This window comes from Calypte anna, chromosome 1 (genome assembly GCF_003957555.1).
Source record: "Calypte anna isolate BGI_N300 chromosome 1, bCalAnn1_v1.p, whole genome shotgun sequence".
Classification (NCBI taxonomy): domain Eukaryota; kingdom Metazoa; phylum Chordata; class Aves; order Apodiformes; family Trochilidae; genus Calypte; species Calypte anna.
In genome coordinates, this window is record NC_044244.1 from 14540584 (window position 1) to 14763619 (window position 223036).

General features: G+C 40.7%; 5 protein-coding genes across 6 annotated transcripts; 2 read left to right on the plus strand and 3 right to left on the minus strand.

Moving 5' to 3' along the window:
• The first annotated feature begins 343 nt into the window (after positions 1 to 343).
• Positions 344 to 14483, plus strand: DLD (dihydrolipoamide dehydrogenase). The gene is made up of 14 exons (XM_030445570.1): positions 344 to 471; positions 1419 to 1494; positions 2434 to 2513; positions 4668 to 4736; positions 6678 to 6747; positions 7075 to 7175; positions 7510 to 7653; positions 7813 to 7914; positions 9188 to 9378; positions 10621 to 10791; positions 11206 to 11395; positions 11781 to 11918; positions 13286 to 13375; positions 13481 to 14483. Exons 1-14 carry the CDS (start codon positions 433 to 435, stop codon positions 13544 to 13546), a joined length of 1527 nt encoding a protein of 508 aa, XP_030301430.1. The 5' UTR covers positions 344 to 432; the 3' UTR covers positions 13547 to 14483.
• A 2000-nt stretch (positions 14484 to 16483) lies between these two features.
• On the minus strand, positions 16484 to 59864 carry LAMB1 (laminin subunit beta 1). The gene is made up of 33 exons (XM_030447346.1): positions 59673 to 59864; positions 59376 to 59545; positions 56875 to 57010; positions 54883 to 54956; positions 53055 to 53243; positions 52880 to 52943; positions 51215 to 51417; positions 49868 to 49988; positions 49496 to 49684; positions 48961 to 49140; positions 48452 to 48564; positions 47466 to 47545; positions 44735 to 44870; positions 42650 to 42808; positions 41727 to 41854; positions 41136 to 41259; positions 40417 to 40621; positions 40114 to 40257; positions 39786 to 40017; positions 39494 to 39657; positions 38780 to 39004; positions 37826 to 38043; positions 37635 to 37731; positions 27298 to 27667; positions 25448 to 25632; positions 23967 to 24208; positions 21833 to 22036; positions 21271 to 21415; positions 20345 to 20552; positions 19994 to 20135; positions 19072 to 19248; positions 17705 to 17864; positions 16484 to 16925 (listed from the first exon to the last, which is right to left on the minus strand). The coding sequence occupies exons 1-33, from the start codon at positions 59710 to 59712 to the stop codon at positions 16789 to 16791; spliced, it is 5361 nt and encodes a 1786-aa protein (XP_030303206.1). The 5' UTR covers positions 59713 to 59864; the 3' UTR covers positions 16484 to 16788.
• Positions 59865 to 64502: 4638 nt separating this feature from the next.
• LAMB4 (laminin subunit beta 4) lies at positions 64503 to 102476 on the minus strand. The gene is made up of 34 exons (XM_030455472.1): positions 102443 to 102476; positions 101109 to 101266; positions 97597 to 97732; positions 96927 to 97000; positions 96323 to 96511; positions 95658 to 95721; positions 94901 to 95115; positions 93972 to 94092; positions 93145 to 93333; positions 91910 to 92089; positions 91222 to 91331; positions 90674 to 90753; positions 89943 to 90093; positions 88945 to 89076; positions 88023 to 88208; positions 87094 to 87215; positions 86267 to 86387; positions 85152 to 85329; positions 84217 to 84360; positions 83753 to 83984; positions 82089 to 82246; positions 80418 to 80642; positions 79151 to 79371; positions 77881 to 77977; positions 77110 to 77485; positions 76592 to 76752; positions 73258 to 73463; positions 72191 to 72394; positions 70444 to 70588; positions 68439 to 68646; positions 67689 to 67827; positions 67261 to 67437; positions 66077 to 66230; positions 64503 to 64642 (listed from the first exon to the last, which is right to left on the minus strand). The coding sequence occupies exons 1-34, from the start codon at positions 102474 to 102476 to the stop codon at positions 64503 to 64505; spliced, it is 5427 nt and encodes a 1808-aa protein (XP_030311332.1).
• A 14062-nt stretch (positions 102477 to 116538) lies between these two features.
• Positions 116539 to 139479, plus strand: ERGIC2 (ERGIC and golgi 2). 2 transcript variants are annotated; one of them, XM_030458393.1, is made up of 15 exons: positions 116539 to 116737; positions 118817 to 118962; positions 122137 to 122245; positions 123793 to 123839; positions 124463 to 124533; positions 126055 to 126095; positions 126908 to 127009; positions 128041 to 128049; positions 128177 to 128272; positions 129848 to 129903; positions 130791 to 130889; positions 132238 to 132335; positions 135815 to 135977; positions 137075 to 137154; positions 137918 to 139479. In XM_030458393.1, the coding sequence occupies exons 2-15, from the start codon at positions 118857 to 118859 to the stop codon at positions 137981 to 137983; spliced, it is 1143 nt and encodes a 380-aa protein (XP_030314253.1). In that variant the 5' UTR covers positions 116539 to 116737; positions 118817 to 118856; the 3' UTR covers positions 137984 to 139479. The 2 variants fall into 2 exon arrangements, with proteins under 2 accessions (XP_030314253.1, XP_030314261.1); XM_030458401.1 differs by lacking the exon at positions 128041 to 128049 and having other exon boundaries at positions 116585 to 116737.
• An 8610-nt stretch (positions 139480 to 148089) lies between these two features.
• LRRK2 (leucine rich repeat kinase 2) lies at positions 148090 to 211273 on the minus strand. Its single transcript, XM_030461527.1, has 51 exons — positions 211061 to 211273; positions 210887 to 210972; positions 206532 to 206638; positions 203629 to 203717; positions 201894 to 202028; positions 200098 to 200232; positions 196633 to 196764; positions 194174 to 194293; positions 193099 to 193223; positions 192476 to 192555; positions 191233 to 191339; positions 189395 to 189524; positions 188390 to 188514; positions 186779 to 186909; positions 185207 to 185351; positions 184825 to 184964; positions 183351 to 183479; positions 183095 to 183265; positions 182420 to 182675; positions 182009 to 182197; positions 180468 to 180589; positions 179446 to 179515; positions 178520 to 178740; positions 177727 to 177977; positions 176428 to 176576; positions 175409 to 175502; positions 173370 to 173556; positions 172832 to 173013; positions 172122 to 172351; positions 171047 to 171174; positions 169594 to 169812; positions 168720 to 168921; positions 167844 to 167932; positions 167080 to 167267; positions 166315 to 166469; positions 165143 to 165289; positions 164798 to 164989; positions 164286 to 164432; positions 163897 to 163997; positions 163544 to 163734; positions 162736 to 162896; positions 161769 to 161939; positions 159967 to 160067; positions 159188 to 159382; positions 158194 to 158387; positions 157816 to 157888; positions 156810 to 156994; positions 155856 to 156008; positions 154909 to 155117; positions 152051 to 152125; positions 148090 to 150582 (listed from the first exon to the last, which is right to left on the minus strand). The coding sequence occupies exons 1-51, from the start codon at positions 211221 to 211223 to the stop codon at positions 150461 to 150463; spliced, it is 7599 nt and encodes a 2532-aa protein (XP_030317387.1). The 5' UTR covers positions 211224 to 211273; the 3' UTR covers positions 148090 to 150460.
• Positions 211274 to 223036: the final 11763 nt, after the last annotated feature.

Sequence of the window (223036 nt, forward strand, 5' to 3'; positions counted from 1 at the left end):
GAATTGAAAGCAATTATTCCAAGCCACTATAAATTCTTTCAAAAAGGAAATAGCTTTTTTTTTCCTGAATACCTAAAAATTAATGAATTGTTGGAAGTTTCACTGTCACTCAGATGCAAGAGCTTTCATTCATAAGACTGCCGTACTTGTACTTTCTCCATCTGTTCCCAAATTCTCTCCCGCATCACCAGATGTGGGTGCCTGACCCCACGGCCCCCTCAGCACTGCCCGCCCGCAGCCCCCAGGGGCGGGCGCTGCCCCTTTAAGAGCCGCCCCGCCCCCGCCCCCACCGCGCTGTTCCCTGCACCCGCCTCCGATAGGGGGCGCCCGCGGCCATCGCCGCCGCTTCCTCCCCGGCCCATTGCGCCTGCGCGAGTCCGCGGAGTCCTTGGAGCGGCGGCAGCGGCGGCGGGCGCGGGCGCGGGTGCGGAGATGCAGCGCTGGGGACGCGTTTCTTGTGCGCTGGCTCGGGTACGGCGCCTGCGGGGAACGGCACTGCCGCGGAGCGGGCGGGAGGGGAGATAAACCGCGCCCTGCCTGGGAGCTCGGGCCCGGGGCTTTCTTCACGCAACCCCCCACCCCCACCCCTCGGTGGGAGCGGGCGTCAGGGCGGGCGGAGCCGAAGCCGGAGCAGGCGCCCTGGGGCTTGGCTGCGCTTCCCAGGCTCCCTCCGTCCCCTCCCTCCGACCCTTCTGCCTCTGCTTTCGCCCTCCTCGCACGGGTCAGCCTCGGCCCGGCTGAGGTGTCAGGGTGCCCGCCGTGCCGCCCGGGCCCGGGCAGGCCTCACGCCGCCCCGGGAGCTGTGGGCTCGGCGTCTTGTCCCCGCTGCCGTGACACTGTTGGTGCTGCCCCTCCCGGGAGCAGAGGAGGGTGTCAGATGAGGGTGTCCCGGCCCGCAGGAGACTTCCCCCGGAGCCGGTCGGTCAGGCAGACGCTCCCGTGGCTGTGGAAGTTTTCCGCAGCCTCAGTCGCTTCCCGCCTTTTGGGCAACACTGAGGGATCAGAAATAGTTTTAGGAGAATCCTCTGCTCCAGGCACAGGGCGATCGGCCCCTGTGCTATCCCATGGCAATTAAAAAGTCTGGCCAGAACCACCTCTGAGGTGATGTTGCCTGTGTTCCATGGTTATGGATCAAGAAGAGTTAATGAACTCCCGTGGGTGCCCAGTTCCTGTCATTAAGTGGTTTGAGAGCCCTGTATGAAGAACTGAAAGTTTGTGTAGCTGGAGGCAGCCTGAGGTGAGGATGACATGAGAAGAGGATGAGGTTGCAGAGCAGCTTCTACCTCTGGTTACAGCCAGTGCCCTCTGTGTCTCCTTCAGTCCTGTTCCTGTTTTGGTTGCGTATTTCTGTGCTTGAATGCTTACCTTTCTTCAAGGGTAGAAGAAGCTCCAACTTTAAAGTTTTTTTGCCTTTCTAGAGGAGCCATTTTGACCGAATTCATCATGGACTCCAGGGAGTTTGTGCAGTGTCACAAAGGACTTACGCTGATCAAGGTAATAAACTGAAGACTTCCATTGGATAAATTAAAACCAAAACAACCCAAGCCCCCTAAAACAAATCAGTGCTCAGACTTAGTCTTCCATCAGTGGAATCCATGTCAGTGTGTAGATTTTGGGTACTGGAACAGGTTGCCTAGGGAGGTTGTTGATGCCCCCTCCCTGGAGGTGTTCCAGGCCAGCTTGGATGAGGCCTTGAGCAGCCTGGTCTAGTGGAAGGGTCCCTGCCCATGCAGAGGGGGTGGAACTGGATGATCTTTCCATTCCAACCCTAACCATTCTATGATTCTGTGGCTTAAGTGAAAATAGTGCCTTATTTACCTTGTTTGATTTCAAGCTATAGCTATAAATAGAGGTTGAACTTTAATTACCAACACTGTTCTTACGTTATATTCCAAAGGAGATTGTGTTTACAGTTGAATTAAGTACAAAGTTCATAGCTTTTGCTGTGTTCGTAATCAATAGAGGTTGCATAGATAACCTGTTTCAGCTGTATTTTCTCCTTTATTTTACTGATTTTATGATAATCAGTAAGCATTTTGCTTTCACATCAAACATAGGTGATATGTTGGGAAAGTGCTATAATAAACTATCCAGACATCTTGCATTAAATTCTTAAAGGATTTACAGCAAGAAGGATGGATCAGACAGAATTAATTTTCTTCATTTTGTTATATATTATTTTCCCTGGAAAATTTAAGACTAGCTGTTTTTATTGCACACTGAAAACCTACATTCAGTCTTTCCCTTTGTCCAGAAACTTATTCAGATCAGAGGTGTAATCTAGTTATTTAAAATTAGTTTATTCAGTTACATAATTCACTTTGCTTTTAATTTTTTTTCAGACATTAATTACTTCAGAGATTATAAGCTAGTACTTCTGCAGGAAAATTTAAGTTTCTGAAGCAAAAATAACTGAAACGTTTTCTGTTTCAGTTGACGCTGATGTCACCGTTATTGGCTCTGGTCCTGGAGGTTATGTTGCTGCTATCAAAGCAGCTCAGCTTGGATTTAAGGTAAGATGAGACCTCACTTAGGCAGCAGGATGTTCATACAGATTCATCCAGAACTTGAAATGTGTTTGTGTGGTATTGAAAAACAAATTCTTCTGTCACATCTTATGTCACCAGATGTTACTGACATGTTGGTAATATTTCTTTACCTTGATTACCCAGATTATACAGAAGCTGAAATGGAGATGTGAAGGTATTACTGTCTGTAACCCTGCTAGGCTACTGATAAAGCTGTTGAGGAAAGATTGTGTTTGATTGGAAGTGATAACTGAGGTGGGATTATACTCTTATGGAAGAGAAGGTGGGAAAACAAAGTTAGGAAGGAATTCTTCTCCCAGCGAAGGAGAGGGGGATGGGAGGAGAAATGGAGACAGTGACAGTGCCACTGGAAACCTGTCCTGAAGAACAGAGTGAACTCAAAAGAGAAAAAAAACAGTATTCAGCTGATATTTTTTTTGAATGTGAGTAGAGGAATTACACTGTGTGAGAATTTTGCAGATGAAAATGTCTGTAGAAATACTACTGTATTTCTAATTTGCATTACATTCCAGTATCTAATTTACATTTATTTTTCTTCATCTCTGTTGTTCTGCCTGTTGTCTTTGCATATTTTTTGAAAGAGGCAGTTTCTGTCTGATGTGTATTAATGATGTGTCATTTAATTGAGTATTGTGAGAGTAGTATGCGTGTAATGCATTTCAGATTTTCTACAGGAAAATACACTTAGGAATGTGATTTCAGCAGCATTTTTTTACCTTAGTATGAGGCCAGCTCACTCCCCTGGCAGTACATGGTTCCCCTCTCAATTTTTTTAAATCTGAGAAGGCAATGCCAGCAGTCTTCAGCATGTTCCTGCTGACTGATGTGTCCTGGTGCTTCTAAGGTGTGACATCTGGATTTCATGACAAAAACGGGTTGATTAGACCAGCTGGTCAGGACAGGAACTCCTGTTGATGAGTGGAGTTCCAGTGAAGCACTGGAATGGGCACCCAGGTAGAGGGTAGTCTTCACCCTTGCATATTTTCAGAACTTGGCTGTACAAGGCCTTGGGCCAGGTGATACAACATTGACTGTGTTTGGAGCAGGAGGTTTGACTAGATGCCCTCCAGAGTAGTCCCTTCAACCCAAATTTTTCTGTAATTCTATATTTTTTCTGTAAAGTATTGTCCCTCATTGGCCAGTACTACCACAACTGGGTTTCAGTGGTGTCTCTCTGGATGTCTTTCAGCCTTTGAATGTGTACCAAAATACAAATGTTTGGTATTTCATTAAGAAGTTTCTGACCTAGTGCAGATAATTATGTTGTCTTTATCCAGGTTTGTGAATTTTTTTGTTGTCTTAACACTTTTGCTTTTAGATGTATGTTGTTACTGAGCTGTTAGTACCTGAGAAAAAAGGTGCTCAGTGCTAAAGGTTTTAATCAAGGCTGAGGCCTTCTGCCATGTAGAAGTTCTATTTTTTTACCTTTGCACACTTTGATGTTAGCAAGTTGATAAGAAGGAAATTAAATATTAAATATTTTCCATCCCTGTTGGTATTGACCTTATTTTGCTTTGGTTTGCTTTACTTTATTTTTTCTTTCTCTCTAGGTATTGGCACAACTTTATGGCAATGGATCCTGCAAGATAGCATGTTTAGAGAGGGAAATGTTGTTTGTGGTTTGGGGTTTTGTTCTGTTCTTTTTTCTTTAAGGAAAAGTTCATTTAATTGTAGGCTGTGCTGGTTCATATATTTTATGGTTAATTGTTTTTAGGAACCTTGCATGATGAACGTTTCTGCTTTTTGCAGGTGCTTGGCTTTTTTCAACTTTAAGGGGAACATCCTTCACAGAGCTGAGTGTTGAATTTTATTGAGGCAACTTTGTGGATTTTTGAAGTAGAACAGTATTTAAACCTGTATAAATGATGCAATGGGAAATGTAACTTTCTTCTGGTAGAGAATTTTGTGGCAAAGAGCCATTTTGTGTTTTTTAAGTTAATAAAAAATGAGAGAGGGGAAATATGAGCCATAAAATAAATCTAGGAATGAAATTAATGAGGCACTTGTAGAGGAGGATTTATTTGATAAAGGCATGGTCTTTGTCATTGATTCCAATTTGTGAGATATCCTATAAGTGAATTGCTAAAAAATCCCTCCTTTTCCTTTTTTTTTCCCCAGACTGTCTGTGTGGAAAAAAATGAAACATTAGGTGGAACCTGTTTGAATGTTGGATGTATTCCATCCAAGGTAAGTGTACATCGTTCATCATAACTTCATTTGAAACAACAAATACATGCATGACTTGGAGGAAGGTTAAGGAGTTTCTCAAGATTGATGTACTTCCAATAAAAATTGAAATTGTAATACAAAAGAGATGAGGATCCAAATAAATACAAGTGACACAGAGGTTTAAAATTTTGTTTGTTCAGTAGAAATGTTTTATCTGAAAACTGCTCTCTGAGGCCTCCCTGATGAGAGAGAGGAATACAGATGCATCCTTCCCTCAGATGTTGGGTTGGTGTTGTAACCATGGCTACTGTTCCAGATGGTTGTATCTTTTGTAGTCTGCCTTAACAATTTTAGATTGTTGCACCTCTTGTACCGTGTGAAGTTCTAGATTGTCTCGTATCAGTCTGTGCAAAATAAAGTGGTAGCATGTCCTAGATTATGTAGTTGTGTTAAAGTGATGCTGAACTGTGTCACTAGAGGTAGACATATAAATGTGAAATGTGAGGTAGACATATAAATGTTTCCCTTAGAGAGGGAAAGGTACTTCTGAAAATCATGATTTCTGGTTTTGGTTGGATGCATCACACTGAAGAGAGCTGTCTTTGTTGACAGTAGAAAGAGCCTAGTTGGTTAGCCCTTGAAATACTCACCTAAGCTCAACTAGTATTCTCTAGCCCCAAAAGATGGCCTGAAGAGTGGGGCTGGTAGTGCTTGTGGGGAGAAAAAAGGGAGAGTACAAGGTATACACTCTGGAAGAAAGGAGAGGTAACAAGAGATTCAGAAGAGCCTGATATTTGATGTTGATTCATTTTTAAGTAGTTTCAGAGCCAGGGCATTGTAAGAACAGCACTGATGGTAGATGAAATGAGTCTGCCTCAGCAGGTAAGGGAGACACAGGAAATGCCAGGTCTGTGATGCCTGTAGGAGTAGACATAATGTTCTTACCAAGATCCCTCCTAACTATATTGCTGTTTCTAATCCGTCTGCTCAGAGAGCTGCTATTAGCATTGAAGGAGAAAATACAGAATAAATACCAAGTTTTCTAAAAATAATTTATTCATTTTCCTAAACATTTTAGTAAACAATGTAACAAAATACAGAAAAACATAATATAGAGTCCAATTCCATAAATGAGATGTTGATCAACACAGTGTAACTTCGAAACTCTGCTAGTATGTGTATATTGGGCATGGAATTTTTTCCTTCCTAATTGCTGAAGTCTTAAGCAATGACTGTGTCTTTAGTTAATGTTGAATCTTACAGATTTAGGGTTTTGACACTTACGTGAAGTGGGCAAATGAATTTCAAAGGGAGAGTTGGTAGGACTTAATTATAAGAATGATAATTATATTATTCTGACAGGTTTACTCAAGCACATGTGTATAAGTCAGGTATCTCAATCTGCTGTGCCTGCTTTAAGTTTCAGTGTGTGCAAACCTTGCACTGTTGACCTTGCACAGATATTGATAATTTAATTTTTGGAATGACTGTAGCAAAAGGCATAATGTTTCTTACCAATATCCCTCTATGTTGCTGTTTCTAATGAAAATACATTTTAGAGGTTCTGCATTTCAAGATCATAGATGTCATTACAAAAAGTTTCTGATTTTGTCTTTTAATTCTGAGTGATAAGTCTCCTGAGGTAGCTCTAAGCCAACTAGCTTTTTTTTTTTTTTTTAATATCCATGAAGTAATTTCCAATTTCTCTGGTGAGATGAGCAGGAAAGATAGGTGTGAATTTAACTATTTTCTGCTTTTAAATAGGTAACTTCATAGAACTAAATGTGCACATTTCTGTGTTTGAAATATAGCTTTGAAAATACATATGTGTTGGAATTCTGCAAAACATTCTTACTATTAAGAAAATAGTACCTGCTTATTTTTTCCTGATAGTATAGTAAATAATTAATTCAACTTTGAATGTGTGTCCCAATTCACATTTCTGTGTGTGTATTTTAGGCCCTGCTGAACAACTCACATCTCTATCACTTGGCCCATGGAAAAGATTTTGCTAATAGAGGAATCGAACGTGAGTGTGAAAAGCCCCTACCAGTCAGTGCCTTGTAACAGTTTCCATCAACAAGCAATCTTAATCATTCAGATACTATTTAGATTTATAAATCTAATCCTTTATCTGTCAGTTGGAGTGCTAGGGATATGTGTTTGCTTGAATCATGGATAGACAAGTTGTGTTTGAGCATTGTAACACTGCTTTTTCATATAGCACTTTTTGAATACAATGGTTAGCTTTTAGTAGGGCCTTTTGACTAACTTTGCTGTGTCAGAGGTAATTGTGTTAAGAGTAACTCCTTTAAATAAAAACACTGGAATGCTTGACAAGCTTTTTTAACCTTAGTTACAGGAATTCGTTTAAATCTAGAGAAGATGATGGAGCAGAAGAGAGGTGCAGTGAAGGCATTGACAGGTGGAATTGCTCATTTATTTAAACAAAACAAGGTTAGTTTGGATTATATACTAGGTATATCCATTTTTTTTTCTTAATTTCTTGCTTTTTACATTTTCATATTCTTCCCGCATGACTTGAATTCAAGTGACTGACTTGGCAAGGGCAGAATTTGAATGGTTCTTTTCTAGGAAGTTTTAAAATGGAACAGTTCATTCTTAATCTGCTTAAAAGAATAGAATACAATTACTTTGTGTTATGTACCACATGGTGATGTAAAGTTACATGTTAGCAGGTTCTCTGAAGCATTAGTGGGAGTCAGATTAAATGTACTATAATTTACTTAAGTGATTTGAATATGAATTTTCTGTGTTCTGATTACTGAAGGTTGTACATGTATCTGGGTTTGGAAAAATAACTGGCAAAAACCAAGTCACTGCAACCAAAGAAGATGGCAGCACACAAGTTATAAATACAAAGAACATACTTATAGCTACGGGCTCAGAAGTTGCTCCCTTCCCTGGAATTACTGTATGTATTTGAAACCTTAGTGGTGCTTTCAGTTTGTTATATCCACATAATTTAATGAGTAATAGTTTTTTACATCTAATTTTACTTCACCTTCTGAATGTTTTATATGTCATGTATGAGAGATTGTAAACCTCCCTTTGTGGATTTCTTTGTCAATAGATTGATGAAGATAGTATTGTGTCATCCACTGGTGCACTGTCACTGAAAAAAGTTCCTGAGAAGATGGTTGTCATTGGTGCAGGAGTCATTGGTGTGGAACTGGTGAGAGGATATTTAAATCACTTGGTCTTTCATTTATAAAGGAACGGGATGTTACTTTTTTGTTATATTAGATTGTGCTGCTGTGATTTAACAGGAGTTTGGTTGAGTCAGTTGTAATGAAACAGTTTGGACTTCCCAGGCTGCCAGCTCCATTCTCCACCAGAAAAGCTGGGAGTAGTGGTTGCAGGATCAGTGCTCCTGCAGCTGGTTAGCTAGAGAGAGAAATGAGAGAGGAACATAGAGCACCTGACATACAGGGCTGGGTTCATTTGAGGTGTGTGTCTGTGTTACTTTTCACTGAAGTTTTATGTATAGATGAATGAACTCTCTGGGTCTTGTTTGTTTGTTTGTTTGGATTTTTTTTAAAGGGAAATTTATTTTAAGCCAGGATAAATTCAGGTGGATAGCATTTATTACCAAGAAATGTTTATGTGATACTATTGTACTCATTCTGTGTAACAGCCAAAGGACTGGAGACTTTGTAGTTCATCTTTTTCTGAGTCCTTTTGCCTCATAGCTACATGGTTCAAAAATAATGTAAAATGCAAAAATAATGCATATTTGCTCATCTTGCAACTGCTTGAAAATCTGTGCATCTACTGACCAGCAGGGAAAGAGTAAGCAAAGTGAAATACTGTGTTGAATGGATGTAGGCAACTGCAGGTAAACAGGGTGTATATGAGTTTTTTTGGTGAAGCTGATGATAGTGGTTATGGTTATAAAAACATATGGAAGCAGCAGTGGTTCCATTTTGCATAACATTTCCTTAACACCATATTGTTTTGATTTAATTTGTATTAGATTAATTTGTGTTAGAACATCACAAACCATTTTCTTTGGTTTTTCTGAGCTACATTCAGATTCTTTTATTTTTAATTTTTCTATACCTGTAGTCTGAAATTTTCTTTGGTTTTTCTGAGCTACATTCAGATTCTTTTATTTTTAATTTTTCTATACCTGTAGCCTGAAACATACCTAATTTATACTTAATTATATAGTTAGCTATTTTTTTAAAAGCTGAATTCTGCAAATTCAGTCATTCAAGTTTTGGGTATGCAGACAAGCAGTGATAAGTCAATATTTTTATGGAAATGCTGGAGTAAATGGGGCTTGCTTTATTCTATGCTAACACTTGTAAAAAGTGATAGGTTGGCTGTTATGTGTTGTCCTGTGTTTGAAAACTTTATAGTCTGTGATAAAGTATTTGGTAAGTATCAAAGAAATCTGAAGGCTTTTTTTCAAAAACTCTTTATCTATATTGTTGTGACTGCAGGGCTCAGTTTGGCAGCGCCTCGGTGCAGATGTGACAGCTGTTGAGTTCATGGGCCATGTTGGTGGAATGGGAATTGACATGGAGATCTCTAAAAACTTCCAACGTATTCTTCAGAAACAGGGATTTAAGTTTAAACTGAACACCAAAGTTACTGGTGCTACCAAAAAACCAGATGGAAAAATTGATGTAGCGTAAGTGCTTGACATAAAACTAAAGGAATGCCATATGTATGTTCTTCCTCCCAAACCATCAAACCTATTTTAAAATGCAGTCTGGTATTTTTTTAAACCAGAAAAATGGATTTAAGATAAAACTTAGTTCTTTAGTGAAACTGAATTTTTATCCTGAATTGTGACTTACAGAGCTCAGAATTTTGTGTCCTAGATTGCTGAGACAGGAGAGGTTCTATTGACTTGGAGTTGAAGTCATGCTAATTTAATACAGTGTTTTTACAGTGAGATAGCAGTAACTTTATTTTTCAGGGAATGTGTTTTCTTCTGTTATAGTTAATGTAAACACAATTGTTCATACAGTAATTTTCAAGCCATTAATTCTTGGCTGCTTACTGAAAGGGCTGTTTTGTCCATACCTTATCTTGTCTCAAAATAAGCCAATACAGAAACATATAAAGCAAATTAGCTTTGTAAAAGCATATATACATATACAGTGCTTATTCTTGATGTGTTGTCTATGCAGAAACAACTAAAGTTAGAGTTTTAAGAAAATACTTCATGTTACTTAACAGCACTAAGCCTAAATGTGCTTTTCACTGGAATCTTCATGTGATGACTTGTATTTGTTCTGTCACCATACATTTGGATAGTCTGTCCTCCACTGCTGTAAAACTCCTACATTTGGGCTTCTTTACATCTCATGCTGATGCTGGTTGGATCTCATGTAGTCTGTTACTACATTTAGAGTTTCATTTTGGTGCAGGAGTGTGGTTTTGAAACACTTACTACTTCACTTCCTATGCTTTGGTTCTCATGAACTGAACTTGTTCTTGGTGCAGTCAAACACAAAGATCTACTTGAGGGGTACAGCTGATGCAGGGCAGCTGCTAACAGGTGTTTTGTTCTTGGGCCAGAAGAAAGCTTGCTCAGAACGCATGGCCCTACCCTCTCCAAGAGGTATATGGTTTGGATGTTGTAGTCAGCACCAGTGATTTTGCTGTACAGATTTGATGCTACCAGGCCATGCTTCTTGCTAGTGGGCATGTTCCCTGAAGGTCTGTATCTGAGGGTTTTTGTCCCTTCCTCCCTCTTCTACTCTCAACTCTTGAAAGGAAGAAGTGTGGGGCAGGCTGAATTGTAGTATTTTGGATGCCAGATCCAGACAGTAGGTCACCATCTGGATCATGATATTAGTTACTAGTTAGAGAAATACAATACTGAAAGTTAACAGCTTTGTTTTTGCTGTTTATTTTTCTATAGTCTTGAAGCTGCTGCTGGTGGCAAGGCAGAAGTAATAACTTGTGATGTGCTCCTGGTTTGCATCGGCAGACGCCCTTTCACAAAAAATCTGGGTCTTGAGGAGATGGGAATTGAACTTGATAAGAAGGGGAGAATCCCAGTCAATAACAGGTTCCAAACCAAAATTCCAAAGTAAGTAAGCCAACGTTTTTTTTTAATTTTAAAAGCAGAGCTATTATTTTTAAAAGTTTAACCTATAAAAGCTCTTTGTTGTTTTAATTGTAGAATGCAGCTCTCTTTTCTGAAGGGAAAACTCAAGATTTCTCTTTATTTCAGGAACTAAGGAATTTTAGTCAACCTTTGAAGAGTGATATAATTTAAAATCCTGTCACTAATTTAATGCCACCAATACTTCTTGAAGTGTGGTCATTCTATGGAAGCTGCTCTTTTATACTTTGTATTTCTTTTGAATACAAAATACAGTGTTTTATTCTGTTTTGATTAGAGTATTCAATAACATGTTTCAAACTGACTACTATAGAAGGTAGCCCAGGTGTGCTAGGATATTTTTAAACAGTGTCTTATTCTGTTTCATTGGTCTGATAGCATCTATGCTATTGGTGATGTAGTTGCTGGACCTATGCTGGCCCACAAAGCTGAGGATGAAGGCATTCTCTGTGTGGAAGGGATGGCTGGGGGAGCTGTGCACATCGACTACAACTGTGTACCCTCTGTGATTTACACTCACCCTGAAGTGGCCTGGGTTGGCAAATCAGAAGAACAGTTGAAAGAGGAGGTACTGTTTGTGTTCCTCTCAGACAAAACTGTTTTTCCACCTTGAGTGAGGTTTCATTGCCTAGTACTTTATCTAGCTACTTTTTATAGGAGAATTTCTGCATCTGAACTTACTGTATTGGATGATTCTCTCCTGTATGCCACTTTCCCAAGGAATACAGTCCTCTTTATGTTCTCTGATGTATCTCTCTCTGTATTGTACATTTGCTTAATTTTTTTTAATAACACCTTTGTACCCCATTTGGTTTTTGTTCTCATGCATTGTTCCGCATGTGTCTTGCCTGGCTTTTATTTTTGTATCACTTCAGGTTTCCTATTCAGCAAATTGCCTGTATTGTTACATTGTTCTTGTTGGTCATTAACTCAGGAACACATCTATTTTGTAGGGTGTAGAATACAAAATTGGGAAATTTCCATTTGCGGCAAACAGCAGAGCAAAGACAAATGCTGACACAGATGGCATGGTGAAGATCCTTAGTCAAAAATCAACAGACAGGATGTTGGGTGCTCACATTTTAGGCCCTGTAAGTATTGTAAATTGTGCTGCTGTCTTGGCCTTGTAAGGGTTATTTAATTTAGCATTGCAGAGTTGCAAAGCAGTTGCCAAGTTAAGAGAAGTGCTTGTAAAAAGGAGGGTTTGAGTCTACCATAGTCACTTTTATTTACTGTTCTCTTCTGTAGCTCTGCCCTCCTCCCTCTTTTCTGTTAGCTGCTTTTAGACTCAGCATTTGGGCTTTCCTAGCAATTGCTGGAGTTAATTGTTTTCTCTCTGTTTTTTGTTTGGGTTTGTTTTTTTTAAATTAATTTTTATGAAAAACAAAAATTCTTAACTCAGTTTCTGGAAGCTGAGGGAGCTGAACAGACTTCTGCAGCCTTTTCAGTGATACTTTCTTCCCTGTCCCCCTGTGAATTTCAGATTTGAGCAAAGTTAGTAACCTTATTCCACAGTCACTAAATCTTCAAGTTATGGAACTTCAATTAAAAATAATATGTAAATATTAAAAGTGAGAATTATATTTTGAAAAAGTATCACTTCCCACTGTCCTGCACAGTCCAAAGTTAGATCCTAATCTCTGTTTTGCATTTATTAGTTTTAAATAATCTTTTTATTTTCTGAGGATGTACACAGAAACACAGCTTTTTAAAAAAGAAACACTAAAACTACTCTCCATTTTCTCGGAAAATAAATTGTATTCCTGTGAACAGGTTACATTGTCAGCACTGGTGGATAGGCTTTTTCTTTCTTCATCCAATCCCCATAATTTGTGATGGGTATAAGGCCTTATGCTGGTTATTTTCTCTCACAATGCCAGTCACCTAAAAATCTACTCCTTAGAGGAAACACAGCCTATGGCATCATTGTGAGACAGTAATTTTCTTCATTAAACCTTAAAATTAAAGATCTGAATGCTGAAAATGTAACGGATTTCACTGTTTATTTTCAACTCCTCAAGGAAAGGTTCCCTGGTTTATTTGGAGTTCCATTTATCTAGATACTACTGGAAAGCTACTTAGCTTTCCAGAATGGCACTGAAGTTTTGGGTCTGTTTTCAGCAGTGATAATGTACAGGAGCTTTGATCAGAATTTGTGCATGATGTGATCAGTATCTTGTGGTGGAAAAATGCCCAAATTTTGCACAGCACTTGGTAATGAGAAAACTGGTACTGTTACTGAGAAGTATCTCTAGACTTGCATTAGGCTTGAGCAGTCACCAAAGAGATAAGGACCTGTGAGTGACATTAGAACACAGCTGAAGTGCTGGTAGCTTCAAGCTTTCTAATCTTGTTTTCATTTGGGGAAAAATGTGTACTTACAAGCTGTTAGCACCTCAGAAGAACCTGGACAACTGCATAAAGGTTTGTGCTAATTACAGATAACATTAAATTACAGGGTGCTGGTGAAATGGTTAATGAAGCTGCCCTTGCTATGGAATATGGAGCCTCATGTGAAGATGTAGCCAGAGTCTGCCATGCCCATCCAGTAAGTTTTTTCTAAACAGACTGTTGAACACCAGGGTTACACAGACATGATGTAATTACATGTAAATATTAATGACTTGTACTTTTTTGTGTTTGCTCTCTACAGACAGTGTCAGAAGCCTTCAGGGAAGCAAACCTAGCAGCATCTTTTGGCAAAGCTATCAACTTCTAAAGTACAAGAGCAGATCTTCTACATGTATGGTACATCTCTGAAAATGGACTGTGGGCCCTTAAGGAAGGCAGAGGCTGATGATTTTAGGACTGAATTAATTGAATCTCTTCAATGTAAACATCAAGTATTTAAATAAGTAGGGTTTGAAACAAGTGGAATTATCCAGTCTCTGTAAATTAAATACTTAAAATATCATTTATTTACATGGTGAATGTTGCAGAAAAACAGCCTGACAGGACTTCTCTTGAAAACCAAACATCTTGCTACAGCATGGGATTATCAGGTGTGCTGGTCAAAACTCTGTGTAAGTGTCCAGCATACCTGGTGTTTTCGTATTTGAAGTAGTGATAGACTAAACCCGTTGAATGCTGGCACTTGTAATGCTGCTGGCACTTCAAATGCCACTGTCACTTCCGCACAAAATGTGTTTCCTTCTGGAAGGATTAACTTGATATTTAACCTGTTTCTTACATACAAGTACCAAAATTTGTTTTGACCTAGTAGTGTTAGGATTTGGGGAGAGGAGGGGCTCAGATATTTCAATTAAAGCTCTATTGACTTTTAAAAGAGAAAATTACTTTGTGTTGTGTGTGATTCTCCACACATGATGTTTTCACATTGAAAACTTGTCAAGGCAAAAATCAAGTGCTTATGAAGAAATGAAAGATTGAAGAAAAGTTAATCTTAATGCTACTTAATCTTTTCATGTTTTGAAGCTTTCATTGTCCAACTATCTTAAACTTGAAACTCTAAAACTTGAGTAGTGAAGCAGGGCTTGCTGTTAAGTGCTATGGCATGAGGGTTATTCTGCACCTCCATACACCAGGGCTGCAGTGTCAGCTCTCCACAGTTAAGACATACTTACTCTGTTTTCTATTTAGCGCTCTCTTTGTGTCCATTCTGTAACAAGAGAGCTTAATAAATATTTAACATGACTAGAGGGTTGTCTTGGGTTTTGTTTGCTGATGGGTCCTGTTACTCCTTTTAGTGCCTAGATTGTTGGTTACGTGACAAAACTCACAAACATGTGGCATCTTTGCAAGATCCCTGATGTGCACAGGGAATGTGCCCAATTCCAGTAGCTCATTTTTAAGTTTTATTTTGCTGGCTGCCTTTTTTTTTTTTTTCCTGTGCTCTTTTGCCTTGAAGATAGCCTTAATACCTGCATGTATTGTGTCTTTTTATTATGTCAGTGGCATGATGGATGAGATGTGCTTTCAGAAAATGCTGCAAAAACTACTTGGTTTTGTGTATAGACAAGATGGTTGTATCCTTCTGCCTTTTTTAGAATTTCTTACTAAGAATTGATACGGGATCCATACTGAGTGATGGGAATACATGCCAGCCTTACCATTTTATTACCATATCAGTTAATCAACATCCATCAGTGATGCTCTTTTTTGTTTTGTTGGTTGGTTGGCTTTGGGTTTTTTGGGTTTGTTTTTTTTTAAGTCCTGTTTTCAGTATAACTGTGGTTAAACCATGACAGCTCACTAGTTATCACCAGCTTTTGAGATGATGCAGCATATCCATGAATTAATATGTATCTGTTTCCAGGTGTTAGGAAGTTGCTGAGGGGAAAGCAAAAGTGAGGTAACAGTGAGGAAAGAAAAACTTGATTGTTCATATAGAGCTAGACATTTTGTTATCACTTCTCCCTGCTTTAGGTAAATGCTGTTAAGTGTTCATGTGGTAATTTGCAAGTTCTTCCTAGAAGCTCTGCTCTTGCAAAAACACCTTTGTGTCTACTCCCTGACTTCCCTCAGTACTTGTGGCAGTCTCACTGCGGTTCGGCCTTGAGATTCATCAGTTAAAAATTCTCATTCCTCACCTTGTTCATGTTAAATATGTTTGGAAAGTCAGGGAAACTTTAATTGAGAATACTGCTAAAATTATACTGGAGACTATAGTGCCCCAGACAGCTGAAAATACAATTTAAGGCCTTAAGACACTTACTGTGTCATTAGTTCTCTCGCTGCCGTTCCTGTTGTAGTTAAGTGTACAGAGTATTTGTGAAGGTAAAAGCAAGATGAGCTACTGAGCCACCTGCCCATGGTCTGAGAGCAACCAAGTCTGAATGTTGCAAAGTTTGCAGGCTGTATTTGTAGGAGCTGCTAAGTACACTGGCAGCGAAAGATCTGTGTCACTGGTATGTTAATCAGTTCCTGCCATGGACATTTTCCTCTAGGATTTGTAAACTGTGGAGCTTAAGGGTAGTTATTTATTGAAGCAGTCAGTTTGCTTAGGTGGTGACACGTTCTGATGTAGTTGTCCTGACTTTCTTTTTGCTGAGGTTAGTCAAGGCTGGAGAAGGTGCTGATCAAAGTACATACACAGATACATTCCTGAGGTCAGAGTTAGCAGTCTGGAGGTGTAAACACTTGTTGCAGTTTTGGATTCAAATTTGTTAGCTCATGAAGGTAGCAAACTGATTTGTGCAATGAAGTGCAGTTGTCTGAAGGTGCAGTGCTCTGTATGACCTTGAACTGAGTACAGTGAACTGGATGTTACCATTGCACTTTGAAAAAAGTCTGATTTGTGTTTCATTAAGGGCAAACTGTGCTTAGAGAGCAGCAACATCTGTACAAAGCTCCTTAACTGATTCACACGTAAGTGCTCTGTGATCTTTTGTAGTTCCTTTTCCTGAGAGGTTTGGTTGATCACATGAATTTGGTGCTTGAAATGTGAACCACACTCACCCCTTTGGTTCCAGCCTCTGTTTCCACTTTACATATCAAGTGTTTCATAATTGGCGATGTGAAATTAGGCATTAAGCCTGAATGGATACCATGCACAGGGTAAATAAACCTTTTTGAGTACTATGGTGTAAGTGCTAGGCGGAAATACCACACAAGGATGGTATTTCTTCCATCACTTGTTATTTTGTTCTGAGTGATCATCCTGTATTTTGTAGGAATTGCAGCCCTTATTTAGAAATATGTATTTGACACCAAGATTTTATTAGACCTCTAACCAGTTTAAAAACAAGACTTACTAAAGGATAAATTGATTTACTATTTCAGCTACCAAAAATACGAAGGAACTTAAAGAGTCATACTAGGTACATACAGTGATACAAAAGTACTGTTTATTTTCAACATCAAAAAATTACTTGTCTTTGGTTCTGTGACTTGAAAGTCAGTATAAAACCTGTTCACTTAATCAGGTCTTAGTGTAATGTCAAAAAGAACTAGTGTAATACTTGTAAAAACCCTCCTGAATGCAAGCATTTCCTGCTCCCATTATAAGCAGGTGCTATAAACAGCAACCTTCTGGCTGATTGTCTGTAAGAGGGAGCGAACTGTCTCTTCCAGCTCCACCAACTGCTTGGCTTTGTCTTCCAGAACTTTTTGATTGTTTTCATATGTATTTTCCAAGTCTGTCAGCAAAGGAAGAGAAAAAAGTTTAATTAGGGGTGGTTTAAAGCAGTAAAATGTAAATCATTATTGTTGGGGCTAAACTACTATTCAGTATCATGGCGGAAGAGGATCTTGTTAGGAAAATTCCAGGAGTGTACTTTGATTCATGCTGAAAGTAATTGTCATTCTCTGCTGCATGGTGGCTCTTACAGAACAGTGAAGTGTTTTGGCTTATGATGCTTAAGACTGATCAGTGAGTCGCTGTAACTGCAGGACCAGCTAAGGGGAAGAATGAGTTCCTGGCCTGGCAAAAACAGAAGGAAAACTTGTCCATAGTTACCAGGGAGGAAGCTAAGTTGCCTCCTCCTGTTTCAATCAACTTTAATTGGCCATAGGAAATGTTAAATTAATGTGTAAACTAGAACTGACATATCCTGATTACTTTTGTTTTAATAGCTTTCCAGGGTGGGGTGGTGGGAATACTGTTTGAAGATGGGGGTCTTGCCTGAATGTGCTGGTCCTTGTCCTTGTAGCATGGTAGCTACATTCCTTCCCTGTAGTGGTTCTTGGAGCAGGTGCTATACCAGAAATTTGTGTCTTACTGTAAGTTTCAGCTTTTTTATAGAAATCTTTTATTCAAAACACTATGTCATGTCCGTAAGAATAACGAAAGCAGATCATACCTCAGTAGCAATGTATTAGCTGCAGTTTTTTCCCTGCTGCTGCTAAGTAGTCAATTTAACAGCATGACATTGCTTTGTATTCCAAGATGAAATTCACCTCTTCCTAATGGCCTTACCTTTGAGTAGCTGGAGTTTGCTATTTGCTTGAGCCAACAAGGCTTTAGCTTCATCTTGCAGCATGCCAGCTTTCCTCCTAGCATCAGCTGACTCTTCTGTCTTCTTGGCTATGAGATCTTCCACGGTTTTATACTTGTCGTTCAGCTCAGTATTGAGGACCTGTTGTTCCAGATCGAGGCACAAGATGGAGCTCACTCAAAAGACAATGCAGCAGGAGTTGCAATCTTTACTACTCAGATTGTGAGGTGAGGAAAGCCTACACTGTTAGCTAACAAAAGCAGAAACGGCATTGGGGTATTTCCTACTTAATAGTTTAGACTTTAAGAGTTGAGCTGAAGACTTATGAATTGCCCTTTTGCAGATCTGTGGGTGTTTTATGGCTATAATACCAACAGTTGGCATGGATTTAGGGGATTCAGTAACTCATGGAAGCCGTGGCCCCTGTATGGTAAGGAATGGCCACTGCTTCTGGTTGAATGCAGCGTTTGGGAAGGAACAGACTTGGTGCTCTGCAGCCAGAGCAGCTGCCTGGTTTGCATAGGGGAAGGTGGTGGAGAAGCTGAAATGGATTCTCAGCTGTGCTTTTCTTTGGAAGGCTGATATTAAGAAGTCTGGTGACCCAACAGAATTCAACCCATAAGCTAACAAGCTGCAGCAGCACCAGAAGTCTCTTGTGATTACTTGAAAAACACCTGAAATACTACTTAGTGTTTGGACATAATTGATTTGATGGATAATACATCTCTTCTGGCAGAAAATTGCCTCTTTGAAGGCCAATGGGCTAACTATAGGCAGCAGATCAAGCAATGACACTTCCTTTGGCAGACTTTTCAATTGTTCTGTTAATGAGAATTTTTTTGCTATTATGAAATGTGTAAGCAGACACTAGGAGCAATGCCATGAGGTCACAGAACAAACTTTGTACCCCTGAAACCTAGATATTACACTGGTTTTATATTGAGGTAGCTTGATTCTGTATATGCCATATTCTGGGATGTTGGTCTTCCACATATTGTAGAACCATGAATACTCTGTGGAGAGGGGAAAAGTACACCATCTCCTCTGGCAGATAATAAAGGGACAGAAACATACCTATGAGAGGCTGACAGTGTGACAGCATGACAGACTTCCTGCAGCTATTTTAGAACCTGGAAACTTCCAAATACTTACTTGGGTACCAGATATAGAGAAAATAAAGTAAACCAGCTGTCTTTGGTAGGTGCATTAAGTGATGGGTTTTTCTTTTTGTCCCCAGTACCAGACCAATAAATGAGAGAACATGTGCTCACTAGCATTCCTTTAGCCAAATGTGGGGTGACAGTTTGTTTTACTGGCTTTCCCTTAGCACCTCTCCTGAGCTTCTTACCTTTTTAACTTCTTCAGCATTTTGTTTTGCAATAACAATTCTTTCTTCTAGGTGGCCCACATTTTCTGAATTTGTAGCAGCCTTCTGCTTAAGGTCTTCAACACTCTTCTCTAGCTCAAACAGCCGTAAAGTGGCGTTGTTCAGTGTTTCTTCAGATGCTGCATTTTCAGATTCAATCTAACAAAGAGGGACAACAGTTGCATTTTCAGAAGACAGAATGTAAGAGTAAGCTTTCTGGGTAAGCCCTGATCAACTAATTAGCTAACATCTATAGCTCTGATATAAAAAAGTTTTAGTGCAAATGGCCAATTGCTCTCAGGATGAAAGAGCCCACTCCTTGAGGATGGGATACATAAAGGGCTGGAAAAGCATTAAGGAACATAGTTAAAAAAAACCTGATTGTATTACACATGCAAGAGTTACCTAATCCACAGACAAAACTCAAGTTTGATGTTTGACTCCATCATTTAATAACAGACTTGAGAACCTATGTATCTTCTAAGCTGGCCAAGCTTCACAGGTACAGGTAGCACTATGGTCTCATGAGGACTGTAAGATGGAAGTCTGAAAATGTGTGATCTGACAAGACTACAGCAAGTGCCACTTTTAAAGTCTCCAGCTGCAATGGTAGCTGACTGACAGCACAGCTATGTCAATACACAACCAATGTGGTGACAGCTGTGACCTTCCAGTGACCTTCACAGTGGTAGTGGATTATGGGTTGGACTTGATGATCTCAGAGGTCCTTTCCAGCCCATATGATTCTGTGAAACAATTTATCTGAAGGCAAGAATGGTTTAGATTAAGTGCAGTCTTTGATTTGCAGTACCCAAGGCTCTCCACCAGACAGGCTTACATCAGTTTCTAAATATCAAATTTGGTGCTGGTTCTGTATCTTAAAAAACATGCATAAAGAACTCACTGAGGTAAGCAGGTCTTGAGTTCCTTTAATATCTTCATCAGCTTGTTTGATGGCTTTTTCAGCTGCATTTTGAGCTTTTTCAGCTTCTTCCAGTGCTGCCTTCACCATGTCTGCAGTCACTTTAACATCTGTTGCACCTTTGCTGTGGAGAAAAATTATGTTAATGCTAAAAATGCTTTTATTTGGAACTGGAAAAAGATGCATTAACACACTGCTAAGGGCCATTTTTGCCCCTTGGTGTGAAGGATTGAGAATCTGTATCAGGGAAGTTAAACTGCATTTTCCAATGCAATGAATACAATGAGAGTCTTGTGATGGAGAAGAGCTCCAGTACAGAGCATAGCTGCGCACCTTGCTTTTTTAGCTTCCTCCAGTAGCATTTCTGCTCTGGCAATGTCTCCGGCACTCTGCTGCAGAATGACCTCAACATCAGAAAGGCTTTCGACACGCTCACGAATATCTTCTGTCAGGGCTTGCAGCTGCTGGGGAGTACTTGGCATCTCCATGTTCAGCACTTCATTAGCCACTGCTTCAATGCTATCCAGGTCAGCACTATCTTCTAGATGAACACAAATGACAAAGGTGTAAGAAAAACCTTCCTACTGTCAAGTTTCAGTACTCAAATTCTTGTCCAGCTGTTCCCTTAAGTAGTTCCCATTTTCTATGGGAACTACTTAAGTTCCCATTTTTTATGGGAAAACTTCCTCCACCAATGAAGGTGTTAAAACTGCTTCTTGAGGGTGAAACTTCCCCACAGCAGAGGTCCAGCAGGCAAAAAGGCCCTGCTGTCATAACTCTCTTGGAAGCCATTTGAAGATCTTGGTGATTAGTTATACCATGCTGGGGCTGTGGGGGGAAGACATGAGCCCACAGAAAACGAAGCCAACAGCTGCCTATAAACATATTTATGCTAACAGTACACTCAGCCTTGTGCAAACAGGGAAGGAATGGGTTGGCCAAGCTGCTGCTCGTTAGAGAACAAGGCTCTCATTTAACCTTTACCTACTTTCTTACAGAGATAAAATTTCTGACTTCCCTTCCCTTTAATAGTACTTTGTTTCAATAGCCCAAGCTTATGAACACACAAGCTACAGCAGTACAACAGCCTCAGCTGAGGTGGAGGCAACAGCATGTCACTTTCCAGTTGTCTGTCTGAAAGGTGGGGCAGGGGGCACACTCAACACAACTATCACATCACCCCTTAGAGGATGATTCAGAGCTAAGGATAGTTTTCACAAACCTAGAATTAGAATACAAGGTAAATGTAAGGTTTTTACGCATTAGGAAGTCTCTAATCTGTTTAATAAGATTTCTCAGGTCTTCATTGCTTCTGTCCACTTGTTCTTTTGTAGCATTGGTTTTCAACAAAACTTCTTGTGCATTTTGTTTTGCTTCATCAGCTCTCTGTTTTGCCTCAGAAACCTAAAAAGAGGGGAATGAAAGGCTTGACTACATATTTGCTCATGCTTTAAGACCTGTTTAAAAAAATTCAGCTGGAGTTGGAGGTCATAATAATGAGAAATGTTTGGGGTTTTTTTTGGTTTTTTTTTTTTTTTTTTTTCATAAAACTTACAGAACACTTCTAAAAGCTGGCCATGATCCATACCACCAATGCTAGTTTAAACAACTCTGGCTGATGTTTGGTTATCCATGAAGCTTTGCTTTAGAAAGCTCCCTATCTGAGGATCTTTACAACCATGGTGAAGTTACACAACTGCAAAGGAGTATTTTGAATTAAGCCAGGCACATACTTGGTCAATTACTGTCTAAACTTGTGTTACAACTAAAAGAATTTTATTTATTTATTTTTAATATCTAACAAATGATTTGGCATTTTACCATTCTGGAGAGTTGCTCAACTTCTGCTAATGCACTGAGGATGTCTCTGTCAAAATCCATGGCTTTCTGCCAGGCATTGTGAGCTACAGTCACCAGCCCATCACAGCCAGGTCCTCCACACTTCTTCTTTCCTTCCTCTGTTCGACAGTTCAAGCCTCCACACTCGGACTCAGCGCAAGAGGCTCCCAGAGGAGTGCCACACGTCTGCAGGGACACAGGAGACCAGGGAAAAAGCCACAGCTTTATTTCCATCACTGAGCTGCCAGGAGGATGGAGTCAGATGCTGCTCTACCCCAACAGAAACATGGGGGTGTTTCTTCCCCTTGCAGTAGCACCCTAAGTGCTGCAGAGAAGGAACCTGAACTAGAGCTGCAAGCTGGAGGTGGTTCCTGCAGCAGATTCACACCAGCACGACTTAAACCTTTCTCCTGTGACCACTGCACCTTTCTTCCTTTAGCTGCATTACAAATATTCAGTTCTCTGATGCTGAAATAGCTGAAGGTTATGAGGGAAGCCTTTCCTCCTTTGTACATCATCTTTCATGGGAAAGCTCCCTTTAAACTTTGGTTGCAAGATGAAAGCTACTGCTGTCTATGCCTTTTGTTTGCAATCAATCTTCACTACTGTTGGAGAAAAAGCCATTCCAAGAAGCTGTTTTATAAGGCAGGAAGCATTTGGTGCAGGAATAGTAACTTTTCCCTTGCTCTACTGTCCTGGAAGTGCAACAGAAGACAAAATGCTCCAAGTTGAACATGAAACTTTTTTCATCTCCCTTAAAAAGCTGTCCCATTCCCTTCTAATACAGAACACTAATTTGTGAATTTTGTCAAGGACATGTTGGCATAGAAAATTTTATGATAGATTTTTTTTTTTTTTTTAATGAGAAAAACTGTTGAAATCACAACACTGTACTGAGAACTATCCACTAAGTGGTCAACTGTTTGGACAATGAAATCACTCAGGAATTGTTTCAGCCAGAGGGAAAACTGGAAAATTCCTCATTCTTCTGAGGTTCTTTTTCCCTTTTGCCAAAGGCTAGTAACTAACCAAAGTACTTAACTGACATACTTAACAGCCAAAAAAACTCTTTGGGAAAACCGTGGGGCTGTGCCAAGCTAGCTGCAGCTGCTCCTGTGAAGTGTAAATGAGTCCCTCTTACCTGCTTGGCATGCAACCCAGCAGTAGCTAGAAAGCAAAGAGAGGGGTTTTTTTTTGTGTGTGTCCTGTGATTACACCTCCAAGCAACTTCATGTTTATGGCCCTGATAAACATCTACCCCAGACTTTCAGTCCTCAGGAACAGTTAGGCAGGAATGTAGGGAAAAGGATGCTAAACAAAGAGTTATTTCTTTCTTCCTTGTAGAGAAAAAAAGGAGGGCTGGGGGAGTCAGAGGGATATGTAAAGGCCAGGGGACAATTCATCCTGTAAAGAACTCATCTTCTAACACAGGCCAGGCCTGCCCAGGGGAGTTAATGAGCAGTCCCCTGCAGCCTGCCTTCCTGGGGGATTGTTTTCTGAATGCAGCTGGTCGACTTCAAAGTGAAAGCAAGGGAACACCCAGCCTCTCCCAAGAAAAAAGCCACCCTTGATCATATTTACAGATGAGCAGGCAGCTTCAACAGAGAAAATGCCCTTTTGACTCCATCTCCCTTTAAGTTTTGCTTTGTCTCAAGCAGCAAGATGGGAGTAGGGTGCTGCTGTGGAGGGCACAAACAGAAGCACTGCCTGGCTGGGCTCAGCACTTACCCTACCCTATGGAGCTGCAAGGAGGAAAAGAGTAGATTAGAGAAAGCTAGCACATGAACTGAGGACTCTCAGACCATCAGACTCAATACACTTTCCTGCATGTGGGAGTTCCATCTACAGCAAATGGCATGGGGATAGTCAGGGTGGTGCAAAGATGGGTGCTTTGCCAGGGCTGGGAAGGATAGGAGAGAGACCAACATGAAAACCTGCTGCCTCAGGGCCCACTGATTAGCAGCTCTATTAGCCCACAAAACACTGCCATCTGAGAAACCTTTTCATGAACAAGTTATATTTCACACTGTCAAGCTTTAAACAGTTCCTGTCACTTCTTCACAAACACAACTGTAATTTTGCTACAGATTTTATACCAGCATTCTCAGCCATGTACCTTCTCAGCCACTTCAGAGAGATCCAGGCTCTGCAGCTTCCCTGCGAGTTCATCCAGCAGGCGCGACTGCTCCTCTTGTTTAGCCTTGAACTGGGCCTCCTTCTCATTGATTAAGTCTTCCACTTGCTGCCGTGTTTGTGCTGACAGCTCCACAGTGCTATCAGGGTGAACAGTGGAGGCATTGACCCTCTCCTCTGCCTCCAAAGACATCTGGAAATACTTGGTGATACTATCCAAGGCTCCTGCAGAAATCAGATGGAGCTGCTCAGAAATCTGTTAAGTAACCCAAAGTAGTTTATATTATGAAGGCTGCCTGATGAGACATCAGGGTTAGTGATGTGAGTATCAAATTAAAGGAAACATTAGTCTTTGCTGCTGTATCCAGTGCCATTGCAGGGATGACAGAATTTGTCCCGTGGAGGGGGCAGGGGGAGAGAGGGAAAAGGTTCATTTTCTTTGTGTGGTTGAGAGTGTGTCAGTTTTCCTGGATTTTTAAATTAAGTCTTTCTCTGACCCTGGTGACCAAACTCTTCTTGCCCTGAGGGCAAAAGGAAATCAGCCTTTTAGGTCTACAGGGCAACCGTTCATTTTCTAAGGATTCACTTATCCCATTAGTTCTTGTTGCTTGCCTTGGGATGTCAGGCTTATGGAGTCACTGCTTGGAAACTGGTCAGAACTTTCCTAAGAAACAACTGCTTGATGAAAGGTGCTGATTTATGGAGCTGTTCTGGACAGCTACCAGTGAGGCCTTGAGCGGGTGTGAGGGACCCTGCAGGGGTGGCCAAACTCTGTACACCTTAAGGCAGCTTTCCACTGCAGAATGCCACGAGTCATGGACTCCCCTGTTCTACACCTACTTGCATTGCCCTGTGAAATCCCACAGTCACTGGAAAAAAACCTCAGACTTCCTGCAAAGCAGGAAATTTTAAAAGAAACAAACAACTTTGTTTCAAGTTGGAATTAAGTCAGTTTTTTTTTAATTTCCAAAGAGTTTGGTGACATTCCTCTCTCTCTAGAAAATCTGGAAGCTTGGCCCATTTCAATGGGCATGCAAAGCTTGGCTATCTCTAAAGAACTGAGCCCTTAGTCTGCTCTTAGTCACCAAGACCCAGGTAGTTTTTCCAACCAGAAACAGCAATTTAACAGACTAGGGAAAACAAGGGAGATGTCCAGGTGTATCTTGGATTTTGCTGCACTTCCAGCTGTTGTGTTTCATATAAAATGTATTAATCAAGAGTCTTTAATTCAACACTGTGACCCAAGGACTTCAGCCAGCTTCACAATGTGCAGAGGGAGAGGAGAGGGGGTGAGGGGGCAGAACAAAATTCCTGCTGCATCAGCAAGTCTACTAATTCCCAGAAAGAAGGTGCCCCCCTAGGAACTGTGTTTTATTACAGTTGGATTAACTTGGTACTCAAAACCATGCGCTAATTAAATCTTTGGCCACCCCACTGCTCTCTCCCCCTCCCTGCAACACTTACCCCGAACATCAGAGATCTTGATGAACTCGAGCTGCTCTGCAAGCTCTTTCACAACACGGTCAAGGCTCTTGGCATCTGTCTCCAGTGCACTCAGGTCAGTGTCTGTGGTATTGCTCTTCACTGCTAAGGCTGACAGGTTTTCTTCTATGTCAGCTATCTTAACTGTAACATCTGCTGTCAGCTTTCTGTAAAACAGGGGCACAGGACTCAGCAGGGGAAGGAGGAAAGATTGTAAGCCTCGGTGCTTCACTCACTGAAGAGGGGTGGTTAGAGCTGTGCTAAGCTTCTCCCATGGCAGGACCTGTCCTCCCTTGGCAGAGCTGTAAGTGGTTTGTAACAAGATACCTACCTAGAATACGGTTTTGTTTCCTTTATCATACAAAACTACTTTTTAATCTACAGCACATTTATAAACTCAAAGCACCAAATTGCTCAGAAAACAGCTGCTTTGTGTAAGATTAACTGGAGGCAGATTCCAGAGGACTGGTGTAATGCTCTTGTATCATGGCAACTGCATAGGTCAGAGTTGACTACTATGATCCATACATAATTTGCTTCCCATCCCACACAGCTACAAATGCAGTTTTGATTACTACGAACTCATGGGACAAATCTGAACTTCAGGAAGCAGGGAGGAGAAGCCTTAGTTTTAACACAATGGATTCTTTTAGTCTGTCTGTAAAGATACCCTCCTCAGCAGCCGTTCATGTAGGGTTATGAAGGAAAACCTCCTGCCCTCAGCACTCAGCATGGCCTCAGTGAGCCACAGAGCAAGCTTTAGCTAGCAGGATAACCCTATAAGGAAACACAAGTGTACCGTGTACTTCTGTTGCTGTGGAACAGAAGTGGGCACAGGAATCTATTCCAATCCATGGCAATCCCACCAATCCTAGCAGTTCCTCATCCTGAAAAAATCAGGCAGTTATTTAAGCTCTCTGATCAATTTACAACTCTCTCAGTAGTCCAACATCCTGCTGCAGAAGTCCTTTGAAGTCCAGTACTACTTATATACAGCCAGAGAGGAGGAAGGAGAGACAGACATATCCATGCTAGGGAACAGCAGCTTAGCTGCTCTGACCTCCCTTAGTACACACAGCTCAAATGCAGTAGGAACCCCCAGCTCTCCAGCTGGAGAGGGAGAGCTGCAGGGCACAAGCATATCCCTAATTAAGACATTTGTGCTTTAATCCTTGCCCCTTTGCTTTGTGCAGTCCCCTTTACAATGCATAAGAAAGCTCCAGCAGTTGTACACAGGGATATAAAGCGTCTGTAATCCTACTTGATGATAAAATGCCCCATCTCCAAAAGCACAATCTACCATCTTTGGTATGCTTAGCCCTAAAACAAAATACAAGGCTCCTACCGTGAGAAAAATGGAAACAATCCTTGTTATAAAGCTGGTGCTTCCCCCCACACACGTGCAGAAAGGAGCCCAAGTTTCCAGCTCATCGGCTACACATGGGAAATCCAGGAATTTAATCTCTTCCCTCTTCATTCTCTCACATAATAGCAGTGTTTGTCCTTTGCCCCGGGGGAGTGCAAGGCAAGCGTGAGTGGCTCTGTGGTAATTAGCTGCCTGGTGTTTGGTGGGAGCAGGACAACCTCTGCCCAGAGCATGGTATTTGTGCTGCTCCTACCTTCCCTTGCCAAGTTTCTGATTGTGGGACAGATGCCCACTGCTCAGCATTGCTCAGCACTAGGAGCTGCATCATCCCTTGCCCAGCTGGAGATGTGGAGCCAGGGTGCCCTCAGCTCAGCATGGGGGCATCAGCCACTCAAGTAAATCCCAATGCTGGCACTCCCACTTCTTCCCAGGCTAGACTGATCTGTGTAGCTGTGACTGTACTCACTCTGCTTCCTCAAAGAGATTCCCGATGTTCTTCAGGGGCTCTGCGGCTGGATTTTGAGCAATGATAGTTTTAATTTCACTGAGCTTCTCCTCCATGGTGCTCAGAGTCTTCTGATACGGGCCAGTGACTCCAGTGATTCTGAGAGTATTAGCCCTATCCAGGAACTGCTGGGTCCTATTAGCCAGCTCGCTGATGATCACGTCCCAGAGGGCGAAGCACTGGTGGCAGGGCACGCAGTCAGGGAAGAGACCCGAGTAGCCCCGGGAGCACTTGTCACAGCGTGGCCCTTCCACCCCATCATTGCAGATGCACTGCCCTGTGGCACGGTCACACTGTGGGGTCTGGATGCCACGAGGGTTGCAATCACAAGCTGGAAGGAGAAAAAGGCATGTGATAAGGCTATGGTGAGGGAAACAACATTGACATTGGTGGGGAGTGAAAAATATTTCAACCAGTTGTAATGAAGTAGGGAAATGAGTATCAAAGTGGTCTGGATTATAATCAGTTACTGATGGACGTGTCCACTTGGGTATGGGGGAACTGGAACTTGGTGTGAAAGGGAAGAGAGGCAAGGAAATAACTCTATGGGAGATCAGGATTTGCACATCTCAGAAACAGGCATAGTAATGGAACAGATGGACAATTGTAATGTTTGGATTTCAGCTGGGTAGCAACTGAAGGCAAAGATCCCAGTTTCATTCCTACAATGAAGAGCAAGCACAGTAAGGCTTTTCAGACAGAAGAACGAACAACAGGCAGGCACATAGCAGAGAGGTGTAAGAACAAAACATGACTGAAACAGAAACAGTGAACAAGGAACAATCATTTGAGCCACTAAAATAATCAGAGGGTTATAGCACCTCCCCTATAAAGACAGGCTAAAGAAGTTAGGGTTGTTCAGCCTAGAGAACAGGAGGCTCCGAGGTGACCTTATAGCAACCATCCAATATCTGAAGGGGGCTTTTACACAGGTTAGGGCTGTTTAGGGTTAGGGCTTTTTACACAGGTGTATAGTGAGAGGACAAAAGGAAATGGATTAAAATTTGAAGAGGTTAGATATTAGTACAAAATTCTCTAATTTGAGGATGGTGAGACACTGGAACAGGTTGCCTACGGAAGCTGTGGCTGCTCCCTCCCTGGAAGTGCTCAAGGCCAGGTTGGATGGGGCCTTGAGCAACCTGGTCTAGTGGAGGGTGCCCCTGCCCATGCAGGGGGGTTGAACTAGATGATGTTTAAGGTCCTTTCTAACCCTAGCCATTCTACGATTCTATGATTTATCATCTCCTCCAGCACAGGAGTAGGGGTCAAATGAGGAATCCAGATCAAAAATCAGCCACCCTCCCCTGCATCTCCCACAAACAGCACAATAAAAGTTAACAGTTGATTACACAGCACTTATTTAAGTGGCAGAGCTCCCTACCACAAGACACTGTGGGTGCTAAAAGCTGAGGTGGCTCCAAATAAATACATGGTAAGTTTATGGAGTCACAGCCCTGCAGAGACGCAGAGGTACAGGGCCTGGCTCAGGACATGCTCCTGCCATGGTTGATGAGAAACCATTCAAAAGATGCATTGAGGCTCTTGGCACAAGGCTGATGTTTTGGATATACAGAAAATGGGAAATAATCAGGCAATGAAAAGCAGAATAGAACACAGAATGTGATCATGGGCAACCCTGCCTGAGTCAGAAGAGAGAATTCTCCAGCACAAGTGCAAATGACCAGGAAACTACAAACTCTTTGTCACCTTCAAGAACTAACAGATATTTATTTATTTTTTAAAAAGTTATTTCACACTTTGAACACCAACTCAGGAATTGCTATTCACACCTTCCTGAAATGGACTTTTATTCTTGTTTTATTTTTGTAACTGTGAATACCTGTCTGTATATGCTAGTTAGATAAGACTCAGAGGTGCCACAATTGCCAAACTGGAGCTCTAAGGTTTGGGCAATGCCCTTTTAAACAAGCTTTTAGAATGAAGATGCACTGTTTTGCCACTAAAGTTACTGAATTAACTTAGTGATGCACAGTCATTTCAGAACACACAGACAATACTTTATACATCCTATTACTCTAAGAAGCATTTCCATAAGCAGGGCTGCCACTTGACCTCTTTATTATGCAGGCAATAGCAGCACAGGAAATTACCAGCCTGCAAAGCTTTTAATAAAGGGATGGCAGCAAAGAACAAAAAGAGGCCTGGAAAATAGACAGGTCACCTACCTACCACTGGGGACAGAGTAACATGAAGCGGGTCAAGCACCCATTGCTTGACCAGGAAAAGGACTGCAATACCTGTTAAAGGTCTTCACTTATACATCCATTTACCAGGCATCCTTGAGGGAGGCTAATGGTTCAAAAGGGGCCATAAATCAATTCACACACCCCAAGCACACACCCCCTTGAAAAATAGGGCAAAACACAAATCCGTTTTTAAGACTGCACATTGTTTGCTTCAATACCAAAACACAGTGGTGGTCTTCAGTTCAAAAATACACAAAGAGCCTCAGCAGAACAAATCGTGCCTCAACAAAACGACTTTCTTGTACAATGTGAATATGATAGGCAAGAGACAAAAATAACTTCTGCTGCCTGCACAATTGAGCAAAACGTTCCTTTGTTCTTTGAATTATACCCTGACACAAGAGATTTTTTTTTACTTTACACTGAAAGTGTTTGAGTAGTCAATTCACTATGGAATATGCTCCCTGCAGGCAAACCATCAGGGCTGCTCTTTGAAGGAGGTCAGTTAACCCTTCTGTCAACTAATAAGGCCCTCAATATAATGATGAATTGTCCAAATTCCTCAGCATAGAAAGAAGTTAAATGGTATGTGGTTCTTCTCAAAGATCCTGAGATCTGATCAAGTTACATGAATACTTGCTGCTGGCAAACCAGATCACTATATTTACTTACAGATTTAAAAAGCTTAAAGAGGAAAAAAACCCACAACAACCCACACTGGTAATTCTACTCCTGAATACCTGCACATTCAGGAAAGGCAGATGACATGGCTTTAGTAGCATTTACATGGCAATGTGAATTCCAAAATCCCTGGAGCTAGAAAATGCTGTGGAAAAGGAGAACTTAAAAACTAATTAATTTGTTTAGTGAAAACCCAAACTCATGGCTGCCTGCTGGGAGATGATAGAGACCAAAAAATAATTTATTCTAAATGCAGCACAACAGTTGGAAGAATCATCACATTTCTAGAATTATACAAAACTTCTGAACTGAGCTTTGTGGGACCCAGGAGAAAAATGTACAAGGAGACTAGAAACATTATTGTGGATTATTTACATGCTTCAGGAATCTCTATCAAGCCAAGAAGCAGGCAGCGATGGCTCTACATCACTTCAGTATTGTGAATCCAAGATATACAAAATGGATTTTAAAAGGGCTGGTTTCATGCTTACTCTTTCTTTTCTTCATGATCTTCCAAAGTCATTAACCCTGCACAGGACCCCACCAGCTTTCAAACCAAAAGGTAAACCTGAAGATAATTTTGTATCTCTTTTTAAGCATAACCAGGCAGTCTAAAGGAAAACAAGGAAAAGCCTCTCTCAGAACAAGAATATTAGGATTCCAGTAGATTTTATTTTCTTTCCATTTTGAAGCTTTGGGAGGCATTTTGACATGGTGGTGGTGTGGTCTCTTTAGCCCTTGAAGAATGCCTTACTGTGGCACCGAAAAAAACATTAAATGCTCATAAAAGCATCCCTGCTTCTCTTAGATCCTGTGAGAAAACCTTCCATCTCACAAATGACATGTGCATGCCCAGGGTTTCATTACGTGTGATCTTCTTTTTACAGTCTAGATGACCTTACTCAAAGGCTTTAGCTTCAGTTTAAATCATCTCTGTTCCACTCTACAGTCTGTCTCTGAGTGCTTCTTATGAGATGTTGGGTTCCAATTTCTGGACACAGCATTAGTAACTAAATTTGGCCAGCCAGAAACACACAGAAAGTGCTCTTCTTCCAAAGCCATGTGGAGCAGGACCTGCATGCCCTGGCCACCAGCACCGGACTACTTCACATCCTGGCACGGAACACATCTTTGCAGAGAGCATATTCCCTTTACAGCATAATGGGGATCAAACCCTCAACTGAATTCAGCTGTGGTGATTTCTCAAGAGGAGGTAAGCAAACCCTGGCCAAAATTGCTTAAAGCCTTCTGGGCAGTGAGGAATGCCTTAAACACTGTGAACCATCGCACAGATAGCTCAGTGCTGAGGTTTAATTTCTTTGCCTCATGCAACATCTCCTTACCAAGCACCTGCTGACTCAGTCTTGTGGGGCACAAGTATGTCCTGAAGTCACAAAAAGGAAACTTTATTCTAAAGGGACAAAAGCACAATAACAGTGGCAGGATCCATGTGAATGGAAAGGAGGACTTCCTCACTGTCTCAGACTGGAAAAGCCTAGGACAGGACTGGCAAACCACTAATAGAAGAATAACCACATGCCAAGTTACACAGCCATCATTCAGGACAGAGTGTGCACATCCATCAAAAGGATTCATGCGATATTTATTATCACCAGTGAACTGGGATGTGAGAACAGGAGATGCCTTGACTCCAATCACCTGCTCCAAACAGAGCAAACACCGTACCACAATGATCCAGCATGCCAAGCCCAGCATTTTTTGGCCAAAGTATTCCAGCATCACCTCTAGTCACAGTAGAGTTCTTGGCCCTCTACCACCTCCTTCATTAATGTCTCACTATTTTTATAGCCACCATGTGAGTCAACTCCTATACAGTCCTGTGCTAACATTGTTCTCTGTTACAGCAGTTTTGCTTCTGATGTACTCAAGCAAGCTAATGTGAACACAGTCTTTGAAGTATAGATTGGCCCTGGAGATTTGGGCTCTAGACAGCACTCCCAAGTCTAATGTATCATTTGAGTAGCTATACCACACATGAGTAGCTATACCACATATGCATGGCTGACCTTATTTTCCCCAAGAAGAACAAGAAACATGCAGGCACATCTAGAGATGCAGAAGGGTGTCAGGTATTATCCAGAAGATAGCAATGGCTTTATGCTACACTTAACATAGTATCTGTACAATAGGGAAAGACACAAAATTCTATAAGCTCTTTTAAAATTATTTAAGCTACTCTTATGTGATTAGAAATTGGGATACATGGCTCATTTTGCAGTGTAAGACCACACATAGGCTGAGTTTACTGTCAGGCATTTAGATGCCTTAACCAGTTTGGGATGGAAATGGCCTTCAAGACAAATGGTTGATTATTCTACCTCCATACAGAGAGGTGGACAGAGGCCAGGGTGAAGGGCTGCAAGTTAATACAAACTGCTTGCTTTGAAGATCAATTAGACAGGGATCAAATCTGTGCCCGGGTAAGCAGAGCAGGACACTGCCATACCCCCCATGGAAAATACAGCAGAGGAAAAAGAAGTCTTTTGAAATCACTGGTCAAAGATCTGAGGGTTTTCAAAGGAGCATTGACTAAGTGAAACAATAGGCTTCTGTTTTGAAATGTCATTTTGGAACTGGGTGTATTGTTTTCTTTAATTGAGTGTTTAACTCAATCATTCTTTTGTAGCAGATTCTGACTTTAGCAAAATCACATTTTTGACAGGACAATTTTTTAACAAAATTTTTCAGTCAGGATATGCTGAACAACTTACAACAGATTGCAGCTGCACATATTCACAAATGCATGTGCATACATGTGCATACCCACAGAGTATCCACAAGCAATTTTCATACCACTTTGATCAATGGACTTCTCTTTCAGTTATGTTTTTTCCTGATCTTAAAGATAAAAGTAACACTCACACATGTTTATTGAAGTAGTCCTGTAGAAACCTAAGGGGTGAATTCCCAAAGAAGTAAATGACTAGAGCTCAAGTGGTTTTCGTCAAGCTCTAGAGGATCTATGGGCCATTATATCTTTCACTTTGACAGCTTTGCTACCTTTTCTTCTGACTTTAAACATTTTGGACTCACTTCTATTTGAGCTTCTGTAATATATTTGGCATATTTGTTTGTCATTTGACTTAAACTAAGGTGTGTCAGAGCTATAGCCGAGATGATATAATGGAGACTGAGAGGCCTTGTATGAAGATCTGTCTCAGTGTTTAATGCCTTGTTGTGGGATGCTAGGAACAAGAAAGTGTCATACATCATCCTACATGGAACAGAGACCACTTTTGCAGAAATATTTCCTTTACTACTTGAGACTGGGGACAGGGAGCATTAAATGTTTAACTCCTCCGCAGCAAAAAAAAAACAAAGGATTTGTTCAAACATGATTTCCTGGCATTATTTCCCAGTGGCAGTGAGGCACTATGATGATAAAACCATTCAGCAAGTTGAATGTTTTGCAGAGCTAGCAAATTTCTTCTGAATAATCAGCTACTGATTAAATTACCCTGCAAGCATATTGCTAACTGCTCAGAGTTATGACTTTTAGTATGAATGTTAAGATAAGAGCCCAGCACTTGAGTTTTGCTGCATTTTAACATGCTAGCAGGCCTTGCCAGAAGAACAATTTTCTGGAAACAATCAATATACATTACAATATTTTAAGGCCACAGGTCAGTTGAAATAATGAAACTCAAAGTGAAAATTATATTTCCTTTAGCATAAAATTTGTCAGCTTCCTTTAGACACTTATCACAGAAGGGGAAGAAATATTGCTAATCTTTCTCTCTGCACAATAAACACCTCCTATAAAAGCAGCACATGTGACTAGTTTAAGACATGGGTGTTAAATTAAGATTCCAAAGCCCGTGTTTAAATGGCAATGGAATACTTTTCAGACAACAGATGTTTCAGCAAGACTAAAAACTAAGAAAAATTATTTTCTGCCTATCTCTGCAATGAGTATTTGGTAAAAACAAGACTTTTTTTCATCTTAGTTCAATTAAAATCTGTTTTTACATTAGGGCTTGATACTGAAGTCCAACACAGGAAAGTACTGACAGGGGTATGCTTTTAAAGGGTTCATAGCAATATAACCAAAGTTTCAATCACACACTGTGTCTTTTACTAACTTCAATCTGTTCTGTTTGTTCAAGTAAAATAATAATGACAGTAAAATTGTCATCTCCTTTGTATTATATGAAACATGAACTTCAACTATCTACTGTGCAAGGAAATCGTTTGAGCTAACTCTGCAGCCATGCCATATCACAGGGGCTTCCAGGGAGCCTCCTGCCAGAAATGTGCTTTTATGGGCTGATGTCAGTGCAGAGCTCAGCATGCTGAGTCCTGTACTTTGGTTGCCAGACTTTGGAAAAGCTCCAGCAGAATGCTTGGAGACTCAAGTTTGATGAAATTTGTAATCTTGTTATTCACTACCTTTGCAAGGATTGTTATGCACACACATGTGTTCATGTGCAGGCTCATGCAGGGCTGCACAGAGCTCGTAGCTGCAGCTATGGCAAGGAGTCCTGCAAAGGGGCTGTCACTTCCCCCCAAGCGATGCTCCCTGCACAGCTCCTCACCATAATCCTCACATGGGCCTGCACAAAGACAAGAGAGATGCACTGTGCTTTCCCCTCTTCTCTGTCCCTCTCCTGAACTTGCTTCAGGCATTATGTTATTTAAAATGAGTAACTGTTGTGTTATATTAAAACACAGAGCAAGCAGTCCCCAAAGACCCCGTCCCTACAGTATCTCTATAGTATCTGATCTCCAGTTGACATCTGTGGGTGGTGGGACTGTATCCTGTACCAAGGGGTTGAGAGGCTGCCTGAACATAGGGACCTACCTTAGCTTGCCCCAGTGTTCTGGTCCCAGTGTTATCACTGGGGTCCTGCAGAGAGGACATATCAGGTAATTTGTCTTCTGTCCACCACAGGGAGTACAGACTGCAAATCAAAGTACCCCATCCAAGTGCAAAAACCTGCCTCCCCCAGCTTCTGCTTCACCATCTCTGACCTTACCAAGATTTCTACAAAATCAGCCTAAGGCAGCAGCTGGCAATGGCCACTGCCACCAGTGGGGATGGTGGAGAAGCATTCTTGGAGTCAGGTTTCCAGCAGAGTGTGCTGGGAGCCTGGTGCTACATCCACAGCTTGGTGCTGCCACAAGCTCCTGTGAACCCATGGGGTCTGTGGACCCCTGCCCATCCTTAATGGGACATTTTGTATGTCTGCATAGCTGTGTCCACAGGTTACTTACAGGCACTTGTGCTCACATGACCTCACTTTTTTAACTAAGAAACTTGTTAAGTGTGTCACAGCAATGTAGGCAGTGCAGTCCTCATTCCCTAGCAGGAGCTCATGTCTCCTGATGTCAGCAGCCTGAAAACTTCTTGCAATGAGATGAAACAGCACTTTGCCTTGAGTGAGGCACCCTACAATTTCCAACCTTGGGCAAAAGCTGCTTGCCCTAACTGATGGAGGATCCCACCTGGAGTTATTGGGACTAACATCTACACCTCTGCATCAGCTTGGAGCCTGCAGTGAAGACCATTTGTCCATATAGACATGGTTCAGAGCTCTTCCACCATTCCATATCCAGATCAGTTTGCATTTTCTCCCTGAAAGCACCACAGAACATGGGTGCTTTGGCTGCTAGGACCAAGACAAGTATGCCACTGAGGGTAAGTGGCAAATGACGCAGGCAGGAGTCTGTGCCCCATAGCAGCTAGAGCTGATGACTTTGTGACACATCCTCTTCTTGGTTCTACCTTCACCTTGACCACAGGCCATATTAAAGTTATTTTCCAGGGGCACTGCTCTGCAAACCCTTAAACAACACAGTTTCCAGGTCACCCGCAAATCACTTGCCACTGAAGAGGTGCTATGTGCCCACATGGTGGCTGCTCTCCTGCCAACCTGAACATCACTGCTCCACTCACTGGGACGGAATGAGGGATGAGAATTCACTTCTCTCCCTGCTGAGGAGGGATGGAAGACACATCTCCCACCACACTTAGTGAGGCTTAGCAGTGCTGAGGGCTGGATGTGCTTCCTGAGAGAGCGCATGCTTGAAGCCCCTCCAGGGCATCCAGGGGCAGGCTGCCACACCTCTACCCAGGGCAGTGGCTCTCCCTCCCTGCCACAGAGCCCTCTTGCTGGATGCAATCCTGAAAGAAAATATGCATTTCCACCGGGGTCAGTGTCCCGTGTTACTTGGGGGCAGAATGAGTGGTGGATTGGTAGGAGAGAATAGAACTTGCATGGTAAAAACAAGTTCTGAAGAATACATACTCTCTTTACTTCAGAAAAATTGAAAAGCGGGTTTTTACATGCTCAAAAGGCAGCAGAAACTCCAGGAGAGGCCAGAAATGCTGGTACACAGCAAAATCCTGCTGATAAGGTATGCAGATGGGCTTCATCAATAAACCCTGATGGAGACAGCTGATACCAAGAGACAATCCCTGCCCTGGAGCCAGCAGGGTCACTGCCCCTCAGCACACCAGAACACATATACAGCCTCTCCAAGAAACCCAATATGTACTCAGGAACCAGACAATTCCTTAGTCCTTTCATCTGCTACATTAACCAAGTAGCTGTGACCTGCCTATCTGGTTAGTTAAACGGCCCTAAGGTATCTCTATGGTAAGGGATTTATTAAAGACCACAGCAAGCACATTCCTCCCTGCAGGAAAAAAACACCTTAATCTAATGCAAACCCTCCTGACAAAGGCCCCTATTTGAACATATCAGAGATACATGTTTGTTCTGGTCTGGACAGTGTTTGAAGTTTCTTTTCCAGCCAATGAACAGAACTGTTTATAATGAAGGGACAGAGAGCATCCAGTTTTCTAAACAAGCAACTGCACGGAGCTCTGTTTTGCACCACCTAGCCACGGCTAACCCACTGCATGGTTTCTGCTGGCTCCTTTATTTTCCATCTGAAATATAAGGCAAGTCTCCTACTAAATCAAAACCTTATCTCTTGAGCCTCAAGATCTCTAACAAGACAGAAGAGGACACAGGAGTCTTCCACTAAAAGGGCAAAGGAAATTTGTTTCCAGACCAATTCTCACACCCAAGCACTTGCATGTTTTCTTGCCACACTGGCTTACCTGGCAGCACTAAACCCTAACAGAGAAGAGCTGATTTCTATACACAGACAATAATTTCTAAATCAGGGTTCAACAAGAAATAAAATAAACAGGCAAGTGTTGGACTGGGTTCCTCCTGCACCTCCTGCCCTGGTAGCTCCTCCAGGGATGGACCCCACTATGCCTTTCTCCCTCATTTCCAAGGCTCATGCAAGCACTGGCAGGGTCACGAGAAGGGCTGCTCCTGGTAGAGGTGTCCCAGTGTACTGGAGGTGACACTGGGGACCCACGGGGCCATTTAGAAAAGGAGTAAGTGGAGCACACTCCAGGACTGGACTCACCTAGGCACTCCACACCTGGGTCACCCCAGAAGAGCTCCTGGCACTCCTGGCAGGTCCGGCCTCCAAAGCCTGGCATGCACTGGCACTGCCCGGTGAACTGTCAAAAAAAAAACCAAGAGGAGGTGTAACCACCTCACACTCAGTACTGGAGTGAAGGCCAAGCCATCACAGGGTGTCCCACAGCCTCTCACCTCGTTGCAGTCGGGCCTGAGGGAGCGCGCAGGGTCGCAGTGGCACTGCTGGCAGCCGGTGCCGCTGGCCAGCCTCCAGGTGTGGGGGGCACAGCGGTCACAGGTCTGCCCCACCACGTTGGGGAGGCACCGGCACTGCCCCGTGGCCGCCTCACACCGGCAGTTCTCCGAGTCCTCGCAGTCTTCCCGGACAGTGCCCAGGTAGTTGCAGACACATTCTGTGAGGGAAAGAGTGTGACACCTCAATGCCAGCCTGCACTCCTGTTACCAGACTAGGAGCTCACATTTAGTTTATTCTCCAAGTCCCCAGAGGTGAGGGCAGCTGCCAGCACATCCCAGTCCCTGTGGCCAGGCCTGGCTGACCCAACGCTGAACAACAACCAGTACTGAGCCTGCCTCATGTCCTTTCCTATCCTCTCCTCCCCTCCCCTCCCCTCCCATGGTACACAAACAAAGCCCAAGCCTGCCTGGCTCCTGTCAGCTGGCTATGGTGGCAGATCTGCTTGGAGTGGCTGATGGTGTGCCAAGCAGAGCAGGGCTCAGATTGCCCACCCAGCCACCCATGTGCCCTGCTGGGCTGTATCCGGTGCCAAGAGGACGGTCTGCCTCCCCACCATGGCCCTTGCTCCTACTGTCCAGGCAAATCTGTAAACAAAAGCCAAATGCTCACCCCACCACCCCCATCTCTGGAGGTAAACAAAGACAGCTCACAAGAGGGCAAGAAACCCCCCTCCTGCAAAAACCTCTCCTGTCAGCAGATGCTGTCCCCACTCTCACTGTCTAATGTGAAGGACTCCCCTCCTGGCCAGGAGCCCCACCGAGCTGCTGGGCAATTCCATCTGGAGACAAGCATGTTTCCCCTCTGCCCCAAATGCTCTCAGGTAAGTTAAAAGCATTCATATGGCCACTGATGCCCTGTGACATGGCTGACAGTGGCTGTGTCCCCTCACTCACTTCTGCAGTCCTGCTGCAGGGCACTCCCGTAGTAGCCTTCTTTGCAGAGGTGGCAGTTTTCCCCCTCCGTGTGATACAGGCACTTCATGCACATCCCCGTCTTCTTGTCACAGGCCTCCGGGTCAGTGGTGTCGATGTTGTTGTTGCACTGGCATGGCTGGCAGGCGCCGCCAACCTCGTCGGGGCTCCCAAAGAAGCCAGACGCACATTCATCACATCGACTGCCTGTTTGAACAAACAGCCGCAGTGGGAATTACCGCCACAATTCGCTAGTGTGCAGCCCCATAAATGGAAAGGCAAGACAATAAAGACCATTAAAGGGGGTGGGGGATCGAGCTCAATGCAACATAGGCATCACTTGGTGTGACTGCGGCAGCTCAGTGCAGGATGGATGGTACTGCCTGGGGCACCAAGGAATGGTGCTGCAGCCCACCTGCCAGCACACTCATCCCTTTGGTTCCACTGCTGTCCTGTCCAGCCCTGCCAAGCAGCACAACTCTGCTGATCATCCCTCACCACACTGCCAGGGAGGAGGTTCACAGGGGTGTTGGCATCAGCATCACCTGAACAAGCCACTCTGCCCCAGAACCTCCCAAGAGCTGCTAACCTCCAGCAGCAACACACTGATGCTGGTGCATACTGTGATCATATCCAACAACCTTCCCACCTGCAGGTTCAACCCAACCAGCTTCCCACCAGGCACCCCCCAATTACCTATGTATCCCACACTACAGACACACACGACTTGCAGTGTGACTGGATCCTGGTAACAGCCACTGGCAAACTGACGTCCACTCTCAGGGCCATCAGGGCAAGGGCAGGGGCGGCAGTGGTCGCCTGATCCCAGGACAGGGTCTCCATAGTAGCCAGCCTGGCACCTGCGTGATGGGATACACAGCATGCAGGGACTACAGGCAGACTGCAGCCTTGATGTAATTACTCTCAGTTTTTCAACCCATCCTGCTTCAGGGAAGGAGCAGGGCTGGGGAGGGGTCACATCATGTACCTCTCACAGTTGTGCCCCGCTGTGTGGTCTCGGCAGCCCAGGCACTCCCCGGTGTAGGGGCTGCAGTCATCGGCGTGGCCATTGCAGTGGCAGGGCTGGCAGCTGGGGAAGCCCCAGAAGCCGGGCAGGCAGCGGTCACACTGTCGCCCATACACCCCAGGGAAGCAGTGGCACTGGCCTGTCTCTGCGTCGCAGAAGGCATTGTAAGAGCCTCGGACGTGGCACTCGCATGCTGCAAAGAGAGAGAGACAAGGGCTGCATTTCCACAGCAAGCCCTAAGCACATGGCCCCCACCTCAGCCCAGCCCAGAGCCACAGGTTTAACGTACGTCGGCATCCACTCGGCCCGAACCCAAAGGTGCCAGGGGCACATCTGTCGCACTGCCTTCCAACAACGTTGGGACGACACTGGCACTGTCCTCCGCTGGGGTCACACACCGAGCTCAGGGAACCCTGAGGGTCACACTGGCATGCTGAGCGAAGAAAAGCATCAGGGGCAGTGAGTATCATAGCGCAGGACACAAACCACCTGCCTCATCCCATGCACACGCCTTCCTTGTGCAAACCGCTCTGCCTGCAAGCATCATCCAGCTTCCAGGCACAGTTTGCCCCACAAGTAGGTGGTTACGTACATAGCGCAGTCTCGTGTAATAGTGCAGAAATGCTGAATATGATGTTCTTGCAGACGTCTGTCATGGGGGTTTTCACAACACTCCTGCTGTTTTCCAGACACCGGTATCTCTGGAAAGTTTCCCAAGCGCTGTTGGTGACCACATCTTCACCTGAGCCTCCCACTGTGAATATGTCCAGTGATTTGCAGTATGGCATGAGAACAAGCTAGAAAAAAAATTTATAATGACAAAGAATCACTATTTATAAATAGCCTCCACCAAAATTGTATGAATTGAAGTTTTATCCTGCTTCCTATCATCCTTTTTTGACCAGTAAACAGTCAGACAGAATTTGGAAGGAAAATGATGGTATTTCTCTAGTTTTTTATCAACTAGTTCTGCTGTCTACCAACTTCTATCCATCCAAAAGGTTGATGTTGACATTCATGACATAAATGGCACACATTAGCCTCCCCTGAGAAACTAGAGGTCTGTGGAACTACCTGCAGTACTGTAAAATACAGCAGAAGCCACTTAGCAGAAAACCACACATAATTTGATATTCAAGAAACCTATGCTCATTTACCCTGTTCAGTTAAAACCTGTCTTCAGCAATAAGCAACAACATTGTAAAATAACTACTTTGCATTTACACGGAAGCATGCCAGAGGAGATGCAAACTTTCAGGCTTTTAAATACAACTTTTCCAACAAAGAATCCTTGAAATAATTGCTGCTCACAGAGTCAATGAGTGTGTATGGGTTCTCTGTCTCTGTATCCACTGAGGAGTACTGGGTCAGCTCCAGGCGGATGGTGTAATTCAGCCCCTTCTCAAAGCAGACAGGCCGCGGGAGAACAACGTATCTGGATTAGGAACAGGAAATAACTGTTACTTCAAACGTCCAGAATCATAAAGGGTTTCAGGTGGCCCTATAAAGCAATTGAGATAACAGAAAGCAGCCAAGGCCAGGCAGAACAAAAGCTGTGATGTGAAAGAGGCAGTCTGGAGGCTTGTGCAAGTTGGAACCGGAAAAGCTAATCAGCAAGGTAAAGAGTTGTACCAGTGTTCACTCACAGGCTGTGCAAACACTTCTCCCCTCTTTACCCAGTGAATAAAAAAATCAGAAAATGAGAATAAACTTAAAAGCTTTGACTCTACAGACTACAGTCTACATTGCTTAGCAGACAATGCTAAGTATCTTTTTATGAGCTATTGGGAATAAAATTGTATCCATTTTCATAGAGTCCATGGTAAACTGAAAATGTGATGCTACTCTGTTTTAATTTTTAAAATATTTTTTTATCCTTTTGGCCTTTCCAGTTATACTGACCTGGAGCCAGGTGACATTGAGACAACCTGATTATCATCATCAGGAACCGTGTTGCCACATCGGCTTCCTGTGGGAATCTTGCCTGGACGCGAGACGCTAATCACAGCTTTTTCCCACTGATCTGGCAACTAGGGAGAAAAAAAGGCTAATCAGAACCAAGCAACAGCTATGAGATCCTGAGAACATCCATAACTCCAGCCAGGAAAAGGGCTTGCACAGACAAGGTGGTCACTGTGCTTTGGGGATGATGGGGCTGTGGCTACAGCACCCCTAAAGCACCTACTGTCTATGAGTCTGCACTGAGACAGGGCAAGGCAAGAGCCCCTGGGCATCTTCCAGCCTCTCTCCATTGGAAAAAAAATGACTAGGTGCTGGTGGTTGGCAGCCCCACTTGTGGCTAGGCATCAGCAGTGGGTTTGGCAACCTCCTCTCTCTCCACTGCTGGTAACCAGACCTGAGCATTTCAGTGCAGTTGACTGCTGCCCAGCTCTAAGAACCTGGGAAGATTTCTCTTTCCTTCCACCCTGTGAATTATCCACAGTCCAAACCAACTGCCTGAAAAACCCTTGGCTGCAGACATTCACCATCCAAAGCAGGCAATTTGTCTCCTAAGGCACACAGTATCGTTTCCACCCATCAGAAGCCCATCTGGCTGAAGCCAGATTTATATTCTAACGTGTCCCAGCAGGACTTGTCACTGTTTAATTTGCTTAAACAGGTGCTGAAACAATGCAAGAAACTATAAAGCAAGTAATAATACTGACAGTCAAAACCTTCCTGGATTTACACACATCTGAGGCATTTAACTGAGCTTCCATTCTTTGAGTCCTGATGAGTCCCACAAGTGCTGGGCTCCAGTCAGTCCTGCACCAGGACAGACAGCACCTGCCAGGAGGCAGCAATGCCCATACTCACAGACCTACCTGTGGCTCATAGCGGACTAGAATGTCGTACTCCATGGAGTAGGGAATGTTGTCAATGTAGAACTCCAGGTACCCCCCCTCAGGGACCCTTACAAATCCTATGCCTGTCCATGATGGTGTGCGGTCTGGTGTGTACTGACGCTCTATGACATTTACTCCCTACAGAAACAGGAAACAGATACTTTAATATCAATACGTCACATTTGTGAGCCCCACAGAAGCACAGGAAGTGATGAGTTCTGCTGACGGATGACTTCTGGATTGCAGCATCCATCATTTGCATCCCAGAGAACATGAATTCTCCACCTGTGTATACTATTGTTCTTCTGCTTAACCACATACAAAAAAGTAAGAAAGATCATACAAAACTGCACAACTCTCCACCCATTTATCTGCTGTAGTGGGGAATTAAATTTAAAAAGTTGTTGTAACTAATCCATTCACCATGAGGACTTTCACATGCAATGTGTAGCAGTAGGGTTTACTGAAGGGGCACATAACTGCTCTATTAACCTTCCAAGCTCAGTGCTAATTAATTAAAAGGCTACTCCAAACCACTGCTTAGGATAAAATTGGAAAATCAGATCAAGGCTGTCACAAGTAGTGTCACTAAATAACAGAAATCCTAATCATCAACTGATATTTAATATCCAAATAAATACAATCATTCCTCAGTCTGAGGTGCCAAGTTTTATCTGTTACTCCTTATATAGAGCAAAAAAGAGGAAAAAGACAATAGAAAATGGAAACATGTGGTGTTCAAACTTCCCGTTTCTAATATATCTGCATTCATGAATAGTTCTCTCCATAGAACAACATCCTGTGCATTCCTAAGGAAGCTGCTTCAGTAGAAAGGGATAAAACGTAAGAAAATGCCTGTATATACACTTATCATTTCAGGATGTCCCCCCATGTATTCTCACACTCTTTTAAGAGAGCCTAGCTATAAGTTCTTACCCTTTGGCTTTGCACAGGGGTGGGAGCACTGCAGAAAGGTTGACAGGTGGGACATGAAGCAGATGTGAAGCTGTGGGAACCATGGGGGCTTTTCACCACCTGAAAATCCCTGCAATTCTGTGCCACTTCATTTTGTCTTGTGCTGGGTCCCTACCTGGGAATTCAGAGTTTTATTCTGCCACCAGATTTTTGAGTGAGCTTTTCAATACTGGCATTTTTCAAAACAGTTTGCTCTAAATGTTTCAAAAGGCAAACCAGCATATCATCCCCTTGCTCTGCTGCACAAGGCAGGTTTTTTTGCTGGGTTCCTCTGAATTGGAGCCTCAGCAAGGCTTCAGGTATCTCCAACCACACAGACACAAAGGCACCAAAACCCCTGTGCCAGCTGACACATCCTCCACTGTGCTCCAACTTCTGCTCTGATCTGTCATCCTTCTCCACAGTTAGCCAACAGCAAAATTCCCTCCCTTGGATGAAGCTGCCAAAGTGGTTTAATTTTGCCTGGAATAAACAAATTAGGACCAAGTGTCCCAATTGCAAGCAGAAAAGGATCTGCTGCTTTAGATATACTATTATCTCATCTCCCTGACTCTTTGCCGGAGTAAAAAATAATTGATATAATCATCTAACTGCTGTTAATGAATTAAAAGCAAGGCTGTGTAGTGGTTAATGGAAAAGCCAAAGACCTTGATTTGCCATGCCAGTGAGTAAACAAGCTAGAGGCAACCTTACTAACAAAAACAGTTTTTTGCACAATCAGCCATGGTTCCAGTCATTAAAAGAAATGCTGCTGATGTAAAGAAGCTCTAAAAGATGTGGCAATGTGCATAAATGTGTGCCCTGTTCCCTCCCAGTTTCAGTGGCACTAACGAGAAGAGACAGTGGCCATCTCCCACTAGGTTTAAAAAGCAAAATATCCGTTTTCCTCTCCTAAATTACAACATTATTCATCAATACTAAGACTGAAGAGCTATAGGTTGACATTCTTCTAATATACAATTCAGTTTTATGTTTTCAACATTTTAACTGCAAAACATGCAGGGTATAAAACAGATGTTTCCAGCACCCAATTGATAGAACAACTTTCCCACAGATGTCCAGACACACCAGCCCACTAGAACTACTCACGGGACCCAAGCTGGCTTCCTCTGCCTCATAGATGTAATGATCCAGTGAAATGAAATAATAGCCAGGCTCCACCTGGTTGCACTGACGTCCAAACATGTGAGGTCGGCATTCACACTGGCCAGATTCACTCGAGCAGCTAAAATGAAGAGTAATGAATTTAATTGTGTTCATCCTGGCTATGCCAAGACAGTGCTAGAGCTATCATCCGCTTTGACCTTTTTAAGCAATACAGGAGGAGAAATGTCCTTGTGCTGTGTCTAGACACGAGATGTTCTTGGGCTCTGCAGCTGGACCACCTGCAGCACAGTGCTGGGCGCAATCTTGGCTCAACCCAACCATTGTTCTCCCAAACAGTTCCTAGACTCAGGCTAGCATGGGAGTGACCATGGCCAGCAGGCACTTTGCATGTGGTTTTCTCTGTTTGGGTGGCTAGAGGATTTCATGCTATGGATACAACCAGGTCCCTGAGGCCAGACAGCACTCTTTAGAGAGCTTCACTTGCTAACACAGACATAGCTAAGAGGCATGTCTGTACTACAAGACAAAGGCAGCCTTCAGCTCCAGGCTTGCAGGCCACAGAAGCAATGTATCTGTACAGGCTCAGGCAAAGGAAGAACATGCATGATCCTGCATGCCCCAGGGCATCAAGGTGCTCTTATGCAGCAAAGCATAATAAAACTAATTTTCTTCTCTCAGTACAGCTCTATCCTTAAGTTGACTTTTTGTGAGGTTGCTGTGCCCAGAGAGTCCACCTCCCATGAAAAACATTCAGGCAGGCTGTATTTCTGCATCTGCCTGGTCACACTTTTTTATAGGAAGATTTTTTTAGTCCACCTAAAGACTACACTTTCTTTAAATTCAAGTTGAATTTATGTCAGAGATGGTGAGGGAAAACTAACACAACCAATATGGTTGATAAAAACGCTTCAACTTTATTGCACAGTAACTTTTACTTATATAGTGTTTCTGTGACCACACACCAAACACGTTATGTTTAACATATTATTGGACACCCGGTGTGTCTACCTGTAGCACAGCAAATCCCTGGTGCAGGGACCAGAATTATGGGCTGATCTAATTGGCCCCTCAAACATGGGGTTGGGCACGGCAAAGGGGTCACACCCCCTACCTTTCGGGAGCATTCTACAACATTCTACAACAAATTTAGGAACATTTTCTGAAGTCAAACTCCTCTAGTTTCCATGGGAAATCTTCTTCTCAAGCCCCCACTCTAAGAGTGAATTTTAACTGAAGCCATTTTTGAAACAAAATTTTGCAGAGGTTCACTCAATCGCTCACTTTGAGATGCCAGAAGTGCCTGAGCTGCCCCTGGCAGGGAGCTGGGAAACTTCCCCTCCACAGACGGTGATGCCTCTACCACCTGGGTTACAGAGCCAGGAAGAATGCTGGGTGCTGCATCCCACACCCTGAACAAGAGCCAGGAGGCAGCAACTCAGCATCTGAGGAGTGCAGCCACAGGGAGGATGAAGCTCCCCTTTCCCTCTGACGTGTGAAAGCGAGGCCGGCAGCTGGACCTGGGCTTCACAGCTTTCCTGCGGCCAGAGGGAAGCACAGCTGCTCCCTGCCTGTGCCAGGATACTGGACATCCCCTCCCCGCCTGGTTTTGCAATCGCTGGGCTCAGCGCATGGGAAAAAGGCTGCAGGGCCTTGCTGGGCCACGGCCAAGCCATATCCCAAATCCCTGGAAGTCTGTGAGCCGGGGGAGCTGTTAGGAGCTGCGCGGCGTAACCAATCTGCACGCAGGGAGTGAGCACGGAGGAGTAAATAAACACTAACAACCACACCCCGCTCTGCCAAGGGGCAGTAATTCACTCAGGAGCAGAGGGGAGAGACAGCCCGTGGGACATTCCTGCAGCAGATGGGGTGTCCGCAGGCTGCAGTGACCTACAGGAGTCACACCGGGAAACTTCCCTGATCGGGTCCCACGGGTTCCAGCTGGAAACAATTTGTCCACCCCCTTGGGAAACTTCTGTGGCTTTAGACAAAAGTAGGACATTTCAAACAATTTGTGGAGGGGAAAAAAAAAAAGAAAAAAAAAGAGAGCAAAGGAATATGCTGCTGTTGAAAAGCCTAGGATCAGACACACACCTAATGCACAGAAAAATGCTCTGGTTGGGTCTGGCTACCCAGCACCTCTGACCAGGAATTTAAGCCAGGACTTTCCATGTACTTCAAAGCATGGATGCATCCTGAGGACCACATCCCACCCCATGCAGCACTGCTGGGGTAAGGCTGGGGTGCCATGCTGATAGTGTGCTTCCTCCAGTGCTGGTGGAGAGACAGAGAGGCTGGCCAAAGGGACAGTTTGGGAGCAAACCAAGAACCAGCCTGACAACCTATGTCACCACCTGATTCCTGCTTTAATCCTGTAAAAGCAAAGCTTTGACAAGGACCATACTCGGGGTTACGGCCAAGGCAGAGTTCAGCCTGTGACTGACTCCTACCCTGGCTGCCCAAATGCTGATCTACACTAAAACCAGTTTAATTTGTTCACCTGTACCCATGGCACAAATGGAGGCTGCTCAGCATGGGAAAAACACAGCTGCCTGTCACTGCCACAATTGAGACCTGCCACTTTCTAGAGCAGAAAAGAAAGATGGTCCCAAATATCCTCCTCCAGAGCACACTGAACCCTGGATGCTGTGGCTGCAAATGAAGTGAAACTTGCTGGAGTGAATGATTACAGGAGAGTAACCAGGCTGAAACTCACTTGTTGTTCAGGGCTCCTCCTGGGTCACAGTCACACGGCCGACATCCATCCATGTCATTGCTCAGGCCCCAGTGCTCAGGCTGTGAGAGGAAACATCACCAGCTCTGTAACCTTGTGCCAATTTAATCTCATCTGTCCCAAAGGCACATTTTAAAATACCCAGCATAAGCTGATCCCCACCCCATGAATCCTGCTCCTCTATCTGTGGATCTACCCCACAGTCACCAACTCAATCTCCCTACCTGCTCTCCTTCACCTTTTTGACCATCTCAAAGTCTAGGTTTAAAAGCAAGATGCAGAAGGACTAAAGCTCAGAGACCTCACTCATAATGCATAATTTACATCAGTTTGTGCTCCTGACCCATGAAGGGCTTGGAAAATCATGTCCTAGTATGTCAGCTGGCAGTGGAGAGCAGTGCATGGGCCACTGGGTGGGGTCTGACCTTTCAGGGCTGCTACTCTGCAACTTGCTTGTTGGACAAACAGACTAATTAGCTTTTCCATATAGTTCACCGCTAGATAAGACATCCTGTCTGTGTTTATACAAACACAACCCCTTATCTCACAGCATGTTTCTGTAACACTCCAGCACACGTAAACACTATATGGAAATGTGTGCAAGTGAAATAATCCCTGCCTAAAATAATGGCCTGCATAGAAACAACTTTTTGTAAGACTGCTTCTGTGAAGATTTTGTCTTTCACCCCAGCAAGGGCTCCAGCAGAACTGCCCCAGATCTCTCATTTTCACAGAGCAACTGCAACAAGTATCCTAATGTCTCACTCATTATGGTCCCAGGAATTAATTTCCAGATGCTCTTGTCTACCTTAATGTGCTTCTTAGCCCCCCACAACATCATTCCTGAAATCCCACTCCAGCCTTAATGCCAGGCTCCTGCTTGCAGACAGTCAGACATTGGCCAGCACCGTTCTCTGTGCTTTTGGCACACCAGCATATTCCCATTTATTCTACAGAAAGCTACTTACCAGGCAGTGATTGCACTGCTTTCCTGTCACCAGGCGCTTACAATAGCAGTTTCCTGTCTCTGAATCACAAGGATTCCCCCCAGGATGGGTACCCAGAGGATTACATGCACAAGCTGGATTGGGAAATACAAATATGCAGGACTAGAGTTACATTTTAGGCAGTATCCAATGTAAATATTTACATTAAAGACTCCTCTAAATTCCCTAGGGCAGAGATTAATTGCACACTTTGCCCACCACCCATCCCAGTAAAGCTTTCTTGGTTTAGGGACTTAAAATTAAAAACAAATAAGGAGGATTTTACTTTTTCCACTGCATGCACTGGAAGATGAGCTGAGGGAGCTGAGTTTAAAGGGTGCATGGACTACAAGCTACAACAAATCTGCAAGACTGTTTTTCATTTAGCAAAGACATGAAACAAAAGGGAGGAAAAAACCTCACTTCCCCCAGCATTAACAGCTCCTCAAAGAGCTTTTGATCACACATAAAGAACATATGTTTTTACTCACACTGACAGCCCGCTGGGTCATCGGCACTCAGGCCATAGAAACCTTCTTTGCAGAGGTCACAACGCTCCCCTTCCACAAATAATTTACAACGGCACTGTCCAGCAATGAGGCCAGAGGAGAAATCAGTGTAGCGATCGCAGATGCCACCATTTTGGGAGCCAGCTGGGTCACAGTTGCAAGCTAAGAAGGAAGAATTGTTCATGTTTAATCATCTGCTATAAAAGAAAAAGGCAGGTCTCAAACTTTAAACACAGATGCTGTGTAGAGTGTATCATTCCTGCAAGCATCAGACATGGCAAGGGTTGAACACATAATGACCAAATAAATTTCAAAAATCTCAAAGAGAAAACAAAAGCCAGCCAAATTTGCTCACTCCCTCCAAGGCAAGCACCTTCCCTCAAGGATCTTTGCTTGGGAACACAGCACTGGCCAGAAGAGGACAGGGGCTAAATCCTAAATTGCCCCAGCGAAAGCCCTTGAAGACAGCTGGGATGCCATGACCATTCCCCTCCCCGAGGAGCGGGACTGCACTTACGCTCACAGACATCGGGGTCCCGCAGATCTCTCTCTGGGTGCTGGAAGTAGAAGGGTTTGCACTGCTCACAGTTGCGTCCCACAGTGTTGTGCTGGCAGTCGTCACACACCCCACCACTGGTGTTCCCCGTTGTCATGTACACAGCCATGTCGAAGTGGCACTGGCTGGAGTGACCATTGCAGTTGCACTCTGCACCCGTAACAGAAAGCAAAGTAAGAGTCTGGTCCTAGGGCAGATGCAAGTTTGCAGAAAAGACACAACAAAGTCAACATAGAACATGCAGGACTTCATATATAATATAGTCACAAGTTCCCAAGTATCATCATGTAACACTCACACCAGACTCCTGTTCTGCATTTTACTCAAACTCACTTTTGCATGCATTACTATTGCGGCCTTCAGCTGGTCGCCAGGGTAAGTCATGGTAGAAATCCAAACACTGCTCACAGTTCAACCCTTTGGTATTATGTCTGCACATACAGTGTCCATGGACCTGTCATTAAAAAAGACGGGAAAAAAAAAAAGGAAAAAGAAAAAAAGGTTAATTTATAGCTGGCTATAAGAGAGGAAGGGGAAAAAACACAGGCTTCAACTAATGCAAAATACAGCTAATACACAATGGATATACTTTTGCAGACTAACACATGTAACTGCATGTAAGAAGACATAAAGGGACATAGGAGTGTCCTTTACCTGCCAAGGTAAGAATATCCTCACACAGCCTTATCCCCTTCTTACTGAAAGTAATGCCTGAATAAATGCTTTCAGAATGAACAAGGAGAGCACAGTTCCACCTAAATAATTACAAAAGCTTCTTGGACCTAGAAGTTAACTGTTTATTAGCTGTTAATTAGCTATTAATATGCACCTAGATAAGCAAAGGTAACAGATGGTTTGGACAGATTTTATCCATCAGCCCCAGACATTGCCTTCAATGTGCACAGAATAAGCACTGAAGAGACAAACAGTGATTGTGTGGCACCTGTTGCAGTAGATGATTAGGACTACAAGCCATGATTTTAAAGTCAAAGCCAGTCTTGCTGATACTCAGATGGAGATGCTCAGGGAAAGCACGGGGCAACAGAGCATACCTGCTTGCCAGCATCCCACGGCCCCTGGGGCAACCCACACGACCTACCTGTATGCTTCTACATTTTCATTCAGTTAACAACTCACTCATTAACAGGGGTGCTATTACTGCCTGTTAGGCAAAAATCATGGGGAAAACCAGATCCCACAAGGGATGTGGCACTTGCACAGCAGTGTACAATGCAGGCAGCAAGAGTTTCCTTTAAGAGTCTGCTGTTAACTGGAGCTACAGCCTTCGCTTCTCAGCTGATAACATCTGACAGATACAGGTCAGGTTTGATTCATGAAGGTGTTTCATCCTTTGATGCCTCGACTCACTTCAGTTTTAGGGTAACTAAGTCAACCCACCCACACAATCACATCTGGCCCCATACAGTTACACTCCCTTCCTGCATTCCTGCCTTTTAATTTCATCAACTCTTTAACACACTAAGAAAAGGAATGCTAAAACTGACCTTGATTAACACCAATAATGAGATATTTTTGCTGAGGAAGAATACTCATAACAGTTTTCTTGCTTGAAAATTAAGGGTGGGGAGTTGGGGGGCAGAGCATAATCTTTAAATTTGAGTTTAAATCACAAGAGGCAGAGTCAGGAACAGCTTTATGCAGAAAAGTGTGAATATTTACCATTCCCTCCACTTCTTCAGTAAAGCCATCCACTGGTGCACACTCGCTGGCATGCCCATAGCAGAAGCAGTTCCCTCGAACCACCATGTCATAGATGGCATAGTAGTACTTCTCTCTGATCTCCATCCTTGAGTCCAAGAGATTATCTCCCAGTGTGTGCAGCTTGACAAATTTGACCCTCAGATTTGTGATCTTTAATAGGTCTGCAGGGAACAAAAAAGAGATCCTGTGTTTTGGAATTATTTAGCAGATATGGTATTGAATGGGAGGAAGCCAGGATCGACTTCCCAAGCACGCTTCCTATCAGCAGGTTTGATCAGATTTAATTTCAGTGTTTATGATACTACACATCACATCACTTCATGCTCTCAAATTTAAATAATCACATTATTTTACTAGAGGTTGATCACCATATAAGTTAATTTAAGCATAAATAAAATTCTGGTCTATTTTATTGTAGGTGTACACAGGCACAAACACAAATATTAAAGGCACATGCACCTGCACCACCAAGGAAGTGGTGTTTCTTTCAGGTTTTAAGATGGGCAAGACTCAATACTAAGGAACTGCTGGCAAGTGGACCAGGATCTTTAATAGTTTATAGCCTTTTGGAAAAGATCTTTGTTGGAAACAAGATACAAATATATTCTTATTCCTTATATATCCAACCTCCCCAGCAAATTAGTTATCATTAGTTATAGTTTGATTCAAGAAGCAACATCCCATCACTGACCAGTTACTAAGGGGAAGTTCTCAATCCACAAGAAGACAGTATTGCAGTAATCAATTCAGTATACACATTCACTTTGATGCCATTAATCATGTGTAATTTTCGTAGCCTTCAAATTAGGCTTTAAAAAGCACTTCAAGCACATGAAAAGAGGATCTCTCAGAGTTTCCTCTTCAAAACTCTGGTTAAAAAACATTCAATTGATGCAGCAACTAGCAGACACTTCTACTTCAGGTATTTTCTCCTGCTCCAGTTAACTTTACACAGGAGGACATGAACCAAAACAAAGAATGAATATTAAATTGGAGGTCAAGTTCAAGACCAAGCACTGCAGTTCCCATACTCAGGCCTAATGGCCCATGAGGTTTCTTTTTAAGGCACATTACAGCACAGCCCTGGCTACCTTTGCATTCCTGGATTGTCATGACTGTACATGAACCCTGCAGTCATGTGTTTTACAACTGCATCTGCCTGGTCCAGCCACACAGTGCTACCAAGGCCAACTGCTCTAAAGGCATAACTTGGGTATTCTGAAAAATCAAACACGTCTCTCTTGATTGTACCTAAAAATGATGAATTATGTAAATACTTTCATAGTTTTGCTTCTTTGCTTTCTGAACACTGTAAAATTACAGGATCATGTTCCAAGGATTCCATCAGCAACTGTGTATATTCTAGGGAGGGGGGGGCATCTTCAATGAACATCATTCCCTGACCAATTAAGGACCAACTACAATGACACATATAAGAGCAATCACTTGAGAACACTGATCATTATTTCCCAGCCATACCACAAAGGTATTCAACAGGACTTCAAACCTGTCCCTGGGGCTAAGGCATGACTTTATTTGTGGCTTACTGAGATTTTTTTTATTAGCAAGTAAATAAGTGCAGAAATGCTTTCAAACGAGCCTGGAAGGTAAATGTGTACATACTTTGAATCCGTGGACTGTATGGATCTTCAATTCGAAAAGCGGGATCTAAAACACGATATATTACCTGGAGGAAAAATGGTATAATAAAAGAACCAGCTTAAAATTAATCAAATCTGAATTTGTATTGGAACTCTATACAACAGACATATTGAAAAAAAACAAACCAAATCCTGACCTCTCCCTCTGTTGAAGGTTCAATGTCAGAATATCGGGAATCACAAATTATATCATCCACTTTCTTCATGGGTCCAGTTGAAATCCCAGGAAATGAGCTCTCACAGTCATATGCAAAATACCTATACACTTGCCATGTTTCTCCAAAATCAGATGATCTTTCTATCAACATTGCAGCAGGACGGAATGTCTAATGTTTAGAAAACAAAAGAGATTTTTTTCAGTTATTTATTATTTGCAATTACATTGAGTGCTTCTAAGTGTGAGCAATCCATATTTCTGGATTTTAATGTCTCTCTTGCATTGATTATTTCCAGTATTTGGAAAGAGTGGAAATATTTCTCTGCTCATATCCCCCTTTCTGCTCAGAGGCAGATCTTTGAAGTAAAATACATCAAACCACAGACTACCCACTTAGTGGCCAAGCAATTAAACATGCTTACAAATAAATACACAATTTTTAAGTTTTTTTTTATTCAAAACCATTTCTCAGAAGTAGGGGTTAAAGCAGGGCTTTAGGGAGACAAAAGGCTTTTTTCCACTGATTGTGGGAAGCAGCACAGACTTCTTCCTTGCTGTACCTCCTTACCCAACTTTCTGAAAAGGATCAACCTAATGGGCTTGCTCTCCTGCTTTGGGGACTAGAGGACAATTTTGGTGTTTCCCCTCCAGCTCTGAGACCCAGTTCTTGCTTGATGCTCACAAAAGCCCTGAAATTGCCTACCTCTCTTCGTCTGACCATGCTACCTTTTGCAGGGTCTCTTGCCACCCAGAGCCAGCTACCCTGTGTACTGCATTAAGAAAACCTTCTTTAAGGAGATGAAGAGATTCAGCTGTATCCACTCTTGCTGCATTTGCCCATTTGTATTTCAGAGAAGGCCCTCCAAGAGCACAAAAACATTCAGTCACAGCTGGAAATTTTCTTTCTGCTTCCTGGCTGAAAATATCCCCTGATTTACAAATTGGTATCTCACCCAATAAAACATGTAGCAACCCAGGGGTAAGGTTGCTCAAGCATCTACCACACAGAGTCAACAAATCACCACCAAAGGTACCTTCTCACCCACAGTCTTCCTCCTGACAGTAGCCCAAGCCCAGTGGCACGATGGCCATGGCTCCCACATGGGGGGTTAGGGATCCCATGGGGGGTTAGAGATCCCATGGTGGTCCCTCACTGCTGGGGGCCAGCAGAAAGGACTATTTGCCATCTCATCCACCACCTTGAGGCAGGGTGAGAAAGCCAAGCTGACATCACAGGAAAGAGGAACAAGCTCTCCTAGAAAGCTGACAGGTGAAAATTAAGACATTAATTTGTTTACATGCAAAGAGCAGGGATTTAGCCTTGCAGGAACTGCAACCCCTGCAACCTCAGCTGAAGGCTGCCACTAACTCTTAACTGCAATTTAGGGTGTACAGGACGTAATCTGCTATTCAAAGACATCTGTTTGTAAAGAAACAAAGGCACTTTGTGTACAGATGTTCCTTCTTCCTCAAGACCTTTCAATTTGCCAAATGAAAACTGACACTGTGGCCAATTTTTTTTAAGAACAAAAATCTCTGCTACTATATGATTTAGCTAACAATCCTCCAAGAAAACACAACCACCAGGGAGTGACACCAACACAAACCCCAGATGCAGTATGACTCTTTCTGCAGCCTCACTGGAGTCCAAACACAACCCAAGACACAATCACAACAGAAGTTAATAATGGTTGACAACTCTAAAAAATAAGGCAAAACAAAGCCCAAGTCCCAGATATCAAACAAATGTGAGGGATTATGAGATCTCTTGTTCCCTCATGTTTGGGGTAAAGCTGTAGCTTCCTTACCTTGAATGTCATAATGAGATGAGTGAAATGAAACTCAGCCTCCAGGTCCAGCTGGATAGTCACGTTTTCCAAACCTGCGAGGGCAGAGAAAAGAAGCTATGCAGCAAACAAGGACTTTTGCTGGCCTCTAAATCTACATTTTGCCAAAGGCCTTTGCTCCAGTGAGTGCAGAGACTTGTTTCTCTGCCACTTGGGTCTGTCTTCAAAAAGGGACATGACAGTCAGTGTGTTCCTGAGGTATGGAGGAGACACCAAGGTGAAGTGTATTGCACACATGATTCCTGTGCAAACAAACTGCACCAAACAAACTGCACCAAAAGTGTGAGCCTGCAATGCTGGTATTTCAGACTGCATAACATGGCTAATGTGGCCAGATGTAGGGTAAGGATGGGATTGCTATGGGCTGGATCCTGGCACCGAAGCACCCAGTGGCTGGAAGGACTGGGGATGCTGAGCTCAGACCTGCATGGTGACCCCAGGCTGTCCTCACACACTCAGCAGCAATAGCGCCATGAGCTTCTGCAGCCCTAACACCCTAAGTCTCACCTGTGGCTGGTGGAGGACATCTCCCACCTTACTTCACTCACTCTGGACTCTTCTGTCCTTCTGGATGCAGGAACAGTTCCTTAACAACCTGATTTTGAAATACACCTGCAGTAACTATCACAGCCATGCTTTGCAGCACTGAGGGCTAGGAAACCCACACGCAAGAAGTGTTCCTGACTTCTACCTATGAGCCAAGGACTCTATACAGAAAGGAAGGAAAACTTACAAATATTATTTTGTCATGTAAAAAGACCTCTCAAAATAGCTGGATACTAATTATACTATAGTTAGAAATTTAAAAAAAATAAAGCAAGATTTACAGAGAAGAGAAAGGGTAAGAAATTAAAATAATAAACCAATAAAGGGCTTAATTTTTCTACCAACTGTAACTTTATGCAATGTGTGCAGCAATGGTCCCTTCTGCTGCATGCCTGAATAGAAGAAAACATGGACAGAAAGAATCATTTGTTTTTTAATGTTGAAGGACATTTTCATGACCTTATGAGCTAAGAACTTTTCTGTGTGAATGCTGCCAAGCCTATTGCAAAAAACATGAATTATTTGGAATGCTAGAAGAGAACTGCTGGAGGCAAGCTGCTTGCTAGTCTGATCAAAATAGTTAAAAAGGATTTAGTGAAAACCTTTCCTTACCAGAAAGCAGAGATGTTATAAATATTAACATTTGATTTTAATATACAGCAAGACAGTCACTGCCAATGCATCTGCAGAAGTCTCTTCCTGTCCAGCTGGCTTTAAGACTTCAGGGTAGGATGTGTTTGAGAAACCTCAACGCCTTTTTTGTGTATGAAGGCATGCCAAAAGCATAACCATAAAAGCAACAAGGGCAGAGGAACAGTTTAAAAAAAAAAAAAAAAAAAAAAAGCCACCAAACTAACATGCACTTTTTTTTTTTAAACTATCTGGCTTGTTCATTTCTGTTTAGCTCACAGATGAAGGAATCCAGGAGCCCAAGAGGGGGAAGGCAGATTGCAGGATAGATGTCCCTGGCTTTGCTCCCCAGTGTGAGGAGGACAGGGAAGTGGGAGGTCTGCAGGCAGCTCAGCTCTGCTGAGCCCAAACCTCCTCCCTCCAAGCCCTGGGGAAGCCCTGGGTGCTTCCTTGGCAGCTCCAGGGTTATTGGCTCTTGGAAGGCTGTTCCTGCTGCCCAAACATGAGGGAGATTTGGAGCCAGTGTGGGAAACTTTTTTCTTTAAGATAGGATTCTTGCAGAGTGGTGGGACTCCCAGGAGGGATGAAGGGGCTTCGATAGGGATTAAGAACTGCTCCAAGGCACACAAAAGCTGACAGTTTTACTCACTTTTACTCAGCCCTCCTCGAACAGCATGCTCAAGAGACCAGAGATAACAGCAAACCCACAGGTACCCTTAAACAAAAGGAAGGAAAGCAGCTCCCAGCCTGGAAATGGCTCCCGGAAAAAACTCGTACCATTTTCTGACTGCCACCAGAGCTTCAGGCGATTTGGAGCAAATGTGGTGACCACGTTTTCAATGAGATGACTGTCAGGATTAAGAGTATCGTGGAAGGGATCCTCAGAGTCGCATATGAAACACTTTTTGTCCTCCTGAAACAACAAAATAATCAGCATTACTGATTTTACCCGAGGGCAATAGTTGTTTCCTGCAGATAAGAGTATTTTCCACCCATATCACATTCCACTCATTTTGCCTGCAGGAGTCATCAAAGGTATTTTTTTGTGTAAATGATAAGTGTATTTACCTCTATGAATTAATGTAAATTGCCAACTGGAAAATATGCCAGGAATTCCATAAACTTTAGCTTTGGAGAACTATGTCCTCTATCAAAATTGCAGTTTCAGGAAGTCTTCCAGTGTATGTATTCTCCAGCAGAAGTCAGAATTAAAGGCAGCATCTATAGGAAATTGCTGAATTGCTTCTATGCAAATGTACACATGTAAAACTGTCTAGAGCAACTTGTGTGAAGTAACACTGGCTTTTGGGAGCTAGCTTGTACTTGCAGGTTCTTGGCATCAAGGGTACATCTGGTGAGGCTCAATACATGTCAAGGGTCCATCAGGAAAAAAAAAATCCATGCAATTAGTGGAGGGTCCTTCCAGCACGGGGTTAACTTCACTCTGAATCCAGTTTGTCAAGCTCCCATCTAAACCTTGCACTTTCACCTTCAACTGCAATCCCAAACTAGGCTCATAAACTCAGTTTACACACACTACAAGGTGTGCCTGTGAAAAATCAGTTGGGTCCAAGCCTGGCACATGCTGCTTGGGAAAGCCGGACACTTCTTCACCAGAAGGACAAAAACTCATCATGACTATTACTTGGAACTGTTATTTTTACATTGTCTTGGAGCCTAAAACCATTCAAAAAACATTCCAATTTTGCAAGGTAGGATTCAGCCCAAAACAAAAGGGAGGGTTCCTGTCTAAACTAACTTATTTTGCAGACTGGAGAGGGCAGAGGAGGAGAGGAGTTCATTGAGGGAACCCCCACACACCAGTAACTCATCACTGTCAAAAGCTACCCACCCATCATTCATCCTGCAGGTTCAGGGAAACAAATGCAGTGTTTTATCAGCCAAGAATGTGAGAGTTGGCAGGTCTGTGCCACACAGACTTTCCATTTCACCAACTTTGTCTTCAGTGACTCCTCCCAAGCACAGCGCTTCACCCTCACAAGCCCCTGGAGACTCTTCTGGGAGAGAGGACAGCAAATGCAGGGGTCCCAAGGAAGATGCCCCCCTGTCTGTTCCTGGATCCTCTCCCCAGCACCACAGCCCCTGCCTCAAGCCACAACTTGCTCTGTCACCCACCAAACTAGAATCCTGGAGGGCTCAGTCCTGCAGGATGTTCAATGTGCCCAAGCTCCATGTTATTAGGGAGATACTCACTACCCTCCTGCATCCACAGCCTGACTTCAATACTTCTTTATGGCTCAGAAATACCTGGGGACATCCAGGGTAGACATCTGAAATAAGGGCACACATGAACTCCTGCTGCAATGCTTTTTACTCTGGTACTTGAGCATTTTTTGAGACAAGAAAACATAGCAAAGTGCTTTTGTTGTTTTGTTCTACCAGGGATGCTAGTGTTGTTTAAAAAGTCCTGTTGCAGCAATCCTAACATACACCAAAAATGTTCCAGCAGAGATAAACTCCACCTTAAATCAAGTATTACCTCTAGCACATGGAACAGTACAGTAAAACTAGAGGTGGCCATGAGATTTAGTAACCTCAGGGCACAAATGGGCCAACTGTTACAGCCTCTTAGGCAGGGCTGCTCCTGCTTCCCGTGGTTTTCCTTCCAAGTGCCAGAATCCGGCCCTATTGTCTCTGCAGCAAACTCGGCTGGAGATTATCCCTAACTTACAATTCAGCACAGTACCACTTATAACTGATATTTTACTCTTCACCATTCCTTCTGTCTCATATATTTTATGCCCGGCTGAGCTGTTTCTGGCTTTAAAAGCTTTGTGGTTTCCACCAGATGCGCCAGACAACCTTATTTGCATCCTTTCCCTTGGAAACCACACAAATGTAATTACATTACGGGGACAGCGGCCAAAACGCTACCCGGGTCCTACAGACCACTCTCAATCAGGAAGCTGTCTAGACGGCTCCGGCAAGTTTTAAAATAAAGTATTAGTACCACTTACTGCGGCACATTCCTCTTTATTAACCTCGCTAGGGAAAGGGGGGTCGGGACCCGAAAGTTGCGAGGGGTGCCGTACACCCGTCCCGCACAGGGGCACGATGATGCTCCTCACGGAGACCACTACCCGCACCTCCCACCCGCAGGCACCGGGTCCCTCCGCACCAGTCCCGAGGATGCCGCGGGCGTGCGCCCCGGCTGCCTCCTCGCCCCGGGCCGCGATGCCCAGCCCCAGCGCCAGGGACCGAGCCCGGCGGCCGGGCGGGGCGCCCGGGGGTACAGCCCCCCCCGTCGAGGCGTTCACCTGGAGGTGGCTGACGATGCAGTAGGGCTCGGGCTGGCGGAGGCCGCAGGTGGAGGAGGCGGACAGGCGGTCGGCACGACCGATGAGCAGGTCACCGGTGGCCGGGTAGCAGCTCCCCTCGGCGCATCCGTAGCTGTACTCGGGCTCCTGCGCCGCCGCAGAGCACAGCACTGCGCGGCCGCGGAGGGAGAGAGGTATGAGAGAGAGAAGCGGTGCGCGGTCAGGCTGGGCGCCCCGTCGCAGGGGCTGGCCCAGCCTGCCGTGCCCCGATGGCGGCGGGAGCGGGGCGAGAGTTACCGAGGCAGCAGCAGAGGTACAGCGGGAGGCGGCGGCCCATGACGGGCGGCGGCGGGAGACGGCGGGCACCGGACGGGACAGGACAGGGGCTCCAACTGCCCCTCCACGCTGCCGCCGAAAGCTGCTGCCGCTCCGGCTGCTCTACGCAGGCGCCGCAACTCCCGCGGCTCCCGGGGAGCGGCTCCGCGCCGCCGGGCGCCCCCCGGCCCTCCCCCTCCTCCGCCCCACCGCCCCCGCGGGGCCGGGCCGGGCCGCCCCCCATCGCCCCTCCCGTCCCGGCCCCCTGTCCCCAGCGCCAGACCCGGGGGAGCGAGTGGAGGAGTGGCCGCCGTCGAGGAAAGGCAGCCTAGCCGGGGTGGGAAGCTGGGGGAGAGCGGCCCGGCGGCCGACCGGGATAGGGAAGGTCCGCTCCGCTGCAAATAGGGAGCTCTGAGGGGAGCCGGGGGACTCCAGCCCCTGACAGCCACAGGTTGTGACCTTCCTGCTGCTCCTGAGCTTTGGGAGCGGGCTCTGGGCAGAGCAAAGCAATGGGTGGGGGGGGATCACCGACGGGGCGACCCCTCACCCTGCCTCTGACTGTGGTGAAGCAATGTCGGAATGGGGGGTTGACCCAACTCAGCCTTCTGCCGAGGGTGCTGGTAGGGCCGGGTCTCTGGGAAGGGTGGGTGGAGGTCGGAGCGTACACGTGCGGCAAGGTCCAAAACCCAGTGAAGGGCCAGGGGGTTGCCAGCCGTCGAGCATGATACTCAGCAATCCCAAATCTGGTCCTGTCGTGCCAACATATGTGGCTCGGGGGTGCCATTCCGGGGGACAGTGGCCAAGGTGCCACGCACGGGTGAGTCCGGTCCTGGCATGGGTAGAGGGGCCCATAGAGCTGTTTCTTATTACCCGGAGGCATGCGGTGCTCCTGCCTTCCCGGAGGCGGCGGTAGGGGGTGAACGGCCTTGCCCGAACTGCTGCTGTGATCCTGGCCTCATGCTCCGGTTCCCTGCTCTCTGCCAGGCGACACGGTGGCTTTGTAAGCTGGCAGCAGAGTTCCCTCAGCACCCAGGGGAAAGAGTTAGTGGTGAAGAAGAAACATCAGGAGCAGATACGGAGGATGAACAGGATTGAAGGGTACAGCCCCATCTGGATCCTAGCTGGGACAGATTCTCAGGTTTATATACCTGAGTTTTGCTTGCTCCCGTGTAACACGTAAACTTAAGTAAATTTTTACCACGTACTGGTGTCCCCCAAGAACACTTTGCCCTCGCTATTTGCAGTGCAGGAGTGGAAACACACCGTGGTCTGTCCCAGCAAACCCTGACGAGGTAGGTAAATATGTTCATTCTTATTTTACAGATGGATAAGCAGAAACAGAGAGATACCAAGTGGCTTGCCCTAAAGGTTAAACACCAGGTCTGAAACATAACCCGGGACCCCTGACTGAAGAGCTCGTGGGGCTGTTTCATTAAAGATATCCAGGAAATTAAACCATTTTAAGCTGCCAGGGAGGGTATTATAATTCTAAACCTTTCCTGCAAAGTGGTCTTCTAAATTCACAAAACTAACTCCGTTTCAGAATCTTGTCATGTAAATCACAAACCAGCTTCATTTTTAAGCTTCGATATAATGAACATTTTTGTCCCACTAACAGTAAACATTTTACTCTGCTACAGTTAGAAACTGCCCCAGTCCAAGGTGGATGGGCAGGACCATTCTGCAGCATCTCTCTGTGTGCAAGGACAGTGTTTCATTGCCAATGGATTTTTTTTCTACCCTATACTTTTTAAACTTCTATTGCAGTTTTCTTCCCCCTCTTTTTTTTCTCTTTTATAGTCCTGTAGAAGTCCCATCCTCCTGTAAACCTAAAATGGGTTGAAGATGCTCTCTGGAGCTCTTTGCTGCTGTGGTGAGGCTCTCTCGTGCCTTGCCTTCATGTGATAATGCACCACATTGCAGCCTGGGACTGACCCCATTGAGTGGTATCTGGGATTGAGTTGGGGTCACAGTGGTGACCACTCACCCTGTGTGGGGAGTGCAGCCATGGCTTGGGGTGCTGACTGCCACCTATAGCTATGGTCAACCTCACAGGTAGCTGAAACCTGGGTGAGACCATCAGCATTCACTGTGTGGGTAATTGGGTAGAATGAAGGTGTTTGTGTCCATCTCTCTTTGCAATGACAAAAGAGTATTGTAACCTGATTGATTCCTCAAACTGAATAAAAAGTCAGTCTTGTGTTGTGTCCTATCCTCGTAGCTGGTGAAGTGACTATACAGTCTTGGGGTGTGTGTGCTGGTATGGAAGTCTTCTTAAAGAACCAAATGTCAGAGTTTGACCTCAGTGGGACCCACTTGGTCACCAGTTCTTTTATAACACTGTTTGAATGCCTAGCAAATAGAGCTGATGAGATAATTTTGGATTAAGCATATCTTTGATTTTATGAGGTTTTGGTTAAATGTTTGCATTTTGATTAATGTCACTGAAGTCAAAGTGCTGTACAACAAGACAGTGATTTTAATAATTTTTCAATAAACACTTTTGTGAAAATACTTCTGCCTACAACAAAGAGAGCCAGTGAAACTAAAAATAGGTATTTTTTTATCCCAGTAAAGCCTTTTCCCACAAATTAACTTTGCAAAAACACTCTAGAAGTGTTGGTGCACAGTTAAAAACCTGGAAAGCTGTCACAGAATGGGTTTGGTGTCCTTTAGGCACTGGTCTCCTCAGGTCTGTGTGTGTCTGAACATGCTTGCAGGAAGGCTGGGGAGGTCAGGCTCCATGCTGACTTTCTTCCTGTTTCCGCTTTTCTTCCAGCGATTTCTGTTTCCCCCCATGGATACATCTCCCCTCCAGACCACAACTGCTTTGTGTTTACAGACTGATCCTTGTGGCTTGTCAAGAGCCATATGGAAACTCTCACAGCCAGCAGTAGATTTTATAGGAGGAAAGTCTCTCTCAACTTTCTGCTTATAAAGTCAGAATTTTAAAGCCATGAATATGCAGTGGTTTATATGCAATTTGGAATTTCATTCCAAGAGCTTCAGTTTGCCTGTTTTATGTGCAGTGCAGCAGGGCTGCATTGAAATCTGCAGGAAATCCTTCATTACCTGGGGACCTGCATGTGAGCAGCTTGTTGGGTTGTGTGAGAGCTCTGCATGAAGCTGAGATGCTTGATTTTGTTGTGGCAAAGTCAGTCTAAATAAACTAATCTCATTACAGCCTAATAACTTCTAAAGAAGTCTCACACATCATAGGTGATTCTTTACAGTGCTAAAATTCAGGAAAAGCTAAACTACAAATTGCATAGGTACCTGCATTCAGGTTAGAATGTGTCAATGTTTTAATTTGATTCCATCATTTTCACAATAGAAGCTATTGCATGGGTAATGCATGTTGCACAGTGCCCTGGAGCACAGCTGGTTTGGATTAGAGGAACATCTCTGAAATCTCATCAGTGCCATCAATTCCCACCCAAGCCCTCCACCACAGGAGTTGTCAGCTCTTGTAAACATAGAGAGTTTGGAGAGTTTATCTCAGCTTGAGAAAACAATGCTTGCTTTTAGATACGGATTGTTTTATGGTCACTGCTGGCAGGAGGATGGGTAGGTGCTAGGAGCTCTGTATTCCTGCAGAGCATTCCCCATTTTACAGATGGGGTTTGGGCTGCATCTGAGTGTTCTGCAGCAGCCCTGGCCTCCTCACAGTAGCTCAATAAACTCCACGACTGTTGCTTGCTGTGGGATGGCCTAGACAGGAATGACATGACTGGTTTTAACAGAGGGAAAGTCATTGTTAGCCTGTTCAGTGTCCTGCAGAAATATGAGTGGGATTTTGAAACTGAGGCATAGCTCTCTTCAGTCTTTTTAAAACCTTGGTCTTTCTGTAGCTTCTACTTAGCCCTAATGTCCTTTTTTATATTAAAAGAAAAAGAATTATAAACTGAAATTTAGGTCAGCTCTTGTGTTCTTTATGGGGGCAAGAAACTTCTGTGTGAACCATAACTTCCATGAGGGAGTTGGAGAAACTTCTTTTTCAACATTTGTGGCCCTGTAGACTCCTTGCTTAAACCTAGGAGCCCGAGTTATTCTCCACTTGTTGACTGCATTAACGAAAAAAGTAGGAAACCCCTTATATGCAAAAGGGAAAAAGGTATTGCAGGAGGGGCCTTAATTATTTTGAAGCTGTTTTGGCATTAAGCATCTGAGCACTGCCATCCTGTGGGCACTGGGGAATTGCTTCCCTGTCACCCACTTAGCCCAGACTGCTGGAGGTACCGCATGTCCCTGCTCAATCTCAGTGAATATAGAGGGACCCTCACGTGGTCAGTGGTTTCTGGTGACCCTCCCTACTCTGTCCCAAAAAAGAGAGAGCTGAAGGGGCAATGGTACCCTGGGGATGCTTCTGTTTGTCAGCAGGGATGCCTACAGAAGGCCCACAGCCCTTCATTTGTGTATCCCCATCCTGGCATGTGCAGCCCCGTGCAGGGTCGTGGCACAGCCACAGGTTATTGTAAGTCCAACAGAAGGCGTGGGGGTGTTGGGAGCCTCTGAGGCAGTTACCTGTAGTTCTCTGAGTAAGTCTTTTGCATTTCCAACCCCCTGGAAGTAGAATCCCTGCACTGTGGGAAAGAGTATATTTTAGAGCTTCCTCAAGGACTGCATCCCGATTACTTTATCAGCTGGTTTATTGAAAGGTATTTCCTATTTCCATATAAACTCAACAGGACAAAAAAACCAAGAGAAAGTTATATTATTCACTGTGCCAAAATATTATATGCACCTTTAGATGAATGGAGGTGGTAAGCATTAAGACTTCAGTTGCACTTTCCCTGAGGGTCTGTTCAGACCCTAACTTTTGCATGTGGCATACTTGCTTTCCTGCTCCATTATTTCATTTTTAATGGCTATCACTTGTTCCTCTAGTTGTCTCAGTTGCTCTGCCTTGTCTTGCTTTGTTTGATTCAGGTCCTGAAGCTTCTTTTCCAAATCTGAAAGAGCAGAGACATACAATGATGGTAATATATGTTGTGTAAGAAAAATTTGGTATTAACAGCATTTTTTTCCCAGCAGTTTTAAGGCAATAAGCCCATTTCAAATGGGGAATGTTATATATGCAGCTGGAGGGAAAATCAGGCTTGAGGACTGCAAAAGAAGTGTGACAGCCTTAAAGAAATTAATTTCTCAGCATGTGCTTTTGTCCATCAGCTAGGATGGGGTAGGGCAGGGAGCTCTTAAAGGAGTTGGCTTACATGGAAACAGTCAGAGGAACAGTGTGTCCACCGATGTGTGTAAAGCCCAGACAATTCAGGCTTGATGGGCTTAGGTCTCCCTCATTTACAGGAATGTTTCCACAAGTCCCTGTGGAGCTACACCAGTGTAAACATACTGGTAATGAGTCAAAAACCACATTATTCACTTCCTCTTTCCAATGCACTTAACTATGTCAGCAGTTGGAGTGACTGGGATGCTCTGAATGGTTCTCCTTAAGGTACCTGCTCAAAGTATTTATTTAGGTCCTGTCCTGAAGAATTTGCTCCAGGATGGAGTTTCTGCTTGTTTTGCTGATGTTCCAAGGTAGTTTTGGACACTGAGCTGGTCAGAGCCTAGGCCCAAGGATTCCCACTGGCAATGCCCAGACCATCACTTGTGTGCAATCAGATGAGATGTACTCCTCAGTTTTGGTGACCCTCAGGAGGCTGTGTGAGGAGCAATGCTACAGCACCTGTGATCTCCTCCAGCAACAACCTTCCCAGCCACAGCCTTCCCAGGTCCAGAGTACATAGGCTCCAATCTCCATGCCAGTGCACTTATGTGCCCCAGAGTGTGGACCAAGTCATGTACAAAAGTTCTTGCTGCCTGCTGTGGGACACAGATGTTTCTCCATGTGTTTGAACAAACCAGTGTTTGTACTTGGTTTGTACTGCTGTTGATCAGAGGTAATGTTTGAAGGGGAACAAGTATGGACTGATGAAAAACAGCTACTCTGCAGCTTTCTAAGAAAAGCCATCACTTGTGTAATGTAAGAAAAAACAGAGCACAGAGGAAAGATTTAAGGTCCCTTAAGATTTAAGATTGAAGGCCAAAAGCAAGTGTGTAAATCCAAGCTCACACCTAAATCTGCAGCCAGATTTTATGCAGATTTTGCACTTGTCCTGCTTTTATGATCTCTGAATCAAATCACTGCAAATCCCTCTGTGGACACTTCTTAAACTCTGCTTACATCAACCAGTTTAGTCAGAAAAAGTACATAACCTAACTACTTTTAAACTGTTTGGGTAGCTTCAAGCAGGGATTCTCACCAGTTAAATTGTTTAAAACCTGATTTCAGGTGAAACTAATCTGTTAGTGTGTGTGGGCAAGGACTTCAGTTTAATTCACATTTTTACAATCTTCACCATTCACTATGGAAGAGAGAACACCACCTGTAATTCTTCTCATTTTTTTCTCAGTCTCTCCAGCCAGTTTTTCTGCTTCTTCTTTCAGCTGCTTCACTTTTTCTAGTATTACTTTTGGAGGTCCTTGGGCTCTCAATTTTTCCTGAAGAATTTTGTACTTTCTTTTAATGTCAGCAAATGTCTGTAACAAAAAGACATTACTTAGCTTAAGAGCATCTCATAATTAATCTAGCACACCAAATAAGATTTTTCAACATTTTTTGAATATCATCTTTGAACCAAACTCTGAATCTCTTATTCCCTTAAATCTTAAAAAAAAAATAATACATTAGAGTACATTGAGAAATGCTTTGCAAAATTTCATAAAAATCTATTAAACTCCCAGTGCAGCAATGTAAAATTCCTGGGGAGTGCAAGGATAGAGAAAATATCATTTAAGATTTTTAAAGCTTGTGTTGGTTTAACTTCTTTTGATAGGCCTCTTCTGTAAATTTAATTTTAGCTATGAAGCTTAATTAAAATGCAATGAATTATCTGTAGCAACATTTTATTTTATTTTTATATGTATTTTTGGCTATAGTAATATTTGTTGGTTTACTCCATTCCATGGCAAGTTAGATTGTTGTTGAGGCTGCAGTTCAGCAGCAAACTCTACCAAGTTTCTATAACCTTGAAGCTTGGTCATGGTCTAAACTTGTGCTCTGGTTCCCCTTGCAATTTCAGCAAATTTCTGAATTAGGTAGCAAATTAGCTGCCTTAATGCATTCTTAAACATTAGAACTCCTGAAAAGCACCTGGCCAACCAAGAACTCCAACTCCCACAGCAATTTTCTCTGAAGGAGAATGGCGTGGGATGAATGGCCAGGCTGCTTCCATCACTCACAAATTTTAATATCTGCTTTTGTGATTTGTTCTGTTGTGTCTACTGGTGCCCATGGTGACTACAAGTTTTATACACAGTGTAAGGAAAAATGTCACCAAGTAGCCAGAGAAATGGGTATGTTTTCTTTCATTCAAGCGAACAGAAGTGCTATGTGCCAGCCTTAAAATAAAAATTACTCTTAACCTGTGGTATTTTACAGAGCATGGCATAAGGAAAATGTTAACACAGTTTTGAGGAGAGCAGGGCAACACAATTACACTTCTGAATCAAAAATACTATAAAACACAAAGAGAATCTTTCCCCTTTAAAACATAGCAGAAAAACTTACATTATCAATATTCTGGGCTTGATGGTATGCTGCCTCTGCCCCTCCCCTTGCCTTTGTAGCCTGATTCTTGTTCATCAACGTTTTTGTCTGCAATGTGGCAATTTCATCTTCCATCTCAGACTGCTTTGCTGACAAGTCATTTAGTTCATCTGTTGTCTTGTTCACTTGGTTCTCAGCCTAAAACAGAGCAATTCGAGGCTGTGGTTTCTTATGCAATGCCCATCCAGCTTGCGGAGTGTGGTAATGAAGGAGTTTAATGTCAATTGATTAAGAAGAGGAGACTCTTAAACATTGTGGAATCAGCATCATATCTGCACCACTGGTTTAATTTATTTAAGTTTACATTAAGGAAACTTTGAGATTGAGTGTTTGGGGTTTTTTCCTAAAATGTATATAGGGAACAGATTAAGAGATTTACAGTGCAGTACCTGTGAGATTTGTGTTCTGATGCCTTGTATCTCTTCATTTAACTTAATGAAGGTGGTTTTGGAGTGTCCTTGGGACTTCTCAACATTTTTTAGCTTACTATTAATCTCATCCACAGGCTGAAGGGCTTTAGTTGCTTTGCTAAAGTGGAAAAATAGAAGCATGTGTAGTATCATGGTGTGGAGAGCAAAGCAAGAAGACATTTCAAATGCATCCATGCTCACATGCAGGAGTCCTCAAGTCCAAAAACAACTATTAAAACTGTTAAAATTGTGTTTTATAAGTTTGTAGAGCAAAACCTCAGTAAGGGACCAGATGAGCTGGTGTTTTTCAGGTGAGGCTGGATGCTGCCACCTGCCTGGTTGTGTACTGCTAGTAAGGAAAGCTCACTTATGGGAGAACATATTTTCCCTCTCCGTGTTTTAAACTTGACGTAAACCAGATGTAATGATCCACTAGGTCCACTGTGGAAGTACATACCTGCCTTGGCCCCTTTGACTTAGCAGTTGGAGGAGCCAAGAGCCGGAGGGAGCTTCCTCCTTGCAGCACTTAGGCTCCTGCAGCCCAAGTGGTCATGGCTTATTCCTGCTGGAGAAGCTCATTCCCTCTGGAAACTGCCAGCTGAAATCTGCTGTCATCTGAGCTTCCCCTCCAGTGCTACTAGGATACGGTCTGGGATATGAAGCCATCTGGCCATGCACTGTGCCACCCTAGTTTGAGTTAACACAGCAGCAGGAGAATACCCTACTCACTCAGCTTCTTGTGCCTCCATCAGCAGCATCAGAGCTTCCTCCCTTTTTCTGTTTCTCTTATTTGCTTTGAGCTTGTACTTCTCACAGGTGTTCATAATGCTCCTGATTTTGCCAAGCATGCCTGTGAGCTCCTGTGGAGTCAGGGGAAGGTTTATTTGCAGAACATAACTTGCCACCTTCTCAATATCTTCTGGAGGTGCGCTCTCATCTGCAACAGAAACAGCACTGAGGCTATCCTGAAGTGACTCCTCCTTCCCAGTAAGACATAAATGATCGTTATGGCTGCCTGCCCTTTGAGTTTTGTGGCAGAATAAAGCTGACAGGCACAGCAAGGGGGTAAAAGAATTATCTCCAACATTTTGTAATTTAACATTATGCTTCCAGGTACTGCTGTTAGTGTTGTCAGAACTGGCGAAAATGAGGATTTGAACCCACTTTGAACTGGGTTATTAAAATTCTGATGTAGAACTGAGCCCATGGAAGGTTTTAAACCAGTGCATGGCACAGCTAGATGTGTCAGAGCCCATTTCTCCCTTAGTCCCCAGATCAAAGAGGTGCTGGAGAGACTGGGGTGTGAATGGAGCTTTCCAAGCCACCAGTGGGTGTAATCCCTTCCCTGGAGTCAACACAATATTGAGAAAGTGGTTCCTTTGCTGCTTAATGAGAAAGGCTAAACTACAGAGCAGATTTGGGTCAGACTCATACAGGATGGGCATTTACAGTGGAAAAAAACATTTTGACAACTCCCCTTACACACAAACTCATCCTAGTTCTTTGCTAAGAGGCACAGGCCCACAGAGTCAGTCAGTGCTTTGTGAAGTCTCACTTCTGTTTCTGCTCAGTTCCCTTTATAGATGAGACCTTGGGTGATAAAACAGTTGAAACATATTAAATGATTATGCTAATGCCCCAAAGTAACTCACCAAGAATTCAGTAGAACACATTTGCTGTGCAAACAGTAGTGCATTCCTCAGAGCTATTTTCTATAGAAATACATTCATCTAAAACTACCATCCACATCAATGTAGAGTACAGCAGATTTCATCTAACTGTACAATCTCAGCTGTTACAGTTCTCAAACCACAATAAACAAAACAAAAATTAATGAAAATATGCTTTTATACTTGTTAGTAAATGCTGTATGTCTAGTAGAAAATATAAAGGAAAAGCCAAAGGTGGAATTTTCAATTGCTATCAAACAAAAATCTGAGGATCTCAAGGACTTAAATGGAATTTTTCTTCCAATTCAATAAAATAACTTACAGGAAGTCCTCTGTCCTCTGCTCTGGCTCCCACTTGGCTGCAGAGGTATGAATGCCAAAGAACTGCCAACATGCAATCCTTAGAAAATTATGAGATCAGCTACATTCAAGAGATGAAAAAAATCCTACCACATTTGAAGTTTGATGACCTTTCCTTTGATCTGTTAAAAAACCCAAAGCTTACGGTCCTTTTTTTACAGGGTGGGTGTGAGGGTGGAAAAAGTTTTAAGGAATATATGGTGGGTTTATTTTTTATGAGAACTGTGAAATTCTATCAGAATCCTTTGATTCCTTGAGTTACATCTTTAAGGAGATGACAGAGTAGTATGTGTCTTAATTCCCACGCTCCCTACAGAGAGCCTCTATTTATGGACCTGGAGGAAAGGGGTAGAATAACAATTTCAGGATGCATTGGACGTGCCTGAACATTATATATTGTATTAAATTATGTTAATAAACCTTTACTTACTCAAACAAGGAACTGAGGGATTTGAATGCTTCAAATTAAGCAAATTAATAAAAGATGACAATCATAACATAAGAGATCTATTGGAAAAGTAATGCGAAGTACTGTCATGTGGGAGAAAGAAGCACTGGAAAAAGGTTGAAAAATATTGTACAAATTGGGAGGTAGATGAGGAATTGTATGTGTATACAACTAACTAATTTTCTGGCCATCTATTATACTGTATTGTATTGGAATATATATTAAAAATGTGTAAAAAAGAACTTTGCATATTTACCTAACAAGAAGTCTTTCACTTTTTGGATGAACTCCTTAGCAATCTCTCGGTCAACTTCAGTTTGATTCTTCATTGTTTCCAGTTGCCCATTAAATTGTGAGCTTTTCAACTTACTGTCTTCTGCCATTTTTCTAATGCGTTCAACCTGGAAATAAAATTAGAAATAACAGTGCCATTTTCTGGAGGTAATCTATCATTTCTTGACAGGTTGAGCTCTGGCACAAAAATAATTTTGATCCAAGCCTCAGCTGAAACCACTTAGTGTGACTTTGAAAAGTGGTAGGTGACTCCTTTGGGGAACTCTAGAAGTTGTTATATCATAGCCTGCATCTGGCCTCAGGAAGTGCATAAATCACGCTGGTTTTTTCTCTGCAACCACATCTAAACTAAAGGCCTTTCTTTTTCTAAAAGAAGGTCCTGACTATTATTTTCTGTTGCAGTACTACAGCGTGTCAGTGATCAGACTCAGTACAGAAAAGCCACTTAATTTAATTTGCCTTTTCACATTGTACTTGCTGTTAAAAATATACCTAAAAGTACACAAATAAGGAAGGTAGAGTTCAAGGACTGTATTTAAAAGTTGCATTTTACCATTAAATTAGTATTCTTGGTCACTTAAATTAGAGCTTTAGATTCATCATCAAATGCCAACAGTATTTTGCTTTGCTAGGAGCTATGGTTTGCTATGATAAAATCCAAAGGTACTGCCCTTCTGGCCTGTGAAGGGAAGAGATTTGCTGTTTCCCCATGTAATAAGAAAAACGGTGACGTTTTTACTTTTGAAACATCTCCAAATACTTCACACATACTATCACAGAAGATCACTATCACATATCTGAAGCCTGTGAGCACCAAAGGCAATGTGTATACACATATATACACATACTACATATCCTGTAGCCTGGTGCTTGTAGTGCTTTTTGCTGCTGCCTCTCTGCCCTGGGGTGCTAATTTCTAAATCCCTTATCTGTGATGCAGAGTGCTGGGTGTATTTTAAAAGGAAGAAATGGATGCTCAGACACCCTGCAGGGACAGAAAGAAGCCACACCAGAATGACATTCCTGTTGGAAAATGTGTTTTGCCTGTAATGGTAACAGGCATCATCTCTGATTGCTAATGAGAACAAACTGTCTCTACTGGTGTTGTGGGATCTGTCTGCTCTGTTTCCTTTGCACATGTTGAATTGGTCACAGTTTGCTTGAGTTATTTTCACTTCTCCTGCATAGTACAGCTGACTACACGATGCCTTCTAAACATCACTGAGCCAGCAAAGCTTCAGCTTGAAATTATTTGCAAAAAATCTTTAATGGCAAACATAAGAGTAATATGAAGTTGTATAAACTGAGCTTAACACTATGCACAGCAATAATTCTACTGCAAGAATCATGGGCCATGCTCAGCCTACTGAATATCTGTGCCCTTTGAATCTTTCCCAATAAAAAGATTGACAATGCTAGCCTGATGCCACCAACTTCTATAGTCACAGGGCCCCTGACCCGTGAGATTTTGGCAGCTGTGAGGAAGTAGAAGGCATACAGTAGAAGAGGAAGTAGAAGAGACACAGTCCCTTGGTGGCACTAGCACCTGATATTCCCAGTACTAAAGCGTGGTAGGTCTATGGTGTTAGGGGACAGTCCCTCACTAGGTCACTGCTCTTTGTCCAAGGAGCAGGTGAGATTTTGTAGATTTGGGACCTCTCAAATCTCAACCTCAATCCATTTCACTGAACAGATTCGATATACACCACCTGATTCTCAGGTTCCTGTAGCTGAGTAGTCAAGTTACGTAGCAACACAGCAGTCTCCTCAGCTTTTCTGAAGGCATCAGTGGAGACAGAAAGAGCTCCACTGCAGTTTGGGCCACCGCAGTGTCTGGTTCCGTGTCTGGCCCGGCACAAAGCTCCCCCGCAGGCTGCTGTGACACAGGGCTGGTCTCCTGGCACACCACAGATCTGCAGTAAGGAAGATGCCTATGTTAGGAATCCCCTACGGGCCTGAGATACAATCCTGGTGGACATCATATGAACACTGAACATACTATAGGATTTTCCTAAAGAGATGGTGACCTGGGCTCTCCAAAGATGTGTTTCCTGCCAGTTACATGTTCCCCTTTCCTGACTTAAAGAATGCAACAGCAGCCCATAACTTCAAGCCCTTGCTTGCATGGGCTATTTGTTGGGCTTCATATGTTGATCTGAGACTCTTGCTTCAGTCTTCTATGGCAAAAGGGCTAAAAGTGTCCCCTACCCATATCCAGCCCATAGGTCAGTGGCTTGTTCTAAAGGATCCAGATGACCTCTCACACAGCAGGGTAGCATGTCCAGCCCTCCATGTAGTTTGACACAGATGTTGAGACAAAAGGCCCAGGTGGATCTCTTCCAGCTTCTGCAGCATTGGCTGAAGATGCTATCAGGAATGCATTGTTGTCCCACAGCAGGACAGAAATCCCTTCCTTTCCTATGGGTGATGCAAAGGTTTTGTGAGCATTCTACATCCAGTCCAGGGCAAAGATACATTGCTTAGTTTAAGATTGGGGTTAATCTTTCTGAATTTACACTGAAGTCCTTTTGGAACCAGAGAGTGTTTAAACACCTCCTCGTGCTGGTCCTGCCCTGGAAGCAATGGCTTTCATAAGGGTGGTAAAACCACAGCTAAGATGTGGAGCTATTTCTGATGTGTCTGCATGTCTGTGCTAGGGAAGACTCTTTATTTCCAGAATTAAAATTCACATAAGCATCCTTTTAAAAGAAAAGCTACCAACAACATCCAAAAAGATACTTTTGTTTAGCTCCCATTCAAAATGCACAGTGCCTACCTTTTCATTCAGGTTTTGGATATTTGGCCTCTTGGTCATCTTGAGCTGCTCCCTCACATTGCTTTCTTTCAAGGCCTGATGTGCCAGCATTGTAACTGTGTGGCTCCTGGTAGACTCTGAGTATCTTACAACAGGGGTTGTCCCATTGCTCCTCTGCTCAGCCAGCAATGATACTTCAAAGTGTTTCCTAATGTTACTCATGGCCTCTGTAGCAACAGAAGTAGAGTTTAGTACTGTCTGTATTTTAGTTGCATTTAACTCATACGTTCACTTAAATTCTGGAAAAATGGTGAGTGACAGGTGGTTGGGTTTCTTGTCACTAATTGTGAGGGAGGGGCAGGAGCTGTCATTTCCTCAGTCAAGCTTTTCAATCCTTTACTCAGCCAGTTGTCAAACAGGAATAGTTGACACCATTAAAGTATGTTAAATAGATGCAAGTACAAAGAATCCTGTGTCATTCTTCAGAGTCCAAGGTGTATGAGAAGACAATGGAAGACACAAGGTATGAAGGGGATCCTTTTAATGACCGAAACTGCTGCTGACCTGTATTCATTGGAAAACCATTGATGTCATTGTTGATAAGATAAAGCTCCTGTCCTCTATACTGTTTTGACGTTTAGGAGAACTGCTTCTACCAGTTGTAAAGCCTATGAAATGATCAACTCTCTGATACTGAGTCAGGAAAGCATTTGTCCTGTCTCTGTTCAGCATAGCACACAAAAATTAAATTATTTGTTGGACTGGGGCCAAAAATTTTATTACAAATAGGAATTTATGAATTTCTTTGGCTCTGGGAAATCTAATTTCAGGGTTGATACATTAAAAAAAAAATTAATGTATTTCCATGATAAGCTTGTAGTCCAGGCAAAAATATTTTCCAGCAGGAGTCTTTCTTGTTTGCTATGTGTAAGCTTTCCCTTAAGCAGACTCAAAAATTAGAGAATATTACAATTTTTGCAGATTAATAGCCTAGGAAAAGGATTCAGGCCTTTTGCAAAATACATAATTTGAAGCTGCTGCTGTTAATGCTTCCCAGATCTCCAGAGAACTCAGTTTTCTCCAAGTCCCCAGGCACAAGTATGTGCAATGAGCCAGAACTGGTGTGTTAGCAGTGAAAAAGCATGAGAGGTCATTGATTAACATCCTCTGTGTTGGTAACCAAGTCATTTACTGGTTGAAGTCAATGACATGACACTTATCAAGTCCTGTGTGCTTTGAATCAGGCACTAAAGTGCTTGGCCTTGCTTTAAGTTGAACACTATTTAGTTATTGTGTGGAACAAGGGCTATTTATTTTATCTTGCAACTCTTGGAAAAAATGTATAGTTTAAAGTTAGCTCCTAATACAAAATACCAGGCAAGACATTGCTGTAACTGTATCTAAGCAAGGGACTGTTTTCTGTGCAACAATTCAATTGCAGGAGCATTTTGCAGTGGTTCAGCTCTCCATCAAATATCTCAAATTCATTTTTCACACTTGGTTCACAGTGGAGGTATAAAGCTTCCAAGTTCCTTTATGTTAAACACACCATCTTTGCACAAGCTTGATATACAGCCTAGGAAGCCATTCTCACTGCATTCCCATAACCCAGTGGCTGCAGAGGCAGGGCCAAGGCTGGAAAGCCATAATTTAATGACAACTGATAAACTGTAAACATTCTTTTAAGGATACTCATGTCTTGTTTTTTCCAGTGTTTTTAATTCTTCATTAGATATTGACATTTCCAGGTCAGCTGGCAGAACATATGCCTATGAGGAAGTCTCTGAGTCTTGAATTTTGTCAATTTGATCCCCTGCAAAATGAGGTAGGTAGGAGCCTGTTCCCCACGTGTGTCTTGAGCACAAGCACCAAATGTACCCCAGATGGGATACATGGCCATAACCCACTCTACCCCACTTGCTTGGATCATTAAGAGGGGAGGAAAAAGCAGACAGAGTCATGCCTAGGATGTGTTGCTGCTCCTGAAATGAAGATAAGGTGAGGAAGCAAGGCTTTTTCCTGAATATCAGAGAAGATGATTTCTTGAGGAAAATGATATTTTTATGCTGTTAGATGATTGATAGCAAGACCAATGAATATTTTTAGGCCTGACCAGATATTCAGCTTAAATTCAAGGTCTTCCTCTCCCCAACCCCCTGTGTACTTTTTATAGGGATGTTTATCTGTCTCCTGAGGCCTAAACATGAAGTGCATTTGGAACGTGACCAGATAGCACCATGGATGTTTCAGCTGTGCATCCCTTGACCTCCCTGGGATTTATTGTTTCTTTGCATTCCTGCCTTTCTCAGAGACTGCACAAGACTCAGCTGAATTGGGAAGCAGAGCCTGGGAGAGCTGTGCTGACTGCTCACGTGGGGACCTAAGCGGAAGAGATGGCCCCAGGGACACCATCAAGTTCAGCAGGGCAGGGGAGCCCTAAGTCTTAATTAAATCCCTCTTTTCCCTCTTCCTTTCCCTCAGCTTTGTATTCTGTTGACTTTTCCTTCTTTTTTTAAAATATCTTTTCTCAGTCAATCTTTTTCTCTCCCAAATGAAACATGGAGGAAGTGTAAGTGGGAGTGCATTGACTGTAGCTTGTGTCTTATATGGTGCACACCTTGTCTTCTGGGCATTTATGGCTCAGCAGCCATCTCTTTGAAGAGGATACTGCTGGGAATCTCCTACCACTGTAGATGATCTAGCACCTGTTGAAGATCCCTGACTGACACATCCCAATCTTCCTCCAGAAACCAGTCTATGATATTGTCATTACTACTATTAGCTGATGGAGATTATACTGAGATCAAGGCACAGACAGTGTAATTCTTTCACAAATGCCAAGGAACTTGGTTCCGACTTCACTTTTCTTGATGATTGAGAGCTAGTTCCTTACCACATAAAGTCAAGTGTTTTCCCATGGGAACACTATGACTTTTGGCATTAATTAAAAAAACCATTGCTGTACAACTTTCTTTAAGTACTGGTAAGAGCTAAGAGAAATAAATCCTTTGCTGTTCTACTGCATGATTTGTGGGACTATACTTTGAAACTGGGTGGCTTTTAAATCCCAATGTTTACATTACATTTACATTAGATGTTTACATCAGAATTCATGAGACTTCTGACTGACATGACCCAGGCACATGCACTTGACATGTAACATGCTAGAAATCTTAGCATGTTAAGATAAAAAGGAGTTAGGAAAGTCAGTAGAAAGTGATGTTAGTATTTACATTTTTGTACTGGTATAGGAAGCTAAAATCTTTAAAATGTTGTAAGGTTCCGTGGTGAAAAAATTATTCTGAAATTTCACATTAAATGTTCACTTATTTTGATTAATTGCTGTTTGCCTTACCTTTGATGTTCAAATAATGAAAACTTTGATGCAGATGTATCTTCTGTTGTAGTAGTTCAAAAACTAGGTCAGCTTCTTCCCCAATATCTCTTATGTTCTTGTTAAGGTCGGGAAACTCATATGGTGCATTGTGAAGGGGATCCATTTGTGCAACCTTTTGTCTGAAAAAGGAAAACTGCAGTTATGCAAAAGTCAGACTAGATTGTTCTTAAACTAGTATGAAGATACATGATGTTTTAGAGGAAAAGAGATAAATTTCTATATGAGCAGAAATATTTTCTTGTAATGGATTATTTAAAGAACCCTGTGGATGAACTGGAAAATACCAGCATTTGATAATATGCTTGTGAAGGACAGATCATTTATATGTTCACAGATCAATTGAAAACAGTGGTTTAGTAGTCCAGCATCTGTGTGCTGATCAGAAGTGGACTTGATGTGTAGGGATGGCTGATGGAGCCTGGGGGGAAGACTGCTTTCTCAGCAAAGGCATTTTTTGGAAGCAATCAAGCTCTTACTGAACATAGTCCTGAAAATCCTTAATGCCTGAGAAGGCCTCCAGTGAAATAATAGGATGTCTCAAAATTCTTTCAGTTTCAGAAATGGCATCTTCAAAGGCTCTGAAACGCATGTCACAGCTGGGCATTCGTCCTCCTTTATCTTCGAGATTTGCAGCAAACCTCATTAACCCCTGAACAGTCTGAGTGAGAGCAGTAATTTCAGTGTCCCACTGATCAAAACAGAGATGACACTGACGGCAAGAGGGAAAATCTTTCTCAAAGCCACGGCCACACTGGTCACAGGACCGGCCAGTGACACCGGTGCGGCAGTGACACACACCGGTGGCTTTGTCACACGGGGGGTGGATGGTTCCCTCCTGGTTACATTCACACGCTGCAAGAAACAGACAACAAGTTACCTCCAGCTGTTCATTTTCCGTGGGTTTAGTGCATGTTAAAGGTACAATTGCGCTTTTCAAGGCAACAAAAGCAAACCGGCGTTGAGTGAGAGGAAAGTGAACTGCCTGGCTAATGGCTCTACTCCATCTCCAACTTAGAATCATGGAATAGCTGGGTTTGAAAGGGATATTAAAGTTCCAACCCCCCTGCCATGGGCAGGGACACCCATCATAACAGTAGAAGGAACAACACGGATAAAAAATAAGAACATTTTTATCCATCTCATACACACACACATATGAGGGCCTGCTTCTCTAGATCTATGTCCCATCTCCCCTATCAATATAATGTTTCTTTTGAGGCAGTTTCCAATCCAGCTGTAATACTTACAAATGCAACGTGTCTGGGGACTGCCAAAGTAATTTTCCTCACATTCATCGCAACATCTTCCGCTGTAACCCAGCTTACATGGACACTGGCCTGTAAGCTGTAAAAACAATTAGGATTAAATAACTTCATGCAGAGTCACATGAATGGATCCACATTACTTATTGGTTTTCTCTTTCTTTCTGTGACTCATGTCATATTGCTGAATGGGGTCTGCAGTGAAATTGCTTTTGAACACCATGAATACAGCATTGACCCACCTTTGCCATCTTCCTCCTGAAGGTTGTGAAAAGAAAGAGGACTTTGAAAGATGGATTTTCTTTACTAATAAAAAATATTTATGTGTTCCAGTCTACAAACGCTCTTTTGAGAACGCGTTTTCTGACTAGAATCTGAGAGAGGTTTATTTTTCTTTGCATAACAGATTATTTTCTCTTTTTTTGCTGGAGCAAAGTACTCAACATTTCAATTTTTAACTACATAATGTTTTAACTAACTGAAAATCTCAAGGGCATTTTATGTATTCTGCCTTAGAAAATTAATTTTGAATGTCAGCTATTAAATGGCAGGGAATTACTTCTTATTACAGTCTAATAACTGGTACAGCTCAGAAAAGCAGTAATCGTTCTCTGAGGTTAAGAGCTACATTTGCTAGGAAAGATAATAAAACCCCTGAATAAACTGGAAGACACAGAAAGAATGTTGAAAGGAAAATGTGAAAGCATATCAGTAAGAGCTTGGGATAAGCACAGCAAAATTGCTTTTGACTCCACAGGGCCAAAATTTCAACAACAATTTTGAAATGTTCTTTTATTTTTTTCTACATTCAAGCCCTAAAAAGTGCAGGGAAATAAAAGAAGAGGAAATGTACTTTAGCAGTCAGATAGATGAGGCATAATGAATGTAATGGCCACAGCTATTATATGAAAATAAACACTTAAAAAAAATACTCTTGGGTCCCAGCCTGGACTTTCTTCTTCCCTTCTATACTTACAAGGCAGTTTTTACCTATGTGACATTTTCTTGCAAAGTATTTCTAAGATCCACTTGACAAAGAAACACAAAAAGAGAAATTGCTAACAAGCCCAGCTCTATTATCAGAACAACATGTTTGATAAAATGACTTGAAGTGTATCACACCAGCTGCAAACTTCCAGACTTCTTGTTTTCAGGGAGCATGACAAAGAACTATCCTCATGTATAAGAAGGTCCCCTTCACACCATGATAAAACACCACCATGCCGGTTCCCAGAAAGCACAATAACTTTCTTGCCTGGTTGCACTGGTTGCTTTGGGAGTTTTTTGCATCACAGTCACAGATCTGACATCCTTTTCCACTAGCCAGGTTCCAGTAGCCAGAGGCACACTGGTCACATCTTGTGCCCACCACGCTGGGCAGACAAGGACAAGCTCCTGTGGCTGGGTCACACAGACAGTCTGAGTCCCCCCCTGTACACATAGCAGGGTGAACACCAGCCGGATTGCACATGCACCCTGGAAAAAGGATAATTATTATAGCAGAGGATAATATAGACATTTGATGGACCATCACAGCTGTATATAAAGCCCATGCTGTAGATTTATGTCTAGTAATATTGAACACATTTTTAATCTCATACAGTTTATCTGACATTCTGTATTGAAGTGATAGCTTATGCATCACTTCAAGCCAGCTCACTGAGAATGTGTACTACTTTTATTAGTTAATAAAAAATGAAGGCATAGTGGATTTTGAATGTTACTAGAACAAAATAAATATGCTGGGTAAGGAGAAGCTCATTTACAGTAGGCACTATCCAGCATGGGAAACCCCAGTAAGCTAAGGCAGACAAAAAGCTTTCCTTGTGAGGAGCAAAATGTTCTTGCTTAACCATTTCTAATGTTTTCAAGACATCTTTCAAGACCAAGGAAGAGTTTCTTTAAAATACCTATGATTGTCTGGCCTGTTGAAATTAGACCTTCTATGAAACACATTTGTGAAACAGTCTTTGAGGAACATTGGGAAGAAACTTATGCCTTGCTTTTTCTTACACTCTTGGCTTTCTGTTAGAAGTGCTGAATTATTGACAGTGTTCTCATGGAATCTATTAAATTTCTGGAACAGTCTCATTCTAGCCACTTCATGAAAACAATTGGTAAGGCAGGGAACTCAGCAAGAGATCATCTGGTTAACTGAGCACTGCTTACTTGGCATTAGCCAGCAACATGGACAAACAATTATCTTTGATTCCTTCACTTTTGATTCTTTCCTGAATGGTCTGAATGCACATTTATTTTCCTAACAGAGAATACTGATTTCATTTCACAAATGAGTATTTCTGAGGAGCGATATTCAGTATGAGGCTTGAATGAGAAATAATTTAATATATCACATATTAACAGTTATTTGTATGACTGGAGAGAAATTTATTCAGTATTCTCATATTTTGCTCCATTGAGCTGCTTTTTTACTGTGCCTCCAAGGGCTAGCCTCCCTCTGTAGCCTAATTGCTTTATAATTTTTCTTGGAAGTAATACACAATTGCACTGCTGTTACTTACTTTGACAGTTTTGATCTAGGGCTGAGCCAAAGTACCCTGGTTTGCAGAACTGGCAGTTTGCTCCATGGGTGTTGTGTAAACACTTGGTGCATTCCCCAGTGACCCTATTACAGGACTTTGGGTCTGTCACATCAATGTTGTTATTGCAGGGACAAGGTGCACAGTCAAGCCCAAGGCTGCCTGGCTTTCTGTAGAACCCACTAGGACACTCTTCACACTGATTGCCTGTTGGAGAGAAAGATAAAAATATTTTCTGCCTGATGGGAATTCAAGTGAAACATGTGATATCCAGTAATACTGCTAAAAATTCAGACTGTCTATTCAAATGCACATTTCCAATGGAAAATATTCAACCATTTGAGACTATTGCCCTTTATTCCTATGATCAGTTTAAATTACATCTCCTACACTGAAAGCTGATGGAAATGCACTCTTCTCAACTAAAGTTATTTTCATCAAGGAATTACTTTCAATAGGAGTAAACAGATACCTGCACACATAGTACCTCCAAACATCTTTTTCCAGAAAAGTCTTTCCAGGAAGAAGTTCTTTAGTGTGAGGATGGCGAGACACTGGAACAGGTTGCCCAGGAAGATTGTGGATACCCTCTCCCCAGAAGTGTTCAAGGCCAGGCTGGATGGGGCTTTGAGCAGCCTGGTCTAGTGGGAGGCATCCCTGCCTATGCAGGGGGGGTTGAACTATATGTCTTTAATGTCCCTTCCAACCCAAACTATTCTATGATTCTGTGATTCAATAGCAGCAGTGAGGATGGGACATACTTGCTGGAATTCCCCTGGGGCCAACAGCAGCAGGGGAAGTTGGGGAGTGCCCTTTCCTGGAGCAACTGCCCTCCTTTGTTCAGGACCAGAACCTTTCTGCAGTGGTTGGTGAGGACAGAAGTCCCCTCGTTGGGTACCAGCAAGGATCATTTTGGCCCTACAGCAATTGCTCAAGCAAAACTGTTCTTGACTTATAAAGGAACATGTCCTAAGTAAAGACGACAGCATTGGTTCAGTTTTTGACAGTGTTTTCCATTAGGATTCGCTTCCATCACTGAAGTGCACTGAGGAAAAGAAATATCTTCAGCTTTCCCTTCAAAAATTCAAGCTAAGTCAGCAGGATCTTAGGAAGCAAGGCATCAGTTTTCTGCAAAAATATCTGTATTTGAGGCAGCTAATTTCTAAAGTGACCATTTGACTGGTGAAACAGTTATTTTTGGGCATAACGTCGAAGTGAGATTCCTCTATTTGAAGAAAGATTTTCCGTAATTATAAACTCTTACCAGCTCTTTTTGGTTGCCCTATTCTTTCTGATTTAGGCTTCCAATACTTGTTTTTCAGAGGTAATAAGCAACTGCAGTTGCTTCCCTCTCCTGACTGGGTTAATGCAGTGTGTCTGGAAATAAGGAAGTCTCCAGCATGCCATCAAATTCATGAATGGCTTCACTGTATCCACACAGGTGAATCCTTATTTCAAAGACACAATTTCTGCTCTTCTCAGTCAGGACTTGCCTACCTCATTTCAGTAAATTTGGGTGTTAACTTTTCTCATTTACTTTATTCCCATGACCTCACTTGTCATTTCTGAACAGAGGATGAGCAGAGGAGGGTCATTTTTCATTCTTGCATTGATTTTAATGGAATAAAATGAGTTCTTTTTTTTTCTTTGTACCTGAATATCCCTCGAGGCAGCTGCAGACTAGTTGCATAGATTGGGAGTCCTGGTAGCAGGAACGTGCAAAATACCTGTTGCTGGTAGGTGGCCCTGGGCACATGCATGGGCGGCAGGGTTCTCCCTTTGGAGGGTTTCCATAATAACCATCCATGCACCTGTCAAAGCAGACAACACAAAGCAGTAGCAATTGTCAAGTGCTCCTTACAGTCCCTGCTGGTGAATCCATTTATATTCATGTATAATTAATTTAACATTTCAGGTCATGGTAATGCTACCCCCATTAATTGGTTCAGATACATTCAGCTGCAAAGGTGTTCTAAAATGGAAAATCAGAGCTGCATTTCCAAAAAAGAAAAGAAACATACGGCTTCTTTTCAAGGAATGTTTCTGAAGACTTTCACCTATTCTGGAGTACTTTAAATCTAAATGAAAATAAATACACGTAACATATCACACAAGTTCTACATAGACAGCTGGAGGCTGCCCTTTAAAAATTCTCTACATTTACTCATTTCCATACATACACAAAAGAAGTGGTTGGCATGACATTAGATAGTCCTAGCATGGGCAGAAAAGCAACAATTCATTCAGAGTGCTTGAAGAATATTGCATATTTTAGGTGTAGCATATAGATTGATATCAGCTGTGCTCTGTCCAATGCTCTGCAACCCTGGGGTGAGGGCTGTTTGCAGGCAGTGGTGGATGTGCTGTTACCCAGACAGGAGAGGGGCTTTTGGAGCTCAGCCACCCCACCTTCCTGCCTGCCACTGGTTCAAGCCCTCCATTGCTCTGCAGCTGCTGCAACACAGCAGCTTCTGAAGCATCTTCAGTCTTTGATTTGTTTCACTATGGCAAATGGGAACACAATTTTCTATATGTATACAAGCCAGGCTAAAAGTCTTGGCTATTTGATTATCCCTGCCCTGGGGTCTGGTGCTCCTGCAGAAGTACAAGACAACAAGTATTTCAGGCTCCCAAAAGCACTGCAAGAAAAGCTCTACAGGTTTCCTGGGGAAATCCACTTAAAAGTGAACAGCAAGGTACAATCCAACCAAACTAAACTAAACAGCTGAAGAATTTAATTCTGATGTCTATGTTGAACCCTGATACTGCTACCAGTGTACAGAATAAAAAAGAGGAGTACTATTTTGAACAGAGCTGGAACACATGGGAAAAGTCATTTGCTTCTCATAAAGAAAAAATATGAACCAGCAAACAGGGCATGTTTAACTAAGCTCCTCAGAGATAATTGCAGATATTAAAATGAGTATCTAGCACAAGGTTAGTCTCTTGGCAATCTAAAAGCTGGCATGAATCAGTGTACCATATACACAGTGCTTTGCTCATGCCTCCAAGTGCATGGATCCATGGTACCCATCTCCCAGATGCCTTTTTGCAGGAAGCAGGCTGCAATGCTGCATGTGTGTGCTGTGCCTGCAGTAATCCCACTAGCACTACCTGCACCTTCCCACATGCATCTGACAAACAAATAGGCACTTGACATTCAGCTGTGAGGCCCAGTTCAGTCCTGGGTATAGGTACGTGCTTCCAGTTAAGGTCACTGATGCCTTCACAGGGATGTAGGTGGGCTCCCAGCTACACACACATTTCAAAGAGCACCAGAGTTTGGGTGGGCTTTGCAGTGCTGCCCTGCACCATACCTCTCACAGTGGCTTCCAGCTGTAAACCCCTGGCAGTTCAGGCACACTCCAGTCACAGGGTCACAGAGCTCTGCGTGGCCATTACACGGGCACGGGCGGCAGTGGGGGAATCCAAAATACCCAGCCAGGCATCGGCTGCAGCGCTGACCATCCACCTCCCGGCGGCAGGAGCACTGCCCTGTCACTTGGTCACACAGCCTGCTCAGCGAGCCTTGGGGGTGGCACTCGCATGCTGAAAACACCAAAAGCAAAGCTGCATCCTGGACATGTTCACACCAGCCCCTCTCATAGCTGGCTCCACTCAAAGGCAGTGTTAGCAGTGGGGATGGAAAATTCGATACTTGTGAAAACCTTTTTTATGTTGCTTCACACATAATCATGGATTCAAATCCTTAAAAAAGTTGGGGTATACATGAAGAGACAGATACTGGTGCTGGTACTGGTACTGGCTGCCAAGTTCTCACCATAGCATCCGTGGAAGCCGAAGCCGTAGCTGCCTGCAGCACAGGTGTCACAGCAGCGTCCCACGACGTTGGCTTTGCATGGACACTGGCCCCCAAGTTTACTGCAGGTGAGGTTCAGGGACCCTTGGGGATTGCACTTACAAGCTGCCAAGGGGAAAAAAATCAAAACAGATTTGGTTATAAACGAGTGTGACTGCTCATAAGCTTGCAGGGTTTTACCCTTAAAAATAGGAAGGAAAGAACTTGATTATTCTCATCCAGAGTTCACTAACTACTGATGGCCACGGCTTGGATTATTTGAAAGAAGCTGGCCATGAAAGGTGTCCAGAAAGGCCTCTCCTGTTACTGGAAGTGCCAAGAAGCTCCATTTCTCTGGGCACAACACCAGGAAAGTCACCCAAGCCACTGAGCCCCGCTGCCCTTGCTGTGGTGGGTCCAGGAGACTTCCTGGGGCTTCAAACCCCACATGCCTTTGCCTTCCTGCTGGAAAAGCACCAAGATTTTCTTGGTGAATCTCCTTCAGTGCATCAGCTTCTGTGCCATGATGCCTGGAGTCGTAGCAAGGTATACATCTTGCCTGCAGCATTCAGGGAGAGGATTTAAAGACTGTAATTTTACAGCATCCAGAAAAGTAGGAAAGGTCCTGCTGTAGCCATCTGGTGATGCTGCATCTGACTGAATTGCTTTTCAGAAAACACACAAACATTGCCATGGTCCCTGCCATGCTGCTCCATGAAGCTCATCAGGTGTGATGGACTCTGAGAGCCCTGCCACCAAAAGGTGTTGGCAGCTCGCTCAGCATTCAGCAAGAACATCCATACACCACATGCTAATCAGTTTCATGCACTTACACCACCATGGGCTGAGATCTCCAGTCAATGTGTCCTACAGACTCAACTCTCCAAAAGAGCTGCCTTGTGCAGGTTACTCCTTACCGATGGCACCGCTGTGGATTCGGGCTGACATGCTCGCTATCAGCCGAGCGCACACTTCGGGTAGGATGTGAGGTCCAACTCCTGATGCAATTTCAATACAGTGGTATTTCTGGTACTCATCTAAATCCTTTTCACTGCATAAGTTCTCCACGGAGCCAATTCTGGGGATAAGCCCAAGCTTTGGTGTAAAGAGGGAAAAGAAAATATTTTTGCTTAGATATACTGAAAAACAGAATTTTCCACATTCTCTTAGGCAAAGACAGAGGCCTAGAGCACTGTGTTTCCAAGTCTACCACTGTGTTGCTCAGTAATCTAAATTTGCATTTAATCTGGAGATCTAGACATTCCTTGAGTTCTTTAAATAAAAGACTGTGTATAAAAAAAAAAGTCAGAAATACACTGAGAACTGGTTTTGCTGCTAAGAGGTACCATGTTGATGACTCCAAAAGCAGTATCTGGCCAAAATTTTTTATTTTTAATACTGAGATAGAGAAAAAACAGCTGAAGGTTCTATGTCCAACTATGGCCAGCTTTTGACAGGTCCAGTTCTACAGAAGTGATTAGAGGAATGGACTTAAAATTATTTTTCCCAGGGGAAGTACCCAAAACTAACACTCAATTTCTGAGTTAGCTGAAACTTGGGAAATGTCTGGGCATGATTCCCAGAAAGGTAAAGAACTGATTTTGCTTTTCTAATGTAATTTTAAATATGTCTGATTTTTAATTAGATTCAGAAAAATTATAGATATTTTTTAAAAACCTAAGTGATGAAGAACTGCATGGATTTATCTGCTGAATCACAGCACCTTGTCAGCATATGGGGAGTGTGCTCATAATAAATGAGCAACAGATAGAGGTACAAACTCTGGATATTAATATATGTGATGAGAATGACTTGATGAGCTATTATGATATTACTCCATGAAAAATAAACCAGGTACAATTCTGTCTTTCCATACAAAAGCACAAAAACACAGGTAAGCAGAAGCACAGTTTCTTGAATTTCTATTAAAACACACTATAAGTGATTTTAAAATATTTTGAGTAAGTCTGTGTAAAAAAAAATCATGTTGATATAAAAATAGCCTCAAGGAAATTGTGACAGAACTACTCACTGAGTCAATCAAGATGAACGATTTCACCTTTGGGTCAGAGGCAGAGGGATGAGAAAAATAGACATCCACAGAATATTCTGTTCCTGGCTCCAGGCAGACTGGAGTTTGTGAAAGAGCAATCCTGGTTACAGCAGAAATGAAGCACAGTTATTCCCAGGAGTCAGGACAAGGCAAGTTTATGGGATGCTGTGAGCTTTCCCTCCCCTCTGTGCCTGCATCCTAATGCCTGCAGCCCTGAGTAAGCACTGTTGCTGCAGGGAGCAAACCCATCACTGCTGCTGCAGGCTTTGGGAAAGCTGCATGGCTTCTTTCTGGATGATTCATCAAGACAATTTAAACAGGTGAGATTAAGCTGAAAATAACAGGCTTTATTGCTTCAAGCAAAGGAGTTGGCAACACACTGCTCATTTTTGTCCTTTCCTGTCCCTGTTTGATCAAGACTGCAGTCACATCCTCTTGGCTCCTCTGTAATCTTTATATGTGTCCAAGCTGAAGAGCTAGTTTTGAAAATAGCCTGGAACAGTGGCTTTTAATCCATATTTTCTCTCTATACTGAAATGTCTGCAGTTGGACCTTCTCTGAAGGAACAACTGACCCCAGCAGGATCCCAAGCTTCTCTTCTGGCTTGGGAAACCCTCGCCAGGCTGGGGACTGGAGAATCAGATGCTTCCTTAGAGCCTATGTCATCATGTGGCATGACAGCAAAGGGAAGGCCATACATGTGTTTCTAATGTTACCACTTCCCCATGCATTTATTGCTCTGCAGTGCTTCAGTAAAAGATTTGTACACAGAAAATCTACAGGCAAAAGGACAGGTATAGTCAGACCTCTTTGAAGCTGGGAGAGGCAACACATGAGGCTCCTGTGAAAAGCCCTTGTTTTTGCAGTATGAACTTGACAAAATACCAGCAGGCTGGATGGCAACACTTGCTAGCCAATCTTCCAAGGACTATAAAAAAAAAGAACAAGAATCATAGTAATTTTTCATATCTGAAAAACCCACTTCCTCTTTACTAGGGTTAATGAAAGCCATCTGAATGATTGCACACTGTAGTGACAAAGCAGATTCACTCTTTGTTATTCACAGGAATAAAAAGAATGGTTTTTGTGAAAAATTCACCGCATTTGCAACTGCTAATTGAAAAGCTAAGATGGAAATGGGATCTCAGCTTGTGTAGATGGAAACAGCTCTGTTAAAGTAATTGCAGTTGTTTCCTTTCTTAGCACAGTGTTGTCCCGGAGATATCCTTCAATATCCGCCTCCTCTCACATCTAATAAGGAATAACAAACATAAAAGACTTTGTAACCAAAGCATTTAAAATTCAGCCTTTTAATCTAATCCTTAGAAGGAAAAAACTACATCAAACCAGCCCACTGCAAAATCGTTGTCATGCTTTAAGACACTGTGAGTTTTGTTTGCCTCAGAATGACGGTATGAGAACAGATTACAATAGACAAAAGGAGGACCTTGAGTGGTGGGATTGTCTCAGGGAGCTGCAAGGTGGAAGAGCAAGGAATGTACATGTACAAATACTGGTACCCATAAAATACTTTGCCTGTGCTTTTGAAGATATGGTATGTATTTGGACATAACCAGATTTGTGTTAATGGATTTCCCTAGACATGTCTAAGAAATTTTGCCCAGACAAAAAGTAAGATTTTAGCTCTTTTGGGACCAGATTCTGCATTCTATCATTGACAAAATAGACCCTGCATCTGTCACAAAATAACAAGACATACAAGAATCACAAGTACCTCAGGCTCATAACGAATTGTGATATCAAAGTCCATAGCAAAGGGAATGTTGTTGATGACAAATCTCAGCCCAGCTCCACTGGGAACATGGGCAAAGCCAGGTCCTGTCCATGTGACAGGATGACCAATTCTGGGCTGCCTGAAAATCACTGCCACAGCTGAGTCCTGTCCAAACTGCATCGCACCCTGCAAAGACATACCGACATTTTCAACAACACACAGAGTCAAATTACACATAAGCAAACTCAGAATAAAAGAAAGGAAATATTTTACCATGCTGTTTATTTTTCTCGGCCATCAGTCAGCCTCATTTTCTGAAGAATCTTGAGACTAACAATCTAAGAACACTCCTAAATGTAGTATATTTTGGGTTACATATAAAGAAAAGCTTCCTATAGCTTTGCAACAACAGTAATGAGAGGGACTAGAATAATCCATCCATCCTTGTATATCTGGCATCTCCAAGTATTCACACTGCAAACCTTAAATAGATTAAGCTTGATTTCATAAATGGACAGAATTATCATTATAAGGTGAATAAATAAATATCACTGCTCACAACGACAAAGCTGGCAGCATTTAAATGCAGTAGGTATCATGTTAATGTCTTGGTAAACTCATTGGAAAATGTTGAAAACAAAACAACAAAAAAAGGTTGCACCTTTCATGAGGGCTCTTTTTCTTCTAAACAGTTCACTGAACCTGAATCTGCAATGGCATTGGACACAGCAGAGCAAACATGCTGATGTGAATTATAAAGTGTCTAGCCCAGCTGGGTACCAAAAGAATTTATTTCATTTGTGTCAGCATTGTAAAGTCTAGGACTGCAGATCCCACATGCTCAGACATTTCCTTGCCTTCCTGCAAAACAAACTTTTAGTATTAGGTGCAATGTTAAGTAACTATTCAAGCACAAATTTACCTGTTCCAGACCAGATTTTCTTACACTTCGTTGTTTGCTCCTGTTTAACACAATCTTTCCATTTTCAATCATGAACTCATAGCCTTGCTTCTGGAAGTAGGTGTCACACCTTGGAAGAGTGCTTGGTTTAACCTGTGAAGTAATGAGAGAGGGTCAGCACTGTCTCAACTATTTTGAAGGGTAGGTAAGCAGGTAAATGAAAATTCACATTCTTAAAACAAGCTCTATTCTCTGCTGGGTGAAACTTTAAACTATGGCCCAGCAGCTGCTGAAAACCCTTTTCCCTCACATCCTTAAAGTTAACTTTTACTTCCTCTGATAGGCTATGTCCCAAACATCTGTTTTCCATTTAATTAGTGGGTTGCAGGATGATTACTGCTTGTGATTATAGCTAAATATTTGTGGATGTGACCTGCAAATAAACTTTTTTATTATTTCTTCTCTATAGCTTCTGGAAAAAAAACTGGAGAAGAATTGTTTGTAAAAACACAGGCAGCGGAAGGGATGCATTCCAGACTTGTACTCTGCATGGGGAAAAATAACCCACATGTTGAGGGGGGGGGGACATTTCTAAAAATGATGGATGCCAAATTCTTGAGGAAATTGGGCCATTATTGGTGCCATTATATAAGGCAGCAAGACTGAGTCCAATGGAGAAGAAAGGAATTTGAGTCTTGCCCTGTTGGAGATTCCTAGAAATATCACAGTTCATGATAGCCAGCTGCAACTCACTTTCCTCTAGTTTAAATAATGAAAATAATTTATCTAGTTAACTAATTAATTTCTCCAATTCTACACCAGCCTGTGCCTGAGGAGCAGCAAGGACAGCTTTGCAGGTCACACCATGCTGTAGTGACTGTCTGTTGGTGACAGTTATGGAACAGTCATGTCCATGAAGAACAAGGCTGAACTGAGGAACTGCCTCTTCAGCCTCAGCTCTTGTGCTACCACCTTATGGTTCCCTTCTCAGTACAACACCTAAAAAGCCAACTACATACCAAGGGTGCAGAGCCAGAGAGGGGCTTTGCATGCTCAGCTTCATAAATATAATAATCCAGAGGTAAAAAGAAGTAGCCTGGGGCTGGCTCGTTACACTGACGGCTCACGATGTTGGGAAGACACTTGCATTGACCATCCTTCTGTGAGCACCTAGGGTTAGAGTTGGTGAAAGGAGGATGTCAGAGTGTGACATGGCTGGGTCACCACAGCACAAGAGCAGCTCAGCTCCACCCTTGTTTCAACTCTGCTTTGTTTCTTCTACTGTTGGATTGCCTCTCCTATTAAATTCCTTCCTACCACCTACCCCTTCTGTTTCCTCCTTCTGATGCTGGATTCATTCAATGATACTTTTTCCCCACTTAGAAGGTGTGACATTTTGTCTTTTTCCATCCATTTCATACTTGAAGCACAAATCCTTTTGTTTCCTGAGCATCCATTACTATCAATCCCTGCACCCATTTCTTGTACATGTTGCTATATCTATTATGGCATTTATCACTATTCTTAAATATCATGAGGTCAGAAGGACCTCTGACTTTATATGATGTTAATTTTCATATACTTATTTAACTCTTATTTAAAACATCAGATGATTACTAGCTTTGATTTACAGTATATTTTCCCATTTGTACTTAAACTCTATTAACCTAGTTGGAAAGTGAAGCTTAAGAGTTCATAAAAAAGAAAAAATAAATTAAAAAAAGAAACAATATGAAGATCATTAACTTACAAGTTATTCTGGGCTCCACCAATGTCACAGTCACATGGAGAACAGCCATAGAAACTGCTCCCAAGACCCCAGTATCCTACCTGGGATAAAAAGAAAATTAAAGATTTCTTTATTGCAAATATTTAAGTATGTAAAGCACAATAAAACTTACTTCCCTGGATGAAAACCGCTCTGGAACATTCCTGGGTTGCCAGCCTGTGCTTGGCCATGGGAGATTGCATCTCTTACCAGATTGCATGGGTGCTCAGATACTGCAAGAATAGCCAGATATTTACCCATTTTTTCAAGCTAGTTGCTTTGTAAACAGGAAAAATGGCCTGAGAACATGATTTTGCATTTTCTGTCCTTTCAGGGAGTGTTACTCCTAGTGTAGTTTGTTTGCAACTGTTTGCAAACAGTAAAAAAGAACTGGACATGACAATGCAAATACGAGCATACAGCTGTAAAATTATTTTTAATTTTGACTAATTGTTTACTTCATGGAAATGAAAAGGTGGGAGATTGGACTTGTAAAAACACGTGCAGAAGAACAAAATCTGAGTACATACGAGGCATTTTTCACAGTGGTGCCCTGTGGCGAACTGCTGGCAGAGGCACTCTCCAGTGGCAGGATCACAGACAGAGAAGGGCAAGCTGCCGTGGGGGTCACAGCTGCAGGCTGCAGGGAGAGAAGCATGCAGTTTCACCTCACAGTTCTTGCATGTTGCTGACTACCAGGCTATGGGCAAAACGTGCTCACAACCCACAGTGTGCCTGGGTAGGGGTGAGATGTGTTTTTTAGCCTCCAAGGCTGTGTGGAAGCTCTCATGGCAAGGCAGCAGATCCTGCCATCTCAGGACTACACCATGCAGTACAGAGTCTGAGAATCCTAGCAGAGATTCCTGGTATCCTCTTTGTGGCTTTTCATTCACCCTTGTGCTTATTTTGACTTTAAAATTCTTTTCATGTGTTTTTATCTCCCTTTTCAATTAAATTGAATGTTAAACAGTGCTTCTATTAACAACAGCCTGATCTGTTATAATGTATATGTATTCTGCAAGTGATTTTGCATCTTTTCCACCCCAGATGTTGCACTAGGTACATTAAATTACATTGACAGTAAATTATAGGAGGCAACTGGGTATTTTGTGAAGCAGGTCATATCTGTGCATTATTAGTATGTGCATCTGTGCATTCAGCTACCTCCATCTCCTAAAAGTTTTTTGGAAAGAAGAACAAAAGAAGTGGTTTACATACGTTGGCAGCCCAGAGGGTCACTGCCACTCAGCCCATAGTAGTTTGCCTTGCACTTGTCACAGTGGACACCCTCCACGTTCTCCTTGCAAGGGCACCGCCCCGCAACCGTTCCCAGAGCAGGATCCGTGCGGCTGTCGCACACACCGCTCCGCAGTGAACCCTCGGGGTTACAATTGCAAGCTACAGTCATGCAGAGAGACACACACGAAAAAAGGACATTCAGATATAAGCATGAAAATGCAAGTGGGCACAAACTCAAGATTCTTGTGAATATTGATGCATGTTCACTGTGTTGGATGCTTTAGAGCTAATGCACAGCCAGCCAACGTTAAGAAATATTATGAGAGTGTTTCCAGTACTTAATTTTTCTCTGGAGAAGGAGTCTTCACTGTAGTAGAAACATACCCTTTTTTTTGGGTAGCAATAGGTCTTAGTCATTCACTCCCTACCCTCTTGAATACCTGGGAACAGAAGGCCCTATAGACATAAAATACAACTTTTGGGCATGCTCTCACGAAAGCTGTAGGGTTGCAGAGGGATACCAATTGTGAACCACCTCACAAAAGCTGGGCTGAATTGGCCATGGCTGAATTATTTACTGGAAGAAGGCACTCAGCAGGAGACACTGCCTTCATGATGCAACCAGTTTTTTCCTAATCCACAAGCCATTTCTCACAGCAGAGCTGACATCTACCATACTGCTTTCCTGGGTAATCTTTTCTTGGTTCCTTAACGATTTGTCATGCCAGCCAATGACTACAATTAAACTACACTCAGAGTATTCCACTCTATGTTAATACTGAATTTTACTCATATTTCAGAAGAAGGGTTTTTACAAATGCAAGCTTATTTTTCTTATATATGCCAGGCATCTAGTAACATTTACTGCTCCTCACATCATTTTGCATGTCTCCTGTAATCCCTGACCATAGCAGAAGCAACAGCACTATTACTATTCATATTTATACTGGTATTGTTCAAGAAAGATGATAGCCCTGTTGTGTTTCAAAGCTCAGCTTAGCAATGAGTTGCAAAATGCAACCCTTTTCACAGTGCTGGTTCAAGGATGCTGTTATGCAGCTACTTTATGAAGTAGTTTGGATGTTAAAGGTTTCGTAACACTTTTATAGCCCTACAAACATTTAAGTGGGGGGATGCTCTAGGGCTCAGAGCAAAGAAAACCTGAACCACCCCGTTCTGAGTCATTCTTACAGAAACTAAAGAACAGAGCTTACGCAGGCACACGTGAGGGTCCGAGATGGCTTTGCGTGGGTCTTGGTAAAAGCGCTGTTTGCACTGATCACAGTGTTGCCCCGTGGTGTTGTCCTGACAGTCTTCACAAACACCACCACTGACCCCACCACTGGCCTGGTACAGGGCCATGTCGAAGTGGCATCTGCCAGAGTGGCCGTTGCAATTACACCCTGAAACCAAAACAAACAGTGGGGTTTTTCACACCACAACTCCTATTAATGTGGCCTTGCACCATTGCTGTCTCCCGTTAACATGGGGTCACTTGTCACTCATATGATTTCAGTGACTCTGCAAGATTATAGCTTTCCAGGCCTCATGCTTTACAGCTGGGGGGAAACCTTGGAGACATGACAGAACTGGGATGTGCACTTGGAAAAATACCAGTGTAGATGAGGATGCCTGGTATGCAGCAGGAAACACCGTTCCACTAAAGAATGACCCAGATGATTATTCTTAAGATTTAAAATTCTTACGATATTATTCTTATATATCCCACAGTAGTCATTGTTGTGAAAATAAATAATCTAGCCTTGTCTAAATTATTCTTTCTCTCACAAGAAAGACCCTATGCAAACCAATGAATTTCGACTCTTTACTGGTTTTTTTCTCTTTATCAAAAATAAGAGCATAAAACAATTCTTCTCGTAGGGCAACACAGCATTGATGGATACAGGAATCCATCTGTTTTTTACATGAGGCATGGAAAATCCTCCCTCCCAGAAACCTGGCCATCTCATTACACGATGTGCTGGGTTTGAGCTGCACCCACCCCCAGCTATTGAAAAGGCAAACAGTGTCTTTGAGTTACGTTTGCAAGCATTGCCTTGTGCCCCTTCAGCTGGCCTCCAGGGAGCATCATTGTAGAAGTCTTTACATCTTTCACAAGACAAACCCTCAGTGTTATGTTGACAGATACATCTTCCATGGACCTGCAATGTGGTGAGAACATAGAGAAAGTAAGGTGACAGGAGAGGGAATAGAAAAGAGGCGATATCTGCTCAAGGTATGCCAGCAAGATCAGGAAAATTCAAAGCTCTTTGGCTCCCTCAGCTGACAGAATTCTCCATTATTTTGGTAAAAGGTCTGCAGAATACCTGCAAACTTTTACAAATAAGTTTTAAAGCCACCAAGCAGTCTCCAGAAAAAAAAAATACTTCTAGAGATATCAAAGGAGACCTAAACTTTTTTAATTCTCCCTCTCTCTGTACATGTCTTTAAACTGAGATACATATTCTCCAGGAGAAAAAAACTTTTCCCAGAAGGAAAGAATTCACAATTGTGTTCCTGAATTCTTTAATAATCCGTTTTTCATGGGTTAGCTTTGCATTATCAGCTATTCTTTGTGCCAATGCCTCCTCTCCTGCTGCAGAGCCCCCAAGGCCAGCTGGAGTGTGGAATGCACCCAAAAAGTGGTCATTCAAGTCTGCACACACCACAGGCTACTTACTGCATTACATTTGCACCATTACAGCTCTGGTATTTTGCTGATATTTTCAAGATGTCTTGTCCCAGTTGTTTTTGAAACATCATACTAGTGCCAACAGAGACAGCATCTGAGCCATCTGGCTCAGGGTTTTAAAGAAAGAAGCTGTGTTCCAATATTTGACAACTTGGAGTTGCAAATGTTTAATTCAATGGTCATCAGAGATCTTCCTTCCTCTTCCTCCCTCCATCTCTTCCTTCCCCCAAGCTACGAGGTAGGGACTGCCCTTGTTGGAGAGAGTGTTACCAACGCACCATTCCAGAATGATGGAAAACATCTCCCCGCAGACTCTGCACAGGATCACACTGGTTGGCATGGCCATTGCAAAAGCAGCTGCCCCGCACGACCATCTCATAGACAGCATAGTAGTATTTCTCCAGAGGATCACTGTGCCTTCTTCCCAGCAGAGCATCCCCAAGGGTGTGGAGTTTAGTGAAGTTGATTCTTAGGTTTGTCAATGTAATCAGCTCTGTAAGGAAAGAAGAGAAATCAAGAGCCCAAGTTCACTCAAGGCTGAACAGTATAAATTCTTTAGATTGGATTACTTCATTAATTCCCCCATACTGAGGAAATAGTAAAAATTATGTGATTTTGGCTGAGACCAGGAGCCCATACAGTGCCAGGGCACAGACCCACTCCTGGCACACAGCTGTGTGTTAGCACCCTCCCTGGTACAGCTCTGGCTGGGGTGAACCTGTATTGTTCCAGTCAGTGTCTTCTTGGGTTCATGTACAGCTCTAGAACTGCTCCCAAAAGGCAGTTCTGATCCAGAAAGCAAGCTGGTCCAACTGCATGCATAAGCTCTGCAGAGCTTTGCTATTTGGCCTCAAGGCTAGAGAACAAGAGTGGTTTGTTTTATTTTTTAATACAAATGTCTCCGTATGATCTTTTGGTACCTAATTTTCAACATCAACAACATTGACTTACATCAGTCTCACCTTCTCACCCTTTCAGTGCTAAACAAAGCAACACCAGCAAAGTATCTCTGGAGAAAACCTGTACTATCCATACCTTGGATATATGGCACATATGGATTTTCTATTTCAAAGCTGGGATCCAAAGCTTTTAAAACAACCTGCAAAACAAATTAGCACAGTTCTATAAATCACTAAGGCTATTCTTTTTGGATATAAATTCTGTTACCTGAGACCCATTAGTTACTGATTACATTTTACTGATCCCATAAAAGATAAAACACTAGGCTGTGGCCCTAACTCTGCAAATGCTCTGACCCTTTCAATTTGGCTTTGATTGAGGAAGGCGAAAAGACCTTTTGGTAGACTGAGGTGTCAAGAGGAGAAAAAATCAGTTCTCTAGAGTGATGTAGAAATGGGACCAGAACCTACAAAAAGATCAAAGGACAGGCCCCTGCCTTTAGCAGTAGAGGCTGCTGGACAGTCAATGAGACACACATGAGAGAGACTTCTAGGTGACTTTGGAAAGCAGGAAAGAGCAGTAGAAGGTTCTGTAAAAGTTGTTTTGTGAGTTCATATGGATGTGACATTGAAGGTAAAGTTCAGTGTTTGTCTTTCCCTCTTACTTCAATGAAGTCAATAGCACTTCATGTCTCAGAACCTGCAGAAGCGGATCTGATGGATACAGACAAGAGACTCTCAGGTCCAGAAAAATAGCCACATATAATCTGAACTCATACAAACACAGAGAGCTGGCAATACCTCGCCTTCAGTGGAGGGCTCGATGTCTGAGTATCTTGAATCACAAATGACGTCTGCAACACTTTTTGCTGGACCAGGAGAGATGTTGGGAAAAGAAGCTGCACAGTCCTGTGCAAAATATCTAAATGCTTTCCAGGTCTTACCAAAATCGGTGGAGCGCTCAACCAGCATTGCTGCAGGTCGAAATGTCTGCAAGAAATGGTATTTCAACAATTCCTTAACCAAATGTTGATAAGATATCTCAGGGGCTGTTCTTTTGATACTCTATTTTGGGGAATGGCAACAGCTGCAAATTAAAATTCTGTGTTTGGGAGCTGGCATATAGAAATGCCATAAATTTTTAATTTTGCGATTATTTTTTTCATCTTTAATTCTCAGATTTGTAGAAAATGAGACCAGAAGGCACATGAATAGTAAGATATTCAGCCTATCCTCCTCCCCTAAGGCAGGATCAGCTATAACTTAACCGTATTTGACAGGTGTTTATCTAACCTGTTCTTACAGACCTCTAAAGATGGAGATTTTAATGCCTCTCTGAGCAATTTATACCAGTGGTTAAGTAATTAGTGTATAACATTACATAAAAGCTCTGGTAAAGATGCACCTTAAAAGTCAGGATAAGGTGGCTGAACTGGAACAAAGCTTCTAGGTCCAATCTAATGCTGACATGGTCAATGCCTGAAAACAGAATGAAAATGAAGAGCAACAATGAGCACATTGTAAGGGTTGCTGAGACAGTTTCCTGTAGGGAACTTAAAGATCCCTTTTCACAGCAGCTAGGCTCTTTAGAGCATCCCCTGAGTGCAAAGCCAGTGTCCAGCTGGATCACTCTCTCATGGGCAATGTGATGCTCACGTGATGCAGTCTTTCCAGCACTGCAAGCACTAATTTTTAAGGGATATTTGTGTTTTACACACTGTCATTACACATCCGTTGGCAAAAGTACCTTTTGCTACAAATCATATTTCTCTGAAAAACAGATATCCAGATATCTGTGAAAAATAGATATCCACCATGTATTACACAGCAATGCCACAGGCCCTCAGGCCAACTCTTGGAGATCATGTGCTTAAAATTTGTCTGTTGAAAAAGGGAATTTCTGCAATCCTGCATTCTTACACAGAAATAGGTTTCAATCAGTCAGCATTACTGAATCAAAGAATGAATGCATTTTTTCCCTCATCTTTTCATGAGGGCAACATGATGAATCCCAGTTCCACAAATAAATCTCACAAGTAACATTTTTGCAGTAATATTTTCCCAAAGATACTTGCCATTTTCTGACTGCCACCACTTTTTTTTCCTGTCGGGCTCAAAAGTTGTGATAACATTTTCAATCATGTGACTGTTGTGATGTGTGTAGGGATTATATGGGTATCTAGAATCACAGAGAAAGCACTTCTGCTCAGCCTAGAAAACAAAATGAACAGGACAGAAGATGAATCTGGTTTCTTTTCTGAAGATCCAATGGATGTATACATATTTATGCCATTGCAAGATTGGAATGTGGCATGTTGTTGTGTAAGGGTGATCACAGTAAGAGCAAAGAAAAGTTTGTCAAGGAGCTGATTCTGGGTTAAGCTGCCAGAGGGGTTTTTTGCAAGAGTGTCCTGGGATGAATTTATTTTTTAAAAGTTGAGGATTTATTCATATCTCATAAAGGCTGCAGAAACTTTCAGCCATAGACAGCAGCAGGAGACAGGGGGGATACAAGGTCTTTCAAGATCTGAAGAAGCATTGAAGAGGAACATTCACTAAATCATTTATCCATTTTTTCCATCTATCTTTTGCACATTTTCTAGCAGCTCAAAGACCCCCTCAGGAAGAGCAGACAGGTGCTGTAGTACAAAGGGAGGGCATGGTTGGATCCCAGTACAATGTAAATGGGTGGTCTGGGCTGACACCCCCACCCCTGTCAGTGCCTTTTGTAGGCATAAGAAACAAAAAGTTTAAAAACAACACAAGGGAGGAAAATCAGGATGCCAGCTGAATGAAGGGGTCTTGTTTAAAAATGTAACAAGCAGAAGACAAAGGTGGAAATGATTAGCCAATATCTCAGTGCTGAATGAGAAGCTTTTGTCTGCAAAAGGGCTTTGAAAGTGAGGGCAAGGAGCTCCTGTTTGAGGTCATAAGAGGAGAGTTGAGTAGGAAACATAAAGAGAGATTGACATGCCAGGCCAGGAGATGACCCATGCTGAGCCATGTGGACAAGCCAGAGCAGCACATGGTGACAGCCACAGGGCCATGGGGAAGAGAATGGCAATGGCTGCACTGGGGGATGCCCAGGCTGGGCAGGGGCAGCTGTGCTACACCAGCAGACTCTGCAAAGTATGGGCAGAGCCTGAGTGTGAGGATTCAGATAAGCCAAAGCTGAAGGTGATATCCAATCTGTGTGCCTGGCTGGCAGGAATGCTGGCAGGGGGATAGGGAAATGACACAGAGAGAGCTAAAGGAGGATGCAGGCATAGCTTTGGTGCCCTTGGCTGGGAGGCTGGCAGGGATGCTGCTGAAAAAAAAAAAAATTGAAGTCAATGGCAGAAGCTGAGATGGAAATGCAGGAAAGTATTATGAATGGTTTGGACATCTTTGTATTATGAAATAGTATATGCTATAAATAATGTTCTTTTAACAGTATGATAAATATATATTATATTCAGTCTTCCTATACCACACTTGACAAATGTACAAATGTACAATTCAGAAGATGAGAAAGAAATAAAAAAATAATCTGTCACCTCATTTCAGAAAGCTCTGGTAAGGAGACCTCAGGGTATCAAAACATTTGGCAGGACACTGGGTGCACACCCACTCTCTAGTTTATATAGACACATGCAATATGACAGCCAACTTATGTTTAAGGTTGCTCCAGAAAAATACTTTTGTGCCCCAAAGGACAAGCATGTGCATGTCTACATAAGGCAAGTCTGGCAGCTCCCATTTGCCTCTGAAGTGCGCAGCTTTACGCTCTCCTCAATGCTGAGTCTTCTTTTCTTTTCCAAATGTGTAATTAGTAAATCCAAACATAGGGCTAAAACCCACTTGACCTACATTTAGAAACACTAAGACACATTAAAGACTGGAAATCATTTGCAGTGCTTCTTTTCAAACACAAAGCAGTTGAACTCTAATTTTTTTTCATTCTCAATTTCCAACAACATCCCATCAAGTCCTGGCTATTGGCAGTCTGCCATGCTGACTAACACAAACTTGCATATGTAAGTTTTACTCTCATCGTGATGCCCAAAACAGGTCATCAGCAGGGGAGCTGGGGAGAAAGCACTTGGTTTTGTGAGATGCAAAGCTTCCTGGCCTGCCAGCAGCAAAGGGTTCATGAATGTGCTGGTCAGAGAAAGAATTGAGTTCAATGAGATACTGATAAACCTTAAGTGACGCAGAGGTTGAAGGGGAGCTGGTACAGCAAATCACGTTGCCTTAGTATAAGCCTCTATCCCTCAAGGTCAACAAAGCAGCAGAATTTGTAGCTCTCATCCTCTCCATGAAACAGCCACTAAGGGTCAAGATACGTTGAAGTAGCATTAAATCAATGAGAGTATTGTGGAACAGCTGTTCCTGTTCATGAGTCTTTATTTACATACTTCAAAGGATAAGTAAAAGCAAGTGAAAATATTAATTTTCTTATTGCTCTTTGATCTCCTCTTGGAAAAAAAAAAAAGAAAAAAGAAAAAGCAGTCCTTCAGTTAAGAACCAGAAAGACAATGTCTCTGAGATGGCTCTTTGTGTCCATGTAAAATGCAGTGCTGAGACTCAGAGAACAACAATTAGTTAGTTCCCGAGATCCACTTGTTCAAACAATGTGAGAAAAACAGCAAAGGGTTAAGAGCTCACAGGCTATTTTGGAAGAGGAAGGTAGTAGGCTTTTTTTGCAGAAAACCATAGCTAAAATGAGTAACAAAGGAGCAGTACTTGGTGTCATCTCAGTATGACAGAGCTTTGCACTGTGAATGTCTCACAGTGCTTTGTCAGAAGGTCACAAACTGTAATTATTTGCAATTGCTTATAAATTATGCAGTGTTAGGCTTCAGACTAAGTTGGTATTTAGTGAAAATATTTCTATTTATAACAATTTACTAGCTCAGTGGGACCAAGTGCTCCAGGACATGCAACAGAGGAATTCCCATTTCTATCTGCTGCAGCTCCCACATGCCCACTGGATCCACACCCATTGCTGTGGCCAGGGAGTGAGGGGTCCCCTGATGCTTTGAAGCTGCTCACCAACATAGCCAAAGACTAGACTATACAATTAGGTTTTCCCTCTGTTGGGGATGGCTTTCTCCTTTCATAAACATTGCTATATTTTCAGATCAAAAGACATGAGAGGACATAGTGTAAATTACTTAACAGAGTGCCTCAGGTCTCTACACTGTATGGGACATGTCCTATAGCAAAGACCCATTGCCTGTTTCTTACAGAACTGTATTCATCCCACTAATCACTCCTGCACAAGCAAACTGTGGTCTTCACCTTTGAGGCATGAGTGGGAAAAGGACCTGGAGAAAAGAACTCCTTCAGAAATCCCTGTCTTCCATTGCATCTCATGGATTTTTCTCCTACTTGAGAAGCCATATATCACTCTGGGGACTGCTTGCTGCCAAACCCTCCATAGGTGCTGCATGAAGGCATAGCCTTCTGCCAAGCTTATGTTACACTGATGATTATTCAGAGAACTCCAACAGAAACTTCCTATTCTGTGCAATTTCCTTTTACAGATGAGAATACTGTTAGTAAGCAGAGTTCACTTCATTGAAAGAGAAAAGAGCAAACCAACCTCTAGATAGCCTATAATGCAGTACTTCTGAGGGCTGTTCACTCCACAGGTTGATGAGGCCATTAATTGCTTGCTGCGACCCAGGAGAAGATCCCCAACAACTGGGTGGCAAGACCCAGCATCACAGTCATCCTGTGCATGTTGGAGTCTTATCAGCACTGAGCACAAAAGACCAGAGAGAGATGAAATGGGTTTGTATGCACAGCAGTATTCTCAAGAGAAAATAAGTTACATCCCCACAACAGCAGGAAACCAAATTATCCTTTGCCTGAACTCTTTTAGTCTGCAATAATACCACTGAGTAGACTTTTTAAGAGCTTTGGTAATGAACACATCTGCTGCAAAATCATTATAAAAAATATAGGTAACATACTTGAAATCTATGTTTAAACTTAAATTCTCAGCACATTATTGTGCAGTAAACATGCCAGTAGGCTACAAGCAATAGTTTATTATGCTTCCTACCACAGCATAACCATAGCCAGCACTGCTACAGCAAAATCACAAGCATTTCAGTTGACTCTGTGAGCAGAGCCAGGTGAATTATGCTGGTTTCCAAGTGACAGTGGTAGAATTAAGATCAAGATTGATGCCAGCAGTCCCTCAGATTTTCTGATGATTTGCAGTTAACATCCTTGTCTGGTCCTAGAACACTCCGTCCAGACACTATGGAATGGTCATTAATAATTAAAGAGAATAATGCTGAATTCTCTATAAATAATTGCAGGATCTTTTCGTTTATTTTGCCTGAAACAACTTTAAATAACTTCCCCATTTTGTTAAGACTTCCTTTACAGGGCTTGTCCTTCTAAACAAGTTCTGTCCTGAAATCCTGAGCAGTAACAGGTACCTTGGAGGCTTTATCTATTCAGCTCTGCTTGGCTCAACTTGTTATAAAAAGTGCAGTTAAAAACAAAATACAATCAATACCTGAAGATCCCACAGAACACTAAAAACACTAGTTTAGTTACAGCAGTAAATACACAGTATTTTATATCAAGATTTCAATTCATGGCTCAGGCAATAATTCAGATGGTGAGTGATGGTTGACTATCAAGGTATAAAGCAATGCATAACTTTGGTTAACCTGCTCTTCTTTATTTATGCAGATCCATACTCATTAGTCATTAGCAGGTATTAATTGTCCTTTGAAGGACTTTATTCAGACTCAATTCCAGGAGGTGTCTTTTCTTTGTATCATAACACCCATGACTCCCAGGCTGGACAGAGGGTCTTAATAGCATAATTAAAAGAAGCACAAAATTTTGAGAGATAAGTAAATCACATGATAATATCTCAAACTGGGCCCAAATAACTGCAACATCCGTACTTACCGAGGTGTAACAGGATGGCCAGCCCCAGCCTCATGCCTCCCTGTGAAGCTCAAACTGGTGCCACTGCAAGAGAAGAACTGGTGCTCTACCTCACCAAGACTTATACAGGGAACAACCAGCATGAACCCAAGGGAGGTTTGTTGTGGTGTTTAGTTCACACCCTTCCTCTTCTTACTTACCCAAAGGTAAAGAAGACTTGCCAACACAAATGTTGGAAAAACAGAAGGCAGACACGAGTATAAAAGACAAGCCAGCATCCTGCCACCAAGTAGAGCTCCCAAACCACCATCTGCCTGCAACCCTTTTGTCTTCCAGCTCTTTTTCCATCTGCAGGCACCAGAAGGGCTAGCATGACCTGATGCAGCTCCAGCTGCTGAGAAGTCCCCAGGTGAGCACACCCAAAGTTCCACTTCCCAGCTCCAATCTTGTTCCTTACCTTCCTAAAGCCATCACTGCGCTGAATGGGCTAAGACGAAATAACCCCCACAGAGCAGGGGCAACAAAGCAAAGACATCTGAGGTATTTCAGACGTTATGGGCTCCACGTAGGCTTGGTTCACATGAGTCTATGCAGTACATGACACAACAGCCATACCTACAAGGCTATTTCAGCAACCACAGGTAGGGAAAGCTATCAGGGGCTACAAGCCTGTTGTGCTGCTTCAGCTCCTCTTACTGGCCTCAAGAGCAGAGATCCTGGCTTGTGGAGGTGAGATAATGCCAGTGAGCATCACACAGCTCCATCTGGCTCCCCAGCAACATCGAGACCTGGCAGCAGAGCTGGTGGCCAAGGCAAGACTGAGCATACATTTTCCTGCTGAGATGGACTTTAAATTTTATGCTCTGTCAGAGTAATGCACACACTCAGAGATGACTTAAACTGTGGCCACGGCAACAGCACCACAGTGAAATACAGGTACCCACAGTAAGAGTAATCTTGGTAGGTACACGTTCCAGTCCATACCCTAACACCATGATGTTCAGTACCAATGACACTCTTTAACCATTGCTCCATTTAACCATTTAAGAAATAAGGACCAGGAAAAACCTTACATATTCTAGCTCTATGCTTAGCAGGAAAATTAAATTCTGAAAAGTCTTACCTGGGTTTCAGGCAGCCAAGAGTTTCAGCTGGAAATGAGCAGAAGTGACTGAGGGAAGCAAGCAAAGGCATACCTGTGTGCTTCAGCTGGAGAAGACAGCAAGTCCCCTGAGGCACTGAGGTGTAGGTGAGAATGAGACCCAGCCTGCAACCTGCCAAAGGCTTGATTTGTGAACTCTGTCTGCAGGGGCTTCTGGCATTAGCAAATACGTGCAGTGGAAGAAAATTGTGACAGGTTAAGTTCACAGCAGAAAAAGTTCATGCAACCGAAAAGAGAAGGCTGGGATTCTTAAAGCACTGGCAAACTCTTTAATTGTTGTTTAATTAAATAACAGTTTAGCTGGCCTAGTTTGCAATGAAACATCAAAGTCTTTCCAGGAACAGAGAAGTTTAGTAGCACTGGTTGAACTGAACATGGGCTAGAAAGGACTGTTCCTCATGGTAGGAGTGCAGGGTCTAGAAGGGCTGATTTTGGGTTTTGAGGTGACTGCAAACATGCCTACCTGAGAGCTGTGATCACACCTGAACAGACTTATTGTGACAGCTTTAAATTAGCCCAAGCTCTGGATGAGTGCTGTGAGCACTAGGGTTTTTTCAGCTTAAAGCTGAAGAAAACACAGCAACTTGAGTCACAGCTTTGAATTTCAGCACAAGCTTTGCCTTTAACTGCCCAGAGCAGCAGCACGGGACAGGCTGGTGTGTGGGGCACAGCAAAGCTGTGGGTAATGCAGTGATGGAGCAGCTCCCACATGGCATTCACCAGCCCAGGAACAGAGCTTGCCACTGTTTTTTGGTGTCTCTGTTGAATCTTGTGAGACTGCTATTCCAGTTTTCATAATGGCAGGTTGTCTCAGGTATATACTTTTAGTTTTGATATATTTGTTATCAGTTCTCTGCCTGCTTGTAAGGTTTAATTCGTGATTGTCTACAAAGTAACATCACATCCTCAAACAGAAGGTTTTCTTTATGTGCAAAGTATGTTTTATAAACTAATCATTGCTTTTCCTTTGTTAGTTCCTATTCTTTCAGAAAAAAAAATATACATTCTTTAAGCCTTTTGCAATGCTTAGTACTAAGTGTCCTCTTCCATTATTATGATTGTTCACTCTATCAGAAATAACTCGTGCACTTACATATTTTGAAATAATTTTCCTCAAGTGCACATGGAAATAACTTGAAGGAGACTTTCTTCAGGATAATTTAATCTGCATTTGGTTTGTATTCATGCATGATTAATTACTGTACAGATGGTTTAGTGAGTTTGAATATTAAGAAATAATAGACTAAACTATATATTAAGATATTACTCTTCATGTGTATGCAACTTGCCAAGAGCTCTCTGAAATGAGTGAAGTAACTGGAGAAACTATTATTATGATGCTAGTAAATTATAGAAAAGTTGACATTTTATTAGCATATTTGGTAGGGAATTCAGATTTTGTTACAGAGAAGTTATGTGAGAAGTAAATATCAAGGAAGATTTATTTGCAGAATATAGCCAGTCCTGTGTTTTGATTTATGTAGGACCCCAAGCAAGAAGAAGGTTTTAAACTGCTTGAGGCAGGGATTAAGAAACCTCTTTTTTTCTTCTTTAATCTCTCCACTGGTTAAGGATGTGGATTTATAATGCATCACTCGTCCCATGCTGGCTGGAGGGTACATAACAGTGGTGTGTGAATTTTCAAGTCATCACAGGTCCTAGAGTTGTCATTTCTATAGGCCCAAGGCATATCCCTAATAAACACAAAGGACAGGAATTGCTAGCACTTCTGCACATATTCCCTTTACAAGCACCCACCAGCAGTGAGGGAGAGGGCAGGAGCAGAGGTGCCATGGTGCCAGCTTCAGAGTCTCTCCCCAGGATGCCAGCTGTGGGCAGCTGGCACCAGCCCCTGCAGGTATATATTTTCCTCCAATGAACATTCTGAATAAAAATATCTCTTTGGGTATGTGGATATTACCCTGTGAAAAAATGTGAAAAACACCAAAAAAAAAAAAATTCTGACTTTCATTAAAATTTCAAAAAGAAATGAAATTATTTGAGCCTGAGATTATTCTTGCCACATGTAAAAAATAAGTATTTAATCTAAAGAAGTCACTTGAACTTCCTTTACAGTAAATGGAGAAAGACAGGAATCCCTACAGGGTCCATCCTACCACCTTCTTTAGACACTTACTTTAAAGTGATAAATCCCCCCTGTGGAGGTATCCACTGCTTTCCTTTGGTTATGGGCAGGCCAGTTCCCTAGTTTAGGACAGATGCCTCTGTTTTAAGAAACTAGAGTATACTGAGATGTTTCCTATCCATAAAGACCTGGACAGAATCATAAATGAAATCTAATGGTCCAAAAAGAAAAACCATCTTGCTACATTTCTCTCTCTTCTCTTGTTTCTGCTTTAATTTCTTCAAGCATATCTTACACCTAAACTGTCATTTCTCAAGGGCAAAACACCGCTTTTTTTTGTTTGTTTTCTACACACTGGGAGAATGTAGCACTGAATAGTAAAAGCAGAATGAAGTATAAACTTACAATAAAACAAGAAAAATATTTTATTTAACAGATCTGATCAGGAGAGAGTTATGGACAGCAGAAGAATATGCTGGGAAGCTCAGGGGCAGGAGGAGAAGGAAGCCACCCCACCCCCAAGCCTCCTTCCCTCTGCATACCACCAGGTGGCTGCTACTCCCTATCTTTCATCCTGGAGCAAACAGCTACTTTAAAAATTGTGTTTAATAACTATTTAAAAGAGCCTTTCCACATTTCAAAAGGATGTAAAGGTCTTTTTATAATTTATGAGAAGCTTCTTCATTTTTTAACAGTCACAGCATGTCATGGTGCCCTTCACCTTTTGTGTGCAAGTCAGGTGTTTGAAGGGTTTGTTTTTTCCACTTCAAACAAGAAATGCAATTTCAACTTGAATTTTATCTCCCTTGCAGGTACAGCATCACTGATAGTAATAATCAACACTAAGGACAAAAAAGAGAGCAAATTTGTTTTAAAATATCAGTATGATTTTTCAAAGTGCTATTCAAGACACAGATATAGATATAGATTCAAGATACAATATTTCATGTTATATCCTAAGATCCTGACATTTCCAAGCTGGCACTATGACTTGCATGATGAGAAGTACAGCAAATACCTTGAAGCAATCTCATGTTAGTTTATTCAGAATCTGTGAGTTCATGCAGAACAATTGGATAAGACTGTTACAGGAACCTTCTCCTGTCAATAAACAAAAGTGCCTGAAATTTTCATTTTTCTTTGCTTTACTGGCCTACTAATTAGAAATAATTATTCTCTCTAGATTCAAGAGAAAAAATGGATTACTGCACACAGCAGAGGAGACTAGAAAGAAAAAAGAAAAAAAAGGAATATGCTCTGGAAGAAACAACTGAGGACACATGAGGAAGAGGAAGTGAAAGAGATTTTCTATCCACCACAGGGTGTTGCAGCCTGGTCTCTAGGGCTGCCTCTGGCTCCTCTCCCTCTTTCATTCCAACTAGGCCTCCTGGATGATCCCCAAGCCTCCTTCACCCTCTACTGAGCTTGGGGGTAGTGTAAACCATTGGCTTTACCCAGCTCTGGCACATGTGTCCAGGTCCTGCAGGACTGAGCCCATGGGTGCCATGCTGCATGGGATCAGAAACAGCAGGACTGGTGCCAGGGCTGTGGACAAAGGCTGCAGCCAGACCACCAGCACTGGAGGGCATTTAGATCAGCACAGAGAAGCTGAACTTGCAGGTGTTCTGAATGCCTCAAGAAGGGGCTTGTTCCTCTGCCACAGTTCTGGGGAACAGTCTTTCCTTGCTTGTGTCAGTAACCATGGTTTTTCAGGGCCTGTGATCTAGCCCTGCTCTTTGTCTTGTACATTGACAGGATAGCTACGGTGAGCTTTTAGATGCATTTTTCTAGTGATGATTTATTATACCTAAATAATAAACTGCAAAAAAAACTGGAACTGTCATCTCCCTGAGGAGGGCTGATCTCCAGGTGGGAACACAAAGTGAGGTCCAGCACAGAGAGATGCTAAGAACTCTCCTCCCTTGGCATACCCTGCTCTTTTCTTGCACACAGCAACATCCACAGCTGTTTGGGAACTTCTGACAGCCCTACTCCAGTTTTTGGGGCACCAACAAAGAGTGAAAAGGTTCTTCACCCTAGAGCACCTGCTCTCTGTACAGGTTGTCACTCACAGCTGTCCAGGGTATTCTGCTGTGTCCCTACTGACTTTCCACAGGGCAATGAGGGAAAGTATACTAAGGAAAGCAGACTTATCAACCCAAGTATGCTCTGCAAATAAGATGACTGGAAAAAAATGTAAAAGCCAATATACCTGAAAGGAGGGTGTAGCCAGGTGGGGGTTGGTCTCTTTTGCCAGACGACTTTCAACAAGACAAGAGGGCATGGTCTTAAGTTGTGCCAGGGGAAATTTAGGTTAGATATTAGAAAGAATTTCTTTACGAAGAGAGTGATCCGGCATTGGAATGGGCTGCCCAGGGAAGTAGTGGATTCTCCGTCCCTGGAGATATTTAAAAAGAGACTGGATATGGCACTCAGTGCCATAGTCTAGCAACCATAACGGTGGTAAAAGGGTTGGACTCGATGATCTCTGAGGTCCCTTCCAACCCAGCCAATTCTATGGTTCTATGATTCTATCTGCTTTGCACATCTCACCATTTTAGCTACATGGAAAGGTTTGCTTCTTGGAGAACTGATGCTTTCAAGCCAGTCAAACCAAGCAGCTTCACATTAGTCACAAAAGACAATTTCACCATAGATTTGTTTTTGAAAAATTGAAAGTTCAATTACTTTCTTCAAGAAAACTAAACTCATAAAGTACACAGAATACAGCCCAGAGGGTACGGTCCTTTCAGCTCCATTAAAAAATGGACTTAAGTAGTTGATAAATTAGATTTACCTGTATGCTTCTAAGAAGTCAACCAAAACATGTTTCAAAACATCAGGCCATACTTTGACAAATAAATAAAAGACGAAAGAACTCCCTTAGTAAACCAGGGATTAAAATTCTGTTATACCTTGAAAGTACAAGTTGTATGAGGACAATATACACAGAGCTAAGATGATGGCAAGTTTTTCACAACAGTCACTACCCTGCAACATGAAATAATAAAGTGTCTCAGTGGAAAGCTTTTTCCACCATGGTATCTGTTAATAGGGCATAACAGTGCTTTTATTCTGCTAATGATCTCTGTGCTGTTGAAAGTGCTAAGAAAAGATTGTCCTACTTTTATTCCCCCAATTTGTGGCAATGTTCTGTTTTAAATCCCTATTGTTAGATTTTCCATATCTGACAGCCTAAATTATCTGAAGTATTTTTCTCTAGGTTAAAGTATATTCTTCTGCAAAAGTTAAATTGATGTTGTTTAAAAATTATCCTGAACTCAGAAAATCTCTTTGGCTCCTGCAGAACTTTGTGGCCTACTGGCTTAGAAATGTTTTATTATCAGTGCAGAAACCCATACTGGAGTCTGGGAACTAAGGTGTATGTTTGGGTTTGTTGTGGGGGGGTTTTATTCGGTTTTGTGTTTTGGTTTGGCTTTCGTGTGTGTGTCTGTGTGTGTGTGTGTGTGTGTTGTTGCTTGCTTTGTTTGGTTTGTTAGCTTTTTTGGGGGGAGCAGATAAGCTAAAATCAGAACGCAGTAGACCATAATTTAAAGAACAAAAGGAAAACAGTCAATTCCACAAGCTCCCAAAACAATCCTCTGAAACTGAGATTATCAAGGAGAACCTGACGAACAGAAGGATGACAACTTCAGTTTGAGGAGATTAACCAGTGGAGAGAAAATGTGTCCACTGGAGGACAATAGTGAAAGTAGCAGCAGAAATATCCACTGCAGAGCAACCAAAGCCTGGCAGTTAGAGAAATCCAATGGAAGCCGCTTGCTCTGGTCCTCTGGTCACAAACTCAATATGAAACCAGCTCTTCCAGCATCTCAGGGAGTGTACAAACTACTGGTCTCTTAAAGGAAAATAGTATGCCCTCATAGTTTCCCTTTACTTTTTTATAAGAAATGAAAATGTAAATATTATATTTTAGATTGACCTGGAAAAAAATATTGGTTCATCTAGTTAATCTTGGTCAGTAAAAGTGAGACAGGCTGAAAATAACTTTTACTCCTCATTACTTTGTTGGCTGGAAGAAGTTGTTTCTTTCTCATATAACTGGAAAACAGAAGTAGCACAAAATCACTAGAAATCTGACAAAGTACATTTAGACTGAAACGAATAAAGTTTCAGGGATCTGCGGATGTAAAAAAGTTTGCATGGTGAAATAACAGGGAAATGTGACTTCTTTCCTCGGTAGTCACTAGTACCTGTGACACACACAGTGACTGGCTATACACTACAACATCACTCTTATAGAATTTGTCCAGGGGGGATGAGGAATACATAAACTCTGCTTTATTTTTCTCTCAAATACTTATTTTTATCAGATAGGAGAAACCAGAAAAATTAATGCTTCTTTTCAATTTCCAGACCTCCCCTTGCCATATGGAAGGGAAGTGTTGTGACCACCAGGCAGTAGTGGCAGGAATGGAAACCCAGCCAAGCATTGGAAATGCCAGCAGCAAACCTGGAAAATACCTCTTGCTTTCAAACATTATCATGGAGGGAGTTCCTCCAGGCAAAAGAAGGCAGGAAGCATTTTTCCATTGTTGACCATCTGTGTGGAGTGCATTTCAACAGCGAGTGGAGTTAAGGGAGTAGATGTCTGAGCATCAATCTGGATGGCCCTTCAGAGACTCCGCTATATCCTGTAGGTAAGCAGCCTGCAACAGAAAACAGTGAAAAAGGTCCACAGCTTGAGGCAAGCCAGGGTCTATTTGAAGTTGGGGATTGAGAGGGTGAGAGAGGGAAGAGAAGCAGGAAAATCTTTTCCCTGGCAATGAAAAGATTTAATGTTTCCAGAAGGTTCACTGGTACTCACATGGCACAAACTGAGCACAGATGCAGAGAGAGCTGGACTGGGGATTATGTAGGTGTTGGAAGCTGTAGGTGGGAATTGTGGCTTAGTCAGATGATCCTCAAAGGACTGCCATCTGACAGGAGTTCAGAAGAAGAGGTACTGCCATGCAGGAATGGAAACTGAATATAAACCAGGGCTCTCCAAAGGTATGCTACAGGGTTTGCATCCACTGGGTGGGCAGGTCTCTGCAGAAATACAGTGTCTGTTTAAAGACATCACTTTAATGTCTTTAAATTGGACATTCTGGGCATGTTGAGGCACTCACGTAAGAGTATCCTGACCCCTTCAAATTGCCTAGCAGAGGTGTCTGAAAATTAATTGAAACACTAGTGACTGCCAGATTACACTTAGACTAGATTTAATTATAAAGTTGTATTTGTTAGGTTCAGTTCTCACCACTCATGCTCAAACTGCTACAGAAGGAAACAGGCATGCTAAAATAAAAATAATTAAAAAACAACCAAACACCAAAACATGGGGTTCATGTTATTATTAAAATTAAACCAATAATCTTATACAGCAAAATTTTCCTAGCAATTTGCTTAGATTTTTTTACAATCTGCTTGGCCTGGCAGAACATCAAGAGCATATTTCTTTTCAAGAAAACTAAAGATTTATTTATTATAAAACCCAAACAATCAAATGTTCATACTTAAGCACACAGATTTCACAATAAATTCTGAGAACCTTGTTCTGCTGACTTAGCATTGATTTACATGTATGCTACTAGAATGTTTGTAACACCACAACAATCATAACAAGAAAAATTTTGATAAAATATTAGTAAGACTATGTCCAGCTTTTGATCATTTATTAATATTCTAGTACCAACATGACCTCACATATGGCTTAGCCAGACCTCTCCTAACCCTGAAAGACTTTATTGTCTTTTATGAAATTAACAAATAGCAATGACTTTTCCTCTATTATAGGCAATCATTCATACCCCTCCACTATGCCTGGTAGCAGCAATCTCAATCAGTATCCCTTCAGAAGTCCAAATCCTTCCTACCACCCACATTTTTAAGACTAGTAATACTTTTCAAGACTAGGCTTTACACTGGGACACAGCAAACTTGTAGCAAAGGAGTAAAATAAAATATGTTTACTTGTGAATACAACTTGAAAAACTTGAAACTTGGGAGATCTATTTATTAATGGTCACTGTTTTGGTTTTGGTTTTATTTTTCCAGGAAACCTGCACTCCAAAGAATGGAAACCAGAACACAAAAATCAAAGAATACCACATCACAATGTACACTAATGTGTCTTCATATCCTGATAGATAGTTGCTGGCCTTGTGCAGAGTGTTTAGACAATTAATGGTCTTCTGCAACTTAATCAGTTATCAAAATATTTCTGCTTTGTAATCATAGAATCACTAAAAGTAGCCAAGTGGTGAGAAATCAGGATTTATTACTAACTTGACATTTGTGATCTAGGCAGGAATTCAGCTCAGTGACTGATGTTCCCTTCCTCCCCACAGAAGCCATACAATCTATCAACAACACATGGAAATCTCCACTGAATGAAAAGACAGGACTTTGAATCAGTTATCTGTCTGTATCAAACAGCATCAAATTCTTGGGAAAGGGAAAAACCCAAAAAGATCATACAAGTATTTTTAACAGCAGCTGTCACAGTATCTCACTTGCGTACAGAATTTACTGCAGCTCCCTTGTGAGCTTCATGAAGCAGCTGTATAATTTGCATTTTAAATGTAACCTGTCACAGAAATGTTCAAGAGAACAGGACTGGTTTAACTTTTCAAAGACTTTTAGAGGTAAATGATTTTGGATTACAAAGAAGCCATACTATTAATGCAATGAATTAATGGCGAATAGGATTCAGATAGCCTAAGTAACTTCAGTATATTTTTCCTTTCACTGAACCAGAATGTTCTGCTTTTCGAGTGCCTATGAAATTTTGTCATGAAGTTCATATATAAAGCTATCTCTGAAAAGCCCAGAGGTGGAGCTGAGTTGGAAAAGCGATGCATAATAAAGACCAAGGCCACACTCATTGCCATCTTGTTTTTATTTAAACCAGCTCGATTCACCGAGAAAATGGAAGACTGCAAATAAATACCACCACCACCACCAAGACAACCGCTTCCATTGCTGCCTGGCAATGCAATCACAGCTCCTACATACGGCAGGGCAGTAACTCCACCCCGGTGGGTGAAGCGAACGGAGGGCGGGACTGCGGGTCCCGGGTCCCCGCTCCCCGGCTGCCGCCCGCGCCTCCCCCGAGCGCCCGCCTCGGGGCCACTTCCCCGCCAGAGCCACGCGTGGCAACCCGTGGCTGTACAGGGCAGTTCTAAGTATTGGCTGCAGCGGGGGATCTATAAACACCGAAATCCTCCAGTGATCAAACAGCTCCGCCGCCTGGGGGGGGGGGGGCGTGGGGCAGACACCCCTGAGGCAAAAGGGCGGGAGCCTCAGCCATGTGGTGGGCGGCAGCGCAGAGGGTCCATCTCCGAGAGCCCACCCAAAACCTTCTCGAGCGGGACTGCGGCACAGGATTTCCGCGGGCAGCGGAAGACTCGGGGAGACTCGGGGCAGATGACAGCAGCACCCCGCTTCCCCCAGCGCCCGGCGGGGGGGGGGGGGGGACATGCACGGCGGCGGCCGCCCCATCGCTCCGGTTCCTGCGAGCGTGGTTCCTCCCGATTGGTCGAGGGGATCTGACGCCCCCATTGCTCCGCTACGGTGCCCGGCGGCTGCTGAGGGGCCCTTTCTGCTTGACGGGCGCTCCCCGCCCCCTCATAACCCCTACGGCTATCCCCCGCCATCCTCATAGCCCCCACGGCTATCCCCCCCCCTGTACCCTCCTATGCCTATCTACCCACACAACCCCGGCCCTTAACGCTCAGCCCCCAGGACTGATTCTCTGCCCCTCCACCCCCTTTCCAGCCACTCCCACTCCTTCATCTCCCTATTTAGTCTTCTGCACCTGTGTTTCCTCCTCTTTCTCCTTTCTAAATGCCACCTCGACGCCTCTACATTCCGGTAAAGCGATTGCTCTCCCTCTCTGGCCCCTGCCTCGCATCATCCCCCCAGCGCTGTCCCTGTCCCCTCATCCCCTTCCCGCTGCCCCAGGTTCCCACGGCCGGAGGCGACCGACCCCCGGTCGCTCCACCTGCACGGCCCTTCTCTGGCTCTTTCTTGCCAGCAGTTTCAAAGCTCCTTTTCAGCCGTGGTGAATCACCTGTGCAGGCGACTGTAGTCGCAGTAAATTATGGGGACTTGGGTTCGGTCTTGAAGTGCTTTAGGCAAGCTTTTAATTTTGCTGTGTGCATCCTGCATACCGCTTCCAGCACCTTAACCCTGCAGCGCGGTGAAGCCCGGGTGGGAATCTGCGTGTTTACATTTGCTCCTCTTGTTTGGTCTGTGGTGTTCTTATTGTCCTCGACATCGATATGCTTTACAGCCTATTCTTACGTGGTTTCCTCTCTCTGCACACATCAAAGGACTTCAGAAATCACCAGTGTTAAAAACCACCGGTTTTTGGTGGGTTTTGGTGGTTTGTGTTTTTGGTTTTTTTTTTTTTGCGAGGTAGTTGCATTTTTACATAGATGACAGCACTCAAGTCTCAGGGGGCTTTGGGAACTTGTTGAATAGTGTAGTGAAACAAATTTGTATAAAGCAGCAGCTGAAGGGCAGCCCCCTGGCTCGCTTGTGTGGCTTTCAGTTGACAGCTGGATTTCTTTCTTCCCGGTTCCTTTCAGGCTACTGAAGGTGATGGCAGATGCTTGTCAGCTGCCACCACTGAGGTGTCATCAGGAGAGCAGAAAACAAGCACAGCGGTGTATAAGGAAAGGCACAGTCTGAATCAGAATAGTCTGGTATTTGGTGGATGTAGCATAATCACTGTTATGATGCTTTAGAGTTGTATATATGTAGTATTGGTATAATGCAAAGCATTATCAATACATAATTTTCTCCATTTTTTTTAAGTTCTGAAAAATGACCACTACACTTTCCCTCATAAGGTCCTATAGAGATCTGTAGTTAAAAACATTACTATAATCGTGCAAAGCTGCAATTTTGTCCAGCGTCATTTCTTCTCTGTAAGAGGCATCTCGATGAGGTGCTGAGCACTAATACCAAAACCATTTTTGTCTGTGAGCAGACAGGATTTAGTTCATAGCCTGTAAGAACATCTGTTGAGCATCTCTGATGCACAGCTAATAACCAGATCTGTCTGTTGCTCTTTCCAGACCTCAATGCTGAGAACATTTCAAGGGAAAACAGAGCTTAGCCAGCAAAATCCCTGACTGCTGGATTATACTTTATGGACACTGGCACGTCAATATAAGAGCTTTAACTGCTGCAGCTAAAGCTGTCTGCTGTTTCTAAGATGAGGGAACAAATGTACAGATAAACATGCTTTTGGTTTGTTTATTTATCTTGTGTAGTACTGTTCTCCTATCTCCTTCTTTCTGACACTGTGACCCTGTTATTACAGTTGCTGAAATGATCACAACAGACAACAGGCTGATCAGAATTCAGTGCCAACACTGGTATATTGCTATATCTTCTTTCTTTCCTTGAAACCTTGTCTGCCAATCACTAAAAACCAAAGAACTCTTTGAATCTGTTCACGCTATTTTATAATTTTCAGGTTCCCTTTGTTCTCAAATGCTGTAGATTCCAAACAGTTGTTTTCTTTAAATGGGTACACTTCGGCATGCTACCTGAGATTCTTTTGCCATTGATGTACCTTGTCTTCTAAACCACTGAAGAGAGCAAATCTATTAATACTGTGAAACTCATTGCTTCCTTTGTTTCTGCAGAGTGGGTTTTATTTGCTAGCTTCATTTCAAAAAATACAGTCTCTCTTTTCAGTCTCTTATCTATGAATATAAATGTTTGGTATGTCTTTAATTTAAACAGAGATCTTACGTGGAATGCTTTTTCTTGAATGATCATTTTGATATCACCTAAGGTGTTAGTACTTCTCAAAAGGTATTGGAGAGCTCACCTTTTGGCTGTAAGAAGATGTCCAGGTTGGCTTAGCAACTTCTGAGCTTGCAGGCATGGTAGCAGTAGCATAATATAATGTCCTAATAACTGAGTTTGTAAGTCATTTTTAGTAGCAGCACTGATACCAAAGTACAAAGGACACTGGCACAGAGAATGAATTGCTGCAATTATAAAGAAAAAATTTGGAGAGAATAGCTAACAATTCTGTACTAAGGGGTTATGTTTCTGGTGAGAAGCAGTGCCCATTAGCTCCACCAACACAAGGGAAAAGAACAGATTTTCAGCATAAATAAGCCCTCTTACTTTCTTCACTCTAGGTCTTGACCTCAGGGCTTCTGAGTTTAAAATCTCTTTCTCTACTAGCATAGACCACTGCCTTAAAAGATTTTCCTCTCAGTTAACCTACAAGATGCTGCCTCTTTCCAAGCATTGCCTGCTTTTATATTCATAGTGTGCACAACAGCATTATCACTGCCCGCCAGGCTATAGTGCTTTTCGACTTTGCTTTTGAAGACATACGAACAATTTAAACGATTGCTCAATAACTCATAGCTTCTCAAGGTCTTGTCGATACCTGTCTTCCCCTGTGTTCCGCCTGAACACGTTCCATCTCTGTATTACTGCTGCGGACCTCTGGCGGCAGGAAGCTGCAGTTCCTGGGATTCCGATCCGCCTGCACATGGAGCCCTGCAGAGCAGAGTGGAGTTGCAGCCCCTCTTTCACATGGGCTGTGCAACTTACTAAGGGCTGGAAGGGCTCAGCCCCCGGGCCGTTCCCGGCTCTGCTCTCCAGCCGCGGCGGGCAGACAGGGCCCCGGCGCCCCGCATTCGCGTTCCGGCGGCAGCCGCCGCTCCCTCCGAGCCACATAGGAGCCACACGCCCGTTGTTTCCCCCTTAAGTTATTTTGCCGGCTCCTTCCCTCTCGCCAGGTCCCTGAGCTGAGCCTCCAGAAAGCATCAGCCGCCCTCGGCCGATCCCCGCTGCTCCGTGCCGGCGCAGGCCCGTGGGGCGGGGAGCATGCGCAGGCGGGGCGGGCGGGGCTCTGCAGCTGCCGCCGGCCTGTGCCGCCCGCCGGGCGTCAGTGTGGAGCCAGCCCGCCCCGGGCCACGCGCGCTGCCATGCTGAGCGGGGCGGGCGCCGAGCAGAGCGTTGCGGCTCCCATCCCCGCTCCGGCCTCGCCCGCGGCGCTGGGTAACGGCGAGAGAAACAAGAGGTAAAAGGGAAGGGTGGGGGAAAGGCGGTCGGTGCGGCCTGTCCTGTCCTGAACCCACCCGTCCCGACCCGCAGCTGCCCTGTGCGGCCTGTGCCGTCCCGCAGCAGCGCGGTGCCTGGCTGCGGGCCTGCGCTCGCCTCCGTGCGGCGTCGTCGTCCCGGAGTGCCCGCGGCCCCCCCAGGCGTGTGGGCTCGGAGCTGACGGCCGCCTCCCGCGGCCTCCCTCGGCGTGGGCAGCCGGGCGGGAGCCAGCCAGCCCGCCGGCTCTGGGTGCGCGGCAGCCGGGAGGGGATTCAGGCGGGGCGGCCGCTCCAGGGGTGCGAGTATTAAAAAGGCGCAGCGGTAACAGCTTCGCTTCCAAGTTTCAGTTTAAGCGGAACCTGCCCGGCTCCGTTGGGTTCGTATCGCAGTTGTATACTTGGTGTTTCTTCTGAGGGATATGTGTTGAGATGGGTAGGCGGAGAGGTACCTGATGTCCGTCTAGGTGAGGGAAAGTGAGTCTGCATATGTGGGACTAGAGAAACGAATGAGCAAATTGAACACTTCTGGCAAGGTTAGAAAAATCTGCACACTCATCGATGCAGAGTAATTTAGAAAGTTTCATAGCTGAGTGCCCTCGAATTCTCTGAGTTTGTCTTGCATCTCTTTATGATGTGCTTCTACACATGTGAGAGCAGGGAAGACATGGGAAAAATGAAGTGGTGCCAGTTTAACTTTAGTGCTGCCCCGTCTGGTGTTGTCTTTGTTGTATAACCAAAATTCTGTTCCAGCACCTGTCTTCTCTGCCCACTTTAACTGTGGATTTTTTGACTCCTGTGCAACACAGGTAGTATCATTCTGTTGGCTTCTGCAGGGTGGTTTGATTGATGCACCCACCAAGTGCAGTCTGTATCTTCTCACTAAGGCTGAAGCAATTTTGTGTAGTGGGGGAATTGCAGGTATACATCATTATTCTGCACGTGTGAACTTCCATTTCCAGTAAGGCCTATGGCTTTTTTATCACACAGTACAAAGTGTGCTGAGCACCCGGGAGAGGGGCAGAGCAGGCAGTAGCTTGAGTAATTTCACAGGGACATGCTGAACACTTGATGTGCTTTTGAAACAGGGGGAATGAGTTAGAAGATTTTTCAACACGATAATGATAACAGTCTCACATGTTGGCAGTGTAGGTTAGGTTGCCTGCCTTTGGTGTCTTTAGGCAGGGAATGATAATATGGTGTATGCTCAGAATGCAGTCAATGCACAATGGTTTCTGGAGCTTCAGAAATTCTGGGCAAAGTGCAGCGTTTCCTCATAAGGAAAACAGCAGTGCCAACTTGTTAAAACATGCAGCGTGTTGGCATGACCAGGTAGGTTGTGAGTGTATTTACATGATTTGGAAGCAGCTGAAGGCAGTGTTTCCTGGGCAAGTGCTTCTGTCAGCATCCTGCTGCATAATGTATCGATATTCTAAACAGAGTAGAGATCGTGACATGGACAAAATGATTCTGAAGGATGAAGCTATGATTTAATATTTAATTTCTTTGAGGGAGATGGTGTTCTTATAGAGAAAAAAATATTTTTATTATGACCCTGAATTTCTACAGCTGTAAAAATGTGAAACACACTTTTCCCCCCCTTAGTGTATAGTATGTAACCACATTGGCTGAATATAGGAGCCCAGATCACTTTGGCATCCTCCTGAGTTTATGCAGCCTGTTAGGTATTCCCTGCTAAGTCAGTGACTTCCATGCATTGTCAGGTCTGTTTAGCAAGCTTGCTTCAGGACTGAGTGTTTTAGGGTTTTTTTAATTTAAAATTCAATATATCCAATGCCAGTAAGAATTTAATCAAGAAAGAAATCAGTCATAATAATTAAATGGTGAATGCACTGGATGTGGCTGGAGTGTGAGCTGCAGAGTCCAGGCCAATTTTGTCTGTTTTCTTGAAGCAAGAGTGACCATCCAGTTGTCTAGCATGTGTTTCTTCAAAACATATGTCTGATGTTTTAATTGCCTTATTATTGCTTTATAATTGCAGCCAGTTGTTTTGAGCTATATTGCCTGTGTTTTTTAATCACAAGAATTTATTTTCAAATCAGAGGGAATATATGAAGGAGGAGGTGGAGGATTCTGCTGAAGATGAGGCGACTGAATCGGAAGAAAACCTTGAATTTGATGAAAGAATTGGATGCCTTCCCAAAGATTCCTGAAAGCTATGTGGAGACTTCAGCGAGTGGAGGCACAGGTAGGCCTTGCTGAGATACTGACATGATTCATGTTGGCTGTTAGCTCTGTCTAGAATGCTCTGGGAACAAAAACTTCATTAGGAAGAAGGCAGATGTTTGTGTTCCTTTGAAAGAAGCCAAAATTGGTTTCTTCATTTCTTTTGTGGACTGACAGAGCTCATCTTCAGCTAAACACATAGGGTCTTACCCAAAGAGATGCATTCATTGCTCATCTCAAGGGATATTTCTTTGTAAAATTGGTAAGACTCAAACCAGTGTAAAGGTTCACTATAAACTGCTAACCAATTACAACTGGAAGTGCACTATGCAAAGCTGTAATAAAACTTTCACATTTGTTGTCTCACTAAGCCCTTTTTTCTGTCAGGTTTCTGGGTGAGACTGTTAGAATGAGCTGAAATGCAAGTTGAGTTCAGCTCTGTGCTTTTGTAAAAGAGGAAAAACATTCTCCAGGGTTGTGTAAGAGCTGGCTCAGTTAAACATCAGGATGAAGAGCAGCTTTCTAAAGCTTTTTGTCTTGAAAGTGTACTTGATTTTAAGAGTAAGGAAAGCCCTGTGAATAGGTAAATATTTTACTCCAGAGCATGTGCTTATACTGTCCTTATTAGTCACTTGAGCTTTTCTCAAAAAGCTGTAGCTATAAGAAGTATCTCTTCTATTTGTATCTGAATAGAATATTGTACCTCTGAACTGGGCTGGGTTAGTTGGGCCTGATCTGGAAATAGTGACTCCATGTGTGGTACTGTTTGAATTGATTTGAGTCAGTTTGAAACAGAGAACAAAAATCTCTTGTGTGTTTATGTCTGGAATTCACTTGAATAAAAAACACAAGAAGAAGATGCAATGCACAGATCAGACTTTGAAGTCATTGTGCCACTTGTTTAGAAATAAATATCACATGGATCTGTATTACTTTGCTACATTTCCTGAATGGCAATGTTAATAGTTAAATGAATATTGTAAATAAAATAATTTCTGAGAGCTGATTAAATAACTCTTTGTTAATGTTTGTCCCATTTACTGAGAAAGCAAGTGAGTTGTTTTTATGTTGTAATTCTTAGAAAAACAATAAACTATTGAAAATTCATATTTTGTAGATAGCACCATCATTCAGGAGAGCTTCATTTTGGTGAAGGATGCCTTAAGGATCAAGACCAGAAGTCACTTAAGCATTCTTTGGTTTATCCCAGTAACCTTATAAATGACAATATAGCATTGTCTTATTCTATGCCATGATAAAATGTTAATATAGTATTTCTATTTTTAATCAGGGTTAAAGTGCCAGGCTTACTTTCTGGTGTGATAGGGGTGCAGAACTTACCAAGACTCAGTTCTAAGAGTTTCAGTGCCTTAAAACCTGCTGCAAAAGATACAATGGTGTCTGAAATGGGCTGAGACCTCATCTATGAGGATGAGAGAGCCTTTAGAAAAGAGAACTGCAAGAAAGAACTTTGGAAGTTCTGCAAGACTTTATTTTCATGTTCAGATACACAAAGACCTTTACTCAGAAAGCACCTACGGCTCTATTTGTTTCCTTGTGTTTGGATAGACATTATGGCTCCAGTTTTCCTTTTGCATTGCTAGGGTGAGTCTGGCCTGCAGGGCTGCAAAAGGACATTGATAGCCAGAATAACTGATCTGTGGATTTGCTTTTACAATATGTGCTGACATGAAGATTTTCATATACATGATAGTTACATAGTTTCAGCTGAAAGCTAGGATTAGAAATGTTGCTGGTCAAGGCAATGGTCCCTGCTGTAGCCAATGGTTGTTTCCTGATCCTGTAGGGCTGTGTGTTGATGTCCTGGCTGCCACCACTGGGCCCCAAGGGCACTGTAGGAATCAAAGCCTATCAACCAGAGGCTTGTTTTTGCTTAAGTTGCTCTTCAAAGACTCCATAGAAATGCTCCACAGAATGCATGTGAAAAATATATTCTGTCAGTAACCTCTACAAATCACTACTGTGCTACATTACTGAAGTTTTTTCAACTTAACAAAATCCATGATTTGATAAAAGGGGCATAGCAGTGCTTCTGTGCATCTGTTACTACGTTCCTGACTGCGAGCAGCAGGATGATCTTCCCTTTCCATTGAACAACCTTGCAATGTGGTGAATAGGCTGATTTTGGAGATAAGTGAGGCACATATACCAATAAGTTTTCTTTCTAAAACTGATTTCAAACCAGTCTTCACTTATTTAGCTGTCTATAGAATGCAGAGGTATGTGTTGCTTACTGCCAAAGGGAGAATCCTTTGAAATATTGTAGTGGGAGCCCTGACTGTGCAATTGTACACAAGGAATATTGGGGCACTTCTTTCTAACTGGATAGTGCATATAATGCATGCTATTTCTCTTGTCTGCTAGTTTCTTTGATCTAAAACTAGATATTAAAATAATAATAATAATGCTGATGATAATAAAATATAAGGGGAGGGACTTCAAGGTGCAACTTCTCTTTCTTTTATGTTTCAATTTAGGAATGAATTTGCCCAGACAGTGACAGTGAATTGTGGGCATTTTGTAGGATCTAGTCTGTTCTTAGGTCTTCCATATAGGGGTTACACAACCTTGCCATCATTCTAGTGTATTACTGTACTTAATGCAAAAAGTTCTTTCCTGATGCAAAGGTAGGACTTGTTCCTTTTCCTCCCTATCACTCTCTACAACTCCCTGAAAGGAGGTTGTAGCCAGGTGGGGGTTGGTGTCTTTTCCCAGGCAACTCTCAGCAAGACAAGAGGACACGGTCTCAAGTTGTGCCAGGGGAGGTTTAGGTTGGACATTAGAAAGAATTTCTTTATGGAGAGGGTGATCAAACATTGGAATGGGCTGCCCTGGGAAGTAGTGGATTCTCCATCCCTGGAGATACTTAAAAAGAGACTGGATGTGGCACTCAGTGCCATGGTCTGGTAACTGCAGCAGTAGTGGATCAAGGGTTGGACTTGATGATCTCTGAGGTCCCTTCCAACCCAGCCAATTCTATGATTCTATGTAAAAGCAAATAGAGTAGATATGAAAACATTATTCTGAGAGTAGGTTGTGGATTTATATATCAGAGATACCAGCATTGTACAGGTAATGCTTAGATTCTGGGATGTTAGAATTTCATTCTGATAATGTTTCTGAATATTATTTCTCACAATGTAAACTTTTTTTTTCTTGTCTTTTGACCACTCAGTTTCTCTGATAGCATTTACAACGATAGCTTTCCTGACCATAATGGAGTTCATGGTGTATCGAGACACATGGATGAAATATGAATATGAAGTAGACAAGGATTTTACCAGGTAAATTTCATTTGTTATAATGCCTTTAAAATTTAATTTGTCTGCATTTCAACACAACTTTTAAATGTTCAAGTGATTTTCAGGCATGTTTGAATTGAAAAGGAAATAGCAAAAGGACTTGATTTTTCTTCTGTTGATTGATTTGGGGGTTCTATTTTCTGCAATCTGTGAAAAAGAGGAATTGAGATTTCTGCAATGAAGGAGTCAAAATCATGTATGTTTGTTGCTGGAGGTCCCTGCCAAATTATTTGCTAACAATTTGGAGGACATTGTAATATGTAACTCCACATCAGGTATGTAAACCCACCAGACTCTCATGATGCTTACTCTGGCTTACACAATAAGTTTATTTACATTATACTTGTGCTGCTGGAGGTGAACCTTAAGCACTCACTATGTAGTCCAGAGATCACTACTCATCTTGTCTCCTGTTATGGCCTCCAAGATGAGCTGAAGATACGTTTGCTGTTGGTTTGATGTGCTTGTCTGGCTGTGTTAGCCTTTCTTCCTCAGGTGCTCACGGGTCCCGATACCCATAGGGCCATATGAAGCTAATGGAGACTCTGTTTGCTGAACACTTTTAAATGTCATGTGTCTGGGACTGAAATAACTTTAGAAGGTGTTTGACTGTTGCTATGGTAACAAGCTAAAGTTATATATATTAATTGGATGTCTTGTACCTCAGAAATACCCAAGATTTCTGTAATGAAAAAACAAAAAACAGAAATTCAAGGGAGATGCATCAAAAACTCATGTTAGAGTAAACCCATTCAGACGAATGGGAGTTTCACATTTTGTTTTGTTTGTTTGTTTTCTGTGATGGAAAGAGCTATGTTTCACCTTCCCTTACTGTGTAAACATTCAGGATAAAGTTCTTAGCAAAATGCTTTGTATGGTATAATAGTTTAGGAGTATTTTTGAGAAAAGATTTTTTCCAGAAGTAGTGCTAGCAAAACCAACATTCCTTTTGACATGCCAGTGTTTTCTGGGAACTGGTTTTAGCATCTTTGGAGCCTTATCCTGAATATCACTGTCCTGGGGAATTCTAGTTAGGACTGCAAATACAATGGCTTGTCTTAAGAAAAAAACAGGAGGAAGGTGCTCAAATATTTACTTAGTTTTAGATTTATAATTCCTACATTGTCTTGGTCCGCTGCATTCTGTGTAGTTCATTGTCCTATTCTAGTTGTGTGGGGAAAAAATGTGTACAGTATTGAAACTATATGTTCTTGGGAGGAGTCTGACAAACTCTTAGTCTGTCTTAGTCCAGTAATATTTAAAAAAAAATCTGTTAGGAATTTCATTGTAATATTCAACAGGGAATTCAGATGCTTTTATCTCTTAAGTTACTAGGGGGCATCAGTGGTTTAATAGTTAAAAGTCCATTTGGCCCACCCAAATTTTAAACACAGTAAGTTTATATTTATTGGTGTAAATTTTGTTATTTGACTGTGTTCCTGAAAGTAATCTGAGAATTTTAGTAATGTAGCTTTTGATACTTTCTCTCAGTGTTACTTACTAGTTTTTTGCCTTTTTTTTCTTTGCAGTAAGTTAAGAATCAATATTGATATTACAGTTGCCATGAGGTGTCAGTGTAAGTATTCCATTACAAATGGAATTGTAATTCCATTACAAACTGAAATTCCATTTCAGATATTTTGAAACATTTTAAAAGCTCTTGAGAGTGTGCATTTGCTTGCAATATAGTTGGGTATTGTTCAAAATAATCTAACAATAAGTTTTCTTCTGATCTTGATGGTGTGTAGTAGTTTTGATGGCATATGACTCACTGAAAGAATAGGTAGGAGATGTGAAGAGATTTATGCCATCTCATTTGCATCTTGCAGAACTTTTCTTTCTCTCAGAAAAAAAAAAAAAAGTAGTTGTTCCAGTCTGTCTTTGGCTGGAATATTCTGAAAGCTCATTGTAAGACACAACTCAGCATCAGGAATGTAGCACAGCTTTAATTTGTTTCTTTTGTTTGTTTCTGTTCACTGTGCATCAGTTGATGATACTCTGATATGATAGGTTGAAAAGTCAGATTCTGTGGTTTCCCCATAGCTCCCAGTAGTCTGCATCTTGCCAGATTTGTTTTTGTTTCAACATGGATTTACCACTGAACTGTGAACCTGTATTTCAGCTTGAACTTTTTTTTAATTTTGGTCTGTTTCTCATAATCTGTAAGACTCTTAATTTTTTTCTCTCTGTTTAAAATAGATGTGGGGGCTGATGTTCTGGATTTAGCAGAAACAATGGTCTCCTCTGCAGATGGGCTAATCTATGAACCAGTAAGTTGATTCTCAACAATTTTATTTAAAAATGAGGTGGTTCTGTTTTTATCCAAAGCACTGGGCTTGCTTGCTTTCTTGTATTTTTTTTCCCCACAGCTGAGCTGCACAGAACCTCCCCAACTATTGTATGATCCTTGAGTGAGGTCTGCAATGCTTATTCCAGCAATCTGCTAGGGAAAAAGTCTAGGGTTGGGATTTCTGTGTGTTCAGTCTCTGCAAACACAGCAGAGACTGTGATACTTCCAGATCAGTGTTTCTTAACAAACCAGTGATTTCTACAGCTAGTTATTTTTACACGTGCAAAATCTAGGGATAAATGCTAACAGTATGTGATATGAAAGGAAAACTATCAGTGTTCTCATGAAAAGAGAATTCATGTTACTAGTTTTTAACTAGAAGAATACTCTGATTCTAAAAAATAGTAGAAATTGCCATGGTACCCTTATAATATGGAATGGCTTTAAAGGTCATAAATTGGGTTGGTATCCTTTTAATTTCTTTATTGTGAACTGAAGGCTCTGGTACTGTTTAAGCCTGTGCTTGTGAAGTGGTTTTGCTTTAATAATACAGTGAGCTTTGAATTAATTATGCTGTTTGAAAGTAGTTTATCTTTTACAGAACACTGAGAACATGTCCCTACTACAATTCTTACATTTTCTAATAACTGAACCATGTTCCAAAATATAACAGTTTTGTCCAAATTCTTACTCATGTGTGAGCAGGAGGGTATGGTTGAATGGAAAGGTGCATTTGGGAAGGGGAAGGAGCTTGTTTTTGTGTATTTGTTCTTGGAACTTTTCCTCTTTTTATCTGGACAGTCATCTCTATGCTTCTGCAACTGCTACCATGTAGCAGTTGCCCCAGCTATTATAATCTTAGAAAGAACAAACTTCTGATACTTGATCTCTTTTGGTCTTAGCTCTGGGTAGGTTTGAGAATTAATTACAATTGAATTTACTGTCTGGAGTACATTAGTGGTAACAATACATAGATTTGAATTTGCCACGTAGGTGTTACTGGTGATCCTCTTGTGCTGACTGAGGTACAGCAGGTCTGCTAGCTTGTCCTAAGTGCTCAGTGTGGGATGACCCTAGAAATAAACAATCTGCACCTGGAACCTTGTCTTTCTTTCTCCTCTGCTTGTTTCATTGCTGTTTACATCAAAACCCATGCTTGTCACTGACATCACTTAGAATAAATTGCCACTCTTCTTCTCTCCCCTATTAGTCAAAATCTGGAAGGGCAGGGATAGCTGACTCAAATTACAAGAGCTTTATGAGAAAATGATGAAGTTATAAATGCAAACGAGTGAATAATTTAGGGAGGGGAAAGACAAAGTTCCATACTTAAACACTAAATGTATTATTTGAAGTGTGAAGTCCTTTCATAAACTCTAATGTGTGCTACTAAGTGTGAAATTGATTATAACTCCCTGCCCCTTCCCTTCTCTTTTGACGTTCATTGATGGGACTTCAGTGCTTCCTGCATGTTTTATTACATGTGTTATTTTTGTTTCAGGTAGTATTTGACCTCAGCCCACAGCAAAAAGAATGGCAAAGGTAAATTAGCACTGAGATGTGTACCTTGGTTTGTATTATTTATACCAGAAGTGGCTTTGAGGTACACCAGAGTCACATGACAGAACTATGTCTTGTGTCTAACAGTTCCAGCTTTTGATTTAAGGTTGCAAACCTGTGAAAAGGTTCTAATTACTTCACTTTTCTCATGATTCAAGACCTGTAATGGAAAAAACTGGCTTTGGACTTACCTGGGGTATTGGGTCATGCAGTTGCAAGCTGAGATGTATGGATGTGGCACTCAGTGCCATAGTCTGGCAACCGCAGCAGTGGTTCAAGGGTTGCACTCGATGATCTCTGAGGTCCCTTCCAACCCAGCCAATTCTATGATTCTATGACTCACTTAAGTATGATTCCAAAGAAATTCTTGATATTAGAAGTTAATTAGGGGGTTTGATGTGTAACACAGGTAGCTTGATATCTGTCAAAGATGAACCATAGGATCAAGTTGGTACTTGATCCTGTCCATTACTTGGTAATGAGTTTGAGTCTTTCCTATAACTGAATTGACATACTGTTTATCATCTCAACTGGGATAGCTTGGTGATGTGTGGGATCCCTGCACTGATAGTCTGGGTGTCTGTCTAGTTTCACTGTTCTGGTAACACTACTGTGAGTGCCAGAGCTTTAAGCTCTGTAGAAAATATAATTTTCAAAGTTTATTGTAACATTTTAATACTGACATGAGCCTCGTGAACTTTTCAATTTATAATTGGCAGCTGAAGCAGATAATTAATTGTGTAGTTATTATTTGGTTTACTGTTGCGTGTTTTCACACTTTGTGTAATCTTTAGGATGCTGCAGCTAATTCAGAGTAGGCTGCAGGAAGAGCACTCACTTCAGGATGTGATATTCAAAAGTGCTTTTAAAAGTGCTTCTACAGCACTGCCACCACGGTAAGAAACACTGGGATATTGTGTTGTCATTTCCCCCTTTTCTTACCCTATTTAATTAGTCTTCAACTTTCATTTGTTTAGGATTGTTTATATTTTTTTAGGAAGTCCTGTTGTTAGACTTAATACTTTGGGGTCTTAAAAGAACCAACCTTTGAATAAAAATGTGTTTCATAAGTAAATGCCCTGGCTAAAGATAGCATTGCTAAATGTGTGGAGAAATCTTGCTGTTTACACTTTATTCCAACTATCCACAAAATGCCGAGACTAATGCATGCAAGGCTTGGTGTGCCTGAGTCTAGATGCTGTGTGATTTATTTATTATTTTTCCCCAGTAGTAAAACATGTGGAAGCTGAGGTTTCTTTCCCCTTAAAAATAAACTAACAAAACAAAAACACTGCAGACAAGCAAGCCGTAAATGAAACAAACACCAAAAATGCTGTATGCATTTTCCATTATGCTGTCTTCATGTTTGAGGACCAGATATATCCTTTCTTCCTAACACATGACTGGAGAGGGCTAAAAAGTCTTTTAGTTGATGTCTTCAGATTCACTAAGTCCTTCTGTGCTTCTTTGATACGACACTTGTTAGTGCAGTTTTTGAGATGGTATTTATGCATGAGATGTGTTTAAAAAATTGTGAAGTTTTTCATCTCCCTTTAAAGAGCAGAGCTGGAAGTATGTTCCAAGTTGTGAACATCCCAACGAATGTGGGAAGAGGAAGGTTTAATTAAAATAAATGTTGAAAGCTGTTCTTGCTGCGTTGTTATTAATGTGACTAATATATTTCGTTCTGTTCATTGTAGCATTAAAAATTTTCCAACAATTTTTAGTAGAATTAAAAAAAAAAAAGTCTTCAGGGCAGCAAGATACATTTCCAGTCTCAGGTTTTCTGATCAGATGTTCAAGAATCGTAAGTTAGCTACATATGCCAGATCTCTGAATGCAAGTATGAACAGAAGCTTGCTGGTTTCATCAGACTAACCTTTATTAATTTCCCTCCCTCCCACCACCAACCCTGCTGTAATTCCAGAAGAACACGGTAAGCAGGAGAGGTAGATGATAATGCTATGTCTTTATAATAGGAAAAAGAAATCTAACTGTACTGCTCTTATTTCTGTTAGACAGTGAATATACTCAAGTACTCTACGTTTTTTTTATTTAAACAGGGAAGATAACTCATTACAGTCTCCAGATGCATGCAGAATACATGGTCATCTCTATGTCAATAAAGTAGCAGGGAACTTTCACATAACTGTGGGCAAGTATGTTCTGTTCCATTCCTGAAAATAAAAAAAAAAGCACTGACACCTACATTATATACAGTGCATGCATGCAGGGGTGGGTAGATGCCTTTATACTTTTGAGTTAATAACTTTTTTTTCTAATAAACCTTCCTGTACATGTGCTTGGTACTGTTTTCCATGCAGTGTCTTTTATTGCACAGTTAAAAACAAATTTCTTCATCAGTTACTAAAACAATGCAGTGCAATGTAGTGATTTTGAATTCCAGTGTCCTAGAGATGAAGCCTCTTGAGAATAGGTCCTCTGTACCTGTATGATGTGGAGTGGACTGCTTGTACTTGCCTTCATTCTTTGGGCTTATCTGAGCTTCCCCATTCTGCTAGTACACAGGTCACTAATATGGATGAAGTGTAGTGAACTTTTGTTTGCTTTTCTCTGTCCTCTCCAGCTCTGCTATCCTCACTTGTCTTGCCACCTTATACCATGCAACCTCTACTCTTTAATTTACCCACATGTAATCCCAGCTGCTGTTTTTGTGTGGGTATTTCTCCAAATGTCACTTCTGTCTGATCTTGTACTATGTCTCTGATTTGTCCCTAGGTGTCCAAATTTTTAAGCCCTTTTCAAAACTGATTGTTTCAGCCTTTCATCTGTACTGCAATCACTTTCCTCTTCTTGCTTCTAGTTCTGTGACCCTGAATAATGTTTTGCTTTCCTTTGCTTCCTTTGGCTCATTGTTTTATTTGCACTTCTGCTAAGTTGTTTTTTCTCATCTTGTATATTTAAATGGTTCTTAACACTGGCCACCTTTGTACCTTATTGCCTGGTTATTTACTGTAGTCCTATTTGACCTCACTGATCTCATTGTCTTTTTCCACCTTCTGTGTGTCAAAAACTTACCTGTGTTTGGTAAAGACTTGAGCTAAACAGGGAAAGTTTCCTGTACTATTGGCTGGACTGATAGGGATGAAGTGTGGAAGAGACTGCTTTACTTGCCAGACAGATTTGCACTTTTTTCTCCCCTCTGCACTGTTACCACCCCCTGTGTTGTACTTGCTTTGCAGGTCTAGGAACCAGTGTCTAGACCTGAAGTTAACTTGCTTTTTAAGAGAGCAAATACAGAGTGTAGTTACTTTGCTTAGTCATATAGTAAGTATGGTAAGGTTTTCATTAGTCACTTGAGCAGTTCTGTAGCTTTTCATGTGGTAGGTCTTGGTGGCTCTCCTAGTAGATTGCTTACTCAATGTGTGTTTGACATTTCTAAAAATGCAAAACACTGATTTTGTGTAAGGGGATTTTAAGCAGTCTGGTGTTCCTGTACCTTGTCATTCAGGCTGTCTGTGCTCAACAGTAATAAAAATGTAATGTTTTTTAATGTAGATACACACTATTTTTATATATGTACATTTGTAGAACATATATAAGATATATTTAAATATGTATGTTATCTATATGCACATATTTTATACATATATATAAAGCAGTTATATAACAGTGTGAGAGGTAATCTTTTACATAGTCCTGTTTAGAAAATTATGTCCTTTGTGTGGATTTGTTAAATATATTTTTCATAAAGCATATTTTGCTTTCTTTAGGGCAATACCACATCCCCGAGGCCATGCACACTTGGCAGCCCTTGTAAGCCATGAGTGTAAGTTCTTTGTATTCTGTCCCTACAAATGAGTATCATTTTTGGACTGTTGTCTCCTAATTCATATGTTAAGCATAGGTTGCTGTTGTAAAGATATTCTAGCTGGGTAATTGCATTGTAGAAGAAAAAGAGTAACATTCTTTGTAATGTTACAAAACACTAGGGACTTAATTTCATGTGGTTACCACTATAAGTATTATCTTTAGGTTGCTTCTACACAGGAATCTCAGATGTTCTTTGTTGTAACACAGATACCATACAAAGCCTAAACTGCCTGTTTCCTCAGATGTTTCTTTTTTAAAAGTTAATTGACTTTTGCCCTTAGAAATTTTGGGTTATGAGTCTAGATATTAAATGTGTGTTGCTGCTGTACTTGTGGAAATGTGAGGCAATGGTCACCTACTGTGAAAAATGAATGTGGTGCTGGTTAAACTTCTAAATATCTATCCATTAGTTTATGCTAGCAGAAGTGTACAGTATTACAGAGCTCAAATACCTTTGCAAACTCAGGCTTCATATTGTGAAGCTCTAGTCTTCTTAATACCATTACATACAAGAACTTGAAGTGTAGAATAACTTAAGTATTTGGCCAACTAGAAATTTCTTGTCATGAAGTTTTAACTTTCTTCAGCTCCAGGACTGGTTTTGATAGTTATAATTTGGCTTAACAGCACTTTTCTAGAGAAACTGTATTTCTTTAAGTATTTTGGATTTTTGTTGGAAACCAATATGTAGATGTATTGATATAATGATAGGCACAAATCCAATGAAATGCATATTAGTCTTTGAAATACTCCTGTATTTTCCAGTGTGATCTTTGTGCCTGAGAAGAGTATGGAATCTCATCATTTAAAGGTGATGTTTCATTCTTCTTTTTTGTCTTTCAGCCTATAACTTCTCTCACAGAATAGACCATTTGTCATTTGGAGAGCTTATTCCAGGAATTATTAATCCTTTGGATGGAACAGAAAAAATAGCATCAGATCGTAAGTATTAAAAAAAAACATATTGTTTTCTATATTTTTCTAGTGAGGGCAGTCAGACATTGGAGTGGTTTCCCAGGGAAAGTGGTATATTCCCCCACTTTGGAAATTTTTAAGTCTCAGCTTGACAGGGTGCTGAGCCATCTCATATAGATGATAGTATTAGAAGGATTGGACCAGATGACCCCTGAGGTCCTTTCCAACCTGACATTCTATGATTCTAATATGATTCTGTGTTCCTAAAACATTACTGTGTTTCAGGAATGTTGTGTTTTAGAAATAGTGTATCCTGCTGAATTTGGTAGTGAGCAATGCACCGTTCTTTTATCTGTGTGGTATCTCAAATGAACCATTTCTTTTTCATCTTGGTATCACTCTACTTTTCTATTTGGTGAAGAGCAGATTTGTGTTAGGTTGATGTTGGGATATATCTGAACAAATCTCAAAGAACTCTGCAGCAGTATGCTACAGAGAAGATTCACAGGTCTAGTTTTTCTTATAATGGGGTAAAATAAATGTGATAATGCACTGAAAAAAATAGCATCAAGAGTCTTTGATTCTGTTCCTGTGTTTAGTTTGTCACTTTGAGGGTGTATTTTGTGAGGCTGCTGCAGGAATGGTTAATGTATCCCTTTGTTTCCTTGTGTGTCACCAAAAGAATACAGTAACCTACTTAACAGAGCTGTCTACACCTCATCCTTGGACTTTCATTCTCCATGAGAGTGATTCACAGAACCTTTTAAAGCTCCTGTTGCCTCAGAGTTGGTGGGTTTGTTACTGTTCCAGCCAGAATGGTGTAGGGTACTTGCAGCAACTGCCTCAGTCTATCAGTGTTTTCTTGCAGGAAGACAGAGCAATCATAGATACATAAACATAACTAATTGCTTTAGAGGAATTCTCTAGAAGTCTAAACAAGAGAAACTGTAACCTGTTTAGGAGGGCCTTGTATAGACAATTCAGTGGCTAAAATCTACTCAAACCACTGTAAAAATGTGTGTATTGTGGCCGTGTGAAACTTGTTCAGTTCAAGTGACCTAGAAAACACTATCTGTGCATTTCATTTGAAGTGCTGAGTGGCCTGACCGTAGTTAATCTTTTCATTACATGTGTAAAATGTCAGTTTATCTGAGTACAAATATGACATAGGCCTTGGCCATGGAAGGTGATTGTGTTCCTGCACATGGTGCTAAAGGAGTCTTGGCAGTGGTGAGACTCCATGAAAAATGTCCCAAGTGTAAATGGCTCAGCTGATTAACTGTTTGAAGTATTATGTCTTTGATTTCTTTATAAATCTTTATAAATCTCAGATGGTCTTTTATTCAATTTAATAGTGAGATTTGTTTTCTTCTAGACAACCAGATGTTCCAGTACTTTATCACAGTTGTGCCAACCAAACTCCACACGTATAAAATTTCAGCGGAAACTCATCAATTCTCAGTGACAGAAAGGGTAAGTAAGAGAAAAGCAATGCAGAGAAAAATCTAGCCACAATTTTTCTCATTAGAAGCTCAAATGTGAAAGTGGAGACTTAGTTGTACTGTTGTTTTGGAAGCTAGCTTGAAGAGAGTCCTTGTAGAACTCTCCAGGTAACTAGAATTATCTGTAAATAATGTAATACTGATGGTAAAATATATGTTTGGTGGCACCTGCTAACTTCTTGTGTTAGTGTTTTCCATCTGTTGTTCTGGAGTCTGACACTAGAATTAAAAATAGATATCTGGTCATTGCCACATCACTGCATGTTAATAGTGGCATCCAGTGGTGGTGCAGGCAGAATCCTGTAAGCTATAGGTCTGTAACCTTGTGTGTAGTTTTACAAATACTTAATCCACCTTTAGCTTTTTATTCCTGTGGGAAGCAAACAAAAAAAATGCAGCTCACCTGAATGTCATGAAGTCAGTTATGAAGACTGTTAAAAATAGAAACAAAGGTAGTTTGTATGGAAAAACTGAAATGTGCAGAAAACTTCTCTGTCTCTCAGCTTTCTTGTTCAGCCTTTGGTGAAGGCTAAAAAGTTGGCTAAACCACCAACTTCATATATTCTCCAGGCCAGAGAGCTTCCCCTTCTGGGCTTGGAGAGGCTTTTAATTCTGAATCTATAAAGAAAATAGTTGTTGCAGCATAGTACACGAGCCTATCATAAGGTATTAATTTTCAAGGCTGCTGTAAATTAGAAAAAGACCTTGTGTGTACCAGTTACATGTCTTATTTCCAGAAACTGAACTCTGTTTTGATCTTTCATTCAAAAGCCAAATTAAAAAATCTTAGTGAAAAGATTAATTAAAAACTACAGATAAAGTAAGAAGAGGTAAGAAGAAAGCCTTGGCTTGGAAGGAAGCTCGGAGATTAGGATGGTGGCACACTGTAATACAGTTTGTAGTGTTCTCTAAGGGAGAAAAATCTTCTTTCCTCACAGTTCCCTGCTGTGCTTCTGAAAAATACATAGCTAGGGGAAGTAGGATAGAAGTGATGTCTTGGTGTTCACCTTGAGACATGCAAACTGCTGGAGGGAAAGGTTCACTCTAAAAATCATGAAAGCTGGGGCAAAGAGAGGAAATTAATACATAATGCAAAGTACTCCTATCTCCTGCTGGCCTGGTGATCTGCTTCATGTTTTCTCTGCTCAATCTCTGCAACATCTAAGGCTCTCCTCAAATTTCTGGACATCAGTCAACTGCTTGTTTTACTCCTTTTTTTATGAAAGTTGCAAAACGGTCACAGATTGTTAAGGAGAAAAGCTTGTGAATAGTGGAAGTAAAATGGCATTACATACTTGCTTTCTCTTGCTGTCTCTATAGCCTTGTTGCCTGAAAAGCCTGATTTTGTTTTATCTTTGGAAACCAAATACCTCTATCAGATGAGCTGGGAAAGGCTGTTAACAACATTTGTTCACTGAACAACATAGTGCATTTATTTCATAAGAGCAGATGTGTTGCTCAGCTAACCATGGATAAAAAGGGATTACGGGGAGGTTTGGTTGCCAGTGGTGAAGAAACAGGGAAGCAGAGTTTGAAAGGTATGGGCAGCATCATCTCCACTGTTGTTGATGTTTGAGATACAGTATGTATCTTGTAAAGATTTCATTCTAGCAAGGTTCCATTGGTATCTAAAGTATTTGCTGCAAGAGTAGTTATTTTCAGCAGGTTTTAGCAACCAGTATCTGCAGTAGTCTTTTTGCTTTGCATTTGGTCTAAAGCTGACCAAATGGTTTGTAGGAAAAGAAAATAAACCTTTTGAGGGTGGAGTTCTGTGCTTCTGTTTAACTTTGTTCTTTCTTCATCACTTGACCTCAAGAGGGTCAGTAAGTATTAGGGAAATAATAGAGGAAAATCAATTAAAAACATTTTCTGGTGCCTGGCCAATGGCAAGGTTCAACTACCTCCAGTCTTCTCTGCCTTCTTAGTACACTTGCTCATCCATCCTCTAACACTGAGTGTCATCAAACTCCTGAAATATAGAAAGCATTGTATACTGGTTTGGGGTGGTGGGGTTTTGTTTGTTTTTTCTAACTGTTGCAGTTTCTGTGACCTGTTACCATAAATTGAACATTATTTTGGCAAAATTTTTACTTTGGTTTGGTAGCAAAAAGAAACAGTAGGGTTTATGTCAACCTTGGCTGACTGGAAAAGTTTCCTAGCCTGTAATTTTCAAAATTACATTCTGCTTTTTTTTTTGTACTGTGTTTTGCATTGGTTTTGAGCAGCGTGTTAAATCTGCAGGTGAAATCAAGCTGTAATATATTGCTTTTCTTTTGAGTCTTGCTTGTCTTTCTTCTCTACTCTTAATAGCCTAAAGATAGCTGAGTTTACCTTCAGTCAGTTATATTCTTTACTGCTGCCCCTGGATATTTTCAGCCACATTTACCTGGCAGTGCATTTATCAAAGGCTTTCCTGAACAAAAAAATGATAGCAAAGTTTAGAAAGAAACTAAAGATTATATTGAGGTTTTTTTCTCCTGAAACCTTTTTTAAAAAGTAGAGATCTATGAGCCACACTCCCTTCTTTGGGTCTTTTGGTTTAAGAATTTGGGAAAATGAGAAGAAACTGTGGAAATTCTTTGATTAGGACTGAGACATCTGATCTGTTTAGAGTAGTAATGGCAAATCAGTTATTATTTTCATCAAAGTGCATTTCTTGCTGTGTGGCCATTGTCTGAAATCACCTGACTGACAAAATTTTTGAGAATAGAAACTTTGAAATCTTGATCTTTTTCCTTTTTTTTTTTTTTTTTGTCAAATTAATAGATTACGACATATGTGCCACATATGCACTGAGGAAAAAAAATGGTGTTGGTCTAATTTAACTTAATCTTCTAAATTTCTCTTATGCTAAACTCTAGAGTTTTGCCTGATGCTTTTAAGAGACACCAATTAAATTATCTGTGGCGTGTGAATCTGGAGATAAGCTCCAAGGCAGAAAGGGGGATGAAGCCTAATGGGTATTAGATGCAATATGTAGATTTATAGACACCCTCTGGGAAGGCTGCCATTGCTAAGGCTGTTCAGCAACTTAAATGTCTCCTAAAGGTCTCATCCTGATTTCAGTGATTAATGGTAGTGCATAAAGTAGGAAGTGCTGGAGCACTATATCATAGTTTTGTACTGTGGAGTTCACAGGCTGGACTGTGCCTCTTACCCAGGTAAGTACCAAAAGTAACCTGGTTAAACACATTCTTGTTTAAAGCACCATGTAAGCAGATCTTGAAAGGATAGTACCAGGGTGTGATAGTGAACACTGCTATGCAGCACAGAAGACCACTGACCAGGAAAAGAAGTTATTTGGTGATGTTTGACTTTTTAGAAGGTATCTAGATGTTCCCCAGCTGTCTGTTGATTACTGATTTACTAGCTCTTTATCACCACATCTGGTAAGATTGCTTTCCTTGTGACTAGTAAGAAGTGACTAACTTTTGTTTCTCTTTTTTTTAGGAAAGAGTAATTAATCATGCAGCTGGCAGCCATGGGGTGTCAGGAATATTCATGAAATACGATATCAGTTCACTTATGGTGACAGTGACAGAAGAACACATGCCTTTTTGGCAGTTCCTAGTGAGGCTCTGTGGCATTATTGGTGGAATTTTTTCAACTACAGGTAATCTAAAAATTAGATTTTTTTTTTGTCATAGTGATTATGTTATAGATAAATTACAGGGTAGTCCTGAGCCTCCAGCAGGTTTAAGGCAAAGTGCTCATTTGTGTACATTCAGATGTTCAATGAAAGCTGCAAATTTTTGGTGGTCCAATATGCTGTTTCTACTGTTCTGAGGGCCTGCTGTTTCCTTTGTGGTAGCTGTAGCGTAGTTTTATTTATTTATGGAGGACCAAGGCAATATATATAATGGAATCATAGAATGGTTTAGGTTTGAAAGGACTTTAAAGATCATCTAGTTTCCACTGCTCTCCATGGGCAGGGACCCCTCCCACTGGACCAGGTTGCCCCAAGCCTCATCCAGCATGGCCTTGAACACTTCCAGGGAAGGGGGCATACACAACCTCCACAAGCAACCTGTGCCAGTCTCTCACCACCCGTACAGTAAAGAATTTCTTCCTAATAACCTATCAAAATCTACCCTTTTTCAGCTTAAAACCGTTATGCTATTAGGGAAGGAGAAAGAGATACACACAGTGACTTCTGATATTCTGTGTCCGTTTCTAATAGTTGGGTTCTGGTGCTAAGTCAGTGCCCAGAAGTTGAGATAAAATTTCTATCTGAGGTAGCTGGGAGGATTTTTCTTGTTTTAACTTGTCAGTGTACCAGAGGATTTGTCCTTCAAAGAAAACAAACTAAGGTGAAAAGGCGTGGTTCACTTGTTGCTCAAGATGTAATAGAATATCTTGGTTAGAATTTATTTATTTTCTTGGCATTCACTTGATGGGAGCATAGTAATGAGAACTTGAACTAAGAGCTGTCTTTCAAATAGATATTTCTGACCCACAGAATTTATTTTCACCCATGAAAGTCGGGGCAGAGGGAATTAACATTTGCTTGGTTAAGTCTTGGATTTGCTTTTATTATGTGTGTCAGAATGCCAGCATCCCCCCCGACCCTGATGTTTCCTTTTTTATGTTAATTGCTCAGTATTTTGCATACTGGTTTACTGCACTCTTTTGTATAGTTTTCTTACAATACTTCCATAAATACTACAACTTTAATACTTGTGACAATTTAAATCTTGTTGGACATTGCAGGAATTTTACATGGCTTTGGAAGATTTGTAGCAGAAATTATTTTTTGCCGTTTCAGACTGAACTCGTACAGATCCACATCGGTAAGAAAAGCTCTCTAAGTATAAACACTTAAGTACTTATCATCCTGAGGATGGATGATAAGGAGAACTTTGGGACTCAGTCCCAGCAGAATTTAAGGTGCTTGCAATTAACTCTCCCCTTGACATACACAAGTAGATTCAACAGCTTTTAAAAATAGTTAGAAAACCTAATGTGAGAAGGCAAAGTGCCTTCTAGGAAGCTGAATTAATGAAACTGAGTCTCTTGGAGGTTTCTCTGCTACATTCCCTCCATTGTCTTTACTATATTCTTTTTGTTTTCATATTGCTACAAAATGTACATGTTTTCCCAGCCCTATTTAGTCTCCCTCCCTGGTATACTCTTCTGCTTGGCTTGATGACTGAAGGAGAGCCACTGTGTGCCTGTTTCTGCTGATTAGCCTGCAGGTTACTGCCAGTGTGAAAGAGCTGAAGAGCTCATTTACTTTTTCCTTCACTGGGCATCAGTAGGATTTCTTCTCCAGCAATTACTTTATTTTCCTTCTGTTTTTACCACTTAAGCCTGTAGGTAACTTTTCAGGCTTCTGCCTTTCTCTGAAATTTTGTTGAAGTTTGCCAGCTGGCAAGGTTATGTGAGTGGAGGGAGAGGAGAGAAGGCCAGCAGACTTGTATAATTTTTGGTTGAGAGACCAGGCAAGAGGTATACAAGAAATGCCCAAGAATCAAGAAGTGTGTGTTTTGGAGGAAAGAGGGAGATTCTCTTTCTGGACAGGTCATTAGTAACACTGTGTTTTTGTTTAATTAGGTCTCACTTCCTGATGGCCACTCAAGCAACCACTTACCTCTAATTACAGACAACAGCACGCATTAGCCACCTGAGGATTTTCTTTCTTCCTACCTGATAGAGAAGACACTTTTTTATAATAAAGAAAATGTTGTGCAATATGCTGAGACAGTGCTGATGGGCAGCAACAGTGCTGATGGGCAGCAAAAAATGAAGCCTTTACAAAAAAAACAAACGACAAACCAATCAGCAAAACAATTTGTGTAACTTTTTTTCTTTCTGTGTGCACGTGGAGTCATAGGAGGTTGTGAGACCACTGAGGAGAACCATCTTGTGGAGATTAAAGGAGCATTGCTGCCAGTACAGTACTCATGGTCGAGCTGAACATCTTTGTGATGACTGCCATTGAAGCACCTTGGTGATCTCAGTTCTGTGCCTGGGAAGGCTCACAGACTCTGAGGGGAAAAGGGTAGAAATGGGATGTGTGGAAGGGCTGGGCATCAGGCAGAGAAGGACAGTAATATTGCTGGGGTTCCTCTTGGGTGTACAAATTGGGGTTTGGGTTTGCTTATTCTTTCATAGTGGTGAAGCTGAGGACGAAGATGCAATTCTTACAGGTGGGGAGCAATCCTAGAAAATCCTGAAGGGGGAGATGAGAGAGAACTTGGGGAGTAAGGTGGAGTCCAAACCATAATGTTGGTCATAGCAGCTGCCTTTCTCTAGTCCCACAGCTCCTTAGAGGAAGAAACATAATGAGGAGCAGAGGAGTTCCTCAGTGCTTTTCACACAACTGCTTTGGCAACAGTGAGAATATAACTTCTGGTGTTGTGGAAGTGCCCAAGGACTCTGAGGATGGGCTCCAGTGTACACAGATTTTTGACTTGGAGTAAGAAGCCTTTTACATAGTGCATTTGACTGTACTTTTGATAAAAGGCAAGGCTCCCTGGCAAGAAAAAAAAAAAATCAGGATATCTCTGTATACCTCTTCCTTGGTAAAGGAATTGCTTTGATGAAACCTTTGTGGTACCCCTGGTGCTGCTAGTATGTAAGCCATGCTATATAAATTCTGGAGATGGGGAGGAAAAAGCAAGAAGCTGCTTTGCTTTGTTTCAGCTAAGTACTGCAGAAAGGTGGAATTTGGGGTAGGTGGGAGGTCTGCTAGCCCAGGCAGGGAGCTGTGGAATTCAACTTCAGGTGGCAGGTGACTTCAAGGAATCTGAATTATCTCATCATCTGACAGATCATGAGAAGGGATCTGCAGAATTAATCCTTATTGTACATGAAGGTTTTTGTAAAATAAATGAAGATAGCAATATTGTAAATATGCTACTGAGAATGAGTGTTGTTAATGTAGATGGTGCTTTGAGAAACTAAACATCCTCTTACTGATGAACTACTGCCATACACCTGTGGTTCAACAGTTGCTCCACCAGGGTGATAATTAATGATATGATTCCTTCATAGCAAGATGGGTTTAATAATATATTAGGAGATGATGCTGACCCTGGCCTTACTCAACATGGAATGGATATTATGATTGAGAGGACTAACTATGAAAAATAAAAAAGTCTGTGGTGTTGTCAGATTTTGCTGACTTCTGTTAATGTACTTTACAGGACGCTTGGATCTTGGTGGTGAGCACAGTGTAAATAATGCAGCTAATTTGCTATGCAAAGGGCTTACTAATTAAGAAAATACATGAAATGGTAAATAAAATGTGGGAAATGAGAGAGACCTTTTTTCAGTTTGACTGTTGAGAAAGACAAAAGTTCAAAGGAGCCAGGTCCTTGGGAGTGACAGTTGGGGTTGGGGTGTCTTCTGTGGGTTTTTTGACACTGATTGAAACTCCAGTAACTTGAGAAACTCTTATCCTCGGTGAGCAAGAAAGTCAAAAGCTGTAAGTTTTTTGCTCCCGTTACTCTTTGGCATTTCCCTCTCAAGTTTCTTCTCTACTTCTGCTTGGACTCCTTTGGGCTTTGTCCTGACACTTGTTTCTTCACTTCCTAGAACAAATTGTGCTGGTGGGAGATGCTGACCTCAGCTGACTTTCTGTACCAGAACTTGAATGTTTTTTTCTAGTCTCACATAAAAGAGCCAAGAGGCTTGGTGTGTCTTAAATCCTTGTGTGGTGTACTCATGTTGTTCTATCTAGACCAAAGCTGACGGGATGGCTGCTTGCTAGTGGAAGAAAATTTGGGATCAACTTCCTGGTGGCAGATGCTGCACTGAGGAGTCAATATGGGATCAGGTGAGCTGTTCGCTTTCCCTTCACAGAGGGTTTGGTTGTTACAGGTAATACCACTTACCCTTGTACCACACCACATCCTTAGATTAACCAACATGTGCAAGAGTGTCAGAAAGGAGGATAGTAGATGAAAAATACCATTTTCTGAGTCAGGAAAGATGGTTTTCATATACATATGAATGTAAATTTCCTTCCTTCAGGCTCTTTTGATTTTTCCACCTTCTCTAGCACATGTTTTGGGGCTCTTGCTTGCAGGGAGGTGAGGAAGAAATGCATGTGTCTGTAGCAGGACTGGGTTTGGGTTAACCAATGCAGCAGACTTTCTTTAAAAAAGCAAACTCAAGCTGTTCTTCCCTGAAACGCTCATCCTAGAAATAGGGGTCTGATTTGAAAGAAAATTCAGTGCTTTTCATCTTAAAAGCACCCCCGTGGGGACCTGCACTGGGTGCAGCATGCAGCCTTTCTCAGCAGCTGCTGGCTCTGCCCTGGGTTTGTGTCCTTGGGGTGGCCCATGACTGGGAGATGTGCTGGTGGAGTTGATTCTGTCTGGAGCTGGACAAGGACTCTCCCTCCTCTGCCTTGCCCGGCCCCAAGATCCTTTTAAGCTTTTCGGGGACTGATCTGAGGAACTGAGTGCTAAGCAGATGGTATAGTTGCTTAGGAACAGTCGGAGGCAGATATATATTTGGTATAAATGCAACTGTGATTAACTGTACAGACAAAACCAAGGGCAGGGACACAGCTTTTGCCTCCTCACTTTGTGACCTCGTTCTCTGTGAGAAGTTTTGGTACTAAAGGATGTTCTGTACCTGTCATTGATGCAGTAACATTGAAGCAGCAGAGGTGCAATCACCTTATTTACATCTCTGGTGGCACTGATGATATTAAAACTCCCTTTTCTCTGTTTTTCCAGAGGTAATCCAATGCTGCACATTTTTCTGGAAAGATGGGAAAAGAGAAGAGCTTATTTGGGGATACTTGCAAAAATCTCCTTCTGTTTCTAAAAGACTCCAGAAAGTGGGGTGTTGGAAGAATATACCTGTTATACACATCACTTACTCAGCTGGTGCTTAGGTGCAAAGTTACTTCTTGTAAAAACTTTTTTTTTTTCTTTCTATCAGCACTAGGTTAATGCAATTCATATCCAGTATTTGGCCATGGCAGGGTATGTTGTTTAGAGAAAATATTCTTGCCTGCACTTATAGTTAATATCTAGTAGGTAAGAAGCCTTAAGTGCCTCTGCCTGCTGCCTTCAGTGCCCTGGCAAAGGTTTGGCATTCTAGATCTCTCCACCTTCTGCCCATCCATGCCTTGCTCCAGCACTGGGTCACATTCCAGCTGGGTTAGTTAAAACAAAAGGAGATGTTTCATCCTTCCTTCTGCCATGGCTTAGTGTCCTTTCCAAAGCATTTCTGGTTGCTGCTGGCCCAGGAGCAAGGCAGTGTTACCTTTTCCTGACTTCCAGGAGAATTTTCAGAGAGCTGGCCCATACATTTGTTGAAGCAGAAAGCTTTACATCTGGGTGGAGCAGTGTATTCCCTGTGGGGCAGAGCTGGGGGCTTGCTCTGTGAACATGAGCCTCTCCCTGGACTGACCTACCAGAATTCAAGCAAAATCTCATTGTGGCTTGTTTGATCTCTGGTTTTGGTTTGGGTTTTTTTGTTGGCTTGGGGTTTTTTTGGTGTACAAACAGAAAGTCCAGAGTCTCAAGACCACCAGCTTGAGGTGTGAAAAGCAGAAGGACAGGCTGTGGTGAGTTCAGGAGGGCCCTGGTGTGGTGCTTGGGGCAAGAGGCGAGTGACCCTGAGGAGGCTCAGGGTGAGCAGAGCCCCTCCAGGCTGCTGTGCCTGTCTCTGTGTGTCTCTGCCTGCACTGTCACAGAGAGGTGTCACATTGTGCTCTTCTGAGCAAGGGTCCAGTGATCCCCTGCCCATACCAAGCCCAAAAGCAGTTCCCCAGGTAGCCTGGAGTGTTGGGTTGGAGCCATGGGCTGCCTGCACCATGGGCAGTGAGCTGAGGGGTGGCTGTGGGGCTGGGCTGTCCCACGGCACATGGGTCTGCAAGAGCTGCTGCTGGAGCCAGGGAGCTCCCAACATCTGTCCTGTGGCTTCTCCAGGGCAGAGAGTGATGGGTCCTCTGGTGATAACCAGGATGCTGATACTTCTTTCAGAGGCAATGAACTGGGTACTGACAGCAATTTTGCTCTTTGCTCTCCTCATGTCTTAGAGAGGTCTGCGTGGAGGGGAGCAGTGCTGGTCAAAGCTGATATGGTCAAAGGGCTTTTAAACTAAAAAACAAAGTTCATCCAGGATAAAGTCTTTGAGTGGAGAAAAATGGCTAGGTGTGAGGTGGACTGGAACTGAAAACAGTTCCCTGTCTGTGAGCCCTCATGTCTAGGCCTGGATTTGGGCAAGCCCTGAGGAAGAACTATCCCTGTTCCTCTTTGGGGCCAAGGCCAACAGACTGTCCCCTGCACCCACCTGTTTGTGTCTCTGCCTCCTGCTCCTAGCAGTGCGAGTTGCTCCATGGAGTGACACGTCCCACACTGCTGCCAGGCCTGGAGCTCAGAGCTTGCAGGAGTGGGGATGCATTTCTGTATGCAGCCTGTATTTCTCTGGCAATGGTTTTATTGGAACTGCAGACCAGGAATATTGATTTTTTTTTTCCCCAGCAGTACAAATTGCACCAGCTTGCTGCTGCTAGACCAGAGCTGTCTGAACTTCTGAGACCCTGCAGAGCTCAGCTGTTTCTGTCCCTTCCAGGGTTTAGATCTAATAGCAGTAAAGCAGGGAGCTGGATGTTTCAAGTTCCTTTGCAAGCCTTTCTGTAATTACAAATAACAAGGAGGGAGCATGTTGTGCCCTGTCATTTTTCCAATGGCAGAGTGTTCAGCACATGCTATTATTTTGGAAGAGGGGAAAAAAAAAACCAAAACACAAATGGTGGGAGGTGAGTTTTGACGCATAGACAGTATTTGCGAATTACTGTTTACTGAAGCTTAAATTGCCTGGCTGGTAGTTACTTATTAAAAGTGAGTATGAGCAACCCTGGCATTGAAACCGAGCGCGGCTGCTACGCAGGGCCGGGCAGTCCCCGCCTCCGGCTCTCTGCCCGTCAGGGGCTGCTGTTGCTCTGCTCCTGCCGGGAGCCTGGGCTTTAGCAGGGGACGTTTCGTTGAAGTTTAGAAACTCGCTTTTCAGATGTTGAACTTCCTTTGGAGTAAAAAGAAACTCATGAAACCTTTGCCTGTGTACACGTGGCATTGTGTTTTGCCTAAAACTGATGGTGTCAGAGTAATGCAGGTGGAGAAGAGGAAGATCTTCCTTTATGTGGCTGGCATCACTGTGAGAGGAGCAGATGGGCTTTTAGTTCTCCAAAAGCAGCACCCAGAGAGCTTGGCCAGGGTGGAGAAGGGGTCAGCCTTCCCGAGAGGCTGAGAGAGTTTCCCTCCCGAGAGGACTGGGGAGCATGTCTGAGCCCTGGTGGCTTGTCAGAGCATCAGAGGTGCCCTCCCTTATTCTTGAAAGATGAACCTCGGATGCAAATGGAGCACGCTGGGGTCAGCACTTTCTCAAGCCACAGGGCATCAGACCAACTCTTTTTGCTTTGCCCACCTGTGGACCATAACTCAGCAGAGTACTATATTTCACAGCAGCTCCAAAGTGGCAAAATTCAGGTGAGTTGTATGTGGGTGTTTATCAGGAAATACTTTTGATAATGTAAGAAAACTTCTAGTACAAAAAAACTGGCTTCCCTGTATGTTTGCAGGTCTCACCCAAACCCAGCAGGGTTCAGTAGCATCTTCCTGACCAGTTTACACAGCCCTGTTGCTTCCCAGCCCCAATGAGAGGTGTTAGGGACAAGCACCAGGCAGCCATGGGCAGGATGTGCTCATTCAGAGCAGGATGCACCTCCTCCTCCTCCTCCTCTGATGCCCCGGGGACACAGATGCTGCCAGAAGCAGCTGGTTTGGGTAACCCTCCCTGTGCCTTGTCAGTCATCATTACTGCACCAAGGTGGGCAGCTGGGCTTGGTGTCTCTCAGCCCTGCACAGACTTTACTGAAAAAAAATGAACAGTTTTTTTCCTTCTTTAGGCTTCTGTGGACTTGGTCAGTTTTAAAAAAAATGTTTATTGCAATGGTAGTGATGTGAACCTGACATTGCTGAGCCCTCAGCCCTAGCAAAATGTTTAGAGTACCAGTGGCAGAGCCCAGGACTCCTGGGAGCCCATCGGGGCAAATGGCTCTTGCTGCCTCTCAGGTAACATGTTTTCAAGGCAGTGGCTGAGATGTGAAGGCAAGAAAAAGCAGAACTGAGCATCAATAAACTGCAGTTAAAAACACAGCAAAAGGCTCGGAGAAATGGTACAGAAAGAACAAACACTGGGATCGTCATAGAAGATTTTCTTTCCCTTTTTTTACCTTTCCTACTTTTTCAGGTCATTGGCACTACTGGGCTATGGTGGAAGTGATACAAATAATTACCTAGGCTAGAGATAAAACATTGATTTTTAAATAACTTGTCACTAATTAGTCACAGCCATTGTAGGGACTGATGGCAGTTAACAAACCTTGACAGTATTTGTTTGCCACCTCTCTAGGCTGCAAGAAAAGTAAAGCAGCACAAGGAAAAGTCCTTAACTTGCTTTTACTTTCCTTTTGGTTTTAGAAGAATTGTATTAGGCTACTTTTAAAAAGAATAAGTTTGTGTTTTTTTCTTGAACTATGGGTATATCATAATTTTAAATACATTTCCAAAAATAATTCAGTGCATAAGGTCACTGCAGGGAAAAGAAGTTTTTCACAATTTGATCATTCTTTTAAGTTACTGAATTGCACAGGACCTTGTGCAAGTACTGAGGAATCTTACTCAGGTGTCTACAGCTACAGGCACTGCTGTCTTCACACAGCACCTGCACAGCTCACAAATACAGAGAAGAATGTTCTTGAAGGTGAATGCTGGAAAGTTCACTTGCAGTTATTTCTAAATTCTTGCTCAACTTTGTTTCCTGTTTTTAAATAAACAATAATACAATTTGGTTCTTTTCCTCTTAAAATACTGGGTTTCAAAATACAGATATGCACGAAGTATGATTCTGAGATCTCATGTGATTATACCACTCTTGGTAAATTAATACAATTGTTATAAAGACACATGCCTACCTAATAAAAAACAAAAAAAGATTTGGAAAAGTTAACAAAAATGGTACACGGGCCAGCCAGTATGTGTAATTCTTATTTATTCTTTTTCAAAAGCTTTGAAAAAGGTTTTACGTAAGAGAATCTACAGGCGAGTACTGTCCTGGGATGAGATGATAGTATGATTGAAGAACTAATCTAGACAGAAAACCCATAAAAAGTGCTAGTTCTGAGCTGAAAATTAGGTTGTCTGAAGACAGGTAATGGAAGCTATTTTCAGATCTTTTAATGCATTACTGAAAGGCCAGAAAATAAGTGAGAAGAGGAATTGTTCACATGCTTTTCTAATTGAAAGACCAAGAGTAAAACATGAATGTCTTCTTTTGCTGAGCTTCATTCTTTTCTCTTGCTTTCTCATGTCTCTGGTATCTGAATAATCCATCATAAAATGGATTACCTGAGTATATTATATTCAGGTAAATGGAGATGGTTATTTAGTGGCAGTAGTGACAAATGCCATGCTTGTGGATCAACTCACACCCAGGAGGCCTCCATTACAGTTTGGTGTGCCTTGAAGTGGTACATAAAGAAGTAGTAGGGTAATAATAAGGAATGCAAGAGGAAATGAGATTTCAGAGTAAGGGGAATGCTGGGGTATAATAAAGTACAGAAAATCAGGCTGTGTATCTTGTTTACAGTGGGATTAATCAGGAACTGTGTAAAAGAAATAAGGTTAAAATTCATTGTACAGATAAAGCAGCTGTACGTCAGTGCCAGCAACCAATTAAAAAATGACCCTAATTATAGTCAATAGCACAGGAGGGGAAAGACACTTTAAGAAAAACACCTTGTCAAGCATTCAGCTCACTCTACATAGTTTTGTCTCCTTGCCTGTAGGCCTAAAGCCCTGTATCCTTTAGCTGCCCAGTTCTGAGGAAATGGGGTTAATTACATGTTCCAGCTCAGGTGTTGAATCACAGCCAAGCCCCAGTGCTTGTTTCCCATAAGCAAACAAGCTCTTTTTTTGAAGTAGGGTTCACCTGTGTGTTTTCAGGAGCTGGGTGTTATCCTAAGTATACAGGTAAAGTTTATACTCTGGTTTGATCTCATCCTACTGGTTTCCAAACAGCTCCACTGAAACCAGAGAGAACACAAAATCAGGGCTTTTTCCTCTTTCCTTGTAGTCTCTCAGTTGGGGTTCTGAGAAAATGTTTCCTTGGAAACATCCCTCAGGTTTAAATGGCTGTCACAGGCAAGCATTGTCCTTCCCCTTGGTGACATGGCCCAGCTGGGAAGGAGGCACCAGTCCCTCAGAGCTCCTCAGTTGGAACTGCACACTTACAATCTTCCAGGCAAACAACTCTGCAGCCACCTCTTCACAGTTTTGCCCCACTCAGGAAAGAGTGAGCTGCTGAGGGTTGTCCACTTGATTTGGTGGGATGGGCTCTGTCACTATTGTCTCCCAAGAAATGCCACACTTGTTCAGCTGTGCAGCAAGAGCTCAGGAGGGCATCAAACAGCACAGTATAACAAGAGGCACTGACTGGTACTAAAAAGTATTTGGGAAGGCTGCAGTGGACCACTGTGCTTCATCTGAATGACTGCTGTGTGGCTAAATAGTCATGGTGTGATACCACTCAGAGAATTTTACCCTCTCACTGATAATGCAGCAGTGGCCAATTGGTGAGTTCTGTAGTCACCTCCTGTCTTTTGTTAGCTGTGGTTACTCTCATTCTTTGCTCTCCCTGTAAAACCCACCACGTAGGTCAGACTCAGTCTGCAGAGGATGTGTTTCTATGGAGTCTCTGAAGAGGTGACTTGACTTAACAACTGCAGGGACAATGCTGCTTGCAGGTCACCTCCTGTCTCTGGGAAATGCTGCAAGCAGCACTGAGCAGAAAACCAGCTGGGGAAAGGAAAAGGGCTCAAGATGTGCACCATGATGCAGAGAGTAAGTGGGAATACAGCTGTGTGAACACACCCCACAGAACTGGGATCTCGAATCATCCTGATGTATGGGATTAAACTCCATAAAAATGGCACACAGTAATGAGAAAGACTATGGTCTTAACAAAGCACAGTTTTAATAAAAAAAGTTTAAGGTTTACAGCTCAAAATGACATAAATAAACATAATCACAATATATGTTCTGTTTTTTAAAAGCATTAGAAGATAATATATATTTTCTGAGTTATAAAATCCCATATAAATAGTGAATTATTCTCAGTATGCAAAATACAAGCATACATAAAATCTGGGGTGAATACCTGCAAGGAATCCTGAGTATGCACTCAACAAATGGCAGAAAGCACAACAACAATACAGTTGGACACAATAAATGATGTTGTCCTAGTATATGACTTCAACCCTGTAAAAATGGAATTGAGAACTATTTTGGTTGCTCAACCTTGTTCAGCTCCATAGGAATAAACTCAGGAATGGCTCTGGATACTCTACTTGAGATTTCAGGAGAACCCTATAGCTTCTTTTGGTATTAAAAAAAAAAAAAGAAAATTACATTTTGCCTTCTGATGGACAGAAGTAAGGCACAAACTTAAAGGAAGTCAATGTGGGCTGTAAGCAGCAGCTTGAACAGAGAGCAGCAAAAGGCATCTCTTGACTGAAGATGTATGGCAACAAATCCTAGTAGTTACGTGGAGAGGTAGCCAATTCTTGCACACCTCAAGGGTCCCCTACTTACCTTCAAAATATTGATTTAAATTAAAACAAGAATAAGTGGAAACTGCATTTTTTTAAAATATCAAAGGGAAAGTTCTCCCCCCCCCCTATTTTTTTTTTTTTTTTTTTTGATTGAGCTAAGCAAACCAGTAGATTGGACTAAGATCTAGTGCTCTGGCTACAGTAGCATGCTTCTTTCTTTGTTGTACAAGTTGTAGCAGCATTGAGATCACAGAATCTTTTAAGTTGGAAAACACCTTGAAGATCATTGATTCCAACCATAAACCCAGCGCTGCCTAGTCCACCAGTAAATCATGTCTGAAAGTGCCACATTAACACAGCCTTTAAATACCTCCAGGGATGGAGCCACTTCCCTGGGCAGGCTGTTCCTGTGCCTGATAACCCTTTATGGAAATAAATTTTTCCTAACATCCAATTTAAATCTGACCTGGTACAACTACAACTTGAGGCCTTTTTCTCTTGTTCTGTTGCTTGTTACTTGGTAGAAGAAACCAGCCTCACTACAACCTCCTTTCGAGTAGGTGTAGGGAGGGATAAGGTCTGTGCTCAGCCTCCTTTTCTCCAGATTAAACAACCCCAGTTGCCTCGGATGCTCCTCATTAGACTTATGCTCTAGACCCTTCCCCAGCTTTGCTGCCCATCTTCAAACACATTTCATCACCTCCATGTCCTCCTTGTAGTAAAGAGCTTGAAACTGAACAAGGATTTGAGGTGTGGCCTCACCAGTGCCCACGACAGGGGGATGATCCCAGTCCTAATGGCCACACTATTTCTGATAAAAGCTGTGATACTGTTGCCCTTCTGGGCCACCTGGGCACACTTCTGCCTCATACTCAGCTGACTGTCAACCACAACCCCCAGGTCCTTTTCCATGTGCAGCTTTCCAGCCACTCCTCTCCAAGCCTGTAGCATTGCATGGGGTTGTTGTGACCCACATGCAGGACCCAACACTTGGCCTTGCTGAACTTTATACAATTGGCCTTGGCCCATCAATTCAGCCTGTCCAGGTCCCTTTGTAGAGCCTTCCTGCCCTCAAGTAGATCACTCCTCCTGCCTACTTTGGTGTCACCTGCAAACTTACTAAGAGTGCACTTGATTCCCTCACTCATATGATCAATAAAGATATTAAACAGAACTGGCCCCTTCAGTAAGCACTGGGGAACACCACTGGTGACCAGCTGCCAACTGCATTTAAGTCTGTTCACCACAAATCTTTGGACCCAGCCCGCCAGACAGTTTGTTTTTTTTTTTTTTTACACAGTGAAGAGAATGCCCATGCAGCCAGTTTCTCCAGGAGAATGCTCTGTGAAGCTGTCAAAGGCTTTACTGAAGTGTACATAGACAACATCCACAGCCTTTTTCTCATCCACTAAGTGGGTCATCTTGTCATAAAATGAGATCAAGTTTGTCAAGAAGAACCTGCCTTCCATGAACCCACTCTGACTGGGCCAGATCACATGGCTGTCCTGCATGTGCCACATGATGGCACTCAAGATGATCTGCTCCATAGCCTTCCCAGGCTCCAAGGTCAGGCTGATAGCTCTGTAGTTCCCCAGATCCTTCCCTGGCACTTCTTTCAGATGGAGGTCACATTTACCAACCTCCAGTCAACTGGGACCTCCCTGGTTAGCCAGGACTGCTGGTAAACGATTGATCATATCAGAGCTTTCACCCTGTGCTGTCTCTTGGCTTTTCCTAGTGAGCTGTACAACAGACACATGTGAAGGATAATGTTCACAGCAATGTGACTACAGTTCCTAGAACAAGGCAGACTGCAGTACTGCAAGAGGATATCAACTTGCAGAAGCCTGTCAGTGCATTTAAATTCTGAATTCTGAGCTATTTTATTATTGTAGCACAATTTATTATTTTTCTGATCAATAGAAAAAATTATTCATGGAAGAAATAAAGATTATTCTTCCTGTTGTTTTCATGGAGTCATGTAGTCATTATATGTTCCTTTAAACACTGCTATTATATAAAATATAATGGTTCTTTTCATGAGCTCTGAGTTAATACTAAACCACGAATCATCAGAGCAAACTCATACATGTGAACTGCAATAAACACACAGAGATTTAAATTTTGCTTCTTATTACAGCAACAGCTTAGTAGCGATAGTGAAGTAAATGGGAGTCACTTATAGTCTGGCTTATTCCCAGTTTAACTGGGATCAAAACCAGATGAACTATATTATACTGAAGTTGAGCTGAGAGCAGAATTTCACAAGGAAACAGATACATGATAACACTCTAGATTCAGAAATACTTAGTAGTTTTCTGTGTCTTCAAATATTACAAATAGATTATCCTTCTTTTTTGCTGGCACTCTCTGGATACCAACAGCCTCTCTCTAGGCAATTTTCTTCTTGGTTTTCAGATAATAACAAGAAGTTTCAGATAATAACAAGAAGTTGCAAATGTTGCACACTAAGTTAGAATGGAGGACTAGAAAAGAGAATGGCATTTGCAGGGTAACTTTTAGTCCAAAGAAAAGCTCTTCATTTTTTCAGCTAATTCCTGTCTCATTTCTATATGTTTCTTCAGGTTTTTCACTTCATGGGGCAGGTTAATGTCCCACACTGATACACAGGATTGTAATTCTGGAAAAAAAAATGAAAACTTCAACAGAGAAGAATTATTGCATAATTATAATTGGATTTGCTTATGTGCTTCTTTGGAATATTCATGAATTGCCTCAGTGAAGCATGGTGCTCACAAACTAAAACCTAAAGGTTTCTGAAAGTCTCTGCTTTCTCTCTGTGTAATTATTGGAACTCTTAAATACAATAAAAGGCTAAAAAGGAAATAGGTGTTCTTATTGTAATAATCAGGGAATCAGAACATAGAGCCATTGTTGTCAGTTTGATTCTTATTTGACTTCAAACAGTATGCTCATCTACACTTGCCACCCAGAACTCTATACTGTTATTGCCACATTTTGAGGAGTCAACTAAGCTGGGATATCTTAAAGTTGAAGTAGGGCATTGATCAGAGAATCAACTGTAACTGTTCTTAGGAAAAAACAAAGATTGAGATTTTTAAAATATTCCTATTCCAGTGCTTTGCTATCCTAATTGTCAGGAAACTTTTCCTGATATCTGACCTATGTCTCTCTTCCTGTAACAGAAACTGGCCAGTCCTTATCCTTCCCACAGGGAATATGTGGAAGTCTTTATTCCCTTCCCCTTTTTCATATATCTGAATCCTACTATCATGTTCTCTCTAAGCTTTATTTACAGTAATCAACCTAAATTCCTGCAGCATTTCCTCCGAGGTTACATATTTCTCCTCTGGACTATTCCCAATAGTCCCAATAATTCAGCAGTGCCCCAGATGGATGTACTCATCCAGCAGAGGCCAGATCAGCACTCAGCAGAGTGTAAGGATTATCTTATGTCCTACAGACACCATTTTTTGTTGGGTGTGAGGATGGTGTTTGCCTCTGCTGCAGCACTGTGACATGGATGACTCATGTTCAGCCTGTGACCAATTATAATCCCTTTTCTGCAGCACTGCTGCCAACCATGTCCTCATGTTGGTATAATGCATCATTCCTAATTAAGTAAAAGGTCTTGCATTTGTCCTTACTGAATTGTATCCTATTTCCTTCCAGACCATTTGTTCTGTTTCTCAAGGTCGTTTTGAATTCTAATTCTGTCCTTTAGTGTGCTTGTGGTTTTGTCTTAACTGAGAATTGTCTCCAAATCTGAAAAGCACATTCACTATTTCTTCATCCACATGATCCATGGAAACATTGAGGATTCCTGTCCTAGCACAGAGTCTGGAAACCTATTTGATTATCGAATTAGACAATGACATTTACTCTCCAAATACAATTTTCCAGCAAATTATATATTTGAAATAGTGGCTTCCTCTTTTGGAAGTTACTGTTAGCTTGCATTTCCAGGCAAGAACTATAACTAATAATGCAAGAGCAATAATTAATAATGATGTTTCAGTGAAATAATTTCAAACTGAGGTCATCAACTCTCCACTCTCAGTGAGCAGTCAAGCAAAAGAGTGTCTACTCCACTAATAATAGAAATCAATAAAACATAGTTCAGGTACCTTTATGATATTTTTTGTCTTCGGTGTCACTTTTATAGCAATATCCCAGGACCACAACAGCATTCTTCAGACTCCCTTATTCAAAGAAATAAAATGGTAAATTTTAATTTTAATTGGAACTTTGTAATGTAATGACAGAAAGAGTAGATGACATCATGCCACTATGAGGGCAGAAAGCAGAGTTCAGTCAACTAGACCCTTTCTTCAAAATCAATAACCATGAAAAAGCCAGACATGAAAAGAACATAGTTCATGTCTCCATTTAAGGTAGGGGATTATCAGGGTTCAAAAGCTTAAGTACTGGATCATCCAGGCAGCCTGCTGAACAAGCCTAAGAACAAAGCACCCTATTATATGCCACAAGCAAGGGTAGCAGAGTCACAGGAAGCAGATGTCATGGTGAAGGAACAGGCTGCAAATGTCATCCCAGTGTGCAGCAGAAACAGCAAGAACCAGTAATAAACTTGGTTATGAAAAAGCCAAAACAACCAAATATGATACAAACTAATTAAAAGTGTTTTAAAATAACAATGACACATATGTAGGAAAAAAGAATTAGCAGGGAAATAGAAATAGGGGATGGGTCATAGGAAAGTGTCTATACAAAGCAAACAAACAAAAAGACTGGAAAGACAGGAGTGTGATCACAGAAGGATAAGCTGAATATGCCAGTGTTTCAGTATCAACTTCTAGCTTATTCCCAACCAGACATGCTTATAAAAATCTTGTAAGATAGATGGAAGCTGTTACATGTTCTGCTGCCACAACAGTTCCCTGTCCTACTGGCATCAGGACAGCATCAAGCCCTTGGCTGTAGGCCAGGAGAGAAATACAGGATGAGCTTCCTGGGTCATGGATCAGGGCAGGGGAGGAACAGCCCTCTGTGTGCAGGCACCCCAGCTGCAGTACTGTGCCCCACACCTCCCCACAACACTTCAGACATGAAGTCTTACACACTCCCCCAAAGAAAAGATAAGGAAGGGGTCAGTTTCTGGAGTATAAATAGACTGCTGTATGGCTTACTGGGAAAGCCACAGTCTTGGAATTTTTGTCTGACCACACTGCAGTGCATCCCTCATGACACATTCCTTATGAATCATCAAATGCTTCTAGTGGCTCCCCCAGGATGTCTGCAAGGCAAAGAGATTTTTCTTTCCCTCTGGAAACCTGCAGTATATTCTCCTTTATTTCACACAAATAATGCATTAGTATTAAAGAATTGCTCAGTAGCCTCAGTTCCATTTTCACATGAAGTGAAAATCCCAGTTAAAACAAACTCTTTGAATTTAGGAAAAAGCAACCCTTTTAAATAATTACTGGGCAAAATGATCAAAAGAAAAAAGTACACATCAACTGCATGTATAAATCTTGTCATACTTGAGGTTTGTGCAAATGCATCTAAATTCTTTCTCCTGAAGTATTAACCTTGCTTCACATAAAATTTTGATTAAAAATGCTGAAGTCACTAGAAAAAAAGAAAAAGAGACTGAAGGCCTTTAAAACCACATTGTGATATTCCACAAAACATACTTTCCCTATCCTTGGGAGTAGTAAGTGAGGCTGAGATTTTGTTTTCATAGTAACTATTTGTTACCAAATGCTAAAAATAAAATGTTGCTTTCTAGTACTAATACTGTAGCTACCAGGACCCATAAGGGCTAAAAACACCCTGCCAGTGAATCTGGACTCTATACCTGTCATTCTTAACAGCTGAGGAATGAATAGACTCTACAAATTTGCTGTCTCAGGCAAAAGCATGCCAGAGGAAGATGAAGTTTTTTTGACTCATAAAACACTGTCAGCAACATAAGCAAATTGTACAGATACTTCTGGTGCCAGAAAGGAAAAAACAGTCCCCAGGTTAGGTTCATGATGGTAATGAGAAAACATCCAAAGCTTACAACTATGAAGTTTACTATCAGGAGTACAGTGTGTTTCTGAGTCCACAACAGCAGCTTCAGAGTCTATTTTTTTTTATAGGAAACACATTTTAAATCACACTGACAAAGGCACTCCAGAGGTTTTTTCAGAACACAGTGGAAGGCAATGGGAATCCCCATGCTGTGCCACAGAGTACTTTTTGAAACAATGTCTACTTTGAGCATACCCACCGCTGCAGCACAACAAGCTCTTGAGCTGGATATGCATTTGGGAGAGATGCAGCAAAGTGTGCAGGTGAAGGAAGTTACAACAGGCAGGATATGCCCCACACCCAACTCTGGACCTCTGGCTACTTGTAATTACCACTGAAAACCTACAACTACTGTCTGCTTATAGCAGCTTGAAACAACTGGTCCTGCTGACAGGGACAGCACATATGTACCAGCCTACACCCCGAGTCCAAACCTGTAGAACTTTCCCAGCTTTGCTGTCATCTGCCCGTGACCCACACCTAGAAGAATCATTCCTGATTAAAGATGGGAGAGCAAAACTAGGCAATAAGCAGTTAAGGAAAAGGTGTTGAAACCTAACAAGCTCCAAGACAAAGAAGCAAGAAGTGTAGGTCTTAAGATGGTGAAAGAACACAGGCAAACAGGCCCAGATGAAGACTATTGGAGAGAAGACAAGAGAGCTGTGCTGAAGCATGGCACAAGGTTGCAGTGGAGATGGGGCATGTCCATGTGATGGCCAGTGGCAAGTCAGGGAAGAGCTGCTGTTTGCTGTGGGTGCAGGCAGGAGAGCTGCTGGTATTCAGCTAACACCAGAGTGTCTGACAGTGACTGAAGATGACAGCATTGGAACAGCATGAATGAACAAAACATGCTAATCTGTTCCTGGAACACTATGCCAGACAGCAGGCAGTAATCTTAAACTTGGCACTGATTTCAAAGTACTTGTCATTTGATGGTTTTACTTACCTAGCTGAGCTGTTATCATGACTCTAACAGAATCACAAAAGTTGTCTATAACTCGTACAGGACGACGTGTTGATAAATCAAGCAACAAGATATGTCCTCCTCCTGTCCCTATCCACAGGGCAGTATTTTTCTGCAGGCAAATTGTCTTCACTCTTGCAGAATAAGCCAGTTTCTGTTTTGATTCCTTATTTAGTTTTTCAGGTTTGTCCCTACAAGTACAGAGAGAATTTGTATTAATGTCCACTGGCACACTATTACACAACTGATAAAATAACCCTTACAATCATTCTTGAAGAGAAGTTGCAAAAATGTCAAGCTAGTCAGCTGACTAACTTGAAAAAAAAAAAAAAGGAAAAAAACCTACTGGACTGGCTCATCAGCTTCAAAAGGCCTTTAAATAGGAGGCAGGTATACATCTCTGTTCTCTATCAGTCTGCAGGAGAATAATGTCCCTGCAAAGTGGGAGGAGCATACCTAGAGCTGCTTCTAATCACACCACTAAAATGAAATGCATGTGGCACATTAAGGGAGAGACACAGTTTAAATGCAAATGAAAATTACCATCACTGTTAGTACTACTCTGATCTTCTACTGAATTTGTGCACTGGAGAGAGAAGACATTCTTACTCAGGAGATGCAGGACATAACGGGATGCAAAAGCATTAGTACCTGAAGGACAGCAAAAGACTTTCTTCACTCTTGAACAGAGTTAAATGAAACTCCTTGACATCAAAAACAAATTGTGAAATATAATAAGGGTCTTAAAAATCAGAGAGTCTCATGGGATATTCTGAAGTTCTGTGCCAAAAGGGAGGAAAGAATTCCCCATGTGCTCAAAGAACTGGGCAAATCCCTTAACTCAGCAGATTAAGGCACTATGCTAGAGAAAACAATCTAATATTCAGCTTTCTATGCATTGAGCCAGCAACCTGAAATAAAATACTTACTTAAGAAAATGTGCACAGTCAATTAATTCTGAAAGTTTTTCTGTCTTCCTGTCCCAGATTTCCACAAAATGGCTATTTTTCTTTGCCAAATAGATGGATTTGTCTATTGCTATTGAAATAATATTTGCATCACTGTATGCATTATGACAGAATCTAGAAGAAAGAAGAACTCCAGTTAGATACAAAGAAAATATCTAGCAGAAAAACTTGACTGTTATGAGTGGGATTAGCTTCCTTCTAACTCTTAGAGAATCATTTAGCCTTCAAGCAGAACTGGATTAGGAAAGGGTTTCCTACAGGTCAACATAAATTCTCATATTAATGGAGTTATGCTTATGATATCCCTGGAGGTGCATTAATGCCCAAAACTTATTAATAAACCTTTTCCATCTATTTACTCAAATCACATATGCTCACATTACAGCAGGGCAAACTCCACCTTTCTCCTGCCACTCTTTCAATGTTTGTAGACACTTGATAAATCTTACAGGGCCCATAAGACCACAAAGAAGGGTCACTCAACATAAAGATGACTAAGCCTAAAAAGCAGCAATGAGATTTAGTTAACTGTCATACTGATAAACATGAAAGGACAAATACTATGCTAAGTAGGTGAGTATCATCCTAAATAAATTAATCAGGGCCTGGAGAATGCATCCAGGGGAGAAAAATTAATCAGTTGCAAACATACATTTTCTGAAGAAATACTGACTTCATAAATCCTTTAAATAGTATAAATGTGTGTCCCCTGTTTAAAAATAGCAATGGACATGTAAAACACTACTTGTTGACCTTTTCATAATGCACATTGTACTCCATCCGTGTTATGGAAGTAAACAAAAAGAAACAAGAGAACTCAAAGAATGAGCTCTAGAACAAGACATCAAAGTACTGCCAGAAATCTTTAATGAAAACAGTAAGAGCCTAATAACATCACTTATTAAAAAAACTTACAGTTGACTTGTCTTTGTTTCAATGAGTGTTTGAACAGAGAAATCACTAGTCAAGGCAATGATTTTTGTTCCACAGCCTCCCCAGATTGTATTTTTTTCAGATAAATTTGAGGATTCGTTTAAGCACATGAGTGGTGTGCTAACATTTCCTATACTTAATATCTTCAAAGGTGTAGCACCCTTACACTGCAAGAAAAAATATACATTAGAAAAAAGGAGTGTACAGACATTCAGAAACTGTTAAAACAAGACCACAGTCTGCTGAATTAAATTTACACAGCTAGATTTTCTGGACAATTATACTATCTTTCTAGCATGTCAGAGACTGAAAAGCACTGTAGTCTCCTTGTAGGTGTCCCACTGGAACAGCTGTGTGAGTGGAAATAGGACAGAGCTGGGACTGACACTTTCTGCAACCTCTGGCACAGTTCAAGAATTGGATTAAAAGTCACATCCACACCTTGATGAAATCTCACACTGGACCATACTCTAGTTCTGCAGTGCACTGCAATTCTATAACTGATATAAGGTTCATATGGTCAGGACCTAACCCTCAGGAACCAGCTGATACAAACAGCTTCCAGCATTTCTTTATCTTTTCTGTGAGCAAAACTATGACCTACAGAAAATCTAAATGACACTGCCTTTTTGAAGATACCTATTCTATGAAAATTTAGTGTCAATGAAAAGAAAAAGGAACTATAACAGCATTAAATAAAGGAGATTTAAACTTAGAATATTCTTACAACCATTAATATCACCCTCTAGTCAGTTTGCCAGGCCTTTCAAACTCCTATAATGAGAAATCATTTTCCCCTCTTAACTCTATCATTAAAACAGATAGTTTAAAACACTCGCAGCTCCAGTAGGAGTGTAGAAGAAAAAATATTTTTAGTTTTAGAGAAGCAATTAAAAAAATATACTGCAGGAAACAAAGCTACTATTGGTAGCTGCTTCACAAAATAATGATAGTATTTTGTAGAACACACAGCAAAGAACAAGTCTACCTTTACTGCTCTGTCTTCAAAAACTGCCAGTCTGCCATCAGCTGTGCCTGCCAAGAAGAAATTCTTCTGTTTGCTGAAATAAAATAAAATAATGAATTCTAGTAATGCCTCAATCAGGTAAGAAAAATTTAAATGGGTATTTCAATGCCTTGGGTATTTCAGCAGTTTCATTAAACACTGAAAAGCAAACAGAACCACCTGTGGTGAGGAAAGTAGTCTCCAGTCACACTGGATGCAACATTAAGTGAAAATATAGGTTACATGTTCTGTCTGAACAGAACTGCATACTTGTACAGATGTAATTTTCTGAACATCTAACATCTTTTTTTTTGTCATATTTTCAAAATGTAACCCAAAATACTTAAAATTAATTTATACCTTTGCTTTGAAAGAGAATTACAGTATAAACAAGTGATGGAATCTGACATTTTCTGTAGACGATGCCTTCTTGTTTCATCTTCTGTGTTAATTGCCCACAGAGAACCAGACTGGGTTCCTGCTACAATCCAGTTTTCTTTCTCAGTAGGAAGGGTCACTAGGGCCAAACTTAAAATTTTACTATCTGCAATATCCTGAGTTAGAAAAAAAAAAAAAGAAACACAACATGGTTATGGTTTCAGTAAGGGTAAAGTAAGTAACAGGTAAAGTTACCAGTAAAGCTGGTAATAAAAATAATAAAAAAATATCATGGATCCTGGACAGACCCAAGGCCTAACCTCCTCATAAAAAACCCAAATTCCCTGTTAGCATAATACATCTTCAATGATACCATCTATCTTCAAAGTATTTGGAAGGACTCATCAAACACAACACAGGAAAATCTCTAAGCTGAATGCTGAAAAAAATACTCTCTCTATTCTAATGAGGGTTTCAAAGTAATCAGAAACTACACTGCAATATATGTTCATTTGTCACTAAAAATAAAAGTACTGGTCCAGTACTTCTTCTCATTTTAATTTTAGAAAAATAAGCCATTTACTTTATACCAACTCTACCAATTCAATTGCATCATAGTCAACAGATAGTAGATGGAAATAAAACCTAAACAACTTTGATGATGATGAGTATGTTCTGCATACATGTTCATCACAGCACACCAAGCCCAGGTAAAGCCTTTTCCTCTTCCTGATGGCAAAGGACAGAGATGTATAAAAATGAAATATAAAAGCTGGACGGTGTAAGCTAGAAAGAGTATTATGAGAAAGTTGAGGCCAGATGGCACACGTACAGTGATGACACACTATTGAGCACTCTGAGTCCTCTCAAACCTTAGCTTTCTAGAAGTAATATCCTGCTGTTAAAATGCAGTTAATTCTTCTGAAATACATCTGGGTGACAAAAAATAAGAATAAATTGCAGCCTTCCCACGTACCTCACAAGTATGCCCATCTGTATTCAGGTTTACAAACGAAAGCTGTGCTTTTTCTGTGTTCCCATTGCCTATCCAGACTCCTGCCTTCTTGCAGCTTTGATTGGCAGCTACCATGCACTCTGCTGTGGATGTACTGGGTATTGAAACATGCCTCATCAAACAGATAAGTTCTGCAGAATTCAAGAGCTCATAAACCTACAAAGAAAGCCACAGTATGCACATGGTAACAACAATGTCTTGTACAGTGATAAATAACAAGCACTGGATAAGAATGTTCTATTGGATATGGACATCTCAGCGGGTGATCTCAGTATTTTGTCCACTGAGCAACTTTGTGTTGACTTTTATTTTTCTGTTAAAATTTCAGGAAGTCAATGGGGTTCAGGGATGCTTGAAAATTTCACCCATTCCAAAGAGCAATGTGATGTATTATAAGAGATGATAGCCTTCAAATCCAGGCTGCTGCTCCTCCTGTCACAGGCATGAAAGGGTGTAGGCTAACCACACTCCTTCAATATAACAGTCTTTTTGCATAGCACTTTTGAATAGTAAAGACCACAAAGTAATCCAGATCCTGTTTCCTTACAATCACTATACAGCAACACAGGGAACAATAGCAGGCTAGAAGCAGGCAATATTCCATGTCTGTTTCAGTTTCAGAGATGACCAGAAAAAAATTATGCCTTTTATTAACTTAAATGTTCCATTCTTTTTAGAAAGTGCAAAAACTTCAGGGTATCATTTCTCTCCAAAGTACGAATAAATACACTAGGTAATACCTGGGAAGACGTTGGTCGTTCCTGAGGGTTTTCCTTCAAACACTGTTTAATTAAATTTTCAACTTTAGGCCAAGGGGCACATCCATATTCTTTGACAGGATCTAAAATGTAAAATTTACATTATTTTCTCATTTCTTTTAATCCAGAAATGAGAGTTCTGAATAACTTTCTTCCTAGTTTAAGAATTCATTTAACTTTTTACAGAGCTGCTCTAAGAAATATCACACTTAGATAAAATGTCAGCATGAACAGCTTGGAATTGCTCATCTGCCATAAGTGCTAGAGCAATAAATGCTCATTAAAAGCAGTTAAACCAAATGGATTTTACTTTAACTTCTTCTTAATGTCTCTATATAGGGGATTGAATCACAGATATGTGTGAGTTGTGTTTTAATTAATGTTGACCATTCGAGGGAACATCATTTCAGTCTGCAGTCTTCTCAGTTCTGATGAAAACTTTTCTTCACATTTATTCTTCTGTGTTTGGAAGAGATAAGGAATACAGACAAAGTATATGGAATAGAGTATATGGAATACAGATGAACTTCCAATAAAATTTATAGCAATTTAGATAAACAGTTCCAAGAAGTATTTATGAGGTATGGAAGTTTAAGTGTCCACTCAGTGCTTTGAATATGTATCTGCTGACCTATCTAGGAACAAATCACTCATGAATAATGGTGACTGTATTGCCTTTCCTTTTAGTTCATCATAATCCACAGCAGATATTACAGTCCTACATTAGGCTGAGGTAACATTAATGATAAATACCTATAAATGAACATACCCTGTTCAGCAAATCACAGGCACTGTTTACTTGTGAGCTAAGCCAGCCCCTATTATCTCCAGAAATTCCTATTTCTGATTATTTTATAGGGCTTTTAATACAGAAAACAGCCCAAAGGGCAGCTGCATTCAGGAAATACTTAGTCATCAGTTCTTGGGATGGCCACTTTAGGGAGAGGGTTTAAACTGTCTGAGCTATGAACTGGACTATTCTCCTTAAGAAGCAGACAATGTATGAACTCTGTCTCTCCTAATGAGAAGTCATGCCAGACTAAATGGTACAGTTGCTGCCATTTCCTAGGCCAAGTGAATTTTCAGTCTTAAAGAAAGTTCCATGACTATATCTACTACTGTAGTGAATAAGTATGAATGCCACACATCAAGCTTGTAGTACTAGAATAATACAACAGCTCTTTACACAGAAGTGGTAAAATACTGAGTTACACTGTACAGCTGACTACATCTTGCCCAGCCTGGTAGCCTACTTAATCTCCCTTCCAGCAGCCAACAACTACATATTGAAATATGGACAGAATGTTATGCAGCTGGGCAGGGACTTCACACTCCTGAAAAATTAAAAGGGAATTCCTATTAAAAACATTTACAAGTGGCTGGTCCTGTAAGGGAGTGGCATTTTTTTTTAAAAAAGATGTATTTTTTAACACATTGCATCATGATACAAAGAATAGAAGTGTAATTGTGCTTATCTTAGTGCATGAGCAATATCCATTTTAACTAGGTATGGATAAAGTTCCAGGCATACAAAAATAAAATTTCTTTGTGAACTGTGAACCTGCTAGAGCCCTTGAAATCACAGTGAAATTATAACCAGTGTGATACTGATAATACGCCTGAATATCACTATTTCCAGACCATGTGAAATAAAAAATTGCTGTTGGTTAGTTTCCTCCTCTGATCACTGACAGATAGAACATAAAACACAAAATGTGATATTTTTGGAGGAGGCAGGACAAATGGCTCACTTCTGTGTTAAAGCTTTAAAATACAAGGCATACCTGGTAACTTTCCTTGTATTGCTAATTCATCAAATTCATTTGGAAACTTCAAGCCTTCCATTATTCTTCCTCCTTCTGTTAAAATGTCATAAAGCAGCAAGCCAAATGAATAAATATCAGCTTGCTGATTGTAAATGACATTTCCTCTGGCAACTTCTGGTGCTCGAAATCCTGAAAATAAATAATTCATTAATAGCTATGATTCATACCAAGCTGAAGGCATCTTTATCCATTTAAGAGCAAACACTTATTGCTGAAAATGTCACAGGAAGTAAGCCAAAAATGGCACACTATTTCTGGGCTGGCAATATTTTGCATGTGTCAGACGCCAAAAAATATCAGCAACAGGTATAAAGGAAGGGGACAGTACATCAGCAATACAGATTCTAAAAAATTACACATAAAATAATTAATTTAGCAATGACTGACAAAAATTAATGGCAAGTCTGCAGTTTTTACTGAAGGCCTGACATTTAACACTTGGAGCCACATCTTCATCCATGATTTCCAAAACATTTTTCAAACTTACAGTTTCAGTTCTTTAAAATGGATGCTGCCATGTTCTCTCTAAAGTGAGGGAATAGGGCAGTTATTTATTGTGTTTAAAAAAATTGAGACCTACCTATGTATTACTGAAAATAAAACCAAGTAATTTTAGCAGAACAATTTCAGTAACACAACAACCATAGTAAGACAAGACAGAAAAAAACCCCAAACAATGAATGTATGTAATTTAATTTGTTCTCTCTTAGGAGAACTCCTTGATTTTGAAGAATATACTCCTTGATTCTTAGTAAATGGGTTAAAACATGAATAGTAAGAAAGGCCAAGAGGTATAAATCTGCCATCATAACTTGTAGGACTACATTTTTTGATTTTGACTAGAGTATAAATTTGAGTTGCTTCTTACAAACTAAACAAAAGGTGTACTACCTGATTTTTGACAAAACAAAGCATTTCTCCATACCTGGTGTGCCTTCAGAGGTTTTTATTCCCATTCTACAACAATACTGGGCAATGCCATAGTCAGCTATTTTTGCAATAACAGCTGAATTGGGATACAGGGTGAAGAGCAAGACATTGTGAGGCTTTAAATCACGGTAGATGATCATTGCTGAATGCAGGTATCTGTTAATAAAAAAAGTATTATTGAAAGCATTCATAATTCAGGAATGCATCTCTACAGGAATGCTCTATTGCCATTAGAGTAAACAGTGCTTTCAAATGTTAAATACTGTGTTGAAATATGTCAAGCATCACCAACATGACACCACCTTAGAGGATACTGACTTCAGAAAAGTTATGAAATACTATTTACTGGCACCTAAACATTGCTGTACTTTAGTACCAAGTCTTATTTGAATGTCACTGGAAGTTTGAAAATGGACTCTTAGAAGTTTTTTTGTTGATCTCTGAGCTCTTTTGAAGGTTTTGTGGTTTTGCAGTCACATGTCAATAGCTCTTGAGGACACTGATGGACTTTTAGAACCTTAAAAATGCACTACATTAATTTCTTTGACATTTTAGTAAAAAATCAACAGCCATATAGAAATTTCACCCAGAGCTCTTATTACACGAGTACCATTTGTTAGCAGAAAAAGAAAGGTAGCAGAAGTTTGTGATATTTATCAGCTAACCAGTCATAAAAATACAAGCATTTGTCTGACCCAGGGAACAGTCAGCTTGAGATATAAGAAACAGTAAGACTGTCATGTGCAATATATCCTACTTGCAGCTGCATCCTGTTTTCACAGTATGGTAGAAATTCCATTTACCTTAAGCCATCAGCTACATGTAGAGCTATCCTGTGCTGGAGTGTCCTGGTTAAACTTGCATTATCTTGTTGAAGCAAACGATCGAGAGATCCTTTCAGGGCTAATTCCATCACCAGCATCCGGGGACGGATTGCAGCAGCCAGCAGAGACACTAAACTAGGGTGATGGAGGTGACACAGCACTGCAAGCTCCTGCAAAATGTAAAATCAGATGAAACACTGCAAATAGCATAGCCTCTGTGACTCTTAAGTAAACTGAGAAATGTTTTGGAGTGAAGTCTTGTACTTTACTTAAGCTTTTTAAGGTTGGTATACCAAGAGCAGCACTACAGAAAAAAGTGCAATATTTCTTACTTGTCTTAGAAGCCTGAGGGAAGTATGTTTATTGAAAATCTTTACAGCAACCTCTTCTCCACCATAGGATGCACGGTACACAGATCCAAACCCACCATCACCTTTTCAATGATAAAATTGAGAAGAATAATGAAAAAAAAAAGGATATCAACCATTTATCAAAATAAAATAACTGAAAAGGTCCAATTTTAAAACATGTGGATCATCTACTGCATTAAGCATGTATATGTTAGTATATTGTTAATGTCATATATGTTAATGGAAAGTCAAAACTTGATAATCTGAAATTCAGAATACCTTAAAAACACATTTCCACATGTTGCAGAACTGACTTTAATAGATTTGTTTACATAAGCTCTGTAAAAAAATACATATTATATAAGGCTTACCCAAGAGAAACTCAGGAGCTTCTTCAAATTCCAGGTCATTGCTGTTCAACATAATATTTCTGGGTAAATCAGCCAGTATAAGATCAGGAGCAATCTGAGCTATTGGAATGGTATGTCTTGGTTGATCCGGATTTACCAAAAGGTCACCTTAGAAAAAAATAAATGAGACCAAAAAAAAAGGGTAGTGATCATTCAAAAGAAGTTGTAGATCTCTGAATGTGTATGATCAATGCACATAAAATTCAGCTCATATATAAGCACGCACATACATAAACTATATGAAACATTAAGTTTGCCATTCAACTTAATGTATCTTACATTTTTGCTTCATGGTTCCATATACATATCAATCGAATGTGACAGCAACTGTTGCTCTGTAACAACACCAAGCTAACCAAGAGCTTTTATATCTATAAAAAGAAAGAATTCTCCTAGTATGCACAATGTAGTAATGAATATTGTCTTTTAAGTCACAGTTGTACAAGGCCCAACCAAATGGCAAAAATATTTACCTTCTTCAGCTTTTTTAAGTAAGTCATCGAGTAGTATTTTTTGGTGTTCTTCACCATCTTGAAAGCTGTACAGAGCCCATTTCTTCAATAGTGTTTCCCCTTCACCACATACATCTATATCCAGCAAACCTGGAAACCATTCTTCCATCAGAGAATCTATGTGATCCACAACTTGCCCCAAAAGGATGCACCCTTCAAGAAACCAAAAAAGGGAAATTACAGACTCAATTTGCCATATTTGTAATTACAAAGCTAAACTCTACATTCCAAAGGCAAAAGCATAACAAACCAAGATGCCAAACTGCAATTAAACTGGAGCAAAAATCAGGCTCAGGAAAAATTAACCTTTTCTGCAAGAAGGTGCTGTAATTTTCAAAAAGCTGTCTGGGTTGTTATCAAACACTGCTGACTCCACGAGACAATAAGCTTCAGGAGACCAATTCAAGTAGATGCCTTGTCTCCAATACATTCTATTAGGACGAAGTGCTCGCTCTAGAAAATAAAAATTCAGAGTAAAAATTTGATCTACAATGTGTATATTATGTTTTAAATATGCAGAATTTTCATGGTACTTTAAATGCTTAATTATGATTGTAGACTTATGTCTACTCAAGTAACAAAAAAAAAAAAAAAAGGCTACAACTTTGCAGACAGAATAGCCCCACAAAAGTTGAATATATGTCAACTGGTTTTTAGTTCCATACGGCATCTCCACAAACTAAATATTTAACCAGACAGTAAGTCATGTAGCAGGTAATGACTGTAGATATTACAGAAATGCTGACTACATTCAGGTTCAGATCCAGAATACTCTAGGCAACTTATGAAAAAAGATCAGTGATTTAGATTTTTAAGCCTTTATCACACACACATGAAATAACAAGGTGCAACTGGAATTCTCTGCCTAGGAGGAAACTGAATACCAGGAGACTAGTCAGTTATAAATCATATTTTTAGAGCATTAGCAATACATAGTTTTCATACCTTACTTGTCAAAGGTATTCATAAATCACACATTAAAAAAACAATGATGAATTAAATTGAAAAGTTCAGCAGATATATCTCATGTCTAAGAATGGAATTATTGGAAAAAATATTAAATATACCCCCCCCTCCTTCTGAAAAAATTGAAATTTTTCCTCTTTCATTAAAGGAGAATCAATGAACCTGACACAAAATTGTTTGGTTTTCTGTGTGGAAGACATATCCTTTCCTGTATTCCTCATAGAGACAAATGGCAATATTGCATAAATGCAAGAATTTCTTCCATCTCTAGTACGCAAAGGAAAAATATAGGCAGCTTACAACCTTCACTTTCTTTTGCACACCACTGTAAAGATCCAGCACCACCTGGATATTTCTAAGTTAAAAAAATGACCACTGCTCTTTTTCTCATTTATGAAGTGGACAGAAATCAACTAAAGCAAAAATATTGGGAATTACAGCTTTAATATGCAGGTGTTGGCATTAAAAGCAAACATATGATCACTATTACTTTTGAATAAAAAAGCTTGTACCTCTTCCTGACAGCATGTAAGGTGATATTTCAAGCAACCTGTTGATCAGCCTGGACCAAAATCCCATAGGAAAGTATGGCATCTCATAAAGCCTGATGATAATTTCTGAATTTTCACAGTGGGGAAGCTCTATAACAGGTCTGTTATCAGACAAACTGAAAGAATAAAAATATTGATAAAAATCAATGCACACATACATGGCTTTCTCCATTAAGCAACACAAGCATAACTAAACACATTAGGGAAACCTGTAACTGAGGCAGATAAACCATGTTACCTGCTCCACATAAAGCAAAATGACCACATTTAAATTCACAAGTTTTTTGTCATCACGCTTCATTAAGAGACTGTTTGAGTTCTCACTCAAAGCGAATAGGCTACAGAAATTCATGGTCATCTTTTATAGACATATTTGTAATGCTGGCACACCACAGCTAAAATTAAGGCTAAATTATAATCGTCTTGCAGTCACAAAGCATGACAACTGTAAAAGAACTATTATCCTCATAAAGCATTTTATCATTTATATATTTCATTTATATATTCCATTTATCTGCCATCCTGCTATAGTGCAAACTTTATCTGCTACAAGATCAGCTTAACATGTCTCTGAAAGCATTTAATAAAATGTAGTGTGCTAAGTATGGAACATGCTTTCATGTACCCAATTGCTTTGATGGTCAGTTACGATAGTTAGCCTGATGGCAGATGTTTATTTTTCCTGATTTCTATGGCTCTCATTTGTGGGTTTAGCTCTTTGCTTACCTGCTTGGGATTAGTAGTTGGTCCTCTCCTAATGGCAATGCAATCTGAAACTTTTCCAGAAGTTTAAAGTACTGTGACATGTAGACTCTAGGAAACTTGCTCTTCTTTAAAAGGAATTTTTCTACATCTGAACGCTTTACAATTCCCTTAGGATATTTAGAAAAGCCTTCCACTTTCACCATCAGAATCTTTCAAAAAAAGTAAAACCATTTCAGGTGTACAGTCATCATTGGATTGCATTTTTCTGACAAACTTTGTTCCCTGAAATATTTCGTAGTCTATTATTTAGGGGGGGGGAGGGGAAGACTTCATTTCACAATGAAACCAAATATCTCCCCAATGCTAGCCAGCAAGAAGACAATTTAACCTAGCACTAGTGTGCTACCACTCAGCAGCAGCCTTCACTGCTCCATACTGTATGGAAATTATTTATGCTACAAGTTAATCCATGAAAGTGTTCTCTGAAAGGTGATTTTTCGTATCAGTACTTCACACAAACATACTGCTACTGACAACATGATCCTCTAAGTCTTTCTTAATTGTAACCCCACTACCTTTAAAGGCTCATTTTTGCCATCCCATTTCCTGCACTGAATGAAAGGTAATTTCCAATGGAAATTGGAAGAGCCAGATAAACCAGTCTGGGCCCTGAGAAAACTTGAAGTCATGAAACAGTAAAGAAATGGTGAAGGTGAATCACTTTAAGTTCCAGTGGTTTGAATCAGTGAAATAAGTTCCATGAAAATAGATAATCAGAGTCTAACCTGTGCCATGATTTTACACAGCCACTTGGGATCTACAAAATAGAGATCTCTTAACTGCAGTGCTGGGTCTTGAAAATGAAGGAGTACACCTGCACAAAGAATATTGTAATTAGCAATGCATTTCTCATTAAGCAAAATAAACACCCTACTCTGGGCTATTTTCCTTATGTTACTCAACCCAAGCAATTCGAATGAATTGATGTCAGTATCTCAGCAGAGCAGAATGCAATCATGGGCAGTTCAGCTTTATCTTTTTCAGGTGTTTTGTTAAATTTGTGATCTCACTTGGCTTTTTGCCAAGCAGCTATGCTCTGTATAGTTTATTATTTAATTTTATGAAGTCTGTGCAGCACTAAGATAAGCTGTTACATATATTAAAATAAATACTATTCTATTCAAGCTATTATAACAACAAGCTATTATAACAACTGCACCCTTCTTCAGAAACTATGATGTCTAACCAGCTGGTATGATAGTTTCAAGGTGGGGTAAGAGACATATATATATATATATATCTCATATATATATATATATATATATGAGATATATATATATATATATAGATATATATCACTACTGTAGATATATATATATATATACTGTAGATGTATAGATATAGATATATATCTATATATGATGTGTATATATATATATACATATACATATCATCTATCTATCTATCTATCTACAGTAGTGATCCTTTATATCATGGAATTCCTTTATGATATAAAAACCTGGATTATTAAACTAATGCTACCCAAAACTGAACTTCTCAGCTCACTGCCCTGAGGCAATCACATATGAGATTTAAAAGGTCTGTCTGCTGCTCATGTGCAGTGAAGAGTTAACAAACATACACTGAAGACAGTATTTTACCTGATTCATTCAGAAAGTGAATTGCATGAGGGAGTTCATTTTCATCCAGTTGTAACTGGCTTTCTTGCACCAGTTCCAGTAAACGTTTCTGATCAATCACAGGAAATTCAACTGGGACATTTTTACGTTCAAGCAAAATTCTCTTCTCCAGCTCAAGGTAGCTGTCAGGAATTAGCTGACCAACCACTGGTTGATCTCTGATCTGTAGAATTAGGAATAATAATAATCTTAAATGCATTAATTTCTCCATTTAAAGTTCAGACCATAAAACTAAGATGTAAGGTGGATATGTTCACCCAATAGTGGTAGCAAGAAGAAACAAGAACACTCATTTATTCTGAAAGATAGATGTAACTAATTCATCTTTCCTGCTTTAATTAACTTTCCTCTTTCTAGGAATAGTTTCACTCTACATGAAATTAAATCAGTAAATGGAAGATTAGTTGGCTTACAGAAACCACAAAATCTTAATTCCTGGCCCCCCTGAAATCTTGCAGTACTTATTTTTGCAATTACATATTGCCATCCTACAAAAATAAGATTTTGGGCAGATTTCTTTGTAAGAAAAGGATGGCCTATTTTAATTATATATTCTATTTTTGCTTTTAGTGTTTAGAAAACAAAACCTAGCTGAGATTTTTATTAAATTGATTTTTTTGTTTTTGGTCAAAAATGAAATAAACTCAAAACTAGCAATTTTTCTTCTGGTTTTTTTTTTCTTTTTTTTGTTTTGTTCTGTGCGTAACATTTTATAGAAGGCAAGATGTTTGCTGTCACACAGAAAATGTATTTATTTAGGTGTTTAATGTTTAAAAATGCATATACTTAACTAAAACTAGAATGTTTTCAACATCACAAACAGTATGTAGATTACCTTGAAATGAAGACTCTCCTTTATTATGATTTTCCGAAGTCTGATAATAGAATCAGACTCTTCTGTAGCATTCACAAAGTGATAATCTTGGATTGCTGGGAAGCCTCGCTTATTCAACAGCTCTCTGGTAATTTTAGTCATGCAGGCCTTACGTTGCATCTCATCAGAAACATCTAAATGAGTGCCAACAAGAATGACGGGGGATGTGGAAGCTCGAGCCTGTTAGTAAGATCCATATAACCCATGAACTCAGTAGTGAATATTGATTATATTGTTTATATTTATAAAAAATGGGTGTCATCTACTCACCACAATCAATACAAAGAAAAAAGCTCTTTAAATATACTTCTTTTAAATAAGTTTGAAATATGAACTACTATTTAACGTCTTTATTCAGGTTAAATTAACTGCAATCCCATACAATAGCCTTGACTTGATAAGGTAGTAAAAAGCCTATAGTATAAATCATATTTTTCAACATACAGAGATTAGTCTATTTCAAAACAGAAATATTTTTAAAAAAAGGCTTTTTATAAAGGAAGCACTGTATATCTAGATTTCATACTTTGCAGATTAATAACATTGTTAGCAAAAAAGCAGGACAACTCTTTTTTTTTATTAAAAACTTCCAACAAAACTGAAAAGGAAGGAGTACTCTGCTAGCTGTCATTGGAACAGTGCACTAATGAAAGACTAGAAAGTACTGCATAGCAAAGAAGAACACACCAGAAAAGGTCTTAATCTACACTAAACTAAGTGTAACCTTCTGTCCTGTTATCTCTGCTCAAGGTGAAAGAATGAAAGAGACAAGTTTAACCAACAGCATCAGTATACAAAACCTTCATGTAATTGCATTGTCCAGCCATGATTAACCATCATACAAAAGGAAAAGACAAGTACTGCTCACCACGGGGTGATTCCATCGAATGGAAGTAAAACACTTAGAGGAAAAGAAAAATATACAGGCATATTCTCAGACCAGTTTCCCTACCACAGTCCTGAAACCATTTCTGTTAGCAATAGGATGCTAAGAACACACATAAAAGCACAATTGCAAATCTGCATCCAGGCAGCTGTGAGTCAAATTCTGATTTCCCTTGAATTTACGATGGCGTAAAAGGAAAACAAGGCTTAAGTTGTCATATCTTTAATACTACACCTTTCTTATTTTTATCAGTCAGTTCAAAATATTGCCAGAACATACAAACTACTGTTCACATGTTACTCTGCACAATTTTAAGTACAAAATGGTGCTGATCATGTCTTTCTATGTAACAAATCTTTTAATATTCAGTGTATGATGTATTTCAGCTCCTGTTATTATCATCTTACTATTTTTATTTGTGAAGAGCATTTTCTTCTTCCTCTCTCTAAAAAGATTTATGGTTATTTTCCTGTCCACCAGCAAATTCTTGGAAAGTGGAATTCCATTCTGCACATATCTGTGGCTTACCTTGATGTTAAAAAGCCATGGCTTCATAGCATCCACCTCTGCTTGTCCTTTGCTGAGATCATAAACAGCAAGATATAAAGCTCTTTGGGTCATAAAATGAGGATGGGTACTGTAGAACTCTTCTTGTCCTAATGACAAAAATATAAATTTTTGCACTATATAAACATATTTTATGAACATAAAATAAAAATTTTGCACTAATATAAACATTTGCACTGTTTAGTGCTTCCCTCATTTAACACCTTCAGATCACAAAAAGGCAACAGAACACTTATTCTCAGATCACTGATCCATAAATTAAACTAAGACTCAAAGAAAATTATCTAAACTGTCAGGAAACCTGTATTAAGCATGAATTGTAAGTAGGTGCTCAGCCGTAAGCTAGTTCTAAAATTGAAAGGGTCATGATTCTTTTAAAACTCTAATTCCTTCCTTCCTCTCTCTACCCTCCTTTCTCCTATCCTTTCAGCACCTTCAAAGTAAGACTCCTAAGTTCACGATTAAGTTCTTCAAATCACAATTGAAGATGTGCCTATTGATTGTGATACAGACTGTATTTAAATGATCACAGATCAATGTTTAAACATAACACATCTATAGCCTGAAATACCCCTGAATTTTAAAAGTGTTCTTGAGTCCTCCAAATATAGGAAGTTTTCCAAAAACCCAGAGTTCAAAGACACCTCCCAAATGCTTTGTTTTCTGCAACCTTGTGAACAAGTGATACTGTAGAGCCTAGAGAAACCCAGACTAGAAGAGAAACAGAGTGGAAGATGATTCTTCTGCTGATTACAAGCAGTTACTTACTATTCTGAAATAACAGATGTATTGTTGAAACAAGTGGTCAGACCACATTCAGTGATGAGAAATTCCTGAGGCTTTATAAAAAATTTTGAGGCATTAGCTGCCAATTTAGAGAATTCCCTAATTCATAAGTTGTCACTTGACCTTTGGTGTAATTTTCTATGATTATACTGTCCACAGATTGAAATTTTAACAGGCTAATTCTACTAAAAAGGAATGCTTTAATGTGTTAGAACAGGTAATAGTAAAGGACAATAAGCTCTTGAAATACCTCCAAAATCCCACACATTTAATATAAGCTCTTTCTTCATTTTGCCTTTTCCTTGAATGATCCAGTCTTTTACATCAATGCCTACTGTAGCTTTTGCAGAGCCCAATTCTGTTCGTTTGCATTTCATCAGTTGTTGTAGCAGTGTAGTTTTCCCACTGCCAGCGTTTCCAACAATCATGAGTTTCATTCTGTTATAAGGTACAGCCTTCTTCAGTCGTTGTTGAAGAAATCTGGCATAAAAAATTTGAAGAACTCACAGAAGTGTATAATAAAGGAAAATATCAACAGAACCCAAGAGCAAGAAAAAACCTAAAACCATGAACATTCTTAAATTTTCAGTATCTGTTTGATATTACTTGGATTTTAACAGTCTATTCTGATTTCTGATTTGAAAGTTAAAGCTTAATTAGGAATGTGTCTTTTTTGTGTTTTTTTAATTGCCAAAAAATATGTTCTGTACAATGCACCTGGGAACATAAAAAATATATTAAAAGTAATTGGTAAGCACCACTTATTTCATGATTTACAGAAGTATCAAATTCAAGAAGCCAGCCTATTATAGCCTAAATATTTTGTGTGTGCGTTGATATATGACATGACACATTCCAGAGAGTATTGTGGATTTCATATGAAAACCAGCATGTTTTTTTAAAAGGAGATGGTGTTTCTCAAGAAAGTAAAAAGTATTCAATAATGGTAGGGCAACAAACCTGATAATGTCTCTGGCTTTGCATCCCACATGTTTGAAGTCTAAATTAAGATTAAGTCCTTCCAAAGGAAGATCCCATATTTTGGACAGTCTTCCCATTTCATCTGGAAAGAATCTCAGATCGGGATTATGACTTACATCTAGAGAAGTCAGGTTCTCAAGAAAGCCAATCTCAGGAGGAATCTAAAGAAAAGAACACATAATGGGCAATTAAATGTTAGAAAGAAGTACGATCATTAATATATTAAATATTTAATAAAACTTGGTATTATTTTTACTGTTATAGTTTCATTTTCTTTAATAAAAAGGACCTTGCCATGAATTCATTATACAAACTGATTACATGACACATTCCAGGCAGAGAAGTGTAATAGGATATGGTGATTTTTTTCACTGGAAATACTATTTGCACTTACAGACCATTTTAACAATAGAATTTTAAATTCTATCAGAGGTGACATGAAAATAAATAAACATTGAAAAACTGCAATCAATTGAAAAATGACTTCATTTTCTTTAGATAGAATCTTACACTTTACCTCCTTTAACTTGTTGTGGGACAGGTGTAGCTTTTCTAGCCTGGACCATGCACATGCCTTTTCACTCAAGTCCAAGATGTCTATTTGATTATGGTTAAATAACAGCTCCCTTAAGTTTAATGATTTCCAGTGCATTGGTCCAGGCAGGCTTCTGATCTTGTTTTGGCTTAAATCTACTGATCGCAAACTAAAAACATGAAAATAAAAAAAAGATAATTTAGCAAACGAAAAAAAAAGAACACTGAGATTAACTGGAACTGTATTAATTCTTAATACATGAACAAATGGATTAGATATAAGAATAGAGAGGTTTTGGACAGGAATGTAGATCAAAGAAGGTAGAGAATTACTACTATGAGCAAAAGTACTTTAAGATATTATGAGTAGGTCTTCACTGCATCATAAAAAAGTTACAAGAAAATACCTATGATTGATTCAGTATAATATTCTTCCAGTGTATTTGTCAGTGAATGAAATTGTCTGGTCATGAAAATAAACATCCATGCTATACTGTGTGTGTATGTTTCAGACAATAAATTAAAGAGTCACTTTAAGTAAGTACATATTGTGATAACAGTCCATTTCCTTCTTCTTTCTATGATTTGTAGACAAGTATGGCTCTGTTCCCGTTGGTAGAAGACACAGATAAGCATGGTTAACACTCCTGTAGTGCAAATATTCAGTAATTCAACTATGAAGAGCATAGTTAATATATATTTACACCCAAGTAACAGAGAACAGAGTTTAGCTCTGCATTCCAGTTACAGGTGAGTGCAGCAGTACACCATTACAAGCAATGTCTTACTAGAATAAATGTTTTTTAAAAATTAATCACAATGTAATGTAACACTAATATATATAGATCTCAAATGAAGAAAAAAAGATAAAAAATTAAAAAAAGGTCAACAGGGAACTTCCTGGTATTATCAGCTTTGCAGAACCCAAGATTATAAACTATGCAGCCTCACTAGGTGATCTGAGTTGCTCTCTCTCTTCCTCCTAACTTAAAAGACAAACATCAGATGGTATGGCTACATCACTCTTTTATCAGAATATTTCTATGAAACTGTTTAAATACATCTGTGTGCATAAATTATATAGTTCAACTACATATGTATTTAAGAACGACATAAAAAAGAACATTTCACTTCTGTAAGTCATCTGTTGGACAAATACACCGTTTATGTTACTGTGGAACATGAAAGATGAAAAAAATCCATGCAAATCCTAATTCATTTGTCAGGGCTGGGAGATGTAGAACCTGAAAGCTGCACCTTTTTATTTTAATTTGTTGTTGGGATTAGAAACATTAGCATGCTGAAACAGTGTAACAGCATGTTAACAATTATATGCTTTATGTAAATTGGATCAATGTAAATTCACACATCTGTGGGTGTGCCTCCTCCCAGTACCATCAGCACTCACACCTACTCACAGCTATGAGATAACTGATCTGATCACCCCTTCCAAACACTCCTGTCACAATCTGATCCTAGTGACCTCTTAAGGTCAGTAACTTTTATTAAAAAGAAAAAAGCAGAAGTCCTATTTTCACACGAGTAATGCTTTGAAGGTGTCGCAAAACAAATGTCATATGCATCTCTATCACAATTCCATCTAGAGGAAGTGTCATTCTCTGAGAATAAACATCTTGTGATACTTGGGAAGTGAAAAATTTATCTCAGTAGCCTTGTGCAAAAGTCTGCAGAAAATTGCCAGTATCTTTTTACTGTTGGTTTCAAGAAAACAATAAATTCTTTCTAGTCTTCTCAGCAAGAACTGTCAGCTTCAGCAGTCAAGCAGTACATTTCCAATAACAGTGACTGAAACCTGAGAAACAGAATTTCTCAAAATAATGAAGAAAAAGTGACTGATGAGTCTTCTGTTAAAAGCTATAAAGTTTGGGACTTAAAATGTTAAAAAAGATTTCTTGAAAATCAGTAAAACATGCAGAATCTTCTGCTTAACAAAGGTTTTGCCATGAGGACTTCTTCAACAAGAACTTTTCAATAATTTCAACAAATAAAATAATAACTTACTGTGGTAGAAGAAGAATTGCTTCTGGAACATTAATAAAACGGTTTTGGGATAATTTTAAGCTTGTTATGCTGGATGACAAGTCAGGTATTATTTCTAGAGCAGAAAAAGAGGTTAATGATAAATATTTTTCACAATTGTTTACATTTTTTAAGGCTGGAAATCTACACATATCTATAAATCTTTCAAATACTTCCAGGGATGGTGACTCAACCACTTCCCTGGGCAGCCTGTTCCAGTGCTTGACAATCACAGTGAAAAAGTTTCTTCTAATAGTCAACCTAAACCTCTTCTGGCACATGAGGCCATTTCCTCTTGTACCATTACTTGTTACTAGGGAGAAGAGACCAATCCCCACCTCGTTACAACATCCTTTCAGGTAGTTGTAAGGACAGCAATAAGGTGTCCCCCCCCCCTCAGTCTCCTCTAACCTAAAGAATCCCAGCCACTCTTTGTCAGACTTGTTCCCTAGACTCGTTCCCAGCTTCTTTAGACATGATCCAAGACTTCAATGTCTGTCTTGTAGTAAGGGGACCAAAACTGAACAGTGTTAAAGGTTTGATCTCATCAGTGCCCAGTACTGGGGGACAATCACTCCCCTAGTCCTGTTGGTCACCTTATTGCTGATGCATTCCAGGATGTTTGTACGATATGTATTTCAGTAGAGTATAAAACCTGTATTGGTACTAGATTAGCAAGCTAACTCTGAATAGTTTCTCTTACTTGAACCTTCCCTGACTGCAAAATCTCAAGTACACCCAACCATTTTTACAGCATCCACTACAAATGTAAAACCAAGATGAGTTACATCAAATCTGATCAAATGTCCATCAAGGCCCAATGGAAGTACAGTGCTTTCAACAGTCATCAACAGCTGATGCTTAGGGAACTGTACAAACAGGACAAACATATGTGCTATTCTCCTTTTCTGTACTCCCAAGTCTCCAAATGCTCATGGGTAAGGACTTTTGTGACTTGGAATGACTCCTAGGAGGTGCATCCTATTTTCATTGATACTTACCAAGAGCATTCATCCTGGCATTGAACTGCTCCAGTTTTGGACAGCTCATGAAGACATTCTCAGCAAGGGATGAAATATTGTTCTTACTAATATTTAAAATTTTCAGTTCCTTTAAGCATATGGGTGAACATATGCATGACATTTTGTTTCTATGATAACAAGAAGAAAAAAAAACCAAACATATTTTTTCAGAAACCATTAGCTAAAAAGTTAAAGCAAGATAATATTGATCTTTGCTACACTGTTAAAACAAAAATAAGACTCTTATCTATATAAAGACTGACCAGTCAGAAAAAATTCTGGTACATGTGGCAACATGGAATAACATGACTGATATTTAGATTGTTTTAATTAATTTGTACAAAAGGTCAGAATGAACTACAAGGTGTCATTTCCTTATCACATAGTGTAGCTCAATCTCTCACAGAGACTTCTGAATCTCTTATTACTGCCTTTTACTAAATGTGCTTGAAGGATTATAATCACAGAATTATTATAAATATAAAAAAAAGAATGAAATTTCAAAGAGGGGATACAGTTCAGGATGAGTATGCAATGTTACAAACAATGTATTCTGGAAAGAAGAAAATCAGCCCTGAAAATACAGAAATAAAAGAACCACATAGCACTGCTTTGAAAAGGTAATATTGCTAATAAAGTTCAAAATAAAAGTTATGAAGAAATGCAACAGGATTTTGAATTTAAAATACTGCTTTTGTAAATTTTATTCGTGTAATACATGTGTTGCTATCTTTACTCTGTAAACTTCTGTGTTAAAACTGTCACCATATTATTTTAAGGAAACAGTGTCTGCATTTTAGGGAGCTATCAAGAATTCTGTACAGGTATGCATTATCTCACTCACTAAGAACTATGATAAAAAGTGCTGGTAAACAAAAAAATTACATTTCTTTTTCTGCTTCTGTAATTTAAAGCATACCCATAGCAATAAATGCAGCTCCACAACTCACACCTACAGAAAATCTTTGGTGAATATGAAATACAGTCAAAACTGTATTTTGTGTACAGAAAACTTAGTTCAGTATGTTGCACAACACAAGCAGTTCTGAATAATATGGCAGCAGAAAAAACACTGAACTACAACATTTTTAGTTTGTTACTGAAGCTGCAATGTTACTGGATTCTACTAAGGCCTACAGATAGCCTCATGTACTGTGTAATACAATCCTGAAAACTGTAGCAATTTTTACCCATGTGCTATAACAGTCATCATTCTGGATGACAAATATATTATTTTCTGCTATGTTGGTTGTGCCATAATCCATTTATGATACTCACCCTTCTAGCAACAGCTGTTCCAGATTTTCAGCAACATTTGTAAGAAACTCAGGAATGCACACCAGCTGATTGTATGAAAGATTAAGTTGCTTAAGAGTTGGACATCTGAGGTATGGATCCAAAGAAAAGGAAGGCCCAATGTCATTTCGAGAAATATCAAGATTTGCAAGACAATTCATTTTCAGCAAATAAGTTGGAAAATAAGTAAATCGGTTACTGTGCAAATCCAAGTAAGTCAAACATCTCAAGTTCTGAAAGAAAAGAATAATTTATCTTTGATAAGTTAAATGAATATACAAATTTATAGGTTTTTAATTAAATTATATTTTATAAACTTTATTCTTACTTATATTTTATACACTCTACTAATTTTCTTATTTTTATCTTATTAGAAAAAGTTGCAGAAAATAGCAATTAACCAACAAGGTTTCTACTACAGATTAAAATATAATGTATTCTTCAAAATTAATTAGCTCAGTTTTACAAAGTTTAACAGATAGAAATTGCCTGCAGTTCTTGGTTCCATTTACATTATGATGTCACTCAATGTAACATATCCTAAGGCAGTTCTCTGCAGTGAATAACCTAACACAGTTAAATGAAAATACTTTTACTTCTAGATGGAAAGAAATCCACTGAATGAAAATCGAGTGACTGTATGAAACATCCAAAAAATATATAAAAATATACATCCATGGAAAAATATACACCCACTACTGTTACGGATATATTGTTAAAGACAATTTATTGTAAATAATTTCAATGAGTTTTATATAAAATTACACAGAATCACCTCACACAGTTGTTCTGGAATGTTTGTAAGAGCATTTTGGTGGAGCTCCAGTCTCTCAAGATGTTCCAAATGACTAGTTAAGGAGCTATTTTGGCTGATGGCATCGATGTTCTCCAGTTCGTTTGATGAAAGATCTAATGATTTAATATATTCTTTATCTGAGGTCAACGAAGAAAGACTGTCTGATGGCTTTATATGTGGTGAAAACTTTAAGATGCCTTCTATTAAAACAAAAATATGGGAAAAAAGCATGACTTCCTTTATCATGTAATTAAAATTAAGATCAATCAACCTGAGAGCTAAAGAAGCACAAGACAGTATATGTTGATATCCTGGCTGAGATCTGAATCTATGAAGATTCCTATTAAGAGACAGAAATTTATAATAGTCAGGAATTGCAGAATAACAGAATGTTAGGGGTTTGGAATGGACCTCAAAAGATCAAGTCCAATCCCCCTGCCAGAGCAGGACCACCTAGTGTAGGTCACAGAGGAATACAACCAGGCAGGTTTTGAATGTCTCCAGAGAAGACTCAATAACCTCACTGGGGCAGCCTGTTCCAGTGCTCTGCCACCCTCACAGCTTTTCCTTATGAAACCTCCTATGCTCCAAGTTGCACACATTACCCTCTGTCCCAGATGGAAGAGATGGACACTTACACACTGTGCAACAGAAGTACCTTTTGAAAGTCAATAAAGGCACTAATGAAATTTCATGGTCTCTTTCATTCTACACAAATTATTTGTGAAGCCCAGAAAAAAAACAACCTATATATGCATTATTGGTACTCCACTGCAGTATTTCCAATATTATCCTACTCTTTGTAAATAAAAATATAATCTGACTAAAATCTTTGCATGATATGCTTGCAAAAGCATTAAGGATGGAAAATCTGCAATGTATGTTAAATTATATAGCTTACTTACTGGGGGATTCATCTGAAGGCAAGACTTTTCTTCTTTGCTTCATTAGTGGTTCATAATCTGAGCAAGGTCCCTGGAAAATCACAGGAACCAAAAAACAGTTATGGACATGCACAGATAGCTGAAATAATCTAAATTCTATAGAAATCTTTTCAATGTGGTTTCTTTTTATCAGAACTTTCCCCAAGGTAACAAAAAGAAACTGAACATTTCAATTAAAAATAACAATAGGTCACAGCTTTCTAAAACTTACTGACCCATGCAATATGAAAGAACAGTAGATTTAAAGTGCAATGGAAGTAGTACGGGTTTTTTTGGCAACCTAAAATGACTCTCAGTAAGGGGGGGTGAAAGGATAGAGAAGGATATTACAATAATAACATTCTCTAGGGAAGCCAGTCCCTCCTATTTCTCTTCACAGTCAATGGAAAAAGTAAAGCTCCTTTCAAAGCAACCTGACTTTTATTCCACTGACTTCTTGTCTTCTCATGGAATGGGTCCCTCTTCATTGGTCACAGTAGAACTCTGAAGATTAACTTCACAACGGGGTAGCTAAGCTAAGGCTCACAGTTTCTGTATCTGTATTTGAATATCAGACTCAAAATTTGTTCACAAGATTGTGAATTGAGGGTGAATTGAAGGTGACAGAGCACTGGATCAGCTGCCCAGGGAGGTTGTGGAGTCTCCTTCTCTGGAGGCATTCAAAATCCTCCTGGACGCATTCCTATGCGACCTTCTGTATGTGACCCTGCTCATGCAGGGGTTGGACTAAATGATACTTTGAGGTCCCTTCCAACCCCTAAATTTGTGTGACTTCTGTGTACTGATCATAAATTGTTGCTGAAATAAACTCTCATCTGTTCTGTGACCCGGAGAATGGTAGATGCACAGCAATATAAGGACATACTAAATGGCAACAGTGAGACAAGAGCCCATATGGTTACACACTTGATTATCAAAAATTTTCCTGTAGGCAACACAGAGGGACTTAGAAAAAGCCTGGAACAAACTAGGATCTGACTTACCACAGAGTAGGAATGTCGTGGCAAAGTAGGGGAACCTCTTTGAAATGCCATTTCTCTATAATGTAAGTCAGCAACTGCAATGGAATTAGACTTCTTTTTTGTAAAAAGTGACCCTTCACTTCCTAGACCACAGCAGAACAAATAAATAAGAAAATGCAATTAAAAATGAGACTCTAATTCCAACTCAATATAGACGCTGACATATAAAGGACAGATACAATGCAACAGCATCAGTAGTGGTAGGATCTCACTGGTTAATTTTGTGTGCAATAGGCCAGGAGTGTTGTCAAGATATTTTAGGGGCCATACTAAGCTGAGCTGCTCCAAATACAACCTGCTGTTACACTGATGCTTCATCATTTAACATTTCCAGCAGGTTGGTATTATTACACATTTCTTAACACATCTTTGTGCTACTGCAGTGTAAATAACTTTTTAAAATATTAGAAGCTTGCATTTTAATAGATAAATTTTCATTCCTGCATTTATTGAGAATGAAACACCAAATGCCACTCTAGCTTTGGTGATCTAGGGTTCTCTGGACACATGTAGTGCTTCTCTTCTCAAAGCTACTTTTAAAACTCCTAAAATCACTCCTGTTAGCAGGACCTGTATTTTTAGACCATAATTTACATATGGCAACTTCTCTATGTGGGACAACCACAACACCTAATATACGCATGTGCTACAGCCCTACAGAAATGAAAATGGTCCTGAACAATGTAAAAGAAAAGAGCAGAACAGAACAACAACAACAAAAAATCCTGAGTATTCTCTAATTCCAAAATGCAAATTCTTCATCTGCAATGATTTTTAGAATTCAACCATTCTCAAGACATCTGAAGAAACAAAAGGCACATTGTAAATTAAAGCCACTTATACTTATTAAGTTACCAATATTATAGACAGAAACACTTACTTGGTGTAAATTAAAGGCATTCAGATTTCCTGGCATGGTTACCAAGAATGATGTACTGAACACAGAATCGTCATTTACACTTTCTGATCAATTCGATATCTCTGGGACAGGGCCTGTTTTACCTACTTTATTTGTCAACAATTAAGTCCTCTATACCACACTTAGCTGTGTCCACTCTGCTTACAGATAACCCAGGGCACAGGGATTTCTATATCATGACAGACCTGACTTCATGATGAGACAAATTGTGCTCTTGAAGCACTTGGTTTTTTTCTATATACTGTAAAGGCAGCATGTGAGAATAGCTCAGATACAGACAACAAAACAATCAATATCTAAATCTAGCTGGCTGAATCCCAATCCTTCTAAAAGAAACTGAATGCCTGAAGAACAAATTTTAAATGGAAAACTGAGTAAAATGCTTTAAGGTCCTTTTGTTGTAGATGAAGCACATATTCATCATTAATTATTACACAATGTTACTACAATCAATTTTTTAATAAAAGTATTTTTTCATGGCAAGTATTTTATCTCAAAAACAAACATCTGATTTATGGCCATGGTCTGGCCCTGGTACACTAGACTGGGATTATAGAAAGAAAAAAAAGCCCAAATAAATTACCTTCATTATCAATATCATCACTCAAAGGAAATAAACTGTCCACTAATGGGTCAGAAATGAAATTCCAGTCATAGTTTTTGTCCACTCCATCTTCAGAGATGTTTGGATCAGAGGAGGTTCTTGATCTATCCTCTGAAATATTCTTCATCTGGAATTTAATCACCATTCTTGCCAGTGCAGAACCTGCATCTGTATAAGAAACCGAAAAGATAACATTTTCTCCAACAATACCAAATAGCTTTAAAAGAAATTAATAGAAATAACTCCATTTATTTTCAAGTTTTGACTGCTGTTCTATATATAGCTGAATGCCCTGAAAAAATTATCCAATAAAGATTTTGATGTAAAACACTTCTATAGTAGTATTACGAGATTAACACAATCCATATATCGAATTTTATATATACTTACTTTGTTTTTTTACTGGAGTAAGTTTATCTGGGAACAAAGGAATAAGCCAGGAAGGTTCTAGTCTCCCAATACCAAATCCTCCAAGACATATACTGCTGTTGGCAACATCAAGGCTAAGCCTCTTCAAGAGCAAGCTGATGATCTGGCTATCTCCTCTCTTTATACTGATAGTTAAAGCACTCCGAACATCCTGCTCTCGAGCACCATTGGCTAACAGCAATTCAACCAGTTTAGGATTATTTCCTTTCTCACAAACCTAACAGAGAAAAGCAGTTAAAAAATTGTGAGGCAAACAAACAACAGCTCAGACTGCATTGAGAGACTTGTCTCCAATTCTGATGCATTGTATTTTGAGGATTGTGTCTCTTTTTCACTTACACTATTCCCTTCCCCTCAGACCAGATGCTGGCCTAAGGCATCTGAGTACCAAACCCCATTTTCCTGAAGTCTTTTCCCAAAATTTAACAAATGTCCGAGTTCAGTAGTTTAATTTCTGCCATGAGTGCACACAATTGCCAGTCAAAGATGAGTGGTAACTTATGTAGTTTGGTTATTGTATGCAGCCTGTGGCAACTCCATTTATCTATTCAGTTGGAAAAAGACACTCAGTGGTTATTTTGCTACATTATCTGGATATTGTCATATATATTTTCATAAATATTTCATATATATTACCTGATAGATCAAAGAGTTGGTCTTTGTCTTCTTATTAATGTCAGCTCCAAGTAGAAGTAAACATTCAGCCATAATACTATTGTACTCATTACATGCCTTTTCCAGCATCATATTTTTTAAATCATCATTTTCAGCTATTTTAGCAAAACATTTACAACACAGGCTTTGAAACTGAATGGGAAGAGAAACAACCAAGTTAGGTCAAAAAAAGCAGCCAAATTTTTCAACTGCAGAGCTATCAAAAGCAGGAAGGTACCTGTCGATCTCGCTGGTCAGTGAAACACATGGACATTTGGTAGAAAATGACTGTGTCAAATGATTCGTGTACCAGTAGCTTTGCAAAACAAGGTGACAAACCAAGAATTGATAAGATTGTATGAAATCCCTAGGAACACAATGAGAAGCCTGAAATAAGTACAGTGTTAAAAGTGTCATTTTAAAACAGGTCATGCAACAAAATCAGATTTCAATCAAAAGAGGTGCACTAAGTTTTTTTGTCTTTCTTTTAAACATGCAACAATTCACGAATTGGAGAAGTTAGGACAGGAACACCTGGTTTGTATAACCTGGCTTTATTTAGCTGTGGTTTCATACTTATTTAGCTGACTCACTTTAACAGATATTAATGGGCTTTGAAAAGACAAATTATGCACCATAATATCTGACAACATCCTGCCTGATAGTGACAAATGTACTTGCAATTTCCTGAAAACACAGAGAGGAAACAATTTCATTCTAAGGATATGGGATCAAGATGCATCCTCTTTCCCAATGTGTTGCTCTGTAATCCTTGATTTTTAAAAAAAGTGAAAAATTCAACAAGTGTATCTAAAAACACAAAACTGTCACCTTATGATTCTGCAAGTAAAGTTCACCCAGAAGGGTGAACCAGAAGTTCACTCAACAAAAGGGTGTACTGGGTAAATTACAGGTTTTTTGTCTAAAACTAATTGATATCAAATCACTTTGAGTAACTTCTTTTCCCACCATGTTGTTTTGATTTCTGTCTATACTGGTTGTTCAGCTAAACTTGGTACAGCCGGAGGAAAAACAGCAGTAAAGAAGAGAGGCTGTACTTGTGACATTTCCATATTGACCTGAAACAGAAGCTCTGACAGAAAACCCTGACAGGAAAGTTCCATTACCCTAAAAAAATGAAACTATCAACAAACTGGGAGAGCTTCTGAAGAGGAGGAAACAGAACTTTCACACAAAGAAGACTGAAGGTGTGTTTTTGGGTTTTCAGGCAGAATAACTACTCTCCTTCCATGTTCAGAAGTAGATCCAAAGTCTGACACAGTATTCCAGTAGTTGCTTTTTAAACACAGCATTCCTACTCTAAGCTTATTGCTGTTGAACTAGGAACTATGTTATTTTCTATTATTTTCCAAAAGGAAAATCAATCCTATAATGATGGTTACGTCATTAAGTGGTTATAGATTGACTGCATGATGAACCATGACTGAGCAATTTGATCTAGTCTAGATCTCACTATTGTTAGACAGACACCTAAACCTACTCTTATGTATTATGAATTGAATATATGCCTTCAAGAAAACTATCTCTAGAGCAAACATATTGGTTTAATTGTAAGACTTATACTAATATAATGATTGCAATAAAATCAAAATGAAGCAACTAAAATAAGGAATTTTATTTCCAATAAAACTACATTAAAATAATTTTCTGAAGTTTTGCCTTGCACTTTCATATCTAGAAATACCACATACGTGCATCTGGATTTCAGTGACTTCTTTAAATCGTCTCAGAGTAGAAACCAGAACTGTTGACAGAACGTGCATGGTTGCAATGCACAAACTCTTCCTTGTAATCAAAGAGCGCAGAAGACTCAAACCCAAACACTGTATGTCTAGAAGAAAAAAAAAATAATTATTCACCCATTCTGAGCAGAATAAACTCCTAACCTAAGTAGTGTTATATTACTGACATTCCAGAAAGTTACTTGCATAAGCTTTTACAGGGCCTGGCATAACAAGAAAGTGGATGAACTTAAGGACTATGCAGCCTTTTCTTGCTGCTTTCTTCAGGGCTTCTACGGTGAATTAGCCCCTCCTGCTACATTATTGACATCTAACACAATACCTTCCTTACCTTGTTCATCTGGATACATCTGTAGGGTGTGAAGCACAGTGTCAGTAGCTCCTTGCTGGGTTAAAATTTCTAGTGCTCCAGTGCACTCAGCTACAGAACCAAGTAGTTTTAATCCACACTTCTGAATGCTAGGATTTCCAAGAAACTAATAGAGAAATTAATATAAAATCAGATCAAGGTTTTTGTGTACAAGGTTTTGTGTACAATCACAACAGCGAAGTTGCTTGTTCTTAAAGTATGTGAAATTGCAGGTGTTATGACAATAATCACAGTTTCAAAAAGGTTTCCTTTTAAAACATCAGTTTCAGTTCTCATAACCTCCCCCTATTTTCACCTGATTCTGAAAATGTTCACTAGTCTTCTAACGCAGAATGGGACTTGGTTTTCCTAACATTTTTAGTACAACCATTCACAAATTCACACCTTTTTGCTATAGGACAAGGAGAGTACCAAAATGTACTTTCTTTGTGGTTAAAAGAAACAAGCATGGAGATCTTTGAGAACTCTGAGAACTCACAGACCTAGATCTGAAAGTGTGCACACCTGTCACAGTGGCCTGCAAATCTGCAAAATTGTCTCAGTGGTATTATGCCCATCTTTCTCCTTACTCCTCTAGTTTTCCAGCAAAATTTGCTATCCCAGCCCTTCTAGTTGATACTATAGTACTCCAAAACACAAACCAACTAAGTCACAAAACACAGTCAGGATGGTGACAAGGCACAGGGGACTAATATATTCTGAAGTAAAGATTTTTTTTTTGCCTCCCTTGTTAACTCCTATATCCTTTATCTCTAGGTCAATAAACATCCTTTAGACACTCTAGTACTCCTTTGCTGACACATTTTTTGCTTTAACCTTTATCATAAACTTAAGACACATACATTTCCTTGACTGAAGGTGTTTGGCAAACCTAAAATTGTTGAGAGACTTCTAAAAAGTTGTGCATAGCTACATTCATTTTGATTGTGGTCATGTGAACTTATAAAACCTTACAGAGGAAGGATTCTTCTGAGGGCCACGAAATTAAACAATTCCCATCACTAGGATCTAAGGCTAATTTTCTGTGCAAAGTGCACAGTTTTTCCTTTGTTTAGACTGGGTGTCCATCACCTTTCCACTTTTCAGCTTCCCTTTAAAGGCATTGGTCTTCTGTTTTCAAGTGGCTGAAAAAGGTTATAGAACAGTGAAAAGAATGGAGTCAACTGAGAAACTCTGTTCTGTTGAAAGCAACGGAGCATCTATCCATGAAAGCCATACTGAAGAACCACTCAGTTCTACATGCAGTTGAGGTGCAGGTATGAAGACTCCTTTCATTTAAAAAACAGTCCACTAAGAACCACAAATAAACAGTATGCTTGGAAAAAAACCCAAACAAAACCTTGTTTCTATAGAGGAGATCAAATACACTCCAGAACAGAAAGTAAGAAAAAAAAGCAAATGAAAAATGAAATGCAGAAGATTAATGCTATAAAACCAATAGGAAACCAAATGTGGAACTAAAACTTACAAATGATTCACCATTGCAAATGTAAAATACTGACAAAATAAATTAGAATAAAGCTTTAACTATACCCTGTTCAAAGCATTAAGCACCAATGAATGAGTTCCCTCCAAAAGACACTGGCTTTTAATGACTTTTACTGTAAGTGCAAAAGCAGCATCTCCCACATCTCTGGAAGAACCATTCTGGTCATTCTTTATATCTGCAACAATAAAGAACAAATTTAATATTCTCCCCAGTATTAACCCAATATTATTAACTCAACATTACAAACCAATTGAACACAAAGATTTTAACAACTGACTCAGAGGGTGTATTTCAGATCTTATGACTTTTTCAGCACTCCATAGTTACAGACTGGAGTCCCTCCAGATTTACACTGTACACTGTGTTTGAAATTATTTCATCATCTGTTTGCTCACTCCTTACTGTGAAAAAGCAAAATCATGCCAAAGAATTTTGTGTAAGGTATGTTGTAATGTATTACTTCTTTGAGCCATGGGGTTTCTTAGTGTTCCTGACATCTGCTTCAGAATGCTTTTTCCTTCTGGAAAGGAAAGCCTATACAGAAGCTATAAACTAGTTGCCCTTTATCACATGATAAGCCAAATTTTACTCATAGATGACATAAGTGGAATGTGAATACAAATAAAGGAACAGATTTACCTGAAATCTTTCAGATTTACGTTTCTTGTAGCTATTGGCACTTGCAGTCAAGTGGCACTACACAAAGTACCCAGAAACCCTTTAAAAATCACTTTAAACATGCTTATTTATTCCAGTTACTTCTTGTTCCCTAATTAACCTGAAAGTTCCAACATTCAACTGGTGCTGCCTTTGGTTACATTTCAGAAGGGCCTCACTTCCAGGATATGGGCAAGTTACTAGTTTCAGAGTTATGTGATTTGTGTATGTTCAGCTAAAAGAGCTGAGGGATACTTGCAGAAAGGTGTTCTGAAAAAATATCAGTACTTTCAGTATTGAGAGTAGTGTTTGTACTCTCAGACTTAACATCAGAGTTAAAAAACAGGATATACACCAGTAAATTGATAGGAGGAGATAAAACCTTCCCCGATTCACTTAAAGGTACACAAATAACAGGAACATCTTTTCCCACTGCAGATAACGCTTAAAGAATATTTGTTGAAAAGGAATTTCTCAGCTGGTCAGTTTGGCTTCTTCTGTCTGTAGAAAATAGTACACAATAGTGTATTTTGTACCTTTAAATAATTGTCTTTATTTTTTGGTGCCAATTTTTATGCTCCTTTCAAGAGTTACTATTAAAACAACTGCATTTTGTAGTACAACAATGCTGATGTTGTTATCACTGTTTGCTCTCACTTAAAGGAAACCTATAATGAAAGTACACAATCACAGCAATAGCTCCTACACGCACATCTTGAATCCCTTAGAAATAATGCAGCTAGCTCTTCAGTGATAAAAACAAGGGGAAATGAGCAGTAGTAATTTTGGTCTATTACCTTCAATACCTAAAAGGTTTCCTCCATCTTACATGTTTTTCAAGAGTTACAACTGCTGTCAGTTATGTATGAAACTCTAGTAAGCTTTCTAAAGTCCCATGAAAGGCTTTCTCATTAGTTAAGAAAGACTAAAACCCAGCTACCTAATTCTAATCCATGATTTGGTGTATGATGCCACACATTACATTTTGGATGACTTACCAGGCATCATAAAGTGTAAAAGGACTCGAAGTCCTTCCAGTTGTACAGATGGTGATTTCTCATGTTTCCTTATGGATTTTACAACTTCTGATGCAGCTACTGTCATTATGTCTAGATGAGGGAAACTGAAAGTATTGTTTACAAAATAAAAAAAAGAATACATTTAGACCATTTGTTTCCTTAATTAAGACTGTGAAAACCCTTCAGAACACTGCAAATCTGGTTTGAGCTATGAAATATAAACTATGGTACTTTTCTTCATCATAGCAAATATATTATTTTCATGCCATTCCATTAATTCAGTTTATGTAACTAATTCCATTCTAGACTGCTGAGAGGTAATTTTCACTCCAGTCCAGAACAGTGATACACAAACAGTACAGCATATTACTTTCTTTTTTCATTTTCTAATACTTTTTATTCCTGTTTTTATTCATTGTTAACTTGTTTATGGGAGTTTCCCCTTTCTAAAGTGATATTATTTGTAAGAAATTCTATTACCACATCTTGAGTCTGCCATTTTTTCACAGGCCCCTTAGGTTTGAGGGAAGACTGGAAAAAAACTGGCAGGATGCTTGGAAAAATGTTTCCATGCTGTTTACCAGTATTTATGAGTCACAAGCTTGCTTCCTGTCATATGCTGGAGCCTATGTAAAAGCCAACAAAAAAGTAGCATTTACACAATGTTATACTAACAATCAGAGTTAATATTGTGGGAAATCAGGTAGCCCTCAGCAGAATTCAGCATGGCTAAGAGGAGGAGACACCACCTCATGTCAGTCTATTCCGACCTCACTGCACAAGAACCAAGAGGGGAAGAACCTGCAGCTCCCTACACACATCCACCTGGGCACTGGACCACAGGGGCTATGAAGTGAATGTCTTGAGCAGGGCCAGCAGCCTGTGGTCAGTTTTAATACCAGTGAAACAGTCAGTAATTTAAATGTAATCAGTTACACTGAATCTCACAAACTTTCACTTGGGAAGTATTTCTAAGTATATTACCTTCCTTCAAAAACGTGATTCAGAATTCTGCAGGAACTTTCAGCCACTTCAGGAGAATGTGGATATTTCCTCATTATATCCAAAATATTCATATGTATTCCTTTAGACAGAAGTGTCCTCCTAATATTTACTACAACACAAGTTAGTAAGAATCCTGTAAGTAAATCTCGTTTATGTAAAGTTCTCAAAAACAACAGAACTGCTAACTTTTTATCCCCTTTTTAAAATTTTGTTCCTCACCAAACAGACTGTATTATATATATATATATAATATATATTCTATATATTATATATTATATATATATTATGTATTCTATATATAGAAGTATATTTATAGAAGTATAAACTATAATGTGAAACAAGTTGAGCTGAAGTTGACTTCTGTTTGCACAGCTTAATCAAAAGCATTATCATTCCTGAATGCCTAATAAGTTTAAATACATCTGTAAGTTAAATAAGTACATCTGTAAGTTAAATACATCTGCTATTTTTACTTACATAGTTAACTTAAGGGAAGAAGAAGGTGCAGCTTTACCTTTATTGTAAAAAATGTTAATTCTTAGGCAATTTTTCCTCCTAACTAAATTGAGTGATCACGTAGGAATGCCAGAGTTTAAAGCTTTCAAAAAACCTTCTAACTTCTAAAATAAAGCTTAAAAATGAAACTATGTTTATCTGCTCTATTTACTTAACTAGTGCATTTCTTAAAAATTCAAATACTCAAGCACATGTTCTATCTATAATTAACCAATGTAACTCATAACACAATAAAAATATTCTACATTATCATGGTAACTACCACCAATTCTTGTCATTCCTAGTTCAGTACATCCACTGATAATGCTAATTCAAGCAATATTGCACTGTGCCAGGGGGTTTTACTAAGCCTCTTTATTTAAAGAGGCACACACTAATAAAAAAAAAATAAAAAATTATTGCTCTAGATTTCTTCAGAGGCCCACTTGTCAGTAACATATTATGAAAATACCTTATAATAGACAGTATCAGAATGCATACATTTAAGAAATATTTTTCTCAAGATATATATACATTTATCTCATAAATAACTAGAAAATCTTTTCATTATCAGGTTTTTTGTAATGGGATAGCTAAGTAACCTAGTGATAAAATGCTTTCTCACCTAGAGAATGGTAATTATCTGCTAGTCTTTATCCTCCTATCTAGCCAGTTTTCAATGTGTAGTCTACAAACCACTTGAGGTCCGTAACAATTTCAAAAGGGTTCTGGAAAAGGCATTTAATAAAATCAGGCCAACTGTCAATATGCTTAAATACTCTACTCAGGGGTCCACATCTCCACTGAAAAATTTTGAGAGGGTCTGAAAATTGAAAAAAGTCAGGATACCATGTTAGGACTAAAGCAATCTTCAAAACCATTATGCAGTAGCTTAACTTTCTACACATGATTTGATTCACTGATGTCAATGGGACTGCTCAGATTCCCTGTGTTAAGCAAGAAAATTTTGGCTCTAATCCTTAATCAGATGATTTTCAACAAGTGCTGCACTTGACAAAATTCAAATGTGACAAATGTTTAAACAAGCATACAAAGAGAAGACACCTGTTGCACACCTTCTGCTCTAAAAAATAGCAACTGCAACACATAAACTGACCAGGAGCTCTTCACTTTGACATTCTTTCTTTGTTGCTAAGACGAGATAGTTTTTTTCAAAGGAAGGAATTCTATTCCTATTAAAAACAACTGCCTAAAATTCTAATCACAGGGAATATTGTACTCATACAACAGCACACTAAATGTTCTTTAATATTATAGCAACAACTTTCTGCTGAATTATAAAGTAAACTAAATTCCCTTACCATTTTGTTGTGACAAAATTGCCAAGGTACTAGCAGCTGCCTGAAACACTTCTTTCGAAGAGGAGTGCATCAGCATGGAAAGCATCACTGCTCTGTCTATTGGGAACCTTTCACACAGAGAAACAAGTCACTGAACATTGAGCATACTACCCTGGCTACTTTGTAGCTGTACTTCAGTTTCCTAAAAAGATTTCAAGTGACATAATTAAATTTTCAGATGTTTGTACTTGACTTGTAATATTTTTCCAGAGCAAGAGCTGCCAGAAAGTCCTTTGCAAAGCACATGTATTACTCTACCTTGAATTTCACTAAAGTTTCTTTGAACCCTGCATTCCAAGTGACTTGAGGTCCAGAAAGGCTTACTAAAATGTGAATTATTAAAATTTTAAGAAACCCTGAGAAATATTTATGTAAAATCAAAGTCTTTTTCTTACCCATTCCTAGATTCCTCCTGATGAACCAGCACCCCTTCTACTACGCCCTTTCACGATTTGTGGGAAAAGGAGCACTGTTTTTCCATACTAATTATATACTAGATATCTTAATCTCCATAGAATCAAACCATATTGGGTTGGAAGGGACTGCATGGATCAACAACCTTTCTTGGCAAAGGCACAGTCTAGACAAGATGGCCCAGCACCCTGTCCAGATGAACTTTGTAAGTATCCAGTGTCAGGGAATCCACCACTCCCCTTGGGAGATTATTCCAATGGCTCATTGTCCCCATTGTGAAAAATCCTCTCTGTTTCCCCTGCTCTTACATTCTTTAATTCTCCCTATCCTTGTTGCAATTGGAGAAGAGTGCTGAGACACTAGAACAGGTTGCCCAGAGAGGTGGTGGAAGCCCCATCCCTGGAAGTTTTTAAGGCCAGGCTCGACAGGGCTCTGAGCAACCTGATCTAGTGGGAGGTGTCCCTGCCCATGGCAGGGGGGTTGGAACCAGATGATCTTAAAGGTTCCTTCCAACCCTAGAAAGTCTATGATTCTCAGAAATTCCTTGTGAACTGTGAAAATCAACTCTATTAGGCTGTGTTCTTGCCCCTTATTAAAACACTATCAGTTTTGCCTCAGTCAAGGTTAGCACACTTTTAAAGAAGGAAACTTTCCCAAGTACTGCTGATCACCATGCATTTCATCATATACTAGAAAACAAGAAATAAAAATAATTGAAACATGAGATGCCAAATGGCCTAATAGTAGGCTTCTGATTTCCAAAAATATAGTTGAAGATATTAACACTGACTGATTGTCTCCATCTCCAATCTTCTCATGAAGGTTTTGTTGATACAGAAACAGGTTTTTCAAAGCCCAGCATGCAGCCTCCTAAATACAAATCAAGAGGAGACAAAAGGATTAAAGAGACTATACCCTTGGAGTATCAAACATGTATGAGAAAATTTAAATAGTCTGGCTGTTTTTCAGTTCACCACAAAAGTACAAGGTGCTTTATGTAGAAATACAAGGTGCATGTCACATTCTTTACAGCTGGCATAGGTCTGAGTTACAAACATGTGACACAATCACATTTTATTTGCATTTTGATACCTATTTTTTGACAAGATTAATTCTTCTGTTGTTACGCCAGGTTTCACTGCTGTATACAGAAGAACTATGTAAACAACAATCTTTGGATGGCCACAGTATCAGGTTCTTAATTTGCTACATTTGATGCTGAAAGCTGGTAGCTGTACCCAGCTGAGGTGAGCCAAGGTAAGAAAGTCAAGAAAGGCAAGATTTATTCTTAATATAATTCAGTTGTTTATGCCTCGCTCGCCCAAACATATACAGGAGAAACTGATACTGCTATATATTGCATTTAACACATAATCTAATCTTTCCATACCCCTGTCATCCCAAAATTCTCACCAGCACATCTGTGTTTTTCTGGTGTAGTTCTAGTGCTCTGTAACATGCTTCCAGCCAGCATAATTTCTCATCCTTCTCCTCTTCTTTTCTTTCCTCTAAGTCTCTGTTTAAGAATATGGTTTCAGCTAGAAATAGAAAATATTTACAATAAATTCTTATTGTGAAAACAATAAAACAATTTACTGACAATTTAAATGTCTTAGCCCTCAGTGACACTTCTAGCCCTTTCTGGGAAGGAAGGCATATTTTCAGATAAACTTTATGCCAGATTAGAAAAATGTCCTTAAGGTTATAACAGGACTGTAGGTTAGGTACATAGCTACAGATGAGTCAGCAATCAGGCTCTGAAAAGACCTGCACATACTTTTTTCTGAGGGTTTATTTACATCAAAATTACCACAAAATACAACTGTGGTTCATTTGCATGTAACCACTTATCACAGAGTCATCCACACCCTGAAGAAGTGGCACTAGAAATCAAAACGTAAATTGCAGTTGCTATGAGAGAAATCTATCCTTCCAGAAAGTGTAACTGAAGTTAAAAAACTCAAACATTTTATCCCTGTGATTTTTAAACACTTAAGGGGAAAAAAAGTATGTATCAACACTGACCAAAATATCAGAGTTCTAGCAGTATCAGGCAGCAAATATATACTGATTTTACTGTTGGCTGTCTTGGGAACTCTTAAACAGCTTTTCTAGTGACTTTCGTATGGAACAATTAATCAAAACTAAAAGGACCAGATTCTTTGGACCAGATTGATGTTAATTAGGGATTATCCAATATTTACCTGTGAACAAACAGGTTGCTTTTTTAAGCTCTGTCAATGTTACTTACCAGCTCTGTGCACTATGAAGATGTCAGGTGTATGATATGAGCACAGCCATGTCATAGTAAGCAAAGGGTGTAAGCATGTAGGAAAAAGAACTCTGTCAAAGCTATCCTGCCTGAGGCTTTCATCATATGCACATGGAGTTTGAAATGACTACAGGAAAAACACAATATAAAAAACCCAAACAAGTGGACAGACAAATGAAGTAATTTATTTATGTATGGAGGAAGGAATTCACTTACTCAGAAGAGCTAAACAACTCAGAGCTGCAGCTTGCAACTTTGCATTTTCAGGATATGTTTTAACAGCCTTCACGATGACTTCTGGAACCTTATGTAGTACAAGGATATTGAAAAAATTTCCTGAAAATAAGTAAAATATTAAATTAATATAAACACATATCTGAAGCTTTACACCATTTAACATAGATTTCTCAGCCTATAATGTGCAAATTTTGTAGTGAATGCTGAATTTCTTATCACAGGGCACAACACAACAATGTTCTATTTGTGGAAAGAATAGGTCAAGGATTAAAACCAGCTGGGACCTAGGTTTTTTGTGATTTTTTTTACAAAAGACTGAGGTTTAATGCAAAATAAAGCGCATACTGTCATGAAAATAAAAGAAATACAGCCAGTGTATCTCTTGCAGACTTCCTGCCAGGAAACATATGCAGCCCTGGTCTTGAATTCCTGCAATGTTTTGATTTATCCTATCAAGCAACTGATTTAACCCAATTTTGACCTCTTTTTTTGCCCTCTTTGATAAATAGATCAAGGTCAACACTGTAAATACAGAATACATACTTCCTAGAATAGTAGGAAGAATCAGCTTTTGGTGATTATTCAAAGTATAGCTTTTACCATAGGCTGTACAGCATTTTATATTATGGGTTAAATACCAGGAATTCTGCAAAAAGCAAGCAAATGAAATTAACTTTCCTATTTTTGTGAAAACAAGTATTATGCATAAAATAAATCAGCAACAATCATTTTGTAAAATATAGTTTGATTGTTACAGTTTCTATTTTGACATTCAGTTTTATTTGATTACTGATTAGTAAAAATGAGAATGAAATTAGCAACGTGAAAGGGCAAATTAAACTCTGTATCAATAGTTTCACAAACTCTTCAGATGGGGCACAAAATTAAGAAGTCTCCCACACTTGACCATCAAAAATATAATTACATTATAAGAAATGTATAAGAAAAATAAATTTCTTTTAAGAAGAAATCCTAACTTCCATTCCTTTCCCTTACTTCTGGTCTTGGTCCTGATTTCTATAGGTGTTGACTACCTTGAGTACCTCTCCCAATGTTTTGTGATTCAGTTCAATTAGACCAAGTTAACAGAATGCTTAAGAACAGACTTTAAGGCAAGTACTTTCCAATTTCATCACTCTAAACCCCTGGCCTTAACACCAATTGCAAGAGCAACTGTAAACAGTATTTTTCTCCTTACCCTGTAGTAAGTGAGGACATGTTATATCAGCATTGCTGTTTCTTGATTATTTTAATGGAAATAATATGTTTGGGGAAAGCCATTACTTACCTCACAGAAATTAGTAATCTTAGGCTATGTGATGAGTAATTATGTTTTACTTGTGGCAGGCCAAACAGGTAACAGTTAATTAAAATTCTTATGACAATCAAGTCTAGGAAAGTCATGACCAGATCAGCAAGAATACATTATGGTGTTTTTGGAACCTAGTAGACATTGACTTTACAATTTCAATGCCAGTTTAGGAATACAGTGTCCATCAGAATAATTTGGGAAGCCACACTGGCTATATGGAAATCTTCTAGACTATTTCCAGGGGCACACAGCAATTTCACATCTGTCCTAACTGTGTGGTGCAGTGGACATCACTTCTCATAACTCTCCTGAAGTGGCTCCTTATCAAGATGAAGAGCATCTGCTATTCTGAAGGAAGGAAGGGATCTTGAGGCTGCTTTACTGCCACTATGAGTTACGGGTCAGGGTGGCTGCAATTAGGGCAAGATCAAGCATAACAACAGAGTTGTTGTGGTCCTACAAGTGCTTGGTTTCCCTGCCTATCTTCATTTAGCTTTGCAAAGGAAACCATTTGAGGGTAGCATCATCTCTTGCCAAAAAAAAAAAAACAAAACCAAAATCCACCTCAGCAATCATCGCATTTTCTTGAAATTTTTATTTGGCTTTCTGAAGAGAACTAGAAGTTGCTCTGAGCTGCACTCAAGTCTGAGCTGTATTTTCTACAGTATCTACATGAAGAAGTGGAAATAGATTGTGAAAGGACAGGACTGGCTTGATTGAGGGGAGTCATGCACTGGTACCAGCATCTACAGTAGTTTCAGGCCCCCACCAGCAAGAACTGGGAAGTCTAACTCATGAGAGCTTGGCTGAGTTCCTCATGAAAAACCTGCTATGGAGTATGGGCTGCTCAGGGAGCTGCTCACAGTGTTCTTGTATGCAGCAGGGGGAAAAAAACATTAATTTCACTTGAGCTTCCTATTACATGGTCCTTGGCAACTGCTCAGCTCACCTTATTAAACTGGCAAGAAAGAGCACAGAAATGCTAAAAGAGGCACAAAAATTCTCCTTTTATTTGTCTTGATGAGACCACGTAAGCCCAGACAACCAGAGTATTTTTGCCAAAGTCAGGGGAAGTTCAAGAACCAGAGTCAGAGCAAGCTGACTATAAACAACTTTGTGAACTTACCCAATGTCAGCTTATGCAACAAACAGCAACTCACTTCCTGTACTGCCTCACAATTGGGGAAACTTTTCATCATTTCCACTGTAACGTTGTAGCAGCGAACATTTCCAGACATGAGTACTTCAACATTGCTGGCTGAACAAAGAAACAGAAACAAAAGTTGCTCCTTAAGAAAAAGAACCCTCACATAGATTTGTTTGTAGTCCAAACTTTATTTAAATAGATTAGTTTAGAAAACTGGGCCTATGTTTCAGCTTTTGCCTGGCAATATGAGAGAAAGGTGGGATTTCTTTTTACTTGGTATTGCCCCAGAAGACATTAATGACTGTAAGCACTTGAAAATTATTCATGAAGTTGAGAGTCCACACTAACATTTATGGATTTGATCCATTCTGTATCAGGCCATGTAACAGAGCCCTCCTAACAAGCTATTTTTATGCCATATTTGTCTTAAATCTGAACAAATAATTTTATAAATACTAATTCAAACTTATAAATGGTGTTCACAGCATGATTGTGATTGGTAAATCTTTTACAGTTTTTCAGTAATATTCCTAGGGGTATAAAATAAAGAAGCAATTTAATTTTTTTCCTAATAAATAGAATTTATTTGATTTAATCATGTTTTTCTAAGTCTCCTTCTTTTTTATGGGGCAAGTTAGCAAGCTATTATTTTCATTTAAATTAGCTCTACCACATGCCTCATTAGAGCCCAGAATGTTCCCCTAATGCTCCTGCAATATTTTGAAATCAATTGCAAATTCTGTACCCTCAGAATCACAGAATGGCTGAGGTTGGAAAGGACCTTTGGTGGTCACTTAGAGCAGGCTGCCCAGGCCCATGGCCAGACAGCTTCCAAGTTATCTCCCAAACTGGAGATTTCACTGCCACTCTGGGCAACCTGTGCCACTGCTCGGTCACCATCACAAACTGCTTATTATGCAGCCCTGATCCAGAAGCCAAGAGGAAATTCATGTGAGCCAGCAGAATGAGAGAATGCGTCATGCATCCCTTCCTACTGAGGACAGAGCAACCCCACATGTAGGAACTTAAGGCAAAATAGGAGCATTGTAGTGAAAACAGTTTATGAAAGCATCTTTAAAGTATGTCTATTCAGGGCACGAGAAAGAATATAAGCCTAAAAAATCTTTGACAAAATCCAGGCCCCAGTGAATGGAAGGGAGTCCTGTATATGACTTCAAGGGTGTTCCTCTACTGAAGTGTATAAACTTGCTTAATAATTCTTTCAACAGCTTGGCTTTCTATATACAATGTAAGAAGAATATTCACAGCTGTATTATTAAAGATAATTAGCCTTTTTAAAGCAGTAGCAGCAGAAGATCTTCAATATAATATATCTCTGAATCTTAAGTAATGATACCCTGTAAGGTGAAAAAACAAGATCTGAGTGGGAAGCACTTCTGAAGCATTCTACTTGATAGTGGTGGAAGGCACCTTTCACAGTGCTTTAGGATGACAGTGATTTATTCATGTTATTCTCAACTGAAAACCCTTTTTAAAGGTATGCTGCAACACCTCATATTAAGTTATCACTTCACAAGTGAAAATTATAAACATATTAAATTAATCAGAAGCTTCTAAAATTGTTTACTATAGAGAGAGTATAATTAGGTACATGTTTAAATCATGCAAGAACCAAGCAATGGTACATTTAAAAGGAGTCACCATCTTCCAGAACAAGCTAGAGAAAAGGAAGTGGAATGGATCTCATCTAATCTTAACCACCAAAACTTCGTCATCTAGGTTCTCACAAAAATTGATTAAGAGATCTGAGCACTCCTCATGGTGATTTATTCTATCTCTAAGAGATGCCTTAGACTTTGGTAAATTTCCTCTCAAAGTGTCTGTTTCTCCCTTTAAACAGAGAAGCCTGGATGGCCTATGGCTACCATTTAGATGGCTAACATTCTGACACACATCACACCCCTATGGACTTTAGAGGACAGTCAGCAGCAAAACACCTTTTTCATTGCATGAAAACTACTGAGATTTAAAAGTGCTGGTACTGCACTGGAATACACTTGTTCTTCAGTTTCTCATGACAGATGAGCTGGAGCAAAGTCTGCATATCTAGTAGTGAAAGAAGGCATAGTGAAGTACAGAGCCTTGATGGAAATAATTTGGAATAGGAACTTGAACTTCAGAGTATGGGAGACAAACATTTTACTACTAGATATTTACTACCAGATAAACTAGAGTATGTACTAGGAATTATTTTCTCCATGGTGGCCTTAAAAGAATACATTTTCTTGCAGGTATGGCAGGAAGTCACAGACCAAGAGTACAAATGATGGCAAAAGTAGCTCAGCTTTGTGCACTCATACACAATCTATTGCTAGGGTTTTTTTTCCACTTTCAGTCCTTCATATCAGAAAATATGATACCCCAAAATAAATACCTACTTTAGAGAAGACCTTTGCCACACCCTTCTCTTGTTATGCTTCTTACAAGTATTTACCTCTCTAAAAAGCACTTAAAATCTGTCCTTAGAAAAAGGCAGTAACTTCTGGACTAGGGTAAAATTATTTCTGGCTCAAGCAACACTTAACTTTTTAAACACAAACTGGGAGGACAGGGCGTTTAAGGAACAGAAACTAAATGGGTTGGAGTCTGATGAAATGAGGTATGCTCCAGACTAGTTCTTGTTTGGTGGCACACATGAGGCCAGCAGTGTTGCTAGAAACCCAGACAAGATGTATTAGCAAGGCTCTGTAAGCAATCATGTCTCTAAGAGTAAGAGATTATGTACCTCATGGAAGACATGGAGAGCAGGACATTGCTCTGTTCTTGCCGAAATGGTGACTAACAAGACCTGCCTCTGTGTCACCAAACAGATACACAGATCATCTAACCCACTTCTCAGGACCTGATTTTGCCCATAACAGGGGCTGCTGGCATCAGGAGACCAGACATAATGAAGATATTTTCTACCAGTCTTATTGCACACCTGACTCTACAACATCCCAGTGCTACCAATGCTCCTCATTGTAGCCACCACCAAATGATCAGAGAGGGGTGTCCAAGCCCAGACTCCTTTTCTCAGCCCTAGCCACTGGATTTGTGTCCAAAACACCCTCTGCCAACAGTGTTCTTTACCCACTACCCAAAGTACCTAAAGATTTATTTAGTCAATAAATATACCTTATTTTTCAAGCATTAAAAAAGACAGGTCTTGAACTTTAACCTCTAAAACCATGATGATCACCTTTGTTACCACTTATTTCAAGCAGAAGTCTTTCTGTTCTTAATGAGAGATTTCAGGTTCATCAGAATGGATGAATGCAAACATTTTCCATGAAAAATTACAAATCAGTATTTCCCAAGGAAAACAGAAAAAAACTCCCACATAGTTTTCACCAATTTTTGACAATTCCTGAAAGTTTACCACAAACTGAGGTGAATTACAGGAAATGAGGACTGAAAAAAAACTTTCAAAAATACACTTACGTGGACCAGCTAAGGAATGTAATGAATAAAGTGCAGGAAGAATCACCTCTTCTTTCTCTGGAAACTCTTTAAATACTTTCAGTATGATCATATGATCTTTGCTTTCTACAAATTCAGTCAGCTGCTCTTCTGGAACTAAATAAAAAGCAAGAGACATATAGTATGTATTGAGGAAATAATTTAAATCCTGGTACAATGTAAGAAAATAGTTTTTATCAAGTTTCCTTATACTTATTTTCTGTTTCAAAAAAGTATGGTACTCTCCTTACATATTAACTTCCACAGTTATGATGCCTTTTACTAAAAACTGAACTACTTGATAGAGAACTTTTTCTAGCCTGCACTTTATGTAGCTAGGTTGTAACTTTTAAGTGCTTCCCTGTGAATTAGTATTTATAAAAAAAAAGTCTTTTTCACAGAATGAACTTCAGATATTCCCCACCAAGGCAGTATATAAGTGGAGGCAAGGCCAAGCATTCAGTGAAAACAACTTGATGGAACGACATTTTGCATATTCTATTATTTTATTGCACTTCTCTCTCTTTTTTTTCTTTTCTTTTTTTTTGATGATGGAGTTCTTTCCATAAAGATTAAAGCCATGCTTTAATAGTATCTTGCCTTCATGGCAATAATGGTTTAATGTTTTTCCATCCCTGCCTCCTTTCATTTGTGCTGACATGACTGCATAACTGTGCATTGAACCAGATAAGGAAACTGATACAGGTTGAGAATGAACAAAACATTTTAAATTTTGTAAGTAGAATCATTTTCTGGATCTGGTTCAAGCTAAGGTTAGGCAAACATTCACGTTACAATAACTGGCAAGGTGGGTTGGAGGCAGGAAAAAATACCCAGGGACAAGCCTAGGAACTTGTTACATTAGCACTGCCATCAAGAAGAAAGTATGCAGGACCTGGAGCAGTCTGTAGGTCTGTAAAAATCAGGCACTTACGAAACCCACACACTAAAAATCTAAGAAGCTCAGATTTTTCTAGAGACTGAAAAGAAAATACATCAGGACAAAAGTATTTATGTAGAGTTATGAAAGAATGCAGGCACACATGTGGGAGGAAGAGTTAGAAAAAGCAGTATAAAATGGTGCCAGAAAGAAAAAAATCTACAGAATTAGAGACTATCTTTGAAGCAAAGGAGTACAGTGGACTCGGTAGGAGAGCTAGTATTTCTCAATATTTGTTTTGAAGCAAGAAATTCAAAGCAAGGCTGCTACAGCAACAGGATTTCTGGCCTTTACACATGCAGCTCCTGAACATTTTGCAGAAATTCAACACACGGTACCTTCATTTCTCAGAAGAAACAGAGGAACAATATATTGATACATTCCTATTTTCAGCATTGTCAGGATCAAAAGAACAATCACATATTTTTCCAAAGTGGAAACATTTTTCTGTATTTTAGAATTTTTAGTAAAATTTTATAGTCTTTAAGTAAACAAACCTTTTTTTTTTGAGAATTTTAATCAACTACTACTGTTTGTTCCACTGTTACTGACTAACATCGAATCCACCTTTTCAGTTAATTCTAGAGTCAGAAATAAAGAGACACTTTGATTTTTCAAAATTTCACAGTCATTGTTCTAATTTAGAAAATCTGTGATATTGCTTGCAAAAATCTGTTTTGGGCTAACTCATTCAACAAACAGATATAACACACAAACAGAATTCATAATGCAAGAACAAATCCTTTAGTTAGTTAGCTAGTTGTTGTAATTTACTCATTTTTTATCCCATCCCAACCAATACATTTTTCTAACTTAATAAGCTAAAAGTTATAAATACCTTTCTCAAATAGTTTGTGTAATGCTTTACACCCATGTTGCTGGATCTCTTCATTTTTAGGGAATGTGTGCATGGCGTTAAATACCAAGGAAAACACATCCACCTCTTCCTCCAAGATCAGGAAAGCAATTATGTCTGAAAAGCAGAAGAGATTACATCTTGCACTCATTAGTTCTCAACATTTTAATTAGAAGCATGGTACTTAACAATCAAAATTAAAAATTCTTTATTACTGTCCTTAAAATTCACTCTGATGGCTCAAATCCCGGGTTTTGTACAGTCCATGAGGAAGTTCTCTTTTAAGGCAATATTTTACAACACAGCAGAGATGCTCCAATACATTACTGCAAAAAGAGAGTTCTCCTCCACTCTTGCTCCCACCTTTCTTTGCTTTCATACATCAGTGATCCAGTTCGCAGCAGGTTGAAATAGTCCACAAAGTAAGGTTGGTGGAAGAAAGAGAGCAGGACTACACTGCCTGAGCAAAACAAGAGGGGATTTGCAGAGTACCTCTCAGCTATAGTAAATCATGAAACCCTGTTCTACCTCTCAGCTGTTCATTCAGCCTGGAGCTGAACTAAAAAGCCCATCTCACTGTTTCTCTTATGACAAAAAATATTACTCTATAGATCCATAGGGAAAAAGATTCATATTCATTACAATTTTGCAAGGTTGCTGCCAAAACAACAGAATTCATAATGCCTGCTATAGTGTTTCAGCTAGGTTTTTTGAGTTGGTTTAAGAGACGATCTTTCTACATGGCATTCACACCAGCCTGTCAGCTCCAGTTACACTGCAACTCAAGTTTGCAGACAAACAGAAATAAAGAATACTAAGACATTTTTCTGAGAAGGTAAAATTTCAACTATTTTTCTGAAGTAAGGTAGTTGAAATGAGAGTTTAAGTTCAGTTAATGAGCTGCTGAGAAGAGCAGCAGTAAGGAATAAACTGTTGTGGGATACCCAGTCAACACTTTAGGATCTTTTAAAATACACCCAACTAAAAGAAGGAAGGTGTTGATAACAGTTACTAACAGCTCCATTTTGCAATTATTATTATTCACAGTGTAATGCCTTATCACAAGACCTCTCTACAATCAAAAGGGAGGGAAAAACAGGTTCAAGAGGTAACTGATCTTAAAAAAGAGATAAATGAATAGCATGAATAATCCTCTATAGATGCCTGTGTCTCTCTATTGCCTACATCAGAAGCTTGGACAGATGGATTATCTATCTATAATTTTGTACCATGAAGTCCAATCCTTAGTTTGTAACACCAGTTAAAGTCAATGGTAACACTAAATCTAATGACAATTTGTGCCAATATTTTATGCTAGCTCAAATTGAGCTAGCAGAGAATCTCTCCCTTATGGTCAAAAAGATGTACTAAAAGAAGCAAGTTAGAATATCATCAGGTTTATATTTTGTAAGAAAAAATAAGCTCTTGTTTTACTATTTAACTATATGTAACTATTTAACAGCAAGATTTGTGTCTATGCTAGCAACAAATTGGCAAAATTAATCAGTTACATTCTTCAGTCTTGCAATTTGGAGAATCCTTTCTACCTGTGTAAAACTGGTTCAAAATAGTACTCATTATTTTGTGTACAGGCACATATGAGATGTGAATTTAAGGAGTAAAACCAAGAGAAAAATCAGGTCTGACATTTACAGTCACTTTATACTACAGTTCTGGTTTAAAGCCTTAGACAAAGTAAAAATGTAAAACACAATACCTGACATGAGGAGTAGGTTTAATGCTTTCAGTCCTGTTACTGAGAGATTTATATTCCCTTTGTGGACTGCAAGCATTTTAAGAATCTGCCTAAAAAACATGAAACAACAACAAAACAAAAAAAACAAACAAAAATTTATGACTAGAGAAGTATTAACATACACAAAATTTTATCAAATATTTACTTTAAAAACAGGAGTTATCAAAAGCTTAAAAAGCTCCCAATTATTTTTTTTAAACTTCTTCAGTCTATGTTTTTATCAAGTTAGCAGTGAAATGATGCTGGTATTTTAACCATTATCATATTTCAATTATGTGCAATGTATCAATTTTACTTTAATTTTTTAATTGGTTATATATATTTTACAGAGGACAAGTCTCACTCAGGCTGACATTACTCTAGAGAAAGCAGGATTGTGAGCTGGACAGATCACCAAAAAGAAACATTTAATAGACTGTCAATTCTGAGACCCATGGATATTAACCCCTGACATGCTGCATCATAATCAACCACAGATGACTTTTTAACTGTGGCTTAGACTTTCTTAATCCTTACACCCTGAATGGATGGAAAACACCACTGAGTTATGACATGCTCTGAAACCATTAAATGTCTCTCCCTTGTCTACCATTCACTCATGATTTCTGCTGTGGGGAAGGAATTCTGCTTTGGGAAGAGGGCATTTTATAGAAGTGCTCTGCAGGTGCTCTGTATGCTTCAGGGTAAAAGATTCACCCACTAAAGCATATCTAATGCAGAGTAAATTCCCTGCCTCTACCCTCACATTTAAAGAATAACCAGGAGTGACAATGTAAAATATTCTAAACCTCATCTACCTTATGGGAGTTTAACACATATTACAAAACATCTCATAAAGTTTACTTCAGCTTGTAAAAAGGATGCAAATACACTGAAGGAATTTTCTTCTTACTCCTCACAGTGACAGCAACTATTAAATTATTTATCACACTGCCTGCCAAGAATAACTAGATCAATACCAAACTACCATTTGTAAACTGACTGTAATTTGGTCAAGTTGACTCATGGTTGAGAGACAAGGAACAAATGCTTTTTCTAGCTTAAGATTTCTTTCATCCTAAAATAGTTACACAACAGTGAAAAACTCTTGCAAAGAAAACTACCTTTTCCTCCCTATGATAACTATTTTCTGTCTTGCTGTGCTGCAAGCAGCATGTAGCCAATATGGTATTGAGCACTGCAGTCTGAGTCCCACCTCTAAAAGGAACCTGAGATACAGTTCAGCTGGCTTGCTCTGCCTTTGGCACTGACAGAAAGGACAGAGCCCACTCCCCAACTAAGAATAAGTTTCTCCACAGCAAGCAAAACCAGCAAGATGTCAAACAGGGATATGCAGTTGGCTAAAATATCGATAGTGGGAAGGAATCTTGTACAACATTATCATCAGATGTTTACTGAGGTTTGAGTTTGAAAATGATGCTTTGTTCAACTGCTCATACTGTGGGGGCTCTGAGGAAGCTGTGGGAAAGCACAATTTTTTCAGGACAAACACCAATATTTCTAACTCTCAGAGTAAGTCTCAGTTAATTAACAAGCCTTTGAGTCTCCAAAGAAATCTCAGATAGCTTGTGCAGCTTCAGCTCACTTATTCCTTGCTCATGAAAAACAACCAAAATCACTTTCCAACAAAAATTGCCAACACTTTTTTCCCTACTGACCAGGTAGTGTAGCCTCTATAAAAAAAAACCAAAACAAAACAAATAAACAAACCCCAAATAAAACCAAACTGCATCTTCATTCATGCAAATGATCTTACAACAGCAGCCTTTCTAAGGAAAGGCGAGGTGAAGACTACAAAGGCAGTGGCAGATTCACTAGGAGAGTTACAAGGCTGCAGCTTCTTGCTGTCATTATCAGCCCTGAATGAGGCCATGAGGCAACCTGTCAAAACAAGAGAACACCAAAACAAGCCCTTCTCCCCTCTTTGTATTACACACACATCAACAACTATCATTTGTGCTATGGCACAACTACAGATGTGAGTTTTCATCCCAACTAACCACAGCCATCCAGAAACCAGCTGCTTTGGCTTCCTCAAGAGGATGGAGATGAGCAAGTCCAAGCCACAATTTGCTCCAGGGTAACTTAGAAAAAAGTTGGAATGAGTCATCCTCTCTGAAGGCAATTGTGTCCACTGACTTCACAGGTCACTGAGGTGACCAGTTTAAATACTGAATTTTTAGACAACTAAGATTAGGCATGACAAATTCTCCTCTTGATCTGCACTACTTTAAGCTTAAAAGATACAATTCATCACATCTGGAAAGAACACAGACACACACAACCATCCAGGTAATACTACATCTCTTTATTAAAACAGAAGACCTTGATAACCAGAGATTTCCAGCATTGTTGAGACTGGCAGGGACCTCTGAAGATCTCCTGTTTCAACTCCCCTGTTGGAAGCAGGGTCAAAACCAGCTGATTGCTCAGGCCATGCCCAGTCCGTTTCTGAACATCTCTGAGGCTTGAGAGTTCACAACCTCTCTAGGCAACTTCTAGTGTTTGATCAGTGTCACAACAACCACAAAAAAAAAAAAAAAAAAAAAAAAAAAAAAAAAAATCTTGCTTGTTTTTTAGTGCCTAAGTGTAATTTCCTATTATTTTAATTTATGCCCATTGCTTCTCATCCTGTCACTGAGTGCCACTAAAAGGATGGCTGTTTCCATCACTGTCTCCATCAGGTGTTTATATACACAGGTAAGATCTCTGCTTACATGAGCCTCCCTTTCTGAAAGCTGAAGAAAACAACAAAAATCTTTACACATTTAGAAGCTGATATAATAACTATGTAAATATACCTCATTGCATAAATATGATACCCAGAAGAGTTATGGAAGACTCTTTACATACAGAATACTTACTGGTGAACACCTAGTACTTCCCAGTCCTTCCCAACATCCTTAGGAGTTATGTTCTGTAGAGTACTTGGGAAAATTTCTATTAATTTACACAGAAGTGACCAACCCATCTGTAAAACAAAAACGCAGCTATGTTAGAACAGATATTCTGTTTCAAACTTCAATGTTGCCTTCTAATATTCTTGGCTTTTGCAAGTTGGATGTTCTGAAAGGCTATCTTGCTAAATCAATAAGGGAAATTTAATTAACACAAGACAACAAAAATTACATTAAAAGCTTAAATACATATGTTAATGATTCTGAATATATGGCCTGCAGGAACACATCACTCCCAATGTGCTTCAGCAGTCACTGAGGATAAAGGACATAGTCCAAAGAGATGCTGACACAGAAAAAAATGTGACCCACAGTATGTCATCACGGGCCAGGAAAGACCACTGCGCTATCACATATAATCCACCTAAAATGGAAAGCTTTTTTTCCCCCAAGAATTTGCCATTTAATTTTAATTCTTCTCAAATTATGAGGAGAAAGAATATTTTTTTAAAGGTGCCAAATGTTTTTAAATAGGGATCAGATACCTAAACAGTGCTATGTATTTCATACTCTTGCCACCAATCCTCAGTACTGGAAAGATGAACTAAAATCCATATATTTTTTGTTTTTTATATATATATATACATACACATACACACACATATACACACACACATATGTATATACACACACACCAATATGTATACTGGTATACATAGTTACATAACTATCTGGTCTATCTTATGGAAATTCTTTGGCTTTCAAACATCTCTAAATAATGCCAGAACTGAGAAATGTTTCTCTTTGTTGTTCCATATTGGAAAAATCTCTTATCAATGCCTGCAGGCTGACATATTAATTGGGCTTTAGTAAGGATGCAGTAAGCAAAATCTGCACAAAGGACTAACTGATGAGCAAGAAAGCTCCACTGTACTGAAAGAGAAGTTGAGATATGTCAAAAGTCAAGATGAAGCTGATTGAATTGAAGGAATTGAAACAGGGAATAAAAGTTTCCTGGGAGATATAAATGAAAAGAAAAACCAAAACCAAGGAACAAAGTAGAAGTAGGCTTGCATGCTATAAGAATAGGGTTGAGAGAGAAGACAGTCTGATTATGGCTCAAAAACTGTACATGTAACTGTATCAGTTTACAGCTATGTAAAGCAAAGGGGTCAAGACAGGACAGCCAACAAGAGGAATGTAAATGGCTACCTCCAATATGTTGAATTGCAAAGTTCATGGTAAGTGCACAATCTCTAACCCTGCGAGTCTGCAAGACCAGATGCACCCACAGGAAACTTGAATATAGACAGCTTTCATAACAGGTTTTGTGACTATGAAAAAGGTGATGCAGCACCCTGGGAACTGTAATTCTGCTTTTATTTTTCACTAACTTGGTTACACAGTCTAAGTTCACACTATCTGCAGTAGTTTTGTTTCTATTTCAGTTTAGATTTGCAGAGCCAAAGATTTTAAGCAAATGACAACCATAATGTCTGCAGACTGAGCTTGACCAGGAGCCAATTTCCATGGTTTTCTCTTGCCTGGATAGCAAGCTGGCTTGCTAAGCACGAGACTGCAAACCGATTACTATGGACATTCAGGAAGATCAGGCTGCTCTGTGTAACTGAGTCTGTGTCAAACGCAGCCACAAAGAACAGTCTTAACAACCATGAGTCCTCCCCAGGATGAGGATATGTAATTACCTAATTTTATATATTCCAAGAAAAACAGATTTATCAGTGACTGTTAATCAGGTACACATTTCAAATCTGCATGGCAAAGACATTGTAGAGGGGACCATTTGCACACTGTCATGCTTAGGAAAGATTTTATTTTAATTTAAAAGTCATGGCATTTTATTTTATTTTAAAACTTCATGCCATCCTGAATGTGCTTGTAAAATTTGGAACCTGATGAAGATGATATTAATAACTGTAGAAAATTCCTTTTTGTATTAAAACTGTTTCTGATGAAAATTATATTTCCATTAAACATTTTTAATGGGATTATTGTGACTACAAGTACTGACAAACACTTTTAAGAACTGTGGAAACCAGAGAAGATCAATGGAAACATATGACCTGCTGACATGTTGTCTATTTTATAATATTAAAATCACAATCTGGGATAGCAGAGAGCTTACTATCTGTTTAATAATCACATAAGAAAGGCATATATGTTTAAATAACAGAAAACCTAAAGGCTGCAGAACAAAAACCAGCAAACAAAGACATTCTTGTAAACTCTTACAGGTTCCTATACACAGAAACAGTTGGTAGCAGCACTGAAACTGTTATTTTTAAATAAGACTCTTTTAATTTCTATCATGCAATGTATTGAATTCATATTAGGTCACACCTTCTACATGAGACAATAAAGCTCTGCACACAGCTCTTTACTCAAGTGTGAGCATATTTTGCTCTGGAGTTTCCAAGCTGCTCCAATCATTGCCAGAGTCACTGCAGAAAGAAACTACCATATTTATCTAAAGATGTCTATTTTACTTTAAGGTACTATTGAATTTCCATCCCAGTAACACCTTACTTCTCAAGAAGCTTGCAGTCTGTAGCAAATTTCTTTTGTACAAGGCAGTGGAACACCAGCACAACATGGTGCTTTGCAACCAGTTAAGGAGAAGAGAAAACAAAATCCTCGCTTCAGGTTTGTTTCTTACTGTGTTTATTCTCTGATGCCAGTCTATTTTATTACAATGACAAAAGCAAAAGAGGGTGATCATTCCACTTATTAAATGAAAATTCATTCATAGTGTAAAGAGACTGCACTGAAATCAGAGAGACTACATCATCACTGCCATGAAATGAGAATGGCGTATTCACAAAGACTGTAAACAAATCACAGGCAAGACCAGAGCTCTACTAACATATTGTAGATGTTTGTAGATATCATAACTGAACGTGAAGAAAGCTGCCTATGACATTTTATGAGGAATAGGATTTGATCTGGCTATGAATCTCACACTTTATTACAATGTAGTAATGCTTCAAAAGCTCCAAAACTTACAAACTGAAACACTGTAGGACTGCAAATGCAGATAGAGACAAGATGAAAACTCATTTAAATTCTGTATTAGATCAAGAGTGAGGCACCTTAACACAGTTCAAATGAAAATCAAATAATCACTAGCTTCCTTATGCATTTTTGAGTCTTGTGCTGTTATTTCAGACTTGTTTTGAGTCCATACTTTTACTTCTTAGTCTAAACTTCTGGGTACAGTTTTTGTAAATTGTTATAAATATGATACACTTTATACCGAAAATAACAGCTGATTCATTCTTCTGTATGTCTTAATGACCTGCCAATTCAATAGTAACATAAGTTAAAACTTCAGACTCTACACAAGTATTTACTTCCTTCAAAGGAAACCCAAAATCACTGTTACTCCAGATTAATCACTATACAATTATAATTTCTTATTTTAAACTGAGTTGTATCCTTCTGCACTTTAAAATATACTATTATTTAAGAGGCATTTGCAATATAAATTTTGTCTTCTAGATGAACAGAAAAAAGTAAAGGGATCAAAAATTTTCTAAATATACACATAGGCTTAATTAAAAAAAAAAAAAAAAAAGAAAAAAGTGGGCTGCACAGAAATCTGGAGCTTATTAGCATCCTTTAAACATAACAGTCAGAAATTTAGTATATGATTGCCAGGAAGAAGCTGTTTCATATGACAAGTCTGGCAGCTGTACTGTAAGTACAACATCAAACTGTGCAAGTGCCATGCCTATAATCTAAATGGGCCAATGTTAAGTTACTGGAGCAGGCAAGCAGTACCTTGGATTGCAGAACCTACTCTTAGATAAAAGATTTTTATTTCCCTTTCTAAAAATACGGCTTGTACAGCTCTGAGGTTACATATGTATGAATTAATATTATAAGTCTGTTTTTCAGAAACTTATTTAATCATGTCAAAGTTCATATTGAGATGCAGAAAATATATTAGATACAGTTCTGGTAATTTAGACGCCTATGTCATACAGTATTCACATCGCTTTATTTTTATTTTGTACTTTGCCGTCTTTTGCCGACAAAACAGAGATGCAACGAATGGTATCAACAAAAATCTGCAACACCTCTCCCTTTAAATGCAAGCGGATACAGCGCCCTTTTACAGAACAACATGACTTCATTACTGAAGAGAACAAGTTAAAAAGCAATAAGCAAGCCGAGCGGTAACTTTTATTCCGGGAAATAACTGGAGGGCTCGGCTCATCCTGAGGAGCGAAGCCGGAGCGGCGGGAAGGCGGCCCCGGCCCCCGCCCTCACCCGGTCCCTCAGGGCCCCGCCGCCCTTACCTGCTGCACGCCCGCGGCTCCCGGGTACAAGTCCACCACCAGCAGCAAGGGGACATGGACGTTCTTTCCACTGAAGATCCGGGGAGCTGTGGGGGACAGAGACGGGCCGGGTCAGCGACCCGCGGGCATGGCGGGGCCGGGCAGGGCAAAGCGGCCGAGCTGCCCGCGCCTTACCGCTTGGCCGGGACGCCAGCTCCAGCAGGTCGCTCAGGGTCTGCACCACCGTCCCCAGACTCTTGCTCTCCTGGACGTTCCGGAGCCGGACCACCAGTTTCCTCAGGGCTTCTTCGTCCCTCGCCGCCGCCTCCTCCCCCTCCTCTCGGTCGGCGTTGGCCATGGCCGAGCCGCTGACCTCCGCGGCGGCCGCCTCACCCCATCCACCGGCCTCAGCGGCCCGCAGGGAGGAGGGGCGGGCGGTGCGGGCCCGTCCCGCCGCCGCGCTCGCAGTGCCGCCCGGCGTCACCCGGCCGCTTGCCGCTGCCCCTCCCGTCGCTCCGGGAACGCGGCCGCGGAGGCGGAGCCGCCATTGCCTATAGGGGGAGCCCACGGCCCTGGCACAGAGGCCCGGCGGCGGGGCCAGGCACGCTGGCAGCTCGCCAGTTCCGGTGATTGACAACACAACTGTCCAATGGGATGGTCGGGATGGAGTTCAGAGCCCGCCCCGTCGAGCCGTCTATGCTATAAAAGGGCCCTGAGGCAGCGCTGTGGGTGAGGTGAGGGGGTGTTTGTGGCTGGGGCTTGGACTGGGGAAGCCGATTTATCTTTTTGGTGCTGTGGTGGATGAGAGCATTGATCTATAGTGCCCTGCGGGATAGGGGAGGAGAAGGGAAGGAACTATAGCCAATCCATGTGCCCAATGTGCAGCTCCCTGGGCTGGTGAAGTGCTCTCTGCCCTGGTGTGGTGTCTGGGGTTTTCATCCCTTCCCCATGGGAGGGGCCTGGGAAGGGACAGGGAAGGTGGGAGGGCTCCTGAGGCTGTGTGAGGCAGCTGAGGTGAAGCTGTGGCTCTCCTCACCTGAGGGAGATGCGCTTTGTGCTCTGGAGTGCTCTGGCCTTGTGGACACGGATCTGTGGGCTTGTTTGAAACAAGTGTTTGTTGTGCTTAGAAATCAATTTTCCTTGCAAGCCTTTCGGTGAGAGATTGCCATTTAGTGATAAGAAGATTCTCTTGCTGTGTGCATGTATTGCTTCATTTGTGGTTGATGCAATTTTCCTGAGGTCTGGCAATGTTTCTGGTACCTCTGCTGTCCCTTCCAAGATAGTGATGTGTGGGTAGGAGATGAGTAATTACTTTAAAAAAATAATTATTTATTAGAGAGAAAGTATCAGTAGAACATGCTGCGTAAAGAACTTGCATATACTTATTAAATATAGAGCTATAAATTAAGAGTTTAAATTCATCTGATGAACTGGACTTTTTTAGGCAAGTGCCTTAATCTTTGAAGAACTGTTGGTGGTAGTATGGATCTAGTTGAAGCTTTTGCTTGGATTGCAATATTTGATTGATAGAGATGCATAATGTTCATTAAATAGAAGAGTTACTGATAACGAATTTATTTCTCTAACTTTAGAAAAGTGTTTAGTGGTGCCTCTGAAGCCATGTGATCCTGGACATATTGTCTGTGGTCTGTTGGTGTATTGGTCTTCAAGCTTATATGTTGCTCTCTTCATCGTTCAGTGTCCCTTAGGTTTTTGTGCACAAAGGAACTATTGTCTTGGCATCCCAATTACAGCCTGTAAACTGGGACTGGAGTTGTTAAGTGGTGAGCTAGTGTCTGAAGCACATGAAAACAAATATACATGTGAGATAGCTTTATGAAATTGTGGCTCAATAGTTTGAGATATTTGGAATTGATTAAATCTGGACTAAACAAAAAAATCACTTTTATTAAATGGTTGTTATACTGGAACATTTCACATTTTTCCTTTCGTCAGAAGTGGTAATTCAAACATGAAGAAAAACTAAAACTTTATTTTCTACGTTTAAAGCCTTGTTGTTGGCAGTTTTGACAAGATTCTTTTATCTTGCTAATGGTATGAATACAGTATTTCACATTATATCAGTAATTAGCTTTCTCCAGTAGTACCTGCAAAGCTGTGGCTATTATCAAAGTTCAGCAAAAGATTCTTAAAGGTCAGTCTTTATAGTTTATACTGAGTGGAAATGCCAGTTGCTAAGTTACACCTTCTGGTATTGATAAAGCCATATTAATACAACTTTCAAATCTTAAACTGAATTTGTGGCTATTTTGTGTTCAGCAGCACAGCTTCTCTGGAGTTCCTTGCATTGTGGTTTATACAAGAGTTCACAAGTGCAACTTATGTATTAGGGTTTTAGTGAATATAACTGGAAAAAAGCTTGATTATTTAACAAAAATTGGGAACCAGGTCTTTCTTCTGAAATGCGAGTTCTTTAATTGGGTGCTGGATAGGTCACTTGAGATCATGTGTGTATGATATTTTCAGCTTTGCTGCTTTTAGAGCCTTTCCTGTGTTAGTATTTTTCGTAACAACTCTGTCCCAAGCAAATGTCAGCTTCTTGGCAACCTTAAGGCCTGGGAAACAGAAAGCAAAACTTAGAGCTGAAATGCAACCTTGATTTATAGTTTAATTTTTTTTTTACAGTCTCCTAAGAGATCTCAACTGTATTTTCTTCAGTGTGTCCCAGTTAGGCATTGAAGTGTTATGTAGACACTAAACCTCCCTTGTTGTTTATTAAATTTGAAATTACTAACTTTCAAGCACCTGTCTTCCCTATAAGTTTTCTTTTCATGTTTTGTTTAGTTTGTTTGGTTTTTTTTTCTTGTGACATCTGCCAGATTTATGTAGCAGCTGGTTCATTTTTGAAACTTTGGGTGCAAAAGATTTTTTTCCCCTTTACTGTTTTTACTGAGACTGGTAACTAGCTGCCCAGTTTGGACTCTTCTGTATTTATCCTGCTAGACTCAGATAGGGCTGCTAATAACTTGAAACTAAGATTTGGGTTGTATAAAGAATATAGGACAATGTGAATGGGTTTTGCCTTGATCATTGTTATTTTAACATGCATGTATTAGCAAGACTTAGTCACCTTGCTTGTCACCCAATTTCAGTGAAAAAGTAGCTGCCTCATAACACTGATAAGCTTTTTTTCTTGTACAGAACTTGGAATGAGGATTCCATTAAACACTTTGTTAAAGGTTTCTTTTTTTTCTTTTTTAGTGTTCAAAACATGTTAGGATTCACTACTTACTGTAATGACTCTATGAACCTTGAGGTCTGACCACTTGTACTTGGTGCAATCAGTTCTGCATTATGTCTGGTTTCATTGCATATGTGTCCTATGAGCTTTTGGCAAGGTTATGCAATATTAAAAACTGAGCAGTCATATCTATATTTACTACCTCAAGATTCTTCCACTGTTAAAAGTTTTTTGGCTGGTAGTCAGTACCAAGGTGGTGTATGTATATATATATATAAATATATATATATTCAAATCTTTTGTTTTTCACATGAATGGTGTCCCTGGAGAAGGCTTAGACAAAACTGCTCTGTAAACGAAAACATACAATCAGTTGTATTGGATTTGTGTGGCAATTTCCCATGATTTCCCATGTCCAACACCACTGGCCAAGGTGGAGCCCATCAGTGGCAGTGGTATGCATCTCTGGAATAGCATATTTAAGAAGGGGAAAAAAAAACAAACCAAAAAAACCCCAAGCTATGCAAAGGCAGCTAGAGAGAGGAGTGAGAATGTGAGAAACAGCTCTACAGATCCCAAGGTCAGTTAAGGAGGAGAGGCTTGAGGTGCTTCAGGTGCTGGAGCAGAGGTTACCCTTGCAGCCTGTGGAGGTTGTAGCCACCTGCAGTCCAATGGAGGGCCCCATGCCAGAGCAGATGGATGCTCAGAGCAGGCTGTGATCCTGTGGGTAGCCTCTATCTGGAGCAGGCTCCTGGTAGAACTTGTGATCCTGCTAGGGACCCTCACTGTAGCAGTTTGTGAAGAATTGCAGCCCACTGGAAACATTTATGTTGGGGAAGTTTGTGAAGGACTGTCTCCAGAGGGAGGGACCCCATGTTGGAGCAGATGGAGAGAGTGAGAAGTCTTCCCCCTGAGAAAGAAGAAGCAACAGAGACAATGTGTGATGAACAGACCACAACCCCCTTTTCCTGTACACCTGCACTGCTCAAGGTTGGGGAGGAGGCAGAGAAAATCAAAAGCAAAGTTGAGCCTAGGAAGAAGGGATGGGGACAGAGCAGAAATGTGTTAAGATTATTTTTTATTTCTCATTATTCTTCTCTGATTTGATTTGCAACACATTAATTCCTGAGTAAAATCTGTTTTACCTGTGAAAATTAATGAGTGATCTTGTCTCAACCCATGAGCCCTTTATATTTTCTCTCCTTCTATTCTACTGAGGAGAGAGACTAAGAGACTTTTGTGTGTGCCTTGTGTCCAGCCAGAGCCAGCTCACCACAGCCCTTTTTGGTGCTCACCACATTAGTCTTGCCTGAAACTACAGATATCTGAAATTTTCAGTGTTTATCTTCTACTCATCCTTATGGTAAGTGTTGGGTTGTTGCAGTCTCCCTGCCTGGTCCATCCTGCTTGTTCTTGTGGAATCTGGGCATTTGTCAGGCAGATTCCCCTCTACTTGGCAATGTATGGATGTGGCTGAAATGCTAATCTAGAATTTGAAGTGAGGCCACATAAACAGGATGCCTGAAGTGCAGCTGCCACTTGTTGACAAGAGTTTGACCACTGCAGATGTAAACTCTTCTAAATAGAAGAAACCAATAATTTTTGTTGTTATGTCTTTGTTGGATAGGTAACGTCCTATAAGAAGCAAATAATAATTTTCCTATTCTTTTGTGTAGATAAACTAGAACTGAAACAGTCAAGGAAGACTAGATTGGTGTAGGTTTTTTTGTTTTTTTTTATGTGAGGTTGAATTTAATTTTTCTTGTAAAATGGGCTGTCATGGACTGAACTAAATGTTTTTTTGCTGGGGCCATACTCCAGGACTGCTTAGCTTTAAGATGTTAAATGTATAACATGGGGAAGTACTACTCCGGTTTCTGTTTCTTCCTCATTCTATGTGTTTGTGTGCGGGAAAGATATGGTCCTTGTGTGCTCAGCCACTAAGCCAGGCTCAGGAAGTGTCAGCCCACTTCTGGTAAGTCTTGTTGCTCTGCAAGGCCTGTCCTGTGTTCCTCTGGTCCTGCTTTTTGGCCAAGCCCATGCCAGGTCTTATCTATACCAACTGAGAACCTGTTGCTGCACTTCCTCCTTAGCCAGCACAGCTTCTAACACTTACAGTGAAACATTTCTGTTTTCTATGTTGAACAGAGGCACCATATACACACGTAAAGCAGCTGATTTTGCCCCACTGGACTGATGAATAAAGGTTGTGGAAGTGGTACCACAGCATCTGTCATGAATCTTCAGAGCTCTACATGGGTCATTGACTTCACAGAATGACATGAAGTTGCGGTTTGTGCAGCTTATATCGGGTTGCTGTTTTGTCCAGGTTGTGTCAGTAATGTTTTGCAGTGATGTGGGCAACTGCTTGGCCATAGTGGTATGTTAGGAAGGTGTGGTGAGACTTGAGGCAGACCCTGATCCCCTTAGAGAACTGAAGCAAGTTGCAGTGTGGCTGCAGCTCTGATGTGGCTGCATGCTAAGTGCTCGTTGGGATTGTGCCCTGTGCGCACCATCTCATTCTCAGAGCTGCTTCTGTTTGCAGGGGGCTGATAAAAGTTCCCTGAGCTGGCACTCAGGGGAATTGGTATGCATCTTGCAGTGACCTGGTAGAGATACCCAAGGAATAAGAGATAAGTTCCCCTGAAGAGGACAGGGTGTTTCCTAAGGGCAGTCTGATATTGTAATAGTAAAAATATAACCATCTAAACTGAAGCTAATACTCTGGCCAGAATGATCTGTGCATTTCTTTCTCTGCATCAGGCTGGGGTGTGGCTTAGGCATTGATGATGGCAGTGTCATAAGTAGTAACATTGCATTTGCATTAGCAAAGCAGCAAGGAATTTTCTTACCATGATGGTATGTTTATTGGACTCATACTTTTGGGCAGAGTCTTGTGACAGAGTGGTGAAAGCATAGACCAAAAAATCCAGGCCACCTTTGCAGCTGCTGAAATTGCAGGATTAAGAGAGGAACAAAGTCTAGGGCTCTGTTTAGAGTATGAATGCAAAGAGAGAGCCAACAGAAGGTTTAGGCTGCCAGAAGACTTCTCTCCCGAGACTTGTTCTAAGACAGGGCTTGAATTTGAGGGTTGAGGCATGGATGAGAACTAGGGTTAGATGTAAAGCCAGGCCTCAAGCTCCCCTTGGTGTGGGCTAAAGGGAGATGCCAAGGGAAGAATTTGGCTGCCAAAAGATCTCCCCACTGAGAACATTGTTTTGGGGCTGATGCTCGGATTCTTGGCTCAATGCTCTCGCTGTTAAGGTTAGGAGAGACAATTCTCTCCTTAAGGTTAGGAGAGAGACAATTCCTAGATATCCTCCTGGAGTAAGGCTGCAGAGGGACTCCAAAGGAAGGGGCAGGCTGCTAGAAAACAAGATGCCCCCCTCCAAGAACTTTTCTGTCTGGGTAATGGCTGGGGTCTGGGTCTGAGGCTTATCCAATTCCTCGGGTTAGGATTAGAAACAAAATCCAGTTTGGAGCTCTGGGTTGATTTGGGTTGTAAAGGGGCTGGTTTTGCCTTCTGTTTTCAGTTAGCTCTGATGTCTCTTCTAAGAATCATTTTCTTCTCTTGGACCCTTTTACCCTCTTGGCAACATTCATTATCATGTCTGTAATAAGAATTCCTACTTCATGTTTGAATTCAGTCTGCCCTTGATATCAGCAATCTTTGAATTGCTGTTGCCAACATGTGGCAGTTCTCATTTCTTCATTACTCACAGCTTTGGTGTTGACACTGGTTTGGATGTTCTAAAACGCTTAGAGGATGAGAGATCAGGGAGAGACTTGAGGTTGGTTGTGAAAGAACTGTATGTTGCAGTGTGATACAAACATATTTCAGAACTGAAGCTTCATCTTTTTGACAGGAGGGGGAGGCTGTGTGCAAGGAAAGACTGCAGGCTGTTTTTTCTGCATTGCTGGAAAGGAACAGTTCCAGAACTGTCCTTTCCTTTGACAGTTGCTAGTCCTGATTGTGGTGGGTTTTGGTTTTTGGTTTTGTGAGGTTCTTCTTGTTTGGTTTTGGGTTTTTATCCCTTCCCTTTCTGCTCTCCCATTATTTTATCTGTAGTGCTTTACTTCACTGGTGAGCCTGCAGAGGCTGTGTTAGGTATTGCCTGGGGGCTGCTCTGCAATCTGTTTCTGTCCAAGCATGGTGTCAGTCAGGACCATTTTTTCACATTTAGGTCTGTCTCATCATGCTCTCCCTGGAGAGAAGAATGATAACTTTAATATAAGTGACTTCATAACCACCTTTTTTTGGTTTTGAAGTCTGCTTGGAAGAGAACATGCATATTTATGACTGAAGACATAATACTCGAATATGTATTATTCCCTGTATTAGATCCCTGTTCTCTGTGTCTTAAGCCTTGTGATTGGAGGGTGTGGAGTTAATTTGGATGACAAAAAGTGCTCAGACAGGGCCTGTTCAGAAGTGATATGAGTTCTCGTAGCCAGCAGGGGTTGTGTGGTATTAACAGATTAATTGCTTCAGAAAATAGTGGCAGGGCAGGTATTCTACCTTGACCTTTTCACTTTGTTTTACCTGTTTGGGCTTTGAATTTTAAAAATTATATCCATGAGCCTGAGCTTGTTCTCTGCTCCCTGTACATGAAGGTGCATCACCTCCACTGCCTCCAAATGGATGGGTTAGGGTGGGCATGCTCTTTTTTGGGTGAAAAAATGACTGGACAGCCAGCCCAAAGGACTTAAATCTAGTTGGTGTCCTGTCACAGATAGTGTTCCCCAGGGCTCAATGTTGGGTCCAGTTCTCTTTAATATTTTTATCAATGATAAGTGCTTGAGTGTCCATCCCTGAAGGTGTTTAAAAGATGTGTGGATGTGGCGCTTAGGGCCATGGTTTAGTGGTGGACATGGCACTGTGCAGTTTATAGTTGTATTCAATGATCTTAAAGATCTTTTCCAATCTAAATGATTCTATGAAACGTACCTTTGTGAAAGCAGGCATCCTGCTTGAGTTTCAAAAAGCTTCTAAGTATTTGATGTTATGATTTTCTGCAAATGTCATTAGATGTGTTCCTTAAAGTCAGCTTGAAAGTGTTGTATATGTATGTATGACATTTCTATAATATAGCAGGAAGATTGAAGTGTAATGAAAGTGAGATTTATTTTAAATAAATTTGTATATGCAATATCTTAAACCGGGCTGACACCTAGTGGCTTGTTGGCTTGTGTAATTTCCATGCAGTAACATGTCTATGGATCTTTTGGCTCTGTGGGAACCTAAGTTAAACGAAGTTTGCTTGAAACTATGCTTTTCTCAGGAAAGGCAAGATAAGACCTGGATTTGCTCAAAAAAAAAAAAAAAAAAAAAAAAAAAAAAAAAAAAAAAAAAAAAAAAAAAAGTTGTTCCTGGGTTTCCTGCCCTCCACCTTTCCTGAATTTTCTCTTTGGCCTACCTGCTTTTCCCTCATCATCCTTTGGGGACGCTGCTTTGCTGTGTATCACTAGTATCACTATGTCTGTATGTTAGAAGATAAAATTACTATAGTACTTTAAAGCTCCATTACTTTTTTCTTCTCTTTCCTGCTGAATAGCTGATGATGCACTTTGTGTGTCAAAATTAGAAACCATAGGAGATGTTCAGGATGTTTTCTGCCAGTATGTAGCTGATTAAACAGCTTCTGCTAAAGAGACAAAGCTTTCACTTGATCAGAACGTCAAGAAAAAAAAAAACCTACAACTGAACAATAACTGTGATTTGTGGCTGCTTTCTAAGGAGGTGCAACATAAGGCCTAAATGCTGGGGCACTGGCTTCAAGGTTATCTTGAGAAGGAGGGTTAAGGGGCCAGCTGTGGGGATGTAGCACTGGGCTGTGATGGTCTTGGAAGGGAATGAATGTTCCCATGGCTGAGGATCAAACAGCACTGAGTGCATGAAAAAAGAGCCTGGAAAAATCAACACTTTGACAGTGCATGAAATAAAGGAACCCCAGATACAGTAGGAAGAGTGGACCACTGGTTTACTTCATAAGGTCTACTTAATGTTTTGTCTACTAATAAGGTACTTACCTCTCATTATGTTACTTTTCTATAGATGAGAGTGTCCCAGTTACACTGCAGTGCATTCAGAAGTGGCTTTGCTCATCAGCTAGAGGCCAGCACTGTCTGACCCAAGTAGCACTGCTCATCTTGGGATTTTTTCCCTTCTTATTTATTTGATTTTAAAGTATTTTCTTAATAACTGAAGCTAATACTATACAGCACCAGTGGGTTTAGAAGGTCAGGTCTAGAGCTTTGTTAGTATTTTCCAATTTAATTTTTATGAGTCTCTCTGAAGGTATTGTAATGTCTGTCTGTCATCAACAGTTATAGAGTACAATAAAAGACAGTGATGCAAATTAATATAAATCCCTGAATGATACTTTAAGAATGTGGCACCAAGGTAAGTCATAATCCAGCACATAATTTTTCTCTTCTCTCTGCTATATTACTGCTGAATTGATCTACAATTTTTTTTAGTAAGGAAGAAGATTCTTGTCTCTTATGCAGGCAATTATTCATATGATTTATGCCAGATATATGTTGCCAGATTATAGGTAAAATACCTTATTGGGCTTGCCAGTGATTATAAAAATATAAACTTTCCATTTTCTACAAATCTCTAGGGGGTTAGTAGATCTTGTTTTAGTTCTTACAGAAAATGCATTTAAGTTTGGTATGTTTTTATACCAGCTGTAAGTTAAAGACATTTTCTTTACAAGAGCCTGTTTAAATATAAAAATTGTTCTAAGAAATACTTAGCAGATTTGCAAGTGGCTAAAATGGCCATAAGAAATTAGGGTTCTTATGTCTCTCCAAGCATTGTGGCTGTATCAAGTAACTGAAAGGCAGCAGCTAAGCTATCATACAGCAGGTCCTAGCTTGCTATTGAAATAGTATTAAAGTTTCCATTCCTTTTACCAAGAGGACATCTCTCTCAGTTAGTTGCTTATCTATTTACTGCCTTTTTCAAACTGGAAAAAAATTCTCAATCTACTAACATTCTCAAAGTAAGCTAAAGGAATACTCATTGGTAATGGTCTTAATTAGCCAAATACTTTTGTTAAAATATGGATTGAAATTAATTAGCCTCTCAGCAGTGTCAGTGGTAAGACATTAAGGTGCAATACTTGAGTGCTTCAGTATCACAGCTGCTTGCTGTAATGTGCATTTATATCAGTGTTATCAACACTAGCAGTGGCTGGCTTTCTGGCAGGCTTCTAATCATATCCGTGGGTGATGTTGCAACTCTGGAAATAAAAGGGTGCAATTTTATTTCTTTCCTTGCACTCTGCTAACAAGAGTACTGTGTACAAGGTCTTTATTGTTTTACTCAGTATTGTCAGTGTAATTAAGCCTTTCTCGAAATTGATTTGGCATTCACTTCAGTCACTGAATAACACTACATCCCATCAGGCTCTGTGAGACCAAGGCGAAGAAAACATTTTTTGTAATCCATGGGTAGCCCTTTTGTAGCCATTTATTTAAAGGAGGAAAAAAAAATCCAGATGTTTACCATGGAAAAATAATAATTGAATTAAGCTTTGTCTTGACTGAGTTCTTAAACAGAAAGGAAAATGAGGCCTTCATATGGACTGGCCATTGTCTACCTGAGCACTAAAATGCCTCAGGGATGAGTGTCTCAAAGCCACTGCTCAAGTCCCATGGTACGTGAAGATGGCTAAATAAGAAGTGGGAGGACCAAGGCAGTTCGGCAGTGTTGAAGCTGAAAGGCTTTGCATAGAGGGAAGGAGGCAACCCTGACTGGGGGGTGGCATTCCATTCAGAAGGCTGGAGCATGGTGAAGGGAGTGCCTGCTGTGGAGTCCATGTCCCCCTTCCCTGTCCTGAGCTTTGGTAGTAGTAGAGACATGGTCTGAGCCAACACAATCCAGTGTTGTTACATGTGCCTGCAGTTGAAGCAGCTCATCATAGTAGGCAAAGACTCTGGCCATCATCCCTGGTCTGTTAGTTTCCATTTTCTTCTGTATGACGCTGGTATAGATTGCAACACAGGGCTCTAGTATTCCCCTGCTATGCTTGCAGAGACAGCTCTGCTCCAAAGTAATGAGTAAGGCCACTTAGCGATTTGTTAGATTAGCATTTTTACGGTAAGATGAGAAGGATGAATACAGGATGCCTTCAAGTATAGTGTTGAGATGTGTCTGAGCTGGGGAAGCCTCAAGTGTATTGGCACAGGCAAGAAATGGAGTGTTTAAAGTGAAGTGATTTGCTATTAGCAATGACTTGTCCATACAACCTCTGGTCAGCAGTCCCTGCTGTCATCTTACCCAGTCACTCAGGTGTCATTCTAGACTGTGCTACATGAATCCCTGGTGTGTTTTTTATGTAGATGGGGAGCCTGGCTACTCTCAGACTTGCTTCTCAGCAAGTTCAGTAAGAAGTTTTGTAACACATCCTGTGAAGACTTTTTGCTGTTTACTCTGTGAGAATGGTTCAATTGTTTGCTGGTACATACTGAGACTTGCAATTGTATGTAAAGCTACGCTCACATCTGCTGGTTCAGAAAGTTTGTTCATGGAAGAATTTCTTCTGTCTGACTCATTGTGAATGAGGCTATGAATGACAAAGCACCTTGCAGTTGTTTTTCTTTTCTCTTCCCTGTCCCCATCTCCTGCATAGAAATAGCAAGCCTGGATTTGATCTGTTTTCTTCTGTCTTTTTTTTTTTTTTTTTTTTTTTTTTTTTCCCTAATGCCCAGAACGAGGTTGTTAAATCCATCTGTAGGCTGCCTGGCAGGTTTCTTTGAGTGATCAGCCATCGCTTTTGATGCAGCCTTGGTTATGGAGAGCGTCTGTTGGTAGAGAAGAATGCTATATTCCTTTCTCTTGAATATTCAGCCAATAGTCCCACACAATGCAAAGTGTAGGACATTTCTCAATCACAAGTCCTGTTTAACACTATTATCTCAGCTGTTTTTGTCTGCTGTGCAAATATAAGAGTTTAATA

What these genes read in the sequence shown, in the direction of transcription:
- DLD (XM_030445570.1), top strand. Translation starts at nt 433, where the DNA reads ATGCAGCGCTGGGGACGCGTTTCTTGTGCGCTGGCTCGG. An exon ending in TTTCTTGTGCGCTGGCTCGG is followed by an intron (nt 472 to 1,418) that starts GTACGGCGCCTG and finishes TTGCCTTTCTAG; the next exon opens with AGGAGCCATTTTGACCGAAT. An exon ending in GATGGAAAAATTGATGTAGC is followed by an intron (nt 9,379 to 10,620) that starts GTAAGTGCTTGA and finishes ATTTTTCTATAG; the next exon opens with TCTTGAAGCTGCTGCTGGTG.
- LAMB1 (XM_030447346.1), bottom strand. Translation starts at nt 59,712, where the DNA reads ATGGGCCGCCGCCTCCCGCTGTACCTCTGCTGCTGCCTCG. An exon ending in CATACACACTCATTGACTCT is followed by an intron (nt 40,622 to 41,135) that starts GTGAGCAGCAAT and finishes TTTTTTTTCTAG; the next exon opens with CTTGTTCTCATGCCATACTG. An exon ending in TTGAGCAACTCTCCAGAATG is followed by an intron (nt 21,416 to 21,832) that starts GTAAAATGCCAA and finishes CCCTCTTTTTAG; the next exon opens with GTTTCTGAGGCAAAACAGAG.
- LAMB4 (XM_030455472.1), bottom strand. Translation starts at nt 102,476, where the DNA reads ATGAGGCTGGGGCTGGCCATCCTGTTACACCTCG. An exon ending in ATATGTGCCATATATCCAAG is followed by an intron (nt 95,116 to 95,657) that starts GTATGGATAGTA and finishes CTTTCCTTACAG; the next exon opens with AGCTGATTACATTGACAAAC. An exon ending in TCTCTGGCTCTGCACCCTTG is followed by an intron (nt 89,077 to 89,942) that starts GTATGTAGTTGG and finishes ATTACTTCACAG; the next exon opens with GTTAAACCAAGCACTCTTCC.
- ERGIC2 (XM_030458393.1), top strand. Translation starts at nt 118,857, where the DNA reads ATGAGGCGACTGAATCGGAAGAAAACCTTGAATTTGATGAAAGAATTG. An exon ending in TTTCACATAACTGTGGGCAA is followed by an intron (nt 128,273 to 129,847) that starts GTATGTTCTGTT and finishes TGCTTTCTTTAG; the next exon opens with GGCAATACCACATCCCCGAG. An exon ending in TGGAATTTTTTCAACTACAG is followed by an intron (nt 135,978 to 137,074) that starts GTAATCTAAAAA and finishes TGGACATTGCAG; the next exon opens with GAATTTTACATGGCTTTGGA.
- LRRK2 (XM_030461527.1), bottom strand. Translation starts at nt 211,223, where the DNA reads ATGGCCAACGCCGACCGAGAGGAGGGGGAGGAGGCGGCGGCGAGGGAC. An exon ending in GCTGGCGTCCCGGCCAAGCG is followed by an intron (nt 210,973 to 211,060) that starts GTAAGGCGCGGG and finishes TGTCCCCCACAG; the next exon opens with CTCCCCGGATCTTCAGTGGA. An exon ending in CTGACCAGCGAGATCGACAG is followed by an intron (nt 183,266 to 183,350) that starts GTACCTTCCTGC and finishes CTTCCCATTCAG; the next exon opens with TTTCAAAGCCTGTGTTGTAA.